Source organism: Sturnus vulgaris, chromosome 1, assembly GCF_052056855.1.
Source record: "Sturnus vulgaris isolate bStuVul1 chromosome 1, bStuVul1.hap1, whole genome shotgun sequence".
Lineage (NCBI taxonomy): Eukaryota > Metazoa > Chordata > Aves > Passeriformes > Sturnidae > Sturnus > Sturnus vulgaris.
In genome coordinates this window covers 71506968-71751112 of record NC_142243.1, presented here as the reverse complement: position 1 = coordinate 71751112, position 244145 = coordinate 71506968, and the positions used below count along the sequence as shown (strand labels likewise).

At 41.0% G+C, this 244145-nt stretch overlaps 4 protein-coding genes across 4 annotated transcripts; 1 reads left to right on the top strand and 3 right to left on the bottom strand.

Moving 5' to 3' along the window:
• Positions 1 to 47722: 47722 nt before the first annotated feature.
• On the top strand, positions 47723 to 135934 carry BMP6 (bone morphogenetic protein 6). The gene is made up of 7 exons (XM_014885833.2): positions 47723 to 48149; positions 109236 to 109428; positions 121592 to 121740; positions 122876 to 123073; positions 130732 to 130808; positions 132775 to 132885; positions 132977 to 135934. The coding sequence occupies exons 1-7, from the start codon at positions 47723 to 47725 to the stop codon at positions 133124 to 133126; spliced, it is 1305 nt and encodes a 434-aa protein (XP_014741319.1). The 3' UTR covers positions 133127 to 135934.
• TXNDC5 (thioredoxin domain containing 5) lies at positions 134238 to 158640 on the bottom strand. Its single transcript, XM_088169647.1, has 10 exons — positions 158397 to 158640; positions 153814 to 153963; positions 151008 to 151113; positions 149650 to 149746; positions 147252 to 147367; positions 145077 to 145163; positions 142224 to 142364; positions 139390 to 139478; positions 136496 to 136625; positions 134238 to 135934 (listed from the first exon to the last, which is right to left on the bottom strand). Exons 1-10 carry the CDS (start codon positions 158612 to 158614, stop codon positions 135812 to 135814), a joined length of 1257 nt encoding a protein of 418 aa, XP_088025773.1. The 5' UTR covers positions 158615 to 158640; the 3' UTR covers positions 134238 to 135811.
• Positions 158641 to 186036: 27396 nt separating this feature from the next.
• BLOC1S5 (biogenesis of lysosomal organelles complex 1 subunit 5) lies at positions 186037 to 195811 on the bottom strand. The gene is made up of 5 exons (XM_014885854.2): positions 195641 to 195811; positions 194368 to 194450; positions 192104 to 192233; positions 190383 to 190441; positions 186037 to 188122 (listed from the first exon to the last, which is right to left on the bottom strand). Exons 1-5 carry the CDS (start codon positions 195753 to 195755, stop codon positions 187943 to 187945), a joined length of 567 nt encoding a protein of 188 aa, XP_014741340.1. The 5' UTR covers positions 195756 to 195811; the 3' UTR covers positions 186037 to 187942.
• An 8488-nt stretch (positions 195812 to 204299) lies between these two features.
• Positions 204300 to 222059, bottom strand: EEF1E1 (eukaryotic translation elongation factor 1 epsilon 1). Its single transcript, XM_014885855.2, has 4 exons — positions 221912 to 222059; positions 219702 to 219902; positions 211917 to 212012; positions 204300 to 204942 (listed from the first exon to the last, which is right to left on the bottom strand). The coding sequence occupies exons 1-4, from the start codon at positions 222008 to 222010 to the stop codon at positions 204802 to 204804; spliced, it is 537 nt and encodes a 178-aa protein (XP_014741341.2). The 5' UTR covers positions 222011 to 222059; the 3' UTR covers positions 204300 to 204801.
• Between the last annotated feature and the right edge of the window lie 22086 nt (positions 222060 to 244145).

Below are 244145 nucleotides of genomic sequence, written 5' to 3'. Positions count from 1 at the left end.
TGTTCTGCCTTGCAGCACAGCCCTGCAACTATGGAGTCAGGTCTTCTACAAGCCCCAGATTCGGGAGAAGATATTAATGGTATTTGTTAGCTTGCTTCAGTTGCTCCAGATGACTGATACTCCCAGCTCTGCTGCAGAAGGCACCTGCATCCCTGACTTGGCTGTGAGTTACCAGAAAAAGCCTTGATTCCCTGCTATGAGCCTGCAGGTTCTGCCAGTATATCTCACTGCTGTGCTTACTCCTGCAGCCATCCTCCAGACAGTTTCCACCCGAGGATTTGGGTGACAAGCCTGACACTGAGAGCAATCAGAGGCATCCGAGACTGGTGACAGCCTCCCTGCTGGTCGGAGGCCTCCTGATGCTGTCAGAAACACATGACATGGTGAGCAGGGTGATGTTGGGGACAGCCATGTTGGCAGCTGGAGTCCGGGGCAGTGGGTAGGTGGTGATTTGGCCTGGTCTGGGAGTCAGACAAGGAGGTGACTGCTCTAAAGGTGACACCCTCCCTGCCATGGTGGGTCTTGGTGGTTGCCTGAGGAGTTTTCCAGGTGTAAATCTTCTCACGAAAAAGAAACTGTCTTTCATATAGGCAAGAAAAATGCAGGTCCTCCTGCCAGATATGATGGGGGTCCTGCAGGCTGGCAGTGCAGACCTCAAGATAAAGGGACTAATGTTCTTTAAAAATGTGATGGGAAAAACCACCACATTTCAAAACCTGGATAAGACCGTGGGTAGCCCTATCACTGAGCAGCTGATGGAAAATCTACGGCTCCTCTTTGACTCGGTAAGGCTGATGGGGGACCCTGAGCCCTGAGACAGGCATTGTCACTGATAGCTGCCCTGCAGCCCAGCTATGTGAGCGGGAAAGCCAAGGAAAACAGAAAATATACACAGAAATACACTCAGAACAGACTCTGCTCCTCTGGGCTCTTGTGGCTTCTGGGCTTTGCAGCCCAGCACTCCTTCTCCCCACTCTGGAATCTTACCCTAGAGCATATCCCCTCACCTCAGCCACGACCACACACTATCTCAGTGGGCAGGAATCTGCTGTTTCCAAAGCTTATCTTTCTTTCTTCCTACCAGGAGTGCAGCCAGCTGCGAGAGCTCTCCATCTGCCTCTTCAGAGACCATCTGGGGCCAGTGGTGGGGAGCAACAAGAAGAGGAACAGCTACATAAGGAGTATTCTGATCCCACTCTTCTTCCGTATGAGTGACCAGAGCCCCATTGTGGCCAAGGTACAGATTTCAAGGCTGAGCAGTGACACAGACAAGGCTGGGCTGCTGGCAGTGAGCAGTGCTCCCCAGCACAGCCCGTGGGAAGGGTCCCTGCAGAACCAGTGTGAGCAGGGGTGGAGAAACTGGCATGGCCATTTCCAGCGCCTGCCCTACCTGCTCCAGCAGGGCTTGGCAGCAACCCACAGCCACCAAAGCCTGAGTAGGTGTGTCCCCACACGTTTCTTGGCTGTCCCTGGCATGTGTTGGAGGCTTTGAGCTTCAATCTCCATACCCCAGAGCTGTCCTCAAGAGACCCCTAGATGCTTTGGCGAGGGCATATCCCAGCTTCATAAAGGCTCACCCCAGGAACAAAGCCAAGAGGTCTCCTTTTCCAACCATGGTGCTATCTCACAGCTTCTGCTGTTGTGCAGGCCTCTGGGGAAGCCCTCCTTGCTGCTGCCAAGCTCCTCAAGTGGAAGGAGCTCAAGCACCTGCTAGAGACGCAGCAGACCTGTAGGATCAGCAAGTGCTTGGTAAGGACAAGCCCCAGGATTCAGGCTGGGTGAGAGCTGCCCTGCACCCAAAGCCCCCACCAGCCCTGCTGCAGCCCTGAGCTCACAGCCTGGTTCCTATCCTCAGGAGCAGAGCCGCAAGGGGTCTTTCCCTTCCCTGCACGCAGTGAGAGGGAGGGCTCTCAGTAATGATGGGTGTGCTGGCAGGAGGGACTGCCCCAGCCAGCTGTGGGGCTATGTGACATGCCCATCCCCTTGTCCTCTCGCCAGCTGCTGAAGGACAAGAGCAGGGCTGAGGAGTACCTGCATCAGAGCCTGCCGTACCTCAGGGACCCTCAGGCCACTGTGCGAGAGGTGGCTGTCAGGTTCATTGGTGAGCCCCAGCCCCTAGAGACACACTTTTGGGCAGCCTGGCCCCTGTTCCTGCTGCTGCACTGCCCTGTCCCTGCTGTGTGCAGGGTCTCAGCCCTCCCTGTGCCACCATTATAGGTCCACGTAGATGGGCTTGGTGGCCACTTGGCTCAGTTCCACTCCCCTGTGGTTCCTGGGGCCACGCCTGTCAAGGGAGAAGGCAGGGCCAGGGGTCAGGCTGCTGGAAGCATGCTAGGGAGCAGGAGCTGATGGAGCTTTGTGCCTAGGGCTGGCTGCACAGCACGTCCAAAGCATGGAGAAGCTGGATGAGATCTGCAGTGGTGAGTGGGAAGCGTGGACGGGAGGGGATGTCTGGGGATCTCTACAGGCACTGGAGTTCATCTTGGTTCTGTTTCTTTTGGTCACAGCCCTTCAGCCCCTGCAGACAGACAGCAATCCCTCTGTCTCTAGCCTGGCAGTTCAGACGACTTGCATCCTGAGGAGCCCAAGGGTTCAGCAAAAGCAAGGGTTCATCCTGCGAGCATTGTGCTGCGGGTGCCCAGAACCAGAAGGAAAGTAGCTGTGATTTCATAAAGTTGGAACAATTGGCCCCAAACCAATGGTGTCCTTCAGATGTGCAGCATCCTGAGCAGACTGTCCTTGGCCTGTCCCGCTGCCTGTAGGATGAATTTTCCTTCAGCACACACTGGTCCCAGGCTTATTTGAGAAACTGATCCCCCACGGAGGCTTCCCCTAGGAGAAGCTGCATTTGTCCCCACCTGGAAAAGTCCCTCCACCACACAATGAAGATAGGGCACAGAAAGGATGGCCCCACGTCCAGCATCCCCACGGGTCTCCAGGCGTTCAACAAGGTGTCTGCTGTGGCTGCATTGCCACCTTCCTTCACCATGATGAATTTGGAAGGGTTTCCAAGCAGAATTCCATGGTGATAAGGGGACCAGAGGGAAATCTCAAGGGTTCTAGAGGGACTGGATGATAGTCTGCCACTGCTACCAGTACACACCAATATTCGCTGGTCACAGAGCAGAATATGATATCTGTGCTTTGCCTGGGCAAAGCAAGGGAAGAAAACAATGACTATCACTAGTCCTTAGAGCCCAGTGGCTGGTCTTGTTACATGGATGCTCAGGAGCTGGGGTTGTGAGACAAGAAAGAGAGGAGAGTTGAGGAGGCCTAATCTACTCCTTTTTATACTTAACTTGGTGCCCACCTCTAATGTAAACAAGAACTTTTGCATGATTCTTTTGTACAGCCCTTCTCCTGGAGGTGAGCCGAGGGGTGGATTGAGCATGAGCCTCAAGGCAGAGTGACAATTTGGCTCAGAGGAGTCCTGCCCTACGTCTGGGGGGCCCCTCTCCTCTGAACACATCTTTCCTGTAGCAATACTCAGAATGTTTGAGGCAAAACATGCTTAGGTCTGCACCTCTATCATACCTGCTCCCTATAGAGACAGGGAACAGCTCCCACTGTGAAGTCATAACCACCAGGAATGGCATGGGGTGCCCTTTGTACCATCTCAATTTTAATATTTGGAACAAGCAGTGCTTGGGTGCATGCCAATGGGAAGTACTAGGCTCAAGCATTTACCTGAATTGTAATTATTTTTAAAATCAGTGGTGAGACCTGAAGATCCTTTACAAAAGGTGCAGTAAAGGTTTACAAAAGGTTCAGTAAAGTACTGTGAGGTTAAAAATAATAAAATAAAAGAACTCTCAGTAGCCAAATGGTTTCTGTAACTGAATAAGCTTAGGGAAAAAACTTGCACTTCATATATTCCTTTATTGTTTTAACAATGTGCCTAATAATAAGGTTTTGGGGGGTTGTTTTTTTTGTTTTCTTTTTTAAAAAATGTAATAAGATAAGCTTGAAAATACGTTTTGTAAAAACATGTTAGCATCATTTTTTCATGAATTATTTTTGTGCTTGCTTATCTAATTTTTGATCATTTACTAAAAATAACATTGTTGAAGACACTCAAATTGTAAGTTAAAAGAAGGAATTGAGTTACAATTTTCCCCAGAGTATAGAAACTGTAAATCTAGTCAGGAATGTGAGTAACCAAGTTCAACTGGCAGCAAGACTAGACATTCCTGTCCACAGGAGAAAGTGACACAGAACCTTTTATGAACACAGAGGAAGAGTGTCTGATTTTGGAAGCTGTTGAGACATATGATTTCTTTGTTTGACTTTGTGAAAAACAACAGGCAAGTTCAAAATCTTAGTTTTGCTTTTGATCCAATACCTTTACTGAACAGTGTTTTTATCTATATACAGGGATACAGATGAAGACTGGATTTGACAAAAATTCCAACATCTAGAAAATGCAAAGCATAATAGAAAATGGTTTCAGGTAAAATGTGATTTCTTAGTCTGTGACTCGGTAATTTTCAATGCCTGCTTTTTCTGTCTAGTGGTTTGTCACTTGGCAAATGCATCCAGAAGTCTCAATGAAAGTCTCTTTGGTTACAGTATATACAAACAAGTTCAGGTTTAAACTCAAGCACTAGCATTCATTTAATGACATAAATAACAGATTAATTGAGGTTGGAAGGGAACTCTGGACATCATCTGGTCCAACCCCCCAGATCAATCAGGTTTGTTTACAGCAAGCTGCCTGGGACCATGATCAGGGTTTTTGAGTATCTCTGAGGGGTAGAGGCTCCACAACCTCTCTGGGTATCCTGTGATGGAGCTTGGTCACCTTCACAGTGAAAACTGTTTCCTGCTGTTCAAAGGGAACCTGCCAAGTTTCACTTTGTGCCCATTGGCCCTGCTTCTGTCATTGGGTACCACTGGAAGGGGCCTGCTTCTCTCTTCTTTGCACCCTCCCTTCAGGTATTTAAATACATCAGTGAGATCCCACCTTGAGTGTTCTCTTCTCTTGTTTGAATAGTCCCAACTCTCCAATTGTCTCCTCATATGTGAGATGCCCCACACCCTCCATCATCCTGGCTTTTCATGGAACTTTCTCTGTACCTCCATGTCTCTCTTCTATTGAGGAGCACAGGACTGGGCACTGGAGGCATGATAACTTTCAGTGACTATGAGATAAAAATATGAAAATACTTGATAATATATTTTTTTAGAAGAAGTTTTAATATGGTTTCAGTGGAAGCTGGACTTATATGGACAACCAGTTCTTCCTCTATATATATGGCTATAGGAACCTAGCAACTCCTTCACGTTATTTCTTTGGATATGCCCTATCTCACACTTTAGCAACACTGATTTATAACAGCTCCGATGTTTCCTGATCTCTTAAAATAAGCCCTGAAATTTTGAAAAATATCTCCAATTCTTGTTGCTTTAAATAATCTTCTGTCATGGACAATTTGCCTCATCACTATTAATCCCTGTCTTCTGCAAAATCAGTCTTCCTTTATGGACTTAGGGATTTCTTTCTGCTCTTTCATTAAGTTGCAAGTGACTTTCTCTTTGCTTGGCATGTTTCTTAACTGAAGCTCTATTTAGCGTCTTATTTGGTTATCACTTACTTTAATATCCTTCTGGAGTGTAAGAGGGGTGGCCTTGTTTTCTTCTTAAAAGGTTGGGAGGAACAAAGGAGTTGTCTCCAGTTGGAAGCACTGATTCATTGAACCACTTCCAGTTTTAATTTTGAATTAAGATACTAGGAATCTTGGAGACATGCTTTAAATCATGTACATGTTTAAGTGCTTTGTTGCCTTTGAGCATGAATAAATACAGATCAACACAATGATGAGAACAGGCAACTTTAATGATACAGTGGTTCTCTGAAATAATTTTCTTTTTAAATGGAACAAAACTTACTGGAACAAATTATTTCAGGCATAGTTGCTTAAAATTCTGAAATGTCAGCGACTTAATCATCTTCCCCGTTACCTTCATATGTCGGAAAGTCATAGGTTTCATTACAACTTCAAGCAGTGACTTTCTGTCTCCTAGTTTTTGTTCCAGGCTGGTAACATTTTGGACCCTGTAACTATTTGTTAACAGGTTACCCTATTGGGCTAAAGGTCCAAAAAGCCAACAGTTTACAGCTGTCCGTAGCAGTTACTTGATTTGTACAATCTCTTCTTATTTTATTTTTTTTTCTTTTGCCATGTATGTCCTAACAAGAGATACATACATGTATATCTACATTCTCTGCATGTACATATGTATATACATGTATGTGTGTGTGTGTGTGTGTATGTGCTTTTGTAATACATGAGGAGCATATGTTTACCCAAATAGGCCACCAAAGTTAGCAGTGCATAGTAATCTGTGCTATGTCTCAGGTGTGTGTGTCACAGAAATAGCTTTTGAGGTACAGTTTTGCCTTGCAGATTATCAATCTGTCTGGGTACTCTCCCTTGGGACATGCAAATATTTCCATTTCATTTCCATTAATTTTTAATGGGGTGTCTGGTAGAAGGCTATTTAAATCAGGCTGTTAAACTCAGCACTTTGCATTGATGTGGGAACTGCTGAAATGAGTGTTGGAGGAGCCAATCTCGGGCGAGCAGAAGGGGGTCCAGTGCAGTGGCTCCGCGGAAAAGTGTGTGAATTAAATTTTAGTTTATTTCTTACTTGCCTAGAGAGTGGAGAGTTCAACAGAAGATCAATACTGAGGTAGCAGTACCGGAATCATTTCTTAGAGTAGACAAGGCTTTGCTGCAGCAGTTTTGTTTCATGGATCATTTGCGATCCCTGACCATGGTTCCAAGTGAAAGCAGTTCTTGAATAGTCCCACCAATTTCTACTGGATTGATCAAAACTGTCCCGAATATTCCCAGGTGCAAATCTCAGCAAGTCTGCTCACATGCTGATAGCTCATCATCCTGTATGTTGTCATACCTGTGCCAGTGTCTAGAAAACCAAGACTTATCGCTGCATCTAGGTTCCAGTGCAGGGGAAGGACAAATGTCTGTCCCATATAGGTGACTGTGCAGGCAGGTCCACCCTTAATTAGGGTGATTACAGAACAGCAGGATGAGTTATTTGCATTTTATTTTTCCTCTAGTTTTCTTTTTCTAGCTGCAAATTAGAAGAATAAACACATTTGCCCATCTCTTCACATGCAAAATATGTGATACCTTTGTTCTTTTCAGTTACATAAGGTGTCTAATTTACTATCACACCATGAACATTAGCTTAATAAATGAACATCACCAGCTTGCCATATGACATGAAAATAGATCCCCATAAGAATGAAAGATCCGTCAAAAATGATATAGCCTAAATACACTTCAGGAAGTCTTTTTTATAAGATTCTGTCACTAAGATAAATTATGTAAAAGCCACACTGTCTTCTATGTTGAATTTTGAGGATAATATTCAAAATGGTGATATAAACAGCTTTATAATTAGTAAACGATATTAAAATGGGAAGACAGAAGTTATATTATTCCTTTGTACTCAAGTCAGAGCTAATTTTGCAGTTACTGGTGCCTAAAGGCACTGGTCAGATATGTATCAGTAACTCCACACAAAATAATGATTCTTCTTCTAACACTTGCCGTTCATAGCTGCACTTCTGTGTATATTTTCTGTTTGCTTTGGTTGTCCTTTCTCTGGTATAATGGTTTTTCACGGGAGTTTTGGCAACTGTTGTGTGTTGATCTTTGTGCTCCAGCCAGGCCTATGGCAAGTCTCAAGGCGGTGAGAAATTCCCGGTTCCAAAATGCAAATGTATCTGACCCTCTTAGCTACTCTGCTCAGACCTTGTCCCTTCAGCCATACTTCACCTCAGCATGGTCAGGGATTTAACTGGTATATATGATTTCTGTGTTTTTTCGCTACTGTTTCTTGAAAGAAGAAATCATAAAACCCCCTCTCAGAGGAATATTGCCCGAATAGCTGAAATGCAAAGGACTTTTAAGGCTCCTAGAGTGCTTTTCATCCAGCCTTATTTCAAATATAAAATATTTCGTTCACTTTTCTGACATGTTATGCTAATACATGTGTATATATGCCCATACACATGTAGACAAGCCAGAAATTCCCCGCCCCCGGGGGGCGGCGGGGCGGGCGCTGTCGCTGTCCCTGGTGCTGAACCCGGGAGCGGGCCGAGCAACCGCGGTCGCCCCAAAGGGTGCACCCGAGGGTACCCGCGACTCCTGCAATCCTTCCTGCGTGGGATGTGACGCTGCTGTCCTCATGGCTGATGGCAGTCTGACGTACTGCACATGCCAGGGCTGCTGTGGTAAGCCCTCACCCTTGCTTCTGTGTTGTTCACCGGGCAATTTGTCTCTTGGAATGGATGTGGCAATTCCTTTTGTAATGTGTGAAATGAATAAAGAGGGGTATCCAGTGAAGGAACAGGAGATATGCTGCAACATGTAAGCCACATCTTTAGAGCTTTGTGTCCTCTGATAACCTGATGATATAAACAAACTTGAACCAAAATAGCCTGTTTCTTAGCAGATAAAACCTAGTTTCCCTGAATTTGCTTTTTGTTTCTCACTCAAACTCTGCTTAGTCAGACTGAGTCACAGTATTCATGCTAAGATAATAATCTTTCATCTACAATTAAGCAATTTTGCACACCAAAGCATTTTCTGTGAGACATGCTAGTCATACCCTTTATGTAGTCGTATTTCTTAACAGTGGTTAGCTCAAACTCTGTGCTTGAATAAGCAGAACATTTCAGTACCTAGTACTGATTTGGAGAGAACAGAATTTCAGAGCCATTCAGCCATTTCCAGCCATTCAGTCTGGAAAGAATTTTTAAACTTGGCCCCGTATAGTAGTTTCTAACCAACATATGAGTTATATATTTTTTTAAAAAAACCCAAACAACAAAACCACAAGCAAATGAACGTATTTTCACTCTTCCAGAGGAAAAGACTCGTAAAACTTGATTCTTTATGTAATTTTATTTGATCTCTTAATTCTACCGATAGGAATCATATGACAGGAGAAAGAAAGATCATATTGGGTATTGTAATTTATGTGTTGTATATGACTCCTTGCTCCTTAGACTTTTGTCTTTCCTTCATTATCCTGTGTCATCTCCTATTCTTGGTAATTATCGTAAGTCTTATTCAATTATCAAATTGCACAATAACTGTCTTGACAGCAAAAACAATGGTGAGAAGGTAATAATGGAGAATATGAGTAGATGATGTAATTTTAAGACATTAATCTGAGTCTGATGACTTCCACAGAGAAAATTCCAAAACAGAAAGGATATACAGTATTATCAATAACTTTGCATGAAAGTGCTGCAGAAGTAAGATGTGCATTGACAGAGATTCCTCTCCCCTCCATATTAATGATATCCCGAACCCTTTGTACTCTCACTTTGCAGTTGGGCATTGTGGTTTGATTGGTATCATATCCTATTCAAGCTGTAAAAAAGTCAAGGGTTAAGCTAGTGATCAATGCAAAGTGGTGAGATGATTCAAGGGCACATCTCATTCTGTGTTCAAAGATTCTTCTCCTCAGGTTTCCTTTACACATAGGGGCAGTCAGGACAGTTGATATAAATTTTTGACAACTGTGATTTTGAAGTGAGTACTGAACACTAAATTTAAGAATCCTTATTCTGATAAAAATAATCTGCACATGTAGAACGTAGTTTAACTAATAAAAAGTAAGACTTTAGAAGCCACAATAGACTAACTGTCCCAAGTTGCAGGATATACCTGGCAAATCCTGAAAAAATATTTCTCTTTTATGCATACATTAGAGGAATATTTTCCCTGAGAAATCCAGGGAAGAATAAACAAATGCATTGCAAAGGCAGAGTCACTGAGATTGAACAAGCGTGTTGTTGGAGACTTAGACTGGGAGTCATTGGTAGGATTGTAGGAGGCAGCTTTAATGGAGAAGTTAGTGGGAACAGGAAAATCAGGCAAAGTTTGGGCAAAGAAACAAGGAATCAATATGAAAACTCAAAAGCAGTCTTAGTAGCTGAGTAATCTAGAACGACAGAAAATATGGCAATGAGAAATAAGGACAAGGGTATGATACAGACTGGTGAACAAAACTGGTTCATTTTGAATAGGTAAAGGAATCTGTATCTTCACCTAAGGGTCATCTCAGAGGGTTGCTATTTTACAAAGTATAATGTTGCAGTTCCCTTTAGGGCTAATTCACACAGAAAATACCAGCTTTCCTACTGTGACATTTTTTCTGTTAAGGCTGTGTAACAGAGATGTGATTTATATCTGCATTTCTCTTTTGTCACATGTATGCATGTTAGGAAATCAAGCAAAAGGTTGGAAAAGGAAAAAGATATTAGATTATGATGTATATTATTCTCCAGTGAAATTGTTTGCCTCTTCTAGTCTTGATGCTAATGAGTCACTCAGAACTCATGAAAAAATAAGGGTTTCTATTTCATCTACTACATGAACACCAGGTGAGTTCTGCCTGACCATGTAAACTGACATATAATGGTAAATATGCAAAAAATCATGTTGTAGGAATTTTGGCTAAGCAGCCAAAAGGAATGTTTTTAACCTCTGCTTCATAACCAATTGCTAAGATCCTTTGTCTCATTAACCCTCTGTTTACACAGATCTTATGAAAAGAAATGATTTGTTAAACCCTTAGCTATTTAAAACACAAATACTTTAGAAAGATTGGTGAGCCAATTCTTAGAAGGATTAAAATAATGTGCAACAAGTAAGGATCATATATCAAATAACAGCAAACAAAATACACATTGGTAACAAAATAACATGGTAATCTGTTATATAGTCTCAATAAAACAGTGTTGACATGGAGAGAAATACCACCAGCCTATTATAATGAAATTAAAGACTACCAGAATTTGCAGACTCAAAGGAGCTAAATTAATGGTCCATAGGTAGCCTGGTATTTCTTGATGCTGCTTGCTCAACTATGCACCTGAAGAGGTTCTTTTAGCTTTTTTTTTCCTCCTGTTTGTGACATATATTTTCATAAAACCTGTCTTTCCTCATGTTTGCACAATGCAAATACTCTGGAAGACACTTAAAATGCTTCCTTGCTAACAAAAATTTCCAGCCATTGCAGATTAAGCAGACAGGCACGGTTAACAAGATTTCTATACACCATCCAAAAAGCTAGCTCAGTGGAACAAAGCTTTGTCTGGTTCACAAACACAGCTGTCCTCTTTCCCTTTTCTTGACCATGAAGTCTGAACTATGGGAACGTTTTCCCCAGAGCTTTACATTTCCAGTATCTCAACCAACCAAATACATACTACAGATACTGCCATGGGTTATCCATTTTACACCATCTGCAGAAAATGCTTCAAGAGTTGAGGTCATACAGCTTTTGTAACAGCAGTCAGACATGAAAACAAAACCACCCAGAACCATTAAGCCCCAGCCGATTCCATTTATTGTGTTTCCAGAGTTCTAAAAATTAACAAGATTCAAAGATTGAAAGTGTCAGCTGACAGACTGTTGGTAGACAGGAGTTGGCAATGAGTGATGAAAGTAAAACTAGAAAATTTCAGTTCATGGAATTGAATTCTGAATAGCAGCACACAACCTAACAGTTTCACAGTTTCTTTTTTCAGTTGTTGCAAGTTATCTTAGTTTGAAACCCTCTTATAAAGAGACTAAAGAGGCGGTGACCCTCTCTTGGTAACATGTTTTCACCTTTTCCACCCTGGGGTAAAATAATTAGTCACTAAACTTCTAATAGCAATTAGCAACATCTTGTGATGTTTATGATGGAACTATTTTTTTATAAAATCATCTCCAGGAAAGTTTTGAGACCTTACTGTATGTGCACTGTCATGGTGCTGAGTGCTAGAGAAACATAAAGAGGCAGACAGTCCTGCCCAGCCCTTATTGCCTAAAACAGGTTTTTACATTTTCTGTTTTTAAAAATTAGTTTCTTCATCAATGGATGCCTGAGAAGGGATAAAAGGGGAAAGAGGCATACAAAATATACTCAAAATACAATGGATTTTCTAGTCTCATGGCTGAAAAACCTGGGCTCTTGATTAGTTTCTAAACAAGGAAGGAGACTCCTGCTTCCAGTATACCATGTATTTCATCTGTTGTGAAGTTGTGCTGTTTCTCTCTCTACATGTGTTATAAGGGCTATTGGATGTCATAATAACACATAAACCATAGTTATATATTGATGTCCTTGTGTTCCAGAGAGGATGATGGCATGGGGAAAAGGAGGAGAAAGTCCATCCTCTGTGAAAAAGTAGTTTTGCTTTTTCTATCTTTTAAATATGCCTGTTGTTAAGGGCAATCACTGTAAGTTTCAGAGAGCAGCATTTATTGTTCAGCAAATAGATAAAATAAATCAGAAGGTTTACAGTGCACTTTGGGACTCAGACCCGGATGGGTAACTAGCTGGACAGAAAGTGCAAAACCATGTTTTGAAAGTGCCATCTAGTGGCTCCATATGAGGGTTTGGTTTTTTTAAATGTCAGAAAGTGAAGTTTATCTCCTTGAAATCTGGGATCAGACCAATGCTGGCTTCAGAGTCAGGGGAGTGAGTGGCGGGACCTTGGTAGCTATTTGCAGTCTCCATGAGAAGTGCAAATGCTGTAACCTGCTTAAGCTGGAGGATGTGATAGGGAAACGTGCAAATGTCCCAGGGAGGGGGATGTGAATCTCACTGCTGCACCTGGATGGGAAAAATGGATGCGTATGTGTGGAGATATACAAATAAAAGGCACATTAAAAAAACAGAGGTTTATTTTACTGTTGGCAGGCCACCAGTTTTTTACCAGGAAGACAACAGGCCCTAAATCTCCAAATTAAGGTGACTAGTCATAGAAACGCTTTTCTGAATGGCTCTTTTTAAATACCTTAAAATTTGACTGCAAACCTATAAGAGTTTCCAGAGGCAGAGTGAAAATCACTGATGTGCATTATTTCGTTAGAAACATAGGGACATGTTGGAGTCAGTAAGTCAGGAGTCTCTCTGAGTTATTCAGAGAGAAATCAGAGTGCAGGGATTGAATTTAAACCTTTGGATGGATTGAAGTATGTTAAGTTACATATGAAGTAGAGGTATAAGTTTAAGTTTTAGTATAAGCAAGCAAGTAAATAAGTAATTAGAATAAGATTTAAGTGCTTTTAGTGAGAAAAGGTCTTAGATACCGGTGTAGAAATTCGAGTTCTAGTGAAGGTTGAAAAACATGGTCTTAGATACCAGGGCTTCTGTGGAGGGTCCAAGAACATAATTTTAGACATAATAAAGCTAAAGTAAGAATATTGCTTGCATTTTTCAGATAGAACAAGATAGACCATATACATAATTAATATGTAGCCTGGCGTGCTAAGAAACTAGAATTCTAATAGGTTAAGAAGTAGTGGTCCAAGTTGGTGTCTTAGCTTGTTGGGAAGTTTCTATATAAACATGCATTAAGGAGAGCTGGTGCTTTTGCTTTTTGCCATTTGCTTTTGCTTTGCTTCTGCTTCGATTTGGGACTTTATATCAAAATTTAGCATGGACTTTAGTGCCTGTGACTTTTGCTTTGAGACTGATGTGTTTCTGCAATAAACAACTTTATAGCAACTATTAGCTGCTCGGCTCATTGAAGAAAACAACCCGACAAGTTGGGTGACTAAGAGCACCTGGAGGTTTAACTTCACAGGGACAAAACAACTGAGTAAAACCGGATGGAATGGATTTTTAGCAAACCATTGGCAGTTTTGTTTGGATGGAGTGCATGGCTTTGTAAGTAGAAAACTGCAGAAAGGAAACCAATCTAAATCAATCTTTGTTTTCAACCAGATTTTGCTGCTGCAAAGCTGAAGGCTTCGTAGCTATGTGTAACAATTTCAAACTGAATTAATTGGTTCCCAAGAGCCACTGAATTCTATATGGGCTCCTGGTAGCTTTATTATTGTATAGTTTGGAGTTCTTAGTTTGGTATTTGTTCCTTGTAGAAATCATCTCTCTGATTACTGATCATTTTCTGCAACTGACAAAGGCATTGTAAGCCAATATAAATCAATACATTATTTCATCTTTAACAGTTTCAGAAGACCAGAAATCATTCTCGGAAGTTATAATTTTAATTCACTTGCTGCTAATTTAAACCTCAAATTTTCTTCTTGTTTTTACTCCTGTGGCTGGAATAAATGGACTATTTATTCCTAGTTCCATTTACACACATCCATCAGAACGAGTGACACTGAAGAAAGATAAAATCTCTGCAAGAAGCAGTTAGATAAGCAGACAATTTATATTCATGTATCATTTAAAGGAAAGTATAACTGTCTTGAAAATGGTCCCAAATTATATTTCATTCAATATCAATAGTGTTGCTCTGCAGTTCTATTTTCATGTGGCACTGGTAGTTGAATATATGGTTCACAGAAACACCTTGTTTAGCTCCAATTATGCCCTTAAACTTGCCACTTTCATGTACTTCATGCAAATATTTAGTTAGACATATGTTGTGTGGGGGTTTTTTCAGACTATACATCCTTTTCTGAGTTGGGGTCAGCATAGTAATCATTGTACTATACATAAAAATAGATGTTCATATTGTTGCTATATCTGTTTTTAATAATTTAGGAGACACTCAGGCACCGTGGTGTTGAGGCCTAGACATACTTCTTAATCTTCTAAGACCCAAATAAATGATATAACATATGATAAAAATCCAAAAAGAAAAGAAAAGAACCCACAAAGAACCATCCAGACAGGAATCTCAAAGTCCCATGGAAATAAGTCTGTTAATTTAATTCAAGATTACACTTTCCTAGTCTTTAGAGTTGAAATTAGTTACATCTGGAACATTAGGAGGGAACATCAATTTCTTTGTTTTGATAGATATCTTGATATTAAACCAAATTATGTCCCCTGAAATGAGGAATATGTGAGTGATAAGGAGCCATAAGGCTAGGGAGAATGGCTGTGTTTTTTCTAATTCTACTGATGCATAAAATTATGCTAAAAAATTGATGTTTTCCTGCCTCTCCCACACAAATATTTTGGATATTCATTCTCTAATCAAAAGCATTATCAAATGAAAGAAACTCTTCCCAGAAAACATTTCAAAAAGAAAAGTTTTTTCGTAAAGCTTGAAAAAAATAATTCTTTACCTCACCACAGAACATTTGCAAAAGCAAACTGCAGATGCTTCTTCAAGTTCTAGTCATACGACCCTTAATTTAAAATGTGTTTCTTTTTAAAATGTGGCCTATAAACATGCTTGGAGGGATCTTGACAGAGTCGTTTAGGAAACAGAAACTTGAGACATGTGGTTGAAATATGGTGAAGAGAAAAATAGAATACATCGCATTAAGGACATTGAGAGTAATTTCAAATGTAATTTTCTAATGATTTTCTCTTCTAATGGGATTCTGGAGAGGCAAGGGACAAAGGCAACAAGGTACATGACCAGCAAGCTAATCAGCCTTGAAGTTTGTCATTTTTTGTTTTTACTTAGATTTTAAGTTTGTAAAACAAACCCTTCTGAGGTAAAGCAGTCAAGCAAACAACTGTCAAACTCTTTGTCTGGTGTTCTGATCTTCAAGATGATGAAGTAAATGGTGCTTTCCCTGTATAGATTCTTCTGCTTGTAGGTGATCTATTAATGAACTGATAGAGTTTGCTATATTAATGTATTTGACAAAGGAAAAAAGTAATCAGTACAAAATCTTATGCTGAGCTATTGCAGTGAGTCCCTGTTAATTTTCATTAATTGTCTGTCTCAGCAGAGGAGTACTAGAGGGGCGATTAGGGGGTACATCAGAGTATTATCTCTTGTTGCCAAAGAACTTCTGTTCAGGCATCTGCCACTGCCTCTGGAGTCTGGACCCTACTCTTTACTGTCAGCATACACTCACTGACAAATAAGAGAAGGAAACTGGGGTACTGCAAAATAGTAAAATTATTTCATCTTTAGGTTTCTGCATGGTTCATAATTTTAGACTGGTAGAGGAAGAGAAGTCTTAGATCAAGCTGATATTAAAAACTCAAATAAGGCCCAGTCACTGCTCCTTCTTTGCTACAGCTGTGCTATGTTTATGCCTTCTGTCTGGTAATAGAGGTACCCAGCCTCTACTGGATTTGGCAAGACTTCTCCTTAGCCATGATCTGGTGTGAGGACAGGTTGCTTCAGGAGGGAGACAATCGCTTGGTGGACTGTTATAATGGAGTGACTCAAAGGTCTTATCAGGAGATGTAAAGTACCCCCAGGCACTGCCTACCTGATCTGCATCCACAGGGAGAGGGACCTCTGGGAAAATTCACACCCATTCCCAACTCACTTATTCCCAAATAGAAGGTACCTGAGGAACAGACTCCAATTTCCTCCGTGCTGAGGCTCTTATTTCTTCTTGTCATAGGAAGGAGAAGCAAGGAAAACATACTCCCTTCAGGTTCCCTCTGTAGCCACATTAGCCAGCCACAGCCTTGCCTTGGGGATTCTTAACTAATGGATTTTTCCCTCATGATGCTGCAGAATGAGGGGCAATCACACAAGACTCTGCAGTACACCATACACTGGACTGTCATTGAAAAACAGCAGCATTAGTAATCCTGAACAAAAGTCTGAGCTTCTGTCTTGTTTAGTTTTTTTAGAAAAAGTTGTTTTCAGCGTTTCTGAAACCTTTCTATTTCAGAAATTGCTCACAATTATTTAAAATACAGCATGACTGCACACATCATTCTTAAACCACTTCCACAAAGCCCAGGTATTAGTTCAAGTTAGGTATGCAGCTGCTTCCTTGCTTTCAGAGCTCTGCTCTGGGTCATGGCCAAACCCCTTGCAAATAAATTGTTGGAGGTTTTCTACAAGCAGTAAAGAGAGGCTACTGTAACCACCTCTGTTACTCATCAGCTAATTTACTGGAAACCTGGAGACTTGTGTGACTGGCCAAATATTCTTTCTGGAGAGAGCACAACGTTCCCTTACAGAAAATAATTTAAAAGGCATTGCAGTTTGCAAATGATGTATCCGGATTGATAGTTGTGTGAAGAACAGTCTTTTTGTTGATTGCCTTTCTAGAAAACTACAAATTCTGCCAAAAAGTTAAAATATATGGAAATGGCACCAAATATTTAGCCATTCTGAAGCTTAGCACTCTGGATGAAATTTTGGCTAGTGAAACCAAGAGTGTCTTTCCTTCTTTCATCCTGTTGTTTTGTTTACAGGAGAATGTAGGATCAATAAAAGTTCAACAACAATTCAATAAAATTTCAGGAGGTGAAAGTAAATCTAGCAAATCGGATATAATGAGTTCTAGAGGATTTCTCTCTAAAACATTCCTCATACATTGACAGGGTAGAAAGGCACAGACCGATTGCAACAAGTATTTGCTACACTAAGAACTAAAAATGTACTTGGGTTAAAAATAAGAAAAGCACGTGTTTTACAGCAGCTATAAAGATGATACCTGGAAGTGGTGTTTCAAATTAAGTCCAGACTAGCTGCAGAGTGCTTGTGGATTTCAGACTTTGTAAGGAAGAACATTCTCCGAAAAAGCAAACAGGAAACCCCATCTTAAAAATGATAACTGAACGTATGGAAATTTTCACATGCATGATGTGAAGTGAGGAGCATGTGTTACCAAGAGGCAGTGCTGTAGCTGATTCTGAGTCACAATGGGCCTGTGTCAGACTCCAAAGCACTACACTACTCTAAAGTGGAGTAAAGAGCTCATGTCTCAAACCAGAGCTGGGTTACAAGTCCTGACGAGACACTTTATAATGGTGTTCAGATATGTGTGTTTTGACCTGAAAGGTTTATTATTTGAAAGCTATGGAGAAAGAGCAAACAGGAATGCTCCCTGATGGCCAGAAGAAGACCATTAACCAGCAAAAGCTTGAGATTTCATAAAGGAAAATTCTCAAAGCACTAACTTTGAAAACTTTTTCACCAGTTAAGAGCAAAGTTGCCTTTACTCATATGAGCTGAGACTAGCAGCATTTGTAAGTAAAAAAGATGTTTTTGGAGTGAAAAGGACTTTCAACAGGATCTCTCTAAGGAAGGAGAAGAATTTGGAAAAATCAAGCTAGGAATATCTGTAGAAGGCATAAAAGTTCCCATTGCAGAGGCATGCTATTATGTGATGTCTGCAGCTGTGGATACAGTCCTGCTGGGCTGTCTGAGTTTTAGGTTATCTGCCTAAGCTCTAAGGCCAGGACGATAAAAGCACTAAACCCCAAGCAGCAGGATCCTGTGCAGACAGTTCAGCCTCCAGGTTATCCAAATGGATAATTCAGCCACAGCACTGCCTCTGTGCTGCAGCACGAGTTCAGCATGAGGTAGCCCAAGACGTTTCCACAGGGCTGTGCCTTTGTGCTTGCTGTGTGCTTTTGTCCCTGGGTTAGTGGGTATAGCAGCTATGGCTCCTCTGAGGGAATGCACAGGCTGCCTGCTGTATACATTTGATAGAAATTTTAGAAAAAAAACAAAGCAACTGTCTAGACTGCAATTGGAGATTGTTGCCAGTATGAGACTGGCCTGCTGTTCTATTCAGTCGCTGAGATGTTATGAAAAGTTGTCCCCTCTCACTTTTTCATATTTCATAAGCTGTGCAAGTGGAGCAGTTCGATGACAAACTGTGTTGCTTTAGCCTAGAGGGTACCACCATTAGACAGAATCACAGAATCAATTAGGTTGAAAAAGACTTCTGAAATCACTAAGTCCAACCTGTGCCCCAAGACCACATTGTCAAACAGACCATTGCACTGGGTACCATATCCAGTCTTTCCTTAAACATCTCCAGGGACGGTGACTCCACCACCTCCCTGGGCAGCTCATTCCGATGTATAACCACTCTTTCTGTGAAGAAATTCTTCCTAATGCCCAACCTAAACCTCCCCTGGTGCAGCTGAAGACTGTGTCCTCTTGTCCAGTCACTGGTTACCGGAAGAAGAGGCTGACCCCCACCTGACTACTCCCTCCTTTCACATAGCTGTAGAGAGGATAAGGTCACCCTTGAGCCATCTTTTCTCCAGATTGAACAACCCCAGCTCCCTCAGCCACCATAAGACTTGTGCTCCACACCCTTCACCAGCTTTGTTTCCCAGTGACATCTTATTATCTTCTCAATTACATAGTCTATTACATCTGCTGCCTCACCTGCACGTGTCGAGATCTGTCCTAAGGACTGGGATTTGCCCCGGTGTGATGGGAGTGATGTGTGTGTGTGTCTATGTCTCTAAGTAAATACGTGTATTTTTTTGTAATCTCAGCTGCTTACTGGAGCCCCTCTGTCAGTCAGAGACGCCAGCAGCAGCCCTGCAGCCAGAGTGCCGCCGGTGCAGAGATGCCAGGGCCAGGCAGAGGCATCGTGGGCGGTGCACGGTGGTGGCGGAGCCCTGTCCCGGTGCCGGTGCCGGTGCCGGCTGCGGCACCGCGGCGTCGGCGGCTCCGGGCGCCCGGCAGAGAGCGCTGATGCCGCTGACGCGGCGGCGGCCGGCACCTGCTCCACACACGCGTGCTTGCACACACTTCACACACCTTCCTCCTGCTAAGCTGCTGGGCTTTGCTCTATCTAACGGGGTACAGCGGTGGCGAGAATTCCTCTCCCTTCTCCCAGGTCTGGGTGGGAGGGCGAGAGCAGACGGAGACCTGGTGCGGGGTCTTTTCGGCTGCCCCCCATCCTCCCGCAGGGAAAGGCTTCACAATTCCTCCCACCTGGCAGCTGTCTCCAAAGAAATAAAACGAATACGTCCGTTCTAAATTTTTAAAAGAAATTTCCTACCAAGAATCTGATTAGTAAGCAATTACGGCGTTTGCTGCCATCCCATCCCTTCTGGACCCCGTTGTTTTTGTTTGGGATTTTTTTGTGATGGAAGCGTTTGGCGGGGTAGAGGTGGCAAAAAGGTTTTGTGGTGGTCCACACCTCACTGGGTTTCGTGTGGCACTCCCTCTACTCCCCCTAAAGTTTTCCAGACCGCTGCTTATAATGCATAAGCATAAAATATGCCCTTCGTGCCGTTTGGGGTTGCTGTAGGCTGTCTCAAGTGTGCTTTATAGAGGCTGATTTTAATTTTGCCACCCAGGAGAGTAATAGTCCCAAGGAAACGAAGAGTCTTTCTGCTATTGTTATATATCTGAAGGAAAAATCCTGGCACATAATTGGCTAAAAAATAGTAGTGTGATGAGTCAATAAATTTCTATTGTGTAGCTTTCTCTTAGTGAACAATGCTATGTTCTGGGGTAGTGTTAAACAATTAGTTCACATATCATGCAAATAAGCACATCCTAGATGGATACATCTGGGGATAGTAGAAATTATTCATCTCTGGCCAATCAGACAGCAGTTTTTATTTATTTCAGTGTTTAACAGAATACCTCTCTGAGCTCTGGGAGACCTTGTGAGCAATTGAAAATACAATAACTTTACAAGGAGAGCCAGCAGTTTTTCCTCGCTCTCCATCCAGAATAATAATATATGACAAAATACCCTATTCCCACAACGATTACCCTTTCTATGCCCAAGTGTTCAAATAGCTGGACAGGATTGACAGACCTTTTCACTGTCCTGCCATTGTGCCTCCCTACCCTTTCTCTAGTGGAAGAATTTTTGGCGTTAACGTTTCTACCAGCACAAGGCAGAAAGAGATGAGTCTGTCCAGGAGTCCATCAGAAATGAGCAATAAGGACAGAACCTTAGTTTGTGTAAATGCAGCTGGCTGTGTTGAGGAAAGTAGGACAAAACAGAGTGCAAATCAGCTATATTGTTTCTTTTGAATTTCAGCCATCATCTCCCTCTGTAGTTCTATTTAAAGGCAGAATATTTTATCTTTGATTATATGCGGTGAAAACATTTACAAGGGACGTACCTTCATCTTTGGTACTCACCATTATGCTTGAGTTGTTTGGAGTAGTTCTGTGTAAATTCCTGCAGTTAGTTTTATTGTTTTGTGTTACAATAGTGCCTAGAAATCTGAACTGTGTTTGCTAGACGCTGTTCAAATATGTACTACGGGACAATCCCTTCCCAGAAGGTTTGCAGGCTAGCTCTTTACTGAGAATAGAATTTAATTTCTGGATTTCATTTCTTGGTACATTTGAGTTCTTGAATCTCAAGAAAACTTAATTTTTCTCTGTTCACATTTAATCCCACTTATTGCCTCATTAGAAGTTAATGTTTTTTGAAGGGGGGACTACCAAGAGAGTTTTCAAGCAATGTGAAGCATGCAGAATTTTGAACTAAGTCTCTACAGATGGTTCATGCCTACAGACCCCACTAGATCTCTCTAAGGCATTAAGGAAAAGTTTAGTATTTTTCATTTTGGGCAGGGAGATTAGTGGTCCCCAGCTGTGCCTGAGACCATCCATTCTTCACAGCTGGCCCCTCTTATTAATCCCCAGGAAATAGCCTATGTTCTAATTTGGTGATTTTTAAATACCAACTGAGCAAAATTCATTTAAACACAATAGTGGAAAAATTGAAATCATACTTTGTGGTGGATCACGTTTGTGAAGAAGTTACTTTTGTGGGGGTAAAGAAGTAATATCCCAGGTTCACTTTTGGTATTTATTTTGAAGTATTATGGCAAATGTAATGAGAGAACATGAGCATCCCAGGCACACTTCTTCATGAGCCCAAATGCATTTTTAATCTTCTATTGTTTTTTGACTTTACGTGGGAAGAGAGATGTCAACACAGAAAAGCACCGAGCATTATGAAAATTGAATTAACAGTCCAGAGGATTGTTAATATTAATAATGCCAAAACCCAGGAAACTAATGCTTTGTTTTTACTCATGTTCAAAACTTTGAAGTGGATTGCTCTATGAGTGTTTCCTGAAAAGGTGAAGTTTCTTAGGACTGTCAACTCTGACAATGAATGATCAGCAGATAATTACAATGGAGAGCTCATTAGGGTCCTTTGTTCTTTCTAGCCAGGTTGGTCTGGCTAAAAACCAGTTCCAGCTTCTCTGTTGCTCCAGTGTGTAGTCTCCAGCTGCAGGGACTGTGCCTGGCTGTCAGTATTGCGATGGGGGTCCTCTTTGCGTGTCTGAGGCCTTGAAGCAGACACTAATTTTCTCCTAGTTCATTCCCAGCTGGTGCTTGACGCTTTCCAAAATTCTAATTACTTGAGCATTCTAATTTATCATCCTGCTGGTCAAGAACAAATCACAGCTAAAGCAGAAAGTGCATGCTTTGCAAAAGAACTTGCTAAAAACACAGGCTTTTCCTATAAGCCATGTAAAAGAGTTAAAGAGTGAGTTGCAGGAGTATATAGTCTCCCAACCTTCACCTTACAACTCCTAAAGTTTCTGAGGGCTTTCATCACTATGCCTGAGGAAAATATGCTGAACTGTTCTTGTTCCTGCATCCCCACATCGTTGATTTCTGTCCAGCCCCAGCCCAACTCTCATCCTTAGGTTGCATCTGCACTTAAAGGTGTTTATTTATGAATAATATATTTTCTTATTTTCTGTTGCGGAGTTTTAAATGAACCAGTTCTTCCTTAGGGATAGCTGGGCAGAGAGTCGGGTTCTAAGAGTCCTGAATCCTTGCCTTCCACCGTGGCAAAGCCATTCATCTGGCATTTGCCAATGATGGTTTGGTTTTACTTTAACAGTGTTAGCTGCCAAGGGGAGGCTTTAACACACAGTGAATGGTATTTCTCTAGGAACAAAAAAAAATTAAAGAAACACTGTGAGACTAATTTATCTTCTTTTTCTCCTTTTTTGTTTGTTTGTTTGTTTTCCTAAGGCAATTGAAATTTGGATTTTCCAGTATAAAAAACCAAAACAACAAAACAACCCTCTGATCTCCCCATCACTGAAGATGCTAAAATGATTGTGCACTAGGAAATAAAAGTGCTCAAATGAGGGGCTTTCTAACACTTCTACTGTCTCTTGCAAAGACAGCAAATCAGGGAGAGTATTATTAATTGCTAATTAGAGCTAAGTGCCGTGACATTGTTTAGGTAGGAGACATTTGTATTTATTGTTTGTCCTTGAAGTATTAAGAATGCTTACCAAAGTCCCTGCAGTGTTAGTTCAAAGGTGGTTATTTACATTTGCAGGTTAAAATCTTAGTAATGACACCTTGCATGGCACTTACAACTAATTGCCCTTATTATTATATTAACTTCTTCTCTTTTTTTTTGCATGTATGCTCTTGTCCTCTGGTTTACCTTAGAAAGTAGCCTCAGAGCTGATTATATAGCTGCTGTAAATAGACAGAGAGTAAATTGAAGGCATACTGTGCCCCCAAATTAACTAAGTTAGCATTTAAATTTCATTTTTGTAATTTAAAATACTATGAAAGTAATGTGTAAGTACATATTCGTAAGATCTACACTTTAGAGGATCAAACAGTGATTATTAGCCTTTGAAATATCATGAATAAAAATGGAGGAATTAATTTTTATACAGTGAATTTTCAACAGACTTTAAATATACAAATTAAGTGAGTGGAACTCTGTGTTTCTGGACAGTAAAAGTCTAAATCCAATCTTCACATCAGTTTTGAGAGAAAACAGATCTGCGTCAGGAAAGTAGCAGATCAAACACCCAACCTAGCATTAGTTCTAAGTTTGGAGATGACCAGGCTTTTGCAAACCAGCAGTCATCAGTAAAGGTCATTTTGCTAAATTTAGAGAATCAAATGAAAAAGCAAATGAAAACTTGAATCTGTCTTTACTTTGGTTTATACTGAAAAATAACATAGTCAACTGTATAATAGCTTATTACCTGGTAACTGCAGATAGAAATACCCTTCTGGTTGTAGCCTGCTGGGATCTTAGCTTTTCTAGGATTTATTTGAATTAAAATCATATATGTGGCAGTATAGCAACTAACAAGGGACACATTTGTGATGTAAGTCATGGAATCATTAATTCATAGCATATATTGAGTGGGAAGGGACCCATCAGGATCACTGAGTCCAACTCCTGGCCCCATGCAGGACATCCCAAGAGTCACACCATGTGCCTGAGAGCATTGTCTAAATGCTTCTTGATCTCTGTCAGGCTTGGTGCTGTGACCACTTCCCTGGGGAGCCTGTTCCAGTGCCCAAACACCCTCTGTGGCCCAACCACCATTTAGTCCAGAAGGATCCTGTGAGATACAGTGTCAAAGGCCTTGCTGAAGTCCAGAAAGATTACATCAACTAGCTTTCCCATATTGGCTGGATGTGTCATTCACCATGTTATCCTTCTTCTCAAAGACTCAAGAATGTAAGTGAATCAGCCTTTGGGTTTGTCGTTACACGAGTGTCAGAGGAAACAGTGTGGAGCTTCAGGAAGAACAACTCCCCTCACAGCCCTGGAATGGTTTTGTTCCTTTGCTCCATGAAAATTATGATGGGCCAAATATCTGTAGGCAGTATCTTAATTTGCCTCCATACAGTAATAGACTCTGAATTTAGCTGTTGTCCTTTTCCCTCGTCTCATGGTTCCTGTAGTGACATTCACAATATCTTTTGTTGTTTCCTGAAAAGCTAGCTAACCCCAAAACCTTGAAAAACACAGATATTCCTGTAATTCAGAATGACTTCGTATTAATTGCAAAAATATATGTATTCCTGATGTCACCTTAAAAAGATAAGTTACAAGATTGTTTGTTTTCATTTTGTTTTGTGGGAGGTTTTTTCTTAAGTTTTGGATACTGATGGCACCCTACAACACTCCAATGTCAACAAATGCAAAATTGCTCTGCTTCTGCTTTTAACTAGTCCGTCATTGTGACCTTTTGGCTCAGGCAGAGCTTCTGTCTGCGAGCCTTTGGGACAGTTTCTGTCATCCTTGGAGCGAGGTAGAGAAAGCCTTTAACTCTTTACGGTATCCGGATGAGCATGGCCTGAGATACCCTGCAGATACACATGTAATGCAAAGGAGTATTGACCACCTAACCAGGAAAAACCAAAAGCCTTTCTAACACACCTCAACTTGAGCCATTCTGAAATAAAAACACTGTGAAGGTCAAGTAGTTTTTGAAAACTTCTTCATGAACTTAACTATTCAGTTTTTTCCTCAGTTTCCAGGCTGTTGCTTATTCTGTCTTATAAAACTTTTGACACAATCCCAACACATCACTTCTTATCCAGAAGGAAAAAAGATAAAAGAATTGGAAAGCATTGGTGTGGAAGTCCTAAAAATTAATGTAATTTAGTGTAACAAACTTAAAAAAGAAAAAAAGGTGGAAAAAGGAGGAACTTGTGTGTCATTTTCAGCTTTATTTTCTTGGGGCACATGTATGAATTATATACAGCATAGAAGTGACCTAAAATGAGAAAATTGTAACATTGAACTTTGCAGCCATTTACAGTGATTCCATCTGTTAAACTGTGCTAGTAAATTCCTGCTTTCCTTATGTGTTTTGGAGAATTTGTGTTGTCATACAATCTGGTACTGAAATATATTGTGTGTTCTGATTTCCATCATTGTAGTTTAATCAGGAGCTGAGTCTTCTTGCAGAACCTAAAAGTAATGATTCCTTGGTCACCCCAAACTGAATTTAGTCTTCTGTCTGGCCTGGTTGCACAGACAGAGGCTACATATCCCCAGCGATGAGGAAATATTGCTTTGGATTAGGAGGGGATATAATTTTGGTTTACCCTGTCAAAAGTCACTGGAAATGTATCTGGTTTTCATTCCGTGTGTCCATCCTTAAAATGCGGGGAACATGGCTGCAGTCTCTCTTTATATTTTGTGGTACATGGACAGCCTTGAGAAGTGCATACCATCCTCCCTTGTGGTCCAGAATGCTCAGATTACACCATTTGCCTCACCTCCCTTTGGGTGCCCCTTCATCTTGGCACGAGTCATTGCAAGGCTTGCTTTGGCTCCGTGCTTGCTCTCTTTTCAACATCTTTGTGGAATGTAGTATCTCTTCAGGGCATAATCAGTCAGGGTACAAGGAAAGAACATGGGACAGGTTAACAGAAAAATCATTGCAATGCTGATAACTTGCTGATAGGCAAGAATCTCCACCATCAGCAGTGCAAGCAATTGATTTCATTTAATTTGCTTTTTGGGAAGCAATGTCTTAATCACAGTGAGTACATGCTATACCTCTCTGGTCTTGTCACTGCTCTGGTCATTGAAGCACTGAGACTTTTGGCAACTTCTGGGCCTTTCAGGGAGCTGTGGTTTTTGTATGGATACTCCACAGTGACAATCATGTCTTCCCACTGCTTCCTTAGCAGGAATTTCTAGCAGAGCAGACTGTAATTCAGGTATTCCATATGGTGGACACAGACCTTTTGGGTCTTAGAGAACCTGTCCTGTGGGTTTATTCAGGGCACAAACTGGGAGTTAAAAGTTTGGCCAGTACATCCCTGCTTCCACAGACATCCTGGAAAGTTAGAGTTTCATAGTTCTTCTAACCCTATCACTGCTGTTGTTCTGAAGCAAAGAGAAAATGCCTTTTTTCATGCCACTCTTGAATGGGAATTTGCTCTTTAAAATCTGTTTCTGGAGTCCTGCACATACAAACATCCATGAGCCTGACTTTGTGTCCTCAGACATTGCCCACAGTTTTTTGGAAAGGTGTAAGAGAAACAGCCCTATAATATGAATAAACTAAACTATGAATTCTTTTGTGTTAAATGTAGATCTAAACTCTCAAAAAACAGAGGTAAGGAGTACACTACAGAGAACTGCCTTTGCCTTTCATTTACAAAATATGTTGTCTTGGATGACCTCTAAGTTTGTTGGCCAAAACACTTTAGACCTCCTTTGGTACATTATATTGTTCTTCCCAATTCAGACAACTGGGTTTAATTTTCAACACATAATTATTCCACACTTCTTTGTGCATTCCCTCTTCATCTCCCCAAAGTAAATGCATTTTGACAGTTACCACCAAGAAATAAAAAATGTTATATTCCATGGTTCATTGGATGCAGTACTGGAAAGTGAATCATTCCCTTCCTGCATGTTACTATATACTGTATTTCATTACATGGATAGAATATATATATATGTGTGTATCTAAAACCGTGTGCTTTGCCTGATCCTATATGTCCCTAGGAATCTTCTAAGTTTAAAGGCCCTGGCTAGCACATACCTTTGAACGTTACTAGATCTGGTCCACAGTGAGTGGTTTTATAGCCCAAGAGCTTCCTTCAGACACAGTCATTTAAAAAACCTGTTTATCCAGGTTTTTATTTAAACACTATTTTGGCATTTTCACTGTAACAGATTTGATACTCCTGAACAGCAATTCTTGGAGACTCAGTCAGAATATGCACTATTTCTTCTTTTTTCCCCCATTTCCTTCCTTTTTCTAGTTTTCTACACCCCTTATGCTCTTTACCTCATTCCTGCTGTAAACATGAAATAAAAACTTAATTATATATCACCATCTCTTTGACATTCAGGGGTGAAAAAAAAATCGTGGTTATCTTTTAATCTGTTCTCAATTTGGAATGCAAGTAGATGTTTAGGTTTATACAGCTGTTGCTGACTCTCAGCATCATGCTAATGAAGTGCTCCTTTTTAATGTCTTCCAAAGTTCCATGGGAGATTTGCATATGCATTTATTAATCTGACACAGCACTGGAATGAATTCATATTCTGAAATATTTTTCTCTTCTCTTGAGGATATTTCTGAACTCTGTTCTGGTCATCTCAAGGATAAATAATCAGCACAACTTGTTTATATGTGGTTTTCCACTTTCAATATAGGGGCCTTTTCCTATCCTCAGGGGAATGCATCCTCATCTTTCACAACATACCCAAGAAGAGTTCAGAAGAGAGCCCAAAGGTGTGAATTTATTCTTAACCTATTGGCAGGAAAACCAGTTCACTAGCAGTCAACACATTGTGTTTCCAGGAGAATTCCTGTCCTGTAGAAGAACATCCCTCCTTGTTCATTAAGGAGCAATGTGGCTTTGCATTTATCATGGTGCAGAAAAGCAAAATCTCTCTTATCTTCTCAATGTTATTCCTAGAATGACAATGCTTCAATTCAATATACACATTAAAATTTTTTTTAAATTATTTTAAAAGACTGAATCTGTTGTTTCTGTGTTTGTAACCTGGTTTTAGATGGCCTGTGAGACTGTAGCCCCTGTGGGCTGCTTTCTTTCCTCTTTCCTTTATGCATCCATATCCGGAAAGGATTTTTTCTTCCCTGGGGGAAGATGATATACTCACTCTCTTCTCCCACAGGAGAAGTAGCTAAGCAGTAGGGATCCCAACAAGGAGGAAGAGCACCATTTATCTGTGAATGAAGTTTGAATGGATTCACCATTCTCTGGAAAGATGTTTTTTCCATCCATCAGCTCTCCTGTCTTGTTGAGGTCATGGATTCTGACTTGTCTGCTTGCAAAGGAATGGGTCAGATTTTGTCTTGGTATGCCTTATCCTATCCCTGTAAAGGGGATATTCTCTTTGCTGCCAGGGCAGAGCCTCCTACAAAGCTTGTGTTAGCTCCATGGACAGAGCTGTTTGCTTGGGGTGAAGGCAGCACTGTTAATTTAAAAGTTTAGGAGTGGTGATTCATGACTTCTGTAACAAATGCTGAGGCATGTGCTTGTCCAGCCAAAAAGGCCCTCAGGTGGTGGAGAACATCTGGCAAACCCACATTAGAGAAGAGGCTTGTCCCCCTCATTGCTGCCTTGGCCTTCTGAAATGAAGATTGGAAAGAAGAACAATTAGGCTATGAGAATGAGGAATTAAGGCTGCCTGAGCAGCTTTCTCCTCTGCCCTCTTGTATATCCATTATTATTATCCAGTGCTTAGAGCTTGCTTCATTACTTCTTACTAGTTCTCCAACTATCTATTTAATAGATGTAAAAAAAAAAAAACCTCTAACACAAATATTTAATACATTACAGTCTTAAGGAAATGGACGTTATTGAGCATGTCGTGCTGCTAGTGAGAAATGGAGTAATGTAGCAAGCTGCTCAAAATATTCTTTGACTTTTCCCTGCAGTCTTGAGATATAACATACCTTTATAAGGACCTTTGTATTTCCATGGTGGTGTAAATGGATGTTAGTGTAAGAGTGGAGCACTTCTCCTTCTCCTGCTTGCACTTTATACAGCTGACAGAGTGAGCCATATTCAAATTGTTGGTTCCCATTTTATACTTCTACTTTATGAGTCAGATTTCCGGAGAGTTTGAATTAGTGTAATCTCAATGATGTGTCAAAGAAACGACTCCAATCTACTGGCCCTATATCTCTAAAATGACTTATTTATACAGCCCAAAGTCCCGTGGAATTTTATAATTCAAAAAATTTCCAAATTAAACTAAAGCACTTGAAAGCAAGATACATGATTAGGATACACCTAAGAACTTGTTTCTAGCTGTTACCATTTCCTACTATGTTTAAAGAGCGCTATCAAACATTGTAATTCATTATGAAATGCTGTAGTCTGACCTAAAATCAGTTTCACAAGTGAGGAAGCTGCTTCTGCAGAGAAGCAAACACTTGGAGAATTAGCCCTGGAGCCTGAGCAGGGCTCAGTTGGAGAAGATGGACAGTGATCACGCTGACTGCCAAGGATCTGAAACCATGGAAGTATCAACTTGGCATCACCCAGAGCTAAGGCTGGTCCTGTTGAGGCACAGCTACATCTCTGGGTAATGTCTTTGCAGATGTTTAAGACTGGGACAATTTGACTTGCTATGAATTAAACTGTAGGCTTTATTATAGACAATAGACATCACTGCACTTTTTTTATTAATTTGTTTTGAAAAGAATGCCTTCCTAGCTCTGTGCTGAAGACAGTGAATGGGTTGCAAAAAAAGTGATGATTGTCTAAGATTTATATGCAATGTTTTCTAATCCAAATCTGTTCCTTTAAATGTTCATACTTTATTTTTTTCCTCCCTCAAATTCTGAATTAGGCAATCAGGGCACATACATTTCCAAATGAAAGTGAACAGCGTCCTTTCAGCCTCCTCCAAAACAATTCTTGGACAAACTCTGAGGGGAAAAAATGTTATCAATGCTTAAAGCTGCATTGACCCCAAAATGAAGTTTTCCCAGATTTACTGCTGCAGTCTCACTTTTCTGAAGCGTTTTGTAGGAGGTAATTTCTGTGCTGGTTATGATTTGAAAGGCCTGGCCTGCAACCCAACCTCAATCAAATTGGAACAACATGTCACCAAAGGTCCTGGTCCCATGGTATGTGCTTGGAAATACAACTCCCCAGTGCGGAGAGGTTTCTGGCAAGTCAGTGAAACTAAACTCAATTTCCATGGCTAGAAATTGCTGCAGGAGCATTTCATTGTGCTGCAGTTGCTGTGCTCTGTATGTTTGTGTGAGGGTGTGGGGGAGGTTGCAGGATTGCTTGTGGGTGTGTGTGTCACCAAGATAAGGCAACTCTGAAAGCTGGATTTGTGGAGAGAAATGACAAATTTCTGTTAAATTATTGACACAGAAGGAAAAATACTTTTGTCCTTTGAAGCTAACTAAAACCAAATGGGATTGTTTCCTCAAGGGAAAAGTAGGAGTTTAGTTATGATGCATCCCCTCCCAGAAATCTTTCAAATTATACATACTGTACCCTCTGTTTATATAAATATGAAGTACACGATTGTGTGTAAAGGGTCATTTGTAGTTCAAATGGAAATGCAATGCTGCTAGGCAGAGGCTATGGAAAGATCGAGGGGATTCTTGGGTCTGCCATTTAACCCTTTTCAAATATTCAGTGGCTTTGAGTAGATCTGCAAGAAAGATTTGGCCTGGCATTACAAGGAGACATCCTAGTGTTGCTGGTAAATCCAGATTTCTATGCAACTTTAAATGGAGAGAGGCTGATTGTCTTTCATTTATGTGGGGTGCTCAGATGGTACATTGTTGTGGATGGTGACAACCAACAGTTCATGCTCTGCATTAAATTTGCTTATGTGTTCTCATCCAGCTGTGAAGTTCAAATTTTGTAAGGGATGTTTTCCCACACGCAGGATAACAAATTTGTCATATTGACCTAAGGGTTGTTCTTTTCCAATTTGCCAGTGATTTCTTTTTCATTTCAGCTAACTTAATAATAGTTGGTTTAATTGTCGTTAAGCCATAAATAATTTGTCTTCTGAAACACTTGGGTTTTTTCTCTCTCATAAAATCGTGTTTCTGTATGTCAGCAGAAAGGATATTTCTGACTGGGTGTCCTTCTATCTCTTAAGCTGAGAGTTTATCAAATTTAATTTTATCATAGGTCATTCAGTTACATTTTTGCTCCATTTATTTACATCCTTGGACTTTACTTTCTACTGCCTTATGTCTTCTTGAAATTCTCTGAGGAAACTTAGACAAAATTGATAGAGTTCCCTAACTTAGTAGCTCTGGGTAGTCCAAATATGATGCTTATAAAGTAGGCATGTCATGACTTTTTTCCTTGTAGAAAAAGGTTTTGTTCCTCATCTGTATCATGCCATCTGTATCATGTCTTGCGTCATGTCTCTGTCCACCCTCCCCTCCCCAATTTCATTCATTTTTCCAAAAGCTTTATCAGCTTTGGGTAGTCTGTGCGCTATTTCAGCTCTAAGAAGGCTTCCTCTGCACAAAACTTCCCACTTAGATGAACTTTTCCACTGCAAATGTGAAGTAATTACCATTGTTTATGTGTGGCGTCACCTAAAGATTTTAAAGATGCGTATGGTCTGTCTTCCTGAGGTTGAGAGTTAGACTGAAGCCCAGAAAACTGTTTGACATTGATCTTGCTAATTGGCATCTTGCTAAGTGATCTTAGCATGGGCAAGGAAGACAAAGCAAGAGCTCCTGAACCAATTCTTCACATGGCATCTTTGGGGTTCTTTGCAGTGTTGGTGGCAAGCAAGAGTGCAGGGTTTGTCTGGTATGTGAAAAAACATTTTTTGCTCTTCTGCTCTTATGGGTGGAGTGCCTTCCACAGTGTCTCCCGCAAAGATGTCAGGAGAGCTGTCTGTACCTCCTCACAGTGGAATAAAGGCTGACTGAAGAGCCAAATGCTCCCAAAAACAGTGGCCTGTGCTTTCAGAGTCAGCATTGGAAAGACTCCTGTTTTACCAAAGCGGTTTGGGACAAACCAGCCTATTACTGACAGGGGATGTTGGGCAAATGACTTTTTACACTGCTTCTGACCTCTTCACTGGTGCATGTCCCATTATCTGTTCTTTAGAAATCATTTTAGACAGTATCAAGGGACATGCCTACATTTCCATCACCTGTGAGTTCGCCAGAGGCCCATTCATAATGGACTGTTAATAAAAAGCAATGCAGGTGGATACAGTTTCAGAAAGCAAACTCTTGAACTAGATACACAGGTATCAGTATTGGATTCACAGGTATCAGTATCTATTGACCCAACACTGTATCTCTTCTGGTCTCACCTCAGGTAATGTTAGAGCCAGCCAGGTCAGTAGGCTTTTCCAGTTGAAATGGAAACAGGGCAGTTGTATCATCTGAAATTTGTAGCAGCTGCTCTCATTTGGAGATCACTCTTGGTTTTTGACAGACAAAGCTATGTAACTAATACAGAGGGTTTGCTTCCTCAAAGTTAGGTTTCCAGATGCTTTATTCATGTTATCCTAAGAGTCCTAGCCTCAACATACTTCCACAGAGCAAAATACCTGGGCTGTTTAAAGGTGTGCATGGATCATTGCAAACAGTGTCACACTTCTGGTTCTTCCCTCTTAAAAAAAGTATAATGATTCATTTCTCAAACATTTAGCTCTATTAGCGAACAGACTGTTTGAAATGTGGATGGCAGAAGCATGGGCTGTTTGTGGGACTTGATCATATAGGTTATTTCTCTATTAAATAATCAGTGATTCTTGATGCTTGGCACTGTCTATGTCTAATTATTGCAGAGATACTACAATGTGCAATTGGAGTACAACAGGAGAAATCAAACCAAGCTGTTAAGTGAGATGATTTTTATCAGTTATTTTTGTCTTTTGTTATGGTAGCAACAGGATTATAGGGTTGGGATATTTAGCCAAAACCTTAATGCAGAATAACACCTGAATTATGTGAATAATCAGGAGTCTGTTCCACCCAGCAGTTTTATATCGTCACCCTATTCTAGCCTTCCTATTTTATATAACGGCATTGAGCTCCTTCTGCAACTCAATAGCCCCCTCTAACACTCCCAGCTGAAGCCCATTGTGTCCACAGATCCTTGCACTCTGTGCTCAGCTGGGCTAGCCATGGTGGTGCTCAGCTTAAGTCTCCTGAAATCCATTGCTCCCTCTCCCTGCAAACCCTTGTAGCCTGCCTGATTCCTTCCAGCTCCAGACAGGCAAAAATGGCAAGATTAATTTCATCAATGAGAAGATATTAGGGAGAACTAAAGTGGGTTGGAAACAGTGAGAAAAATCCTGCCTTTTAGAAGTAAAATCTGAGCATTTTACAAGCATTTTCACATTTGCGCAGTAGCTCCCTGAACCTTAACTCTCTCATCTCCTTCATTATTTAACTCTACTTTAATGGAACAGTTTCTTAATGAGCCACAGTAGAAGCAGTAATTACTTTTGGCTGGGTATTTATCAATGGTAATTTAAATGTTGTTCTGTCCTTTGTCAGATTTGTGCATTAATTCAAAGCTCAGTTTGGTTCTGAAGAGTGCACCAATAGAAAAGGCAGCAAGAAGATCTTTATGTTCATGGACTTTCTCGCTCAGTTTACAAGTGAAAAAAATTTTCTAACTGCTAGTTCATTATACCTTAAACTAGGCTGGGAACAGTCAAAGAGGGTTCTCCCTGCTATGTACATGACAACCAGTTACAGTCCCTATTTTCCCATTGAGTTATCTTTTCTCCCATACAGGTCTGATTAAGTGGGAGTTGCTGTTACTGAGTTTTATTGAACTGTTAGGTGTTTGGAATGTGTCACAGTGCAGCAGTCTCCAATAAGCTAAGCAAACTGTACTAAGAAAAATAGAAAGTGGTCAAACCAAACTCAGGATCAGCATGCATATTAGTTGCAAACAGAATTACTACAAAGGTCAAGTTTAAAATTCTCCAGGTCAGGCATAGGTCTGAGGTCTTTGTGTCCTCCATTTCTTTCTATTTATCCACTGAAATGTATTTCTGTAAAATTAGATTCTTCTTATGAATTATACTAAAATAGTATATGACTTCATATATATGTATAGGCATATATATGTATGGGGTTTCAAAACATTTCAATGGCATTCTTCCTCATGAAAAGTCTCCTAAGCATGGGGCTGTTGAAAGAGGCAAGCATGCAGTGCTGGTGGACTGGAAATATCTTTTCTTGCTGGCTGATATGTTTTGGAGAAAAGAACCCTTTAGAGTCCTCTGCGTCATTCCAGTGCACTTTTAAGAAAGTTTGTATAGAAAAGGCACGTGCTAAGTATTTGGAAATGCTCTTAGGTTCACAGTCACTCCTATGTACAAATGCACATACACAGATTTCACATAGGCAAAACCTCTATCTTGCTGTAAATGCCATTCTCAAACTTACCAGTTTCTGATTTGTGTGTAATCTAGGTTTTCAAAACTTGGGTTGCAAACCCATTTGAGAATAAGATCTAAACCCTCATGATTTGTCACCCATACTTTTTTTTTAAAGTCATCTTTTTAAATTGTCATTTTCTTAAAGTAAGCTTGAAAATTAAGAAACCTCACTATGACTTCTGTTAGCACAGTGAAAAGTGCAAGGAGGCTGAATTTGAGTGCACCTTGAACATGTGCTGGCAATGTTAGCAAGGGATTGTGTGAATATGTAGTAATAAAAAATGACTGTAAGTTCTGATCAGTCAGAGCCACCAATAAGGAAAAAAAGAAATAATTTTCAAGTGCTATTATACTGCGTTTGGGAAGGGATGTGAGAAAGGTCTATCATTAGGTCCACTATGCTGTGGCCAAGATGCTGCTGAAAAGGACAAATACACTAAAAGTGGCACAAATGAAAATTGGTTATTAAGAGAGGTGAATACTCTAATTACTCAATTACTTTGAATATAATGCTGAAAGTATCTTTTAAGTTTGTGGTTTGAACAAATCAATTTTGAGACAAGAAGTGATTTCAGTAGCTCACTTTACTGAACTCTTAATTTTTTTCTTGAATTCCAGTGCATCTCTGGTGATATCCACACTCAGTTTTCCCTCCTGATCCAGTCCCGCCAGCTCTTGGACTCCTTGTATCTCATTATTCTTCCCCAATTCTTCCAATTTTCTCTACTCTGGAAAAGATTCAAAAGGAAATAGTTTTCTTACAGTGTTACCATGACTTAGGATGTCTCACTGATGCAGTTACTGTTAATTTAAATTGATCAACTGTTAATTCAAATTCCTCTAAAGGCATGCCTAGCAATTGTAGCCACAGCTAACAAATGTCCTGCAACTAAAATTCTGTCAATTTTTTTTTTCAGTTGGGCACAGACAATGAAAATAGAAATAAAAATTGTTACATGTGTTTAATTAAAGGTGAGGTACAAAGGATTATAATATCTTATTCACAACTGAAACTAAAGGTCATTTGCCATTTTAATAATTCAGCAAAGCAAACCCCTAGTCTCAGTGTTTTCCTTACCACATCCTTGAAGGACAGAGATACATGGGAAATCCTGTGGAAGCAGAGTGCATGAAAGCATATTATTGATGTATTCTCTTTCATTGCCTTTGTGGGAAATATGGTATGGAAGGGTTAGAGTTTTAAGATTATGGAGTCTCAGGAAGGAATTACAGAAGTAAAGGCAAGTTTGAGGAACAGGGTGCTGGGAACAGGCGGGGCTCAGGGAGGGGGGCAGAAAGTCTCAGTTTCTCAGACTTGTGCAGCAATGCTCAGTTCTGTTATTTTGAGCAGTAAAACCCATGTCATTTTTGGAAGGAATTGGGATGAGAAATAATTAGCTGTACAACAACTGCTGGAAATTATTTGGGATCTGGGAATTGATGGATCTCTGTCTCTTAATTTCCTGTCTCTCTTTGGAGAGTGGCATTTTCATGGCTCATTGTATATGTTTGACTTTCCCACTGGGTCGCACATCCAGAGCTCACATTGTCTCCCATGGAACCACGCTCACCAGCAAATGGACAGCACTACCTACTAGTTGTCAGAGGAGTTCAGAGCTTCTTTCCAAACCTGTATTTATTTGTACCTCAATGATCATTTACCAGGAAATTTCATAGAGTCTACACCATGCTGAGATGCCTTAAGAAAAGTAAAAAAAAAATTGCCTGAGAGCAAGGGGAGAACAGTAGTCTGCCTCCTATGGAAATTGTTCCTTTGACATTTGGAAAGTCCTTTGGTGGGTGGGGAAGTTTTCATTAGTTGTTATTATTATTTGCTTAGTGTATCTTAGCTGAATTTTCCTAAATTCACATATGATTTGAACAAAAAAATCCACATTTTCTGAAAGTGGATTGCTCTAACTGTACTTCATAGCACAGAGGGTTGCACACTCTGCCTTAAACAGCCAAAGATTTAAATGATGACAGTGTAATACAATAACCATAACGGCCTCTGTGTAAAGGAAGTAGTTGATCAAGGAGGTATTTAATAATTCAATTGTTGGCAGTCTAGTTTGTTCTAATACTTTCTTGGATCTGAGTTATGGTCAGATATTGAAGATGATGACGACTGTAGGGTCCCTGGGAATACAAAGCACTTTCACCACACTGGCTTCAATGCGTTGTCATGTTATAATGATTACAGTTTATTCATTGTCACTAACCTGCTCAAATATTTGAGAACAAAGTGGTGTGGTTATACAAAACTTTGTGAAAGAAAACGCAACTCTCAAGATCACTTTTAAGTGCTGCTGTAGTCATCTGCAGTTCCCTTTGATCCCAACCACATATCCGCGTAGTAGCTCTGAGGATCTGTGAACCATTTCTCTTTCTCCCTGTTTTGTGTTGCAGCTGCTCGTTAGAACACTTCAGGACATCTCTTTGAAGAAACATGGTGGTGACAGTGGCTGATCAAACCCCAAATGCTCAAAAACCTTGGGCTGCAGGAGAAAACCCATATGTCAGAATCCTGTAACATCTTGAATCTGTTATTGGAGAAAAAGAGGCTAATGATTAGGGAACTGTTTGGGAACCAGAAAAACAGGATTCAGCTCTCAGTTTCTCATCTAACCATGGAATAGATGTTCCATTCTCCTTGTTCCTTAGTTCTCTGGGTGAAAATAGATCTTTTTTTTTTCCTGCAGAGGCTTGTAAGAATGATTTCATTAAGTCCTGGGACATTTGAGTGCTCTGACAATGGTAGGAGCTCAGATGGGTGCAGCTGAAGGCCTAAGGGTTATCCTCTGGTATGAGAATGATCCAGCCCCAAACGATATTACGTTGGATTGTGTGCCTACTGTTTGCAGATCCTGAGAACTTTGATGTCAGAGCAAAGAGCACAGTCATTTAGCAAATCACAGAGCAGCTGCATGGAGGACCCTGTTGACCCTTTGGAGTAATTCCCAACAATATCATTTCATCTCAGCATGTAATTCTAATACAGCTCCAATCTGGAGAGTTTTATGGAAAGGCAGATCTTACTGCATGGATTAATACAGACTTACAGCAGGTCTCTGTATTTTGCTTCTGACAATTTCACAGAGCCAACAAGCTGGAGAGGATGTGAGCTGGAAACTCCTAGTCTATAGCACTGATCTCTTATTTTACTAATTTACAGCTTCTGTAAAATTTTGTTGATGGCATCAAGTCTACAAAAAATATATTTCAAGGCATAACATGGACCAATGATAAATATTTAGGAAAGTCTGTGGAGGGCTTTGTCTGAGTCTAGAAATCTTAGTTCATAAGACAGACAAATTACATGGAAATGAGTATCAGATATCACTGGTGGGAGGAAAACACAGAGGTCAACACTCCTTTTCAGAGTTATTTCTATAACATGAACCTGAAGTTGATGTTATACATAACTTTTTTGCCTCTTCAAATGTAAAACTAAAGGGCAAATATTAAAAAAGCTTCCTAATGATGGTGCTCAATTGTGCAGAGACAGTAACATAATTCCAAGAAAACGTCTGTTGTGTATGTATGCATTTGTTCTTGGAAAGGGTTCCTCCAATTGCTGGTGGTACCGTCTGACTGCCTAAGTGAAGTGATCCCCCAGGAGCTTTGGATCTCGGTCCAGGCAGCCAGCCTGGAGTCAGCACCTTGCCAAGCACTGCTCCACACACCCAGGCTCAATGCTGGATGACCTGCACAAGGAAATAAATGGGTTTCATATGAATATTTTGACAATGCAACCTTTAAAGATGCTCTAGGCTATGCAAAAATATTTATATACATGATAAAAATAACTTGCTGTTTCTGTTTTTAAGGAGAGTGTGCTGGTTTCATGTGCAATAATTATTTTTTTCACAGTAATTAGCATGAAGCTATGTTTTAAGTATGTGCAGGAAACAGTGTCAGTAATATAGAGATGTTTTCATTATTGCTGAGCTGTGCTTGTACAGAGACAAGACTTTTTCTGCTTCTTAACCCCACCCTGTCAAGAAGAAGGCTGGGAGTGCACAAGAGATTGTGGAGGGACACAGCTGGGACAAATAACCCCAACTGACCAAAGGGATGTCCAGATCATATGGCATTGTGCTCAGCCCAGGGAAGGAGGAGGAAGGGGGAATATTTGGATTTATGGAATTTGTGTTCCCAAGTAACTGCTACACATGAGGAAGCCCTGCTTTTCTGGACATGGCCAAACACCCACCTGAAAATAAGAAGTAGCTAATTCCTTGTTTTTCTTTGCTAGTTAAATAGTATTCATCTCAACCCACAAGTTTTCTCACTTTTACCCTCCTGATTCTCCTCCTCATCCTACCAGGGCAGAGTGAGTGAGGGGCTGTGTGGGGCTGAGTTGCTGGCTGGGGTTAAACCACGAGAAAGGGATTGCATTCTTGTCTGCAGAGCCCAGCCTCAGAGGGCCCTGAATCCAAAAGTGAGGCCTCTTGGCCCTTTTGTCATGCAAACAGTAATTTAAAATATACATCTGGCACACTGCAAAGAGAGAACATCCAACATCTGTCACATTCCATTATCTTGCTTTGATGCTATTAGGCTATTATTAGTATTTAAACTAAATATATTTTCCCACAGGCTACTGACCATAATACCTCATTTGCGTACCCATTCTTTTTATTGCCACAAACTGTTCTGAACATCACACAAATGAAACTGGAACATCACTTGATGGACTGTTATCATATTTTACTGCTTTATTTTATTTTAAATGGGAGGAAACAAAACTCACCAAGTGCTGTCATATGGTTTAAAGAAGATTAAATGGATTTCCCTATCGTTTTGGGTGAGGGAAGTGAACAGAGGCTTCTCTAATGGAGATCAGATGAAGGCATTTGGTTCCACACTAACAAGGGCCCATATGCTGTCACTGGTGTATCAGTTTTGTCTTGGGGCCACAAGACTCTGGAATGACTGGTTATTTTTTTTTTTTTTAACTGTCTTTTATAATTAATTATCTGAGTCCTCTATCTCTTCAAAGCCGAGTGAAATAAAGACGTCGTAAGAGAATAGAATTACTCTGAGCCAGAAGTTAGCTTAGAAATGTTTCCTTCCCAAGCCAAATGCTGTATTTCTACTGGGAGATCTGCTCAGCAGTTTGCAAATAACTGCCCCAAACCTCAGGTAGTATTTTGAAATGAATAGTGTTTTTAATTCACATCAGCACAAAAAGCAGCTGCTTGTCCAGGGCCAAGAGCAGTGCCGTTCCTGAGGCTGCCATGAGGGATGCTCAGGAAGCATCTAGCCTGTATCACAGGCAACTCACAGTACATGTGTTCCCATATATTAAGCAGTGACCACTTACGTTGCTGGACAGGATTGTCCTCATGGTTGAACACAGAGGTATCTGGTGTTATTTCATCCTGGGCCAGGCAGTGCCATTTCAAATGGTTCCCGAGGTGGGTGGATGCTGGTACTGACCAGAGGCAGTCCTAGGGAATAAGGGAGGAGTGCTGTGGTCATGAGCCTTCCCTGTCTGCTGGGAGGGTGGTCCCAGAGAGCAGTCCTAATAACACTTAATTTCAAAATGGAGAGAGTGAGATCCCTGCAGGCATTGGTGTGCCTTCAGAGGCTGTCCCAACATCCCTGCTCAGTGAGATAGAGGGTGGTCACAGTGCTCCATCCATCTAGAAAGTCTGAGCAGAGCATCACATCAACACAACTCTGCAGCTTCTGCTCTCTGACCTCTGGCATCCTACACACTGGAAGTACTCAGTTTTAAACTAATCCTATCTTCTTTTTTGACATTATTTATTAATCGTTTTGCATTATTTATTATAGTACTGTACTTGTCAAATATGAAAACAGTAACAATACATTAGGGGCTACTCTTTCCACGCCGTGTGAGTCATCCTTTTACATAGGAGCAAAGACCCATGTGGACCTGGAGCAAATCAGCTGCCCAAGTCTCTTCTGAATGGCTTGCAGGGGCTGGGTCTGGCAAGGGAAGATTTTACCTGGTTTTCAGTGGTGTGACTGTGAGCCTGCACCCACAGCCATGCTGACCTGAATGTGGATGGGTTGGCTCCAGGGAGCATCCATGCTGCCCAATGACACTCAGTGGCCATGTCCTAAATGACTTTCCCACCCTGAGTTGTGGCAGCCGTGGCTTCTCAGCCTGCATCCCCTGGGGACCCAGCAAGGTCTGAAATGCTGGCATTCTGCAGGAGGGATAGAGGCTTTAGAGCTTGTGTGCAAGCTGGCTGAGGCAGAAAATTTGAGCTCTTCTCTGGGCCAACAGTGCAACAAAGACAAGCCCTGCATTATAGGCGTGCTGTTGCTCTGGAAACTTGAAGCCTCTTATAAGCAATGCAATTACTAGCTGCTTATCACTTTTTCTTCACCAAGGAGGAAATTTATTAATTTAGAGAGCACTAAGGACACAGAAAATTTGGTTTTTTTCTTTTACAAGGCTTCCTTCTAATAGTCTCTAAAGAAACCACATTTCTTTCTCTGTGGTTTCTACCTACCTCCAGAAGGCAAATGTATAAAATCTCTTTTATCAGCCTCTAAACATTTCCTGTAGAAAGAAAAAAGATGACTCTTTTTTCTGAGTTACCTCATCTTGAGCTGGCATGGAAACTTGTTTAGTGCACAATGGCAGCTGCATCTTTTCAGCTAAAATTGATATACAGCTGCCGCTTACCTCAGCTCTTCTCCTGACTTGTTAACAAAATGATTATTGCAATGTGCACCTCTTAAATCTAAATGTTAAATGGTGTTTGGGAACAATTCATGTACTCTTTCTTCTTAGCTGAATCAGTTCCCTTAAGGAACTAATCCATAAAGCTATTAGCTGTCACAGTAAGTACAGGTAATGAAAAATATTCTCTTTGGGGGATGAGAGAATGTTTGCAAGAAAAGTGTATGAAAGAAAAGGCTCAGCTATAAGACAAGAGGGGTTTAAAAGTTTTTTTTTTAAGCTGCTACAGTTCTTGATGTCTAAAAATGCCTTTGTAGACTTGCTGCCCTGTGCAGTGTCTTCTGGGACCCTGCTTTTTCCTAAAATACCATGTTTGATTTGGCACTGTATGAGGTGCCTTTTAAAGCAAAAGTGAATGAAAGCTAGTGATGTACACTGAATGTTTGTAAGTGGCAAAGAACTGTAGGAAATGCGTTTTACTCCCCAGAGCCTGAGGGGACCACAAGGCAGAAAACCCCTTGGTGGCAGCTGTGCTGCAAGAAGGGGTAATGGTGGCAGTGGGGAAGCCTTGGGGATGGCTGAGGATGGGAAAAGGCACCAAGTTACCCTCCAGGCTTCCTGCAGCTGCCCCACCCAGGAGGGAGATGCCCACCGAGTTCGGGGTGGGATGGGTGTGAGACCACTTGGCTTTCTGATACAAAACAGCAACTGAGCCTAAATCAGCAGGGAATGGTCTCTGACATTTATTTTTGGAGGGTGTTTAGGACCCTTTGTCTTTGAAAACTTGCCCTTGTGTGCAAATAGATAAGGGAAAGGCAGTCTGAGTACAGAGGACTTTACAATAGGATACTGCTGGGAATGGTATTTGTATTTTCAAACTTTAATAATCTGGCAGTCCCCACTGTGGCCCCATGCTATTTGGGTCTATCCCAATTTTATTGAAAAGTGTTGTTGAAAAGACATATTTTGCTTACTGGTAAGAGCAGACCTCATCAGAGTTACTTTAAATAAGATTTCAGAACATTTTTTTTCCTCTCCAGGATATTTTCCAGCCCCATTCTGCAGTGTTTGTGAGCAATTTTAACGTCTGTTCTTTCCTTAACCATTGTCATTGATCTTGGTGGGGGTTTTTTTGTTTGTTTGGGGTTTTTTTTTGTTTTTTTCTCTTTTGACCCAAGGCAGAAGGTGATGGCCAGGCCCTTGCATCTCCAATACGCACTTTTTCTGTTGTCTACATAGAAATGTGCACGTCTGCAGGTGAGTGATCTCAGGTGTTCAGCCCTGGGAAGCAGTTGTAGGTGCCTCTCTGCAGCGCACCAGCCACAGAAGGGTGTGTGTGCTCACAGCTGGCAGGACGAGGCAGAAGTGGAAGGGAATTGTTCCAGTGAAGTACACTGCCCAATCCTCCTCTTGTGTTGACTGGGAGCTGGATAGCCAGAGGGGTGAGCAGGGAGTACCCAAGCATCATGACATAGGAGATACCTTGAGGTAGAGATTATGCACTAATTCTAGTAACTGGCTAATGCAGAGTGCTGCAAAGTGCCACTTGCTAAAACCAGGGTCTTACAGTTCATCCTCATTTTATGAGCTACCACCACTGTTGTCCATTTTTTCTAGTCAGCATGCCAGACAATGCTCATGGAGGGACACTGGCTGATGGCTCACCAGCTCACACCAGCAGAAGATGGAGTGAGGGCCTCTCCTCCTCTTGTCATCTCTTTTTGCAGCATTCATGTTCTTGCAGTCAGGTACCTCTCTAGTTTTCATTGTTCAGAAGAAATTCAGTTCTTTCTTTGAGGTACCACTAATGAAAAATGAAATCAAAAGCAAATACCATTAAAATACCCAGAAAAATTTTTTCAATGTCAGTATCAATCAAAATATATCAGTGATGCAATATATTAATATTTACTTAATTGCTGCAATTTCAGGTCAGATTCCCTTGATACTGTTGACTTCAAATAAAATTTAAGGTATAATTGTTCATACATAAGTACATCCTTGATAGGGTGAAGATGGTGACCAGTATTGGAACAGAGTTGAAATTGTTTGTGAACCTCATACTGGGACTTATTTCACTTCTAACTGTTTGCTTTTGCAGGCATAGCAGTCCAATCATGTTATTGAATTGATATTTATAACCATTTTTTTAAAGTGTTCTGATCTGGGAAATTACCATTGCATATTTTTAGATCAGATTTCTGAGTAAAGAGAGTAGTGGTTTGCTATGTGCAAATAAGATGATGTTACTATTTTTCAACTGCCTCTACTTGCAGCGGAGAAAGTTCGTTCAGCAAGCAAAAAGAAAAATTTGAGCTTTCATAGCAAATGCTGTTTTTAGCCTGCTTCAATCTTTGAACTAAGATTATACTCAACCACTCTTTCTCATTGCACAAGCAGACTTTGGAAACTGATACACTAAAATTAGGAGGCATGTTTGCATTTTCAACCTCTCCAAGTGCAGCGCTGCAAATAGTTCATTCCAGCTATGTCATTATTGTACAACATAAGGTTTGGGGTTTTTTTTAGAAAGCAAATGTCATTACTTACATCTCTTCCACATGGCTTTAAAAAATACCTACTTTGTTTGGCAAAATGAGTGTGAGGACTGAAGCTGGCCTTACTGCAGTGTCCTTGCTGACCCCATAAGCATAGGAGCCTGGGTTTGTCACAGGCAGTTTGGCAGCCAGTGGTTCATCTGAGGGAAGGTGTGAATGCAAAGTTGTGTCTTTTCTGTGCTCAGGAGATGGAGAAGGGATCACTAGAATAGTAAGTTCTTCACTCTATTCAACAGTATTTTATTAGTCCTGAAAAAAATTTAGTTGAACGTGTATCATTCTGCTCGGGTTGTGTAATCCCAGTACCTGGGACGATTGACGAAGATTTTGCATAGTTCTCCTCATGAGTACAGATGAGATAGTGTATTTTGAGGCATTGTGATGAAAACTCTATTTTTTTTTTTGTTTGTCTGGGGTTTTTTGTTTGTTTGTTTTGTTGTTTGGCTATTTTCATTCTGAAGGCTTCCAACCAAAGTGAACTACCTCTTTACCCTTTCAGTGCTTCACATGCCTTGAACTGCACCTCACAACTTCTGCATAAAACAATGAGGAAAATTAATTTGCTTAAATAAGAGAAAGGAATTATTTGATAAAAGTAGACAACTGAAAATTCATTAAATTCTCTTTGACTAGAAATAGGTAGCCCAGCTTTTAATTGCATACAACCTAAACACTGTCCCTATCAGAAGAAATTAACTGCTGTAGTTAATCCTTGCTGGCACCATGCCACACCTTGGAATGGGTACTCTGTAGGGTACAGGCTCTGTTCATGGTCATGTATAAAAGACTTTCTTCATGAAGCACTGAGCAGGTGTGGGATTGAATATAGACTAAAATTCGGCTTAAGGAGAAAAAAATTACACAAGGATTGGTCTGGCGGAGGGAGGAGACGTCTTTGCATTATACAGAGGGAAGGTTGCTTATTTTTGGTTTCGGGTAGTTGGTGTCTTTTGTTTGTTTCTTTCGATTTGGTTTGATAGTGTTTTTTGTTTGTTTGTTTGTTTGTTTGTTTGAGAGACAAAGAAAAACACTGTTTTATTGGTAACTTGACAACGAGGGAAACTTCGAGGAACAGACCCGAGTTTCTCCACTTTGCCACCAGATGTCCGTCACGAGCAGGGAAAACTAGTGACTTGCACGATACCCAAAAACCTGGATTCGCAGCACTTTTGAAGATCTGACAGCGAAAACTCTAGTGAAATTGCGTGTTAACATAGAGTCTTGAAACGAGGGTATGCTGCGAAGACTTCTTGGCAGGGAAAAATCCAAAATCCTGCCTGTAGCTCTAAAATACATTTTTAACTCTTAAAACGTGTGTGTCTCAGCCTGAAGCAGTTGAGAATAGAGAGCCTTTGCACTCCTCCAGAGAATTAGGCACGCAGCTCTGATCCAAAGTCCGAAAATCCTTTTGGGAAACTTGCCCTTTCAGATGGCAGGAATATCTGAAAGCAGTCACTGTACGTGACCTCTGGAAGGAGACCTAGTCCTTTTCAGCCTCATCGAGTTGCTGAGTGACGCTGTAACTGTAGCAGGTCTGATAGCATTAACCGTATCCCACAGTAAAACATCCATATCCACGAGCAAGAGGCATTTCCAGGCATAAGTAGCAAAATAAGTACATCTATGGAAAGCACTTCTGGAAAAAACGTGGAACACTTAAACCTAAGAAGGTGCAATGGCTTCTTAAGGAGGGCATTAGCTTCCCACCTGCACGAGGGAAATTACCTCCAGAATACCGCAAGTTAAGAGGGAAGTACTGGAAGGTTTGCTGTGTGTCCCTGTCCTCAGACTTCTTTAAACTCAGATGCCCAAATGCTTCCAGCTTGCTGTTTATTGTAGTAACCTCCATTTCAGATTAAAAACTTAAAGGTGATACGTGTTTGAGAACCAGAGGAGCAGAAACACCCAAGAGCTGCTCCAGAGTTTGACTCTGCTTGTTGCTAAATCACCATCTCTTCCTATCTTCGAAAGAAGCAGGGGACACTTCGGATGGAAGGGCTCATTCTTCAGCAATAACCATGTAATGGGACACTTCCCTCTCTCATTGTCAAAACAGGAAGCCGAGGTTACAAAGCTCTTCTGGACACAGCGGCAGGAGCTACACCCAAACAAGCTCAGAGACCGGAAAGTGAACGTCTGTGGGAAGTGGCTGCTCTCCTCCCCCACCACCTGCGGGATAAGTACCTGCCTAGAAAACGTCCCTCACTCACCTAAGGGCTCCTGCATTCCCTCCCAACCTCCAGAGGGGCTACAAAATGTCCTGCATCCCTCTCAGCTCGCCAAGGGGACAGCTTGTGCGCCGGTCTCTTCTCCTGGGAACCTGGATTTGCTCAGCAGGGTCCCACACTGCCCTACAGAAGGAAAGGTGTGTTGCTCACTTCCTCTCTGGGAGTGAGCCCTAGTCTCCTCATCTAATAAAAGCAGCCCCATTGCTCTATTTTGAGAAAAGTGAATAAATGAACCAGCAGTACAAACATTTCCCTAGACATTGCCTTCTTGAGTCCTTCCAGGGAAACACAGACCTCTTTCATGAAGGTAGTAAGATCCACTACAGCAAAAGGAGCATATTGGGTCTGTGCTGTCACATGCACTCCCATTTTCAAACTTCGAGTGTCTTCACAATCCGGGAAAAGAAAAAAAACCCGACAGTTGCAAAAGTAACTTGCATACTCTTCCCTCCCACCCCCGTGACTGCTATGTTCAAGTCTCCTTATCGATGCCATTTCCTATCAAAACAAGTTTTAAAGTATCCAGCATTAGTGTTCCTTGGTGCAGTTAAAGCACACATCTATAACCTCACTTTAAGAGATGTGAAGGCTCAGTGTAACCCCTCACTTCTGAAAAAAACGTATTCTGTCCTGAATATTCTCAGCTGTGTCTCTGGGAAGCTGAATATGAACTTAATGCCAGATTCTGATTCTAATAAAGTTAATGGAAATTTTGCCAGTGACTTCAAATGGTCCAGATATTATTCTCGGGCCAACTCCTATGAAATTATCCCAGTTCAAACCTAGAGCAATTGCACTGATTTCAGTAAGACTAGATTGGCTTTACTCATCCAATCCGAGGAAGATCCATGAAGTCAGGGATTAGGGTACGGCAGAACTGCCTCTCGCTCAAACAAAATGCTGTTAATGGAGTGTTGGATGGTGTCTGGGTTTGTTTGGTTTTTTTTCACTCTTTGATAAAAGTGGTGAAATCAGAGCTGCAGCATTATTGTAGGAAAGAGTATGTTCTTTCCTGACAGTATAGCCTGCTCCACAGGATGCAAACCCGTACTCCATGGATCAGGGCTGGCGGGGGGCACCTGGGTACACCCAGCCACGTACCACAGTTCCCTGTTCAGCTCTGCAAGATACTCCAGAAAAAAAAAGCTTTGTAGTATGCCGTAGCCTGCATAAAATGAACCGCAAAGCTTATTCAGATTTAGAAAACTCCACCTATTTTCAGGACAAATTGCCAACACCCGCTGGGGGCAGGAGGGGTGGCCGAAACCCTTCCTTTAACAAGGAACAAGCCGGCAGAGCCTGGCGGCAGAGGCGGCCGGAGCCGCAGTTTGGCGGAGCGCCGCTCCAGCGCAGCGAGCCCGTGACATCCGACGGGGCCGGCGCTTCTGAACCTGCTCGGCTGCCCCCTCCCCTCCCCGCCCGTCCGCCCCCGCGGGGCCGCGCTACCTGCGCCGCTCCCCGCCCCGGAGGAGCGGCCGCCCGCCCCGCCGAGAGGCGGGCGCGCTGCTGATTTGCCTTCGCTGTCAGCAGCCGCGCTCCGGCCAGCCCGCGGGGACCGGGGCTGCAGCCGCAGGAGCTGCTCGCTCGCTCCCTGGCAGCGAGAAAAGTTTGCTGCTCTTCACCCTGCTTCTTCTCCCCCCGTACGCAGCCCCCGCGGCCCGGCGCGGATCCCCCGGGCAGGGGCATGGCGAACTGAGCTGCCGGAGCGGGCCGGGGGCGGCCCCGCCGCACCTGAGCGGCGCCGGGCGCGGGGGGCTCCGCAGCGCGGTGCCCTGCGGGCGGCCATGCGCGGCGGCGGCGGGGGCGAGCGCTGAGCCCCCCCGGCCTGGCCGCCCCCCGCCGGCCCGGGCCGAACCCGCCGCGGGGGGGCAGGGCTGGAGGGCGGCGGGCAGCCCCCGGGGACAGCGCGGAGCGGGGACGTCGCCCGCCCGCGCCGGGCCGAGCGCCATGCCGCGCCGGCTGGCCTGGCTGTGCTGCTGCTGGGCGCTGCTGAGCGGCGCCTGCCGCCCCGCCGAGCCCGCGCTGCCCGCCGAGGGCGGGGAGCCGCCGCCGCCCGCCGCCGCCTCGGGCTTCCTCTACCGGCGGCTGAAGTCGCACGAGAAGCGGGAGATGCAGCGGGAGATCCTCTCGGTGCTGGGGCTGCCCCACCGCCCCCGGCCGCTGCCGCGGGAGCCGCCGGCCCCGCCGCCGGGACGGCTGACGGCGGCACCGCGCTTCATGCTGGACCTCTACCACTCCCTGGCCGAGGGCGCGGAGGGCGGCGCGGGCGCGGAGCGCGGGGGGCGCCCGCCGACCCCTGCCCCGCCGCTGCCCAGCCCGCAGGACAGCGCCTTCCTCAACGACGCCGACATGGTCATGAGCTTCGTCAACCTGGGTGAGTGAGGGCGCGAGGGAGCGAGTCCTGGGCTGCCCGGAGCCCGCCCGGCCACTCGCCCGTCCCGCGGACACCCCTGGCCCCGGCAGTGCGGACGGGCGGCCGCTCCCCCGTGGGGCGCGACGGGGTCGGGGCTTTGCCGGCTGGGACCCACCTTGGGCTGCGCGGGTTTCGGCCAGGAGGGCGCTCACTTCGGGGAAGGGCAAAACTTCTCGCAAACAGTAAAAAAAGAGTATACCCTAGCATGCACAACCTTTGGGGGCGGCCGCGTGAGAGGAAGGAAGAAAAAATAATTTTAAGTAGTGCTTGTTCTGATGGTAGTGGTCAGAGCCTATAGTTCAGAATTAAACACACCCTCCTCTGCTTCTTGGGCAGCAGAGCTGGGGTCATGCCAGAGTACAGGTTGCACTCATTCTATGCAATGTCCAGCAGCGCAGAGATGCGTTTTGGGCTTGAACAAAATACAGCCACGCTGTTTCACTGTGTCCTCGTCTTCTCCTTTTAATTTTTTATTTTATTTGTTTTTATTTTAAGGGTTCAGGGTTATTGTGGTGGTGAATATGCGACTCTGCGTAGGTTATTCTGGTGATTGAGGACGGGAACATGATAAAAATCTGTATCATGTGGAAATCTTGAATTAAGTTCTGTTAGACATCAACCTGTTCTTCAAACAAATCATCCCGTCAGCGATGTGAAGGGCTCTGGGGCGGGCATTGCAGTGGGAAAGTAATTGAGCTTTTTTTACTTAAAGGAGCTCTTAGTACTATGCAATTGTAAGGAAACAGTGTAATTAGATTCAGCCTAATATGGCGAATAAAAATATTTCAGTTGGCAAATTACAGTTCCTTTTTTTAGGGAATTCCTATGAAGCTCAAGTGTCTTAGCCGGTCAGCTGAAAACTTTGTCTTTTTACTTGTGCTGCCAGAGCTGTGTGCCAGAACAACAACAGCTTGTCTTGTTTTTTAAAAAAAACCAAAACAAACCAACCAAACCCAATTTGTGTGTTTACTCATTTGGAGCAGGGATATGTCACTGCAGCAGGAAATTTCTCAGATCTCCCAGTGCTGGTGCAGGTGCTCAATAGCTTTGTACCATGCTGTGTGCACCTAGAACAAGAGCTGATTAATTTTTGTACCTGATGAAAATCACGTGGTAGGTCAGAAGAGTTGCAAACAGTTGTTGAAGGATTTGTCTACATTGAAACTCATTGAAACAACTGGTATGGGTACAGCTGAGCTGCCTTAGGTGCTCAGACCTCCCAGGAGCGTGGAGCCCTGTTGCCTCCTCGTACTGCAGGTGTGTACCTGTCAGGGTCTCAGCTGTCTTGAAGTCAGCTCGGGGATGTTTAGATGGTGCTGCTATCTCAGAGCTTGGATGCATTTGAGACATCCTGAAACTGTCCATCAATGAAATCCGTGCGGTTTCAGCTCAGAAACTGAGATCTGGGAAATACTGTACAGGTTTCAAGTCCATAGGGCACCTGCCTCTGTTTTATTTCCCTCCCAGCCTCCCCAAGCCTCTCTGTCCTTTGCATACACAGAGCTGCTGCTGCTGTCTCTGTTCTTTGCCTTGGGGACTTTCAGGACCTATACTTGTAGCTGTGAATTTAAGAAGTGTGCTGGCTGTCTGTAAGCAATCCCCATGGCACATTATACTTGAGGGATGTGAAACAAGGTGCCTGCACGGGGCTAGGCAGCTCCCAAAAGAGTTGATTTCAGGGATAAGTGCGAGTATGTGGTGTTATAGAAGATAATTAGCTCTTTATAAAGCACCAGGAGAGTATTAGATGATAGACCTGAAAGTATAATAACCCCTTCCACTCATATGATTCAAATCAGTTCTGATAATTTGGATCCAGACACTTATGTAACAACAAGGAAAATTATTCATGTAATGTAGTAAAATAGTGCAATTGAAATGCTAGTTACACGTCCCAGGAAGCATGAATCAACTGTAGAAATTTCTCATCAACTTCCAAATCCCGAGTCATAAACCGTAATGTCATTTTATGTGATTGTTTGTTACAGAGTGTTGACAAATCGATGGGCTGGGACTGAACAGCTGTTAGGCTATTTTCTGTGGCTTCTCTGACATACCAGGGATTTTTTGGGGTCTTTCACCTGTGTGTTGACATTTACTTTTCCATTTAACAGCAATTCAGGTCAGAAAACTAGATGAAGCCTAAGATTATATTCCAATATAGAAACCGAAGGTTTGATGGGAGAAAGCCAGCTTGTGAATCTGTCAAAGTAGCTTATTAGATGAAGTCAGAAATGCAGCAAAAGATGGTGGGATCACAGCAGAAAGGGAAGAATTCTTGATTTCAAGCACACTGACTATTCCAATGGAGCACAGGTCAAACAACCCTGAAAACTCACAGCTGGAGTCTGCTTATAAGCAGACATTGCCAGACTTATTTTAATTGGGGCTTTCTGCTTGTGGCCATACATGTAGTTACTTCTGTTCGGTTAAAACTGACTTCTGAAGAACTTTATGTTCAACCTTAAAGACTTCCCCTTCCATTATTGAAGGGGCAACTACCAAAGAGATGTGAGGGATCCTTGCTGGGTGAGGAGTGTATGGTATTACCTGGGAATGCAGGTGCAGGACTGTGTGGGTATCAAGTCAGCATGGGTGACCTGCCTTCAGGTGCTGATGCTGCTTCTGCTGCAGCTCAGAGCCAAAAGTTTGATGTATCTCATTGTGTGGGAAAACCATCATCTAGGTCAGCTGTGCAGAGGAGTCTTGCTTTGTCATTAAAGTTTGCAGGTGTTGATGTTCTTATAAAAGTGCATTTACTTTTTCCAGCCCTGTAGCCCAAAAAGAGTCACTAGCTTGGAGTCACTGCTGATTTAAAATATGTAGGGCTCCAGCCCTTCCTGACCAATTTACATCCTTCAGTCTGGGGACACAGCAGACGTGTTTTCTGTCTGGAGAAGGCTATATTTCCATATGTGCTCAGAATATGAGTCCTCTTTGCAAAGGTCTTGCAAAACTGAAGGACTTGGGTGCGGTCTCGGATTATTCAGGCAGTCCAGGCTTATACCGGTCTTAAAGGTATGGTGTTCTTGGAGATGGTTTCTATTTTGTTTTGGGGTTTTTTTTAAGTGAAAAAGGAAGGTCACAGAGGTGTGGAGGTTCTTCAGACACAGGGAGTTGCTGTCTTACAGGGAGAACAAGAAATATCAGTCTTTGAAATGGGGAGTCTGAGATTTGTCTTGCTTACCTGGTGATGTCTGTATCGTAGTATGGGCTTGCAGGGTGTGGGCAATGATTCCCAGAGGGGCTGATTATAGGGGAGCTTGGTGTGTCCAGGGTTTCCGGGAGGTGCTTAGCTCTTCATTTTATAAAACACCTGGAGAGCAATATCAGGGAGGAGAAATAATTTTTATTCCCATTACAAGCAAAATCACACTAGATAGAAACCAGTTCAGATAAGTTAGACAATAAATTTAATCTATCAGGTTAAATATAAAAAAATAATTTGACAGAAAACATAACCTGTCCTTGGTAAATCTGGTATCTTTTTTGGAAGATGATCCTAGAAGTGTCTGTTTTGGGTGTTTTCATTAGGGTGAGGCATCTGACAAGTATCTGTTTCTTTTCATTTCCCACATAGGAAGTCTGGAGAGCTAGCACAGATGGAAACATCTGCATGGATTCACTGACGAAGCAGGGTACCAAACTTCTGTGCTGTGGAGTTATGGGGCTGGGGTGGGGGAGTACATTGTGGGCCAGCACATTTTTGTGAAACTGTTCAGCTCTCTTTGTAAGAGCAGCATTGATATAAATGTGTGGTGTGTCTTGACACAGTACTGTTGGGAGAGTAGCATCTATTAATGGTTCCTATCTGGAAAATGTACCTTCCTCATGGCACGAGATAAGGTTATCTCCTCTTGGCAGAGCAGCCCAGGGTTAGTATGGAGATCCCTCTTGAGGCAGGGATGCTGGATTGACAGCTTGAATCCAGTGTTCTCAGGCACATCAGTGCTGATGTGAAGGGGATCTGCACTCCATCTTCTGTTTCACCAGCTGGTGTCTTCAGAGTAGTGCATGCTGTGTGAAGCAGCAGAAAACAAGACTGTCAAAGACTGCTACTTTAACTGCATCCAGAATTATTTTTGTGTCATGAAAGGTGCTGTGAAGCAGTCCTGTGTCAGAACATGGTCTTCACCCATGTCTTCCTATCATGGCATCCACACCGAGAGGAAAAACAGCCATGCACTTCCTACAATCAAACCAAGGAATTCAGTGGCAGTCTGAGTTTCTGCCGTGACCCAAATCTGGGGCTGTTGATAGCTGTGCAGGAAAAGTCTGAACCCATCAAACCCGCCAGAGATAAGGATCATAAAAGGTGTGCTTTGGGGTGTGGTACCAGGCTATTCAGCATTGTGGTTTTTTGTAGAGGCTAACAGCACTGATTCACTGTATCTATGCTTTTGGAGAGAAGGTTTTCCCTTTTATCATAGGACCCACCGGTCCCTCGGGAGGGCTTCATGCAAAAAGTTAAGGGAAAGCTACCTTTTGCCAGGCAGTCCTGCAGTCAGCACTGAAGCTTCAGCACTATTTGAATTGGGGTTGTGGTGAAAAGCTTCTTCTATTTTTGAATCCCCAAACTCCACTCAATCCCCCTCTTCCCTGCAAGACTTCAAGTGTCTGCTGAAGTAGGGGTGCTCCCTTCCAGTGCAAGAAAGTTGCTTGGAGGTAAATATAAGATTTGTTGTACAAGTACTCTCTCTCTCTCTCTCTCTGTCTCCTTGCCTATGAAGCAGCACCTTATGAATGTGATGTCTTACAAACAGGCTTTTCATCTTTTTGGCAGCGGTCACCTACCAGATTTCCTTCTAGGAATGATCTTGCACAAATCCACAGCACCTTAGGTGCAAGCAATATGCCTTTGTTCTGCGCAGCTTTTCACAGGAGGGAAGCAGCGCTCCAACATCCTTACACGTGTTTCTAAAGCAGGTGAATTTTTTCATCTGAAGGATTTTGATCAGCCCACCTGTCTTTTTCCCAGTACCATGCTTGCTGTTGGGAGATAGGAAATTAGGCAACCAAGATGTGTCAGAGATGTTGTGTGATTGTATTGATGGGACCGTACCATTCATACTGACATCCCATCTGTTTATGCTCTTGGCCACGTGTTGTAAAGGTCAAGACATCTACTCAGAGGGAATAACTGGAGTGTGTGATGCTGCAGATCTGGCTGTGCTGCCAGCTGGCTGTGTACAGCCTCACTTGCTCGGCATGTGAGCAGCGTCCTCCACGTGTGTCCAAAGCAGGCCAATACTAGAAATCATGAAGCTGATGATGGGAATGAGTTTACTGACTTCTGCCAAGCCTTGTATAGTGGGCTTTGATGCCAAGACAGATTCCCAAGTGCCAAAGAGCAGCCTTATATTTGCTGTTCAACTGATGCAGCTCAAGATCTTCATTTATGTAATCTTGAAGTAGCTGCTGCTTGTGAGCCGAGCCGCCTGCTAGTGTTAAGCTGCCTGACAATATGATTAAAGAAAGGGAAAACGGACTTTTAGAAGTCCTCCACTCCTCTGGGCTTGGAGTTTGAGGGACTGTAGTCATCCTTCTGCCTTGGGCTAGGAGCCCTTGAAGATGTGTGGCTCCTGGAAATGCTGCTCTTCAAAACCTGTATTGTTGAAATGAGCAGAGAGTCATGTTCATGTAAGCAATTTATCCAAGTCTGACTGTCATCTGGACTAAGCTACTGGGACCAGACAGTGTGACATTAGTAGGATTATTCTCTGTCTTGTGAAAGCTTTTCAGAGCTTGAAAATTTACAGTCTTAGACTTCAACATTTCACACAAATTTTTCTTCCAGCAACAACAATAACAACAGCAATTTATTGTAATTGTAAAAAGCTAGTATTGCCAAACCAGTCTTGGTTACTTCAAGCCAAATTTTTAATCTGTAAATAAATGAAAATTTGCATTTTGAATTAGAAACCCAGGTGTGGGGCTAGGTTGGTGGTTTTTTGTTTTTGTTTGGTTTTTAAAATTTTTTTGTATAAATAACAGCAGAACTTCCTAGTTCTTTCCCTCAGAAAAAAAAAATTGAAGCTAAACCATGTCTTATAAAAAGGTTTTCTTTAGGCAGTTTTCTTCCAGCTCAACATGGCTTTAGCAGAAAATCACTTGGGCAGCTGTCATGGATGTCTTGTGCTGAGCTCCTGCTGGGACAGCTTGCTGCAGACTTGTACTTCTGCCAAGGAGCTGTGGATCCTTGCTGGGTCTAGCCCGGTGCATTGCAGTGGTTACACTCTCTCTTGTAGTTTTAAATATAAATTTCTAAGCAGTGTTTGTGATTTAGGAGGAAGGAAGGTGGTGTTTAGACTTTCCATGCCATGGAGTCACGATTCTTTTTAGGTCATCTTGCCTCATTGCTAACTTGTAGGGGGTTAGAGGAAGGTATGATTTACTTGGGACATAAACAGTCCCATTGTGTGTTTCTGCTGTATCCCAGCAGATGCACAGCTATGCTGTAAAGTACAGCCCACCTACTAATCATTTAACATTTCCATTTGACCATTTATATAGCAGTGTGCAGCAAAGAACAAGCCCTATTGCCCAAATGGAAAAATGGCTCATGGGTGAGATTCCCAATTGTTACAGCAAGTATCAGACCTCAGAGCCTGGGAGATGGAGGTTAAGGACTGGAAAGCTGTCCTCTGCCCACCTGATTCTTGGAGCCTGGTGTTGGGTCACACCTAGATTCCCGTTTGATGGGGAAACAGTTTTAAACTCAAAGAGGGCAGGTTTAGATTGGATAGAAGGCAGGATTTTTTCAAACAGAAACAGTGAGACACTGAAACAGGTTTCCCCAGAGGAGCTGTGGATGCCCAATTCTTGGAGCTGTTCAAAGTGAGGTTGGGTGGGGCTTTGAGAAATCTGTCTTCCTGCACAGTGTTCCTGCCCATGGCAGGGGTTGGTCTGGATGACTTTTGAAGATCCATTCTAGCCCAAACTGCCTGGAATTCTAAGTGGGAGTTGAGAGGACACTTGGGACTGGGATTCTGTAGCTGTGATATGCTGAGGGTGAGGAGACATTCAGTGAGTAGTTTCTTTCCATCTTTTTTTCAGTCGTGGCTGGCAGAGGGTGAGCAGTGGTGCCTTGTGCAGAGCTGCAGCACTTGCAGCAGGTGTGGCTGGACTTGCAGCAGCACACTAAGTGGCCTGGTGCTTTGCTCCCACACAGTGGCTTTGGGAAGGGCATGGAGCTGCAGCTGCTGCAGGGCTGTTGCAGGAGAACAAAGCTTAATTAAAGAAGCTGAGTCTCTGTGGGATTGCAGGGGTGTTTAATACCTCGAATGGACTTTGATTCCGAAAACCTGCGGTGGATTGGGGCTGGCATTTCCTGAACTTTCAGGTACTTAAGAAACAGTCTTGTAGTGTTGGGCAGAGTTTTGGAATGGATTTTTTTGTTTATTTGGGTTTTGGGTTGGTTGAGGTTTTTTTGGTGATATAATGAGATGGGTTTTTTTGTTGTTGTTTTGTTGTTAAGGGCACAAAGATTTTGACAGCGCTGCTTTCAGCTCTTTTTATTTTACGTAGCAGTGTTCATCATAGCACAATGACAGAATTGAATCAGTGGTAGCAACAGTGGGAACTTTTGGCAAAAAAGGATAATGTAGACAGAGCCGAAGTGTTCTGCTAACTAAAACAGTAGCTGTATTTTTCGGAGAGCTAGACATGACTGTTTTGATCCAATGTGGTGTTAATCACAAGAATACATAACTGCTTTCCTGTGAACTTTCCCCTTAAAAATATCCAATGATATCACCTGATGTTTTGCACGAATGCTCAGTATAACCAGAATTTAGAACAGCTGGCTCCATATAAAACTTGGAACATTCATAGGTCAAATATTAGTGTGTAAATAAAAACATTTTGAAAGTGAAAACAGAAGCACAGTATTGGAAATATACTGAATGTGCAGATGTACTTCATGGCTTGAATAGCTTTACAAATTAATCAAGACAGTGTTAACATTTGTTCTGAAGAGTCAAATTTCCTGATAGTAAATGAGGGAGTATTTTCAAACAGTATTCCAAAGATGTGTTATTCCATGTCTGTTAATGGTGGTTTGCAGTGGGAGAAATGTATGAATTGGCTATTTGAAGCACTCTGATATATATTTGTTCAACCCAAAATCTTGTCAAATGGACATCTACAGTTTCTTTTATCAAGTGCAGGCTGTAAAATGTGCCATGTTTAAAGCATGCACAGAGATGTTTATGTTGAAGTGTACTGCTGCAGCTTTCTTATCTCGTTGCTCACCGCATCACGTTTGTGTGGTGTGTATGATCAAGGTATTAGACACTCTGTTTGTACAAGGGCTAAAGGGTGACATAATGTCTATTGAAGCACAAGTGTTAAGCTCCACACCAGGCAACAAAGAGCACTTAAAAATGAGAACAGATTAGAGCTTATGAGCAGGGTCTGATAGCTGCACACATAAGCCAAGAGGTGTTGGAGGGAGGAAGGGGTCGACAGCTATGGAGTGAAACAGATGTGCCTTCTTGCATCCTTGTCTCTCTTGGGCTTTCCAGACCATTTGAGAGAGAAATCCAGAAGAGTAAAGCTCTTAGCAGTCAATTCCAGTCTTTTTACAGGGAATAAAATTATCCAAATAAGTTGGAAAATAAGGTTTAACTGTAACTAATATGTACAAGATGCAAAAGACCTGTCTGCCTCTGCCTTTGTAAACTCTGTAATAATACAAAGCTGTTTGAACATGAACACTTGCTGCAGCATAACTTCCCTGTTTTTCAAACTGCTTTAAAATATCTGGATAAAGATTCTTTATCAGAGATTAAAGAAGGGGTCAGAGCTTTAATTCCTCATGGCACAGAGGCGCAAGCTCCCTCTGTTCAAATTTAAATGAACAGAGGTAGAGGCAGCAGTCTTTAATTGCCAGATGCTCTGCAGGAAAAAAGGGAGGAGGCATATCCTATGTTAGTTACCATGGGCTTCCCATTCACATTTCTTCACTTTTTTTTGGCCACACTGGTGGTGTGGTGCAGGAGGAGGCCTTACACACTTTTAATGTACTTGAAACTTCATAATGATGCCAAGCCTGGTTCTTCAAAATATTTTTATGCAAGCAGGTAGAGGCTTCTCTGCAAGCCTTGACATGTGTGCAGAATTTTGATGCAAAATAGTAGGAGGATGGTTTTAAAATTTAAGCCTGGTTTGAAAATCATGTTTTAATATCTGCAGAAAGATTTGATCCACAAGTACAGAATCCAGGTGCTCAACATAAATGATGAAGGTTGGCAAATAAACCCTTCATTTTAGAAAACCAGCAGCCTCTCTTGCCCACAAACCGTCATCCTGAGACAGCATTTCAAGCATGCAGACCTTTTTGCTTAATTATTGTAACATCAAACATCTTTGACATGAAAGGGACCAAGCAGTGGCTATGCAAGATAATGACTTGTTTATAAAAATAATTTAAACAGCATATGAAAAGGATAAACATGCATGTCCTGCCAAAATTCACTGTATGTTCTGCAGGCTTTGGTGATTGTGAATCTCTTGGCTTACTATTTAAATTTTTTAAATTTTTTTTTTAAACCCACAAAGAAAAAAGGCAGAGGGGGAAGGGAGTGAAGAGAAATGAGGGGAGACTTAAAAAAAAAAGAGTTCTCATATTTAAGGAAGTTCCAACTTATTATGCTATGGAAGATAGCTGGAGAGAAAATACATTTGTTTAACGTACTACAATAGATTTTCTCTTTGAGATGTCTGTGTCTTGTCTCTTGCATGTGATAGTTTTTACACTTTAATGATTGTAGCAGCTGTGCTGTCCAAAAATGTTCCATTCTGCAGGATATGTAATGCTCGTTACTTGCTAGACAACATCAAGATACTGCTCTGTCTCTTATTCAGAACCTCAAAACACTTCATAAGCATTGAAGTCGCACAGTGCTCTGACAACTGTAAATCACTCTTATACTGATTTTCCAAATAACTAAGCTGAGGCTCAGAGGTTATGACTGGACCAGGGCTGTGATGAGGTCCCTGAAATTCTTCCTTCCAGTTCTGCAATCTCACTACAAGCCTACATGCTGTTTTACTGACCTGGCCAGTCCTCCCGAGCTCATGGAGCCAGTGAAACAAGATAGTCTTATTTAGTGAAACCTGTCTTTTTTCAGGTGGCAGCATGAATCAGCTGGAGCCCACAGGTTCTCACCTGGCTTAGGCTTTAGTTCTTCCTGCTTGTGAACCTTATTCATCAGTGTTGCACAGTCTCTGCCTTCTGCAGCCGTGTTCCATTAGGGACATGGCTCTTCAGGCATGCTTGCCAACAGCTGAACATAGGAAAGACGAAAGAGATCACAGGCAAGCAGCACATGTTTAACTTGAAACTATGGGAGAGCTTAATAAAGGTTTGGTTGACTTTTGGTAATGCCTGCACTGCAGGGAAGCTTATAGTAGATGTTCTTCTGAGTTAACTGACAGTTTTGTTGAGAAACTCCCCATAAAAATGCAGTGTAACAGCTGAAGTTGGTATAATGACTCCTTTATATTTCAGAAGCTATTGGGATTGGGTCTGCCTGATACTTTTGCTATCTCTAGTCTCAGTAAAAACAGTTTTATGGGGTCCCAAAACAGTCTGTTGCTTCTGGCAGCCAGAGAGCTGGCAGCTCCAATGCACTGAAGCTTGAAGAGATAGTTCATTAATTCATGGCACTTTCCAGAATAAACATGGCAAACCTCCTCTGAAATAACACACGGTAAATCCTCCTTGTCACTCAAGACTGCACATTTGTCTTCAGAAGGGGGCTGTGAAAGAAGCTGTCCATCTCCTAATGAATGAAAAAATAAATAGAAGAAGAATTGTGCATTGTGTTGTACTTGACATGGTGAAGCTTTGGGGTGGAATAACAACAAACCTTTCCTCCCATCTTAGCCCTGTTAATTGTGGACCGAAACCAAGCAATGCCCACTGGGCAGGCTATCAGATGGCAAAAACTATCACAGCTCTTTGCCAGGGATCCCTGGTGGGAATGACAGCACTTTTTGCTCGTTCTTTGACTCTTTTTGGAAAGGTAAGTGTCAACATCTCTCAGCTTCAGGTCCTCAGGGGTAGGATCTCTGGTCTCTGTGTGCTGGGAGAGTTGTGAAGGTTGCTGCAAGCTGGGGTTGCTCGGAGCGCACAGATGTTTTGTGCAGCTTGTTATTTTCTATGTTGGAGGTTATGAGTCAGATTACTGTTACCAAAATGTTTATGTGAAATCATTTCTGAGTCATATATTTGCATCATATACAACCTGTCTGACAATCAAAACATTCAGCACTGGGCTAATGATTATATTAAGTTTTCCAACACTCTGCTCCAGCTTAACATAATTACATGGCAGAGTGCAATATATTACTTTGACAAGGTTCTTCATGCATCTTGTGATGTCAGAACATCATCATTGCTATTATTTTAAATTATCAGACTTTGTTGCATGAAACAAAGTTAAAAATAGTGAGAAGCAGTTCTTCAGAAATAAAATGCCCTGCAGATGTTCCTGGGCTTTTTCAGTCCCCAAAAAAAACATATTTCAAGAGATTGCACAGTACTTTTAACTTTATTCTTTCCAGAGAGGTGCTTGATCAGGGCTTATTGATTTAATTGACAGATTAGCTGTGGGTATTTGCCTGAATAAATTGTTTGGTGCCTGTGGAACTGTTTGGTAGTTTCTCTAAAATCCTTTTTTTTAAAATAGAACCAGAATATTTTTAGCAGCATAAAGTCTCTCAACTACAACTTAATGCACTTTATGATTGTCTTTTGTGTGAGTTCTAACATAAATGGGAAATGCTTACAAAGGTGTTCTAAATAACTAGGGTGAGCATTTAAGATTACGCTTACCTTCAGGTATGCGAGAACTCATCAGGTGTGTTTGCCACCATGTTCCAGTGAATTCAGGAACTCCTCCTTAACAATTTATTCTAAAGCAAGGTGGGGAAAACTGAAGCACCCCTCAGCTCTGTGCTAAGGTAATGGTCAAGGAGATGGAAAGTGCATAGGGGCAAAGGGCTGCTCTTTTGTTCGTTTTGAAATGCATGTCAATGAAAAAGCTCATAAATGTTGAAATGGAAAATGGTGTTGGGGCTGACTTGTCTGATTTTGGTTTATGGTCTTTTGGAATTGGCTTTGGAAGCTCAATTATAAGTGTGAAGGGCACAGGCAGGTCCCTTTAAATATAAAATATCATTGCATTTCATCGCTCTTACTAAACTGGCAGAGTGCAAAGTGCAGGGTGGATTATGATGACATTCTTTATGTTCCTAGAGAAAAAAAAGTATGGACAATACAGTAGTGGACTTTCCTGGCTACAAGGGACTGGGTTGTGCTTAGCAATTAGGGAGCCCACATTTGGAGCAATAAAAGCATCCCTGTGTAGTGTTAGTGAGCCCCATCTTTGCTTATGTGCTCTCCTTGGCCAGCGTCAGTGGCAAATACATAATTGGTCTATGAGGACCAATATATTGTGAAGTGTAGTGGAAAATGCCAAAATAAAATTTCAGTTGGATGAAGTCCATTTGTCCTGTGCTAATTTCTAGCCCTGTAAACAAACACAGCTGCTGAACACAGAATCAGTGCTCACAGTGGTTTAAAACAGTGATGCATTGCTGGTGAGATCACAGCAGAAAAAAATATGTAACACATGAGGCGGCAGTAAGGATCAAGATTATCCTCAGCTCTGAATAATTGTTTCTGTTTATGTATTTTCATCTATTTATGACGCTTAGAATGTAAAGATTACTGTTGATTGTCAGACCATTCAGCTGGAACAGTCAGAGTATTGATGAGCCAGTTGTCATGAATTTTTGCAAAAGAGTGAATTGGCAACCAAAGGCTTGGTGAATGTATATGTATGTATTTTATATTTGTCTCTTTTATACCAATATATCACCCATTTGGTTGTATGGCTTTGTTGTTATTTGTTTATATATATGAAGGATCCATGCAGGTAGGTTTGCCTGTCCCTTCATCTTAATTGAATTATCTTTAGAAGGACTGCAATACTGAACAAGGAACGTGAGACTTCAAACATTAGAAATCTTAGGGTCAAGGCTGCTAGGTCATTGGCAAAGTAGCAGCACTTACACTGTAATTTGTCTCATGGCCCAGTTATATGTTTTGACATCCCTGAGCTGACTAATTGCTCTGGGGAAAAAAAAAAAAGAATCTTGGTTACTGTCGTAGAAAAGACTGTTTTCAACCTCTTCTGTCCATCAAATCCATTACCTCAGGACTGCTGCCTGGTCATCCCCAGAGCTAGCAGAGTAGGGTACTTTTGAACAGCATCAGTTTTAAAGTTTTGGGCATTTTATAACCATTCTGGGGCTTTGACTTGTGGTAGGTGCTTCATTCCATGCTCTTGCACAGCACGGGCTGGTGCCACCCTCTTCAGAAGCCTCCTGGGGCTTGAGGAATAGTTGGGTGTTCACGTGGCTGTGTACTGGACTTGTGCCATGGTGGATTTTGTTGTGTCTGCAGAACACAACTGGGGTCCATCAGTGGCCTGGGTTCTGGAAACTCTCCTAGCCCCTACCCCAGCTCAACTACAGGCTGACATGGAGCATTTAAATCGCAAACTGTCAGTCTGGCACGTTCCATAAACACTAAATTGACTCAGAGTGGCTAGGTCTAGTGCTATAAAACATACCGTTCAGGTATTATTGCCAAGGGAAAAAAAATTACCTGTAAATAGTAGACTTACAGCATAGGGGCTCATGCTTTTTACATTTCCATTTTTGCACCAGCTTGGCAAGAAGTTAACTTAAATGTCAAAACTATTTTTATGTAAATATATGCATTATTGAATCTGTTACTCATAAAGCAAATAGTACTTTAAACCCACACAAAACAGTTGAAGCTATATATATTTTCTCACTACTGAATTTGGCTTTTAATAACTTGGAGTGAACTGTCCAAAATAAAGTTAGGAATCAAGGGCACTTTATTTTCCAGCTAGCAACATATGTATTCTTGGCTTTGCACTGTACCAATTTGAGATGGAAGAAAACCTGGATTTGTACTACAGATCCTCTCAGCAAATGAGAAGAGAGAAATATCATAGTTAAATAAACTCATTATTTTAAAATTAACTAAATTTTCTAAAACTGTATGAAACTACAAAAAATATGAAGGACTATTAAGAGACTGTGGAGGCCTTGATATCAAACAGCAATTTTCTAATGTGCTTCTCCTGCTGGAAATGCAGCCTTGTGCCAGAGTCAGAGGCAGTAGTTACCCAGAGAAAAGATTTCACTGCTGCTATTTGAAGAGTAAGGACAGCAAAACTTGCCCTCAGCATGTACAGACTAAACCTCAGTGGAGGTTAGGGATTGTGTACTTAAGCCCAGGTTGTAGTGGCCTAGAAGGAGATTCTTGCTGTCCTTTGTGGGTTTCATGGTTTGTCTCCTTGCCCCACTGCCCTCCTGCCTTGTGGGAAGTTACTTGAGGTCTGTTCTGGATCCCAAGGATAAAGTGGGGAAAAGTCACATCAGGAAGTCATGCAGACAAGAGCTTGTTGCTGAAGAATACCTGGGCAGTGCTCTGACACAGTGTCCTGGTGGGATCCACCTTGTTGCTGTCTTATTGCTCCCTGCCACATGCTCAGTGTCAGAGCCGCTGTAGCAGAGGTCTCCACTGGTTTTGCCTTGCCCTCTGCTGCAGCAGGAGTTCCCTGGGCATGTGGGTGTGTTCAAACTAACTGGGACACAAAGAAGCAAAGGAGGAGGAAAGGGAATCCTTAGCAGAATTGCCTGTGATTTGCCATCCCAGATTTCAAGCTTTTAGGTCAATTACCCAGCAGTTCAGATCATCTCCGATTGCATTGCAGAGTATTTGGCTGCCACTGTGTGTGGCATGAAGGGCACATATTGCTACTTCTGGGGCAGCTGAGCTGTGAAAACTGCTTTGGTTATCTGAGGCTGAAGTACATGTGAGGCAAAACTGGGGAAGACCCCTGAAAAAAGCCAGCCCTTGGAATGTTGGATACAATCACAAGCAAAATATGGAAGGCTCCACCAGAGTTGTAGTAAATGGAGCAGCTGGTCATGGGTCCGTCATGTCCAGCAAATCACTTGGGCTGGCCACGCATGCCTGATTCCATGGACGTGAAGGAGAGGGGAAACTCTGGAGAAGGAGGAATGAACTGGACCAGGGAGAGGGGTCGTGGCTCTTGCCTGTGTAGGCAAGTGAATTTGAAGGATGGTGACTAAGAGATTCTGGTTTTCTAAAAATAATACTTTCCACTGACCGAAACCACAGCTTTTGCTGATGCAGCTTTTGATTATTTTACCTCTTATTCCATCTTTCCTAGTTTGCATGATTCAGACTTAGGTAAACACTAGTAATGGTGCCTCACCACAGCACTGTGTGAAACAGACAAGGCTTATGGGGGCAGGAGATCAGGTCCTGAAAGCTTTTTTTGTCCATGAGATCCCCTGTGCAGCTGCTGGACTGAGGGATCAGATATCTCTTTGGTGGTGCTCAGAAGAGAAGTCTGAGGAAAACGATGCTGCTTTCTTCCCTTGCAATGTCCTCTCCTACAAAACTTTATCATAATGACTTTTGTTCTTTTTCATTAAATGCAGCATATGTGAAAAGGCTGCTGAGAGTGAGGTGCTTTGGGCTGTGTTTAAACATAAGCCTTAAGGAAAAATTGAAACAACAGATGAATAAAGTGGTTGTGATTTAACTTGAGCTATAAATACTATTTTCCTTTTTAAATGCATTTTTGGAAGATGAGAGGAAGCCACTTATCATTGAGTTTAAAGCAAGCAAACTATTCCTTCTTTTGACTGAGATGTATGATTCATCTTGACTGGCTTTTTCTTAGTTTTTATGTGTTCTGCTTGTGTTGCATTCATTCCCTGAGCTTATTTTGTTAACCTTGCCACCTGAATAAATTAAGCACGTGTCTTCATGTGGTGTTCCCTTAATTATGTACCTGCTGGTCACAGTTGGCACACCTCTATTTGCATCTGCTTCTTTGTGTAGCCAGAGGACAATTAATGATGCAGGTTTTTTCCCCAGCCTTTGAAAACTTTTTTTTTGTGTATTGTGCAGATTATGTTAAATCACTTCAATGTCCTGTTTTTCCATCCCTTTGGCATTTCTTTATGCACTTGGAGTGCTGAGGTAGTAAGCTAGAGTACGACAGTTGGTACTTTCATTAGCAGTGGTGGTGTACACAAAAAGCCCAAGTCTGAACTAAGAAAGTGAATTCATGTTAGGACTAGCAAGGACAGAGCTATTGAAAACAAAGGTGTTGTAGGCATTTTATCCAGCAAGCTCCACAGAAATCTGTTCCAGTTTTCCTCCATGTCTCTCAGGTCACAGGACTCAGCCAGCTGCCCTGGAAAAAAAAAAAAAGTAGGAGTGAAGAAGTGAAAACCAGCACTTGCAGCTGTAAGCTGCTGGGGAAGATGTACTGGGAGCAGGAGAGATCAGCAGTGTCACTGGTGTCCTGGGTCCTCCCAGCAGTGCAGCAGCTGCTAGGTGGTGTTCCCAGGTGGATGTGAACTGTTCTCAGTGGTACAAAGGGAAGAGAAAATATCTAACATGCAAACTCCTCCTGCTGCTTTGATTTGAGGAAAATTCCCTCGCTGGTCCTAACCTTAGCACGTGAGAAATTGTCAGTAATTCAATAATGGGGTCTAAGCAGGCTCCTGCCCCACAAGAGACACTGAGGCTCTCTAGCTTGGGTCAATACCTGATGCTTCTTCATAGGACCACAGGAAAAGGGTCAGATTGTTGAGGTACTTCACGAAATGTGGGACTGATACAGTGTAACTATGGGCCAAATGAGCACCGGAAAAAGAACGATCCACCTCCCACTTCATTGTGCTCTAGCAGTACTGACAAATTTGACACCTGTGTCCTCATTTCCCAAGTTTCAAGTTCCCATTTCAGAAGCTGCAGGAGCAGTGGTTAAGCAGGACAAAGCACAGCTCAGCTCTTCTCCCAGTTTTTCGCGTGGATGTGTGTGCATGCTGTGCTCACATGCGCTTCCCCTCCTGCTGAACACCATCAGCTTTCTCTCAGGAAAATCTAAAGTTTGCAGTGCAAAGGTGTTGGAGGTAGCTTGTGAGAGATGTAAAACACAGGTACTGCGTATTGGCTGCAGGAGGAAGGACCTGCTAGTTGAAATTTGGCTTTTTCTTCTGACTTGTGACATCTATATTGGTATAAGAATACAGGCATTACTATTGGCACGAGTGAAAGTTTAGATAAAGCTTGACTTTATATCCTTCTCACGTATATGGTGGAGAACAGACTCAAAGATCTCTAACTCCAAGCAAAATTATTTTGAGTGGTATGTGGCCAGTAGGTACCCTGTGTGAGAGTAACTGGTGTGTCAAGAAAATGAGGCAGCTTCACGATAGTGGGGGAAGATGCCCTAGAGTTTAACTGGAACAGCATTAACAGATTCTCTTGGAATGCAATCAGCAAGCAGCAAGGGTTGTTAAACAGATATGAAATTCAAGTGGCTTTACTCTTAATAAAGAAACAGCTAAATAAATATTTCAAGAAAACAGTGAAGTCAAATTGCAATAAATTTTATTATTTAGTGCACTTTTAAAGCCCCAGGACGGGAATACATCTGCATTCAGGAAAGCACTTAAGCACATGCTTTCCTGAATAGGGACAGTCTAAAGCTTATACTTAAGTGCTTTCCTGAATGTGGGCCAGAGCCTCCTAAGAGTTTATTTTAAAGACACTCTGCCCTTAATTAAAACACTTGGTCAAATGTAACAATTAGGTGTCAGCTTGCTTACTGTCACACAGCAGCTTTCTGTAACAGCAGGCGGTAGCACTCTCCAATGACTGAGGTCAGGAAGCAAAGACTACTTCATCAGTTGCCACTGTGAGAGGAAACTCAGTTTTTATGGGCCTCCCAATAGTTCCCTCTGGCAAGTGCCGGCAATCTAAAATAAATTGAAGTGCTCTGCCAAGAGGTGGCCCAAAACTGTTTACAGGGTCTGCAGTGGAACCAGCCTGAGCTCGAGGCTTCTCCCCACCGCAGCAGTGCTGAGCAGCACTGGAGCTCTTGCTGGTGCTGCCAGTACATGTGGTTGGACCTCAGTCGTTCTGCCAGGTGTTCTGTTCCATTTATTCAGATGTTAAAGTTTTATTTGATCATTCCTCACAAGCATCCCGTTGTTCATTTTCTCACTCAGGTGGCTGGGAGCCAGTTGTGCTAATGGCACTATCAGATGTGCTGGGGAAAGTGGAGTCATTGCAATGCTGCTTCTCCCTGATCCAGGGTCCTGGCTGGCTCTGAAATGTAGATGGAGCAGTGATAGCTCCTCCAGCCCTTCCCTGCATTTGGTGTTCAGTGCTTCCCACCTGGAGGAGCAAGGGTTGCTGAAGTAGTTAGGAAATTGCCTTGCTGGGAGGGACAGGTGTGACCTGGTCACACCAGTAATCATGAAAATGGAATTGTTCTGGAACATGTTGTCAAGGAGTACTTGCTCCCCAGGGAGCTGGCCTTCAAGGATCTCCTGCAGTGCCAGGAAACACAGGAAAGTAAGGGTTTTATTCTAGCATCTTGGAAGCAGACAAATGACTTTGATGAGAAGAGGTCCCTACAGAGCTCACCCAGGAGCTGTACTTGGGGCATCCCTGTCCTGAAGCCATTTTGGTGAAGTGTTGGAAGTGGTGGTGGATTCCTGCCTTGTAGCCGCCTCAGCTGTCCTATGAATGAGGAAATTCACTCTTTGGTTTTCCTAAGGAGGTGAACTTTATATTTAAATTGTGTATGGTTTGAAAGCCTGTTGCACTTTCTTTCCCTCATCTTAGCCTTACTATGCCTGCCCTCTGCCTCATAACGAAAGTAGTTCAGTGTCTTCCCCACTTCTGCTGTCCTTTTGAGTTGACTTCGTTGTTACGACGGTTGCATTGTCTCACTTATTTTTATATTCTTTGCTCCAAATTTGTTATCTGTGATTGTGGGATAGCTCACAGCAATCCAAGCTGTTGCCTTTTTCTGTATGGTTCTTCTGAGTGACCCCTGCATAGGGCTTTCATCAGGTTGCAGTAACCTTGATTTTTACATCAGCATTTAATTTCTGACATCCAGGGATGTTAGATGTGGCAAGAATTTAAAAGATGAGGTGGAAGCAAGTCCATGCCACATTCAAAACTCCTCCTGAAAGATTTTCCCACACTAAGTCTCACACGCAGTTGTCCCTTTCTTATCCTTTTGGATGTGGTTTTTAACTTGAACTTGAGAGGACCCAAAGCTTGCTCTTGGCTCTTCCTGGCAAAGAACAAAGGAGAAAATATTTTTTTGTGGAAAAAGCTGAAGAAGGATGTAAGATTTGATAAACAAAGTCTGAAAATTGCATCCCCGATAGGTTGAATTTTCCACTTTATGGAGAATGTGCCAGAATACTACAGTAAAATACATAATGTGTTTCCTCTGCCTTCCCATTGTAAAACTTGAGAGTCATGGCATATTAACCAAAACCAGATACATCCATTGAGTTTCCATACTCTGAAGCAGTATAGGGTGGGGTGAAGCTGGTATTAATAGGTCTATTCATCACAATAAATGTTCCTGGTAGATGTGGGTGGTTCAGACTCAGTGAAGAAATGGCTCAGAAGTGATCAGTCTCCACCCAGAGAAGCAGGAATTTTTAGCAGGGAGTGTCCCACATACCGGTAATAAAAAATGATGGCTAACTGAAGAGTCTTTTCTTGAAGGGTTTTATTTTAAATTCGGGTAACCTGAGGTTTCATTACCACCAGGAGTCATTTTGGTTCCCCAGCTGTTTCCTAATGCAACTTACTAATTATCAGCCCATGCTCCATAGGTAAATCTGCATTTGATTAAGGGCTGGCTTTAGGCTGTCGTCCTCTCTCTTCTGTCCCAGTGCGCCATAAAAAACCCTATAAAATATGGAGGTTCTTGAGGGAATTGGCATCTGCAGCACTGACTGACACGAAACCAGCATTTTTGTGAATTTGTGTCATTATGTAAGTTGTACATTCTCTTCAGAAATTTATCTATTTGTTCATGGGTTTAATTGCTATTCCTTTTACAGCAGGGCTCAGAGTTTGTAATGAGAAGTCTGTGCTGGGCGTTGTACCAATACATAACAGAGAAGGCAGCTCTGCCCTTGACTGCTAAGAGGACATGACGGGATGACAGGAATAACAAAAGGGGTGGAGGACAGAGGAGCGAAATGCTCAAAGATTAACAGAAAAATATGTGTCTATCCACATTAAAGAAATTAATGAAATACAGTGTGTTATGTATCAATATGCAGGAATATGCATTTTGCAGTATTTCACACCACATTTATAGATTTACGTGTTTTTTTAATCTTTAAGGAAAAGTAAGGATTGCACAAAGTTTATTTCTGTACAGGCAGAACAGTCTTCTGTACCTAATCTTGCTTCCATGTCCATGGGAGGCATGTGTACACGGAAATCATTTTTAGGCTAGTGCAGCTGAAACAGAAATTGAGACATCAGTGATGTCTGGGTTTAGAAATTTGGTATCTGCTCATAAATTGATGTTTTGAACTATCTGCTTGGTGGAGAACAGAGGGATCATTTCTCGTGTTGAGTGATGGACCTGTCTTGATGGTTGGGCTCAGCAGAATATACAGACTCACTCGGCATTTTGGAGAACAGCTTGTAGGGGATTGAGTCAGTTGACTGAACAGGAGAAAAGCAAATACATTTCTATTTCAGTGCAAAGCCCAAACATGGACAAAAAGGAACCTTTCCCCTTAAAGTTTGTTTTTTGGGTTTTTTTTTTGGGAGGATGGCAAGAGTTCATATAGGGTTTGTGACACAAAGCAGTCACTGAGGTAAAGGTAACTGGTTATTTGCTGCCCACATGCTGTAGGCATTTTCAGAGGCTCGTAGGCATGGCTTTGCATTTCATGGTATATTCTACAGGGGAGCTTATGGACTCCCTGGGAGTGAGAGAAGCACATTCTTCTTGTTTCTGCTAAATGGGCTTTCTGGCCATTTTGAAGTCCGTACTGAGAAATCACAGAGACCAAGTGGGTTGAACAATGGGCAAAAGTTTCCTGAGAAGGCTGGAAATGCAAATGCATTCCCATTTCTTAGAGTAATGCAGATGTTGGTCTCGGCTCTGAGTTTGTTTGCTGTGGGCTTTCTGCAGCAATTGAAGACAGCCCATGCCTCGGTGGAGGAGCATTGTCTGTTCAGCTATGCAAGGGCTTGTAATTTGATCATGTAATTCTGAGGTGGTCGCATTTTTGTGGATGAATGTGGGAGGCTGTGTGCCACGTTGCACCCTTGCTGCCTTGGGTTTTACCATTTAAGCCTCCTGTTTGCTGATTACACAAATGCCGAGGTTTCAGTCTTAGGGCTTCATTTCTGGGTCCTCCTGTTCTTAACTTTGAAGAAAGCAGCAATCTCCACCACAGTCCAGATAGTGTTCACAATGTGACTTCTGGGTTGGCTTCGTACACACTGTGGCTTGCACTGATGAACTGCTAGCCCTCATGGGTGAGAGGTGGCTGGTGCCAGGGTGAGTTTGGATGCTTGTGGACTCCTCTGAAATACGTGGCAGTGAAAAATTCAGATGGTAAATCATGTTCCTGGTTGGTGGTGGTGAGCACAGATGAGTAGTAAGTCAGGCTGAGGTGGAAAAAAGTGGCCAGAGGCTGGGGCCATGACTCTGCATTGGTCAGTGATGGAGGGGAGAGAAATGTGGGACTGGTGAAACGGATGAGTCAGGCAGGAACGTTTCTGCACAGATTCCTGGGTGGAGGAGTGAGTGAGATGGATTACTGATGCACTGTGTGAGCAAGCTGGGGTGTAAGGCTGCTGCTGAGCTTCTGGTCATAGCTGGCACAACACTGCAGAAATGCAGTGCTTTTTGTGGAAGCAGTGGTAAATGGTGGCATTAAAGAAATTGAAAGTGTTCTTATGGGTTTGAGATGCTGAATTACCCTACAAGTGATATTTTGAGAGAGTGGACAAGTTTGCAAAGAAAGTTTGAGTAATTTTGCTGCTGTTGACTTTCAGTGGTGCTCTAACCTAATCTCAACCACATCTGCAAGAAGGAGGAAAAGGCTCTTGAGTTTTGGGTGCCAGAGTTCCTATTCCAAATTGTCTTTTGTCCTGTCTGTGGCCAGTCCTCCTTGGGGATGAACTGGGTGCCAGCATGATCCACTTCCTGGGACCAGCTTGAGCATCCCTGCCACGGATATAAAATTATTCCAAACCTTGTTGCAAGCATACCTGATTGAAGGGGAGGGCTGGGCATGACCTTTGCTTGCCTCTTCTTCTGGAAGTGCTGGGGGCCACCACCTTGCAGTTATTTTGGGGTCTGAGTTAGCTCACAGGTACCAACAGTGAGCAGATGCAATTTGGCTTGAAAGTAACCATCCTCCTGTATTTTTGATTAGTTCTAGTAAATAACAATTTTGGTATTCTGTAAGTATGACTTGTCATGAGTTGCATTTCTGAGTTCCAGCATTATTGTTGGTCATTCTTTTTTTAAAAATTAACATTTTAGCTTTTTTAACAAAAGAGCTAAAGTGTTATGGTTTGGACTTTTTAAGGACATTATTCTTCTTTCTATTGAAATAGAAATGAAAAAGGGAAGAAAAAAACATAGTGTCTTTCCTATTAAGAAAGATTCTTTTTTTCCATCCTTTTACCGGCATATGAAATGGTTACTTGCAAAAGTTTCTTTCATTTTTTAAGAGCCCCCGGCCTTTTTTTCTTGAAGGAAGTGTTTCAAATATGGAAAATATAATTTTTCATTAACTTGATTTTTCATTAACTTAATTTTGGAGGGTTTTTCTTGATGTGAGCTCAGTTTACCAACTGGAGCTACCTAGTTGATCTCTTGAATTGACTTTTTTCAGTGGATCTCTGCGTAACAGTTTCCCTCTTCTTTTTTATTGCCAGAGTAGGATTAGAATGAAAGAATCAGCCAAAAGATAGAGAGTGTGCATAGATTAAACTGTTAGTCCAGATGAATTATGCAAAAAACATGCATTGTGAAAAGCACTGGGGTAAAAAGTATCATCCTTTGAAGGTTAGCTTGTAGAGTGCAAAGAAAACAACCAGATTGCAGCACTTTGGAGCAAATTTTTTGCTTCCCTTTTAAAATAATTGAAAAATCAGTTATTTTCATACAGTCATGTGTAAGTATTTTAGTGTTGACCTTGCCTTTTCATAACTTTTTCTTGCACAGTTCTTCAAAAATTCCTTTACTGTTTTTCTCAGATTTTATCTCAGAACATGTGTTTTTGTCATTAATTTCTTTCTTATACCTTCATTGTTTTACCAACTTTTAGTTGGCTTACAGTCTATCTGTGTGTGTGACTTACTATCAGTTCCAGTTCAGTTTGTCCTACGAGCGTGATTTTTTCTCCTCCTTCTCCTCCTCCCCTCCCTCTTTCCCCTCCAGGACTCCCTTTGTAGTGCTAGGCTGTGATGGGGTGCTGATCCTCCTGTGTTGTCTTGCATTTGTCCCTGAACATTTCTTGCTGGCCACCTTTGGAAACAAGGCTCTGTTCTTCCCGAGTTGTTGGTCTGGTCTATTAGAGCTGTTTCAGTGATCTCATCAATCTGACTCTGCTTAGGACTGTAAATAAGTGTGACTTGCTGAGTGCCACGTCACAGACAGAAGGCTCAGCCTCAGCCCTCCATCCGCCTTTGTTGGCTGGTTTTTTGGTTGAGCAAATGAAAAGGAGGCAGATCCTTCAGTTTTTGAGCTGGTCATAGAGCAGTATCAAGAGGCTTTATTGGAAATTGTCCCTTTGCTTTCCTGTTGCTGGTTTTCTTTTCTGAGAAGCTTTGCTCATGTATTGCCTTACAGCACCTACCTCCAGGGCACGAGCTTGTGAGCAGACTGCCAGGGACTCACAACCACTTCTGTGATTTCTGCCCACATCAGCCTTTTCCCACATGAAATCTGCAGGGAGTGGATTGCCAGCCTTTCTTTCTTGTGTATTTCTAGAGCAGAAATGAACAATTAAGATTAAACTCTTCATGTTGTTGTCTTGACTGAAAAGAAAAAGCTGGTTAATATCTTTGCTCTTTGCTTTTCAGTCTTTAGTTCTGAATTCTTCTGTAGAAGTCTAGAACAATACATTTATATGTGTCATTTAATACCAGAAGGAGTTGTGTTTAGTGTAGTGGCTGACTCAAGGATTTTGAATGTGTGACAACAAATATAAGTGTATCATATAAGACTCATGATTAAACTTCTCGATATGGGAATGGGATGAAGTGCGATATTGATGGTACTGTGGCTGCAGGAAACCCCTTCCTGTTGATCTGCTGGGCAGACTGTGCACCAGGCAAGCAGTGTTACAGATGAGAAAAAGAGGGAACCAGTAACAGCTATTTCAGTTCTAGACCTGTTCATTAGAGGTCCTTGAGCAGATACCCAAGCAGTTAACTACAGACCTAGGAAAAAAATAAACTTGTTGCCAATATGGACTTTGAGTTATGAGAGCACTAACAAGGGGTAACCTTTTGAGGCAAGATTGTTTGGTTTGGACATACCTAAAATTAGAAAAACAAAAATGTGCAAACAGATGTTTCAAGGTTTTGTTTTGTTTTGAATGAAAGTATCCAGTCCTAGCTCAGGGTTTTTTTAGGCCAAGTTCTGGTTCAAGGCAGGTAGGAGATCTTAAAACTGACTTAGAAAGCCCTGAAATTACTCAAAAAAAGTGAGCACCAGCATAAATTGTAGTGATGCCTATGGATTCAGAGTGGACAGGGGAGCTGAACCTCTGCCAGGTGGCAGTCCTGCAGTGGGGCTGTGCTCACTGATGCTGGTCTATGCGCTGTGCATTGTATTTTGGGAAGCAATACTGTGTTTTTGTGTGCTTTTTGGATCCTACAAGAATTTTGTTGTTTTGCTTTGGGGCTTTTTTGCAGTCAAGTGAGTGGACAAATCAGAAATCTGTTGCTGGCATAAGATTTTAGTAGGGTTGTATATGTGAGTGAAAAGGAGCTGCAGATTTAGTGTCCATTGAACAAGCCAACAGGATGGCAGTGAATGGTTTGTTTGCAGCTGACAGGCCCTGGAAATTAGTTGTAAAAAAAGAGCGGAATGAATTATTCCAGCTAACAGATCTGGAGTGTTCACAAGCTACTCACTGACAACTGGAAAATGGAATAATATCTTTTGGCTGGTTAAATCCTTGAAGGATTAATAACCTTGAGAACAGTAGCGCTTGATGGGTTGGAAGAGTGCTTCAAATAAATAAAGAAACTAAAGAGTCTTTGTTGCTTTTTTTCCTTCCATAAGTTGAAATTTGGAAAGATACCCTTCATAGCAGCTGTCAGGAAAGTGTATTATGAATTGCCCTCACCCCCTTGAGAATCCTCAAAGAGCTGGCTGATGTCAATCTCAAAACCTTTCTAGATGATTTTGAGAAGTCGTGTTCTGGTTTTAAAGGGCAAGAAAGAGGATGCCAGAAATTACAGGTCTGTCAGTCTCACTTCTTTGCCTCGTACAGCTGTGGAGAAGATTGTTCTGGGAAGTATGGAAAAATATCTGAAAGACAATGCAGTGATCAGTCACAGTCAGGACAGCTTCATGAGAGGAGAGTCCTGCTTATCAAACCTGATTTCCTTGTATGGCAAGGATGCAGTTGACCAAGGGAAGCCAGCTGATGTAACCTTTCTGGATTTCAGCAAACCTTTTGAAAGTGTCTGTCACAGGATCCTTCTGGACAAACAACACATCATGTGATGGGTGAACAAATGGCTCTCGGGTCAGGCACAAAGGGCTGCAGTGAATGGGGTGACATCAGACTGGTGACCTGTCACTACTGGGGTTCCACAGGGCCCCATCCTTGGCCCTGTGCTCTTCAACATCTTCATAAATGACTTGGATGCAGGACTGGACACTGAGCAAGTTCACAGATGATACAAAACTGAGAGGAGTTGCTGATTTCCTTGAAGGCAGAGAGGCCCTGCAGAGAGACTTTGACAAATTAGAGGTCTGGGCAATCAACACCAGGAAATATCAACAAGAGAAAGTGCTGCATTCTGCACCTGGGATGGGGCAACCCTGGATGTACAGACTGGGGAAGGAGAGGTTGGAAAGGAGCCCCATGGAAAGGGCCCTGGGGGTCCTGGTCCATGGCAAGTTGAACACGAGCCAGCAGTGCCCTGGCAGCCAGGAGGGCCAACCCTGTCCTGGGGGCATCAGGCACAGCATGGCCAGCTGGGCAAGGGAGGGGATTGTCCTGCTCTGCTCTGAGCTGGGGCAGCCTCACCTCCAGTGCTGGGGGCAGTTCTGGGTGCCACAATATGAAAAAGACATTAAGCTACTAAAGGGCATCCAAAGGAGAGCCACAAGGATGGTGAAGAGCCTTGAGGAAAATCCTTATGGGGAGCAGCTGAGGTCACTTGATCTGTTCAGTCTGGAGAAGAGGAGACTGAGGGGAGACCCCATTGCAGTTACAACTTCCTTGTGAGGGGAAGAGGATGGGCACTGATCTCTTCTCTGTGGTGATGTGACAGGACCCAAGGGAATAGCCTGAAGTTTGATTGGAGAGGTTTAAGTTGGATATTTTCACCCAGAGGGTGGTTGGGCACAGAACAGGCTCCCCAGGGAAGTGGTCACAGCACCAAGCCTGGCAGAGATCAAGAAGCATTTGGGCAGTTCTTTTGGGCACATGGTGTGGTTCTTGCAGAGGGTGCTGTGCTGGGCCGGGTGTTGAACTCAATGATCCTGATGAGTCCCATCCAACTCAGCATATTCTGTGATTCCGTGATACTCTGGTTCACCTGTGAGCCATCTGAAATGTATCATTCCTCTTTCCTCACTGGGCTGATGGGTTTCCAAGATGGAGGATTTCCTTCTTCCATACCGAATTCTCTTAGATGTTTCTGACAATTTATCTCAGACCCTGAGTTTTGTTTTGCCTATCCGTTACTCCTGTGAGTTCAGAAAATAGATGACACAAGTTTGGATTGCAGTTCGGGGGATGTGAAAGGCACTTTGGAGAACTCAGCAGAGCCCTCTGGTCTGTTCAGGACAGCAGGGTTTTGAATAGGGATAACTTCTCTGTGGATCAGGTGTATTACCTCGAGGAAATACTTGCAAGGATTAGGGAGGACATGCCAGTAGCTGACCCTACATTGTTTCACTTGAAATATCTTGGGCTGCTGAGCTGCTGATTAATCTAGAGTCCAGGAGAAATGTGTTGCATGTGGCAGCCCTCCCCTGTGGCAGGAGGTGCTGGGAGTGTTGGGGTCCCCAATTTCAGCACAGGTATTACAGGAGGATCTCAACCATGATCCCCAGCAGCAGAAAAAGTACATCCAATTTAGCCCAAAACCATACTCAAAAGAAATAAAAATTTCCTGACAACTGGAAATGCTGTTTTTCTGCCAGCTCTATACCTGGCTCCAATTTCATCTCCTAATGGAAACAACCTGCAAGATCCTAATTACTGGCTGACAGCTTGGGACAGAAGAGGTAATGGCACTGCTAAATACAGGAAGGAGATTTCATCAGGGCTTTGTCAACTGCCCTGCTTACTCATTGATGTGAGGCAATGACTCCACTGTGGATCTGTGGTCTGGCCCCAGGTCCCTGTCTCGGACCGGATCACTCTGCAGTATGGATGTGATCTGGATCAGCTGTGAACAGATGACATGGGATATAATGCTACCTCGGTGCTTTTATGTTGGCTTTATGCTGCCTGTGGGACACGCAAACTGACAGATGACTTGGCCAGGAGCCTGCCAATAGTCGAGTAGGTAGCAAGGAGTGGAGCAGGCTTCAACCAGCAGAGGAAATTTTTCCTTTATCTTGGTTCTTTATCACATTTTTTAAAATTTGGTAGTAGGAGTTTTAAAGCTGGATTCACCACACCAGTAAACCACAGCATCAGCATTCATACTGACTTTCATCCCCTTTCCTTCTGTTTTTTTTTTTAGCCAGATTGTTTTGCATATCTGACCTGGAACTTGGCTTCACACACACTTGACTCAGCACAAGGGGCCAAGAAGAGCCACTGAGGATGTGATGTCTAGAATGGCATCCTGGAAGTAGAAAGGCAGACAGCAACCTCTAAACTGTCTCTGCCACCAAGGGATGTAGCTTATGGGATTCTCCTTTTGGAGCTAGAATCTGCCATCCTAGCTTTCCAGGTGGCTTCAGAGGTGCTTCTTCTGGTGCTGAATGTTATTCCTTTCAAAATACAGTTTGTCTTTCCTATTCTTCTATTCTTTTTGGGGTATTTTGTTTGGGTTTTTTTTTCCTTTTCTGGTGCTTAAAACCAGTTTTGCATTTTTTTTTCTTGCTGGAGTTCTTGACAGTTTATCATTAGAATCACAAGTTATATATTTGTTTAGAAGCCCTGTCTACAGATACACTTTTGTTCTTACGAACCTGAAGAAGTTAACATAAGCGATTTTGTAGTATGATGTAAGAACCTTAAAGTGGTTTTTGTAGGCTCTTAGAGGTGTTCATAAACAGTTACTCCAAATGTTCTCTATTAAATTTAGGCCCCAGAAGATGGTAGGGTAGGTTGGTCACGCTCTTTCCAGAACTCTTCATTCCTGCTTGTAGGCACACATGTGTACAGATATACTTATGTGCCTAGTTTGTGTGACAGCTAAATGTTTACATGATTTCATTGCAGCCCTTGTAAGGTGACTGTCTCTCTTGCTTCTGCATTGTCAGAAAACCTTGTCGATTTTGGTATTTTAAGGTTAAATATTGGTAGACCTAATATAGATATTGCACATATCAATCCATGTAAATGCATGTATATGTAGAAAAAGGAATGAAGGACAGCTATGCAGAAGGCAGAACCTTATTTTTTTCTGTATCAGTATTGATACATTAAAAACAATGGGGAAAAAAAGAAAAAAAACAAAAAAACCAAACAAAACCTCAAACCCCCTCCCAAATCTTCTCAGCATTTGGTAGTGTGAAGACCCTCTGGGCTTTGCTCCAATCTCTTCTCCAGATCTGAGTGAGAACAGGCTCAGAGATTTGTTGTTTCTTAACTTCTTTTAAGAGGGTTTCCTTTAAAAATCTGTTTATGGTTGGGGAGGACATGCCTGAAAAAATATTTGCACATAAAACAGCTGTTAAGTGAATCTCCACACACTGAGATCAAGAGAACGTGAAGAAATATGTACTTCCAAAGACCTCTCTGCCAACTTGGAGCCTCCTTCAAAAAGTAAATACAATCTCCCTACAAGTTTCTGGTAACTTAGTTACTGAAAAATAAATTGAGCTACTTAGACCCTTGAACCTTCTTATTTTTTTTCTCCCCCTCCCGCTAGGCCTGAAGCTAATGCATGAAATTGTGCTGGAACGATATGCACCGAAGCCAAATAGATTGATTTTAATGTTTCTTTGGTATGTTGTCAGCTAGTCAAGTGCAGGCAGCGATGGAGTTCATCTGTGTGTGAACTAACCACTTCCAGTGGTGCAGCCGCCAGCCTTCCAGCAATAAACTAAAACGTCACAAAGCTCTTTTAAATCTCCCCTTGTTGCCACTTTCTAAACAGATCATCACCTGTGAGGGGCTGTTGGAGGTGCACTACAGTCTTATCAAGGACTTTTTCTCGTTTATAGTTTTAACTTTTCTTTCCTTTTGCCTGCCTCCAAAAGCAGAGGTTTCACTGTGGCAGCGTGACTCAGTTTTGCTCTGTTTTTGTTTGTTTGGGGATGCCATTTGGTCCTGGTCTTTCTAGTCAGGGTGCTTAGGTCCCAGTTCTTTGCTGGAACTTCATAGCCCTTTAAAACACTCTGTGGCCACAGCCAGAAGCGTTTGGTGGTGCGCTACAGATGTTTTTACAGTTCGTTTCCGAACAGCTGCTTTTTCCTTCTTTCGTCTGTTTTTCCTTTATTTATCAAGTCCCTGAGGAAGGCTGACTGCTCACAACCCTGGCAGGGGTCCCTCTGTGAGAGCCGTAGCACGGAGCCTGGGGGCAGACCCCCGGCAGCACCTGCTACTGCTGGGGGAGTCACTTCAGCAGGTTGCCGTGAGCCCAGGCACGGGGCTCTGCAGGCTCAGCCGTGGGCAGACAAGCCAATGCACCTACAGCTTCTCCTAAAATGGTCTGGAAAAAAAATGGAAAAGCACTTGAGACAAGGGACAGTCTTGCCAGGACCCCTCTATGGTGGCTGGAGCTGTCTTCTGCCTTGAGGGTGTGCCATCTGAATAGCTTTTGTCCAACTACAGGTCCTTAAATGAGCTTCCTGGATTAAAACATCAAGGCACATACCCTATCTGTCACCCCAGAGAGGAGTGCACGCTTGCTCACCTGCTGCTGCTGTCCACTCACAGTGTTCCCTCGTGTGCCTTCAGTAGAGATTGGTCCTCTCCTGAAATGAAGAATTTTGACTGCAGGTAGTGGGCAGAAGGAAGAATGAAAACAAGCCAGAGGGCCCTATTTGGCTAGCTGACAAAAATCCCCAGGCGTTTGCAACCAATCCTTGGCTCATGAGCTGGATTTTTCCCATTCATATTCCCTTTCAGCAGGCAGATTTCTGTGGATTTTTTCAGGGGAAGAAGTCCAAAGATGAATCCTTTCTCCACTTGCCCTCTTATAAAGTTGTTTGTTTCTTAACTTGTTTGCAAAATCACAAATATATTTCATCTGCTGCTCTTTTCTTTTCCTTTATGGCAGTTCTTTTCTTGTTGGAGTGCAGGACAAGTGAATGCTGTTGGAAGGCTCCAGGGTTGTTACAGCCATGTTTGCTTCTGTTGTGTGGGCCAATAAATCCAGGGCTGCTTTTTCCCAACAAGGTTTCAGATTTTATAACAGCAGATTTTAGATGTCTCCTGGACTGGAGGATGCTGATGGAATTGGCTGGTTGAGGGTCTGGTCCAGCTTTGTTAACTCCAAGGCCTGTCAACTCTTTCATCATTGTTTTGTCAAGTCTGGGCTGGGCAGGTAATTGCTTGTGACAACTTCACAACTCTGAGAGATAAGGTTGATTTTTTTTCAGTTCAGACTCTTAGAGCAGCAGCTGGAAGGCTGGATGCCAAACCAAAGGGTTTGCTGGATGAAGAGACAAGTGGTAAAATGATTTTGCATTTTGTGATTCTTTTGTAAAAGAACTTAGCTGGCCACCCCTAATGATGAGTTAAATTAGCTGTGTGGTCTTGCAAAAGGAAGTGCAAGACACTGCCATTCTCTTTTAATAAATGACCATCGTGCTCTGGCTTCTTGCAGAGCATGGGGAGTGGGGGCAGCTCTGGCGTGGAAGGAAGAAGCACTGAGAAATCAAATTTGAATAGAGTAGATTTTATGCAAGCTGGCAGGGGACTTTGTGTCCTGGAGAGGAATGACGGGGCCTGAAGGAAAGTCTTCTGCTTGAGCTGATTTCTGGGAATCTTCAGCAGAGGGTGAAGTGGAGGTTGCCTGGGGCAGGGGAGCAGCAGGGTCAGCAGGCAGCAGCACTGCTGCGGGTCCTGCCCGTCCAGGGGCAGGGAAGAAATACATGAGGTTGGGTGAACTGGGTTGGGCTCCTGTCCAATGTGTGCTTGTGCAGCAGGGAAGCCAGAAGGTTGCAAGGATACCTGAGAAGAGGGTCGAGGCAGGAATGTGGTGGCACTCATCCTCTGAACTGGGGTCAGAGTGCCCATGACAGAGAATGATGTCTATGTAATCATTGTGGAGACATCCCCATGTCTGTCCTTCGTGCCTCTTTGTCCTGTTTCCTCACTCAGCTGGATCAGAGATGGACCCTTCCCTCTCTTTCACTTGAGCAGACTACTGTTCTGCAAGTGGTTGGAGGCGATTTCTCATTTGAAACACCTTCCAGCTTAGCTTTTGAAAGAGAAAGTTGCTTTTTGTTGGCATTTGAGTTGTGTCACTCCTGTCAATACTGCCCTTTCTACATCACTGTCACTGATCTGCATCTCCCATGCCAGATTAAGTGGGTTGAAGCTGAACATACCAGACTCATGTGGTGTCATGCAAAAATGAATGCCATTTATTTGTCTGATGAGTCAGTAGGGCCAAGAACAGAGATGGCATTTGCCAGTTAACTCATTTCCATACGTTGGGTATTTGGCAGTAGCTTTGAGCTCTTTTCTCTTTCTGTTGCAGCAGCTGATTTGTTTCAGAGCTTATCTCCTGTTGAACTAGACTCAGAAGAGTTAGTGTGGTAAGACACATTTTGGTATCAGCAAAAAAGTTGTGCAGCAAGTTTTTCCTACGATTTTATAATTTTTACAGCATTTGCAGAATTAGCAAATGTGCTATGAAAAATATTATAAGGCTAGAAATGTGTATTTGGCTTTTCCATTTTTAAAGATGGTCTTTAGGACAAAACTACTTTTTAATGTTAATGAAACAGTAGGAGTTGAGATTTTTTTAATACCTGAAGTGAGGCACCTTTATTCCTAATAAATAAGATTTCTTCTGATTTCTTTTTTCAGTTTGTGTAGGTTTACCAGTCCTGCCCAGATGCTAGCTTAGCTAGACAGCTTCCCTTTGTCTTTGAAACCTACTTGCTTCTGATTTAGGTTTGAACACCACAAAAACTTAAGCTGATACTTAAACCTGTGTACTTGGTAAAGACTCATTAAAATTTGAGTGGAATGTAGACAGCTTGAAAAGCTGTACAAGTGTATACACTTTTGGAGGACTGATGGAGCATTTGGGTTCAACTGAGCGAGAGCACTGCTTTGTTCTGTGTAGCTTAAGAAGCATAACCATGAGAGCCTCTTTCTGCAACCCCTCCTCTTACAGAGCTGTTACCAACTCACTTCAGTGAAATATCAACACTGAGAAACTTTGTCACCCATGATCGTTGTGTTTCAATGACTATTTAAAAACACTGTGTTGAAGTTCATCCTTTAGAGAAGATTATGGGAAAGCACTTAATTTCACTTCTGTTTAGGATTATTTTTGGCCAAGTTTTTTTTACCAAAAACAGCTTAGTTTCAGAATACAAAATGTGAAAATCTGTACTGCATGACTTCATTTATTAACAACAGAAAAACCGTCCCATATGCTTTACTGGCAGGGAAAACATATTTTTTACATAATAGAATTAGAGTATAAAATATTGTTCCCTCTTGGAAACATCATAGCATATTAAATATGAACTTGGGAGCTACATTTCCAAACAGTTTGATTGTAAAAGCTTATTACAGTTTGATGTATGCCCTAATATCTTTCACTTATGTTGGTTGCAGGCATATTAATTAACTAAGAAAATGTCGATTAATGGCTGTAAAATTATGAATGTGTATCTTGCCACTCCAGAGCCTTCAAGCAATTCTCAGGGACTACCTTTGCTTTTGTGGGGCTTAAGACTGGAAAGGCAGTTTTCCAGGCTAAATAAGTGAAGGAGGTACATACACAACTGGCCTTCTATGCCTTAAGAGCAACTCCAAGCATTGACATTTATGAACGTTCTGTTTTGTGCGGTTTATGCTGACATCTGGAAGCCTTGATCTGAACTGGCACTCTCCTGTTGTGCAAGCAATCTACATAAGGCTCTGTCCTGGTCTAGGAGTGTTCAGAGTCCAATTAAAACTAGATGCAATAAATAGCTTTGCTAAAAATTCAAAAGGGAATGGGAAGAGGGAAATGGTAAAGCACGGTGGTTTTTGTTGTCTCTGGATTCACATTTTAAAGCCCCCAAATTCATAGGAAATTGTGAAAGCAATATTTTAAGTTATGAAACTCATTGTTTTTGCTGGTACACTTCGCATTTTTTCACAGTTGGATTTCTACAGCTGTGTTCAGATGAAGGCTTGAAGGTTGCAATGGTAGAAAGATCTCCTGGTGGGAGCCTGGACAAGTGCAAAGCTCATGGAGACACATCTGCTGGAATCTTGGACCTAAGTGCTGCAGCTTCAAGTGTCAGCAACACAGTCTGCAAAGAAACACAGGCAGAGAACTAATAAAAATCTCTGCATAATTACACTTCCACTGGGCATCCATGACCAGACATTTAATATATGCCTTGACCTGTTCACGATTCCAGGTTGCTCCTAGTCCTCTCTCTGCCTTTGATTACAAGCAAATTGCAACCCATGTTGCTGGTAGGAGTAAGCCCGTCTGGAAAAATGTAGGTGTTGCCTTGTAAAACAGGAGGGTTAAACCACTGCCTGGTTCTCCTTAGGAGTCCTGTGGACAGATTTGGAATGAGCAGCAGCAATGCACACTCTGCAGTGCTGTTCCACTGGTGTCCTCTCTCCTCCACCTGGGGACATCCCTCTTGTCTATTAAGGAGCCTTTCTACAGGGATTGACAAGAAGGACACATTCTGAAATGGCTTCCAGTTGACATTTCTTCTAGAACCTGAACTGGGAAAAGCCACTGCCCTTCCCATCACTGTACCCCTCTAGAAAGGTTACAAACATTTCATCAGGAATTATTCGTTCAGGGCAGGCTTCAGCACAGCAGGGCCAGTAAGGAGAAATCTTTGTGGAAACACCTGCATCATTACAAACCTACTGTTATTAAGAAAAGGATGAAGTTTCTTGTGACTCTGGATGTATGAATTAAATCTTATATTCAGTTTTTATATTTAAACTCCCACTATTTTTATTGTAGACTATTACTGGAGATGGGGAGGAAAGAGCTCTCTTTGGAGAGATGCCTTCAAGCAGTAAATGGAGATCAGAACAAGTATTTAAAGACTGGCCTAAGTATGTTTTAACAATACTAAAAGAAACCAAAGGCAAAATTCATGGTGTTTTTTGTTAGCATATTAAGTGAGCTTTTGTTATCTTCCTGACTGTCTGGTCAGAGAACGTTTTATTCATTAGGCAGAGCAAATTGGAGTAAAACTGTTTTTTACTCTTTGTGTTGTATTGTGTGTTAAATGTTCACATGTGCTTTCATGAACAATGAAGGCAGTATCTTGGGTCTCAAGTAAGGTAGTATTTGAATTAAGATTTTTGATGTGGAACATGCACAGATGAGAACTAATGAATGCCTCTGTCAGCTGGGATTGTAGGGAACTCATTGAAAAGGCTTCAGGTGTTCTTAAAATCCCATCCATAAACTGTCCTCCAAAATACCTCTTCCCTCTGTCTGTCACAGAAATCTAGGCTGTGGTGTGATTTGTCATGAAGCTGTTTCAGTCCCAGGCTCTGTGACAGCAGCAGCTTGCAGGCAGATGGGTGCTCCTCTGATTTGCTTCACTTGCCCAGACTTCAAATGAGACTTTGTGTAGAGTGAGATTTAAGAGCACCAGAAGCTGAGCCCACATGGCTTGACTTAAGGAGGTACTGGGTCCCTGTGGCCATCCTTGGTGGCAGTGGGGCTTCCAAGTGGCACTGCTGCCCCAGGTGTGTGTAACTGAGCCCTTGCTAAGGCTGGAATGGGCATATTTGTCCAGAAAAGCTTCTGTTCATTTTGTTGGCCTTTGGGTTAGACCCTGTGTTTGGCAGGCTGTACTTAATCATGCTGTCACTGAGGGACAGCCTATTTGTTCTTCACAGTCTTCCCATTACCCATGTTTATGGACTGTCAGCAAGTGCCGTAGGCTGTTAGCTGCCTCTCCGTGCCCACGCTGTCTTCATAACCACATATTTCCACAGCAGAAAAGGAGATTAGTCACAGGAGGAAGCAGGTGTGTCATATGTAGGAAAGAGCATGATTGAACAGTGGTGTTTTCTGCTTAGGCTTCTCAAGTGAGCTGGAGGAGTTCATCCTCAGCACGGCATCCCCTGTGGTTCAGCTGTGAGGCTCAGGGACAGGAATACCCCCAGGCTAACACCTGCATTTTGTACAGAAGAATGCTGCCTTTAACTAACCCGTGGAAGTTTTCTCCTTTCTGCTTGTGAGCCTTTGGAGGAGGAGGGAAAAAAAGAATTCTTGAATTCACAGTAAATATAGTTATGTTATAATTCTTTTGTCCTTTTTTAGCTAAAGGCTTTCCATGTCTTCTTGAAATTGTTGGTTTTTTGTGCTGAGTTTTGCCACTCCAGTGATGGCTGGGGATCTGAGCACCCTTGTCTGAGGAATGTGGTGTGAAGGGAAGTTTCAGCTTGCTGCTGTTGGTACAACCCAGAGCAGATGGGAAGGTCTTCTCCTGGTCTTGCTCTGCTGTACCTGTTCCTACCATGCTGTGTTTGTTCCTGACTCTCCTGGGGGGCCAGCAGCCAAATGTGGGTTTCCAGAGTGATGCTGTAGTTGCTGGAGTCATTTTTACTTTGCCTTAACCATAGCAGGCCCTTGTTTTAGCAGCAGTTTTTCTCACAGGTCAGACTGCCCGGGCTGCACCTTGGCACCCTTCTTACTTTTCCCTATATCAAAATGGCCACATATTTCTGCTTTTCAAAGCTAGGCTGCAGCTGCTGTGGAGGGTTTTGTTTTATTTAAAAGCTTCATTTTTGATTGTTATGTTGCTAGACCGAAGTTGAGCTCTTTGTCATTGGTTTTTGAGATGTTGAAACATGTTAAGAGAAAAACCTGTGAAAATTTGCATGGTGAAGCTGGGTTTTTGCCTGCCTTCTTAAAGAGAAGTAAATCCAGATGAAGGGAAAATTGTTTCCTCTTTACCAACATTTTAGGAGTAAATTTAACCTTCAGCTGCACCTGTGTTACAACTATTCCCATGGCAAAAGGGGACAGAATTTGGGCTTTGATGATCTGCTCTACTATGAGACAAGGTTCAAATGGATTTCTCCCAGTCACATGTTGCTTGCATATTTATTTTTCTAATATACTCTTCAATAGTTTCAAGAAATGGCTAAAAAGGTCCAGAATGTAAGTTTATTGTTATGCTACTGTTGTTCAGGAAATTCAGAGTAAAATACTACATGTATTTTGAAAGAGACAAAATTAGCAGTAGAACTTTGTACCTCACTGCCCTTCCACAGTTGGTCTGTATATCAGCTGCAGTAATGAAGTAATAACACAAAGATAGTCACCTCCCTGGAGTGGTTTCTAATGTGCAAGCAGAATTTATGGGGGTGCATTGTTCAGGAAACTTATTTTCTCCATGGCAGATACTGCAACCAAGTTTATGAAATGATGTGTTGCTGAAAATAATCCCTTTGTATTTTGATAGCAGCTCCTGAAACCCCTTACCTAGTTCGAGGATTATCTTAATCTGCATCAAGAGATACAGATGAAAGTTTGTAGGAGGCAAAGGTATTTAGGGGTGTTTTGTGTACTTGAGGCAGCTAAAGAGAGATCATGGACAAATTTTTCTGTTTTCCTAATTACAGTGAGTATCCAAAACGAATAAGGGTAGATGCTGTGATTGGACTTTATCCTCTGATATGAATGGATACTGCTAACACGGTCTCTCTTCTGTCTCATGGTCATGCTGGGAGCACTCTGCCATGCACATGGGGGAAGAAAATGGTGATAGAAGCAACAGGGAAGCAGCACCTGGAGATGCAGTTATGTTAGGAGGTGTTGTTCTTGCTCAGAGGAGCCATAGGGAGGTAATGGGATGTGTTCAGAGACCTCTGTGTTGCTGCTTTCTCTGACCTCCACGGTTCAGAAATCCTATCATGAGCATGTGGCCAAAATATTAGGTCACTAGTAAATGAAAGATGATTATGAGGAGCATGGCAAGACACAAATGATATGGGGAGGTTTGAATGCCAGTAACCTTTCATATTAGCTAGTATGAAATGGGAATTTTGCTCATAAAGCACACCCAGTCAGCAAGTGGGATGGATTGCATTCAGAGATGGTCTTGAAGTAGTTTTGTATTCTTTCCATCGGGGGCAGGAAGCAGACCTTCTCTGTCAGTAAAGTTTTATTGAAGAAAGAGCCTTGTTCCAACTGGTGACAGGGCAGCATCATCCCTCAAGTAATTGTATCCACCACAAAAGGGATTTTGTGTCAAAGGAGCCTGACCCGATTCATCAGGTGGGTGAGGGGCTCCTTTAATTGGTCTGAAATTATGATTTCGATGATAGACATGGAGAGCAATGAAGTTAGGCTTGGCTAATTGCAGGCTTTCTGAGCAGCAATTAACATGTCAGAAATGTAGTTATGCTTGAGGGAAATGCTGATACTTTCCTTGCCTCCTATTAAAAAAAAACCAACCCAAAATAACAAAACCACAAATGGAAGTCTCCTGTAAACTAATGCAAACAATCTGGTAGTGCTTGGGGACCTGTTTGTCAGTGGTGTGACCCGATGGCTGTAAAGTGGGCTGCCAGCAGCTCTAGCTAGCTTTGCTCTTACTGAAGGCAGAGAGGATCACGCTGTGTGTATGAGCCTTGTTAATGCCCCTGGCAGCTGTAAGAATTGCCAAGTCTAAAAGCAGCTTATCTCCTGAGGAGGAGAGCCCCCTCACCAACCCCCTCCAAAATTAGACAGATTAACTTCCTAAGAAATGGAGAGTTATTCTGCCCCAAACTTACACTGCTCATTCAAGCTAATCTCTGGAGGGCTGAAAGGCCTCTTGTGTGTGATTGGAATCATATGATAAAGCCTTGCTTGCTTTCTCTTTTATTGTGCCAAGAAGTTTTTCTTGCTTTTGATCTAGCTGAGAGCTGAAGTGGCTTTTAGTCTGTTTATGTGTCATGCGGAGCATTTTGAGAGAAGAATTTTGGGTCTTGTCTCTGGGTTTCTGGCATGGTATGTCCTCATACCCCATGTGGTGCTCTCCTCAGGCATCAGCTGTACCTTCCCCTTCCTCGTGATGGCTCAGAGCACCTCCCAGGGAGCTTCTCCACTGTGGGGCAGAATGCAGACTAAACAGGGGTAGAGTTATCTCCATTTGCAGATTATGTTCTGTGGGCTGAGAAAGAGAGAATGCTACAAGAAATTTTGATCACTCCTCCTCTCCTCTGTGTCCTGGCCCCACACCGGGGAATTATGATTGTGTCTTCTGCTGTTCTCAGGCATGACCTGTAAAAATACTGTCAGTAAACACTGAATTGCACTAGCTGCATAGTAATCAAGAGATGTAATGAATAATCTTTGCCTCATTCTTCTCTGTGATCTCCTAATCCTTGCCTGATGAACACCAAGTTCACTTCCGAAGAGGTCTAACTTTGGCATAGATGTGTGAAGGCTATAAATGTGAGGTTTTTTTCCCAAAAAAAGACTAACTTTCCACTTTATTAAATGCTTGAGAGTCTTTTACATCAAAAATCTGTTACAGATTTTTTCCTAAGAACAAGCACTCTTTCCTCCTCCCACACAAAAAAAAGTCCCAAGGAAAAAAGAAATCTTTCCGATGTTCAATACATCAGGGTTGTAAAAAGGCAACAAGGCCTGAGTGCATGGGTGACTTCTGTGCTCCCCAGGACTGCATCCTCATTTCTCTGTAGAGCTATAGGATTTGCCTGGGCATGCTAAGATTACATTTCAGAAGGGCAGGAGAACTTCCTCCACACTGCGTTTTCAGTGCTGCTGCCAGATGCTGATGCTGAGGTGTCCCCCGTGCTGCTGCAGCTGTGGGTGTCTGTTGTTGCAACCTTCCCCTCTTGGCATGAGGAGCTGAGCTGGGAGGTTTATGGCAGATCCAGAGTGTGCTAATGCTTGGCTGGTGCTGGGGGAAGCTGAGGGGCTGCTGATGGTGTGGGGCTACAGACTCCCCCCACAGCTGGTTACTCTGTGCAGTGGATTGGTACCACTCCTGCTTGCTTTATTGCCAGCTGGGATTGAGGGTCCTGGGAAACACTTGTTCCTGAAAGGAGCAAGAAAAGAGGAATTGCAGGACGTGTGGTTAGTTGAGCACTTAATAATTTGGGAACATCAAGGCAGACTCCCAGGCTCTCTTCTGATAAGATGAAACACTCTAAACTGTGTCAGAAATGAAGCTTCCAAAAACATCTGAATTTGGATCATGGCTCAGACCTTGGCTCCCTCCTGACCTCGTGTAAATCATGTAATTTCCCCTAAGAAACATAAGGGACCTTGCCCTTTGAACCTGTGATTCTTGGCTCATCCCTCTTCTGACTTTCCTGTTCAACTCCTGGAAGCCATTCTTGTTTGCTGTCAGGTTAGGGAACTGCCTGCTCTGTCTTCTCCTTGCAGAGCAAATGGGAGAAGAGTCATTCATTCATCTGTAAGCTGGTTTCTGTCACAATGAAGTTTTTGCCTTCCTCACTTTTTTGGCCTGCCTTGCTGCTCTAAAGTCTTAATGGCAATTCAAAGCCTGCCTAGCTAATGTCACATGAGGAACAGAACATTTTGGAATAATGGAGGAAGGATTGATATTGTTTTCCTGAACCCTGGAGACATGTGATGTTTTGGGTGGGAGCCTCTTATCACTCACTGAGCATCCTGAAACTCCTCTCTATATCAGGAGAAGAGCAGAGCATCTGCCTCTCTCACTTCATTGGAAAGAAACAAAAATACTTTTTGCAGTCTGTACTATGCTGCATGCACATATTTTTACCATTCAAAAGCATTGTTTTTTTAAACCCCTTCGTTGTTTCCCATTAATTGATCAGAAATACAGTAACCAGAATCACTTCAACTGTGCTTTGCTCCCTCCATCACCTCTGTGAAGGCCAGCATGGATGCTTTGGTGGTTGTTTTAGTGCAAGCTGTCACTGAGGGCTTGTCTCTTTTTTTCTTTCTGTGATGATTATAAAAACTTGATGTTTCTTAAACCATCTGAGACATTTAGTGCCCTATTGTTTTCCTGCTTTGCAAGCAGGAAAGGAGAAATGTATATTTTCCTTTACAACAAACTGACCTTTGTCAGATGTTGACTCACTTAGCCTTCGTGAGCTGGACTGCCACAAATGGGCTCATTGTAAATGTCTAACAATGTGTAGTTCATGCCTCATGTTTTTTGAGTTATGAAATCATATACTGATATACAGGTATGAGAAGGGCTCTGGATCCATTCAGCACAGGTGAGATTGTTATCTGGACAGTAATTAGCTTGAATAGGAGGCTAGACTTAACTGTTTCCCTATGATAACTTTACAGAGTTTAGACATCGAGATGCTGATGTTGGGGTTTTTTTTTTGCATTACACAGGTTGCTTTTCTTCTCACAGCTTATCTCTGTTTTAAATATTTCAAAATAGATGGCATTTTAATTGTACAGCTGAATCAGATACTCTGGAATGAAACCAGATCTTTCCCAGTGAGGGTCATGCTGAAGTTTTCATGTAATGTGAATGACTATGAATCAATTACTTGGGACTTCATTATGACGAAAGAAAACAAACATGGCATCAACAGTGAGCTTAGCAGCCTTTGTTTCAAAAAGGAACTTGCAGAACCATTTAAGGCAAAATAGAATCCCAGAGAGAAGCATCAAAGGGTTCAAATGAGAGCATAAAATACTGTACAATGAAAAATGTCATAAGAGCTTCAATGCCTTAAATATGTATGTGAAAAATTTCAGGCTGAGCCTTCCCACACTATGGGAGGTCATCAAGTAAAGCAGAGCTAGCTCAGTTTATCTCCAGTCAAAGCGACACATGACTTCATTTGGGTTTTAGTCTCATTACTGCTGAAGTGTGAAGTGTCAGGTTAAAAAGACTACACGCTTTTCACCCCCAGGGATTGCTCTGTTTTAATGGGTCAGGTCATCACTATGGCTCAAAACATTTCAAACGATTAATGTTTAATACATTTTAAACTGACGTCCTTGAGAATACAAAATTAACCCTGTGGACATCTGTGATTGGGACTTCTTGATATTCAGCTATTTCAAGGAATATAGCGTGCTATTACTGCTGGCAGTGGAAGGCTGAAACAAAACCAAAAGAACATATTTTTCTCAAACCCTATTGTTCTTCACAGAGTGGTCCTGGCAGTCTCTGTTCTCTTGCATCCTCAAAGGTTGCCAGGATGAATTATGTTACACAAACATGTCAGTCTAGGGCTGTGAGAGGAGAGCAAGTGTCCAGCCGAAGGCAAGCAAGAGGGTGTTGCTACTCTTCAACCAGGAGTTTCCTGTTTCTCACTTTACCTTCTACATTCCTCCTGTCATATACTGAGAAAAAAAACCCCAATCAAACAAAACCAAAACCAAAGCAGACACAACCAAAAAAACAGAAAAAAATCGAACAAAAAAACCCCAATCAAACAAAACCAAAGCCCCCAAAAGGCCTTACCCAGAAGGGTGAAGGTTGCAGTTTCTATTGCTTTTTAGTGGCAAAAAATAGGAGACAGAGTGCCCTCCTAATGTCTACAGTTTAAAAACCTTCTATGGGCTTTTCCAACATACCACACAGTATCTCTGGTGACTTTTGGCATTGTAACTCTAGTGGTAGATGTCTAAAATGAGTAACTAAAAGAAATTGATGTCTTTGGCTATCTTGTCAGGAGTATCACTTTTGTGGTGTTTTGTCATTCCTTGTTAAGTCTAAATAATTCAGGAAAGACTAGCTAAGAAACTGCTTAATATACTGCCTTTTTTGGAGTGGCATGTGGACAATTTGCCTTAGTCATAATTTTAAAGGAATGCAATAGTCTCTACAGTATAAAATCTTAATAGGAACACATTTCTATGATGGTAACATTCTTCATTCAGACATTTTATTTAACCTAGACTATTGGCACATTTATTTCAGAAAGGCATAGATTATGTCAGTGTTGAGTTTGTGGCTGTGTAAAACAGTGGGAAGATGAGTTAAATTCGCATATTATTGCTTTGTGGCTTACTTTTTATATGATTTAGTAAAAAGAAGAACAATTAATTAAATGTTTCAAAATTTAAGATCAGGGCTGTTCTTCTAGGTGTATCATCTCTTAAGGTCCTCTCACTGCTTTTGTTGTTGAATGTCAAAGGAAATATTCTGATCAGCAAGGCCTAATGGAGGGATGTTTCTAGAACAGGATTATGAATCTTATAAATCTTTCTTTAGGAGCCTTTTTCGCTGTCTTGAACATTAAGCTGGTGTGTCACAATCTGTCACTGGACTCAGTGGAACAAGTAGCTGTGTTGAGATCCTGGTTTTGAATTTTATTTTTTTTTTAATTGACCATTTGTTCTTAGGAAACAGAAAGACTTAGAAAGATGTTGATATTTTCCCCTCACTGCCAACACTGGAGTTGTCTATTTTTATTTACTTTGAGAGGCAGGGGAAATTGGACAATTGACTGGACCACAGTAACCAGCATCACCCTCTTCTCATTATTTCTGATGCTTCCTTAAACTTCTGAAATCTTGACACTGTAAGGAAAGCATAGAGTCTTCAGCTTAATTTTTTTTTTTTTAATTTGAAAACCACATATAATCTGGCAAAAATTCCAGTGCTTTCAAGCAATGACAGGATATACACTCTTGTCTTTGATCCATACATTGGGAAGGGCCTCACCCCCTACCCCATCCCCACCCTCCTCTTTTTTGCAGTTTAACTTGGGCTGTCAGAAGTGGTTTCAGTGTATAATCCTTTGCAGACAGAAATAGATCTACATCCCTACAAGAGCTAATTTGGCTGTCAGTCCCCAAAAAATAAAGCTTATGTTCCTGGTGTTTGCATCCCAGCTTACCTTGCTGCAAGATGAAGCACTTTTTAGCAGATGAGCTGTCCCAAGGAAAAGTGGAAGAGCAGCTCTCAAGCTGGGAAAAGAATGCACAGTGTGGATGTTGTTTTTCCTTTGTGGTTGGGTACAGGCAGAAAAGGATGAAAATGTGGTTCAGAAATCAAACACAGACAACCTCTGTTCTCCTTGGAGGACTGCACAGAAAGTGTGTGTGTGCAGGAGACATTGCTGACCACTGACCACATCCCACTCACCACCCATTAGGGATTTTCAGAGTCCACAAGCAAGCCAATGGCAAGAGACTTGTATCTTTTTTCTCTTTTTTTTTTTTTGTGAGGGGCAGTTTACTGTGAGTATCCCTTCTAAGCTTTTGCAGCTGGCAAGTTGAATTTATATCTGAACTTGAGGCTTTATCTGGGCTGGAAGGGGGTGGGAAAGGTTCCACAGACAAAGAATGGAGATTTTATTCTAGGCATTTGCAAGTTCTTCCTGGGGATTTAAACTATTTGTAGATCCAAACCTCAGATTCAGCTGCCCTAGGGAAGGAGATCTGTCTTCTCTATTTTCACTCCATCCCCAGCATTTTGAGTACAGTAGCATAAAGCTTTGAAAATACTGCACTGAATAGTCCCAGTCTTAAAAAGCTTTATTTCAAAGTATGGTTGGCTAAGTCTAGACAGGTGGCTTAATCCTGTTCAACTCCAACACATCGTATGTTTCTAAACTCACATTTAGAAGTTAAGCTCCACCCTCCTGGGATCTGGGCCTGTGTCCCAGCCCATGTCCTGGCACTCCAGCATGCCAGGGGCTTGCACTGAGCTGGCAGAGCACTGACACCTCCCAGTCAGCCCGAGCTTGCATGAGCACTGGTGTGGCCAAACTTCTGTAAGCAGACTCTAGCATCAGTCCTCTTATTAGCCTTGACCACATGTAAAAGAGGCTAAAATTCACATTTTCACACCCAGAGGCTTTTGTCAGCTTTATCAATTCTGTTTCATGTGCTTTCCAGCTGGGTTTGCATATTGCATAAAAGCCTTTTTCCCCTTGTCCAGTTAATCAAAGCTAAATCTAATATGCAGAAGAAGATCATATTTCCAAAATTCCTATTCCCATGATGAACTTCTGTGCTTGGTAAGAAAAAGCCAGGTCCTTACCACTGCTCTCCTGGTGAATATGCTGGGAGTGACTAGGGAACCAATAACTCGTTTCTCTCTCTGACTTTTCAGGTGCTTGAGAGCAGTGTTTCATGAGTCATGGCAAAGGTACAGCCAGTGGGCAGGAGGAAGAAATGTAAGAGCTGCAGCTCATCTGTGATTGTGCTATTGCAGGATATGCTGATCAAACGAGAGGGAGAGTTCCATTCTTTTCTTAATGCACCTACACTGACAATACCACCTGCCTCAGAGCTCTTTCTCAGCTATAAAACACAGTTACATCTACAGGAGAAATTAGGAAATGACCTGAAAACACATTTTTTACACTATAACATTTGTAACCTGGATAAAAGTCTAGCAAGTGCCTGCATGTATACTAAATGAGCAATGGAGAGTAGATTTTTAGGAGTTAAAATAGCTATGGAGCAAAGTAGATTATGTGGTATTTGATCACGTATTTTCTGAATGTCTGCTCCTGTGCCTTGCAATGTGGCTGCTATTTTCTGCAAATGCAAACTTTTGGTACAGTTTTCTGCTATCTATAGGAATGCAAAATGAACTCTAAATATATGGAAACTTTCTATTACCTACATAGACCAAAAAGCAGATGTTAGTCTTGAGTTGGTGGAGGTGAACAGCCAAATAAAGTTCAGCCAATTTTATTGGGAAATGAGGAAAATCAAGTAGAATATTTTCCACCATTAAATTGCCTTGCTTCTCCATCATGCTACTGGTATTAAAAATATAGATCTGCTATAACTGCCAGCAAAATATTTCAACTTGCAGAAAGAAGGGCATTGTGAGGGAAGCTGCAAAATAATTTACATTCTGGTTTTCCAGGGTCTTTCCAAGGTCTATTGGGGAAAAAAAAAAAAGCAAAAAAGGAAAGTGCGGTTGGTAAAATAACTTGGAGAGAGGTTGTTTTTTTTATTTTTTTGGTAGAAGGGGGTTTTCACAAGCCTCTTAACAACGGCTTAAGAATGGAAAAGGGTTTTCATGGGAGTCTTTACCTATCCATTGCAGTTTTGTGAAAGGTGTGGCTGGCTATCCTATATCACTTAAATAACTTGTCCTAAAGAGCTTTTAACTGGGGCACCGTTTTGATTGCAGTGCTTCAAATAACTCAGGAGTGTCAGGTATGGTTTTGGTTGAGCCTTTTTGCTCAAACCAGAAGGGCCAAGACATAATTGTTAATTGTTAACAATAATTGTTACAGCTCAGCTGAGTTCTTTGTGAATTACCAGGAATGGCTTAAGTGTACTTTTGGATTCTACCTGATAAAGCAGAAACTTTTGATGAAACTGGGTCGTGTTTCCCTGACCTCTTTCCCTTAGCTTGCTCTGCCTTCTAATGAGGTGAACTTAGGCCATTTGTATATCTTCATCTACAAGCTGGAGTATATTTTTTGTATATTTTCTTACAAGCTGCAGTTTTTATGTACTGTTAGCATGAAACCTTTTGCTTCAATGAAATATGATTTCAGTGGTTTTGATTCATTTAGGGATGTTTTGTTTTTGGTCTGACGTTAAAGAGCATCCATTTGGAAGTGTTGAGGTTTTGGGAATGGAAGCTCCATTTCTAGCCCTATTATAACTCCAGGATCCCAAGACTGCTGGGTGTGTGTTCCTGTGACATTCATATTTTAATGCTTCCCTGTAAGGCACCTGAGCTGTGATGGTATCCATAAACTTTGTAAAGTATTTCAAATTGGAATAAAAATAAGAAATATCTGCTTCTCATTCTGTAACATTCCCTGTTTAAGCTCTGTTTTCCAGTGATGTGGAATTCAAGCAAGACCATGACTTTCCTAGCAAAAGTGGCTGCGTTAGAAAGGGGTTCTGAGGAGCAGTTTCTTGCTATTGCTTAATGAATGAACTTGTAATATTTGAACTTGTAAGCTGTATCTGCTTGGACAAGGAATGAAAGGTAGGGATAGAAGGAATATTTGTTGTATTCTGAATATGATATATCAGTCCAAAAGACTTTTGATTCGGCCTGTGCTGGTTATTTAAGAGTGTGCAGCCTTTCAGAAACTTATATTTAAGAAGAAAACTATCCCATGTCAGAAAGTAAAACATTAAAACTGCTTATAGAAGAAATGCAAGTCTTTGAAGAAGAATATAGTGAAAATACACTCCACAGCTTTACCTGAGCCGTACAGAAATGCAGCTTTAGCCTCTACTGTTGTTCTGTGTGCAGGACATCATGAATATGGAGCACAGAATGTTAACTTGGGCATTGGCTATTTGTACCTAACAGCGGGTTGTAAGTGTTAAGGCATTGAACTATTGTATTCATGTTTCTCTTAAAAAATAGCAAAACTTTTTTTTTTTATTCAGAGTGGATTGGCATGTACTTGATTTCACACTAATATATGTACTAGTTGGGGAAGTTTATCCGTGCACATTTTGCTGTTAGCAATGTAACCAAAACTAAAAACCTTAGCAAATCCAGCTAAATTTGCATTTATTTATGGATAGACTAGATCTCCTTTCTCCCTTCCATCCATTCTGAAAGCAGAATTCACATTTGACCATCTCTTAAAAGCTTTTCAGTCACACTTGACTCCTTTTTGAAAAACTAAATAGTCCTGCTGCTTCAGATACCTGACCAAAGACCTTGATGTTAGTGCTTTGTAATCTCACAGTACCCAGACAGGACTGGTCTGTGATGCACTGAGCCAAATCAAACATTTGAGTGTAGCAAATCACAGGTGGGGTTAATAACCTTAGGTCAGCCCAGCTGTCAGTTATCAGACCACTCATGCCCAGAGCCCTTTTGGGTGAGATGCAATTTGGGCAGGTCCTGTGACAAACAATGCATTGGATGCAGGGCAGCCATCCCAGCTGCTGCTCTGCTGAAGAAACAGCAGAAAGGCGGTGGCAGAGGAAAGAAACTTTTCATAAAATTGAGCTAGATGTATGAGACTAGAATTGGTATTCAAAAAGGTTTGTATCATTTTTGCTGTTGTTGAGTGTCAGTTTCTTGTATAATAGAAAAAAACCTTGTATTGGAAAAACATTTCTTCCCACTAAAAGCAAATTATTGTGCATTTTTTTTGTTTTCTCTAGTAGAAAAAGATATTTCAGATTCCAAAATACTAAGAGCATAATTATGAGAAAAGCATTTCTTATGGAAATACTTCTTAGAAAATATTTTGTCTTTGCCAGGATTTTTTTAGGTCCCCAGCCTTATCTCAGTGCCTACAGCAGAAGCTGAGAGCTGTTTCACCGAGCCTTTTTTCTGGCTCAACCTAAAGCAGAGTTGCTCAAGCTATTGATATTTTCCACATGGTTAAGGCAGAAACTTTTCTCTTCATCCCATAGAAAAAGTTTTCTAATACTGGATGGAAAGACCTTCTATCAGTTTGAATGGATGCTAAACTCAGTAAGATAAACCTTCTATCTAAAATATTTTCCATCTCAGATTTTCCTCTGATGGAAAGATATTGAATGATTCTTTCCATGCATTTGAGTACCAGGGTGAAAAATAATGTTGCTACAAGCTCTTCAGGATCTTGAAATACAAAGGCGATATTATTCAGGTTAGGATTGGGTTTTTTTATTTTTTTTTTTATAATGTCTTCAGATGAAAAGTGTGGGTCAGAAAGAATCTGGAAGATTATATACATCAACACCTCACCAAGACATCAAGCATGTGGAATTCAATATTGCAGTGATTATGCTTGAAAGAATGCTTGAAAGAATTCTCCTCGGCTACCCAAACAAGTGCACATATATCAGGTAGTCACAGGTCTTCAGAAAACAAACAAAAAATTCCACCAAATAATCCCTTCTTGAGTTGGTCTATTTCCTGTAATTTTCTAACTAGCATAAAGTAGCCAAATTCTGTGGTCTAGACTGGTTTGTTCTGCAAATTTTTTTTTCTTTGGGATTTACAAACCACAGAGAGTTGGAATGGATCAGAATAAATATTTGCTCATGCACCTACTGATTAGAGCTTTCAAAGTCCCCAATCTTGTTACAACACACATTTGAGCATTAGCATTCATATAGGTTAAGTAAATAAAAGGGGTTTCCTCTCTACCCACTTCTCCCCTCCTCAATTTCAGTTTCATGGAGACAAAACTTTAAATGTGGTGCATTTTTCTTTTGGTATCCCTCAGTGTTTTCTGCCTGGCAATTATCTGAGACTGTTACTGTACTGGGGAGCACATTTTTTAGAATCCTTTTTATCCCCCTCCCTTAATATCAAGCATATTATTACTCATCTTGGAGCACTTCATCACTGCTGTTTCTGAGTTGGAGATTTCTCCAAGTATGATAGCAGCTGCAGCTAATAACATCAATTATACAACACTGATGTCCCTGTTCTCCTATTTTGACTGGAGGAAGTTCTTCACTAGGACATGCAATATAATTAATGGCCTTTTTCTCTGTATGTAAACGTTATAAAAGCTTTAGTCTTGCTGTGTCTATGAGAGAATAGCCATAACAAGATTCACTTGCTGAAGCCACAAGCCCACTTGTTAGTGTGGGCTTAGTGTGCAGGGGTGAATATTTAGTAAATTTGCATTAAAAAGGTCTGTTGTTTTTCAACTCTTCCCCACTGTCTATATGTTTGTAAAAGGAGTGCTTTGATGTGCTAACCTGGTCCAAACTTCCTTATGGTTGATGGTTCTCTTACTAAAATACAAATAAAAACTGTGTAGGTATAGGAGCTGTCTCCATGGAGTCTTGTTAATATTCTCAGATACATAGCATTACCCTCCTGCTGTAACTTTAAAAAAATATTTTAAAGGACTTAAGGAAAAAAAAGGCAATTTTTTTAACCAATGTGCCTAAAGTCATAAACTAAAATAAATAGTCACAAACTAAATCATAAACTGAGTCATAAACTAAAATCTGTGTCTGGGTAATTTTGTTGTTGACAACATTAAAAACACTTCAGGCACAACAAAAGATAAAAGATGAATTTTAAGAAGAAATTTGTTGTAGGTATTTATTTAAATTGATTTCTCTCCATATGTTTATGTATACTCAAATTGGAAAGAGTTTTGATGTATTTCTGCAAGGATGGCATGTGACCAGTCAAGGCAAGAGAGGAGGGCATTACTAAGAGAGAAAAGTGGAAAAATAAAATCAGTGATGACAAGGCTGGATTGGGTGGGGCAGGGAAATGCTGGAATAGCCAAACAACTGGGACATGATTGCAAGGAGAAAAGATATAGCAGCCAAATGTCTAAAAATTAATTTGTGGGCAAGCAGCTCTGCTGAAAATTTTAATGCACATTCTCTTTTTTTTTTTTTTTTTTTCATTTTAAATTCTGTCTCCAGGAACCTGATAACTTACAGAAAAAAGACAAGATAAACTGAAAGCCAGAAATGCCAATAAACCAGGTTGTTTCTAAAACCAGTGAAGTTCATTAATTTTCTATTTGTTAACCTGAGACCTTTTGGAGTCAGCCTGTTATGCTGTTACTTTGAGAAAAATTGGAGATAACTTTCGATTTTTAAATGCCTAGAGCCCAAGAATTGCTTTGGGTATTTGGTGAAAGTGAGTGAGGGGGGTGGGGAGAAAGGGGAGAAAAAAAAAAGTAGTACTTGGCAGAGTCTGTCCCTTTTCCTGCTGGATGTTTTTCAGGTGAACTACCCAGCTATGCTACTGTATGTAAGTCAGGCCAACTATGTGGAACTAAGGATTATTCCACAAATCCTCTTTTAATAGTTCTTTTAATGGTGCTTTTCCTCAAGTCTTACTTTTTCCCTAGGATTTCCTACCCTGACTGGGAGTCTCCCATCATTCCCAAAGCATTGCATCTCCCTGGCTTTCACCCGGGCTGGGTACTGAGCTCTGCAGCTGGGAATAGGAGCTGTGTCCCCCCGCAGGCTCGGCGCGGGGCTGCCGCCGCTGATGGCTTTATCAGATGGACAGAGACATTCCAAGTATGCTTCTGGTCACTGTGGGATATGGGAATATAAAAAATAATGAAAAAGGAAGGCTTAGGCCAAAGCTGTTAGTCAAACCAGGCGTTTTTGTCAAGGCTTTTTTTTTTTTCCTTAATTTTTTTTCTTAAAGAGTGACATTCTTTACTCCTAAGCAGATTGTTAAAGCTGAGTGATGTCATTTTCTTTTCTTTCTAAAGCTGTGTTTTGAGCAGCTGAAAGCTGCAGGTTAGGTAAAACTATTAATGACCATTTTTTGACCTCTGCTCCAACCGCCCACAGTGGCTGCAAATTTTTAAATGTCTGACAGCTGCTTGGCTCTCTGCAGCATCATTATATTGGTTGACAGCAGATGAGGTTTCAGAGGTAAAAAAGTCACTTCCCAAATTGCACCTTGCTGGCATGACCAGTAGACAGATTAAAAAATGGAAGTTCAGTGGCATGGTAGGGCAGGAGAACTCGGTTTTTATGGGCAAGGCATGCCAAGAGTTCCCTCTGGCTGCGTGCATGGTGGGGGCAAATCATAACACAGGGCTAGTGTGGGGAGAGTGCCTTTGCAAGATGCTATTGCCTCAGGAAGAGGAACACTTACCTCACATTGCTGTAAGGGCTGTAAAATATTCTGGGATTTCTGGGGGTTTTTTTCCAATTTTCATGGTTGCTGCTCTTGAGCACTTCCCAGATGTGTTAGGGTTGCACAGTGAGTGGCATCACGGCCCTTCTGCCGTGCCCTTTTGCTGGAGAAGGCTGTGGAAGTGGTGAGATTTTCCTTTGCCTTCTTCCATCCCTCTTTGCTCGTCCTTCTCTCTCTTTGCCAGCTTCCTGGGCCTGAGAGAGTCTTGCCTTCAGGGAACGTCTCAGGATGACCAGGACAGAAGGACATGGAGGAAGGTGTGCTAAATAAGAAGGGTGGTAAGAGAAATAGTGGGTTTAGCAAAGGTGCTCTGGCATTTCTGTATAGATCAATGTCTCCCAAGGCACTGCTTTTTCCAGTAGGCACAGGGGGATTGTCCTGAAGCTGTGGTGGTGTTCAGCCCTGGTGATGGCTGAGAATCTCCCATCCCAGTGATGTGTTGGAAATCCCTTCCTCTGGATCAGTGTGGCAAGCCAGCACATAGTGAATGGATGCACTGAGGAGAGGTTCACTTACAAACCGTGCTGTTCCTTGCATAAATATGCATAGCCAGGAATAACAGTCTTTCAAACACTTCATTGTTTCTTCAGGCACTTCATGCATCTGCCCTCCTCAGTCTTCAGAGCTGTAGCATCTTCTTGCCTTGACTGTCACAAAGAATGTTTATTTTTGGTAAAGGTTGGGAACTTGTGGGGTCTCCAGACCATGATTTTACTCTTTTTGTCCCTGTGGTTGGCCACTCTGCTGTTCTTAGGGACAGTGCTTCCTCCTTTCTTGTATCTTCTGTTCTCTGGCTCATGCCAAGTCTGGTGTCCTTCGTGCTTTATCACAGAATGCCCTGCCTGTTCCCCAAAACCCATTAGGTTCTTTGGTGGTCTTTTGGCTGTATGCTGCTTAATTCAGTCATTTGAAATTGGAGGCCTGTGTAAAGCACTAAATACTGAACAATAAGTGAGGCGACAACATTTTGTGCTATCAGCTGGAGTCACAAGTCATGTCAGCAATGGCAATGCCCATACAGTGGTGGTGTAGTCTCCAGGACAGCCTGACAGGCTGAATACTTCTCTGTATCTGAGTCTTGAGTGCTGGATTAAACTTTTCCAAAAATTTATAAAACCTTAAGCACTCTGGACAATATTTTTATGGGGAGTGATTGCATTGTGCTCAGGAGATATCTTTCTCAGCTGGGCTATTTAATGAAACCTGCCTGTGATGCCAAGAGATGAGTGCTCAACAAAATGAAAGTGTGGAACTTAAATTGCAAACTTTCGTCCGTTGCCTGCTTTCCTACTTGCTGCTGGTTGATTCACAGTCATACCAATAAACATAAAGCCTCACCTACAAGGAAATCAGAGAGAAGAAAAACTTCCCCACTTTGCACAACCTGCATTTTGAAATTTAGCTCGAACTTGCAAGTGAATTGGTTTGACCTGCCTTAAATTCCTGCAGAAGGAGAGATAATTTTGAGACATGGTATGAGATGACTGTGCCACTTAAAAAATTCTGAAAATATTTACGGGCCCAGTCAGGGCAGCTGTGCTTCCAGGGAGCTGCGTGCCAGTGGCCATGCCAGCAGGAAATGCAGCGTGACCTGTGGCAAACCTGGAGGGTGGGAAATGCTGCTCTGAGTGTCCCAGGCAGTTACTGCGTGGGTATGGACACAGGAGCCAACGCTAAGCCAGGGAAGCAAGCAGGAGCAGTAGGAGCGTTCTCTTCCCACCACATGCATAGCTGCAGAGCGTTCCCGATCGTGTCTCTGTGCTGATGGGCTGACAGCGTCGCCTTCCCCCCTCCTGCAAGCTGGCTTTGCACACATGAAGCCTGGCTGTGAAATAGAAATGCTTTTTGGAAAGCATAATATTATTTTAATCATAAATTATTTGGAAACACAATACAGAAATAGCTTCAGATCACTTCTTCCAGAGGGGTGTTTTTGCAGTCAGGGTCTTTATCAGCTTCTCAGTGGGAACTGCATTAATATTGCCACAAAAATGCAAACAGTAGTGCCTTTGATAAAGCAATTTGGCATGTCTTAAGCAAAAAGATGTTTTGTTTTCCTAAGATACAGCACTGTTTGCAGTGCAGGGACCTGCCTTATGTGCCAGCATATGGAAAGAAAATACCAGTTTTGTTAACATTTGTGTTGGGAAGCTGTGGGGAAGGAATGAAGGAGGCGGCTGTGGAAGCAGTTGCAAAGTGATCTGTTATTGCAAGGGGGACAGCCCAGGAAGCCCAAAAGTGAGTGTTGGTGGCAGAGGTGCTGGTGGACTGCAGTCAGCCTCCTGGCTTAGCTACCCCCGAGCACTTTGCCAAGGACTCTTCTTCTCCTCAGTTTTGCTTTAACTTTTCCCACGTGTGCTAGAGTAAGGCTGGTCCCCACTGCTGCCTCTTCCCATTGCAGAGTGAAAAAGCTTTACTGTCCGTACAGTAGGCATCTTTGTGAAAATGTGAAAATGCCTTTTTAGTACTTTCTGGTGTCCCATGGGTATTATGTATTTGATTAGTGCATTATTTTGATTTTTAGACTGCCTTTGGTTCAAGAATCCTGAAAGGAAGCTGTTGTGCAACTATTTTAATCTGATTTTACAAGCTGATTCCAGCTTGATTCCCAGCACAAAGAAACAAAGAAGAGCTCAGTTGCATTTTTCATCCAAAAGAAAAAAAACCCTCTTCTTTGAAGCTCTTCTGTAGAGTGTTATGTTTAGAGAGAGATTTGCTATTGTTTAAATTTAATCTCCATAATTACACTGGGATTGGATTAATGATGGGTTATTTTCTGAGTCATTATTTTCTGGCACACACATCTATGGAGCATAAAGCCAGGTCTTCATTGGCTGTAAATTGGCATCACTCCACTTAAGTCAGTGGAATAATTCCACTTTATTTTTGTCAGCCCAGATGTGATATTAGAGCTGTTTTGAAGAAAGCATCCTTTTGGAGTTTTTTGGCCTTGAATCTTCATATTATTGTAAAGGTGTCTAGGATTAACCTAAAACTGCATTAGATTTATGGTTGTTGTGTCTAACCCACCTCAGCAGGACCCAGAGGATCAGCAAATGGTGCAATGCCAGACTGATCCATAGGTATCTTGACTTTTTTTCTGTTTTGTTTAGAAACTGCCGTTTTTCCCTGTGGATGTGGGACAAGTACATCAGGGAGGTCTGGCAAACTTTTATATGCTCTTATCTATGAGAACCAACCTTGGTCAGCTTGTCTGGGATACTGTACTGAAAATCCAGGGGAGGTGTCTGAGAAGCAGAGGGACTGCTTCTTTTTGGAATTAGTTACTTTTGCTCTTGTTGCTTTTCGGAAATGGGTGTGGGAGGGGGGAATTTTGGAAGATCTGGCACGTAGAAGAGCAGCAGCAGGAGCAGTAGGCAGTGGACTTGATGAATCCCTCATCATGATTGGAGTGATAGAAAGAAGCAGGCATTTCTTGGGAGATTCTGGGAGGCTGTGTAGAGTTGCTGTGATCACAGAAGGTAGCTGAAGTTGCTGGGCTGAGATCAAGGTGGGAAGAAATTATTTCCTCACCTTTTGTGCAAGAAAGAGTTTGCTTTCAGACCTTGTATTTTAATGTCTCATTAGAGTTTCTTCTCTTTTAATGAATTGTCCTTTTCACTTTCTGTGAAATGGCTTGTTAATAAATTGTAGTTTTGAAAAGGGGAAGGTTTTGCTTTCTTTTGAGTCTTTACAGTAAAGAGAAAGTGGTCAGTGCTGTCTATAAGCAGTAGTGGATTTAGGATGTTGCTGCAGTGGGATAGACCACTTATCTCTTTATCTTGGTGCACGAGGGACAGTGGCACACGTTGTATATATGTAAGTGTGAGAAACAGGCAGCAGTGATCCTTTTCTGCATCTTCACTACTTCCAGAAGCCATCCATTTTTGCTGCTTGCCTGCTCTTGAACCTGCACGTCCACCTAGAGTAACGAAACTTCTGTTCCTTTGTTAAATAGCAGAAAGTACCTGTAAAGCCTTTTAGTCTTCTCTCCTTCATATTTGAAGATATTAAACTGGTACATTGTGCTCTTTGGGTTATGCTCTGCAGTTTTAAAAACAGTGTTTAGGAAATGCAGCTTATTTTAGGAAGAAATGTCAGTTTTAATCTCTAGCAGTAACAGTGCTTCTGCAGTTGCGATCATCTGTCAGAGATGTGGGACTGTTTGGGAAACTCGGTGTCTTTTTTTAGACTGACCTGGTGGATTTGAAAATGCAGACAAGCCTTCAGGCACATTGTGGGCATCTCTTCAGGGTAAAAAGGCTGCACTGCAGACCCTATCCATGTAGATCCACTGTGAAACAGAAGGCAAATTGGGAGACCCAAATGAAGACCGAGTCTTGCTCTGAAGCTGGACATCCCTCAGATTGGCCATACAAACCCCCACATTCTTACTCCCTTTTACTTCTAAAGAAGCAACTAGCAACTGTGGACCGAGATCAAGGAGGGGAGATTTAAGCTTACATAAATTTTGTTCTGTGCAAGCTATTTTCAGCCAGTATTGAAGAAATGCTGGTGATGCCACTGTAAGTTCACAGCAGTAGATCAGTCACATGTGTACATGGTCCATCTATTAGAGGGGACTGTTGGAGCTTTAGTAATGCTTAAAGCGATTGAGGCCTAAGACACTGCTTCATTGCTCCAGATGTGATAAATGCTGTTGACTTAGAGCAGAAATTGGTAATGTAATACAGAGGAATTGCCTTTGTGCTGATTATGTAGATGTGGTGGTGAATCTCCTGTTAACAATTCCAATTTTCATTTTATTTGGGAGCAAGTCACGTGTGAAGGCTGAAAAAAAATGAATAGGAACGGCTTACATTTGTTCTCAAACTGAATTCAGGAACACTTATGCAAAACTCACTTTGCATAAGCAGGCTATGAATCCTGGCTGCTTTTCCTGGAGCATGATAACTGTGGCCCTGCAAAACCAAGTCACCATTAAAGATCTTTATGTGCAAAAGATTCTTCAGTAGTTTCAGCTTTGCTGGGGTCAGGACAGATGCAGATTGTCCTGTCCTAAATAGTCCTATCTTATTAATTTGCAACCCCACTTCTCTGAGCCCTCCAAGGAACACATTGTCATGGAAATCATAATTAATTTTATAAGAAATTTATTTTTTAAAAAATTACTGCTGGAGCTCTAGGTTAGTATTTTTTTCTTTATTACCTAGAGTTTGACCTAGAGACTTTCTTAAGCCAGTATTTTAATTCTCATCTGAGCACTTGACCTAACACTTTTCTCAGCACATGAGAACTGGAGAAAATCACCAGATACCATGATACTTGGTGCTGCTGTTCTAAGTGAAAATTGTGTTTCTTCAGGAAAGGCTCTTGACCTGTTATTTCTACATACTGGTTTAATTTAGATCCAAAAAGAAATGCTTAAAATTCCAATGCAGAAGGAGAGTTTATTTCCATGACTGTCATTAAGCTTATGTTTCCTTTGGTCCAAGGTGTGTGCTACACAGTCAAATGGAAGTAGGATGGTATAGTTGCCAAAATAGATGTGTTAATTTCTCAATTAATTTTTTTTTGTGTGCAGTGTTTCTAAAATAACACGTATTGTAAGCAGCATGCTATTTTTAAACCAGGGACATTTTGTGCTGAAATTGGCTATTGCAACACTGGGTTAGAATTAGAATACACAAAATTCAAAACCACAGTAACCCTAATTTTGCCATTCTTGCCTTTTTAACTGCTCAACAATAGTGCTGTGTTTGTATAGTGTTTAAAAATATTTGTTAAGGGGAATGTAAAGAGCTACTGGCAGGCTGCTCTGTTAACTCTGCATGCTCTGCCATTCTGCTCAGAAGTGGGCTGGAGTGAAAACTCAGGGGTGAGTCCAATGTCCAGAGCTCACTCCTTCCTTTGCATTGCAGGCAGAGGAGCAGCCACCAGCCAGGCTGGGGTCAGACCCACATGGTGGAGTGGGCAGTCCCTCTGGCTCACGATGGGCTAAAATCTGTTTGACATCTCCTTTCCCAACTCACCCTGATATGTGCAGGCCTGGATTTGTAACCTCCAAGGACTTACTCCTGCAAAAGAATAGTAATGTTTGGGATAATACGGTCTGACCATGAAGATGAATTTTCTGGGCTGTAGTTCATGCTGTGACTTTACAAACACTGGTTCTGCCTGTCCTGGTCCTAACAGTCCAACCAGCACTCTGGGAAAAAGTTATGAGAGCCTAACACCACTGAGGGTTTTTACCTTGCAACCTGCCCCAGCTGTGAGCTGCCCGATTTTCCCTGCAGGAGCTTTGCACAGTTGGGACATTCTTATGTCCATCGTCAGACGGAAATGAGCTTTGGATTTCACATCACCGGTCAGACTGACCCAAATGTATTCATGTGGAAAAAATAATAATGGGAAAGCAGCTTGAGAAATGATTTCTGCTTTTTGCTGTTGCCTTGCATTTTGGTGTATGCCGTCTGTATTTTGAATACAAGGTCATACAATGCATTGTAATGCGATAGCAATCCAGACTGGGTAATCCTGGGAACCAGCAGCTTGAATCTTGCCTTTCCAAATTTTACTGTTCTAAAACTTGACTTCTTTGTTAAAAATGGAGTTTCCAGGGGGCAAAAAAGCCCCCAGAGAAGGACTGTTGGCATTTTATATTTTTAAGCTGTCTTGCTGAATGAAAACAGTTGATTATTAGCTTGATGGGGTGACAATGAGTATATAGAACTTAAATATCTCACCACTCCCACAAAGAAAAAAAAATCCACCCTCCATTGTATCATGGGAAGCTACATAGCCAGAAAAACTTTCCAACTCGTTAAACTTTTATACTTGCTTCATACAAGCTTAATGTAGGCTTTTTTCCATCCTGTGATGTTGTTGGGCTGCTTCTGAACTGATCCCAGTGGAGGAGGACACCATCAGTATTTCTTTCGTTTAACAGAGACCTGCCTTTCTTGTAACAGAATAAACTGAATTGCTTAATCTGAAGGATTAAAAAAAGATTTCCTTGTTTGTGCGTTTCAGGTTGTTTATTTTGCCAAGCCTGATAACGAAATCAGTCTGAATATTTCCCCTGTAATCAGTTTAGTCAGCTTCTATGATTGTGTGGCGTATTCGGGCAGGGACAGGAATAAAGGAAGAAAGTTTAAAAAAAACAGGAAAATACTATTGTGAATATATCAGGCAAGTTATAAACTGGAAAAGGGTAATTGGAGTCAAGCATCGTACCTGCTGCTGCTTGTCATGCTCTGTGGTAGATATTTTGGTGGGCTTTTCTTCCTCTCGTGACTTGTGTTTGACTTTTTAGGAGAGGAGTGTAGGAAAATACTGATTTAAAGGACTAGAGTTTGGTTATATCACTTTTAAAACTGCACATTTTGTAGTGATAAGTGGAGGTCAGGCCACTGTAGCTGACTTGAGGTCAGAAAGGAACCACAAAAAGAGATATTTGGGCTCATTTGGAGCTCTGTGTTGTGTGGGACAGCTCCAGGCTCTCTCTTGTGCGCTTGGAGAGACCATATCACATCTTGATGTGGGGCAAGAGTTGACAGGAAGCATCAATGACTCCTTTGCTGCCTCTAGCCTAATTTTAGCTTTCTGGCACCCTGATGGAGTTCTGTTGCTTATCCTAGTTGTGTCCTTCCCCTTGCTCTTCCTGCTTCTTCTTTATCATCCTCAGCCACGAGCCTGGGGAAAAGCTGCATTGCTGCACCTTGCCTGTAGGTCAGCTCATCCCTGTGACAGCACGGAAGGGGGTGTGGATTTCAGCTGGTCGCTGCACCCATGGGCGAGGATGTAGCGAGTTCTAAATTGAGAATTGTTGCTTCATATGTGTGCCTCTCCAAACCCGTGGATTTAGACATTCTCTCACCATTAATTACATCCTCTCGTCTTTTAGCAGTGAGTAAATGGGCCAAGCTGGGTACATCCTGCTGCAACCAGCCTGCAGTGCAGCAATGCAGCTTCTCATTGGTTGGCTGCTTGCAAATTTCTCAGTGTACATGACTCCTCTCTTTTGGGAAGTGTATCCTGTGGGACTCTCCTCAGGATGAGGAGTGATTGGGCTGCTCAGGTCCCGTCTCAGAGGACTTACATGCAAGTGACACCAACCAGTCCGGTGTTGCCAGAGTCGATCCCCATTAAACACAGGCAGGTGCTGCAAAGGAAAGCCCAGATCACCCATGGCCAACAGCCAGAGAGGTAATTCCTAGTGGCATGGAAATTGAGTGTGTTACCATCATTCGCCTTGGCGCAATCTCTGACGGAGGTGCTGGGTGTCACAACCTCATTTCTGGAAGCTATAGCGCCCAGTCAGCCTCATTTGTCTGTTGTTTGACATCTGAGCTGCTCAGACAGAGGCAGTGTGAGACTAACAAAATTGGCAGTGGTGTCTCACTCTGACAGTAGTTTGAAGATTTGCCTGTTTGCCTTGTGGTAGCCCTTAACACAGCATCCCCTGGTGTGGTGTCCCGCAGAATGCTTGGCAGTAGTCATGCAGAGGTGAAAAGATTTCCAGGTGAGCTTCAAAGAGAAGGATGTGACTAACTGTCTCACACAGAGCCAGGACGTGGACCCAGCCAGATGAGGCAGCTCACATGGAAGGGCTGCCAAAAGAAAGGGAGAGGACGGATGAAACTGTGACTGGAGAATAAGGAGGGACAGGCAGCTGGGCAAGGTAGAGGGGAAAGTCTCCATGGGCTGTTTCCAGCAGCTGGGAGATGTCTGTTCTTCAGGGAGGTAACCTGTGGGTAAAGTGTCGAACCTCAAGCACGCTGGCTGTCATTCCTGGCTCTGCCGCAAGCCTCCGCCGCCTGTCCTTGGACAAGTCACTCTCCCGGTGACTCAGTATCCCAGCTGGAGCACAGGCATTGCTGCTTACCTCATGGGGATGTTGTAGAGTAGGCTTGTGGACGCCTTTGCAGTCTGATGCATTAAATGGCGGGGAAACAACAAAAAGTGACCACAAAGACAAACATTAAAAGGGATCTGTTCTTCCCTTCCTGCCTGTGCACGTAATCCTGTCCCTAATGATAATGTAATGGTGACTTATTCATCACTGACATGTACTCCTTCCGTTCCACTGGTGGGAACGGCTTTTTGTTTTTACTTTTTTTCCCCTCAGGCTTGTAAAGATGCAATTTTGTATGTTTATATAATATGTTAATGTTTTAAGCAATTTCTAGTAGAAAATTAGAAAAAATAACAAACAATTAATCAAAGTCAGACAAAACCAAGATGTAATCAAGTAATACAAGAGTGGGACTGGAAGCAGAGTTTGTAAAGGGAGCCTCAAACATAGAAAATACAAATCCTGAGACCTAAAGAAGGAGGAATTCTGTTTGGTGTCTGTCTTAAACCCCTATGCCTGAGAGTGTTCCCAAGGAGGTCTAAAACCAGAAACCAAGTGGTCCTCAGCTCTCTAATTCTAAAATAAGCTTCTGCAAAGGAAGGGAAGCTCTGGTTGACTTTAACCCTCAAAATAAATGTCACGTTAATCGTATTAACTCACAAGGTGGTCCAATGGCTAGTGTAGAAACCTAGGAGCCAGAAAACAGGACGTTTTAGGGCACTTAGGAAATTGGTTGACCTGGTGTATCATTTGGTTCTGCCTGTGCCTGTGTGTGTTAAAGCAAAATAGAACTACTTGTCTCCTTGCTTGGAAGAGGGCTATGAGACTTAGGGAAATGCCATAAAGAACATAGAGAGTCACAGGTGAAAAATGCTGGGACTGGTCACAAGCTTCAGAGTTTTGCACAGGAGCAAAATGCGTGGTCATATTTCACCTGTCAAAGCTGGCTTTTCATTAAAAAATAGGAAATCCCAAAGGAATTGGCTCGAGAAGAGGAACATTAATCTTCACTTAGTACTGTATTTGAAAAGCTTGAATTGCATAAGTTTTCCTGGCACTTGCCAGGGCTATCTTTGGAGAAAGAAACCAAGATTCTTGGGTTTTTTGAAGGAACAGGTGGCAGCACGTAGAAACCTTTTGTTGTTAAATTTTAGTTATGGTTCCTTTTTTTTTTTTCCTTTTCTTTCCTTTTCCCATCTGCAGTTGAGTATGACAAGGAGTTCACGCCTCACCAGCGGCACCACAAGGAATTCAAATTTAATTTGTCTCAGATTCCTGAGGGCGAGGCCGTCACAGCTGCTGAGTTTCGGATCTACAAGGACTGCGTTGTGGGGAGCTTTAAAAACCAAACCTTCCTTATCAGCATCTACCAGGTGCTGCAGGAGCATCAGAACAGGTATGCAAGAGGGGGGTTGCTCTGTACCACCAGCTGCTGTCCTGGTGAAGGCGGAGCTTATGCATTAATATTGATAGGACTGAAAATAAATAACAGGTTTGTTCATGTTAACAGGGTTATGTTGTTGCATGGTCCTTTCCTTATGGGAAATGGGCATGGTGGAGTGCGAATGAGGGTGTGACTTAGCTGCAGTCTTTGCCTTTAAATAAAGAAAGAATCTGCTGAGAAGCAGTAGATTTTTAAAGCACTGCTGGCATCGCTGTTGTGTACTGAAATTCACATATTCCCTTTCAGCTTAATACTACCAGCCTGTTTGAAAAATACTGGTAATTAGTTCAGACTTGATCTGCTCTCAGCTGGACTTATATTAAAGTAAATACAGCATAAGAAAATTCAGCATGCTGACCACAGGCACAAAATAATTTCTGGTCTTTCAGTGGCAATGAGAGAGGAAAAGTGAGAGAGGCAGGGTAAAAACTGTGACACAAAAATCCAAACAAGTGTAAATGGAGTGATTAATTTTAAAAGAGTAATGTTTCAGATGGAGGAATCATGTAAGGCTAAAAGATGGAAATACATGGTCAATTAAATGTCAGAGTAATGCTGTGGTACAAAAGTGTTTCATTACTTCTACCAAAACTTGTCAGGACTGTAACTGTTCCTCTACTGCAGGCATTAAAAAAAATACAAAATCAAAACCAGCAGTGTTTAAAAAAAGCTCAATTTGTTTTCTCTGTGAAGGCTTCATGGTTGTTTCCTTTCTGCTCCTTCTTTCTCCAGCCTTTCCACTGGTACCATTTTGAGGGATCAGCCTTTGATGATTGGCAGTTCTTAGGGCAACATCAAATAGCTCGAGGTCCTTCATGTGGGGAGTGTGGCCTCTGGGGAAAAGAGAGAAATACTTGGGTAAATAGGTGATGGGGAAGAGGGTGTGGGTTTTGGAAGATCAGTGTTCCCTTTGTGCTTCAACTTGCAGATTGCTGGAGTGCCTCCTGGGGTGATGTGCATGCTGATTAGGATGTTACATCAATGCCCACTTGAAGAACTGATCAAAGTCCAGACAGTCATGCAGATTTCGTAGATGTTAGATGTATTGTTCATTCAGAGCCACATTGCAGGAGATATGGTGAATGCTGGGCTGCTTCAGATTTCACAAGTAGAGATCCCACCGCTGGAGCAGGAAGAAAAGCTCTGCCAAGTGTCTGTGGAAGAAGTTGATACGCTGCTCTGTGATAGTCACCGAAGCAGGGCTCAGAGTAGGAGAACTGTCAACTTTTATGTGGATATAACTTTTTTTTCGGAGTAAACTGAGCAAGCAAGGCAATGTGGGAAAGAGAATAAAGTACTGGATAAAGTACAGGATATGGCCTTTAGTATACTGTGTTCCTAACAAATTTACAAACTCTCTGTTCTGAAAGTGGCTGTGTGCAACAATGATGCTGAGACCTCGTATCTCTGTTTCACACACTATACCAGAAGCATGCCAAAATGGGTTTGCACTGCAAAGCTGTGCCACGTGTCCTTTGGCATCTGCATGTCCTGGGCATCCCTGGGTGCTAGAGACCTCTCCATGGACAGAGCAGAGACAGCAGCACCTGGGTGGGGATCAGCAGGGTGGTCTCTCTCCAGGAGCTGTCGAGTATTTTGGGTCTTTCTATGCCCTTCTGCCACGTTCCTTCTGTTGCTTCTGGTGGCCACGCTGAGGGGATTCCACCGCTGGGAGTGGGAATTGTAAGGCAGCTTCCTCCAGGCCAGACCGCCAGCAATTCCCTGTCCCTCCTGACAGGGGCTAGGCGTGAACCGCTGACCCAGGGATGAGTGTCTGTAGTTCATTACTAACCTCTGACTCATCCAGTCCCTCAAGGCTCCCTTTTTGTTTCTTTTCCTGCTTTATTTATTTACTTTTACTGGTGGGAAGGAGGGAGACATTTGGCTAAAGCATTTTGTGCTTCAGATGACTTGTCACATCATCCTCACAGAGGTGGGCAAGATGTGGCTCACAGATTCCTGCAGCTGTAGAAAGGACATGTCCTTTTCCATTCTTTTTTCCTTTCAGCTTAAAGGACTCTTTCATGTATGTGTAAAATATAAAATCATATTTGAAAGTGTGTGCTTCTCTATGAATACATGGATAGGCTTGTATTTTCTGTACATATCTGTGTATAAAAGTGCATATATATTTATTAGTTTTCCCCTTTATATTAAAAATATGCAGATGTTAAAGGAGTTAAGATAGTAGAAGCTGCATATTGCATATTCATATGAGGTCTGACTCCACTGGCTACAGCTGCCATAGGTTCAAACATTCACCCTCACTGGGTGACCTGGGTGGACTTTGGCCTGTAAACATTCTTGAAAACAAATACTAAAAAGTTGTATTTAGCTGTTCTCTAATATCTCTGCATGGAGGGGAAAAGTGCCTCAGATTGTTCTAGTATGCCTGAAGAAACTATTATTTGAGAGGTTGTGGGTTTTGATCATCCATTTGCTTACTTGCTTTTTACTGGGGGGAAAAATTTCAAAATGTTATTTTCTCCCCTCTTGTCTCAGTGGATTAATTTGGAATACAATGTTCTCTTTTCCAGTTCAGAACACTGGAAGGTTAAATTATAAGGAAAAGGAAGCACTGGGTTTTGAAGGAACTTGCTAAATAGTTGAGAGGCTTCTATTGAATTTTAGAAAACATCTTATGACCCAGAATATAACAGCTGCCTTTGACTTAAAAACCAAAAACTACTAAAAAAAGTTCTGTCACACTTCCTTTAGATTAACAATTTTGACTAACAGCTTGATATTTCCTGACATTTTATGTCATTTTATTGCATGAGGAGTCTGTACAGATCTTGAAGTCTAGCTGGTGAGCTGGCAGGTGAGAGAGAGGAGTTGATGTCACACCTTTTTCCATCTTTTTGTGCTGACAAATATTCCTTCTGGTCAGGAAAATTCGTCTCTAAGGGCTGCAGAAGGTGCTTGTTCAGTTAAAATTTGCAGTCTTCAGAGAAAGTTCAAAAACACCATGTTAATCTTGGCTTTTATGAGATTAACAGTTGTCTGGGGCAATTATTGGTAGCTACTAAAATACTTTTGGGCACAAATGATTCTTAAGAGGGCAGCTGGCATGTATAGATTTAAACCAGGAGTTTACAAGGGAAAGGCAGCATGCACCTCTGGGGGAAAAACATAAAGAAATAGGATCCTGCCTGCATCTGTCAAAGAAACGAGTTTGGCAGGGCAGGAGATAAGAGAAATCTTCAGTAAATACAAATCTTCACCAAAGCTCAGAGCCTGGAAGTATCCCTTGGCTCCAATTAAGTGTAATGAAGTGGCTTAATTCAGTATAACTTGAGCAAAGGGAAAAAAAAGCTCATCTGGACAGTAACAGCATGAGCGTGTGACTCCAGCCCAGATGTGCGCTGCTGCACGGATTCGCGAGGCATTGCTGGCTGCTCCCTGATGGCTAAAAATGGAACCAAGCCTGAGGCTAACATTTCTGCCAGTTACTGAATTATCAAACTGATTCTTGCCCTGTAGACAAGGCTAATATCAGGGACTATATGGGCCCATTTGAGGCTGTCTCCTAGGCAGACATTTATAGAAAGAGAGCACGAATGATCAGAGATCAATGCTGATTGAAATAGCATAAACCTTCTGGGCAGAAATGTGATTTTGTCCCATCAGAAATATGAAAAATATACTTGTGGGGGCTCCAGACAGTGAAACTCACATTGAGGACAGTGTGGTCTATGTACATTCTCTCTCAAAAAAGAAAACATTTTTAATACTGACTCACTTGTGTCAGTAATATTTTCATCTCCCCATTCCTTCCACCCTTTCATAAGGTAAGAAAAATAGTGCCTAGAAACTAAGCTTTTGTTTTTTAACCAAGCTGTGGTTAATGGCCACGTTTTGTCATAACACAAACTGCTGGAGCTGTCAGTGGGACGCTGCGAGGAGATTAATGAAATCCTCAGGATGGATGGGACAAACTTGTGGTCGGCCATCAGTGGTATGCATTTTGGATTGTGTGGAGAAGAGGCTTCACCAGGCAGGGCTGAGGTGACATCTGGATTGCTTTGAGGAGGATGACTGGGTTTTCAAACAGGCTGTGGGTTGTAGGGGCTGATGCTGGGAGAGGGCATGGGCGATACATCTGGCAGATGTTGCTGCCCTTCAGCTTCTGACCTCCAGAGTTTTAAGAGACTGAGCTGTTTGAACACTAGGGTGGGATCTTTTTCTTCTTCTTCTTTTTTTTTTTTTTCCTTTTTTTGTCTCCTTTGGAATATGCAGAAAACAGGAACCTTTGTCAAAGCACCAGTTTAGGAAGGCAAGCAGTGTCAGCTTCCAGGTGCTTGTCCTACCTTGGCTGTATCTGACAGACTGTTTAATTTCAGCAGGCAGGAGCTACACAGCCTCAACTTTCCTCCCTTGTGTGGTACCAATGCACAGCTAAACCCAGCACCTGGGCTTGAGTCTGAAGTGCAGGACTGATTTTGTGGAAGAACCAGCAAAGCCGTCTATGCTTTCTGGTACCTCTTGGGAGTGGAATGCCATGTAAACAAGACCTTTACAAGGGAAGGGAAGAAATGAGTTTGTCCCTGAAAACAGATCATTATTTAAACAGTTCCTTTCTCGAAAATTCCATGCCCTCACCCAGAGGGGTGTCAGGTCAGGACTAGGGAAGGCAGTTTATGGTTGATCAAAGATGTTAGTCCTTGGTTTGGATCATCAGTATGTTTTCAAGTGTAAATATCCTGCTAATGTAGACCTCAAAACACTCCCACACTGTCCAAACAACTGATCTATGAAAAACACAGTGGCCTGTGTTAGTGATCAAAGGAAGATACGGTATGTTAATGGTCAGTTTATTAAACAGTTTCGTTTGCACCCAGAATGAAATATGGGAACATGATGGTCAGGAAGATTCCTCCTACATGAAAAGACACATGTGGACATAAATGTGCCCGGCAGAGCAACTGCCTGGGGACCATGTTCCTGCTCTACTGATCACAATTCCTTAAGGGTTAAGGCGCTTGTTGGTTTTAGCTGCCAGTTATAGTGGTAATAAAGTCTTCCTCTTTGCAACAGGATATTTATACAAATGCGATCCGAGCTTCTAATCTAAAGGGCAAATTGATTCAACGGCAGTGTTTATAGCTTAGAAAATAAATAACCCTCCTCAACTGGGTTTTGGAATGGGTTGTGTAATACAAATGACAAAGCTAGCATCAATCTGTTTCAAGTTGGGGTCAGATTTGTATATAGTGTGCATATATTTGTATATGGTAGAGCTGTTTCCATGATGCTATAGAGAGGCATCTGCCCGCATCTCAGTTCAGCTCCCACTGTGGGTATGTGATTTGTTGTGTTTTATGCTGGTTGGTTTAGAGTAGTTTGAAAGTCAGAGTTATTCTGAGTGAAACATACTGGTTCCATAACCAGCTGGCATTTTCTAGCTAAACTAAAGAATGCCATATGAATGCCTTATTTCTTTACTTAATGGACAAAGATAAATACCACCCCTTTGTCCTCTCCCCCATCTTCATGCCTTAAACTGCAATTAAACGCTGAAGTGTAGTACTATAGCCATCACTACAGCTGGAATACCCCTTTTTCTTGCAGAATTGTAGTAAAAAGTAAAAAAAAGGTAAATACATTTTTTTTCCTATGACTTGGGATGATTTTTTTCTTTTCTTTAACTGTTCCAGTTGGTAGAATAGTCATTCCTCAGATCTGTAACGCTCAAGACCTTAAGCTGAATGGGTTGGGACACCTTTGCACCCAGAAGATATCTGTGTTGACTTTACTGGGGATTATCATGGACCTGTAGGTTGAACTTCTGATAGTCTTGGTGTCTTCTAGCTCTGGGCTCTGATTTTCCACTCTTTGCCAGAGGCAGCTCTGAAACCTGGGTTTCACCCTGCTGCTCTCTGGTGAGTCTGGAAGATTTAACCCTCTGCCCTGGGAGACTTCAGTGCCAGGGGCAATGGATGCCGTGTTACAGAACAGCCTTTTCAGCACAGAGTTACTCATTCGTTACACGAAGCAGTGGAGGTGCGAGGCTGAGCTTATGCACTCCTTCTTGTGCTTTTCCACATCTGGATGCATCCAGGATGGCTTTCCCCTCCCTATGCTGAATTGCAGACCTCCTCCAGAATGTCCTAATGTCTCCATTCCATGATTTTTTTCCTCTGCTGGCTCTCAGTCCTTGCAAATCAGTGCCAAGCTGCTGGTCTTCTCTTCCACCTTGGAAGCAACTTCATTTGTGGGTTGACATTCCTTCATATTTCCTTCCTTGTTTCTAAGAAACTCTTACAGGCTGTGTACATCTCTCCTGGCCTTCTGACCCACAGGAGCATTGCTTCTTCAGGACAGTTAAACTGAGACTCACTTATCATGAAACAGTAGAGACTGCCTTTGTTTTCCATGGCAGCTCACTCCAGGTGCTGGCATTCCCCTGCCTGAGGCTCTCTGTACAGGGGAGCACAGATAAATTAAATTTTCTATGCTGTTGAATCTTTTTTTCTGCTGTTAAATCTTTTGAGTGCTGGTCATTTAGATACACTAAGTTGTTAAGGTTTTGTATTGCATCTCTTGGCAGTACCTCGTGCCGTGGGAGATCCACATAGGGTCCATTCTATAAGTAATAAACACTTTTAAATCTGAAGTAGTGCTTACAAGATGGGAGATCTACAGGTCTGAAAAGGCTGCAGTTTCAAAGTTTTATCTGTGTGGAGCTTCATCCAACTCTGTAAGACCGAGCCAGTTGTGGCTAAGAGTTATTTGCCCGTTGAAAGTAGATAAGAACAAATAATCTTGCTAGTTTGCTATAGGCAGGATAATTTTTACAGAAAGCTGATGTCACTGCAAACTAAAGACGCTGATCCTGAGGTATGCAGAGGAGTATTTAGAAAGTGTATTAATTAAAATGCACACACTTCTGTGCAAAATTCCCTTTTGAGAAACTGCTGCTAGGCAGTCTAGACCATTATGTCAACTTGTCTTTGAAGGAAAGTAAACAAAAAGGTTGAGCCGAGGAAAGTTTTAGAGACTTATAGTAATTAATGCTTTGGTAAATGGCTGTTGATGCGTAACAATCCTTTAAACACCTGGGTAATTGCAAGCTTTGAAGTTGGGCCAAAAATGTTGTTCCAAGACATGTAATTAAAATACGAGACCTTTAACTTGGTCATTTGGAAGGTGAGATTTCTGTTTGTTCTCACTGTCTCCCTGCTAAAACTTCTGTCTGCTCAGGGGAAGAAGGCCAGGGAGGGTGGGAAAGTAAAAAAAAAAAAAGTAGTTCAACAGATGCTTCTTTAAATTTAGCTTTTTATAGCTTTGGTGTTTTTCCTGTAGCAAAGTTCCATGTTGTAATGTGTATCCAGAACACAGAAATTATTTTAATGTGAACATTTCACTAAGTATAGTATCTAAGAGAAACCACTTGACCTGGTTACTAATTTGACTGAATTCTAATTTAATTAGTGTTTAATTAAAGAGAATTAACACCCAGAGACATTCTGTTGAAAGGTTTACACAGAGGTTTCAGTTAAAAAAATATTTATCTAAGGGGGGAAAAGCACTGAAGTTAAATGCAAGCTGTTTCTCCTATAAATGCCCTGAGCACATGGTTGGGATGCTGGCATTAAGAATAGTAGCTATATTTGATATTTATATCTGACAAATCTGCTCTCTGAGGACACTGGAGCTAAATCCTGCCTTCTGAATTACACGGGCCATATTTCCTCCAGTAAACTGTGTACTCTGTTCTGTTTATTGCAGCCACTTGTGATTGCTGTGTTGACCTTTGCTTCTCTGTCCTTCTCCAAAGTCTCCCAAAGGCCATGGAAACACTCCCATTTACTTCTTGAGACTTGAGCTGTACTTCAGGGCTGTGATGCAGTACAAAGACCTCCTGTTTCAACTTGGGAGTCTCTAATTTGCATCTTCCTATTTAATATCCTCTCTTGTATCAGGAATGTTGTTTCAGCTCATCACCTCAGTTTCTCCCATTCTCTTGCTTCCCTTTTATTATTAAAGGTTAATACATATTATGCCTGCAGCAGCCTTCCTATGGAAATCAGTAACTGGACTCATCCAGATGGTCAAGCACACTGAAAATGAAGATGAGACTGTTGGGCTCATTAGTGACAGTGAGGTGGCAGTAGCTGTGTAAAAACCCAGAGGCAGGTTTAGACAGGAAGTATGGTAAGAAGCTGCCTGTTTTGGTGATGAAATTTATCTTCTGTATGCTGAATTTTAAAGTCCTATGGAGGTGCTAGAGGACCTGTGATGTCCTTGACATCTGGGGTTGCTTGGGCATGAAACCTTTGGACTGACTCTGCTTTCTTCAGCCTATGTTGAGAGCAGATACTTCTTCCTCTCTCTTCAGTGATGCTGGCTTAAAATTTCTTCCAGCCTTTATTTTTCTAGTTTTTCTTGTTTCCCTCAGGTTCCATCTTGCCTCTGTTCTCAAAAGCTGAAGCTTCCAGACACCCTTCCATGAATGTGACCACATTCACAGTTGCTGCTTCCTTTTGGAATGCCACTGCCTGCCTCACTGCACAGGATCAGTGCAGATCACTTAATGACTAGAAATTCAATACTTTGTTGTGTGTAACTTGCTCACTATGTGATCCGTTTCTCACTTTCTTGTCCACTCTTAAATTCTGCTTCGACTGTGGGCTTGCATCAACTTATGTGTAATGGTGTTCTGTATAGTGTTTAACTGCTTCCTAAACTATTTCTCTTTTGGACATGGCAATAAGGCCTCATTCTTGTTGTGCAGATGAAAATCTTTGTGATCCCTTTTTCTCTGCAAGTTTTTTATCCAAGGTCTCTCCATCTAGTCCTTGCATGTCTCTGTGTCCCCCACGACTGCTAAAATCCCTCTACCTTTCCCTGTCTAGTGAGATATTCTTTCCCTTTGACCAGGGACTGAGATGAGATATTCTTTCCCTTTGACTTTCCTTCCTATTTCCCTTTGACCAGAGGCTAGTCTGGGAGATTTCCCAGTTTCCATTTCAAGATCAGACATCATATGGCTTTTTTCTGCAGGAGTATCAGGGGCATCTCTGAGCCACGTGGCTGTAGGAGAGAGCAGATTCTCCTCAGGTGATTCATGGTATTTGGTTTACCAAGGGGGAAATGAGGAGAAAGTATGCTCCCTGCATGCAAAAAGTCCAGAGGATTTTGTTGCTAAGAGCTGAATCTCTGTTGAGCCTTTGTGGGCAGCAATTTTCAAGTATTTACTGCTTGGCCAAATTTGAGGTGATTTTCTTAAGGGAGGAGGGACATATAAGATTTCTGCTCTGAAAAATATAAAGGACTGGTTAAAGACACATAGTTAAGAGATTTTTTTATATTAGTAAATTCTTTATTTTTTTTCCCTCCTCTTTCTCCCTAATTTTGTCTTTGGATATAAATGACTGAATATTTTTTTAAAACCTTCATGCCAAAATGGAAACTAGTAATGATATGCAGTTCTGCACAGCCTGCTAAGGCTTGGGCGACAAATATTGATTGAAAAGAGCCTTAAAGAAAAGGTATTCAGATGTGTTGCCTACACATCCACTGTGCCCTAAAATACATGTGGGGTCAACCTTCAGCATTGGCTTCACCCAGTTGAACAATGCAAAAGCCATCTGAATAGCAGAGCTGATTGAAAACCAGTCCTGTCTGAGACTTTTTGCAGAGACTTAACTAGACTGGAAAGCCCGATGGTTCATTTTTTTTTCATTTTACAAAGGAATTAAAGTCTTTCCAAAGAGAGAGGGAGAGGCTGAGATAAAGTCACTCATTCTTGTTTGGTAGAATTGTTCTTTGGTCAGCTAGTTTTCTTATTATGTTTGTGGAGGACACTAAAATGGAGGATACCCATCGGAAGGCAAGTCTGTATTTTAAGTAATCTAAAAATTGTGGAGGTTCAGTCTGAGGTGGGGTGGGAGGAAATTTGATTTGGTGGAAAGGACAGTTGCATTTGGACATGAAAAATCATTGATGTAGATACACCCTAGGGAATGGATGTGTCCTTTGCAGTTCAGCAGTGTGAAATCTAAGGATTATAGTAGATCACAAGGTGAACATGAGTTAACAGTGTGAGTTTTGTGAAGAAGCCAAAATCATATTCTGAGGCCTATGAGTAGAGGCACAGTCTGTGAGAAGTATAAAGATTATCCTTCCACTATACTCAGTATCAGTGAGGTCTTGATCTGAGCTGGGTCAATAAAAAGCAACGAGACAAGTCAAAGTTAATAAAACAGTGCTTGTTAAGGAGAGACTGAAGATAATGTTGTAATAAGAAGGGGATATTGCTGAGACATTTAAGTCAGATAATAGAGGAGGGGGAAAAAAGGTCACAAAAAGCCCATTCGATTTCCTGGAAAGATGAGAGAGTTCCTGAGGCTGGAGGTATACTAGATCATGTCAGGCAAACATCTCTTAGGAACAACATGGATGTAGGTGATCCTGCCTGGAGTTCAGGGGAATGGGCTACATGATGCCATGTGGACCATTTTGGCTTTACAGCTCTCTGATGTCCAAGTGCCTTCCTAAAGGTCAATGCAGTGGGGAATGTAAACTTTCAACCTCCTCTTCGTGTTTTTTTAGACCTGACTACTCCTATGTGTGTGTGTGTTTCAATATTTAGGAAGGTTTGCTCTTACAGAGCTCCTTGTGTAGAGGATTTACAAAATACAGAGATCAGGAAGCAACTGGTCTGAGAGGAAGGTTGGAACAGGTGTGAGGAAAACCCCTTTTCAGATATAGTTGACTTCAAGCATTGGAGAGGCCCAATGTTCTAGTCATATTCAGAGGTGGGAATGATCTAGAAGTTCATTCCTCTCTTAAAATTGGAGTGGGAAAGAGTGGTCACAGCTGCAGCTGCTGTTTGCAGCTGCCTTTAAGCAACATTTCAGTTTATATACCCTGCCTGGGAAAGCCCAAATCTCTCAAGGTTTCCAAAACTTGTAGCAGCTGACCAGCTGTAGTTGCTTGCTGCTGTTGGAGGTGAAGGTCAGAGTTGATCCTGAGCCCTCTTCCCGCTGGAGGAATGGTGGCAAAGACTCCTGTGGGAAAGGCTGCTGAGTCAACCACAGTGTGCAGCTACCAGTGAGGTGGAGGAAAGCCTCCATGCTGTAAAAATAGCTGCACTAGGAGCTCTAGTACACTTAAGTGCTTATTTTTCCATGTGTGATCTCATGCAAACCAAGCTGCTGGGCAGTATGACATAGCAGTTGGCCAAAAATAAAATGTAACTCAATCAAAATTTTTTTCCTGAACTTAACCTTTGGTAGGTAGGAGAGACAGGTACCCTGTTTCCTCATTCACATTGTTAGAAAAAAATCCAGTGAGGAAAAGAGATGAAGATGAGATTGATACCTGGTATCCATTTTGTGATGATGGCCACAGATAAAGGGGTAGGAATTGTAGCTTTCTTGCAGCAGAAAGTTACATCTCTAATACAGTAAAAAAACTTACATGGGATTTCTCTGGGTGCCTCTGCAGCTGTTTTCATTGAATAGAGTTTAGGTGAGTACTTGGTGCTGCAAAAAAGTTATTGACTTAAAAACATTTGAAGCTGAAGCCTATGAAGGTGATGCAAGACCCGCAGCTTTGGAACAAGGCATCCAATCCTTGTTGATAAACCTCAGAAAAATGTCCTTAGAGGCCTTTAGATGTCCATTTTCCTTCACTGTTTGATGCTTGGCCAGTTGTTTATTTGGTTCTTTATTTTGGTCAGTTGAGGTAAGCCTGTGTTTGTGTATGGTGAGCTTAAACCATGACACCCCTGTCGAAAGCCATTGAGTGCCTGGTGGTTCCACTGGCTATGAATGTAATAAATGTATGAATGAAGTAATGCCAGGCTAGCAGTACACTCTTCAGGAAGAAGAGTACCTTACTAATCCCTTGGTGGTGGAGAAATGGACAGTCCTGAGGAGCAGGATTGCTTTCCTCCTTCTTAGAAAATGGTGAAGACCTTTATAATCCTGAATTTCCTGTGTAGAAGTACGTGCATCTCATGGCAAAACTCTGGATATAAACAGGCAGATTTGAGATGTTTTGTTTTAGACATTGACAGAACTATTTCAGATGTTGTTTCTGTAACTGCAAAAACCAGGAGAGAGAATCCCCAACCTCACAATCTTGTCCTTACCCTTCTCTGCAGGGCCTCTGACCTGTTTCTGCTGGACACACGGGCGGTGTGGGCGTCGGAGGAGGGCTGGCTGGAGTTCGATGTCACTGCCACCAGTAACATGTGGGTGATGAACCCCCAGCACAACATGGGGCTGCAGCTGAGCGTGGTGACCCGGGACGGTAGGTTATGGGCCAGGTGACACGAGTGACCCCTCAGCCTCTGGGATGCTGTCTCCAAGTGGTGCTAACAGAACTCAGCTGGGATGGGGCACAGTGAGCTCTCTGCCTTCAGCTGTAGCCAATACTACCAGCAAAATGTCTCAGGGCACACGTGGTGGACTGTCCTGGCTGTGTTCCTGTGATGGACATGTCTTTCCCCATAAGTGAGGTCAGGGGTGCCTTGACAGTACCAGGATCAGCTGGTGGAGATGTGTTTGGGTAGGGCCCCATTTTCTGGGCTGGAGGTAGAAGGGATGCCACGTGGGGTGAGGTGTAGAGATGAGAGGAAGAGAAAAGGCAGAGGTATGTACCTTCCCATGTGGGTTTATGTCAGCCCTTCTGGCTGCTGTGGATCTCATCAAAGCTCATGTGGGAGCACTGCTGGAGAAACTATGTGGTCACTGTGTGGGGCAGCTGTTATGGCAGCATTTCACAGCTTACAGAAACTTTGAAAGGTGGAAAAGAAGAGACTGCAAAAGAGCATGAAATTGAGTGTTGGAAGATAAGCAATTGAGAGGATTTAGATGAGCAGAAGGTGACAGTGACATCTGTCCTCTATAGGAACCAGTCTCCAATATAGTTTTCTTTCTATTGCTTCATGCTGGAGTTTGGTACACCTGTGATGTCAAGTAAGACTGGAGGGGCTGTCCACTCCTCCCTAAAGAAATATTAGTGCCAACCTCTACCTCCCCAACTGGGCTGAGAGCCCATCTCTTTGCCCTCTGCTGTCCCTAGATGTCTCCTTAATTTCATGTGTGCTTTTTGTATTTCACAGGCAGCAGGACTAATTTCATGACACATCTGAGTTTAGTGTTTTACATATCTATCTATATAACTTTACTGCCAAAATGGGACTAGAGATGCCAAAGGGGAACCAAGGAATCAGATGCTGCAGTGAAGTCTTGTCCAGCATGGGTGGAGTGCTGTCATAAAAATGTCTATAGGCCATGGTGTCTGGAAAGGAATGTTTGGTGTTTAGAGAAGAATATGAGCAAGAGGAGAGGACACGCTGCCTATGAGGATACCAGGTTGCTGAAAGGAGCGATGCAACTGCACCGTTTCTCTGACTTTTCTCCCTTTTCTGTTTGGCTTGAAGGTTTCAGTGTAAACCCTAGAGAAGCAGGGCTGGTAGGGCGAGATGGCCCTTATGACAAGCAGCCTTTCATGGTGGCCTTCTTCAAAGTGAGCGAGGTTCACCTACGCACCACCAGGTCGGCGACCAGCAGGCGCAGGCAGCAGAGCCGAAACCGCTCCACACAGAGCCAGGACGTTTCCAGGGTGTCCAGTGTCACAGGTAATCATGGAACACGGGTCATCAATCATGCAGCACAAGATGAGATGACTTCTTGTAATGGCTCTGGTTGCTTTGGAGGGCAGAAGTAAGAAGGAGGTTGTGAGGTGGGATGCTCTTCCTTGGGGGAATAGATTAATCTGCAAGGCTATGGAAGAGGAGGTCTCACACAATGAAACTTACAGGAGTCCTCTTGAATCCAGCATGGAGTCCAGACCTCCATGGGAAGTTGCATCCATTGAATTCAACGTGGTGAGGAATTTTAACCACAACTCTTGTGCTTGTAGGTTGCTTGCTATGCAGTATTTGTCTAGAATTATGCCCTGTGAAATGAAGTATTTAAAAGACTCTATCTCTGTATACATTGAGATTATGGTGTTGCATGTACGTATTCGCAGCAGAGTCCTGTCAGTTTTCTTTGGAAAAAACATGGAAGAACAGCACGAGATGCTTTATTTTTTTTTTAATCTTGCGAGAACATCAGTGTATACATGGTGAAGTACCTTTCCAGGCAGGCAAAGAAATTTGCCTTTTTCCTGTGGAGAGGTTGCATATTGCAGGTGTTGTACAGCAGCCTTGTGAGTGCTGTTGTGGACTGGTGGGGTAATAGGGTAACAAAGACATTTTGGCAAAAACTGAGTCTTCTGTCTTCTAAGTCTTGTTTGTTTTCCATCAGCACAGTGCTACAAGCCCTTCATCCACCGAGTACCTTTTTTCCTTGCAAATATTTCAGTCTATTCCAAATTGTTTGATTAATTTGCTTATGCTGCCCCCTTCGTTTCCAATAGGATCCCTGCTTTTCCCATGTCTAGAAATGACTATGCCCCAAGGAAGAGAGGTAGCTGTATTTTTTAGTCGATGTCCAAACACAGCAGAGGGAGATGAGCCAGAATTGCTGACACTTAGCTGGTGGGAATCTGTAGGCTGCTCCCTGCTCTTGCATGCTTAGGTTGTGGGTGAGCCACAGTTGCACCCAAGGTGGCTCCATGCTGCAGGGAGCAGAGCCAGGCTGGGAGCCCTTCCAGGGCTGGCAGCCAGGGTTTGTGCATGGCAGTGTGTTGACTCAGCTCAATTCCTGCAGCCCACTGTGGTGATGGACTTGCCCTCTGGGCTAGCGTGTGCCACAGCAGTTGGCCACTAGTGGCCTTTGCATGTCCTTGTGGTGCACATTGCAGCATGGCTGTGAGTTCTGTGCCATGCCATGCAAGTGCCAAACTCGGCTGGGTGTGAGATGTCCCTTCATGGATTTTAAGGGCAGGAGGAGCAACCTAGTTCTGCAGCCTGACCTCCCTGAGGTCAGTGCCAGAGTGGCATTTCTGGAGGAGTTATCATCTAATCTGCCATGGGAACACCTTCCGGGGATCTAAGTTCTTGACCTAAGGACCTGCTTTGGTCCTCCTTCAGGTTTCCACACTGCAGTTTTAAAGCTGGGCATCGTACTGAGTTACTTTCCTGCATGATGAGCTTGCCAAGGGCACAGGTAGTTTATTCAGCTGGGTGTTGTAAGCCCAGCTGTTATGCAGGCAGTTGTCCCACTTAGGTAGGCTCAGCTCCCTTCACGAGAGCCAATTTTTTAATGCATTCACGGTGCTTTGGGAAAGTTACTTGCTGCCTTGTTTTGTGGTGCTAGTGACACTTGGAGTCAGGATAAGCTCCAGCTTTTTCTCCCTGGCTCTGCAAACTTCACGGTGCTAAAACAAAATTTTCACACTATTAAATCAGGTGATGTGACTCAAAGCCCCAGAGAGAGCAGATATGTTGGGCAAAAAGGGCCATTTGTACTTCGCTGCTTTCTTGACTACACCACACATCAGGTCATAAAATTCTAAAATGACAAAAAGGGAAAATAGCTGGCATTCTGTGGTCTCGAGGGCTTTTTTTGGGCCAGCTTTAATTTAAAACCTGGAATTTGGCAACGCAGTAGTCAACAAGGTATAGTTGAGACTGTGGATTTAAGGCAGGGGAAAGGAGGGGAATTTAAAGTTAAGATGTATGTTTGGTTGGTTTCTCTGTTTAGAAAAGAGACTACATCATCTTGTTTTCCTTTCTAAGTGTGACACTCTCAGACTCTGTTCTCTTTAAGAAGTGGTTGATTTAACAGCCCAAGAGGCACCAATGACCAGAAAGTGTTTTTAACATTACAGATCACAGGGCTTTTTTTCTTTTTTTTTAACCTGTGAGGATAAAAAAATCTTGGTGCGTGGTGGGCATGAGGAAACGTTTGCCCCAGGATGAAGCAGAAGGCAAGCCCAGGGATTATCCTGAAGACTGCCTAGGTCTTCTGAGGGTGCCCTGATGCATCTGGACCCAAAGTGGGTGCAGAACTGGGATGCTGCAGTTCCCTTCTGTGTCTCTCCTCGCCTGTGTATCTTCTTCTCTTGTTGTGTGTCATATCTTGTCAGATTTCTGATCTGTGCTCTTCCTCAAGCTAGGATTGGTGCTCCCTACCAGGGCTTGAGAGCATTTTCTCTTCTGCAAAGCAAGGCAGGTTTTGATTTTGATGGGGTTTTTTTGTAGATTGCAACTTCCTTCCTCTACGTTAATCAATACACAAGGTTTTATTTTTTTAATCTGAAGAGGAACCCCTTTCCCAAAAGATGCTGCTGAGTTGTTTGGGGGCAATATGTTTTAAAAAACCCCAATTACTTTCTAGATATGGCAAGTATTTAAATCTGTTTGGAGTGCATGAGGTGCGCTGCTGGGCTGGTATTGGACCTGGGGAGGCAGGGAGTTAGGTGAGGGTGTGCTGCTGTGTGTGGAAAAGGGACCCAAAGGGACCCCACTCTGCTCCCTTTGGTGTGCAGTTGTTGTCCTGCAGTCAGTACCAAGAGCTCAGATGCTAAAGCTGTGGCACAAGGTTCTCGATGGTCTTTATGTTTTTGCCAAGAATGCTTATTTCCTTTTATTTTAAACACGTAATTATCACTGGCTTATATAAAGCAGAACTGAGCAACCCCCACGGGTATAAACTGCTTTGACTTGGAGTCCTGCGTCAATGCATTCCTGGAGCCTCAATTCTTCTGCAGAAGGAGGATGAGCAGGAAGAAAAGGGAGTATTTGCATCTGCTGGGGTGGGAAGTCATATCCCAGGTCTGGCCCTGGACATGGAGGAACATGGTGGGTGGGAGGAGTGTGCAGGTGTTTCTCTGCTCTTGCCTGCAGGACCTGGAGGCCCTGGCTCAGCTGAATCTTGCAGTGGCTTGAACTCATGCTCTCACACTCGTGCTGACCCTCAGCTGACCAAAGAGATGGGACTGTCCAGCATAACAGGCAGTGAACCTCTGCCCTTCAGCCAACTCCATGGTTTATGGGTTTTGCATGGGGCTGTCTCCTTGTCCAGTAGTGATAATCCTTCTCTTCTGCAAGTCAGCCTCCAGGCACATCCCTTCCTGTCAGCCCCTCCTCACTGAGAAAATTTAAATGTCTGACTTTGGGCTGCACTTGCTGCTCTGAATGAAACTCAAGCCAAGTGTCTTCTGAGGTCTTTCTCTTTAATGCCCCCTGGACTGATGTGAGGTGCTCCAAGAAAATTGGAGAGGCTCTTCAAGTGGCCTTTCCTTCCAGCAGACATGCATGGCACGAGACAGTGTGTACAGGAACCAGATATTGCAAAGGGCAGCATTCACGAACACTGAAGGCAAATAAGGCCAAATGCTTTTGTGATGGCAAGGGCCTTGTTAATAAACTTTGTTATCTACAGCTGATCTTCCCTTCAGTAGAGTTTTGCCTTCAGTGCAGTGTTTGGATGCAGACTGGAGCAGCATGGCCAGCATTTCTGTATGTGCCTTCATATGTATGTTACATCAGCACGGTATCTCCCCTTCTTCCCACCCAGGCAGATCACTTTCATGTGAAGTGGGCTGTTATTAACTGTGTGATCAGTTTACACCAGCTTTATCCGGACAAATCACCGAAGTCAAACACCAAGAAGAAGGGGCTGGCCTTGGAGACCTCTGTCAAAGCTATTTTGAATCACAGAAGCAATTAATTACTGTGTGGAATTTGGTAAACTGGCACCTTGGGAGCAGCGAGGGTGTTCTCAGATGGATCAACCTCAGTAAATATTTATATGTTCTTTGCCAGCACTTAACGTGGGAGAGGTTATAGGAAATCTAAGGTGGATGTGTAAGTATCTGTAGGAGGAAGACCATTAGGGTCAGGCTGTTCTCTCGTCCTTTTCAGCAACTCACATGCCAGTGTCCAGCCTTAAGAGAAACATCTGTGCTTGCAGAAAATAAGACTTAGGTCCTGGTGAAGGCAGACAACATTCAGTGCAAGCACACCACGGAGACAAGCCGTCTTAGCTGTGCTGTTTTAACTGTGCTGCTCCGGGAGTTATTTTTAAGTGCAGAACTAGGGGTTTAAGCTTTTTTTGAATCTCTGTTTTAGACAAAATTGTTTGCAGTATGGTTAAATGCAGTGCCTTGTAAGTGCCAAGTTAGCGTTTCTGAATTGGTATGTTCAGGGGAAAAAATAGAGACAATTTTGCTAAACCCACAATGAGCCTACAAGCCTACAGGAGCTCCCAGAGCAGCTCCCTAAACTCTCAGAGATGTTGAAGGCCTCTGGTGAGCAGTCCCTGCCAATTGTGCCACGGCAGTGTGGGCCAGCCCTGTGGCAATCGTTTGCAGCACCTCCCCACTGCAGGCTGCCTGCTCTTGGCCCTCCTGGCTCCCTGCTGCAAGGCTGGTGGGAAGGGACACAAATCCCGTTGCCTCTTGGCAATTGGATCTTGCACTGCAAACCACCTCGAGTGGCAATTTGGGCTGAAACAGCTGAGCGTGCTGGCCTGGGGTGGCTGATGCTGCTTTCCAGGCTTTGCAGAAAATATATTGTGGAAGCCAACTTCAGTAGCCCAGTGAGCTTTAGCTCACTGCCAAAACCCTGTGACTCTGTATTCCTCTTCTTTTCAGGACCATAGCTGGATGTATGTCCAGTGTAGGGCATATGCTGAGCCCCGAACTGTAGGGAATGGGTCATGATTATGTGCATCTGTATTGCTGCATCGTTTTCCCCAATTCAGAAAGCTAAGGGTTGCTTAAAGGTTTGTGACTTACCTAAAGTCAGGCTAAAATAGCTTCCATAAAGCAGACATAGTTGGCAAACACCTAACAAGAAAAGAGGGCAGGGGATCTTGTGGTGAGGGTTAAACAGGGAAAAGTGTAGAGCCAGGGAGAGGGGATGTTTAGTGTGTTGACATTTAGGAAAGCAAAGGCTGTGGCTGGGCAAGTGAGGAGGTAGAGCTATCTGCATCTGCCCTGGATGGAGAGCAGCCAGGGCTCCATGCAGAGTGTGAATCAGGTGACTCTGACCAGTGAGCTGAGGCGAGTTTTTGGGGGTAGTGTGAGAGAGGACACGTTCATAACATGTTCTGCTTGGTGTAGCTTGTTAAGCAGCTCTTTTTTTCCACCTCTGTGTTTTCTTAAACTTGTGATTGCTTGCAGCCTTCCTTCCCACTCCTGTTTTCTCTGCCTCCCTTGCCTTCTCCCCTTTCCTGTAGCAGATTTGGGTAAATTGTAGCTGGATTTGGAACGTAGCAACATTTTACCCACGCAGTTGTGAGTAGAGCAACTCCACTGTCAAATACAGATGGTTTTCCTCTAAATATATTTCCCATTGAACAATGAAGTTGTGTTTTCAGGTGCTTTAATGAAAGCCATTGATCACTAGAAGTATCTTCTTGGTTTTTTTCCCTCATTATGACCAAATAATTTCGAAACATCTCATGCTAGAAATTTGCTCCTGGGCTGAGCCAGGGACTGGAAAGCTTCATCTGAAATAAACCACCACACCCTGGTTTCTACTGGGTATGTCTGGTTTGAAAATGGAAAGCTTGAATAGAGAGACTCGCCTCCGTTCTTGCTACCGCGTGCTCCTGGAAGAGCGAATGTTTATGCTGCAGCAGGCTGTTAACCAGCTCTGCTCACCTGATTAAATCCGTGATTGAAGCGAAGCTATTCAAAGTCTGAAATGCAATCCTTAGAGTTTAAAACCCAACTGCTTCTAAAAACAACTCTCTAATCTTTGGTGGTTGGGAAGCTGGGTTTGAGGTGTAAGGTTTTTTCAGCCCTCAGTGTTAACTGTACCCAGCTGTACTGCTGTGCTGCCCTTAATGTCAGTTGGATGTGCTTTTAGTATTATAGTTTTTCTTTTGAATAAATATTTGCATTTGTAGTTCCCAAACTTTGGGGGGGGGGGGGGGGGGGGGGGAGGCGGGATTGGGCTGGAGGGAAGAAAAAGAAAGGCTTATTCAGAGCCAAGGAAAAAATCACTAAAAATATTTTTCTATCCCAGCTGCTGCATCTGGGGAAAGCTGCTCTGGGAGGGTGCCCTTTCAAGCCATGTTAGGGGCACCAGAGGGCTGGTAAGCTGAAAGGTCCAGGGCAGCAGGAGGCAGGGACATCAGCCTGTGGCATCCGCCTGCTGACAGGAGTGCCTTTACTTGCAAATGAGGGCTGTGAGAGAGGAGAAGGCCCCTGTGGAAAGGCATGGGAGGAAACCATGGATGGTGACCTGGGCTCCTAAGCTGCTTGGCTGAATTTGTTGCCATCTCTTTCTCTCATGCTACCATCGGGTGCAAAGCACAGGATCAGCAGCTGTAGCTGGTGGCCAAGTCACCCCACTGCAGGGGTGGTTTCTGTGGCTGCTCTGCTGAGGTCCAGCAGCCACCTGAGGTGTGATAAAATCAGCAACCACCCATCAGGGTGGATCTGTGCAGCCACCTGGAGGTGAAAGGCCTCTCTGTCACAGCTCAGCTCCTCTGCTCACTGTGGTTTCAGGTGTTCACATGCTGAGCCGCCTCTCTTTCCAAATATAAATGGGAAATTCCACTCGCTGTCAAAAGCTGTACTTCGTGGGATCATCAGGAGCAGCTTCTGCATGGTTGAAACATCCCCTTACATTGTGCCATGGGGTCTTGGTCAGGGCTTTGCATCCTGTGTCCCCACTTTTATTGACAGTAAGAAGTAAGTGAATGGTGAGAGCATGTCAAGTGCAGTGTCATCTGCAGATAAGCAGTTTATGGAAAGGAGAAATGTGTTTTTCAGAGCATGGTTTGTAAAGGTCCAAGGGCAGAGGTGGTGCCATGGGTCACATGAGATGTGTGGCAAGCTGGGGTAAGGCATAGAAAGGCACAAGGACAGAGCTTCCCTGTGTATGGGACACCTTAGCTGTTTGAGGACTTCTGCAGACTGCTGCAGGGGCACAAGGTGATGATTAACCTTCCTGGGACTGTAATTCTCTCTCAGTGAGTGTGTGCAGCTTGAGCTCCCCACCTGGGGCAGCACACGGCAGAAATGGGAGCCAAGGAGGTGGGGTGAGTGTGAGCACCCAGTGGGGATGCAACCTATGCTGGCTGAAGGACTAGATTTATTTTTTAAAAGTCGCTTTACTGGAGGTATTTTCCAAGCACTTTAAAGACAGCTGAGGTAACTATAACTGAGTCACTGTTACTTGGGTTCCTCCATTCCCACAGGCATTTTAAAAGCTTCAGCCCTGCTTTGGATGTCCCTCAACACCCTTATCCTTTTGGCTGCTGAGGGAGCTCGTCACTTCTCGCTGTTCAGCCCACAGCATGCACACATCTGGCCAGATGTGCCCTCCAGCAGTGTTCTGCCTCTTTTACTTTCTAAATTCTTGTTTTGCTCTTTTTCTTTTAACAGATTACAACAGCAGTGACTTAAAAACAGCGTGCAGAAAGCATGAGCTTTACGTTAGCTTCCAAGACTTGGGATGGCAGGTGTGTGATGTTTCTCTCTGGGTAAACCAGACATTTTGTTATGAAATGTTATCTAAACAGTGTCACAGTAATTCCACTCGACTTTGCCATTATGCTTTAAAATGTCCCTTGTGCCTCCTCACTAAAACCAGTCACAGAGAAGGGCAAATAAATATTGATAGTTGTGACATTTGATAAGACCCAGAGAAAGCTTGATACTTTATGGGACTCAAGTATACAGTCATTCTCTGTCACTCATGGGAGTCACGGTACGGGCAAAGGGCTTATATCTGTGTACCTCTAATGATAAGGAAAACAATCTGATGTTAAGCAGTGATTTTAACTAAATTTTTTTCTAGTGATCACCCTGATTTTAACCTTGGCTATTGTTTGAAATCCTCCACAATCTCTGCCCTACAATTAGCACTGCCTGCGGTAGGTAGACTGAAGACTGACTTTAGTTGCAACACCATGAGGCCAGAAAGTTGTTTAGAGTAAGTTATTTAGGTCCAGACTATAGTGCAATCCACACTTCAAAGAATGCCCTCACCTCCGCTTTTTAATTTTTTTTCGTTTAACATTTTCATTCAACACTTGTGAGGGAGGTCCCATTTCTATCAGCTAATGTTTGTATGAGGTTGTAATTCAGGGTGCTTCTGTAATACCCAACACATGAAATGGGACAGCGGCATTTTTTGTAGCTTATGTGTCAACTCCAGCCCACTAGCTGCAATTGTGGTTGTGTGCTGTCTCCATTGCCCATTACTTATGGGTGGCTTTTCACTTGAGCAGCCTTTCCACCTCTTCCTTATATTATTTGCCCTGCTTTTGGGCAGGCAGTGGATCCCAGGTGGGAAGTTCATGATCTTGAAGGCACTACCTTCACTTTTTTAGTTGTAGAAAGGTAAGAGGCTGCCAAATGAAGGCCACAGACCAGCAGGACCCATTGTAAGAGTTGGAATTCTACTTCTTGTAGGAAGATGATCAAGGCAAGGTAGAGCCCCCTGCAGTTGTTGAGCACTGCTATTTCCTTCAGAACAAACTTGGTTAGCAAAGCTGCAGCAACACTACGTGGCTGCTCAGGCCTGCTGTAGCAAAATTCAGGCAGACTCAAATAACTGTCAGGTAGAGTGGAAATTGCCTAAGCGATAGATGTACCTGAAACATACTAGTACATCCTTCTGCAGGGTGACCTGCAGAGCCCCACACCAAGGGAGGCCAAGTGTCTCTTGTTAAGTGATGCTGCTTTTAATTTTCCTTTGGCTTTTTGGTGTCAGCAGCAGACAAGCTGCAATTTTTTTTATTAGCCTTTGGTGAGGAGTCTCCTCTTTGCCTAGCAGGGCATTCAGTTTACCATTGAGGCCACCTGCTTGCTCATGCAGCTCAGGCTGCCTGTCCTGCCCCTCCTTTAGGAGTCTGGCAGATGTGGAGAAGCTGTTAACATAGCTAAGATTTCCCACAGTGTCTTTAGCAGAGTAATATCCCTGTGTAAGAGTGTATAAGCTAGGTTGTCTCTGAGGCAGCACACTAGGGTTTTAAATTCCTGTTGCAGAGCTCCCTGGTGGAATTGTGCCTGTGTGCCTGCTTATATGTGATTTTCTCCATGAGAGGACACCAGCTGTGGCTGTGACTCAACCTAGGAAAGGTATTTCAGCCAGAGGGCCCGCAGGAAATGTTGGAACATAAAGGCCTCCAAACCACAATCCCTACACAGCAGCCCAGTGAGAGTTTCAGGGATAAAGCCCTCTTAGTTAAGTGTAGTTGAGCTGTACATAGATGTGTACCATTCTCTGGCCATTAAAATCAGTGTGTCCATGGAAAAGTGATGGTGCACAAAAATAATAATAAAAAAAACCAACTAAAACCTGAGCAGTTTCAGTGAAAACATATTTTCACCCTCAAGGAAGAAGTTAGTGGAAAATTTTCAGCTGCTCTTAATTGCATGCAGTTGTCTGTTGAACCACATTCTGTTTGTTTCCCTAAAAAGGACTGGATAATCGCTCCAAAGGGCTACGCAGCCAACTACTGTGATGGGGAGTGCTCGTTCCCACTCAACGCCCATATGAACGCAACCAATCATGCCATTGTACAAACTCTGGTAAGTCTCCAGGCAGCTCGGTGCCAAATTACCAGGTGACTTTGTAAACAATATACTAGTGTCTCAGTTGTGTTTTCTTTCTTGGCAACAGGTTCATCTTATGAATCCTGATTACGTTCCCAAACCATGCTGTGCACCTACCAAACTAAATGCCATATCTGTCCTTTACTTTGATGATAATTCTAATGTAATCTTGAAGAAATACAGGAATATGGTAGTAAGAGCTTGTGGATGTCACTGACAAACAGTCTTCACATGGACTCTGTAATGCTGCCATGAACTTGGATAAAACCCTCCTCATTTTCATGACCTTGGGATGAAAACCATGTGATGAACCACCCTTCAGAACACCATGTATGTGCCTTGTGGGAGGAAGGGGTGTGGGGACCACCTCCCGGGGTGGGAGCAAACTGCTAGACTTCTTACAGACTGACCCTACACCATGGTGGCTGCTCAGCTCAGCAGCAGCAAAATGCCCACACACTTTATTTGGCTGGGATGGTCCTAATCTCACAGAGAAGCTTGGCCTGTAGCAGGTGCTTGGATATGTGCTGCAGTTTTACCAGATGAGCGTTCAACACTCAAAACAAGTGAGGTGTCTTTTTGGGGATGGGGAGGGAAGATGAGGGGGAGAGGCAAAGAAGCTAAAGAAAGTGGCGTTAGCTTTTCAGACATAGAGTGTACATCTTCTGCAAGACCCTTTTGGCCAGAAGGACCAGTTACTGCACCTAGACTGTTAGTCTTCTCCTGACATCTGTCATGACAGTAAGCATCTAAAATTGTGCCAAAGCAGATGTTTCAGTTCTCTTATGCTCCCAGCACTGTTTAACTCTGATCTTGCAAGTGTAGGATGGCTTGGCTGCATCCTGTGTTAGAAACACTACCTGAACTCAGACCCCGACTCGTCTTCCCAGTTCACCATCTGACTGAGCAATACAAATTTATACACTTGTTCTTATGCAACTTCCTTCCACTCCCCACGTGGAGCTGCCTCATCTACTACCACTTGCCCAGGAAGGAAGTCAGGACACTTCTTCAGCTGTAATTGAAATGTAAAAGCATAGGGGCCATTCATTCTCTAGCTGGACAGTTTGTTTACAGGAAGACCGAATGTCAACAACATTTGCAATCTTTCCCTTTCAACTCTTGCAACTAACAAACTGGTATAAAGGATATGCAGTGTAGAGCCATGGTTTGTCTAGCAGAAGCTAATAGCAAATTTTGATCAATATTAAACTTGTATTAAATGCACTTACCTCTACTTGCATTTAAAAGGCTTCTTGTAAATACAAGCTATAATTTATTGCACTTGTCACTGTATATTCATTGTGCTGTATCATTTATAGAAAGACTGCTTTTTTAAAAAGTTTTTATTTAGAAAAAATCTCAGTGTAAACAATTGTACCACTTTGATTTTATACAAGAAACTCATGAGATTGTGCTTCACTAGAAAGTTGTTAAAAACATAATAAAGGCTTCCTGAAAGGCAGAAGTACACACGTTGATCCAATACATCTGCCAGTACAACACTTAACTTTCACTGTGGCTTTTTCACCTTCACACATTTTCAGATTGAACAGAATCAAAAGTTCTGGACAGACAGTGAAGTGAAGAACCAAGAGAAATTCACTGGTTTAAAAGTTCACTGATGTTTTGCCTTTTTTTTTTTTTTAATAAAAAAGTAAAGCAAACCAACTTACTCCATATGATGGACAAAACCCAGCATCTTGACAGATTAGTCAAATTAGCCTGTAGCAATCCTCATTCCATGAGTTTCTGTGCACGTAAGACAGCAGAATTCAGTCCTTGGTTTGCTGTTGCCTTTGTATTGTGACAGTCTCTGCAATGTAAATTCTTTGGCTTTCAGTTAAGTCTAACATGGAACATCTTATGCACCAAAGAATAGATTCATGTTATAATCCAAGACACCACAAAGTGTGTGGTCCTAGCATTCAAACTTATCAATGCTTACAGCTTGGAAAAACATTAAGGCTCAAGAAGAGGGGGGGAACTATTTTACACTACTGCAGAAGAGCTGAATGGAAAAAAAATATTTAACATTGTACTACTTGTTGTTCTCTAGGTACTCTGACTAAGGAGCAGGTCAGCACAATGTCTGGATTCAGGCAGGGGTAGGAAACGTCATCAGCTCTGGAGTCTAACTGATCATTTACCATTATTGGAGCAGTTATAACAGCACCTATTTTTTCTCTCTGGCTCTAGAGAAGTAGAGCATAGTTGTGCCTCTGGAGCTGGATGGCAGCAGCCTATGGAAATCCACCTGACACATGTACACTATGGCATCAGTAACGTTCAGGCACATGTTACAGTACCATCACTTTCATTATGGCTAGACCTCCCGTGCTGAGAGGATTAACAGGAAACAACCAGCTCATGGTGGCCTGGTATCTTCCAAAGGTGTGTGTGTTTTCAACCTTTCAGCAGCTACATTAAGACAAATAGGGATTAAGTACAATTCTAGAGGAAAAAGTGACTCAACACAGCTGTAGCTTTTGCCTTTTGAGTAATGGTAAGGAGTTTCTAAGGATTACTTCTTAACCAGATCTAACCTGAAGACAAAAATATTCTACTGCTGCCCTTCAGTTGGTTTTCTTAACACATTCTGGTCTCAAAGGAAACCATTTACACTTCATTGCATGAATGCAGAAATGCAGTGCAACTACCAATGCTGAAAATACTCTTGATTTGAACAGTAACTACTTGTTAGCTTTCCTTCACACACACAGAGGCATGTCTCTTAACACACACACAAGGGGAAGATACCAAAGTCTAGTACATTCAATTTCCTAGAAACAGAGAAACAAAAAAGCCCCACCCCACAAATACACTATTTGAAAATTAGCAAAGATAGAAATCCTTCAGCTACTGTACAGAGACAGCCAGGGACAGAGCATCCAGACTTTTATTACAATTCATCCCTTGCCTGACGCAAGACAAAGCTATGCAGTGATTCAAGGTCTCTTGTTCCATTGTGTTCACTGACTTTCTTTCCACCTCGGAAAAGCAGCAGTGTAGGATAACCACGTACCTTCAAAAGACACACACACAAAAAAACTTTCTCTTAATGTTCAAACTTGTATCCATCACTCATATTTACCTGATTCTGAAAAGCTATCAAACCCCTCTAAAACAGTAATTTAAAAAACCAAACCCACAGCAGAACTTTCAATGCCAACCTGCAATTTCTGAACATTTTTAAGAGAATGGGGTAGTACATGTTCTTCTAGGCTCCTGGAATGACAGCTCCAGCTCTGTCTTCAATTGTCTGCCTAACAGCTCTGAAAGACATTTTTTTTTCCTAGGAACAGAATTCAGCATCGGATATCACAAGACAGCCTTGATGCTTTCAGAGAGAGGTTTCCTAAAGTAGGGACTTCTTCAGCTTTGTCCAGTAATGAAAATGACCAAGCCCTAACAAACACTTCAGGAAAGAAACGGTGTCACCAGGTGCCTCTTTTTGGCTAACAGAGACCACATCTGTACTGTCACCAGGCACCTGGAGTGCAGCAGCCAGTGGGGCTGCACACTGGAGCCTCCAACATCTGGTACACAGTACTGTCCCCCTTCATTTCAGAACTTTCACACTTACAGAAAATCTGTTGCAGACGTTACGTTCCACAGTGCAGTCCACTTCTGCTATTTTGACATCAGTCAAACCTGGAAATTGCTCTTTGGCAAGGTTCTCCCAGGTTGGAGCCAAGTTCTTACAGTGACCACACCTAGAAACAAAGGAGGGAGATTTATTTAGCAGATACACTTTCCACTTTATCTCTACTGTCTTGCTGCAATTTCTGTAAGTTTAACTAGCAGCCTTTCCTATCCCCTAATGATTTGGCCCTCCAACTCCCTTACATTATTATGTCAGTAAATGAGCTAAGAAAATAAGTGATTTTATTTAAGCACTGAAGTAGTTTCTGGCCTTTGTTAGTCTTGCCTAGAGTGGTATTCTAGATGTTGGTATACATTAACATTTTACCCCACAGAGGAATATGAAGCCAAATAAAGACAAGTACAGAGAATATTTAACTGGAATAAAAGATCTCTTGGAAGCAAAAATGCTTTTAGGAAGACACAGAATGTCTGTAGTACAAATTAATTTTTCAGGTAGCATATGCCAGCTATGCTAAAGCTACCTAGCCCGAGTTTAATTAGTTAAATGAGATTTTAATTTCCCTATTAAATTTCTTCCAGTTCCTAATGGCCTCCTTGACCAATGCATAGTAAAGCATTCGTTTTGTTTATATTTTGAACTTGGCTTAGCCAAGTTCCTAATGTGAACTTCTTACTTCAAGAAGAATTCCCAAAGCACTTTAGGCTTTAAAGCTGCATTGCTCATTCTGCTCTAACCCAGCTGTACCTTAATTGGGTTATTAAAACAGACCCATAATTGCCTCAAGGCTGGATCAAGGCATTTACAAAAATAATGAAAGATGTCTCAGCAGAAGTTTTCTTAATGCAAGCCAGTGTATATTTAAATCACCTTGTTAATACACAGGGATAATATAAAAGCATTTCTGATCATGCACAAAAACTACTAGAACAGGATGATTTCGTGCTTATGATGCAAGTTAACATTAATATTTATCCAAAACTAACTGAAGTGCAGAACTAGAAAGCAAGATAATAGTGTTTGCTGAGCCCTACATAAGTTAATCCACTTGGAAGAGAATATGGTCATTTATATGCAGAGAACTACAGGCAGTCACAAGCCTGACTTTCAGAGCCAAAACTAGGATATGAGCTACATAAATACATGAAGCATTTTCCTAAATGGTGGTTTCTGAGCATTGCAGCCATGCAGCACACACTGGTGACTCTACATCCTGAAACTGCTGCTTCTCAGCCTGCCATCCAACCCTGATCCTATCTGTGAGACCCAGCAGCATCCCATGAGAATCTCATGAGATGAGGACATGGTATTGTTAATAATAAAAGATAATAAAAAAGGGAGCATTTCTTGATCTCAAACTCTCCCAGAAAAAGTTGCTCCAGGTAATGAACTAGTAGATATGCCAAGAAGCCCCGGGTTCAGAAATCAGGCTGGAAGTTGCTCTTGAGCACAGGTGTGAACTGAATTTCCCAGCCTGCAGGTGAGGCAGAAGCAGCACAGGCACAGACTCAATCTAAGTCCCTCCCACAGTACAGAGGGGATAAAGGCAGTGAGAAAAGAGCAGTAAACGATGAGCAGTGTGTGTGCTATGGGCAGGGTATTTCTTAACCCAGTGGTGGCAGATAGTTGCTCACATCCAAAAGCAGATCTTATAGATGGAAGAGAGCATAGAAGTGGTTCTCAAGCAGCAAAGGGTGACAATACTGGAAGATCCTGCAGCATTGAGCTTAAGTGAAATGAAATGTTCCCAGGTAATTCTTGCCTACACTAAGAAACATTCATGCCTACTGTCGAAGCTGAACTGCAATATTTTAATATGTCTGAGCACATCTAAATATGGGTTGCATTTGCTTGTGTTGCTTTGTAACGGGGCCTTTTGTAAACCAAACAAAAGATCTTTTTATATTTTACAGACTGTGCTAATAGAATGCTAGTGATTAAATCAGAGATCTTTCACACAGTGAAATACAGCTTAATTTTAGACTACACTAGCTTTCCTGCTTTTAGCTAAAAGACCATCAATGGATGAACAAGATGGCATGCAAGTTTCATTAAACTCAGTAGAGGCACAAATAAGATGAATTCTATAGACCAGAGAGAGAACCGTGAAACTTTTTTTTTTCTCTTGGAAAGGGAATAGTAAGAAAAAGGGGGTTCTTTAAGTTTGTAATACCAAAGTCTTAACCCAGCTGGGGTCCCAGGTTCTGCTGGATATAGCAAGAATGTCATATGTCAGACATGACTTTAATTTCCCCCTCCAATGCCTTCCATTGGGTATCTACACCTACACCATCTGCACTGGGCACTACTACCTTGGGTCCCTCTAAGTATATACTACATGAACACAGACTCTTAAGAACATTTTAAAATTGTCACTTGTGCAAATTATTTTTTGACAGTTATTTGAAGAGTAACAGGCAATTAATTATCCATAGCTCAACAGTCTGTACCAAAACTCAGGTGCTTGAATGAGGCTTCCAAGCAAGGCTGCAGAGTGCCCTGAGGCCAGCATCCTCTCCTTTCTCAGCACTGAGATATGGAGACATGCTCACCTCATCTTACCCTAATCCAGGAATAGGAGCATGCTGCACCTGCAAAGGAAGCTTCACTCTCCCTGTTACCCCAGCAGTACCTAAAGGCTGGCACAGTAAAGCTTCTGTGTCAGCCTTTCCACAGAGAGGCAGCTCAAGGGAGCTAAACAAGATTGAGCTTTTTTTGCTGCAACTCTTACCAAGACATACATTCTTCAGCTAATTCACAGTTTAGATCAAGACAACAAATACAGTACTACAGCTCAAAGACCTACAGCAACTAATGCAGTCACAGCTTAGACCAGTAATAATCCTGAACAGCAGCAGCTGCAAATTTCTTACCATGGAGCGTAGAATTTAATAAAGGTGATCCCCCTAGCAATGGTTGCATCAAAGTCTTTTTCAGAGAGAGAGAGCACTGCAGCCTGCCCCTAGAAATAAGAAAAGAACATAGAAATAAAAGTCAAAACTTTTTGTATATACAACATCAGCCTATTGAGCTTTTACCTCCCTGAAAGGGAAACTGAAATTGGAAAAGATAATATTGTTGGTGATATAAAGAAGAGTGACAGCAGCAGACCTGCCTTTTACTTCTCAGCTACTTTCCTTCCCTAGAGAGATGTCGAGAAAAGCATATTTATACTGAATCTATCCATAACTGGAGAAACAAAGCTATTTTCATAGGTTTTGCCTGTATCCAAATTTTCAGAAATTGTGAAAAATCACCTTAATTTTAATACACTATGTTTCAAGGAACAGCCCTTAGAGGAAGGAGTTGGCTTCAAGCAGGTAATGGCCATCTGAGATTTTAATGAGGTATTCAAGGCACACAAGTGATGTCTCAAGAGCTGTTCTCTCTGTTCTTTCTTCCTCTGCACTGCATGCACAGAAAAAAACCTGTTACCAGAAACACAGATTTGCCTGTCAAGAGGACATCACAACACCACACTTGCATGGGTGCCAGGAAATGTTTCTACTCCTGATAATATCAGGAACAAGGCAATGATGGGAGGAAAGCACATTGCTTAGAGTCTCATGTGACAGCATGGAGCTGAAACTTCATTTTTCGTGTGAGACCGTTAAGGGTGGGAGGGATTAAAACCAAATAAATGTACCTCATGCCTCTAAAAGCTTCAAAATCAAATGAAAGTAAAACAGGATCACAGCTGACAGTATTATCAATTCTATTTTAACGCTAGTAAGTTTTGTGAAGCCAAAAAATAATTTTGAAAATCCAAATTATCCAGTCCCTTTAAACAGTTCTGTATATAACTGTTGGTTCATGGAATTATTTCATTAAGCTGAAGTGTTATTACTTTTAAATAATTATTTAGAAATTAGAAATTATACTTTTATACTTTCAAATTATGAAATAATCAGAAATAATTAAATTAAGCAAAAAGTAAGCATTATGCCTCTACTCTGATTTTCCTAAATTGATATCTAAAACTGATGTTGCAAACATAATATACAGTCTAAGATACAAAAGTTGAAAACCTGATTAGTAACAACTTCCCCATGATTCACACAGTAAAACTAGTTTTCAAGATCTGTAGAATACAATGAGAATAGCAACGTGAACTATATAACCACAAAAATAAATTTCAGATATCTCAATTTTGGCTTTATGTCTCAAAAAATGACATCTAATGCAGTCACATAATCTGAGCATCTGCTGCTTGTGCTGCCTTAATCCACCTAGATCATTTTTTGAATCATTTTAGCCACGTCTGGCAGTAGAGAAGTCTCATGGATGTAAAAGTACACCTTCTGTAAAAGAGCTGGCAAGTACTTGGGCTCTATAAGACATGGAGGAATCCAAATAGGGGCTCAACACTGGGACACAAATTTGGAGTGGGAACTCATTGCTTTTGCTGCCTGTGGTACCAGCTGTGGTCAACTGATGGCAAATGCAGTCAGTGTTTGCTGGCTACAGGGGCTGGCCCTTTGTTTCAAAAACAGAGTCAAGCAGTCTGAAGAGAAAAGTTGTAAGGACAAGTTGAATCCTACACTATTACTAATATTTGGCAAAAAAATCCCTCCAGAATCCTTTTCTCCTTGTGTGTGTGCTGGTGAATGCAAGGCAGAAGTGGGAATTTGTGTCACATGTGGTTTGTGTTACTTCTATAAAAATAGAAAGACAACTAATTACTTTCGGCATTGTACTAACACCAGCTCACTGGGATCTTCCAAATATGAGGTCAATTTAAAAAATAAAAATTCAAGAGTATGAAAATTGCAAATCTATGTGGTCTGTAATGTTTGGTAAGCCACTTTATGCAAGATGGGTAATGCTGCTGGAAAAGTCAACTGGGAAAGGTAATGTTCTCCTATAAGAAGCTGCATACAAACTGTATTTATATTAATAATATTGTTGCCTAATTACTTAAGTTCATTCTATATAACAAGGGAGTGTAAATCCCTGTCCCTTCTTTTATAGGCAGAAAGTATGTTCCACACATTTCATGAAAAATTATGTTTGAAATTCATTCCTAACTTATCAGCCTCACCAATTTTTCATTCATCTCCAAGAAAAATGGCAAATGAAATGCCAAACAGATTACAAAAGACATGAAACGATATTACATAACTACAATTTTGCAAAGGTTATTTCTGCCAATTTCTTCACAACATAAGCCTGTAGCTCCTACAACCAAGATTACAGTAAGTCTCCAAACCCCAAGGAATTTTCTTGTCACAGGGCACGTTACCTTACTATATTTGTATTGGTCTTCATAATCCTTGTTCATTGTGTCTGCACAAAGATTTCTAAGTGTAGAACCCTGGCTTTTTTTAGGGACTTAGTATGCACCATCCTCCTGGATTCAAGTGATAATCTTGCAAGAAATGTTCATCTCTACAGTGGTGAAATATGCTGTCATACTGACCCAGGTGCCACCAGTTCCATGGGCCAAAAAGACCACATTTATGCCTGCAAAATAACTTATTGCAACCATAAAATAGGAATCAGATTTTTTTCCTTCTTCAATTCATCAGGTTAGTAAAAGGATTTATGATCTGATCCCACTCATTAATTACTCAAAAAAATAACCAGGGAAGTATTTGGTACACTTTACATCCAGAAATTATCAAGCTATTAGAGAAACACATGGAAGACTCAGGCTGCTGAAACATTCTGAACACCTTACATTGCTGCAGAGTGCAGGAGCACTTACCTCAACATGGGTGGGCTCTGCAGGTGGCTGTGGGGCTTCAACAGGTTTATCTGCTTGTGGCTCTTTCCCAGAGCTCTGTAGTTGGGAGTCCACATATTCTTTTAAGGAATCAAAATCCCTCTTCCCTTTGTACTGGTCAGCCTGCAATTAGCAAAGAGTTTGTGCAACCTTCTATATGCAGCTCATGTAGCAAATAAATAATTACCAGCAAAACACAAGATTGCCAAGTGTAAGCGTTTAAATAATAAATATGATTATCTAGTTTTTAAACTTCTCTATGACATTCCATTCACTCCATGACTTCAGCTTTTGCAATAGATTCTTCAGTACCCCAAAGGGAACAATCTAAAATTTCCTTGAAATGAAAGGTATTTTAGAAATGTAGAAGAGCACATTTTTGAAACTTTTCCACTTTGACCTTCTGATCTCACCCTAGTCAGCTTCTTCACAGTTTTATTTTTCTGAATCTAACTCTACTACAAGGAACAATAAAATACCCCTGTGGTTTGTGTGTGGTCTCTGTTACCCTGTGAGCTCTACACACTGCTTTGACAGGGCTGAAGACCCTAACTTGCATGTCTCTGGACTACATAATCATTCCTCTAGCCTATACACTTGCCACAAATCCTTGGAAAACCCAAACAGTAAAGCAATGCACCCTGGGCACCTAAGTTCACCTGAGAGCAAGAGATGACAGCAGCCTGTTGCAGGGCAGACATTTCCAATGGCACCACTCTCACCAAAGTCTAATCCTATTTTTTAACCTGCACATAGAGCAGTCACATAACCAGATCTTTGAGAGGCCACAGTTTACCTTGGATGCTTCCCCATATTTCAGGTACTTTGCAAATCTAGAGAACAAGACAATCAAGAGATTGTCCTAACAAGAAATCAGAGCACTTGTGAGCAGTTTCTAGTCTCAAGTCCACTGTCGGCCCTCTCCAATCTGGCTCTTGCATGATTGCCCTCAGGGCTGTCTGTGAAAATTAGTACTAATTTTCTTGTTCAGAAGAGAGATCATATCTTTGAGGCATTACATATCCATTTTGGATAGAATCCTTGAGACATGGTCCTATGTAATGTGGGCTGCAAGATGTATCTCCTCTTGCAGACGAAGACTCTTTAAGACACAGCATACAATCTTCCATACATTGGAAGGAAGAACAGATATCTCTTCAACTTTCCTTTATCACTGGAACTCTTTCTACATTCTACATTTTCCTTCTTTTGTAATTGATGATGTTTCCTGTAACTACTGCCCCTTTCCTGACACTGGGTATCAATCCCTAAGGAGCAAGAAGCCTGTACGTGTTTGTTTGTACCCGTGTCAGCAGGGCAGGTTCACAATTCCTCCCAGGGTATCTGCTGCATCTCATCAACAGCAGTGGTGATTATGCCAGACTTCAGTTATGGCAAAGGGGATGAAGGTATTACAGACAAGGCTGCATGACTCAATCAGTTCTCCTCCTTCCCCTTACTGATCCCTATTATAGCTGCCAGAGAGAGTTTCAGGAATTTCTGGGCCAGATTATTGGAAAATTGTTGTGGTTGTTCTGTGCTTTTTCAAATATGTTGTATCAGCCCATGGAGGAACATGTGATTTTGGTGGCAGTATTCCATCAAGGAATGCCACACTGCCAGTGGGTAAAGGTGGTTTGATGTCAACTGAAATACATTGTTCAGATTAATGTCCGAGGTTCAGCTTTACCAAATACAACAGAAGTGATTTTTTTTCTTTCACTGCACTTTTGATTGAAATAACTCCAAGGAACTCCACTTATTACAGCGTTTAAACTAAAGTTTAATTAACTGAAAACCTCTAGCCTTGGACATACCACGATGCCAGTTGTGCTGCTGATGTGTGCCTTGAGAGGTCACAAGGCTGCACACTTACATGAATCTGGTTGGGATTCAAAAATGCAGGGGCTGCTTCATTTAAATTCCCTAGTGTCTGATCTTATAGGGATGCTTATACCAAACCTCATATGCACGGTATGTACTTATGGCCAGTTTCTCTTTAGAGTGCCAGAAAATTGTCACAAGCAGTGGCCACTAACTTAACATCGCTGATACTGTAAATGTTCAAAAGGGAATGCAAGATGAATGGGAGAAAACCCCCTCTTCCTTCCATCCTGCCCAGAACTTAGCAGGTAAGAGCTAGAAGTGTAGTCCTGGGTTCTCTTGCAGGCCTGTTTTTAATATCCATTGAATATATTTAACTAAACTTGAAATTGCGAAATACAGTATAAGTAACACTACAATTTATGTTTATTTACTGCTGTTCATGTATGTGGCATTTATAAATATTTTATCTCCCCATAATTTCAGAACAGTTCTCTGAATTGCTGCAAGGAAAAACGTCAACTGGGCCTACAAGAGTCTCACTCGCAGTGTCATGTGAAATGTTCAAGTTTATATAAGAATGAAAAGTTGCATCTCTAGACATCACTCAGCAGATGGGCACCACTTAGAGATGAGAAACTTCTAATACACGTTGTGAAAATTTCATACTTTATTATTATTTCTATTTCAGTTATGTTTTTGTGTTCCATACAAAGTAAAATACTATGATAAAGTAAACCCAGATTTCTCTCACACAGCAGCATAACTGGAGATACTGCTTACAGATTTATGAACATTATATCAGTTGTTTGCAAAACACAGAGAACAGAAACTTTTAACTTTTTTCTGTGGACAAAGTCTACCTTTTCTAATACCCAAATGAACCTCCAACGTCTTTTCTCTCACAAGTAGACTTTTGTATAATTTTTTTTCCAGAATGTAAGCATAGTCCAAATATTATTCAGAGAAAAATGAAATTCAGAGAAAAATTTGCTGAAGTTGGAGACTCACCTTTTCACCATTCCTAAACCAGAGGAGTGTAGGATAACCACGAACTTGGGTTTCAGAGCAGACTTCATAATGCTGGGTACAGTCGACCTACATTTTGGAAATAAAACCCAAAACTAGTCAGTGCCTAAAATAAAAATACAACAAGCACCACAGCCTCCCTTGTTTAAAATCTCAGAAAAATACAGGAACAAGCAATATAAAGCTTGGCAAAACTCAATACCAAGTACTGTCTTAAGAATGATTATGTCTGCATTCCAAACAGTGGTTTGGTTGTATAATTGGGAGGCTCTATGTGTATTTGAATTATTTATTATTTTAAAGGCGGGATCAGGGCCCTCCCTAGGCATGACTAGAAGAAGTAGTAGCAGTTACAAAGAACAATGAAGACATAACTAAATATTTCAATTAAAAAGTACTTGGTATTCTCAGCTAATAAAATCAGTGCATGGACAATGAGACACGAAGCACTAATGTGAGAGAGCTTTAAAGTGAAGACATTCTGGCTCACCCATTTTTTAAAAGACTACTCTTTAAAGACCTCAAAAGGCATGTCAACAGCTAGCAAGTCAACTAGATTCCAGGGGAAACTCCAATTCTAACATGTCGCAAACTAGTCTGTAAAGTTAATAGTTTATAAGCTTTTCACTGAAGATCAGTTTTAAAGATTTAACAGTGTTAAGACACTATTCCCCCAGATTAGATGAAGGCCATGGTTCAACCTTCTTAGAAACAGTTGTGTTTCCTGTTTACTTACAGACTTGAAATCTTAGCCAAGACATGCTTCAAGAAATATTTCACAAGCTATACAGTTACATAAAATTCTCTAGGCATCAAGACAAATCTTAGTGGAGGTATTAAACACCAACTCACAGTAATACAAACTGCAAACACCACAGACAACCGACTAAAACAGAAATTTTGGAAATTTACTGTTTATCTTCCTCTGAGTACCAGAGAATGGTAACTTCATAAAGATGCTTAAGCAACGATTTCTTAAGACAGCAAACAAGGGTATCGAAAAGTACAGAAAGATTCAAAGGAGAAAAAGCTTCTGACATTTCATTCTCAGAGGGAATCTAACTTTATATCCACCAGGTCTGAAAATATATATACACATTTGTGTGTCTTTTCTGAAGTTCAACTGTGCTTATATGTATATATGTATGTCTCCTCTGAAGTTCAACTCCACTGGCCTCTGCTGTACATGTACATGTACAGCATACCTGAATAAACAGATTTTCAAAAGCAATTAAAAAAAAAAAAAAGTCAAGCTCATCCCTCCTACTACAACTGAAAGCGCTGTGAGGGCAGAGGCAGGGGACTTAGCAGAGGGATAGTCCCTCTGCAGGACTGACAACACTGCTGTCATGCAGTATTTGACATCAGTGGAGCCACTGTGAAAGTTTAGGGATGTGGAAGTTGAGCCTGGTCCCATTTCCACTGTTGGCAGATAGAGGGATTTCCATCATGAGCCACCTGGACTTAGGTATGGGTCAGCAAATAAAGCCAGTAACTGCAATTGCCAGACCACCTCCATACCTCTGCACAGAAGTCACTCCACGTACAAGTAACAAGCTCCCATGGTAAATACACCACAGAACCTGGTTATCAACCCTAAGGGAAATAGTAAAGCAGGACAATATATCAATTTTTAAGGTTTAAGACCCCCTGAAACCTTTTAAAAGTTTTATGGGGAAAAAGAGGAAAAAAACCAAAACCGACAAAGAAATAACTTATCGTAAATATCCAGTAGGGCTAAAGCTTGTTAAGGAATCCAATGCTGCAAAGAACAAATTAGAAGTCACTTTCCCACTCAAAATAAATACTGAAGCCTATCAAGTTCTGACAAAGCAAAGGAATAATAAAAACCAAGTCTCAAAATATTACTCCCTGCATCTGAAGTATCAGACTTATTCCCAGCTCTCTGAAATGCAGAGGCAGCTTTGTTTGCAACAAGGCTTTGCTTAAAATGGGGGAGGTCCTGTTAACTGTGGATGTGTGAGGAAAAAAAAATTACCATCTCAAAATCAAAATACAAACTATGACTATAAAAGGATTTAAGAGGTGACAAACAAAACAACTGTTATTTGCAAATCATAGCACAAAAGGCATGATTCTTGGCTGAAACATATGTTGATACAAATCATATTTTCAGACTAAGAGTGCTTCACCTACCTTACCAATCTTGACAGTTTCTGAATGCTCAAAAACTTGAGCCAGCTGTTCCCAGGTTGGGGCCAAAGCTTTGCAGTGACCACACCAAGGGGCAAAGAACTTGATGAAGTGATTACCTTTTAAGTAAAAAAAAAAAAGAAAAAAAATATTTAGCTCATTTGGAATGAACTTGGCTGCAATTAAAGCCTAGGTACTAATCTCAGGCTGCAAATTTATCATGGTATTTCCTGAGTTAAAGATAGGAAACACTGTGAATCAAAGGCCAGGACAAAATACTTCAGCAATTAGGTTTTCAATACTGTATGCAGTCCCACTGCCTTGCCAAATTTCCTGAAAATCCAAATAGCTTCACAATCTCAAGCCAACAAGTGGGGTATTAAAACTGATACTTTTAACCTAGCCATTTACATTAGAGTTTAATTCTACTGTGTTTATCAGCTGCTCTGTTACAGAGTAGAAAGAACTACCAAGGAATCTATGTTGATAACAGCATAAATTGAAGTATTAAACTTCAACTTCATGCAATGGTGTTTCCTAAGAAATGCTAAAGTCCCTGAATTACCTGAAAAACGTCGTTCAGTTTTCATTCTTCTTTTTCTGCCCTGCTCTTTGAATTTTCATGTCAACTACTCAGAAATTTCTGCCTTTAGTAGATGTTCATGGCATTTTATGCAGAGGAGAGTCTCTGTGCTATCTCCTATTAGTGTTTAGTTTAAAAGTATATATTATTGATTGCAAAGTACCAGAACATGCAATTTCTTTCAATTAAGATTAATTAATTCAAATTGCTGCAGATTTTTGCATGCATCAAGGCAAGGCTCTGTTAAATGAAATAAAAATGAACTTAATTAAGGGAAAAAAAGTAATTTGCAGGAAACAGCAGCAACTAGAGAAAAGATCTTTCTAGTAGAATCATGCATAATCCTTTGAAGACTGCTTTGGAGCTGGTATTACTTGAATTAATTTCTAGTTTGAAGGCTTGTCCACAAAAAAAGGTACAAAATAACCAGGAAACAAACTGCAGTAATAGTGTACCCTAACTTGACTGGTCTGCATGTGGAAAACTTTCAAACCGATTGACATGCTCTGTGTTGGTCAAGTAAACTGCAAAATTAAATCTCCCATGAATTAATAAGAACACTAGTCAAAATCAGCTATTCTTTGCCAGGTACTCTGACATACTATCCTCAATAGAAAACATTATAATTAATTTTTGTCCCAGAGCAGCAAAAAGGTAAAAGGAGGCTATTTAAGAACAGAAGTCAAACTTGGTGTAACTGCTAAGCCTCATGGTAAATTTAAGCACTGAACTTTTCATAACTGAAGAGAGAACAACAGATTTACAGATGATCATAAACCTGCTTAACCATCAGATGAGATGGTTAACATGAGAACATCTCTATGAAGGCGAGTGGATACATAATAAAAACACTAAAACATTTACAATGCACTGAGCTTTACAGTCTGAGAAGGTAGTTAAGTTTAAAAACGCTTAATGTTTAAGTTAAGCTTAACGTTTAAATTTAAAAACGCTTCTCCATTAAATTAATGGAGAATTTTGATTGAATTCCACTTTAAGCCAGACATGCTGGGAAATTTTACATTAGCTGCACAAAATGCTGTTTTACACATGAAAATACTACTAATCAGCTAATGGTTACTTTAAGAAGTCCTAGTTCGACCTCCTTAGTGATATCAAATGGGCAAACATTTAATTTAATCCAGCCTTTCTTTTTTGGATAACAGATGGAGAAAGTAGGAACCTCTGTTGTCATGCCAGCACAAGTTTGTATTCTAAGACTTTGCTCATTGTCTAAAAAAACATCATGTGAGGAGTGAAACTTCCCATATTAGGTATCCCTCCTGGCATTAATTTTAAAGCTTCCAGACAAAATATTTTTTTAAAGTAGCCAAACAGACAAAGTGTTTTGCCCACATTAAATTCTGGAGGAAGGAAGCTAAACAATATCAAATAAAGGGCCAGACTGGAGTGGGATGGGGGCTGGAAGGAGGAAGAGGGTGGATTATACTCATCCAGAATAACAGCCTGGGAGGAAGAACAAGCCAGCACCTAGGGAAGGAGGAAATGGGACTTGAAAAAACACAAAGTGGCAAGGCTGTGACTTGAGCAAGAAATTCAGGAAAGAAGTTTAGTTGAGCAAGCCCCACTGGGTTCTTCCCTGGGATTAGGAGCCATAGTTTTACTCCTTCCGAGTGCTGTGCTTCAACTTTCTCACAGTCTGCAATACATAATTTAACCAGTGCATTTTTACATAGTTTGCAGTTTCATCCTCTTTCACTAGGTATTACTGGAAAATAAAAGTGGGAAGGAGGTACCCTGAAAACTAACATTTCTGGTGCAGACTTCCCATTACTAACGTCTCCGTAACCAAGTTACCTTCAGCTATGTGCATCTTGAAATTGTCTGCTGAGAGTTCATACATTCCTTGCTTAGGTTCAGGGGCTTTTGGTGGTTCCACATCAGATTCTGGGTCCTATTCATGAGAAAAAGTAACTTTTATTTCTCTTCTACAGCAAATACACAACATTTGTTTCCTGTATCACACCATTCTGTGGTAGTGCCATAGACTTAGAAATTTTAAATTCCTAAAGCAATGTCCTTATTTAGCTTGATTTAGGTATCTTATGTTTCCTAAAAAACAACTTATTGAAAGCAAAAGGTGAAAAGGAGTACCACATAAAAGAGAGTTACCAGACTCTGTGGAATACCAGTCTTTCACTGTGCTGCAGTACAGTCACAAGGCAGAGTAACTGCTGTAGCATTCATTGCATCACCATATATTAATACGCTTAAATTATATAACCGTGCCTCCAGAGCATCACACATCAGCCACAATTGCCATCACACCCATTTCAGTGGTCTCTGGGCTAAAATAGTGCAAAAGCTATTTTCTGTTCCCCTAGTGCCAGAAGGAATGCTGTCTACCTAATGGCTCCATGAAGACAGCAAGAATGGAAATAGAGCAAGCACTTAATACATAAAACTTGCAAGAAACTCAGAAGCGTTTCAGCAAAAGCAGGTAAATACTTTCTAGACTCTAACTCTAGAACTGAAAATAATTTTTTAGGAACCTCAAAGTGCATTTCTTAAATTTAGCATTTAATGTTCACTTATTCAAAATACCACATCTGTTGAAATGTAATCACATTCTAACTGTGGTTTAGCAATCACTAAAGCTTTCTCTTGATTAGAAACAGCAATCACAAATTTAATTTTAGGCAAGGCTTGGCTTCCATATGTGAATGATACCACTAAACGTAAGGATTTTCCTAGTGATGGTATTAGCTTATCTTACTTAACTGATCATTTCAAACCTTTTCTTTAGGCCACAATATTACCAGAAAGTAACTCAGCTAAAGATGGCATCCACGTTTTAAGAGGTAATTAAGCCAAACACAAATGCAATTTATAATGTATTAGAGCTAAATTACTTTTCTTACTCTAGAAACATCATGGCCTACAGGCGTCACGGACTGTATCTTAAAATGTCGAATGTATAGGCATTAAAACTGCATTATGTACTGTAATTTTAAAAGCAGGAAACAGAGAGCAGGTCACAGGATGACAGATGACAGTTTTAATTACTACTTTGACTTACACATAAGCTGTTTCAGATTGATATTGCAACCTGACTTTTATTCTCAGGAGCAGATTTCCTCCTGGAAATTGAAACCTAACTTAAAGAAATGATAGATAAGTAAGCCTGCAGAAAGGAGTATTTCCTTCTCACTTACAGATGGTTCCTCATTTAGTTTCTCCAACATCCAGTTTTCCAGTGCCTGGAAATCCCTAGGGCCTTGGTATTTCAGAGGTTCTTGTCCCGGTTTAAGCAACTTTAACCTAAAGGGTCAAAAATGTAGAGAAGAGTGAGACAAAAATTTTCACACAGGAAACATTATCAGAAAGATAATGTGCTTTGCTAATCCATGGCAATGCAGCTCAGACTGCAGTAACAGATCTCTTGACTATTAACATCAGCATCAGGCACCCTTCTTAAATTAAAGTGTCATGGCTAGAATTTAGGCCCCTTTTTCATTGCCACATAAACTTTAAGGAGATTTTAAAATGAGAAAATAAGACATACAAGTTAAAAATCTGCATAGTCTAATATTACTTTAATAATAAGAAATAGAAATTTTAAAATTGCAGCATTCAGTTCTATGAATCCTATTTCAGTTTGTCAAAGAGCATAAATTTTGTTTTGTTCACATCTCTCCATCACCAAAAGAAAAATTTCTAGTGCTTATTTTCCCAGGAATTTCTTTCTTACCTTTTGTTCTCTAACTGGTGTTGTAGTGTAGGGCTTGTCATGTGGTATTAAACTAATTAAAAACACTCTGAAGCAAGTCAATAGGACAAGAAGATAAGTGACTGCTTGTAGGCATCCAGACTTCATGATTGTAACGTTCAATAATCGCTATCAAACTTTTCCATAGGCTACGCAAAGCTTCTGCTACTAAATTTAAGTTAAATTTTGAAGTATATTTAATAGAGGTGTGATACTGGATTCTGACCTAGTCTTCTTTCTTAAAGCAAATCAGAGTTGCAATTACTACTGTCACCTAGCCCTCAGTTCTCCTTGCCAAGCTGTCATTTTGTCCTGCTTCTTTAGTTTCTTGAAATGCTTTTCTCTCTCTTCTTGTTCCACAGTTGGAAGAAATGAACATATGAAAGTGTGGAAAAACCACATAATGTAAATACATTCAAAAGAGATAGGAGCTCCCACTGTCATTTCTGTTCAAGGTACTCTTGAATGTTCCTTGTAATGATAGAAAGTCAGAATAATAAGGAAGCAACAAAAATGAAAAAGAAGAACATCTAAAACACACCTCCTGGCAATACTTTTGAAAAGTAGCAAAACAAATTCAGGTAACATATTAAAAGAAAGCTAGCTGCACCTCTCTAGGGTAAGTTTTTTCTAGTTCAGTTGAGAGAGTATTTATTTTGCAGTAACAAATAATCCTGAGACAACTGTGATAGGAAGTATAGGGACCTGCTCAGCCACTTTTTCTCTGAGAGGATGAAAAGGGGATGCAGCCTTTACTTTGACAGGTGTTTGGAAAAGCAGTGTAGGGATCAGCACATCCTGGACTTGCGAATATACCTCTGTTTGAGGCAGCTGTGAAATTTCCCTTGCTGGGGATTTTTAGAAACAAGCTAGTTCAAAATTGACTCAGATAGGAAGAGAGCTGATACCATGAATTCCCCTTCATTGCTGTATTTCTATACCTAGCAGATGACTGCCTTATTATTTTTAACTTTTCAAATAGACAAAAGCAAGCACTAACTATTCCTATACATTCAATGACCTTAAAGAGGAAGGAGAGGGAAAAACCCTCCGGCAATTACACATGCATTGATTTTTTCCTATTCAAAATTCTCTGTCACTCTATTTTAGGAGGAACAGCACCACAATATAGTCTATGCAAATATGCAATGACAACCAATGCTCATTTCTGGTGATATGAAAGCAGAATTGTAATATTAATTCTTTCTTGGTATTTGTAGTAGAAGCAAGACACACACTGCCCTTAAGGACAATTCCTATCTCAACAAGGACTATGCTATTTATAACTCTCAACTTCTACTCAGTCACACTCATCTGTGTCCAAGTGGGTGCAGCCAGGAGCGAATGAAAAGTTCAGGCTGTTGCTGGGGCTGGCAAAAACTCCAGACAAAGTGAGGATAAGGAAGGAAACTGAAAAATACAGGCTGTGGAAGGGCTACAGATGATTACAATCTCCACTTATCCCCAAGATGAGTAATTAATAAAGCAGTTGAAAGGATCCCATCTGTATTTGCAAGAAGCTTTGAAGAAGACATGAGTGAAAAATAAATCCTTTTGCGCCATTTCTAGCAGTTTAAAAGGAAACATGCATCTAACCCAAAGGCACTGACCTCTCAGAGATAGACCACGTTCTGCCTACCAAAGCTGAGGTAGTAAGACATACATCCTTGATAACAGCATAAGCAGAGCAACCTTGAAATACTAGATCAATATAAGCAAATTTAGCTAGAAAAAAGTTCACACAATATCGCCACCACTATGCTAAGTGATATGATTAATTTACTGCTTTATGAGCACTAAGTTCACTAGAAATCTAAGAGACCACCTATAATGCAATTATGAAGGGTGCGTTGTACTGACAAACTTGTGGCAAGTTACTTTTGAAAGTACTGTTAGTTGAAACCAGCTCTGTCCTGCATATCACAGCTGCACAATGTACTGTTGCTTCAGAAAGAGATACTCCCAGACAAAAACCCCGAAAAATTCTGGACTTCTGTTAAACACAGCTGCCTTCCAAGACATAAAACAGCTTCTTGAAAGGAAAAAAATGCAAAAAAAAAAAAGCACAAGAGTACTATGTATCACATGACACTTGGCAACGTGGTAAAAAGGCTTAAAATGAATACAGCCGATCCAAAGGGCTACAAAGAAACCCAGCAAAAATATAGCTCAGAAGTCAGCTTCAAGAAATTGGCAGAGGATCCTGGAAAACTAAAAAAGAAAAATAGGAGCAGACTTCTTTCAATACTTACGTAGGGTATCCTCGCACGCCAAATTCAGAGCACAGTGGAAGATCTACAGTACAATCTACTTTAACAACATAGACCTGTGGGTTTTCCATGTTGTTGTATTTATCTCCCAAATCATTCCAAGTTGGCTGGAGGCGCTGACAATGTCCACACCTGTGACAGAAGGAACAAGATACTGTTTAATAGCTGCTCACTTAGAGGGGAATGAGCCCATGGAAAAGTCATATGCAGAATGGTGATTTTGATAAATTTAAATAAATTTTTAAATCAAAAGTTAAATCAGTTACATCAGAAATCTTCCATACTCAAGCACTGTTACACTAAGCAACAGCAAATGCTATTAAGAACTGTAGTATGCTGCAAACAAATCTCATGTAAAAATCAAGATTTGAGAACCTCTTGTTACTCTCCCCCTATAGTACAAATCCTACGAATACCCCCTGACCTTAGTAAGGCTATTAATCAAAGCACTGTCAGTCTTCCAGCTTTCTAGAAAAATCCTGCAAGGTTGCCCAGCTTTCTTTACATTCTAATATTTCTAAATTGCTTTTTTTTAGCAGTAGGTAAGAAGATAATATCTTCTAGCCTCTTTGTAATGCCACTTGCACTTCCATGCTTTAGAGGAATTGTAACACACAAGTCAAGAAACATCACAACTGATTTTGCAATATGGTTTCCCAAAATTTTGATGACCCTTGTGGGTCTCTTCCAACTCAGAATATTCTGTGAAAATCCTCCCATCCTATGGTCTGCCCCAGGAGGACACCATCAACTCTTTATATCTGCATACACACAGAAAACTGTCCTCATACAGTTCCCACAACACCACCTCTCAAGCAGCAAAAAATAGCTATTATTCTTCTCACTGTTTTCCTAGTATTTCAAGTCATTATAGCAATACTCTATTCCTCAAAGTATGATGGAAAGTTTTAGGGAATTGATTTTAATTTCTCTTTAATGGCTACTTTGGCCAACCCTCCATACACATAAAAAATACAAAGTTGGAGTAACAGAAAACATTCTCAGACTGACAGTATGAAAGCAGTTATTGCTTCCATGACCTACAACATCTACTTTGTAAGTAGCAACCAAATCACCATTAGGACTTTACAGAATTTTGCTCTGACTTAAAATAGTTTCACTCATATGAATTATTTTGAGTACACTTGTAGAAAAGTTGCATTCACACCTTTCCAGGTATCTTGAGATCATTAAGAGAAAAAAAACCCACCAAAATAAGAAACTCTTGAGATTTACTTTAAGATAAAGATGTTTTTCTGATTTTAATAAAGTCCTGTAACAGTCAGGCATGGTGAGTCACACATGCTCCCATGATGTGGCTGAATACAACCTCCTATATGATCTTATTCCAAATTGTCCTGGTGAAGAGATACGATGTGTTATTATTAAAATCAAATTTCCTTAAATATTTAATATTTATTCTGACTGAAGTCCCTCCATAGTCAACTCCTTCACACAGCTTGAATTAAGGGGAGGGTTTTAGATACCCTGATCCCTTCCCCTAGCAGATACAGTGATTCAAAGCACCGAATGAATACTGGCTGGTGTTAGAGAACAGAGCATGGAAAACTAGGTAAGGGAATCCAAATTAATTAACCTTCGATTTTTTATGCATAACAGAGCTGCCTTGTCCCTACTTTACACTGTGATGTCTATACACACCTCTTCCCTTTCTTCTTATGGTAGATAAAACTGAGAATAAAGCAGGAAAAATGTTCCTATCTGGATCAGTAATCTACTAGTTAGCCATTCCCAGTTTGAAAACAAAAACAACCCAGTATTATATAGAAAGAAATACATTACAGTCCCAAAAAAGCTTTTTCTGAAGTTTCCAAGGAAATAGATATAAAACCAAGGAGGGCAAAATCAAAGAGCAAGACCATGCAATAACACATGATTCCCTCAGCCCCATGCATCTACACAGTCCTTCACTGCTGGTACTCTGGAACACATTAGTGGGGCTGGAGGAGCTGCTGGGGACAGTGGAGATCAGGGTGTAAATGATGAGTTCTGCTCTTTTATCCCTACATCGGCTAGAAAGCTGTAAGCATCCACAACCTCCACTGCCAAGCGCAAATGAAGATCCAAAAGAGACTAACACAGATGTTTCTGGAGGCCACTAGTAGAGCTTGAGCTCTGCAGGCCAGCAAGGGCAGCTCCACAGCAAGATACAGCTCAAATCCTTATCCAGTTAAAAAGAGACGTATATAATGGTGTAAGTATCCCAGGACCAGTCTTGCTCTGCACAGAATAATTCAACTGAAGTAAAATCCAGTCAACAGACTTCGATCCAACAACAAACGCTGGTGATCAATTGTGCTGCAGCTGTGGATTCACCAGGTTTACCAATAAAGAACATACGTTGAAGAAAAATCCGTAAGAGTCAAAATAATGAAGTGAAACTACTCGGTTGAGATTCCTTCCTGCTAAGGAACCAGGAGAAAACCTCACTCCTCTGTAGAAATGCAACTGGCATGGCAAACAACTTAAGAACACTTTGTGCCACCAAGAGAGTAACCCGCTCTGTCCCCAGGTGTACCTAGCAAGTAGGACATCCTTCTGAACAAAAACCTTATGATATCTGATGGCAAATGAGTTGGAATGCTCTCTTCACAGAGTATCCTGCCATCTTTGAAACCAATGTAGGACTTCCTGTGTACCACCACTGTTTCTGAGCCAGGCCCTCAGCAACATTTGTTTCAAGAATCTGGAAGAGAAGGGTGGTGTTGGCTCTAATCCAGCTCTAACTGGTAGCATTGATGATGCAACATTAGCTGATAAATCTGAAAGACAATCCCAGCTGAAGGTTGGGCTGTTTGCTGTTTGCCTTGGAACTACAGACAGCAGCCTATGGGAAGCACTGGAGATTAGCACAACACCTTGGAAAACGCCAAGAGGCTCTAATATAGACTCCAGGATTGTCAGGTTGCCTCTCTGATTCCACTGACAATAAAACTACTGGTGTATCTCAGCACCTCGCTCAGGAACTTGGATGTTTCCCTTTGTTCTACTCTTCCCTTCGACCTGAAACCTGGCCCTGTTGCTGCCTGTCATGAGCCAGACATCCAGACCAAGGGCTCTGAAGCCAAGACCCAGAGATCTGGAGATTTGCTAGGGATAAGGAGAATGTCCAGAGAAGCTGCAACAAATCTGGTAAACAACCAGTTCCCTCACACTTAAGTTGGGCAGAGATCCTCAGCCCTCCCAAGGGCACCGTGTTATCCAAGTCTTCAAGGCCAGTGCTGCCTTTGATCTCTACTGAGGATGTGCAGCATATACTGGATTCTGCAACAGCCCTTCTGGCAGAGGGTCTCCTACAGAAAGTGTCTCGGGACAAGAGAAAGCTCATCTGGTTTTAGGGATGCCTGTGAAAGAGTCAAAGTTCGGACAGACACAGGTATCATCACCTGAGTACAGAAGAGAACAGAAGCACTCCTGCTCTGCACGGGCATTTCTTAGGCCTTACTGCACTCTCAGGAAAAAGTCCTTCACCAGCAAGTCAGGCGTCCTCCACTTTTGTGATCTTCACAGAACAAAGGCATCTGCTCTTTCAAGCTTTTACTTAACATTTTCACATGGCATAAATAAGTCAATGTTAATAACAAAAAGAATTTTCAAAGGAAATGCTTTCCTGCTACGGATTTCAAAGACTCTCATATGCCTAAATGGCACCATGTAGCAATGAATAACTTTAGATCAAAACATAACTTTTGTACGCTGTAGACGAAACTTTATTTTATCTAGATTAAAGAAAACTTGGGAGAAAAAAAAAAAGGCAAAAAAGTAACCTAACAACTCTAATAATAGAATTCCCAACAACATCTACTGGATATCAGTAAGATAAAAAAAGAGTAGAGGAAGAGGCAAAGAAAAGAACGTGAACAACCACGAGAAAGACTCAGAGATGAGAAGCACTCTCCTCTTGACTAGGAATATCCAGTAAAGAAAGCACTGTTCCCTCATTCGTCTCAACCATTCTCGTTCCTAAAGTACCAGTCCAGGACAAAAGCCCAGTGGGTCTTTTGCAAACTCAAGAACTCTCCAGCACTCCTACGGCTACCTGTGGCCTCGGGGACACGGCACGGTGGTTAACACCGCAAATTTCCCCTTAAATTTTCGTGACTGCAAAGAGAACAGAGATTCTGCAACGAAAGCATCTGCGAGCTTGGGGCTGGGGGGCACAGGGTAAATAAGTGACCCAAGCTGCAAGTGCTCTGGGTCTCTTTGAGGCACGCCGGAGCGACTCCCCCCGCAGCCCCAGCCGGGGGCGGCTTCGGGCGCCGATAGGTGGGACCTGATGATCTCAGAGATCTTTTCCAACCCAGCTGAGCCCATGCCTCTGTGGCGGGGGCGGCCGCCGAGGCCCGGGCCAGGCACACGCGGGGCTCCCGTTCCCTATCCCGGCCCTTCCCGGCCCCTTTCCCTGCCGGTCCCCCCTCCCCGGACCCCGCGGCCTCCCCGCCGGCCCGGCCCGGCCCCGCCGCCTCCCGGCGCCACGTCAACGGGGAGAGGCGGGCGGAGGGCGCGGGCCGGGCCGGGCCGCGGCGCGCTCGGGCAGTACCCACCACGGGGCGAAGAACATGACGAAGTGGGGGGCGGCGGCGGCGCCGTGCCGCAGCATCTCCGCGCTGTAGACGTGCCGCCCGTGCGGGTCCTCCGCCGCCGCCGCCGCGCCCGGCCCGGGCTCCGGCTCGGCCAGCGCCGGGCGGCCGCAGAGCGCGGGGCCGAGCACGGCCAGGGACAGGACGCGCCACCACGCCGAGCCGGAGCGGAGCGGAGCCATGGCAGCGCCGGAGAGAGAGCGGGCAAAGCCCCGGGCGGCCGCTGCCGCCTCCGCCCCGCCCCGCCCGCGGCCCCCGCCCCCGCCCTGCCCCCTCCGTGCCGGGCACCCCCGCACGCACAGCCCGAGCCTCCTCTGGAAACGCCGCTCTGTCGAAGCCTATTTGTTTATGTCGCTTATTATTGAATTGCTCCATACATCCATATTAAAATGTAAAATAATTGCAGGTTTAATTTTTTTTAGTATACAAACATGCTTATTTCTGGAAATCCTTAATTTTATAAAAGCATTAAGATATTATTTAAATACCAAATAACATATATTTTTATGTTATATTTTGATTATATTGATCCATAAATCTATATTATAATTTAAAACAATAGCAATTTTTACATCTTTTATACACACATTCGTTCCTGGAAATAAATAATTTTATAAAGGCCTTTAAATATTATTTCTGTAATACATAATATCTGTTTTCTATTATATATTAATTATATTCATCCGTGGATTTATATTAAATTTTCAAATAATATTTTTTTTGTATCTATTTACACATGCACATATACTGCAATGACGCTTTTTGTATAATAGGTGAGTGATGGGAAGGCAGGTTGGTGGTACCAGCCAGGTCAGTAATGGTGCTGTGCCTCCGGGAGAAAGCCTGGCCACCGAGGCCATCAGTCCCAGCCTCATGCCCAAGTGGAAAGAGGTCTCTGTTCCCTTGGCTTGGTTCCCTTACCTCTGAGGAAAGGGAACAAATGGGTGCTCACACTGCTTGAGGATTTTTGAGCTGCAACACAGTAACGATCAGTATAATAGTAGTAGCAAATAATAGGACAAGGAGAACAGTATGAGATAACTTCAAGCTGATGCAAGTCGGGAGAAGGGGGTTGTATTTCATGGAATCACAGAATGGTTTGGAGTCGAAGAGACCTTAAAGATCATTTGGTTCCAACTTCCCTGCAACGGGCAGAGACACCTCCCACTAGAAAAGCCCCATCCAACCTAGTCTCGAGCACTTCCAGGGATGGAGCATCGACAGTTTCTCTGGGCAACTTGCTCCAGGGTCTCTCCACTCTCACAGTAAAGAATTTTCTTCCCAATATCTAATCTAATCTAAACCTACCCTCCTTCATCTTAAAGCCATTACCCTTGTCTTGTCATTCCATACCCCTGTAAAAAGTCCCTCTCCAGTTCTCTTGCAGGCCCCCTTTAGGTACTGGAATGCTGCTCCAAGGTGTCTCCACAGCCATTTCTTCTCCAGGCTGAAGAACCCCAACTCTCTCAGCCTGCCTTCATAGGAGAGGTGCTCCAGCCCTCTCAGCATCTTTGTGGCCCTGCTGTGGGCTCATTTCAACAAGTCCACAACTTTCTTGTGTTGGAAGTCCCACAGCATTTCTATAATTGCTTCACTTTTAATTATTTTCAGTTTTGATTTGAACTTCAAGTCCTTGAGCTTGCGATGGCAAAGTGGGTCTCACCTTGTTTAGCAGTGAAGTACATTTTTATTAAAAAGTCAGGAAACGAAATAATTCATCATGCACACATGCACGCAGACACATATCTGACCTTTGTACCTGCAGTGGTCTGTGTTGGTGTAATATCAGGGCTCAAAACCAGCAAGACAGGCTCATCCTGGCACTGCTCTGCTCGCTGACAAGCTGCTACTTGCAGCGAAGTGCCCAGACAGGTGAAGTTCACTTCAAATTTTGTCCTCCAGACTCCTTCTTCCGCACATCATCTCATGACTGAGCACTTCACTCTAACCTCACCTTTTCCACAGGACTAATACAAGGAAGGATCTGGCTGTGCTGCCCATGTGCTTGTGTGGCATCCATCCCATTTCCTGGGCTAGTTTTTGCTTAGAGTCTGTGCTGACCCTGGTTGCTTAGCTCACTTTTATACTCCAAAGGCCATCCTAATTAAAATTAGAGATGTGTTTTCTTTGAAAATTTTAAATTGCTTTCTAAAGCTATTATCTGCCTCAAAATTAGTCTTCCAAAATTCCTCATTATGTGCACATGAAACAACTATAAAAGACTCAAACTACACTTATTACCAAGCTAGAAGAAAGGATAAACCTAGAGTGTCCAGAAAAGTAGCTAATCACCCAATCAAAATTTAATTTCAAATCTCTAAGCTTAAATACAAAGCAGTAGCTCTTTCTTTAAACAAAGTGGTGTTCAAATTAAGTGATTGACTATTTATGTATTCTAAAAAAAGAAAAAAAAAGATAAGAAAAGACAAGTGCAGATTATTTCCCTCTTTGGCATATGAAAAAACCAAAAAAACCCCTAAACGAAAAGGCAGTATCAGAAAGGGTGAAAATTACTAATTCTCAGACCTTGAAGAACAGTATTGATACAACCAGGTGAGCTGTATAACCACAGAAAGTACCTCCTGTTGTTTAAGAGAGCTATTTCTTTTCCCCATGAGTGTATTTTTGATCTGCTTTTTCTCTGTACATTTACCATACTTAAAAATAGACTTTTAAATTACAGATCCTCTTACCTTAATTAAAAATGGACTAATTAAAAACTATTTTAAAATATTTTTTAATGAACATGTGGAATTAAGTCTTCCATCTAAGGTACATACCACAGAGAAAGGGACAGCAATATAACATCACTTTCAGTAGAAATATGAGTATAATATATAATAACATTCCCTGGAGGAACAGGTACAGATTATATTTAAGCTCTTGTGAATTAGCCAGAACTACTACTAGATTAGAACTGCCAATAAGAATAATTCTTTCTCTGAGAATACCTCTTTCTTCTCCATAGAATTCTAGTAAGTTTAATATCGCTTATATAAGTTAGTGTTTCCTGCTTGCTGATTTGCATTTTGATTAAAACTCAATTACTTTGTCCACCACCTCCCTCCAGTTCCCTGCTCCCTCTGCCTGTCCCAGAGTAAATGTTATGGAGCAGCTGTGAAGGCAAAACCTGGGGCAAATAGTCCCAAGGAGGAAGAGCCACCAACATCAACCACTTACGCTTGCTGCAATTGCTTCTCACTGATCAGCTGCTCACAGCAACTCATTCTTGGTGAGAACATGCCTCTGGAGGTAAAAAACCACTAGGAAAAACAAAGCTACAGATGGCAGCTGGTGGCTGTGAAGACTGATCTAAACTTGCCTCTAACACAGAGGAAATTGCCAATACACACCAATTAGCCAACCATGTTTATAAACATTAGGGCTCATCCTTGCATGTTGTCAGTCATTGCTGATTATGACTCCCAATGAATCCTACAGCCCCTGTGCACATATGCCACCTCCCAATGTCCTCCATTCTCTCGATCTCAGCTGTGGAGGCACAAAGAATCTCAAAATCTTTGCAGAGACATGATCCTGATACCTCAAACCTAGCCCACTGCCTCTTAGCTCCCCATGCAGCCAGGTCCCTCTGCCTAAGAGGCACCACCTTATTTCTGGTAGAAGCTTTGACCTGCAGAGGTCAAACAGGACAAATTATTTATCTGCATGTGCTTGGCCACAGAAGGTCCTTGGTGCATAGTATGTGCTCAGGGAGGCTGTGCAATGCATAGGTCTGATGTAAATGCTTTGTAGGACCAAGGAGCCTAGGACTGGAAAAGACCTCAGAGTGGATGAATTTTAGTCCTTATTCTGCCAGATAATAGCATCATACAATCCTGATTGTAAACTGTCACTGCTCTACTTTAAAACAAGCAAAAGGTTGGAGGTTTTTTTGCCTAGCCTTCTATGAAAGTTAGTTCCTTGCCTAGGATTATGAGCTTTTTTCATAGTCAGCCCATATCTGCTTATAGTTCATTCATACCAGGGCGTTCCTCTGCCAGCATTGTCTTCTCAATGAAATATTCTTTTCCCCTCTGACAGTATTTAGAGGTAGCAGTGACATCCTTTCTCTCTTTTGTTCTACTAGACTAAACAAGCCAACAGCTCCCATTCTTGCCTGAGTACCATCCCACAAATCAGACTGGCAAATAAAAACAATCATTCATCCTCTCATTCATTCCCACACAGCTGAGCAGCAAATGTGTGTTCTAACACTTGCACATCTCAGTCGTCTTACCCCCAGTGTTAAATGCATTTCAAAAGTGGGACTAACATCTAATCTAAGAGTTTGAATATTTTGCAGATGTTTCCGTTTCCATTCATGTCACAGACAACTACTTCCTCTCAGTGACTCAGACCTGAAAAGGTGATATTTTGTATGCATTCAGTTTGTTTGGGGGTTTTTCAAATGTCATTTTCTTGCTGTCAATTAAGCAATATTTAGCAAAAGACTGCCCTGCTTTATAGAGTCCAGAAAGAGGTGTTCTGACTCCCCCCACCCCGACCTGGGCTGCAAAGGCCATGAAATAGTGGAATTCCTTTGAGCACCAAGGAGGGTGCACAGCAGCCTCACTACTCTGGACTTCAGGAGAGCAGACTTTGGCCTCTTCAAGGATCTGCTTGGTAGTGTATATCATGAGATGAAACCCTGCAAGGGGCCCAAGAAAGCTGGTTAACATTCAAGGATCCCCTCCTCCAAGTTCAGGGATGATGCATCACAACAAAGAGGAAGTCAGGCAAAAACTCCAGGAGGCCTGCATGATGACCAAGGAGCTCCTGGACAAACTAAAACACAAAAACAAAGTCTACAAAGGTTGCAAACAGGAACAGGTAGCCTGGGAGAAGTACAGAGCAGTTCTCCAAGCAAGCAGGGATAAAGTTAGGAGAACTAAAGTCCTGAGAGAATGAAATTTGTCCAGGGACATCAAGAGCAACAAAACCAAAAAAGCTTCTATAGGTATGTTGGTGCTAAAAAGAAGACTAGGGGATATGTGGGATTTCTTCAGAAGGAAACAAGAGAAAAAGATGGCGAAGGCTGAGGTAAGCAGATGACATTTTTCCCTTGGTCCTCACCTGCAGGTGGTCCACACTGTCCAAGTCACAGAAGGCAAAGGTGGGGACCAGGAGAATGTAGAACTGCCTGCTGTAGGAGACCAGGTTCAATCAGCTGACCCCAACTGACCAGAGGGATATGACACACTACAAGATGTTGTGCTCATCAATAAGAGCTGGGAGAAAGAAGGAGAAAAAGGGAAGTTCAGAGTTATGTCATTTGTATTCCTGAGTCACTGTTATGGGAGATAGAGCCCAACTCTTTTAGAGACAGCTGAATATTTTCCTGCCAACTGCAAAGTGTGAATGAATCCCATATTTTGCATTGCTTGTGAACACATCTTTTGCTTCACATATTAAATATTAAACTGCCTTTATCTCAATCCATGAGCCTTCTGATTTTCTCTCCCATCCCACTCAGAGGGAGTGGGCATGAAGCTGTTTAGGGCCAGGCCCACACTGCAGCTAAACCAGAACATTTACCCTAACCAAGACACATTTTCCAATCTTTTTCCTTCCCCCCCTCCCCCTTTTTTTTTTCCTCTTCTTGTCTGGGGGAATTTTGGAGATGTTTTCTAGAGCTACCCAAGTTGTCCCTTCCAGTCACGGTCAAAGGCTGTACTGAGACTCTCTGATTTAGTGCTTGTTCACAGTAATTTCCAGACACTCAGTGTACAGCAGTAAATGCTATTAGAGCATACTTCATAACTTCATATAGCTGACTTCAAGACACTGGACAAAACCTGGAAAATCAGAGCAGATTTTACTACATATTGTATGATGTGATAGTATAAAAAGCAAAGGGAAAAGCCAGCTTTACCACAGGATACCAGAACTCACTGCGTGGTTACAGTGCTGCCATTTGCATAAGCCTATGATTTACAGCAAACACTGGTTATTTTAATGTGTCGTTTGTACCTTGTGTATATCATTGTGTATAAGTGTAGTTTTTTCATTAACATTCCGTTCTTAACTCTGCCTCTAATTCACACACACACAAAAGACAAACTCTTAGGTACAGACCACTAAGAGACTTTTAAAGCTCAAAATAGAGCAACTTGTATTTTGACAGCTGTCCTTTGAATCCCAAACTATAGCCCCTCAGGGGACACAGCATTATGTAATTTTAGTGACAGCCCAATTGTCATTCAGCTAGAAAGAAGGATGTTGTGATCTCAATGGAAAAGAAAAGCGATACTGCCATCTGTAAGCTTATAGACCTTTTTCTTTGGTAATTTGTACCTCTCATGAAGGGTTAGGAGTGGAAATTACTACAAGCTGTTGAGTAAAATGACATCACTTTGCCACCCACAAAATGTTACAAGTTTGTCAGCCTCGCAAATGGCACAGCAGTAAGGAAAGAACAGTCTCATGGCAAAGTGAGGGCTCTTCTTTCTGGGGGAAATGTATTCTCATTGTGCTGGCCAACCACTGTCTCTGTGGGACTCTGACCACTGTGGCCACAAACCCCAGTTTCAATGGTTGCTCTCTTCATTGTCTGCAGGAAAAGAATATATAATTGCTGAGAATGCTACTCACTCCATGGTCCTCTGATTTTTATGGTTCAGTCAAATGAAACTGAATTGTGTTTTCAGGCAATTTACTCTCAATTGTAAGTCACTATGTGGCAAAATTAATAAACGGAGAAATTCACTTTTGCAATTAGAAGTTGTTAGGAAGAATAGGATAATATAGATTGAAAATTTCATGGATCATAAAGAAGGAATTTCCTGCTATTAATTCTGCAGCTGCTTTAATGTATTCCTCTTAATGATGGAATACTGGAGGCTATTTTTTTCCATGGTTGAATTCTCTTCCATTACACTGCACACACCCTCTTAAGTAACCTGCAGCTGCTTTTATCTGCCAGTACAAATGCTGATCCATTGTGATATTTGACACATTACAGAGCCCCTGTGATTTCTCCACATACCCTAAATAAAACCAACCTGAAGCTGAAGAAATGGTGGCTGCAGGCATGAGAAGAATTTTAAAATGCCCTGACATATTGAGAAGGTGAGTGAAGACTAGGAAAAAAGAAACCAAAAAGCACATCTGTAGGCAGAGTTACTCACTCCTAGTTTTTGGCCAGCTCCACATGTTGTAAAGCAAGAAAACTGGTTTTAATTATTTTTTAATCAGCAGTTTCTCCCTGATCTGCCCTACACTCTTCTGGTGGCTCATAACCAGCACACTCCAATATCCACCCAGAGGAAATTTGGACTCTGATGTTACCTCTTGAAAGCCAGCTGCAATTAAGGGGACCAATAAGAGCAAGTTTTTTCCCCTTCGTTTTTCTCATTTGAACAGCGACACCACCTCTCTTTAGTAAAGAAGACCCAAAACTGGGAAGGACTGTAATTCTAACTGACAGGGCTGCCATTACTTAATGTTTATTTTACACTTGCAGTATGTCACATAATCTAATTTGGAAGTTTTGGAGCACTAATGAACTTCTTCTCCCTGCAACAGCTGACGTCAAATGCAGTCTTTGCAGCTTCAGAGAAGCAAAGAAGGATGTACAGAGATTAAAAAAAAATAAGCAAACACCCACCCTTTTAAATGGGAGCTAGCTGATTTGGATGTAAACACAAATGCCTTCATTAAGCACTCTTCACTCCCTTCAAAGCTGGCTGTTCTTGAGAGCATGAGAGCAGCTGTAACCTGCTCTGGCTGGCAGATCCCACCTGAGCCTGCTGAGTGAACCTGGGACACAGAGCACACACCACACTCAGCACTGCAAAATGTTACCTACCACTGCAGGGAGAGGGGCTCTCAGAAGGGGCTGGCAATACTTAGACCTTTTTGTTGATAGATTTACTCAAGGTAGGTAAGGCAAAGGTCATCAAAAGGGTAAATATTGTAGAGGGTGCTAATTTCTTGGTAAGCTGGACACTTCAGAAAGGCCAAATAAAATGTGCTTTAAAATTAGGGGCCATGCCCCTAATCTAGAGAGTAAAGGATGATGTTCAGGAGGCAAGAGCTCCACAAAGTGCTTGGGAAGCGTTTGGCTACATGGTGAGATGGCCAAAGACAGAACATGGTGGGACTTTTCCTTAGAAACCAAAGAAGGGAAGCGAGTGCACTCAGCGGAAAAAGAAGACAGGAAAACAGAAAGGAAACAGGAAATAATAATGTCACAAAACTCAACAAAAGACAAATCTTCAAACAAGATGAAGTTCTCAAGCAGGCCAAACGTAGCAGAAAAACACATCATCGTTGCCCTGAACACAGAGAGATATTCACAGATTCTTTGGAAATGGGTATAACTATTTCTGAAGGAAGAGAAAACGTGAGAGGATGGCAGAAAACAATGATTAGATATAAATAATTTGGCTAGACAACGATTTAGCCAAATTAGGTGTTTCTAGCTCACCCTGAGGGATCTGTTCAACTCCTGCTTGGTGAGAAAGACATCAAAACATGATGCAGGTTAAGCACTGTCTTGAACAGATTTTTTTACTACTACTCCTTTACAGGATGGGAAGAAGGGTAGTGGTAGGATCTTTGGAAGTTTTTTCGGATGCCTTGTGACCTGTGCAGTTTCATCAGCTTTTCTGTAATTCTCCTTTGTGTCCAAGTTGTCTCTAAGCTAGACTTCTGTTTTAGGAACTTTGACTGTGTCCATGCCATTTCAGCTTGCTCTAAACTGCTTTAGCTATCAGAGAATTTGGAATCATTATTCTTAATGAGAAAAATTGCTCTTTTTGTAGACAGAATTTAATCTTATCTCATTTCATGTAACATGATCATGTTTCCAGTGCATTTGGTTTGCTAGAAAATATTAGGTACCTATATTTCTGACCTAATCCTTGGGTAAATACGACAAAATCAGTGACTGTAGCTTTAGGCATTCAGCCAGGGAGAAATTAATTTTCTGTGCTGATGTTCTCAATGAAAAGTTGAGGTACCTCAAGCAGTTTAACAAAACTAAACCTGCTGCATATTCTGTGAAGGCTCAGTCTATGTGATATAAAGCAAACCCTTCCTTGATTGCCATCTTGCCAAGACACATAGACTGTGTGTGTGCCTACTGCTAGAAAACATTAAATAAATATTTTCCCTTGGTGCGACCTTGAAAACAGTTAAAGCTCTGCATGTAGAAAAATTAAAATACTGTAATTACTCAATTGCACCGTTTTATAATTACACAGATACAGCTCTATACATTTTGAACAATTTAGATTTTATAGAAACTCTTATGCAACCAACCACACAAGGGCAGCTATTTTGAAATTGCATAGTTAACTATTCTTTCTCTTCCCACTTAGATTCTGAGAATGAACGAAAGACAATCAGCTATTCATACATAATGCTGAAGTTGTCACTGAGACACATGAACTCCAACGTGGTATCCTACAGGAAAACAGCAGTAACTTGTGAAGAGGCTGGAGCATCTGAAGTTACTGATGACTTAGAACATCCTATAACCAACCTTTGAACAATTTAATCTATTTTTTTCCTCCATCTCAAGCAGAACAACATTCCATTTGATCAGAAAACAAGGAGCATACCAAGTGTAGCCCGGGTACATTCAACAAGTGGCATAAACCCACCAAAATTCCTGTTTCTGTGAAGCCATGGTAACTGAAAACCCTTCACCAGGGAGTACTGCCAGTTCCTCGTGCTCTGTTGCAGGTCATAATGTTCCTCTCAAAGACAGCAAGTCACCAGCAAAAGCCTCTCTGAAGTTTCATTCTCTACAAACCTTCCAGTAAATGAAATGCATTTTCCTCCACCTATTCTGCTAGTCAACTTTCTGTTTGGAAAGGGGGGGAGGGGAAAATCTCGCTCAGTTTTTACAGCATGAAATATTAATTTATCCTCACATATCACTTACTGAACTTGTATTCTATATGCTGATCGATTAATTCATATACTCAAAACCAGCAATTGCCTCAGGGTCTGATTTTCTGTCACACTAAAGGCCTCTCAACCTCTGCAAAGAGCAGAAACAGAGCCATAACTACTTGTTCTTCATGTGTACAAAGCACTACGTGGAGTCCCTGATGGCAAACAGATCGTATCCCTAAGTCAACAACACAATGTAGGCATTTAACAGCCATTCCTGCTGGCACGGGACACACCAGGCAACAGCAAACCAAGTGTCCTTCTCACACTGGAAAAAAAGGAAAGCAGCTTTTCTCTCATACCAGCAAGACACCCTACACAGTGGATATATTTTGTATTCAAATTACAAAGTTAACTTCAATTAATATTAAATTCTTTAGGAATATTGACTCAACTTTGAATCACTATCTTAGAGTTTTGCACTGTGCTCCACAACCATTAGGACAACACCAGGCAAGGCCTAAGCATGTTTTGGATAATAGGGCCAGGAGAGAGAGGAAACCCAGGGTTAACATGCAACACTTGTCCACTTAACAGTTAGATTTTTCATTCAGATATAATGAATCCATTCTACATGACTTTAAATGAATTCTAGTGTAAATCTGAAATAGCTTAAATAAAGAACAGGGCTGTTGGGGATGCCCTGTTGTGTTTCTCTACCCCTGCTTCAAGGTATAGCAGTGAAAACAACCGTAAAGAAATTTTTAATATTCACCATTAAGGTTTATGTGCCAAGGAGTGTTTCTATGTAGAGATTATGTGATGGACTTCCTTTGATTGGAAATATCTACCTGGTTCTAGGAACTGAAGAAGCTTTCAGCAAAAAAGGAATCTCAGACTTCAAGTTAACCACCTTAAAATGACAGGGCACATAAAAATCCATGAAACGACCTTTTTCCTCCGTGTGTGAATGAGATGGATCTGTATGAATGCTGCCTGGAAAAACATTTTGACCATAGTAAGAGAAGAGAAAAACATTTTGGCTGTACCTCAAGGCATGCAGGAGCCATCCATGCCATGTGTTTACAGGCTCTGGATCCTGTTTGATGCAGAGCAGATCCTCCTTGAGTGGGCAGCACCTGTGACACAGACACTTGTTTCATTCAGTGAGATGTGGTCCTGGCTAAGGTTTCTTTCTCTGTTATCTCTGAGTGGAGGCAATCTAGGGTTCTCTAGATAAGGCTGTGTACATAAGTCTTGTTTGGACATGGAAGTTCTTTATTAATGGCAGATCCTGCTTCTAAAGTTGATTTTTTTATTTGTAGTATATGACTGACAGGCAGCTGGCTCGAGCCTCCAGCACTCCTGGCAGACTGTGCAAACGTATCTCAGTGGTCATCAGCCAAAATATCCAAACCAAAGACTCCCGTGCACCAGGTCTGGAGAGACACAATAAGCTCAACAACTTCCCAATGAGCCACTGTACAGTGAGAAGTCTGTACTTTTGCTTAGTTGAAAATAAATTTATACTCAATCCACAAGAGTGTTGTAAGGACTGATTTATGAATACTTGCAAATTACTTTGGAAAAAAGATATAAATAGCAAATAAGTTTAATTGAACACTCCAGCTAGCAAATGCGGGAACAACTTTAGCGTATGGTATGGCAAGTTTTGCTTCATTCTTCCTTTAAGTTTGTTGTTTCCTGTTCTTTACAGTCACTCAAATTAGGGTGAGGTTACAGCTCTTAAACAACTCTACTTGGACATTCCTACTGTGTAGCAAAATATGAAACATGGGTTTTACAATGTGATTATGAGAAATCATGCTAAAAAATAAGGTTTGTAATATCTGCTGTTACTCTTAACATCTGTTGCCCCAGTGACACCTGGCTTGGGGCCTCAGTTTGCAGATGAAGTTCGGGCAGTAGAAGAAGGAAGTGTAGTTCCTTGACAGAGGTCTGTAAGTCAACACATATCACAGGCTTTATTGTAGTGAGTCACCCCTCCAAGCCTCAGCACCTGACAGTGAAAGACTTCGCCATTTCAGGTCCTCCATCACAGCAACTACTGCTCTTAAACAACAATTACAACCTTTACTGCTCGTTGGAACTCGAGTCACAGATTTGAGATACATACCCAAGCTTTCACAAGGTCGGAGGGCACATCAACACCAAGGGCTTTGTGTCACTCCCATCTTCAGAAGCACCACACTGCCTGTAGCTGCTTAAATCTTCAGCAGCTGTGGAAAATGAGACACTGAGGAGAATGATGTGGAGGTTTAAATGCCACATTTCTCATACAGACATGCCTGAAGTCCCAGTGAAGCAAATGGACCTGTTTTAGTGTGTAAACTAAATTCATTTTACGTGGCAGTATTGTGCAATGTTACATGTTTATAACCATTCTTAAAAGGCTCCTCTCTTGAAATGCCCGGTACCTCAAGACATTGCATTTTCTGACTTTGTCAAAGAAATAGAGAGGGAAATGGGAAAGGAATTAGTTGAAAAAATACATTAAAATTCTGCAAAAGTCTTTGACAGAATGTCCAGCAGCTTCCAGATGCTTTACCTTCTGAACTGAAACCTCCAAACCAAGCTGCAACCCCACATGTGCCTTTCTTTTGGTGGGGCCTGTCCTGGTGCTGTGCATGCACCATGTCTCAAACTCTGGGAAAGCCCCTTGGTCTCCTCTTAATAAGGAAAGAAAATTGCTTTTCCATGAGTGTATTTAATTTTTAAAAAGAAGGAATTGTCCACAGGCAGCTCAGAATAGAAGTATCTGTTGAAAAGTTAAACAATCTTCTAGATCTTTAAGTTTCTGATCTGTTTAAATCCTTTTGGAGACAGATTCTGCAAAACCTAAAGATCTGGGTTAAATTAGAATAGTTTTCACCTTGACCTGTAGCTAGAGGAAGGGTTATTTGCCTTTGCCACTTTCAAATGCTATTTTGAAATAACATCACATGCTCTTTGTCAGCCAGCACAGTGCGTGTGTTCAGCGCTGTTTGTTCCTCAGTCCCAGAAACCCCAACCAGGTGCATCTGCCAGGTGCTAGCAAAATAACCCTCCAGGGAGGGGGAAAAGCCACAAACAGCTGTGTCTGCCCATGTAGAATGTGTGATGGCAGCTGTATGTGTTACCCAAGTTCTAGAGCCCTTTACTCTGTCAACAAATAGAAGGCTACTACCTGGTGCAGATTTGGGGTGTTTTCTTTAAGTTTGTTAACATTTGTGGTAAGAAAGGGCGTGAAGAAGGATGAGATGCCTGCTTAGAGTCCTCTGAGCCAATGTTACTGCTGTGTGTGAATAAGAAGCTCTAAAAGAAAAAGCTGAGGGCCCCAACACAATGCTCCCTTCTGATCTCATGAGAAGGTGTTCAGCTTCCTCTCTTCCTGCATTTCTGTTGGGAATCTTGGGAATTGGAATAAACTGTAGGTCATTTTCCTCATCTCTAGTTTGCTACTGGTAAGATATCTACAACACTTTAAAGAATTACATAACATCCATTCAAGATGGAGAACTGCATTCCAGCTTTCTCAAATCCTTGTGAAAACCCTTAGAATCCAAATGAAAAGCAGAACTGAATCTTTGGCAAAGTTAAGGTGATGCCACAAAAAGGAAACTTATGGAGATACTGGACAGGAAGGAAAGGGGAACAGTGAAAACACAGCAGGCAAATGAAATCAATAACACATAATTTAAAAAAATGTAGGTCAAAAAAAGAACATCAAATGACAAACAGATTGCAGCACTACTAATGCTTGTATGGCTGACTGCTTAGAAACACAATGAGGTAAGGTAATGGGGTGAACACCTCAATACCTTAAGGGGAATGAATACCAACGAGGTCTTAAAGCCATAGTTGTGACATGTTGACTCTGGGCTAACGCTGGGAACAGAGAGACACTCAGCCCCCACTCACCTGGCTGACATAAGCAGAAAGTCATGATGGCATAAGCAGCTCCTGGCCCCACCACTCCTCCTCCCTGCTCATCCCTTCCCTCTTGTGCTGGCATATCTGTGCACATCTTCACCTGGAGCCCATTGGGGCACCAGTCCTGCTCCAAACACCTGGCACGAGGGAAGGGCATCACAGCAACGAGGTGGGGAGCACTGCTGAGCCCCACTAGAGGTTCTGGCAGCTCACAGAGCATCTCTAGCCTTGGCTCTGCAGCCACTGCCTGACTGTGGCTTGCAAGGTGGCTCTCAGTGACCAGCCCATACTGCTGGTCTGACTTGTCATTTAGGTGTCCCAAATGTCCTTGCATGGCATAGCAGTGTCTTTAGTCAGGAACAGGGGTGCTACAATGAAGAGGTGGACTTCATTCATAACACTGGCTGTGTTGATTTTTCCCAAGAGTGATTGGATTTGGAAAGGAAAATATTCATGTTTGTTGATTTCTTATTTTGCCTTGTGATCTAATGTATCTGTTTTTTCTTTCCTTCCTTGGCACCACACTAGTTATGAGGTATTTACAGAGCAAGCAAAAATGGGATAAACTCTTAAAAAAAATAGATATGGGAAAGGCGCGGTTTCTGGTGTTAAAAGTCTGACTTTAGATGTGAGTGAGAAGGAGTAAGAAGGCTGGAGGTTGAGATGGGCTCATGGACAAAGATTACAGCAAAAGTACATTTTGTATGTTCAGTTTTTATAAAAATATTGTTGATTCACAGGAAATCATTATTTTGCCATCCTGAGCTCATACCTCAGAAATCAGTAACTTTCTCATCTCTTGATCTAGTGGTTATGAAAAATTTCATTGCAAACCATCTTCATGCTGTTTTTCTACCTCTGCTGCTTCTGCTGTGAAACAAAAATAATGTTAATAGTTCAGTAAAGGCTAACTTTAGAGTTCAAAATACCAGGAAATTTAAAGTTTAAAAATCGACAGCAATTTTCCTGTGCTGTGTTGAAGGAACTAGACTCCTAAATTAGATACAATGCTTTGCGGAAGCCAAATCTGAGATCTGAAGTGAGAAGTAGCATGATCAAACAAATATAAGTGGAGCTGGAATTGAACATTTGTTTCGGGGGGGAAGCATGTGTCTCTGTGACCCTTGCAAAGAGCATGCTGCAAGCTGGAGAGAAACACATGGTACAATAAAAGCTCAAATGAGAAAGCTGGATGAAGTTGTGGAAAATACAGCTCTGCAGAAAAAAAAGTGGTAGGATCTCAATACCATCTAACTATATTGACAAGGAAGAGGAAAAAATAACAAAAAATAATCTCTACCAAGCCAGATTGGAAAGACAGTTTCTGACATTGAGTCATATCAAGAAGTAAATTTGATTTAAGGCATATAAGAGATGCAGAAAAATTACGTGCTCGAATTTCTCCTGAATCTGAAATGAGTTTAGCAGTATGAAGGCCAGCTGTGATGGACAATCCACAATATACCATTTCCCACTTCTGCCCATCTAAACACTCAGATTTGCTACATTCTTTTGTTAAATTAAACATACTGAGTTGTATTTCATTAATCACAATGAGATTTGTTTAACAGAACTTTTATCTCCATCAGTGTTCCAGTTGCATTCAACATGTTAGATGGTAAGACGTGTCTTTTGTCTAAAAAGCCATGCAAATATCAGCTGCAGAGCTGTAACTTAGAGTTATCACCTGGGTGAACCCCGAGTTTCTCTGACTAGCTGGCAGAGGGATCTCCTCTCAGAGAGAACTGTAATGCAGTCACAAGGTCAAATTTTGATACAGTTTTTGTAAGAGAATTTGCCTCAGGTGTTGCTATATTTTTACCCTTGAGCAAAAGAGTCGTCCAGATCATACACAGAAGCATTGATATCAACAGGTGATCACTATTTTGTAGAATAACACTGGAGAGAAACAGGCTGAAATGTCATATGTGAATTGTTGTGAGCTCATTTCACATCACCCTTACTACAGGAGTTGACTACTGCTCACATTTAAAAAACTCAGCACTTCACCTGAGAAGACCTCAACTAACTCAAGGATGTGTGTGCATAAATACTTACCTCAGGACCTAATTATCTTCAGGGTTTTGTCAGTGTGGCTTTGGCACCTGAAAAAAAGCCTGCTGCATTATGCTGGTACTATTAGTAGACCATCTAAAATAACTGGCTGGCTCTCCCAGAGTGTTCCATTAACTGCTGGGTGCCTCTGCCTCCTCCTCCACCAGGTAAAGCCTGCAATGCATGGTGGCTCTGGGCTGCATCCTGCTGTTTATCTGTGGCAGGCAAGCAGCAGCCCCTCTGCTTCCAGAGCCTCAGCCTCTCCCCAGGCTGGTGATAAGTTACTCCTCGAGTCCTTTCTGCCAATTGTTCTTGGCAAAGGGACCAGGGAAGACTTTTGTTGTTGCTGGCTGTTATCTCTGCCTCTGACTCCACTTGGCAGAGGTGCAAATCCATCTCTCTGGTGTGGAAACAAGCTGCTGGACTTTGGATGAGTCAACTCATTAATAAACAAAGAGTTACAAAGGAAGCAGGGATCAGTCTTAACAAAATAAATGCTTTGAAAGTTTATTGGATGCTAGGGTATTTGTCCTCCCCAGCATGACACTGCTTTATCTTGGGCCCCAGCCTTCCTATCAGAAAATGGGGAAGTTAGTAGTTTATCAAATTTTAATCAGCTTAAATGTTGATGTATTACTTACATAGCATGGAAAGTATTTTCTCTGTTGTTACTGGTGAAAGTGGGCTATTTTTAGTTATTAATTTGTATCTGTTTCTACACCTTCCCTGCCTTGTGGAGTATGCTATGCTAACTGGAAAACCTTCCATCACCTACTGCTTGCCCTATCTCTGTGAAGGAACCCAAGCCAGATGCTCTGTGGGAAGCTCAGGACTGAAGTATCAAATTCTCATGGAATTATCTTCTTTGCTGAAGCAGAAATATGTGATCAGATTCAGGAACACGGGACTTGGAGTACTGTGGTTGGGGGTTTTTGGTGGATGGGGTTGGTGGGGTTTGCTTTGTGTTAGTAGGTTTGGTTTTTGGGGGATTTTTGGCTTTTGTTTTGTTTTGGTTTTTTTTTTTTTTTTAGGGAGAGGGTATTTGGATTTTCTCCTTGTCCATAGCTCACTATTGACCAGGAAAAATTTCAATTGGATGGGCCTTAGCTTTTGTCCAGCAGCACCATTTTAGTGGTAAAAGGCTCAGCTGTCTTGATGCCCTTTACGCCACCTCTAAGGAGAGCAACCCCACTTTCCTTGTGCCAGCACTGGGAAAACCTCACAGTTTCCTCATCTGCAAGATGTCCACAGCCAGATGCCCTTCTCCCACCTTCAGAAGCCAGTCTTGCTCTCCAGCAGACACATCATCAGTCAATCCCCACTCAAGTGCACAGCTATTCCAGTGTTATTAAACCCAAGCAAGATAGGTAGATTTCACTTCAAAAAAGCTGGAAGTAAAAGGAACTGTAGGCAAACATGCTGCTGGACTACTAATTCCACATAAAGGAAATATGGGCAGGTAGATAGAAAGCTTATTTACAGCAAATAATAAGCAAGAGAAACAAAGTATTACAAATTTGACACAGACTGCAGCCACCTTGCCTTTCAATACCTTTGCATGGTAAATTTACTTGAAAGCCCAAGAAGTCATTCTAATGACATGGAAAGTCATTCAATGACATGGATGTATTTGCTTTATAGGGAAAAAAATGGGATTCTTTGTATTTTCCTAGCAGAAACATGTCCTCTCTCTCTCCCCTCCAAGTCAATGTGCCATTTAGTTTTCCCCCAAGGCACCTTTCAAAGCCATGCAGGATCCAATGTCACCCCATCTCCTACAAGGTACTTCCAACAAACTGCATTCCTTATTCGTCCTGCTCAAAATTTACTGACAAGTTTAACACTAGAAATAAAGCAGATATGACCAGCCACATGCATTCTCCTCCTCAAGAATTTTGTGAAATGCACATGAATGTTTATCTACCCAGGAAAAAAGCGAGGTGCAATAGGATGTGGGAATATTAAAGGAAAAAGGATACATCATACTTTCAGTAAACTGTGAGATTTTTTGTTAATTCCTTCCGAGAGTTCCCTAAGAGTTAGACAGGGGACTGTTACACAATATACAGCTTGAAAGACATTGTTTGAAGAACTAAAATCCATGGAAAACACATACCTTAAGACACGTGTCTGATGAGATTCCTTCATCGGTCTTAAAAAGTGTTGTGCAAAGGATAGTGTTCAAGAGCTAGGAAAGGTCACAGTGAAATAAGGCCAAGAAAGCCAATGGAAAGTTTCCTAAGCAGAGTCCTTCGACAAAGCATGGACAATTTTCCCAGAAAGTTCACTGACAAAGAAGTTGGTCAATGACAACCTATAGTGTGGACAACAAATCAATTGTCTGTTACATAAAAAACTCAATTTCTCTAATCAGTTCTAATAGTCAAATAGATTTAATCCATTTTCTCTCTACTCTCGGACAATAAAAGAATATTAATGATTTATTTTGTGCTGTTTACTCTATTAAAAACCTCAGACTACACACCATACCTCTAAAACTTTCTCCCTAACTAAACACCTCTCAAAACTTCATTAGATTTTTGCTGTCCTTTTCCCTTCTCAGTCATAGTCCTTCTGAGGTGTAGACGACTGCATTTAGTAGTCCAGGTGTATATATAGCCAGGTACATATGTATATCAAGGTTTTACATTATTTTATTTTTAGTACTGTTCTTTATTCTTCCCTGATACTACTACCTCATTTCCCATATATCCCTTTGCTTTTCAGCCAACATGGCATGATGGAAAGATCCTTTCTCTCAGTTCTTCACAGCCACATCTGTGTCCTTTTCCCAAGCTGGTTTCAGTGAATTAAAATCTAGTATATACAAATAGTCAACATTGTTCTCTAAATCACATTACACTGTAATAGGAGCTTCATCATCATGTCAGATTGCCTGACCTTTGTTAGGTCCTTCCACATCTCCTTCTCCTCCTTTCTAAATGTGACTGAGTAATTTCTTTGGGGCATGTGTTGATTTTACGATCCCACTGCTTATGCCTTCCTCCAAATCAAACATTAGAGAGAACCAGCACAAACTTTGGGGGAACTCCACTAAACCTTAATTAAACTCTATGAAAACAACTTGCATCCATCTTTTCTGCTGTAGAGTCTCATACTTCCTACCATAAAGTAAACCAAACTGACCTTCTCATGTTAAAGAAAGAATAAAATGAGAAAAAAAATTAGAGCTCTGCAATCCCTGTAGGCTTGTTGAGGAAATAAGTGAGTAAAAGATGGAAGTTAGAGCTCAGAGGGCATCATTGCTCACTAGGAAGCCAAGCACAAAATAGAAAGGAGGGAAATCACAGAAGTGAATGTGAGCCTTGAGGGTGAGTCTCACATCACTCAAGGAGGCTGTACAAATGATGGCCACTCTCTTGGCCAGACCACCAACACCTGGCATGGTCAAAGAAGGGCCTGGTCATTCCTGAAACATCCATGTCCTCGAGGACCTCATCTTCTGCAAGTCCAAAGGCAGCTGTTGTATCCATTGCCAAGGGTTTATGGGATGCAAAAACCAAGCCATAAAAAAGAGAAAAAAAAAAAAAGGGGGAGGGAAGAAATGTGTTAAAACTCTCCAGTCCTCCCAGGTATAATTACAGAAAATAACAAAAAAAGTAAGATGGCTTTTGGCACTTTTGGTGTTCCGAGGTGTTTACTGTTTTGAGTCTCGACTGCGGTAACGTGTAGGACGCATAAACAGCGGAGTTGGCCGACCAGAACGGGCACACAGCCTGCTAATTGGGGAAAGTCTGCCCCAGCGTCCGGCCACGGGCTGGCAACACAGCAGCCCCCAGAAAGACAATTTTTATTTTCTAATAATTGGCCTAAATGCTGGCTCAACCACCCATCTAAAAATTGAATGAATATCCGTTTAATACGCAAAACAAATGGTTTTGTTCTGAATGTTATTAGCTTTCATCTCTTCTCTGTAGCTGTTAATAGCAAAAAATACATGAAAATAACATAACTGCCAATGCCTTATCTATGTAGTATTCCTGTCTCTACAGTTCGGGTTTTCTCCCTTTCCTTAGTTACACAGAAGTTACACAGACCTCAGGAGCAAGAAATTATACTTAGCACAAAGCACAGCTATTCCATCAGCATATTCAGGAGCTGCCCCCAACAAAAAAACCCCAGAAAGTCCTACACTCCCCCCCACTACTACATTTAGATGCACAGTACAGTTACCTGTTAGATAGAAACACAATTTGAGACCTTTTCTTTCCCTTTCAATTTTAGAGAAAATAAATTTGGAGCCTTCATGACTCAATTACTTGCACAGTAAGAAAAGGTGACAATCCTGTTTTCTACAGACATTAAAATAACAATAATAAATTCCTCTCCTCTCTAATAAATTCCATGTTTTCTAAAAAATAAAATAGATTGCCTAAGGTTTCCAGACCACATATCCTAAAATATACTTTGCTTCCAAGCAAGATGACACTCCGGTCTTCTTATCTCATCTTTAGCTGTTTATTGCCCAGTTCAATTTCTTCTGATCAAAGGGCTCAGCAAAATATCAGTATAGATATTGTAGAATACCAAGACATAATGACTCTTCGTTTGCTTCACTCAGCTCTCTGGAACTGTTTTTTCTCCCCTCCTTTTTCTTCCTTATGATCCCATAATGCAGTGAGAGTCTGTTTCTCAGCCCAGATTTTGGCTAATTCCACGGGGCCACAAACACTTTGAGTATTAGGCAGGTAAACTACATACTTCTAATTGTGAAAGGTGGCAACCAAAATAATGTTTCACATTGTAAATTATCTGACCTCTCAGCTAAACATCTGTTAATGGCCACTAATGGAGTTCCAGGAACAGAAATTATTTACTGCCTTTTACTCCTTTTGTATTACACTGCCAGCTCAGCAATGAGCTGAAGTGAAGCCAAAGGGACAACACTGGTGGAAAGCTGAGCATCAAGTCCTAACAGCAGCCACAAGTATGAGGCCATGTGAAAAAGGATGAGAGGTGAAGCCTTTAGGGCTCCACCAAAACAATTGTGGACACTATTAGTTTATCACCTCCTTAACATGAGAAGGAGTAGAGAAGGCAAAATGGAAATAAGAAGTTCACCTTCAAACGTGCCTGTTTATGCATCCAGGGCTATCAGGTAGGAAAAGGAAGATATACTTAATAATTAACTCAATTTAACCTCTATTATTTTTAGGTTCATGTAAAAGCTACTGTGACATTTTGGGTAAAAGACAAAGTACTCTCATTACCTACCCTTCACAGGTACTAACAACCAGCCTACTATTCACAAAACATGTAATGAGCCATGAAACATGCTAAAGTTCCTTGACCTCATTACTCATGAGATGCCTTGCAATTTTAAACGCTTGGAAAAAGCTAGTTTTGAGTTGTGTGATGAACTAATTAAATCTTGATACAGCAAACAGGATAACATCTTCACTATTTCATAGAAGAGAAATAAACAGATAAGTTGCAAACCTACAGCAATAGATTCAATTTGAGAAAGATCTAAATAGCACGGGCATGAAAGTTCAGTGGCATGAGAACAGTGATTACATTAATCAGACTTCCTCACAGTTCAGGGTCATTATTTTAAAAAGGGACTACTTGCTTCTGTCCTCCAGTAGTCATGCCTGATTACAAAAGCCCTAGCTAAATTCTAGCTGCAGTGAAGTTAATGTGAATTTTGCTAAAGGCAAATCCAGCAGGAGCTGGATTTTGTCCTATTTTCCCTGGCACAAAAACAACACATGTGGAGACATGCAAAGACCTCTGCTGAGTCCAGGTCCTTCTGGCCAAGCGACCCCTTGTAAATGCTGAATGTGCTCCCAGATGCTGAGACCAGACAGACTCTGCAGCCTCTGCTGCCATGCTACAAGTGATCTCACACAGCCCTGGAGCTGGTAGAGCTCTGTCAAGTTTTCACAAAGAAGTAAGAGAAGAAAAACAACTCTAAGGAAAGTTATATGAAATCCACATATTCTCATTAAATCAGAACTATCTCCCTTCTTAATTAAATGGAATTGATATCTTTCCCTTTTAAGAATATTTTCTTCATACTCCACCCAGATGCGAGAATGAGGGTAAATTCAGTTAAGGGCTTCTGATTTAATACTACTTGATTTTTGATGTACGTTGACTTGCAGTTTCCTTGTTATGACTTCACAAATTTAATAGTGCAATGCTCCCTGTGCTGCCTTGCTAAGATTCTTCATTTTGGATCCAAACACACACTTTTCAGAAGTATTTTCCATTTCCTTGATTGCTAAACATGTAAAGAGAGCTCTTCAAAGATCAAGAGCATCAACTCTTTTCCCAGGAGCAGGGTTTCATTTTTTTATATGCCAATATAAAGTCTGACATACAATCCAAATTGCGATCCCCTCTAAGACCTACTCAAACACAAATTAATGAGTAAGATGAAGATTAACCTGCATAAGCAATTATTATAATTAAAAGCATTGATAAAAAGAAGAGGCATAAAATGAACACAGAAAGCAGATGCAGCCATTTCAGAGTCACAGAACTGGACCAAAATAATGCTGGTAAAAATGACACTCATTGAGATGCATAAGAAAGATAGAAAAATGCTTTGTCACCACTCATTTTTTTCCCATATGTTTTCCTGGTACAGCACATTTCTGACACCATGTCACTGGCTTTACTTCACAGAGATAAAATGGGAAAAAAATTCTTTATTGTACTTTCCTATCTCTAAATAAATTTGTTTCAAGGTACTTTGCCATCAGGTTCCTGTTGCTTCGATGTGTAATTCATGTGATTGCTAATGAAAGCTCATTAAGAAAGAAGCCTTTGCCTGTCACTGGACAAAGGAGGATGTAAAAGCACTTCATTGTTCCTGCTCTGAAGAAAAACAATTTGCCACAGCCAGACCCCCCTCCCAGCAGTGCCAAGCACATGGTAATTTATTACCTCTGGATGTCTGATTCCAAGCGAAGGAAACTGAAATGTCATACCTTCATTCATAACACCGTCTCATGGAATTATTTTTTCCGGATTCCTGGGAAGTTGAAATATTTGAGAAGAATATCAGGAACTGTTGTTTTAGCCTGTTTGGTGAGTAGATAATTGCCTTCCAACTCTATTCTTTCAGGAAATGATGTGAGTGTTGCATTGTTCCTAGACGGGGGCAGCAATGTTTTTTAACAAGACACACACATACATATTTTTAAAAGAAACAAAACACAATAAAAACATGCAGTCTAAACCACTGTACTGAACCAGACTTTTTGAATCTGGCAGAGATAAGGGGTTGGCCCAGACAACATGTCCACATTTCACATAACTCAGAGCATTCTTTAGAAGGGATGTAAGCAACACTTTTTGTTGAAGTACAAAAAAAGAGAAATTTCAAACAAAACCTTTTATGATGTGAGAGTAAAAAGCTCATTATGTTAAGTGATATCAAGCATGACCAGAAAAGACCCTAGGGAGAAATTACACTTTCTTTATTGGATTCTGTGGGACAAACCAGCCTGGGAACTTGAAAGCAGAAGGAAGGTGCACGTGGAAATCACATCATATATGAAGAATAATTCCTTACCGTGTGAAAATTATTTGGAACTAGTTTTCAGCTAAAGTTTCTCTTTATGGCAGCCTTTTCAGAGGGAGCAGGCTGAGGCAATGACCTACAGTAGCACTGATACAATGGCTGCTGGATAACCTCCTCACAGAGCTATGTGGTCTTAGTCCAGCTACATGTCAACAGGCAAAATATAATGAGGACTGAAACTTGTAAGAACAAGGGCTCAGTTTGCGCCTCTTTATTTTGACTAAAGATAATGTCGAAAATTTAACACAGTTTTTGAATTTCAATTTAATTTCTGATTAAAAACTGGGCACCGAAAGGGGATACTATTTCTTCTAAGGGAGAAGGGTTTAAGGACTAAGGGACAACATGCAGAAACTGCTATGGCTTTCCATGCTCCAGATTGACCACCTCACTCGAGGACCTGCATCCTCTAAAAACAAACTGAAGGAAGATTTTTGCATTTAGTGACCATATGCTGATGGTGACCACCTCAGTGGCAAACTGAGTAAAACATCCTGATGTACTGGGCTGCATTGTCCATTTCCTTCCTACTTCAACATCTGGCTAAGAAACAAAAGTCAATAATTAGACAGCTTTATTACACAATATTCTATCAGTTTTGGATGTTTTAAAGGAAATTGCATTTGCTGTACTATCTGCAAGTAACAGCTGCAAGAAAGTTTCAAAACACAATGAGTCCTGGTCACTCCTAATTAATTTTTTTTTAGTACATATGTATATTTTTTGAGATAGGTGTTTTGGTTTTTTGAGTCTTTTTACAACCAGAGATGTATGTAATTGTTAAAAGAAATGGGAGAAAGGTGCTGTCCTACACTAGGTGTCTGTGCAGTATTTGTATTCTGTACCAAGTGCCCCAGACAACAAATTCGTCACATTGGCTGATAAAATGAGCATCTCTAAACTTGCTCAAGACACAAATATCACAGTCCTGTTAGCTTCAAGTGCTTCTTGATTCCAGAAAATTTTCCTCTCTGGCGATGTATTGCAGGATGCTTATTCTAAAAAAAGTTTTGAATCCTTAGGACTTTGAGAGCTTGACAGATAACTCCTCCTTAGGATTCCAAAAGCTAATTTGTTGCTTGAAACCAAGCTGCTACCTAGGCATACTACTGTAATTCTACTTTACAATTTTGAACATTGATTGTTTAGTAAATAAATGATGCTCAATTTTCTTTCAAATCAGTACATTGGAAGGATGCACAGTATTTAGTATTTATGTAATTCAGCTTAGAAGGTTTCTAGTTGACATAGTAAATATTGGAACGTATTTAGAACTATCTGGAGAGGGGATTTTTCAGGAATCGGAATTTATTTAATGAGGGCTAAAAACATCTGGAAAGGACAAACTTGTGTCCACTCATAAAGGATTTCCTATGACCTCAAGCAATCCTGAATTAAATTTCCCAGGGCTAAAGCTACTGAAAAGTGCTGTGCATATTCTAGAACATGTTGTAGCAAGAGGCATTTTTGCATATCCTAGTTTGGGAAAGCACTGACTAGGGATCACCCCACAAGCCTTCCAAATCAAGATGTCAGATTTATTTTACAATTACTTCAAAGACAAGTAAAAATGCTTATCCAGTTCCTGCAACATTTACTGCAGCAAGAACAAAGGTTTTTTGGTTGTTTTTCCAGATTAAAGAATATTGGGACCATATGTCATGAAATGCTGGATAAATTTCTAGAATACATCCATCTCAAAACCTTAGTAATGAGTAAAAGCCATAAATAGTGCTTTGGTTCCCACTAAATTCCATTACATCACATGAAATATAATGTCTGATAAAAAAGAAAAATAAAAAATATACTCAGTTGCAGGTCTCCTTGTGTCCACCCAGTGAGTCATTAGTGGGAAAGACTGAGGAAATGCAAGATTTTATTTTAAATTACAGTTTTACCACACAGTATTGTCCACCCTTCAGTACAGTTGTCTCAAAAGCTCTTCTTGAAAGGGTTGTCTTTTTCTTCACTATCTACGAAATGCTGTTAAATAAAAATCTGAACCATCTATGTTCTGATTTGGCTCAGACAAAGCATATAAGGTGGCAAACTGAAAGTTCTGGTGGATAGTTCTACATGATTTCTAGTAAGGAAGTGCAAGTCTGAGCCTGGAATTTCAAAGCTACAGATTTACACTCTAGCAGGACTTCTGCAAGATTTTCTTCTTTCTAATGCTCACCATTGTCTTGAGTAAATTTGTTCCTACTTTGCTCATTGCTCATATATGAAACCATCAAGGTACTCTGCAGAACTGGAAGGTACATGGATGTGGAGTAATGTATTTCTACAAGATTTCTTTCAACCCTTAGAAAACTCCCTTTGTTAATTGCTTCAAAATACTCTGATGCTTTTGACTTTTGCCCTCTCTTTCAGGCATCTACATTATTTGGATTTTTTGAAAAATCTTTGACAAAACTATTTGTCAATAAAAAGGCACAATCTCCTTTAGTAAGTTTAATTTTTTGCATCAAATCTTCAGAAAACCTGATCCACTGAAACCAACAGTAGTGTAAGAATGCAGCTCTTGAAAGTTGTAATCTCCAACACTTGAGTCTAATCTCAGATTATAATTTTAATTAGAATGCAAAAGAACTGCAGACAACATTGTTCACACCAGCACAGGTAACATAAACAACTTTAAGAGTGTCCTGTTCTAATGGAGCAAATGCCACTGGAAAGTAGTGTCACTTTATATTTAAAAGTATGCGGCTTCACACACAAAACGTCTTTTACTTACACAAAACACTGTGTTACAACTGAACAGCAGCATTTAAGTTTCATACCGCGTGTAAAATCAGGCTTCCTCATGCTCCTTCTTCAGACTACACTGACACCTGCTGGGAAACTTGTGTCAACCTCAGAATCCACACCCTTGAGACATACTAAGCATTTTTCAACTCAGCAGTGAACTGATTCAATTCACTGGCTGATTATGCCACGTATTTGCTGTACAGTTTGACTTCTGAAAAAAACTCCATATTTTTTGAGGAAAGATCTAACAAGTCATAAATCATCAGAGAGGATGTGATGTTCCAGTTTTAATGATCTACCTTTTCTTTAAAATGTATTACCTAGAGTCACCATAGAAAGCAGCAGAGGAAAACCATACAAATCAGCATTCTCCCTCATTCCTAAGAATAAAACAAGGTGGTAGGCCTTACATATAAAACATTCCACGAAGAACAGCACTTAGGTTCATTGTTAACATAAGGCAGTGTAAAAAACCCCAAACCCTTAAATACCTCTTCAGTTCCTCAATTTGTTATTGCTCCTAAATACAGCAGGGGTGGATTTCATACAGCAGTTCCAAGGAAGACACCAGCTTCTTGCTATGTGCTCGTTAGAACTGAAGGACTAAGAAAATATTCCAGTGGTTACGTGACACTTGATCCCACTTTCAGTTCCAAAGAATACTTCAGCAAAATAAACAGCACTAATAGTTAAGTGAAAAGTTATACACATAGTCTGGTATGAAGATGGATTGCAAAACCCACCTTTCATACTAGAAATGAACTTAATATTGAGGACTTTTTTCAACTCCTATTGGAATCCAATACAAACTTCTATCAGGTTTAACGGGGATTAAATAAATCATCAAGATTTTTAACGCTATGGAATTCAGTCATGTAAAATTTTAAGTATAAGGTGAAACACTTCCTTCATGCACCAACGGCATAAAACCAGCTATTAAACTGTTGATTTTTCTGTTTTTCCCAAATAGTAGAGACTGTGAAGAACAAAAACTTGAATCTTGCAAAGAAAGTTGTACTGTGGAGAACTATTGTGTCCAGACAGACCATAGTCCCACTTTGATAAAAAAATGCTGAAGACAGGAATCTTTCTTTATCAGTCAGACATATTGAGATTGTATTGGACACATCAGTTATTGGTTGAGATTTTTTAAAAGCATTTAGACAGAAAAATAGGTTTTCCCACAAATGTTGGCAAGTTGCTTCAAATATGATTAAGCATTTCCAAGTACCTACAGCACATCATGCAAAAAAGGTGAAAGTTACTAAATGAAATTATTTCAGGAACAGATGTTTTCATTTAGTCCCCACAATGAATAACATGGACACCAAGAGGTAGACAGATTTTGAAGAAGTGTGCTTTCAAATTATCTCTAGCATAAAAGATTCTTCAGCCTAAAACATTCAGAAAGAGGAACACATTTTCAGTGTTAGCACTTAAGAAAAAAGATCAGGAGCAAACATCCCAGGTTTTGGACATACCACTTTATTTTCCAGTGAATATCCAACTTATAACACTTGCATCATTGCTTATGAGCCTTCAAACTGATGAAATACTAAAACCTACAGCTCCAGTGCACAGTTAATTAGATATCTAAATCTTAATAAAAATAATCAGTGCAAAAATAAAAATTAATTCAGTATACAGTTAAATGTGTTCTGTTACAAAGATATTTAGGCTTTGAGCACGTATACATCAAATAATCTGGTAAGAGAATCCATTTCCAGTCTGTGCTCCAAACAAAACTATTCCACACCCAATTCTAAAGACAGGCAAGGACTATTTTTTTCTTTTTTAAATGAAAAGTCAGAGCTTAGTTACAACATTCATCACGGGTACACGAACTAACAGAAATCACCCTCTATTCAGATAGGAGTTGTTCACAAATAGGCTTTCCTATTTTTCATGTGTGGGATCCTTTTGAGACATCTATGTTTTTCCATTCAGAACAGAGAATTAACAACATTCCAGTGTGCCCCAGTGTTGGCAAATCCTCTTTTCAGTCCAGATACACGATGATGATTGATGAAGCTGTTGGGTCTACGGTAGCAGGCAGAGCAGCTTGGCAGAAATTCAGTGTTATTGAAAGAAATCTCAAATACTTATTCCATCTTCTCTACTAACTTTAATCACACTATCAAAATGTTGCCAGGAATGAAGCCTTGAAACCAAGCCATAAACCTACACAAGCAACCCTTGTTGGTATATTACTGCTGCAATACAGGTAATGCGTAAATTCTGTTTATTTTTACCTGTTTCCATTCTACATTGGACACCAACTAAATTATGGAAAGATATTTCCTGCACTAACGGTTAGCTTGCAGCAAATTTCATTAAGGTACTACGTCTCATTTTCCTTGGTTAATGAACTGATTAAGTTAACTTCTTCAGTTACACTGCTGGTAACTGCAAGTTTGGGATAAAGGAAAGCAGTGCAGGAGTGGATTTCATGTATGCTGTACAAGCTGGTAAGAAAGCAGATCAGTACTACAGGCATTTAATCACTAATCTGCTCACTTGTTATTCTGATAAAGAAACAAAAATCTTACCTCAATTGCTTCATAAATTTCTGACAAGCTTATCCTAAGTAAACCAACAGCATGCTAAATATTTAAGTAAACCTGTACTAGCTACAAAGCTAATACAAAGACTGATATGCTTTCTCATGATCACTTTTTTAGCTTGTTTTAGCTTTGCTTAGAAGAGTAAAGCTTAAAAAGAGAGGCCTGAGAGATTTACAGAGAAAAAAAAAAAGGAATTGTTGACCAAGCTTACTTTTACAATTTTTATGTTAACAAAAACCATTCAAATTGCAACTCTATGTCATAATACTGAACATACAACCCAAAAGTTTGAATTACAATTGTATTTAAAATTGTGTTGAGATCTTCCACTGGTTAATCTTCAAAGTAAAATACTCCATAAGACAAGTTTATTTTCTTGAAATCTTTGAGCAGAATACAGAGTTTTCCCAGTGAATTCTCAGCTAACTATGGCTGGAATCTATTAACCTACTTTTTGGGAAAGGGCTGTGGCTCCACACCAGGATAGTTGATATTACATTAGTCTCTGTTTTCCCAAATGATATGATACTCTGCTGATGGGAGAGAACTCCAGTTTGCAACTCCCTGAGCTGATGTAGTCACACAGTTTTCAGTTACACTTCCAACAAATACTGGCATTCCACCTGCCCTGAACCAAAAAAGCATAGATAGGCACTTAAGTTGAAAGTATGCAAATCTTTTCTTCCCGTACCAAGCCAGTAGAGGAAATTCTCCTTTTTTCTATCAGCTTCAGCTTTCCAAAAGAACCTCAATTTAAGTCAGAAGCAACTGAGCATGGCACAAATCCAGCATTATTAAAAAAGGTCTTAAAAAGAAACGTATTTGGCCAGTTCCTTCTCCATCTCAGAATACTGCTCTTTGAGGCGCTCCATAGCTTTTCTGTGCTCTTCGTCCACCTCCACACGTTTGTTCTGCTGCTCTTTCATGAACTCCTCCCAGTGGGCAATGCACTTCTCCTCTCGAGCCATCACCTTGTCTGCCTGAAGCTGACAGGAGGAAAATACAGAGTTTTTAACAATCATTTCCATATTAAAAGTATCTGCAAACTAGCAAGAAAACATATGGAAAGGAGAAATTAAAAAGAAAATATTTATTTTTGTATAGCCAATCCAAAACAAGTGGTAAAATGTCTGCAATAGTATTAATGTTATTGTATTAGCAATGATGCTATTTCTATAAAATACAACGACAGAGATATTACATATTTTGAAACTGGCAGCTAGTGTTTCTGCTTTAGCCAGCTACCTCTCACTGTGATTAATGTCTTCCTTTATAAATAAGTTATTTTTCCCCTCATACTTTCCTACTGCTTGGCTTCTGCTAAGTCTAATTCCATTCATTATCTTATCTTGAAAAGAAAAATTAAAAATGTTTACGTATCTAGAAAAAGAGATCATACACACATCCAATGCACATGACAAAATGCAGTGTAATTCTGTGGATTGCTTGAGAGCTGTATTAACAGTCTGGCCCCCTTATATTACAGGTACAGTGCCCAAAATAAATCTAGGCAGTTGTTCTTCCATTTGCTCCATCTCCCAGCAAAAGAGAGGATTAATCCTTCCTCTTTTTTTGCCTCTCTCCTTTTTGGTGTATCAGCAATGACTGTTTCTTATGTGTGGAATTTTTGTCAGCTAAAGGTACTGGGAACCCATTTATATATTAAACACTCTCTCTGCTGTTCTTCAAGATCACACGGCAAGGGCTAAATACAAAACTTTTTTTCAGTGCAGCCTTTGAGACACTTTAACAACATTATGCCAATATCCATTTTTGCTTCCAACAGATACAGTAACATCTACTGACAAAAATACACCAGTGCACTCTAAGAGTTTGACTGGTACGCTATTTTGTAATCAACAGGTTTTGAAACATTGGTGTTTCAAACACTTTTTGACACAATTACACGTTACATACCCAAACCTGACACGACTTTCCACCAAATTCTCATTATTTTTTTGGAACACATCATTTCAGAAAAGTAAGGAAAAGGTATTTCTTCTCAAGTGGCTGCACTACAATGACAAAAATTTATCTATATTTTTTAAAAAGTTATCTACATGTTACTACTCCCTTTTGGAAAGTTTCAAGCCAAAAAGTCTTACTCTACAAACTCCAAGAAATGCTATGGATCCTGGATACCTGTAACTACTATTTCACTACATATTAAAAGAAAAAAAACCCAAATAAAGTGGAAACATACAGCTAATATTTTTAAAAAAGGACAGTCACCATTCTTACTAAGTGACTGTTCATTTTCTAAGTTTTAAATTTCTTATTGAAGTCTTACTTCAAACAAACAGTGGCAGAACTGTAACCTCTCTATGAATATCTACTCTAGTGTCAGACACAAGCAAACTCTGTCAGTGCTCAGACATGTGCTGTTTGCCCAGTACCAGTATTCAATTCCAAGTGGACTGCCCATCTTCATCAGTTGCAAAAAAGGAAAGAAAAACATGACTATCAGCTTACATCCATCAATGCACAGCTTGTTTTGCTTGATGGCCATGGAAACGTCTTTGGTTTTTCCTGAACTAAATTATTATCAATGGCATTTTGCAAGTTAAGAGATAACACAGGAACACAATAAAGAAGTAGTAATGGGAATACATGAAACTAATTTCTTGTATAATTTTCCAGGTTTTAGATTCAGAACACATGTATTTCAAATAAGCAAAGGGTAGCCAACTGAAAAGGTTCCAATGATTCGCATGTTCCTATAATATAGCCCTTCATTAAATAACCCATCCACAAGTGAAAAAAAACACTTCCTTTTCAACAAGCAATATATATAATATGGTCAATGTTCTCAGCTAACTAGGAAAGATTTACATTTCCATTCTGGTAAGTTAGTAGATGTTTCTTGTTCCACAGAAAATAAGCTTTTTTTATATTTAAGCTTTCCCTGTATGTGACAAATGTTATAGTCTGAGCTAGGAGGGAAAATAAAGCAAAGGAAATAAAAAAATAGTTTCCATATACCAGGAGATTGTAGCAAGAGTTAGCTAGATCCATTAAATTTGCAGTGTGCATTTTATAAGTGCAGAAATCACCGCAAAAGGAAGTTTTACTGCAAGTACACAAGGTACGGAAAAATATGTTTTTAAGTTTTGCTATACTGGAAGCAGACAAACTTGCTGTGAAGCACAGGACTCTTAGATCACAAAGTAAAAATCCATCCATCCGTCCATCCGTCCATCCATCCATCCATCCATCCATCCATCCATCCATCCATCCATCCTTTACCTTTCTCACTTCCAACTCCCTCTCTTGGAGTCTATGGATCATAGCGTTGGCAGCTTGCACTGAAACAAAAAATTGCAGTAGATCAGGCTGCTGCTGTAAATCAAAGAGACTTGCCTGAAAGGGATTTAGAAGATGTGAAGCTGTTGCAAAGTGAAGATTATATTCCACTGTGTCACTTAACTGTGCCCAAGGGTCACCTGTACTTACAGAAAATGCTTAACACAACATTTACACTTAGAAAAGCAAGCAGGCTTATTGCAGAGTTCAACCTTTGTATGTTCTAGAAGGCAAAAGCAGGAAGGCAGTGAGGCCTTCTTGTGCTCACACTCTTAGTGTTGCTGATGAGCTGGAGTGCCCTATTCAGCACCTCAGAAGACATCAAAAACCACTCTCAAATCAGTAAGTAGAAACAGGTGACCAAACTCTAGTTGGGGTTTTTCCCCTTATTTTTTTCTCCATCAGCTGTGTATAGACTCCACATGTACAACATTTCATGCTGAAGTCCATCTCTTCTCTCCCAGACTAAGCCTAGGAAAACTTGTCAATGGAAATAGGAACTGTATTCCAACGCATTCCCCCCCCCCCCCCCCAACTTAATTAACACTTTATTTTAACACAGAATTAAATATACTAGTTTCTCAATCAGCAACTGGATGCAGTCCTGGACAACTGGTCAAGCTGCTGCTGCTTGAGCAAGGGGGTTGGGAGAAGGGCCCAGAGGTCCCCTTCCACTCCAACCATTCTGGGATTCTATAACTGGAGATGTACTGCACACATGGCCATTATAAAGTCAGGGAGCAGCATCAAAAGTTCATCCCAGTTAGATGGTATTAGGATACCTTATGACTAAATTTTAAATTTCAATGTTTTCCTGCAATACTTTTGGTGTGTAAAGCACCATCTACCATTTGCTATTCTGCATATGCTAGATGTCATATAAATAAGTTATAGGAAATTAAATGTTTATACAATTTGTCACACATAAATTGTAACAAAACCCACAGTGGCATGTTTCAACTGCATAAATTTGGCAGCTAAAGCTGTGTACCAACACTCTCTTAGAATCTCTTTTGAAGAAGCCATCTTGCTAAATGAGTAAGAAATAAAAGAATGCATAAAAATTAGCAAAAATTTCAAACATTCTTTTAAAGTCTGAGCAGTAAAGAAATATATTAATAAGGATGAAACTAAGATTATCATGCAACTTGTGGCTTCTCAATTTGTGACTCAATAATAATAATAATAACAACAACAACAACAATAATAATAATAAATTTCATAGCTATACAGCAGGAAGTTTTGTTTTAAGTAATATGAGACAGTATTATGCACTCCCGTGGGAAAATTAAAAAACTTGAAGGTTTCCACAGCATGCTTGCAACAAACCAGGAAATTGAAATTTTGTCTATGGTTTTAGTCAACGTGGAACACTATTTCCAAGTGACTAGGAAAGGAATGAGCTGAAACAGCTTCTACTTAAATCAACAAAAAACTTTAACACAACCTTAGCAAGAGCTGATCAGCTGACTATTATAAAAAAATGTCCCTGTTGTTTCCCTTTTAGAGTCGCACAGAAGTGATAACAAAGCACATAAATAGAATAGAATATTCTAGAATAGAAAATCAAGTGTGGTAATTTTTTAACAACTCATATTTTGAATCCAAGCTATTTAAATTACTCAAAATGATGCATCAAGAGCAATAAGAAGCAAGATGCTTACATCTCTTGAAGGTTTCACTCAAATTGTCTTGCATTGCCTGCTCACACTTTGGCAGAACACGTTCATTTGTTTCAAAGACAGTATTTTTTAGATTTTCAAGTACTCGCAGTTCTCGGAGGCCACGTTTTTCCTGCCACAAAAATGAAAGAAAGTGAGTGGCTAGCAAGGAATTCCACTTGACAAATTAAAGATGGTTTCCCAGTTGATAAACTAATAGCTTCATCTCAAAGACTAGACCTTGTCTACTAAAGTGTTACTCTACTTATTCAACAACACAGAAAAAACTGCCAAATAAAAAGAGAGCAATGTTCCATTCTTTACATTAAAATACAAAAATCCTTTGAATGACTCCTCTGGTCCTTGTGAGAAAAAACAACATTAACTGTTTGCACACCGTACAGAAAAAAATGTCCTGTTTTGTATATTTAATTTATGGCTACTCTAAAACAACAGAGAGCAACAGAGCTCGAAAGTATTTCATTTTATAACTCAGTTTGTTACTGAGAAATAACACAGCTTGCTTGATGTCTGACCCTCCACATTTAGTATGGCAGGAGGTGAAAACAAGTAAAATTGTTTTAACTGAAGTAAAGAAATCAAGTTGACTAAAAAAATAATGTAACTAATTAACTAAATAATATAACTAATAATATGACTAAAGAGGCAGCGCATCTAGATCACTGCTGATCATTATTAATTACAAGTACAGCAAGATCTTGTTTTATTGTCTAAATTTCAAAAAATAATCTATTTTTCTGAAGCACAGCACTCTTCCCACTCTGAATTTCACCAGCATTTTACTTTGGATAAAAACTCTACATAAACAAAAGATACTCTATCACATGGAGGGGGACAGGGATTACCATACTCATTTTAAAGGTTCAGAAACAGAGACACAGATAAATGAAACTCCTTAATAAAACAGGCTCCAGATTTCCTGAATGCAAATCTGCATTCCTTGCACACTAGGTGCTAATCATTGAAAAAACAAGCACGTTTGAATCAAAAAGTATCTCATATCTCAAAAGTTAGAAACAAGTGGAATTTTTGGGTGCTGCTGGTCCTAAGCCCGCTTAAAAGAAATTCTAAATTGCAAAAATTTAAACAATCCTCTACCTATTACTATTTTCCCCCCATAAAAGTATAAGCCAGTAACTAAATTTCAATAAAAGATCTAAGAATATATTAAATTTGTCTAAGAAGCATAAAAAGACTTCAGGTGAAACGAGACAAATATATGAGTTATCAGCCTAAAGATATAAGTTCTAATTTTGTCCATGAGTTTAATATTTTCCTTCCTGTGGAATGACATTTAAAACAACTTGCTGTATCCTATAGCTTAATTAGGGAAAGCAGAGAAAAGAAATTATTTCTTGTGACTCAAGCCCATATGATACAGATCTGATGAAAGTTTATTTAATATCTGTATTTTGCTAAACCAGCAGAGACAAAATAGACCTGCTTGAAATATAAGCTACAATCTAGGTTGGGGGGGAATGAGGGGATAGACATTTTAATGTCATTCAATTCAGGTCTGCACACTGGAATTTTGAGGTGTAACTGCATGTTCAGTTAAATTTTTAAATTCCACATTCTGTAAGAAAGAAAATCTATCTATAAACAGCCTTTTGCTGGCATAGGATTCAAATTTTCTAAACTTTTGCTGCCATCTTGTGGAAACCAAATTATACTTCCCGGGAAAAGCTGTATATAAACACTTCTACGCATTCGGTACTTTAGCGTTATTTGCAGCCAATAAAATAACAATTATTCAATTTTCAATGATTTTATTACTTTGCACAAAGTGCTCCTCTTCTCTTCCAGTAGTATCATTTTCTCTTGTGTAACGAAAATCAAAGAAAATAAAAATATAACTGTGGTAGCTGAATCCAGCTGAGGCTTAAAGTAGTTTCTCAAGAACATGTAAACCTACACTGGCCAACAGTACTTTCCTTGAATCAACAGGACTTCTCTAAAATGTCAGGACTACATTATTCTCCTACATCAATATTCTTGCCAGTCCTCTGCAGGAAAAAAAAATTAAAAATACATGTTCTTTTCTAAAGTTAAAAAAAAAATTCTAAATTACTGCCTTGTTTGCTAAAGATGCAGACGTACACTACAGGTGTTTTATTTTAGGGAAAAAAAAATCCATGTCAAACCCTTTGAAGGAAGTTATGTACCTACTGTAATATCTTAAAAGATGCTTAAATCTGTTCAAAGTTTCAGACCCTGCCAGCATCCAATAAGATACAAATACTTACTTCAAATTCTTTAACAAAGTAACGTATTTCTCCCTGAATTACTGGTCGGTGATCCAGCAGTCTTGAATAGACTTCCCCAAGATCTGGAAGAGTAATGAAAGTCAGAATTTTAGTTTTTCTCTCACTCTCACACCAGGCTACACAACACAGGCACTGCACTATACCTCAGTGTGAGGAAGGACTATTGCTCACCAAGTACATACAAAACCAAAAGAGCACCAGAACAGAATTTGTAGGGTAAACGTATCGACCCAGCAAACCACCAGCTTAGATAAAACACAACGAACCAGTATTCCAGATGCCAAAGACACCTTTCTGTAAAGGTGAACGCTCTCCTCTGTGGCTCAGCACCTTTTGTGCCAATCCTCTTTCTCCTCTGTACAGCTTCCATATCTGATCGTTAGTGCTGGTAAAAGACCAGAACTAAACGCTGCAGCTTAACAAAGATCCACAGAGTAAGCGTGGGAGTCTTCTCCAGCAAGAGACAGGAGGAATCCTCACTACAAAGGAAAACCCTCAGCATTTTCCTGTATTCTAAGGCCAGACTTGAAATTTCAAGTCTATTTCAGTCTTGGAAAGGAGTATTTGCTATTTAAGTATATGAGGAGAAACAGACTGGCCTGTCACAAAGAAAAAGCCTGCTAAACTGAAAAGCACCGTGAGAGCATAGCAAATACTGTTGCAAGAAATACACAAAGTAGCCCCAAAAAAAGACTTTAAGGTGGCACTGCCATCTAAAGGATGCGTTCTCCTGCCCAGCTGATGGACTTGCCCGGTGGCTCTACTGTATCTACCCGTGTTTGTTCAACACCCTGAATGTCACCACGTTCAAAACGGTGCAGAACGACTATTTAGAAATTCGGGAAAGCTATGGTTGTAGTAAATGAAGCATCGGCTAAACCACTTCCCAGTCCAAATGCTTCTGTGTAGAGATTAACGAGGACAAAACTTGGGCGAAGAAGACCAAAAGTAAGAGCTTCCCAGGAAACTCCATGCCCGTGGCAAGGCCTCGGTGGCCGACTCGGCTCCCCGAAAAAAACAGAGACACCTTGGTTTCCAGTTCTGAAAGGTGGAAGCCAGCTAAGCCTCCCAGGTGTCCAGCTTTAAACCTCAGCACACGCCGCCGAACCTGGGAGGGCTGGAGGGCGCTGGAATCCCGGGGAGCCGGACCAGTCCTGGGGGCTCCAGGGGCTCCTGGACCGTCTCTCTGCCGCTGCCGCGGGGTTGCACGGCGGGCTCGGCACCTCTGGGCTCCGCACCCCTCCCTCCTTACCCTTTATGATGGGCTGGATCGGGGAGCCGGCGGCCGGAGAGTCCCGTCTCCTGTCAGCGGGCGGCGGGGCCGCGGGGCCGCCGCGGCCGGGGGACGCGGGGCCGGCCCCGCTCATGGCGCTCGGCGGGGCCCGAGCAGCGCAGCCGGGCCGCCCCGGCCCTTCCCCGGCCTCCCTCCGTCCCTGCCTCCCTTCGAGCTTCCGCCGGGCCCGGTGCCGCGCCGTGAGGTCATCGCGGCGCGCCGGCCGCGGCTGCGGAACCGCCCCCAAGGAGCCCCGAGCCCCCAAACCTGCGCACGGGTGCGGAGAAGGGCGGCGGGGCTGGAGGGCATGTCCTGTGAGGAGCGGCGTGAGGGAGCTGCAGGTGTTCAGCCTGAGGTGTTTCGGCAGAGGAGGCTCAGGAGAGACCTGGCTGCTCCCTACAAGCGCCTGGGAGGGTGTAGCCAGGTGGGGATCGGCCTCTCCTCCCGTGTAAGCAGCGACAGGGCAGGAGGACATGGCCTCAAGGTGTGCCAGGAGATGTTCAGGTTGGACATGAGGAGGAATTTCTTCACAGAAAGGGTGATTAGACACTGCAAGGGGCTGACCAGGGACATGGTGGAGTCACCATTCCTGGAGGTGTTTAAGGAAAGACTGGACGTGGCACTTGGTCTAGTTGACATGGTAGTGTTTAGACAGAGGTAGGATTTGATGATCTCAGAGGGTTTTTTCCAATCTTATTGATTCTCAGATTCAGAAATTACTGTAAGAGACATACAGTAGGCAACCCAGTTTGCTTCTAGGTGCAGCAAACATGAATAGCAAGTGCTGGACATGCAGGCTGCAAAAAATCCCCAAACCAAAACAAACGAAAAAAGCAGCAGTCTCTATTTACAACTATTTAAAAAAGCAAAAATTATGTTAAATCCCTGTACATTTCTTTTAAAACCAATTCAGAGTACAAGAGAGGCTCTCAGTACGAGAAAGACATGGAGCTCCTGGAGGAGGTCCAGTGGAGAGCTACAAAATTGATTAGGGGACTGGAGCATTTCTTACAATGAAAGGCTGAGGGAACTGGGCTTATTCAGCCCTGAGAAGAAACAACTGAGAGGGAACTTTATCACTGTCTTATCAGTATCTGAAGGGAGGGTAACAAGAGGATGGAGCCAGCCTCTTCTTGGTGGTGCCAAGCAGTAGGACAAGAGGCAAGGGGCAGAAGTTGATGGACAGGAAATTCCACCTAAATATGAAGAAGTTCTTTACTGTGCAGGTGACTGAGCACTGGAACAGATTGCCCAGAGAGGTTGTGGAGTTCCCCTCCCTGGACATACTTAAGTACCTTCTGGATGCAATCCTGTGCAAATGCTCTGGAATGACCCTGCTTGAGCAGGGAGGTTGGACCAGATGACCCACTGTGGTCCCTTCCAACCTGACCCATCCTGTGATTCTGTGAGAGTTTTAGGGTATTTTCAATATACTTCCCCTTCCTCCTGGGCACTTAAAACTTACAGTATATTAACTTCTGTTTGTTACTTTTTTTCCCCTGCTACTCAGTAATTTCTAGAACGGGTTGATTCTATTTAGGCCATTGCCTAAATTCAAATTTGTTTCTTCTTTCGTAGTTTTTTTTTTTTTAATCTGCAATACATACCACACTTCTCAATGTCATTGTATGGTCAACAAGGAATAAACTGGACCACAAATTCTGCTATAGCTGAATAGTGTCCTGAAGGCTTCCTTCCTACCTGGAATACCAGAAAGGTGCTAGTTTAGCTGGAACAATTACTAGTTTGTTAGTAGAAAACAGGAGTAGTATGTATGCTTTGTCAGAAATTAGTTCTGCCTATGTTCTACCCTGTGTAGTTTTTATAAGTAGGGGCAATTGTGTGAAAAAAAGGGACTTTTAAAAGCTATTAGAACTGACACAAAAAATGATTTTATTATTTAATCCTGTGCCATATCACAAAAGGTTGGAAACTGCTCATGGAAATTACTGTATGGGTTTTGTTTTGTTTTTTTGACAGTATCTATAATCTTCTAAATTCAGGCTTAAAAATGAGTTAATTGGTATTGTTGAAAAATCTCTCCCAAAATCCGGCAAAATATAGCTGGAACCTGCCTAAATAATAAAATGAATCTTACATTGGGAACTGTTCAATACTTCAACTAACATTATTATTTAATTTAGCATAAATATATAATGTTGTTTTACACTCCTTCACTGTTACACAGTCTGTAAGTATTACATTAATTAGGCAATTATTAGATAGAAAAATTATTTTTAAAATAGTTCCTTCCTACATTATCTTTTTTCCTGAAAGTGACCACCTATTGCAACCTGTAAATCGGTATTTATATTTTTCCACTTGAATACAAAACATGCAATCATTTGACAATAGCCAGTAAATTAGAGTCATGCTTATATATTGATAATATCTGCAGGATATTCCAGCTGCTCAATCATCATACTAATACAATTATACAATACTAATTTGGGCTAGAATTCTTCAAATGTTAATTTTACCCTTTCCAGCTTAGCTGCCATCTTTTCATAGCCTCTGTGACAATTTATTTGCTCCTCTAAGCCCTATGCTCTAGCTTTTTATTTGTTAAGAAGAAAACTCTGTAGTTGAGGGGCTTTGTAAAGACTGATTTTCTAGGAAAGTTTTTATATCATGATTAATGTCAGGTTCAGAATTACGGGATTGCAACAAGGGAAAATCCTGTGACAGTTGCATTGGTTTCTAGGACTACTGTTCTGAAACCATTCCTCCTTTGTTTGAATAATGTTAGTTTTTTGCTTTTTTTTTTTTTTTTAAAGAATATGCTATTTGTTGTATTTATGCCTGGTTTTGCTTTTTGTTCCCCTGCTTACTCTCATTGCCCAGTCAAGCTTATTTTCAAAGCATATTTTAAAGAAATTAAGGAGGACTTAAAGAGGTGATGGCTATAAAAAGACAATACTTGTGGAGCCCCTAACCTGTCAGTTTGTAGAAAGTAGTCATCAAGTCACAAAAATATGGAAATAGCTATGGCTTGGAGCATGAAAATCAACATATGTAGTCATCATGTATTTTTTTGGAAGATAGGCTAAACAACCTCTGTCATTTTTGCCATGCAATGGAACCCGCTTTCTCTTTTAGGGATCACCCTGCCACTTCCCATTAGCATTAGCAGCACTCTGAATTGCAAAATCTTCAGATGAACGTGCCGAGTCCTGTCATTTCCCCCACAGGCTGTCTGGCGATGATAATCCACTAAAGGATTATTTCATCCAAGTGGTGATGTCCGAGTCAAATGCCGGCAACAGGCAGGGAAACCCAAACCTGTTGAGGCAGACATCTGCCCGGATGGGAGGAATCGGAGCGACGGCCCTTAAGAGGGCGAGGCGGGGGACATACTTTGTGCCAGCAGAATAAGTCCATGGGCTGCACCCGTGATGGGAGAGCAAGACCATGATCGTGATGGCTGGAAGTTTGCGGGCTGCGATGCTGATGCTGGCCCGAGCAGGCCCGAGGCTGCGCTCTTTGGAGAGGTGCCTTGTCACATTAGCCGTGCGGCCACTGTGTTTGATGCTCAACCTGGACAGACAGGCCTGCCAGGCAGAAACTGCTCAGGCAGATGATGCTGGGGAGGACAAAAATTATCCACCGCAAGACTGAGAAGACAGATGACACCCAGCAGGAACAGCAAGCCAAATCTGCAGAATCCACAATGCAGCTGGCTAGCCCGGGGCTACCTGCCTCTTTGAAGAGGAATAGACATCACCTACGAGCTGTCAAATTAGATCACCAGCCTGAAAATGCTGAAAGAGATTTAGTTCTTCCAACAGAGAAGGGAAAGTTTAATGGATGAAAATCTTCCTAAAGGGGCCAAGGTAGCGTGGGAGGGGAAAGGGGAATCCTTCAGATGCAGCAACAATGAAAAATTAATCGCCTCCCGCCTGCCTGCAGAGTGAGAGATGGTATGTGCGGTGTTCTGTGGCAGCCGCGCTGGCTGTAGTCACGACCAGCATGGAAAATAAAGGCCACGCCTGCAGGAACGTGCACAGAGCAGCAACAAGTAATGCTTGCTACAAAATCGATGCCCCTTTCCAAATCTGTGGTATCTTTGTGTCGCCCTGGAGCTGGGCTCTGAGGTAGGATACATCTCACATTCAAGACATGCAGCGGTGGGATACAAAGACCCAGTCAGAATCTGAAGACTCGGCAAAGCAAGGGGTGCATGATGGCATTTCCCCTTTAATTTCTTTTGCAATAAGATTACAACACAAAGAAAATATGTGCAATCCAAGTCGATTTTGATAAATAAATAGAAAAAAAATACAAGGATTACCAAGTGAGTAAGCATGTGCTCAGGTGTATAGTGAATATGAAACCTGGCATTTCCATGAGGGACAGCAGCAGCATGATCCAATTATAGATGCAAAGAAGAAATACTGCTCTCGGGGGGAAAATATTAAATGTAGCAATCCCTTAAGCAGCTGCATCATTGCAATTACACTTTGAAGTTAAACACTGTGAAACACACCAAAGATTAAAAGAGGTGATAAGATTAAAAACAAAAAGGGAAGAATATAAAATAGGCCTACAGATCCCTCTTTTGAGAAGAAAAAAAAAGGTAGAAAAAATTTCATACAATATTCTGTATATACATACAATTGTAAAATCAATTTATGGCCATACTAAGCAAATCTGCTTGAAAAATCTATTCCCAGCTTCTGCATTCAACATAGCAGACAAACCATAAATCAGCTGCAGAGATGCAAACAGAAGACGGTAGCAGATCAGAAAAAATATGAACCATTCTAAGCAGAAGAGCTTACATGGGATTTCTTAATAATGATTTTATAGTTCTATCTATTCCTTTATTTTCATCTCTCTCAGCTAACTGCTTTTCAAGTACTTTGTCCTCTTTCAAATCAACAGCTGACTTTTGATCATCTATTGTTTTTTTAACCAAGTGAAAAATAAAGATACCCAAGTCCCACTGCTCTTCTATCTGGACCTGGGTCTATTTTACAGACAAAACCACTTTAAGTCACATTTTCATATAAAAGTTAATATAAATGAATGTCTTATGTGAATTGCAAAGTACATCTACATTAAACCTTACTTAAGAGTCTCAGCTCCCTGCAAGTAACCCAGGATCCACACCCACACTGAAGGGTCCAGAATAACCTTCCATTAGCTACAATTGAAATTAACACGTGTATATGTGTATGAGAAACAAAGTAAAAGTGTAGAATTATTTTGGTTTTGATTTTTTATCAAGACACTACAAAGCTCTAACACCTATTGGAAAGTTCTAAGATGCATCTCACAAAAAATAAGCTCCCCATTTCTAGGCCTATGTGCTTCCAAAGATTTGGCCAGTATAATGAAATTCATGAGAAGGTCTACTCCAGTTTACAAATATTTTGAAGAGTATTGAGTAGGCTATAGAGACGGAATACAAGATAAAAAAGATAAAAATACATGAAAATATCACCTCTTACAGGCAAATAACCAAAGTGTTTGCTAGGAGGCTTCACTGGCAAAACTTACACTTTCTACACGAAGAATCTCAGGAAATTCAATAGGTGCAAACCTATTAACAGCAAGTACTTACTGTGGGTGGGGTGAAGCAGGGTAACAAAACTTGCTGGATTGGAGTGTTTCAAGTGTGAACCAGAAGTGGATACCTTCTAACTCATTTTCTGTGTGAAACACTGGTATGCCAACCTGGAAGGTAAATCACTGATAACCAGGAACATGACAGAAAGCATGTTATACATTTAAGCTATCATAAATAATTTCTTTAGTTTTGCTGCTGAAAAGCCTTCATTTTGGTTCCATCTGAATGGTCAGATTTTCTTAGTCCTCAGGTCTAAACTGGAATTATTTTTTTTGTGTAATCTTTCCAAATTTCCCATCTCTGCTCACTCTTTCCTAATCTCGTATTAAACCTGGATTTTTCTATAAATCACTGTTGCCCAGTTACAAGTCTCAGAGAAAGAAACACCACTAGAGACTTCAGAAGTCAAACTGAATTCTCACTTAAAAATGAAGTTACACACATAAAGACAACTAAAAATCTTCAGCACATTTCTAACATATCTTATGCAATACTTGAACACCTGATTCAACCTGTTTGGTCTACAAGCTGTCATCTTGGCATCAAGGAGAAAAAGTGCTAAGTGTAGGATTTCACTGAACACTTACAATTATCATATTTATTTCACTGTTGAATTCTTCTGTTGCTGAAAGGTTGTCATGCAGCACTATCTCACCATATGGCAACACACTCAAGTCCCAGGGGCACATACTTATAAGACCATAACATGTCAGGCCCCTTGAATAAATTAGAACAATTATGCAAAATAATAATACTGCAATGATGAGATACATTAACAAATGAAAGTGTTGCTGTTCATGAAATGCTGTGAAAATAAATTCCACACATCACTGTGGTCATCATCATCATCAAAATGCAAAGCAATGAAAGTAAAACATCACAGCGCCCTTCAGCAACTAGAGTTTTAAGAATGGAGAAAGGGGCTGCAAGGGAGCAAAGTCTCTTTTACTAATGTTCAGTGAAAGTGTAATAAAATATTACAGAAAGAGGAACTAGCTTTAAAAACAGCTGAACATTTATCCAATGCAAACCCTTTACATAAACCATCAATGTTGATTTGAGAGCACCCACTACACACCTCATCTTTCAAAATTATGAAGCATAGTTGTAAAACATGTACCTCATACAGTCTCAGACCAACTCGGAATTGTGTGACTTTTCAGAAGTTTTCTTACAGATTTATTTGTCCTTGATCAAAAGCCATTAGATAAAAAGGGGGAGAGGCAAGAAAAATCAATACCATCTGGTTTTCCTAGTCATCTCTCTAAAGGCAAAGTCTCAATTCATCCTTCTTTGCTTTTAACCCTCTATCCCCCCAAGTTTTCCCAAATAGAGGAAAGAAAATTGAAATATGCTCGTTACTATATGATAATGACCAAAAGCCTTTTAGATAGTAGAGAGTTAAATATTACTAATTCACTTCCAAACATTTCATCTTTCTACTAGGTGAACTCTTTTTTTTTAACATTTCAGCAGCAAGTAACACTTTTGTTCTACACAAGAGAAAATAAAACTGGCACAAGAGGCTAGGGGATACTGCAGCAGTAGCATGTAGCCAACCTAAGAAATCCCAATACTTGCAAACAGCAGCTGTTTGGGATTAAAAAAATATGACATTTTGTAGCATCATCTCTACAACAACCTGTCTAAAAAGATGACAGTATTGTTCCCAGCAACATTTAGCTCTGGCTCAATTTCAGCATTCTCAGCTGTAACGGAAACTATTTTCATGGATGAAGGCTTGCACATTCACTTTAAAGAATTTAAATCATTCTTACTTGCAAAAGGATAGATAAAAACAATAAATCCATAAGATAAATGTGAAACTTCCCTAAACCCTTCCAAATGTACTGATGATTCATACCCATGCTCCCCTTCTGAAACAGAAAAGGGTTCATTGTAGCAGAATTTAGTAGAAGTGCAGGTATTTTTCTAAGTCTTTTCATCACTTGCTCCCACACAAGGGGAAAAAGCACACTCATTGAATACACACTATTTAGGCAACAAATGTTTGAATAAACTGGATATTAAGAGTACAAGTACTGACTGTAAATAGCTGAAGCTTTCAGGCAGTGAAATATGAAAAGCTTTGAGAATGAAGTTTCTAATGTACGTTTGTACTAAAGCCCACTCCATAACTCTTGAACAGATCTCAAGATTTCAGAGAGATCTTTGTAAGTACATAAGGTAAGTTTCTAAATAGCATGGAAAAAGAGTAGCTAGAAGTAGAGAATTAAGCCCCCAGGAAATGGTGAGAATTTCTGAAATTTCTGCCCTAAAAGTAACTTGGTGTGCCTGTAAACCTTCAGTGAAAGAATTAAAAATAAAATTATGTATATCTACAGAAAATACCTATTAGAGTCTGGAATTGTTCAGGTAATGCTTACCCTTGCAATTTTCTTCTGTCCATTTATATGTCAGGATGTATTTTAATTTTATTTTTTAAAGGACTTTTAACATTCAAAATGCTCAAACTTCTATCCAAAATAGCTTTTTTGTATTTACTGGGTGCGAGGCTTCTAAGTAGCACATTAAACAAAAGAATGTACAAGTGAAGTTGTCCACTAAACACTGCTGAAGAAACCAACATAGCTGATTTATCAATTAAAATATCAAACTATTTTTGTATTTCTTTCATGCCTTAAAAGAAGTCTTATCTGAATTGTGCAGATCATTAACCAGTTCAAGTTAGCATTTTTATACTTGTACAAATAAAAATCAGAGGACCACATTCTACAGCAGAATGACCCATCCAAATGTGTGACAACAATAGTGTAGGTGGCTTTAAAACCCATTTTAAACACTGCCAATGAACCTGATAAAGCAGCAAATTATCTCAAGTTGAGGGTTTTGGTTGGTTTTGTTGGGGGGGTGGAAAAGTGCATTTGCACTTATGTAGCAAATTATGAAGCGAGGCACATGCAAAATCTTTAAGAACACTAATTTTGCTACTCGGTTTGAAAGGAAATGCTTCTAGATACAAAACAGTACACCACAAAATGAAACAGGAAGTGAACTAACCTTTAAAAATCTACTGAAGAAAAACTAGAAAGTTTCATAGCCAAATTAAGACTACAGTTTTAAAATAATTTATTCGGTCACATAAATACTTTGTAACATTTGCATGTTCCCTTTTTCACATCCTTGGCACACAATATAGATCTTAACTTGTACAAAACTAGTGTAAACATCCATGGAAAACAAAAGGAAAGCTGGCTGACATACATAAAAATTCAATAAATAGCAAAAGGGGTGAATAATTGATGGTAAAGATGATGTAATTTCACTTGAATGTTTAATTAAAAGAACTTTAAATTTTTTAAAAAATAGTGAATTAAAACTTCATTTCCATCTTTCCACCATTTTTGCATTTAATCAGATACAGAATATTTCTTTAGGTCTAATTCTTGATTAACAACAGCAATTCAATGCAGTTGCATTATCTGAGGCATTGACATTTTCGGTTCACATACAGAAGGTTACAAAACAGTACTTGCAGGTTAGTGGCTTTGGACAGTACAATTCCTAAACTCCCCCATCTCATTCTAACACGACATTAAGATTTGCCTTAATGAGCATTAGTGTATAATCTGTTCTTGATAAAGACGACATTGGACAGATGCTGTCGGACACCTGGGTAATGCTGAATGTGGTTGAACCAACGAGACACATTAAGGTATTTCTCCTTTTCTTGCACTGTAAGGTCCACCTGGATGGGGAATAAACACAAAGCAGCAGTAACACCAGGCACTGCATCATTAGAGTCATAACATGTGGTAAGGCAAAATAAAAGTCGATTGTTTTACAGATGATTTAAATTCAAGTAACTTGTTACAGCCTAGCAGTATTCTATCCTAATTTCACATAGTAAAACTCAAACCCATAATATGTATGGAAATTTAATCTACTCAAAGGAACAGACCTGGAGGTGGAATATATAGTTGCATGATAGAGAGGAGTGAAAAGCTTGCATGAATTTAATGCATCTCTCTATTCATGGGGTCAGCATACAGTACTGGGTGGTGCAGGGAAGAGTTCCACAACACGCACAACCCCTTCATGGTCGTTCAGTGAGACAGTCTTGTCTCACAGGCAAAGTGACTACTTCGTATTTCAAGGTGTATTGTAAGTACAGGAGTAAATTTTTTCCAGGCAATTTCAGACTGGATAGGGTAATTGGAAGTTGTTTTGTATGACTATTGCTCAAAATGGAATAGTTACTAAGAACCAGCATAACTTAACTGTTCACATCTGCTAGCTTACATTATTAAGACAGCAATGGCATGATTCAAATTACAACAGTAAAACAAACTGGAAACCTGTCCATACTTCATAAAAATATTTAAAGTACTATCACACAGAACAGCTTCAAGATCAATCAGGAACAAGCCTGTATCACACTGTTGCAACAGCTCCTTTTCACAGCATATGTGGCTAAGACTAATGCAGAACTTAAAGCCTATCTTTAATCAGAAGACTGGCTTAGGTTATCTACAGTTACAGATCCAGATTCTACCTTTAAAAGCCTTTCAAACTTAGGTCATCAGCATCCTCAAAGCTTTACAACAAAGTCTGTTATTACTTCGGAGTGTTTCAAGCCAGCTGTAGAAGTATTCCCATTTTGTATCACCTGTATTACTATTCTTGATTAGCAATTTTATGTCTTCTTATTTCTCTGTAATCAAGTTGGCTTATCAGTTTAGACCATAATCTCTTTTCTCACATTAACATTCTACAACTGAATTACAAATGGGGTAGTCCTCAGAACAGACTATAAAACCTGTACCAGGAACAAAACGTGATCGTCACATCAACTACCCAATCCTATCTCACCAATACTGAAACCAATCAGGATTCACCTCATTTCATTTTCAGTTAGCCAATTAACCATCAGGCTTAACTTAAATCTTCACAATGCTGGCAGTCAATGAAAAAGGGCACATCTGTAGAGGAGAGTTTTAACAGATAAATAATGATCTAGACATGCCTAGTATTTTTCATGTTTAGATTTCTAAAGCTAATCAAGGGTAATCTCCTCAAAAGCTAAACAGATGGCATATTCCTTATGCTTCGTTCTACAAACACTAGATTTTATGGATGCTGCAGGTTCACTGAAAATTCGGTCTTGGGCACAAGACAGCTGGAAACAAATCTCAAAAACAAGTTTCAACAAACTTTGGACTACAGAAAGAGTTAAACATACATTTACAGATATTCAAGTGTATGAGTAAAAACCAGGTCTTTAAACCCAGTCTTATTCTAAATAAATTTCACCTTGTGACATGCCACCCTTTTAATTTCAGGAGTTTCCTATCAGATTTGCTGCTTCTCCTTGCTGTTCTCTCACACAGCCCAGCACCTGGCTTAGAACTGGGAAACTTTAAAAACATAGTGGCAAAAAGAAAGTAAGGATACATACTAGAAGATGAACCAATGGAAAAATACTGGGAAAGAACAATTCCAAGGAGTTGCAGAAGGTAATTCTAACCCAATGGAACACAGCATTAAAGCTAAATTAACGGGAAATTAAGAGAACAGTAACTGGCAACAATCAAAAAGCAGGGATCTTGCAGGTGCTCCTAAGCCCATGTAGCTGCTCTTCCTATGGAATGTACTGCCGGAATACAAGCACAGCACTACAGACATATTCCAGTGACAACTGCAATTCTGCACTGTTATGAACCCCAGTTCAGGCAGCATGAGAAAATCTGCTTTTCTTGCTGCTGGCATGGAAACGTAAACACTGTTCCTACAGTTGTATAGTCTGATAGAAATGCAGAGATAAACCATAAAAACCAGCCACATATTTTTGCTGATCTAGAAATATTAAGAGAGTTATTGGCAATTAACCAAGTGAATAGCACTAACCAGAACAGCACTAACAAAGGGGGAGGAGGGAATCTAGGATTTTTAAAGGCACTACGAATGAAAAATGGAATCTATGGTAATATAACACTGTTTCACAAGCTGCCTGAGCTTCTCTGCAAGTGCAGTATATCCAGGACCAAAAAAAAAAAAAAAAAAAAAGCAGTACCATTGAGGGAAAGATGCTTTTGATCATCTGCAGCGTGTTATGATTAATGGTAGCTGAATGCCGATGCTTGATACAAAACTGGGGGCCATTTACAAAGTAACACAGTATGTGAAAAGAACAACGTGTGTGCTCTAAGGCAATCTAAAACTACTAGAAGTGAAGAAAGATAGTCAAGTATGAGCAAGTACTAAAATACTGAAGCTTTACTTGCCTCGAGTTTACAATAAAGACTTTTCCAAAGTCTTTAATGGATAAGCACCTGGTTATGGAAAGGCTGAGATAAATTTTAGATTTTGCAGCAGATACAGTATTTCCTTCCCATAATCTTTTACTGATAATTCTCGATCTTCATGTTTCTCCAATGTAAATAAAAAATAAAAGTCTGCAAAACTAGTTCTCTTTCATTCTGTTAGCATTGTGAAAAAACATCTGAAGGGCAAAACAGACAGCTATGCTAATAATAAGATCCCTTTTTGTACTCTAGGCACAACAAGGAAGGTTTTTTTACTTATTTACATAATGTACTCTATCAGTGAAATATATTAAAAAGCACTTTGTGGCATGCTCTACTTTTTACTCAGAACATAACTCTTAGGTTAATTGTTTAGAGATCACTTCCATGGCATTTTTTACAACATTTTGTTAGATGGGTATTTTCTGTTCTTCCTCATTAAATTAGATAATTCCCCCAAGTTAAGAAAGGCTGCTGTTCTGCTGTTAAAATAATTATTTGCTATTAAAGCAATTATTTTAATAGCAAGGAAGCAGACACTTAATTTGACAGACTTTTTTTTCCATGTCATGAAAAAAAAAAAGTCCTTTTCTTCCACCACAAAGCTCACCGAGGGGAACCAAGGTGGTTATCATACAAAGCAACTCTAAGAGTTTCTGAAAGGGCTGAAAATACACAAGCTTTAATTATATTCTCTTTCTGTAGCATGGGGATGCAGGCATAAAGCCCTATTCCCACAACCTGCAGGTCATGGAAAATCTAAAAATACCTGCCTATATATGAACCTCTTCAGCATCAAGAAAAGAATAGATACTATCTGACTTTTTAAACTTAGCCTTTAGATATGGGAGAAAGAGAAAAAAACCCAACACCTGTATTTGTATTTCATGACCTATGTGTACTCTCACATAGCTTTATCTAATTTTCTGCTGTTAAAGGAATAAGCTTAAAATTAATTTTTTCTTAAAGCTAAAACTGCTTATTTTGCAATTCAGTTTAACTACCATTTTAGCATTATTGCTTCGAAGAAAAACCTGTTACCTCAGTATTAAAATAAGCAACATATAGCAAATATTAACAAAAAGTCATGACAATCTGTTTATTACAGGAAATGTTCCTTATGGAAAAAATAACTCCAAAATAAACTATTATTGTAGTCTCACTACAGTTCAATATTAGTGGTTCTGACTCAAGGACCACTGCTTAGTTTGTTTTGTACTTGATCATATTTGGTTTGACACCAAAATTTTGACTGAGGCGTCTTCCATTTGCAGATATAAACTTCACCCATAATTTTCCAGACGTTATTAAAGAAATTTTCAAGTCAGACATATAGATTTGAGACTGCTTCCTTGGTTCTGACAACATTTTTGAAGTATAAAAGCAGATCAATCATCATATTGATTATTTCTCTTGAAATAAAACTGGACTTGTGCTGGTCAAAAATATTTAAGAATGAAGACATCTGGAAACTTAAAAAAAAAAAAAAAATTAAAAAATCCCCCAGATTAGAAAACAAATTCATTACCACAGGGGGAACTTAATGCTTAATGATTGCCTAAGATAACCTCAAGCAATGCTTCTAAATTCATATTTTCTCTGCAATCTATGCTTTAACCTAGTAGAACTTTATTGTTCATATTTATCCACATATGTATTTCTGGAATTGAAGTGTCTATAAGACAATATTAATGTTACATACACAGAGACATCAATTATATATGACAATGTAGATCACATTGATTGAAAAGGCAGTATCAAGCATTACACTTTTTAGGTGTTTATGACCTATATTATGATGCAGAACAGCGTGTACTATTTAGTCCCTGCCTTATTACTATGAATGTGTATTTCTAATTTAAACCCCAAAACATATTCTGCAAAAAACCCGAAACACTACCTGTGAATCTGATCCTCACTGACTGAAATAATTATTTCTCACAAATATGGATTTTTAAATACATTGCACTATTGTGTTTATTATGAAAACTAGAAGGGACAGGGAGAATGAAAGGCAGGCACGCAACTGCAGAATTAGAGTTGCTGCTGTCCAGTAAACAAACCATCAGTTCAAATGGATGAGCCAGGACAGGGAAGAACCAGACCCCAGAACCCCTCCTGGATAATGGGAAGGGCAAAATGAAGATGGGAAGGGGGAACAAATACAAATATGCATGATCTATAATCAGAGAAATCAAGATACCACAGGTGAAGAACTGAGCTATAGGAATAACTGGTCTTAAAAACTTTTACAATGAAACATCAGAAGGGTTTTACAGTTTTACTTGGTTTATTCAGTAATATTTACAGTATATCAGTAATATTTACAGCATCCCATCACTAATATCTGTGTTAGCATGTAGTTTTTAGTCCATCAAAAGCAGAGATTAACCTTTAAGGTACTACCAGTAATGTTTTCAGATCAATTCTCTAGTCAACTTGATGGACAGCAAGATCTGCCCCATGTCTCCCATTTCTACCTCCTTTCTTAAAGTATCATAGAAAATACATATTGGTATTTAGCACAAGGCTTAGCTGAAGCAGTGATGGATATGACAAACTGCTTCTCTGAACCACATCACATGAGGAGATACAGCAGCTTTCCCTGCCTCCCCCATAAAGCTTAGGGCAGAGCAGCAGCTCCGGACATACTCTCTTCCGATCACAAGGAAAATAAAAATAATTAAAAGATATTAAAAAAAATAAAATCATAAGATTCTACAATTCAAGGTACTGCCTCTATATGTTTATCAATTCTGAAACCTTGAAAATACATGTAATTCCTAGTTACTTGCTCCTAGATTTTTATATTTATTTAGAATAGTCACCCTGTTGCTTGCCCTTCGTACCCTTCCAATTCAGAAAATTACATTTGATGAAATAAAACATTTCAGAAACAGATGCTGTACTATAAACTTGTCCCAAGTAGTGTCTGGATGGTTGCAGGCACCCAGGAGCACCAAGTCATTTGTTTTTACCATCTGTTCTATTTCCCAAAGCAATAACATGTATCTTTTCATCTTGATTAGGTGGTCTACTCTAGAGCAAACTCTAAATTTAAAATATGCTTGGATTTTCCCCTGCCAAGTTGTTTTTTTTTTTTTTTTTAAGTCTAATTTGAACTTATACTCTCTAACAGAATATACAATCATATTTTTAGAAAATACTTATATACTTCTTTTTGGCTGCATATCATATGTGAAAGGTAACCCATTCTGATACTGTAATCAACACATATATCCTATCGCTTAAGACATTTTACAAGGTAAATGTGATTTAACAGAATTAATTCTATGTGACTTATTCTAGCATGTTTTCAAAAACCTTCCCTCTCCTCTGCTTGACACTCATTTGAACTTCTGGACAGGCAAGATACAGATACATAAGTTCTCTTTAATTTCTGGTAGAATTTCACTGCTTGATTGCCCCTCCCTTCTGCTTCCATTTTGAAATGTAGTATTCTTCTACACTTCTCCCAGAGATCTGCTTTTAATTGTATAAAAGTAACCATTCACCCAGTTGACTGAATTCAATTCTCAGACACACGTGCATTTGTCAAAAGCATCTTCTAACTATCCTCGCTCCCCCCCTCAATTTTCTTGACTGATTTAATCTTCTCCCAAGAATTTAGACCTTTTTATTTGAGTCCTTTGGTTTTTTCCCACTCCAGAGGATGACAATGGCTCATTTACAAACACATTCCAGCCACCAAAATGCAAATAGTTTCTACTGCTTTATCTTTAAATTAATTGGGATTCAGAACTGAAGGTGCACCAATTTTTAAGCACTTCATAATAGCCTGAGCAGACTACAAATAATCTCAACATCTTTCCACTCAGAATAAATTTATTTTTGGAGTGGATTTTTTTTCCCTTTTCCTCCTAAGCACCAGCTCCCCGTATTCTTTTCATATTATGTACCTTATCAAGTCTTATCACTTAAGTCTGGAAACACAAATGATAATTTGTTATGGCTCAAACTTTTTTATATGCATTAAGGAGCTTAATTTACGTGCGTTTGTAATATAATACTAACTCTAATACTAACGAAGTTAGTTCTTTCAGTTCTGATACATCCTTTCAGCTTCATTTATCTGTTTCCCCATGTACTTCTGTGACTGCAGTTCTGTAGTATGGTCATGTTTCAGACTCGAACAGGCAAAAGTTCTCAATCCTAGAAACACAAGGATAGGTATAATCCTTGCTACACTTTGCAGAGGAAACTAAAGCATTTTGACACTACAGGTCTTTTGACGGATCCATAGCTAAATATTAAAGAATAAAATGAAAAACTTAAGAACAAGTTTTATATTCCTCTGTTCCGTTCAGTAGGTCAACTTCTACAACAATAAAGTGCCCTTTACACAGATAACAATTCTAAAAGTTGAACATATAAAAATGATGCAAGTAATGCTTACCATGATATGATGCAATCCATAATACATCAAAATGTCTGCTAAGGTAAAAATGTTTCCTGCAAGGTAGACTTTGTCTTCAAGGTGCATGTTAAGATCCTAAAAAAGAAAAAGTCATTATACTGCTGTAGTATTGACTCCGTGAAACAATCTATTAAGGCAGTTGTTAAAAATAATAGACATTTCCTCTGGAGACCATGCATATAAAATAAACACCGGTTTTAAATTATCCCAACTCAGCAAACTGTTAAAACAAACAATATAAGAAGTGACAAGATAATAAAATAAAATATCATTCTTTGACAGTGAGAATTAGGTAAAATTTAAATGCTGGTCTCTAAACAAAGTGCTTCATACTTACCAAAATTTTTGTAAATGCAAATGCAATTTATTTTAAGATGACACCACAGAAATACTTTCAAGTCTGTCTTGGCTTCAAATTACTGAAATTGAAAAATTAGAGAGTTGTGTATTTACTATGAGTGCAAATTCAAATGTTTAACATTTGATTAACAGAAAATGCAGTCCTATGATAAAAGGACAGCATACTGTTCTCCCAGCAGCAGTGATGCCTGTCCTCCAGGACTCTGTGCAGCTGGTCAGCAAGGTTCGGGAACAGTAATGTCATAAGAATCAGGGAAGCACAAAGGGAGAGTGGAGTGGGAGACAAGTTTCAGTCTTGATGCTGGTAACTTGATACCCATCAGCTGCTATCACTTGACACTGCTTTTATTAATGCTGAAATTACTGCTAATGATTCTTTGTGATTGGTATTGTCAATTCAGCTGCTGTCCAAGTCTCTAAGAAAGAGAATTTCAGCATTTTAAGAGCATCTCAACTGTTCCAGAGCAGAGGCTATGAGGGTGGGTAGTAGAAGGCTTCCATCCAGGTTCAGTAAATAATTATTTCAAAAGCATATTAACAGAAAGAGTCCTTTTCATGGCTTTTTGTATGCAACCATTCTCTGCCAGAAAATAACAGGCTGACAGGCTCAGTGTTGCTCAAGTTTATCAGTTCTGAGGACACAGGCATCACACATCAGCTCTCTTCACCCATCCTTCCTTTTCTCTAAATCCTACCTACTTGACATCCAGTTTTGCACCTTTCTGCCCCCTACTTTCCTCTAAAGAAATGTAACAATAAAATTACCTTCTCTAACCTGGACCCTAGCATAAGCCAGCTTTAGTTTTACAACATTATTTACAGACACCTACAAAAACAGTTTCTCAGCTTTTCCTTGGATTTGGAAACTCCCCTTATCTGAAGGAAAAAAAAGAAGCGCATATCATCTGCTTAAGCCACTCCCTCCCCCTGTCCTAGAAACAGAGGTAAGCAGCTTAAACTTAACTAACATTTTAAAAAAATTGAATTTTTCAGTCTCAATTACAGCACATTCCATCTTCAGACAACATCTTATCGTAAAAACAAATATTGGGCAAGGGGAAACGAGTTAATACTTAGTGAACATTTACAAAATAATATCTGGCCTTAATGCATGTACTTTTAGTGATCACATAATTTTACTGATATAGGGATTTCCTATAATGCATATATTGAAAATAAACCAAGACCAAAACACAAAACTAGAATGCTGAGACTTCAAGACATCTAAACTTGCACTTGCTTTTGACAAGTTCGACTCTATTAAGCCACTTTTCTATTCTTTGATAACCTCTTTATGACAGGACTCCTGTACTTCTGTAATATTTGAACATCCCCATGTCTGCTTTGATTTCTTTTATTAGAGCCAATCAGGGAAACATATTAACCCCTGCATAGTTAAAATTCTGTAAGGTCAATTGCCCCTGGCTATATAGCTTCAATTCTTTAGTCTGGTTTACTGCTTTGTTCATGTTAGTTAGTGCTCAAATTACCCCAAACATGTAACCACAGTTCTGTGGAATTTCCTACTCACAAGACAAAGGCAAATCCAATGTTAAGAAGAAAAAACTTGCAGGAAGAAAAAACCTCAAATCTAAAGATCTGCGTACTAGGGAAAAAAACCCACAAACTTGTCATTTTGAAACAAATTCTCTGACCAGCATTTTTCATTTACATTAACATTTACATAACATTTTCATTAACCAGAAATTCCACATGGATTATAATAAAAAACTAACACCACTGAAATTTTACCTTCTCCCAGTCCTCCCCCATTCTTCTTAGCTTAGGCTATGGAATCAGGATTTTGTAAAGTAAAAAGCTCATTATCTCTGAAGTTACCATCACCACAGTTATTTCCCTGCTGAAAATTTTGTATTTCTGCATCAAAGAAATTACAGCATGCTAATTCTGAGTTTTATATTGCACATGTACACTCAAAATAGTCATCAATCAAAAAAATCCTAAAACTTTAAAGGCAAGGTGAGCCATTACAGCGTGAACAATTATTTATTCTGGTTCATCAAATTTTACGAAGTCAGTTAACTGAACAAATCAAATTTGACAAAAATGGTTTAGTCTTGTAAAAATTAGCATTAGTTTAAAATTCTGGTTTAAAACATTTACCTTCCTCCCCTAAAATAAAGGCAGATATTCTAATTTCATCCTGCAAGTCATGCTAATTCAGAAACACCATATTTTTTCAAGTGCATTAGGCACATTTAGTTAATCCTGCCTCGTGGGTTATGCTTCCCATGGATGATTGTATTACTGGCTAATAACCGAAAGTGCTAAAATTCCTGAAAGTTTGCTTAAGTGACAACAGTATTAAAGTGAAACAGTGCTCCTGTTCTGGAGAGACTAATGAAAATATGAACACAAAACTATATAGAATTTCTATCACATCCAGGAAATTCAGGTCTGCCTGCTGTCATCTGAATCATTTGTCTTTCTGCTTAAATGAATTTTGTTATAAATAAATATTATAGTATTGGCTTTTCACAAATATTAGGATGGATGTGGTGTTGAAATGCTTTTTAAGATATAGTTTTCTTTAGGAGTAACATAGACTAATAAAGTGTCTTTGTAATAAGTGAACTATCAAGTGAACTGTTTGGTTGGGTAATACCCAGTGAAGACCCCTGCTACTGATATACCAGTTACCAGCACCGACTGTCTGTAGAAATTGAAGACCACAGCCCAAATTAAGACTCATAAGAAAAATAAACAAGAAACACACATGCTCTAAAAAGGCAGACTCAAGGAGTGGCCATGTAAAACAGCTCCTGGAATATGGAAAATAGTTTATAGAAAAGTTTGAAAATGCATGATAGGTTTATGAATATGAGACAGGCTGATGAATTTAAGGGGTGTCTCAAAAACAGCAGGTGTGCTCTTGGCTGAATTATAACCTTTTGCTTTATTGTTTGTCTCTCATTGTCTTTTATTTAACCTTTTAAGATCTACCAGGAAAATGAACCTAGTTTTTCACAAATTCCATAACCCAGGATTAAAAGACTAAGATAGTCCTGGAAGTTGCTTGTAACTACATAAACTTACTGTTGCATCCCCTCAGGAAACTCTCTTCAAATTTCAGACAGGTACTTAAGGCATAGGTGCATTAGAATGCATTAACATATACTGAACAACTACAGCAATTCAAACACCATTTTTGGGTATGAGGGGGAGAAAAGCAACAGAAAAAAGAATTGTATTATTTACAGACTAATAGATTTATTTCCATTTACTGTTCTATGGGGGGAAAAAAAATTAATTTACAGCCTCTATCTAGCAACAATTCAACACATCTCATTCAGAGCACACTTCTGAGCACCCCCAGCATTGCTTGCTGCTTGTTAAATATGCAATCCAATGGCCCCTAATCCATTTGATCTGTTCAGGCCACTGAATCCCTGCCAGTCACTGCCAATTGTGACAGTGGCTCAGATAAGGAGCAGTTGCTTCTTACAACAACTCAGGAGCTTCCAATGGACCTAATCACACCGATTTTTTTCTGGATATTTTGCCCACAACACCCTACTGGCGTATGTGCTTCCCTTACACACAGAAGCACGTCCTGTCCTTTCAGTCAGCAAGATTCTTGAGGTCATTTATGCCCTAAATGCTTTTGTATCCCCATGCAATCACAAAAAGCTGAGCATTCCCAAATGCTCCAGGAAAGCCCCTGACAATGCAGATCCCAAGAAAGGGTTTCTGAAGCCACATCCTAGAAAAGCAAAACTATACTTTTGGTACATAGACTTATTTTTAATTCTCATGCAAGACTCTTCTCTTTAACTGGCAAACTATGAGCTAAACGTGGTCTGGAAGAATATTATATTACTGAGTTTCCTGCAAAAGACAGAAGAAAAATAACCAATAAATGTTTCAATAATAAATAATAAAATAATAAATAATTCAATAATAAAAATTCAACCTTCAAACCTGTAAGTGTGCAAAAATATCCTGGTGCTGACAGAAGAGGTAAAGAAGCGAACACAAAACTGAAGTTTGAGAAGTGTTTGTTGGACAGGTTTGCCAAAGCAGGAAAGCATCCCATTCAGTCTCAAAAAACAGTGTACAGAGCTGTGGATTAATGGTATGAACAGAGCATGGATTAACCTGCTTTTTTACCTCTGGAAATAGTAATTTCTCAAGCAAGTACATTAAATAGAAATTACAGCTCTCTTATTCAGATTTCTAATTGGATTTCATGATTACAGCCAGGCAGCACAGGAGACTGGGATAAAGCTAATTGATATCATGGAACATTGTTCTGTATGAGACACTGAAAGTAGTACATAGAGATTCTTAGTTCTCATTATCCTTCAGAGACCAGAGTTTCTGCATTTCTGTGGATGCTGAATTTAACAAGCCACCAGTTATTTGCCAGAGCTTCTTTACATGGGGTGTGAAGGGGGAAGAATCCTCAGGTTTAAAATACCTAAAACCGATAATGCAGAGACATTAAAATCTCCTGAACAGAATTCAATAATACCTAAGTAGAGATTGGATGGCACAGAGGTTTTCAGTTCCTTCCCTGAGGAGCAGAAAAAACACTAGTTATCCTGCATGACAACTCAGAAATTTTCAGTTTCTTTTCCTATGCAGCTTAATTTACCACTAACGAAACATCAAAGAAACAAAAGATTACACTCTTTTATCCTGTGGAAAAGAAAGTTAATACAATATATTGGATATTACGCTCTCACTGCTACTGACATTCATCATTCCTATGGATCTGCTGAGAAACAGATTTGGAGCAAAAGTACTGATCCCATTTATTTTGTCAATTAGAGAAGCACGAATTAAAATTAGACAAAATTCAACAAGCCCTTTATTGGCCCGTTCTGAACATTGTGACATTTGCTCTGGATGAATATAAAACCCTGCCTGATATGGTCTGTTTCACCATTTTTTTCCTGTCAAGTAACAGCTTTAGGCAACATGTTAGTAAGAACAATTTAACAACCTATTTTCGTAAAGCAAACAGAAAATCCCTCCTGTACAAATTAACAAACAGGAAACCAGTTATTTACTGACATTTGGTAGAACCACATCAGTTAAGGGTTAAATAGAGGCAGCCTAAAGCTTATAGCAGAAGTGACTGAACTGTTTTTGGCGCAACTTATTATGAATTGTGGCTCTAGGCTGCAACTGTCCCAAGACTGCCATTGTGTATTCCAGACATGTTGTAAAACTACAGCCTCAGACTTCCCTCCCTACTTTAGTTTCTTTTTTTTTTTCACCCATACTTCCTTTTGGCACAGTATTCTTTAATGGTAGGCTGCCCCTTTTCTGATTAATCATGGTGGCAAGAGAATTACAAAAAAAAGGCCTTAATTGCTATAACTATAAAATTATTAGTGCTGAAACAATTCTATAGTAGCCTTGTGCTAAAATAAATTCTGGTTATTCAACATTTGCTAAAAAAATTCACAGAAAAAATTTTAAATGCACTTAAAGGCAGAGATTCTCTCTCAAGTAACAATGTTTCTCAGTAAGGAAATTTTGCTTTTCTTAGAAACACTTGATTTATCTACATATTTGTATTTCAGCATACTGTCCTTTCTACATAACCAGTGTCATTATGGCCAAAGCTAAAAAGAGATCCCACCCAGCTTCATTTGGTTTTAATGCTGCAATGCAGTTCTGCAAACACTCACATGTACCTGCTGACACTGCAGGTATCAACATTAAAACCATCCTGAGGAGATGAATTTTGTTATAACAAGACAGAAAACTTGCTTTTGGTTTTTATATGATAGAAAGGCAAGAAAGGTAAATGGAAGTTAGTTATTTTTTCTCATACGGTCTTCTCACAGCTTGGGAGAACAAAAAGTTTCAAGTTTGTTCAAATAATGACTGAAACTGTGTGACACTTGTCATAAAAGTTTAGACAACAGAGACCTCCAAGGGCCAGCTCATTATACAACAGCTAAACCTGAAATTAACCCCTGATCAGTCAGTGCCTCCTTCAATCAAATTCTAAAAACTCTACAGAGTAGACAATTTTTCATGCTGTATCTGTAGAGTAACCATGACTGTCAAAGTTTTGATAGCATTTGCACATAGAAAGTAAGAGCAGATATGTTACAAAAAGAGAAGCAATGTAAACAAACTCACGATTAACCAATGGAAGATACTCCCCAGATACAATGAAACCAAGATAACTGAGATTATTTGGGGCTCAAGTGAGAGAAATGGTTTATCAGGATTTTCACTAAGTTGGTAGGTAAGGCAGGCAGGACGCCTCAAGATCAAGCAGGCTGCCAGCTTAAGGAGTAACAAAGTTTTATTTTGTATGATTTTAAGACACATCTTCCTTGATTTTAAGTAACTGAGTGTTGATACAACTTCAGTTTGTCTTTGATTTCTGCACATCTTGCCAGACCCAGAAGTATTACGACTCTGCTAGCTTCAAGTAGTCAACCTTGCTGCTCACAAGTTTCTAAACTCAGACTCACTTGCAGCACTGTGCAATGTAACTCTCCATCTAAAACATACTTTTAAAACTAGAAAAAATAAGCACTTTAAAAATTGATCGAATTTCACTGCTCTTTTATACACACTGTGTAAACAGTGCTTAACAGTATAAAGCAAATTTTCCCTTCAAGTTGTTCCCACAAGACTGCAAAAATACTTATTACCAGTTGCAAAGAGTAAGGAAAATAGAGTAAGTTTTGCTATCTGCTCCTTGTCATCTGGCTGCTCAAACAACAAGGGGGACCCTCAAGATTCTCTCTTCTGCTTCCACTTGTTTAAGAGGAAGTAAGCTTCTACCTACAAGAAAAGTTTAATGACAGCAGACCAAGGACTCCACACAAAGTAGCTCAATGTGAAGGACAGTTTTGTAGAGGTTCCTTTATGATTTCACTTTTCACACACAATTCTGTCCAGTACCTCCTTTTAGCATCAATATCAATTACCACAGCATCAAGTATGGCTTATATCCCATAATTTCTACATTATTAAGAATAGCTCTTAAAACAATCAGAGAAGTGTTATCCTGGAATACAACACCAATTTGCTTATAACCAAGGGTTTCTGAAGATAATAAGAGACTGGCGCCTCACACAGGTAGCTGAACAGTCTCCAAACTGTGTGGAACACCCTTCATAATTTACAGCCATTGAGCACTGCAAGAGCTCTGCTTCAGGTATTTTACAGTTTTAGCCGTTTTCCCATTTCAGGATGTTGGGGGAATTTTTGTCAATAAAAGTGAAAAGCAGCAAGAGGAATAAAAACCAGTACTTAGTGACACTGTCAAGCCCATAGCATTTGTTAAATTTTATTAACTGTGTGCTCATACATACATTAGCACTGTAATCTTCTTCAAGGTCCAGTCACTCCAAAATTCAGTGGCAAGGTAATCAAGTACTCCTTAGGTAATTAAGTACTCCTTACCTTCAGAATTGTTCTAGTATCTTCCTTACTGGAGCCTCCATTCACTCGGGTCACTCTGTATTCCAGCCACTGCTGCACCACAGCCTTCTCTTCAGCAGTGCTTCCCAGCAGTTGGTCTTTCCTAGCTTGCCTGACCAGATGGGCAGCAATGGTCATCAGCCCCGTCAGCCCAGGGCCATTGTTGGTTTGGAGAACAGGAACCTGGAAGTGGTAACACAAGTATAAGACTAAACAAATAATCGTAGAAAGCAGTTTCTATATGAATGGCTATTGTTTCTTTTTATGTTTCCTCAAAAGGATCTTTGAAGCAATAGATAAGAACTTAGAAGTATTCACAGTAAAGGTGGTGCCATCAAAACCAAGTCTGTGTTCACTTTTTGCTCTTTGGGGTATTTTATTTTTAATTGTTACAGAAGAACATGAACAAACCAAGACACCTTTAGCTCCAGTTAAGCAAATTCTGCCAATATTAGGCAGAAATAGCATTGCTTGTTCTAACACTGGCAGAAATCTTATTAACTGGCTTCTAACTCATTTCCAAATTCAGGACTCTGATTTAAGACAGAAGTCATTAGCATCCAACGTCTCTCTGAGCAAGCACGCTGCAGTAACCACACCTCCTTAAAAGCTTATTCCTAAGTACTGCACCATTCCAAAATGCCCTGAACAGCAGTCAGGAGCTCACCGGTACCAGCAGGACAACACAACACACGTCCAGCTTTAGCCATGATGTCTTTGTGAGTGACAGCAGCATGTGTTAAGCTGTGGGAAAGGAAACTGAACCACCACCTCAAGAAATGAAGTGACTGAACTGAAAAGGCTGAAAGCCTGTTCAGGCACTTATGACTTAATGACATAAAATGAAAGAAACTGATTAAAACACAACACTCTTTTAAAGTATTTGACCACACAGAGCAGTCTGTGTGCAGATTTATTTAATCTAAGGTGCAAGCTGAAAGCACAATATTATTTTTGGAGTTATATCAAGAGTCTTGCACTACTATTAAGTTTTTTTCCACTGAGCATCCAGCCAGAAAAACTACACACAGACCTAGTTACTTGAATTTTTCAGCCTTATGCTTTATGGTAATAGCAGTAAATACCAGCTGGGCTGTAAAATAATTAAGGCAGTTTTTGCAACTGAAGAACACATATAGATATTCAGGATTCTAATCATAAACAGTCAATTAAAAAAACCCCAAAACGTAAGGCAACTGCAGAGTTTCATTTGTCAAACAACCTTCTCCAGGAGGGAGGATCAAACAAAGGGCTCACAAATTTGTGACACTCCCAGCTCCACATTGCACTTTTCATGCCTCAAGTGCCTCTTAAACCCTGGAACCTATGGTTTCCATACAAACTTTGAAACATTAAAACATCTAGAACCATAGAATCAACAAAGTTGGAACGTACCTTTAAAATCATCCAGTCCAGCATCCACCCAGCACTGCCACTGCAACCCCTAAACCGCTAAATCATCACCCAGTGCCACATCCAGATACCTCTTAAACATCTCCAGAAATGGATACTCCAATAAATCCCTGGGCAATCTATTCCAATGCCTCAGCACCACAAGAGGGAAAAATACTTTGTAATATCTAATCTGAATCTCCCTAGTCTCAGCTTAGGCTATTTCCTCTGGTCCTCCCACTGCAGGCACAGTAGATGGACCGGTTCCCACCCTACTACAACCTGATGTCAGGTAGGAGTACTTTAAAAATTATAAAATATTTAAGAGCAACGCGTCCTCAATACAGACATCTTCCTATTTTTAAAACAGCTCCTTTTTCTTCCCATGTCATTTAATCAAGATAGCACAGAAATAATTCACACGCAGAGAAAGGAGAGTGCTGAAACAAGTAAAAGTCAAGTCGAAATCTCTTCCATGAAACATGATGACCCTTCCCACAAGCAGACGGAAGGAGTTTCCAGAACCTACAAGTTCACAGGCAGCAAGGCCCTACAACACCCACAACATACGTGAGTTGATGAGGGAAGGGCTGAAGAGAACACAAGTGAGACCCCACTCAAGGAGACGTCGGCTGGGGGCCGCAGTCACCGTCACATCGGTGTCTGAGGGCAATTGCCAGGGAGGCGGGAAGGGAAGCTCGGAGGGAAGCAGCCACTGGGGAAAGGAGACCAGAGCACGCCCGCCCTCCCACGCGCGTCGCCACCGCCACCCGCTCCAGGCCCCTCCTCGCTCCCTTCACCTTCCGCTCCCCCTGGACGCCGTACTTGTTCCCGCCCGGCAGCCCCAGCAGCCGCTCCAACAGCTCCAGCTCCTCCGCACCCTTCACCGCTGCCGCCATCTTGCGCGTCAGGACACGCGGGACAGGGAAGGAGTACGGCAACAACCGCTCTCCCCATTGGCGGGCAGCGCTACGGCTCCGCCGAAGCAAGCGCCACTGCCATTGGCCCGAAAGAACCGACTAGCCAATCAGAACCCAAGGGAGCCTCCGCGTTGAGCCGGTGGAGGGGGAGGGAAGAGCAGCGGGGTCACGGCAGCGCATGCGCAGTTTCCCCCGCACGTCCCCGGCCGCATGGTGGGCCGGGCGGGCGCGCGCCAAGCCGCGCCTCCGGGGCGTGGCCTTGCGGAGGGGGCGGGGCAGCCGTGAGGGGCGGAGGAGGCGGGGCCGCCCCTTTGCCCACCCGTGGGGCGGGTGGGGCGCGGAGTTGTCCGGGCCGTGCGGTTTCGCGGAATCTGTTTGGTTGGAAAAGACCTTCGAGATCACGGAATCCGACCTATGACCCAACACCACCATGTCAGTTAGACCATGGCACGGACTGCCACGTCCAGTCTGTCTTTAAACACCTCCAGAGATGGTGACTCCGCCACCTCCCCGGGCAGCCCATTCCAACGCCTTTTCTGTGGAAAAATTCCTTCTGATGCCCAGCCTGAACATCCCCTGGTGCAGCTTTAGGCCATTTCTTCTTGCTCTATTGCTGGTTGCCTGGGAGAGGCGGCCGACTCCCACTGGCTACACCCTCCTTTCAGGGAGCTGTAGAGAGCGATAAGGTCCCCCCTGAGCCTCCTCTTCCCCAGGCTCAACACCCCCAGCTCCCTCAGCTGCTCCTCACAGGAATTGTGCTCCAGACCCTTCCCCAGCTTCTCTGGACAGCTCCAGCTCTGCCCCCGGCTCCCCGCACTCCCGGTGTCCTGGCCTGCCGGCCCCTCGCTGTTCTGTTCCATGGATGGCTCAGTGCCACATAAAAAAGCTGCTGCCCTGGGGGATGCCCTCAGGTTGTCCACACAGACTGTCCCTCCCTTCTGGGCTTCTCAGGAACCATTACACCACTTCTATCCATCTGTTCGCCTGTCCTGCCTTCTTCCACCTAGCAAATCTTGAACTCGTTGTCCAAGTGCAGCCAAATTTAGTAGGGGAGCTGAAGTTTTGTGGAGAGCTGCATCACTAGGGATCTTGAGAAATGAAAGGTCAGCCAGAACCAAGCTGCTATCCAAGGGCATCAAAGGAGGAGGAGGGATAAAAGTAGGGTTAAGAAAATCATCCTAATCACCAATGTTAATAGTAGTAGTAGAGTTAAGAGATAAAACCCACAAAATCTCAGCTGGCCATGAAGTAGCCTGATTTAACTGCACTTCAGTGTATTTGAGATTTGATGAAGACGTGATTTAATCACCTTTCCAATGGAAGATACTCTGCTGCAGATGTCATACTCTTATGTCTGATCATAAATGTCAGGAATTAAAACAATTTTAGATTTCCAGGTTTATTTGTGCAGAGTATCAAAGTGCAATTCTTGATAGAAGACACCAAACTAAATACCAAACTAACATTTTTTTACTAAAAAGAATGAGCTAATCTTGTCCTACTACTGACATTTTCACAATGAAGACTCAGGGCTATCACTGCGTTAGTCATCTCAGATAAGATGATCCTGACAAATGTCCTGTTTCTCCAGTGAAACCCTTTATCTTGATACAAGGTGACATATAGATTTGTGCCTTCTGTTATAGAAAAAGTCTGAAAGTGGACACTGAGCCTTCCTCTGGCTGGGGAGCAAATCTGAAATTTTGATGGATTTTTAAGCTTTATTATAGCTTTTATATTAACGTCTGCAAAGCACTTAATTAGAAAAAAAACCCCAAACCAAAAAAACCTGCCTTGAAAATGGCCTTGCTCTTTGCAGAGCTTTTTAACATTAATCAGCTCCTTTCTTTAAGCAGTATTTTGTAATGATATTGTTCCAGCAGTGTTCCAGTAGTGTTCCAGCTCTGTGATATCAATGCATGATCTAAAATTACACAGAAAGGCTTCCTTTTCAGTGGGAAAATTGAAAGAAATGCTTTGCCCCTTTTTTGATAGCTAGTTTATAGTTTTATTATTGAGCAATTTTACTTTTGATAATGAACCATCTATCAGTAAATACATGCCTACACTTACAGGTTATTTTATAAATTATAATTTTTAGATGCTTTGGAACCTAGAAGATGTGATCTACCAGTGTAAAATATTAGTAGTGATGTGTTGAAATATCTATCAGTTAAAATAAAAAGGTCACAGTTTCAGTCAGATGAAACCTGGGGGTTGTTGAGTGGTTTTTTTTGTTGTTGTTGTTTTTTGTTTTTTTGTTATGACTTTCCTCCCTTAAACCTCAAAGTTTTACAGACCTTGGAAAAGGAGATTTTATAAATTAGATGGAGGAGATTAACTGCTTACGGTTGTGTAGTAGTTTCCCCTTGATAGCAGTGTTTAGCAAAGTCTCTCTCCCTTTCTTTTTCTGGGCACAGTTCTCCCTTCATTCCATTAGGTGGAGCTTTGTGATTAAGGCTGCAGAAGAAACTTACTTCCGAGTGCAAAATAATTCCCCACGAAATGGCTGGGGGAGGAGGTGAACGAAGCCTTCTTTGCTTAGAGGTATCGTTGTCCTGTACTCAAGCTCGAGACAAAAAATCTGAATCAAGACCCTCACATACAAGGAAAATAAATTGAAAAATCGATTCTGTCAAACAGGGCCCTGCTCTAATCTGCTGTTGTCATAGTCAAGTTCCGAATCTAAAATACCTTAGGTTATAAATTAAATGTCAAATATAATTAATTTGGCACTTGAAACATGAAGTAGATGACTGTCCTTTGGAGAAAGCCTGACAGCTTTATGTATGTCACATTGGTATCTGTTAAAACAAGCTTCACATGCCAGATGATCCTTGTGTGAATCATATTGCTGTTAGCTGTACCAGAATTTTGTCGATGGAATGTCTCAGAACAGTTTTCTCCTTAATTGTCTTAAGCTTTTGCAAGACAATATAAATCAAGTGTCATCTGCATCATCTGTGCAGAATAGTGGTTTTATCATACATCAAATAAGCAATTTATTTCTTATTCATTACTACAGAAGCTATTGTTGAATATTTACATACAAATCTATATTTTATACAAATGGAGAATGTTTTCTACCCTGTGCCTTGAACCCACTGCACAATTTGAATCCAGTTTTCATTCTGTCTTCTTAACTTCAGCAACAGTGGCTGTAGCCCTGCCATCCTCTTCCACAGGGAGGCCAAGGTTATAGAGGAGTACCACTCCTTCCTCAGCCCACTTCCCTAGGACATGGAGATCCTGCTTGCATGGCCTTCTCCCCTTGCTCCAAACTAGAAGCAAAGAGGTCTTTTTCACCTTTTGTGTTTTGTGCCCTTGCTTTGCACCTTAAGGCTTATTTATTCACAAGTACACCCAGGGAGCTGTAGGAGGCAGGTTTGCCCAATGGACACTTTGACACAGTTGTTGAAATAAAAATGTCAGTATACCATGTTATTTCCCACTAACAGGACCAGTAGGACCTTCCTAATCCAAACCTCATAAAAATTCCCCGAGCAGGGTGCTGCAGCAAGGTTTCAGCATTAATTTTAAAATGTGGGTAACAAATTAGCTAAGTATTTGTGGTTGATGCCCTTTACACTTACCTGTGTGATCAGGACATTCATTTGGCTTAAGAGAAGAAAAAAGAGACTGAGACCATGCTGCTCGTTGAAGTGAGGGGAACTTGTGCAGACCAGCTGAAAGATCCAGAATTGTTCCTGGTTCCTGCAGTGGCTGAATGAAGCAAAGATGAAATTGACTTCTTTTTTTTTGTTTTGTTTTTTTTCCAAGTGCTCTTGGAAAATTGAACACACAAAAAGAATAGTTCTTGTAACAGCCAACTCTCCTCTGCTTCAGCTTCTCTGGTTTTTCTGCTCAACCCCATGCTCTATAAGAGGAACATGAGCCCTAGGTCTGTGTTAAAATTTAGCCATTCCTGTATGTGTCAGGCAGAAAACAACTCCAAAGCAGTATTTTAAACCTGAGAGGCACATTTTTTTCTTTTTGTCTCATTTTCACAAGGTTACACTGACAGAAGGGCTGCTAGTTAGAAGCCTTTCTTCAGACCAGGACTCAGAGGGGTTACTGTCCCAGCAGCTGATTTTAGCCTAAGAGTACATTGAAGGAAACAGGGACAGGAACATTGCTGTGTGATCACTGCTGTGATAGTGCACCACCAAAAGCAAGGAAAGGGAGACTCGTCGTACTTCTGAGAATACTGTCCTCATGTACGTGTATGCCTTAATTTAGCAAGAGATGAATATGCTTATATTCATTTCAGTCAGAGCAGCTACAGCATTTGTCACTGACCATTATAAAATTGACTGATTTCTTTTTCATTTCTGTTCCATATTGACAATTGCAAGTCACGGTGCTGCCCAGGCACTGCAGTGAGTTAAGGTCATCATCTTAGCTGCAAGCGAGGGCCAAATCCACAGGTAGGATAGCTGCATTACTGCACTGCTGCATAAAAGCTAATTAGCCCAGGTAAGAGGAAATCAGCTCCACAATGCCATGACTAAAACGTTCCCAGACCTGACTCGCTTGCGCATAGCATAGAGCTCCCTGAACTTTGTGTCTTATAGGCATATCTGCATTTGGATCTCAAAATTTGGAAAATTAAACAACTGTTGAACGTAGGTTTGATAATTCAACAGTTTGGGTTTGATAATTCTGGAATAACTTTGACTGTTTTCCATCCAATTCCATTTCCATTGTATTTGGAGACCAATCAACAGTGTATACGTGTTCATAAACAGATAAATTCATCTATAAAAATTGTCACATTGATGTTCCGTTGGAGTATTTTTTTTGACAGACCAGGTAACTTTATTCTTCAGTAAGGAAAAGGGTCAACTCTTAAGCACTCATTGATACGAGGTTTATTTCCCTGAGACAAGCAAATATGGACCTACACAGAAAATTTACTGTAGAGTTCTGTAGAGACATATTCTGCTCACAGCTTCATCCTCTTAAGTCAAATTTACTACCCTTTATTTCTCACTTGCCTTCTAAATTTGAAGATATCATTAAAGAAAAACAACCAATATTGCTGGGTGTATGGAAATTCAGACTTAAAAAAATGGCACAGAAGAGAACAAACTGGTGTCTGACATACCAACCTGAATGCTAAGGTTTAGTTCAGCAGGGGACCACTGTTCTTTCCAGCAGTTGTGTGTATCTGGCACAAGCAGTTCTGTCCCTGACAGCTAAATAGATGAAGCAGATGACAGATTTTTAAAGTGCTAGACCTAGAAAACTACTCCTGGTTTAACATGTATGAATGTGGTGCATTTGGTTGTTGAAATATAATCTGCTGCTTCTTTTACAGATAAGTAAGTACTGGGTTTAGTCTGTTGTGTTTTTGACAACATGATCATTGTAAGTGAATTGCTGATGTCAATAAGCTGTTTTTAGGAGGTTTGTCCTACTTACATAATGCAGAGTCCTGGGATGAAAAGGTTAAGCTATTTCAGTGTACTCCATCAGTAACGTGCCACGTTTGTCCAGACTAATTCTGTTCTTTGTTCTCCAGCTCTGGCTGTGCTGAGCTGGAAATATGTCCTGAATATACACTAGATGGCAGGCGGGTCAGGGGGCTGGAAGTGAGCCTTGCCCATTCATCATGCAGCCCTCTCTCCTGCCTCCAAAAGATCAGTTGGCCTTCCCCAGGCCTCCACAAAGCACATTTGGCTCTCTGTACTGCATATGAGTATGCAGTCAACGGACTAGAAGCTGATCTATCCCTCTGCCCACAGGATTCAAGGCCATGTTGTTTCTGACAGATTTGCTTTTGCCTTTTAGCCGACAAGGAGAAGATGCCCGATCAGTAACAGCTCGATCAGTAGCAGCTGTTGTTGAGAATAAGGCTTGTGTTAGAGAAGTGGATGTGTTAAAGAAGTGCTGTCAGCACCTGAGGCAGGCTCTGATGGCTTGTCTTCAACAGTAGACTCCTGTATTTGCCCTGCAGGAGACGATGGCAGCTTGTCGCAAATTTTTTTAGCAGAACATCTTTCCAATGCTCTGTGATGCCCCAGGATGAAAGATGCCCTCAACGTTGCCCTTAAAATGGTGATCTCATTGCAATGCCAGTATGTACAGCCTTGAATACATTAGTGCTTACTGCAGGATCCTTTGGGAGCTGTCGTGACACAAGGTCAAATTCAGCCCTCATGTAAACTTGTGGTGCTCGCTTGACCCACAGCTCTGTCACTGTAACAGAAATGCTGTCAGCTTTCACCTCTCCTGATGTCCTTGAGGAAAGGTGGATTTGAAAGGGGATGTCACATCACTATCAGATTATGCTAATGTCATAGGTGAATCTCACAGGGCTCTAAGAATGAACCACATTTTGAAATAGTCTTTCCTATAGTTCTCTGTTTTTCCATTAGTGGTAGTTGTAGGTAAGTGATAAGTGGCCACAAATTGCTTTTCCTGTATCAGACAAAAAGTTTCCTCAGTGTTGAGTTGCAGTCAGATGCATTTAGGATTCCTGCTCTGGTATGATAATTCCTGAACTGGTGCACCTCTTCTGATTTTAATGATCAAGTGTTCTTCAGATTTTATGGACAGCTACTCTACAGATAGACTATTGCTAATGCAGTTATAGGTAAATAACTGATAAATTGATAAAACAAGTCTCTACTGAGGATCTTGGGTAGTTTCTTATATCTGCTGCTATAGGAGAAGGGCTCAAGTACTTCCATAGAAGCAAACTAGTATTTTATTGCCAGCTCATCTAAACCTAATCGACACATCTCTGGATAATAAATGGTGGAAAACATGCTCCTTTCCCTACGCTTTTCTCTAAACTACTGCTGCTTGTGGCTTTGTATCTGTTGAGAATTATGGAGAAACAAATGCTCATGTAGTTTCAATTGCCTTACCAAGTAGTGAAATAGTTGGGACTCTTGAGAGCAGCAATGGGAAAATCTCACTTTGAATAAACCTTTCAATAAACCTGTATATTTTAGTGTTTAGACAATGCAGTAGTTAAAACAGTAATTAAAAATAAAACCCAAAAAAAAGGATCAGGCTTAGATAGTTCCTAATAGAACCATCTGACACTCCCTAGAGTACCTGCACATTTTCTCTAATAGGACAGGAATGAGCAAAAACTGCACACAAGTACATTTATCTTTTCTTCTTTTTGAGTCACTTTTGGAGGAGCCACTCACTAAAACTAGAAAACATTTCAGAACAGGAAAATGAGAAAAGAGCAACAGAAGCTTGACAGTGTGAATAGGCAGGTGTATTTATACAGACATGAAGGCCAAGAGGATACTTCCTTAAGCAGCAGCCAGCCCCAAAGAAAAGATAAGAAACCCTTCCTCGTGCAAGTGCATGAAGACAGTGGGAGAAAACATCAGGTCACAACCAGAAAAATGAAAATACGGAGCTAATGACTGACCAAAGTTTGAGTTCTCTTTCATTTACATGAGCCACAGGGTTTATTTGCAGCAAAGCCCTCTGAAGCTGATATTGCTTGTGAAAGTAAATGTGAAGTAAAAAATGAAGGGTCCTTCATTTGTTCTTTGCTTCTCTTTACTCAGTCTCTTTCAACTTTTAATTGCTGGAGACATAAACCTACAAAGTAAACAAACAAATAAAAAATATAAAACTGGTATTAAGCAGTACATTTTATAAATTTTTAATGCATAATTTACCAGTAAAGCAACTTTCTGAAAGTTTTGAATATAAGTTATAGACCCAGGCCAACACCACCTCTGTCTGGAGGCTGCCTTTGCGAGAGGAGATTTACATTTGGCTTTTGGCAAGTGTGTTAGTTTGAAATTAGCACATACATCACCTAAAGGGAAATCTGTATTAGTATGGAGATGTCGGAGGAAGCTCTGCTACTGAGATTCATGGCACTTTACCCAGCATTACAGGAAGGAGTTACACAAAAACCTTATGAGTTTAAGAATCTCAGGTTATATTGACTATAACCTATGAGTTTGATCTACCAGAAGAAAACAGGGTCACAAATAGAAGATTATCTTGTTGTCCAGTGCCTCTGCAAAATCACACAATTCCTCCTTTTCCTAGGTGCTAGGGTGGTTTTTGGTTTTGGTTTGGTCTTCTTTTTTAAGTTTTGATTTTTGTGCTGATCTCTCCTTCTCCCTGTTGCTCCCTGCAGTGATCTTCAGTCTTGCTTCTACTCTCCATCCAAAACTTGTCAAAATTATATATGGTGAGACAGATTTTTTTTTATATTGAGTGTTTATTTACTGCTGTTTTGGACTGCATTTTTTGGATGTGAGGACTGAGGATTATGTGATGATGAGTATTTGAACCGATAACAGCAAGGAACTATAATGCAAAGGAAGAAGGTTATGGTTATAAGCTGTTGGGTGTTGTTCAACACATCAGTGACATTTTGAAATACCTGGTTTAGAATTATTTGAGCCTATAATCTGGGGGACTGTAATTGAGTTTTGCTTCTTGGGAGCTCACAGAAGTTCAGATGGTGGTTTATAAAATATACATAGAGATCAAGTGGTTTGAAATTCAGATTGATTCCCTATCTTCTCTCTTTTTTTTTTTTTTTTTTTTTTTTTTTTTTTTTGGTGTGGGAAAAAGGAATAAACCCTCAAAACACTTTCATTTAAAGCCAGTTCCTGCCAGCAAGAGAATTTAATCCACTCAAGCCACCAAATCATTGAGTACATTTATTCATTAAAGTAATCAATCAGTGGAAATAGGTTTTTCTTTTTATATATTAAATGGCAAAAATGATGAGTTCATAAAAATGTCAAGAAATTTTCATCTCTGCTATCTCTTTTCTAAGGTCAGCTGTCTTCAAACGTATTATCCCATTTGTGGGAATCTTACTTATTCTGTCTTTCTTGTAGAAAGCTGTGCATTGAGTATTACACAGAGATTAAAATTGAGTAGAAACTATAGAAAATGTCAAACATAGCAGAAATCATGACACTTGCTCTTTTGACTAGGCACAAAAGCATCAACAGTTGTTAATTTTTGAAGCTAGTACTCTGGCAGTGTTACATTAATACATCAGTCACAGCAACTTCTTGTTTACATTTTTGCTAGCATCTACAAGTTTGTCAAGATCTATCATCTCTTTCCTTTATGCAGTTGGCTTCTTTTATTTTGACAAATGGATCCTTGCCAAGAAGTTATGTATGTGCCTTGCACATCATCATTTGGAAGCAGGAGACAGCATAGGGATTATCATTTTTCTCTACCATTTATAATGCAGCCTGCTTCTTTGAGATCTTTTAGTGGAAACGACCAGGTGAATAAAAACATCAACTGTCCATTTGCCATTGGAAATAAAATTACATGCATTGTTTGCCTGACTCACTCTAAACCTATAAATTAAGCTCCTTTTATTTTGAGAGAGATGAAGTACCTCCCAGGTTTGTCTTTGAGGTCTTGTTGATTTAAGAAAGGAGGAATGTAAAGCAACCAACTGGATCATGAAATCAGTGTCTTACATCTGTAGACAGTCCTCTAAAACAGACTAACCCAGATTTATGAAACACTCTTTAAGACCTCAGAGTAAGAAACCTTGCAATTGTTATAATGATTCTAAACCTCAAAAATGTTGCTACAGGTAAAGAAGAGATGAAATAAAAGGCATTGCCAATATTTTGTGTGAAGTAGCAATTTCTTAGGTGCTGTTTCCAGATCTTCTCAGAAAGATATGGGACCGTGGACCATGCCTCAGTCTCCAGAGGAGGAAGGATATTCCCAGGTAATTTCCTGCAGTAAAAGTCTGTCCTGTAATGTGTTGTTACCTAACCATTAGCTTGCTACTACTGAATTTGGTGACAGGTTTAAGCGTGCGTGTGTGAAAAAGACATGCTGATATTCCTCAATAGTGTCAGGAATATCCACTACCTCCCCCAGCAACATAGCTCCATCTGTGGCCAATTGACAAAGGAAATTGATTGACAGCAGCCCTGAAGTATGGACTAATTAAATATATCATAAGTAGGTTGCAGTGAACACAAATCAGCTTGACCCAAAAAATTGTGGTTCCCAGATGTCAGCAAGATTTTCTGTTTAGCTTTGTAATATGGTCAGGGTCCAAAAGCAGTCTCTAAATAACAGAGGCATCTTTGATGCCAATTCTTCCTCCTCACAGTTTTAAAGTTGAGTAACAAATATTTGTGGAGCAAGCAGACTCTAAAGGGCAGCCAAAGGCTGTTTGTGTGGGGAAATCAGCATGGGGTAAGGTAAGATGAAAACTGAGGGTACAGAAGCTGTCTGCACTCATTCTTCACAGGGAGAGTGGTGAGCCCTTAGGGTGTGCTCAGATGGCCCCAGCCAGAGCTTGCTGAGGTAGTTTAAGGGGTCACTGTCCCTGGGTGTCTGCTTTGTCCTTTTGCTGAAGATTACAGCCCTTATTCCAGTGGAGATGGAAAGGAGCTCATGGCCATCCTTCCACCATCCTCTTTCAAAGCCTGCTGTGTTCATTGAAATTAGCCATGAAGACCGATTTGTGTTTATGAGCTGAGCTGCTGTTGATGGAGGCTGAAGAGCTGAGCCATGCTTTGGTTTGCTAAGGGAAGAGAACTTCTCTCAGAAGCATGGTGCAGGTGCCATAATGACATGAAAGTTTTAAAAGCAACTCTTTGTGAATGTAGCAGAATAAAATATCATGTATTTAATTATTAAAAAGCTCTACACAGTGGGTCAGGGCATAATAGCTGGTGGCTTGTATGTTTTCAGATTATGGTATTGCACTAATTTGGGCACATCAAAACATAACTTCAAATTTCAGTTATTCAAAGACACAGTAAGCCTGTTTCTTTTGGGGCAGAGCAACACCATGTTATTTAGTTATTTCACTAGAATTTGGCTGTCCTTGTATACTGGATGACATTAAAACAGAGCAGAACTTTGCCTGAGTAAGGAAATGCAGCTACAATGCACCAGCTATCATTATCCCTAACTGGGATGACAAAACCTATCAGATCCTGCTGAGCATTTCCTTAACATGTTTACTGCATGCACTGCAAATCAATTTTTCTTGAGATTTTAGTGTGTTCTTTGACTCTTAATACATATCCCAGGCCTTGGGACTGGGTTGCATCAGCTTTCTACAGATGCAGCATTTAAGTAAAGAGAGCAAAAAGGCTGAGATGCAATCTTAGAGACAGTCTATGCAATTTAGAGATCAGTTGTCAGTGTGTAATAGTTGCTTGAACACTCAGCAGAGAGCTAACAGAATATCTTTAATTACTTTGCGTTTTTTAAGGAATTCAGGTATCTTAAAGATATGCAGAAATCACAGTTAAGTGTCAAGCTATTGCAGTTTTGGCTTATAGCCTTAGCATCTTAGCCTATGGGCAATAAATGACCAATCTTTACTACCCAACAGAAATATCTACGGGTGAATGTTCATTAAAAATATTGTGAATACCACTTCATGCTAGCAAAATAAGCTTATCTTCTGGTCATTGGCAAAATGACCAATTTTGGGATAAATGGGGTATACACAGAAAAAATTGGTATATATGCCACTTGATTTAGCTCAATTGGTTGGAGCATGGTGCTGATAATGCCAAGGTTGTCGGTTCTATCTCTGTATAGCCCAATCATTTAAGAGCTGGACTCGATGATCCTTCTGTTTTTTCCAGCTCAGGATATTCTGTGGTATTCTGGCTTTAACACATCTTTCTCTTCTGTATCCAATCTTTGACTATGTGTAAATGAACATAGTAGCAGGAGCAGTTCACAAAGTTGAATCTAACAATATACCATGCAACAAATACTAAGGTGGTCTGCTGTAGCAACCCCACCAGCCCTGAAATTTTGCTGACAAAGTTTCATCTGCACTTGGCAGGGTCTAGTCAATGGGGAAGAGTTTAGGAATTTCAGGCAGATCTTTTGCGACAGGTTTCCTTATGACAAAAATAGACCATGTCCTTATACAAGTGGTTTTATGGACACCATGAAAGGCAGCTGGATTAATACTGATAATAAAGAGCAGAAACTTGGAGACCTGCAGCTCTTCCATGCAGCATTGCTCACACTGAAGAGCAGGTGTTTGTTATTTGCCATGTACAATTACTTTTCTGTAATGGAGGCACCCAGCCCTGCTCAGCAGAGTTATTTTTCATCCTCCTCTAACACTTATGCCAAAAGCTTGGTTCCAACATATCAGGTCGCTGCTTGTTTGAGAAGCAAGTAGACGAAGAAGTCCTTGGATTTGCAGAATGTTTTGTCTATTTCTATTTCACAGCTTGTCTTGCTTCTGCTGCACTTTATAACATCTGAATTCTGTATGGGCAATGGAGCATGTGTTGATTGTGTCCTATGCTCTCTGCCCTGGAGCAGCAAGTGCTGCTGGTCAAATGGCTCTTATTTGGTGGTTCTATCAAAGTGGGAATGCAAGTGGAAAACAGGTAGAAGAAAATCATCAGTGCCACTCAAACCATACCTTTCCTAATTTCAATACTTGGACTTGAGTTTCCCTCTTGAAACTACCATATCAACTGAAAATGCTTAGTGATTCATACAAAATCACATGAAAACACACCATTCTGGGCCCAAATAGACTTCCACTCTTTACAAGGGGAGTTTTGCCACCAGTTGAAATGAGAGCGCTTGGGGTAAGCCTTCTGCAGCCACTGAGCCTTCCTTTTTTCATTCATCTGATAACAAAACCACGCTAAACCAGAAGGGAATAAGTACTTAGAGCTCTTTGAGGAAACACAGGGCGGGTTCTCAGGTAATTAAATGAGCTCAGTTCCACTGTAGCCAGTGATATATACTGTATCCACTGAAGACACAATTTTTCCTGTCCAAGGCTCAGGCTGACAGTGTTTGAGCACATCATTGTTCCATAGACTGCTGCTCTCTGTGAACCTCTGGGTGGAGTAGAAATCTGAGAGCAAATGCAATCCTTGGGAAACGCTTCAGACGTGTTACAGGAGACAGTTGCATTTTGTATTAAAAAATGTAAACTATTTTCAGACTGGCTTTAGCTCATTTTCCACAGCTTAATTTTACAGAGATGTGTAACTGCAGCTGGACACTGCTTGCAGTAGTTAAACTTTATGGTTGTTGTGAGGGTCACAACCGTGACCTTCACCCAGTCGCTTGGAGGGCTGGCAAGGGCAGTTCCTTGGTCTCTGCAGCCACACCTATGCCGTGCAGGCTTTCACCCATCCGCTCAACCCCACAGAGGAGAGGCAGAAACTTTTCACCTGGCCCGATCCCTCATATAGGTGCAAATGCGCTTATGTGTTTATAATAATAAACAAATAATTAGCTGCAAATAATTAGCATATTCTAAAGACAAACACCATGAAAGCAAACATAAAATGGAGACGTAGGATGTGAAGCACATAGGCATGCTGGGGGTAAGGCACAACTTCCAGAGGCTGCTGGCAATTGCCTCGTGCCATAGGGAGAGGTGCTGCTTTCCATAACGCATGGAGCCAATTATACCACTGTCTTGACAGAGGGGAAGGGGGAGAAATCTTTTCGCTGACCCTGACAGACAACAAACTTCTACCCTGAAGCCTGATGTCTGATTAGTTTTTCAGGTTTTTTACTGAAAGGGTGTTAGTAATAAAATAGTTTCTTCCTAAGACCAATACTATTTCATTTACCGATATACTATTTGATGTATTCCTCTTAGTTTTTTTCTGACATCAACTTAAATACCTTAAATTAACTTAAATACTTAAATTCCCCTCCTGAAGATGTGGAATTGCAAACTGACAAGTCCAGTTCGGGGGAGCTGAGTCAATAATACTTCCAGAGATTAAGGGAGCAGAATATTTATAAGCAATTTAATGTTTTAGAGTACTTTTCATACAGAAAAAAAAATAAATCTAACAATTAGGTACAAATATAAAAAGAACAAAATAGTATACTACTAAAAGGTCAAGTTTATGTAATATGTTTTGCACTCTAACCACACAAAGAAAAAAGTTAACTATTTGATTTCACTCTGAACTTTATGACTTTGATAAATTTAAGATTATTATTGTATTGATGCAATTTTATGTCCTCAGTGGGAGCTAAGGCACTCAGCACTTGCAGAATTGAAGTAAGGATGTGAACAGTAATTTGACCACTCTTGAATTGTATTGCCTAACATCTGAGAAGGATCAGGAAGACAATCCTTAGCCCTGAGCATTATATACAAATGAAATAGGGGTTATCTGGGGGCAGCATAATTCATTAAATGTTCCTTCTAAATGTAAAACACCAAATTCCCTCGACACAGTCAGCTTTTCTATCTGCAGTCTAGTTGTGACATAAAAAAAGATATTACACTAAGAGTAAACTGAAATTTAGAAAAGCCTAGAAGTTCACTGTTAAAGCTCCTTCTATTTTCTCATTACATCTTTTAACAAACAGACAGAAAACACATTATAGGTATCACAGTCCTATGAAAAAAAGTCTGATTTTAGAAGACGGGATTCTTAGGTGGTATCAATCGGGAGATTTACATTAATTGTAACCCAATTACCCTGTAGCTCTATCAGCTGAGAATCTGATCCAGGAGCTGTAACAGAAAAGCATCAGTGTATAGCTTCATCTTCCCCTCATACATCTCTCTTTTACTTCAGGTCAGTCTGCGAAAAATTTCAAACAAATGCTCTGATCAGATTTTTGTGAAGACTACATAGAATTACACTGGGGCAAAACCCCCAGTTTATTTCAAGGGAAGATGTAAGGTGACCAGAGCAAAGTTCAAAAAAATCTTATAACTGTAATTGTACTATAAGACATGTACATCACCCATTACATAGACTGTGTGTTCTTATCTTTGGTATGTTTAGTCTCACATCAAACCCTCTCATGAAACAAGGAAGGGTTAGCTGTCCAGTTTGGCCAAACAGGACACAACAGGGGTCAGTAAGTGGTCTGCTCAAGGCAACCCAGGAAAACATATTGTAAGAGTATGAGTCTTTCTCATGCTGGGCTAACGCCACAGTTGCCAGACCACTTCTGCCTGCCTAGGTCTCCTTCTGTTATTTAATTAATACAGAAGCTATCGATAATCTTTGGAAAGTCAGTTATTTATGCTCCAACTTAACCAACACAGAAAAGTGGAAATGTCTGTCTTGTGAGCTGACAAATGGAGAGTGTTATGTAAAGGCAATTGATTTTTAAATCTGCTGTTGCCACGCCATTAACAGGCAGGCAGCCCACTGACTGGGATGATTCAAAGGTGCCCCCTTGGCTCCACCAGCACTGTCCAGTGCCCTGCTCGTACTCGGTGTCATGTGAGAGAGAGGCAGACAGGTGACCAGGCTGGTCTCCCTCCATTGTACAGACCCATCTGTACTCACAAAGTCTCAGCCTCTGAATGAAGGTACTGCTGACCCCAGTGGATATTCAGTTATTCCAAGTGACGCTTTCATTTTAAATTGCCAACAAAAGTGAAGCAAAGTTTAAGAAGTCTTGGACAACAGCTTTGTAGGAGTTACCCTAAATGAGACTATATAAAAATATATAAAAATCTGTGGAGAAAGGAGAATTGAAAAACCTTAAGAAGCATTTATATTTTCTTTTTCTTTTTAAGAATTATGTTTTAAAATTTCCCCATGGAAATGCTACTGATTCATGTATTTTAAAAATACTCTCTTCCTGTTCAGCCTCTCTTACAGTAGGTCAGTCCTGATTTGCTGTTCACCGAAGCAGATATTTGTATTTCCTCATTTTTGCATTAATTTTAACACACCTAGGGTCCCTCTAAAACTTTAGAATACTTTTGAACTTCAGATATTTTTAAGTCCTTTAAGATAATGTACTAAAAATTATGTTACAAGTGGGTCATAGAAAGATTTTGTTCCTTATTAGTCTTTAACCATGAAGAATTGCAAAGGAGACAGTGAAAGAAATAGGTAAATCTAGCAGCTTACTGGTTTTTTATTGCCTTAATATGGTGAGATAAGGAATAGGAAAAGCATGCCTTTTTCTAAGTGATTCCCATTTTATTCAAAATCCATGAGGGCTTACCTTAAAAATATATGATGCTATCGAGTTCAGCAAGCTGCATGATTTATTCAACCAGGCTCACCATTTCTTCCTGTCAGTTATATCTGATCAGTTATTGAAAGTGTCTATCACTCATTATATATTTATTTTTTTGAGTTTAGAGACAATCTTTTAAAAGACTTTCACTCAGGGGTATTAAGGCCCAATACTCAAGAAGTGACTTTCAGCTAGTCAGTGAAATAAATGTTTTGGGACATATTGTCAGTTGATACAAGTCATTGTAAGCCTCATGCTTCCAATTTATCTCAGTCCCGAGAATCTGTCCTGTTATCACTGACCTTGTACCTGGCCATTTTTGGTGCTGTTTTGCTCTGGCACAATGCAGTGTGGCTGAGACATTTTCCCAGAAAAAATGCAAAATGTTATACACCCTCTCACGTCAGGTATTCTGTACCTCAAATTGGTGGAACAAAGCATGTTATTTCCACTTAATGGGGAGAAACCAACATTGTTATTTCTACTGCTCTAATGTCAGGGCTTTTTATTTCCACTGCAGTGATTGTACAGGCTCTCATAACCAATAAGCCAACATCCACCCTGCCAAAAAAAACAACAAAAAAAACCTTGGCTGGTCAGAAGCACATTAGAGCACACAAAGGAAAACTGACTCAGGCTGCAGCTAGAAAGGAAATGTCTATTCTCCTGATAGTAGTGCAGAATTTGACTAAAAAGTTACATTTTTCTGACAGATGGACAACCTCTGGATCATTTCCAGTTCTCCAGATGATGCAAGTAGAAAAAACCAAAACAACAAGCCAAGGGCATGTAACTTCCTAACTTCAAAAGGGGGAAAGGAAGCATGCACTACTTGTGGTTGTGTAAAATAAATGCAGTTCAGGTTTAAAGCTTCTGGACAAAAATGGTCATATCTAAAGGGCCCAGATACACCATATGAGACAAAAAAAAGTCATATCTCTCTAGAGCAGGGTAAGTTATAGGAGAATTTCTTCTGAATATGGGACACTTCTCAGAATTTTCTGCGATGAAAAGCAGCTTCAGGGTGAAACTGTGGCTCCCTGGAAGCTTTGTCACAGAGTTGTTGTGAACTATTTCACTGTGAACACTGGCTGTGCCTCATTCCCAGATTGCTATTCCCACTTTTTAACCTGAACTGCCCTCAGTCTTCAGCCCTCTGAGTGACCTTTTCTTACAGCATAGCATGGTGCTCTGACCTACTTCAGCTCCTAACAACAGGCTTTCTGTTGCACAGCATGTGAACCTGGGCCAGGAAAAGATGGCTTTATGAGGTTTTATGAGGATTGTGGACTACAGAGACGTTGCTCCCTGAGCACACAGGAGGCTTGATTCTTGGGTTAGTGGAAATCTATATTACCTCACAAAAGTAAATAGAACAAAATGCATTTGTTTTAGCTGAGTGTACAATCTGTAGATTCTGGGTCTACACACAATTTATTTGCTGTACTGAGAAATCAAATATGTTTGTTTTATTCCTTATCAGTATCAAAAGTAGGTCCCTGTTATACACAAAACTAAGACTCATTCACATTTATATGGCTTAAATAACATGATATATTTTGAAATTATGGAAACTTCACGAGAGAATCTAAAAGATGCTTTTAGGTGAAAACAATGATTCTGTTATTTGCAAACATAATGATTTCTGTTCAAAAATTAGCACAAAATGTGCACAGAAATATGAAAATGAGCCCTTGGACAGAAATAATCACCTTTCACCTTGGGATGTGTATGTTAGTGCTCTTAATAGCATTTTTTTAATGAAGATGTACTGAAAAATTATGGACTGTGACTTGAGAATTCACAATATAAGAATATGAGATATATAATTTTGTAAAGAATAGAAATTTTTATGAAATTGATTTATTTCATAGAAAATTTTACTGACAATTATTTATTTCATGTCGCCACAGCCCTTAAATTTGAGGCTGACATTACATAAGATATATGCTGTTTATTACTGTATGCTGGGGGTTTCAAAAAATCTGCCACAAGTGCCTGCAAAAAATAGTGACATTAATTTGTACCCATAATAAACTGCTCTCAGCGGTACCAGCCAACATCTGCCTAGCTGCTGCTGTCCATCCTCACTCAGCGACATGGGAGGTGCGGCCGTGCCGAGCCCCGTTTCTCAGAGGGTCTGAGGATGGTGAGCTGGGAAAGTTGTCAGCCCAGTCTGAGATCTCAGATGCGGCACCTGGATCTTTATCAGGGGCAAGAGCAGCAGCAGAGGGCGGGAAAAAGCTGGGCATCCTCCCGCGGGAAGCACGGCACGGCAGAGCTGTGGATGCGGTCCTCGCACGGTCCCTGCAGCGCCGGCTGAGGTCACTGTGGCTCCGCACCTCCCGCTGCTTTTGGAGCAGCTCTTTGCTGCTGGAAGAAAAGGATACGGCAACAGCTTTTTCTATTTTTTTCTTTTTTTTCCTCTCAGCGCATATAGTTTCTAAAAATGGGGACTAACTGATGGTTGTAATTTTGATGGAGATTTACCTGTAGGCAAGACGGCAATCAAACCCACACTATTAACGGAAGGCTGATTGAGTTAATGAATATAATTGTCAACTCTGCAAACTGATTCAGTCTGTCTAACAATCTATCAGTTTGTCTTTCCTCTAGGAGTTGTCCCCATTTATATCTTGCTCTATGGTGGCTGTAGGTGAATACCTAAAATCTCCATAAATATAATATTATTTGAGGGAGGATTGATGTATGCTTGGGAAAGAAAAGGGGATCTGCTATAATTTATCACTGTTCAATTAAACACGATAAATTTGGACTAGGCACCTGAAATAGTAGGTAATATTAATGTCAGATTCTGTCATACAGCTGGCCTGCCTGAAATTCAGGTCCTTTACTCATTGGACTAAGTCTGCAAAGGACTCATCCTTAACTTAGACGACTTACGGTCTGAGAAATGAAATAGTGTACAGGAAGCATTGCATATAGACATTAGAGGCTGATGCTCTAAAGTAACAACAAAATGTTCTGTGGAGCAGGGAAGAGATAAGGAGATGTGAGAAAACATAAAAAATGCTTTCTGTAAGTCTGAATTTTGGGCTTGGCAAGCCTGCAGCCCACCAACCTAAACTGAACCACAAAGCTCATTGCTGGATCTGCAGATTTCCTTCCATACAGGAAAACCCACGGGCCTGTGGAAAGCCTTTCCATCCTCCCCATCAGTTCTGAGAGAAAAGAATGATATATTAGAATATGAAGACAAAACTACTGAATAGTCAGAAAAGCATAATTCACAGCTCAAAACAGGGACAAAACCAATTCAGAAGAGCCTTGTACAGATCATACAGCCTTTAGAGAATCAGTTACTATAAATTACCTTTTTCAGATTGAAAGAAGTGTACATTCAACTTCTGATAGAGGAATAATATTCTGCTTCCTCAGAGCGTGAACCAATCCTCAGAACTGCCATCACTGAAGAGGTGAGGGCCAAACTACAACAAGAGAATTGCCTGCCTTTCCCCTTGGGTCACTCACAAGAGGACAACAAAACTGAGACTACACTACATGTCTGTGATGAACATTGTAAAGCAGTGTGACATTGGAATAATAAGTAATACATACCTTTTACAGTGGAAAAAACCCTTGTATTTGCAGAGAAACCACTTTTGAAGTCTACTAGTGAAAGTAAGGAGCAAATAAGGAGGGATCAGAATTATTCCCCAAGGCCGGAGCCTCTCTCTTTGGAGCAAAATAAGAGATGTCCTTCATGTGCTCCAAGGGAAAGGTCAGGTGGAACCAGATTGCCCCAGCATTATTTGTCTGTCTGTAAGTGAGGCTTTTGTGCTTCTAATGACAGGGACACAGTCAGGCCTAGGTAGGCCATAGCTGTGTTTTAACACAAGACACGAGGCTTGGCATGGGTCTGATCTAGCTTAGCTCATGGAAAGAAACACAAATTGCCTAACTAAGGGGCAAAGGGCCACATATTTATAGAATTTTAAAAAAAGGGAATTGTCAGACTTAGGTAAGTCTCCTAAAAAAGAGGTGATCAGTTTTTCTGAAATCCATCTCATATACCTGTGTGTAGGTAATGCTGTGTTTTGCAGTATTCCTTTCATCTGCAAGACTTTTTCTACACAAACATGATAATACAATACCCATCTGTGTTCTGACATGAATCCGTGTTCTTAAACCCTTGCATGTAGCAGATGGAGAAAGATTTATAGCCCATTTGTCAGCTATTCCTTCACTAGCTCTCACATATTACTAATTTTATTTAATAGAAGAGTATTTTGCATGTCCTGTCATGCAACATTGCAAGCCTCTTTCAACATAAAGAATCCTACTGCTCCCAAATTTTCCTATGATGTATCACTGTGTGTGACACAGCTGACAGCTTCTGAATACACATTATCTGTATAACTGTGAGTTTATCCTCAAGTTAGTTGGATTAGGCAGTAGGTTCCAGAGACTACACTGCCATTGAGTACACTTACTTCAAATTTAACATGAAGTTTAATCAATAAAAATAACAACAATAAATTTATCTCATTCTGCTTTTCTTATGCTGTAGAAATTCCTGAGTATAGATGGCTTTCAGCTGCTCCTCAAGAGATATCTTTGTCATTTATTGAGCATTTTGTGCTTCACAAGAATTCCTATTGAAATGTCAGTACTTAAATTTGCCTTGGCTTAATGCTCTTGAAATGCCTTGCCAGCTGATGGAAAGGGGAGCATCATTTGGTGCTTGCATATAGGTGTCATCTAGATCAACAGTGTCTATAATCTATTTGCATAGGCAAACACTAAAATCCTCTGAAAATAGAAAGAAATATGATTTAAGAACAGTGAAAGACCTCTATTTCAAAGAATAGAGTGGAACTGCTTGTTAGGAACTTCAGTGAATGAGTCAATAGCTCTTGCTCAAAAATGAAACGTTAGCTAAAAGTTGAATTAACTGAGTAAGCCAACTAATTGAAGTCTTAATCATGACCCGTAAAAATAATAGATTTGTTTGCTTTTTAAAATATATTTTTATGAATATAAAGACTGTCTGATAGACATTTTTCAAAAGGAGGCAGGAAGAAAGCGGGGATTTTATGTTCACTGTTCAGGTCCTGTCTTGCCTGCCTGCTTGCCTGTAAGAGCCAAAGAAATGTTTAAATTATAATCGGAAGAGTCAGGAGCAAATCAGTGTTTAGGGGAGGAAGGGTTTTTAGCCTCGACTGTTTTGATTTTTTTCATTTTGTTTAATTTTAGTGTCTAAAAAGCATTTGGAAAGAGGATGTTTTTATTTAAAATTCAACATCCACAATGCTTACATCATGGTGTGAAAGCTGCACTAGATGACTGATATCTTGGCAGATCTCCCAGAGGCTTAAGCTGTGCCGGATTTCACCCATTATTTTTAAAGCAAACAAGTATAGGGGGAAAAAACAAACTGAAGAATAAAGATTCAAAATTTCATTTTAAATAAAAACCCCCAAACTTTGGCACATGCAGCTTTCACAGAAGGGGTTTTGACTGACCACTGGTTTGTTGTCTAAAAATATCTGCCCTAAATATAATTCAGAAATAAAAGGGGGTTTTGTGTGGTGGTGATATTTTTTTTCAAATTTAGTACTTTGACAGAGACTTTCCCTCCATTTTACCTGAAAGACTTACTAAAATTCACAATCTGAAATACCAGCTCAAATTCAGACACCTGGATGAACACGTGGCAGACTGATTCTTATTGGAAATGGCAAGAACCTTTTAACTTTCTTTTAATACTTATTTAGTGGTTTTTATGCAGCACAAATAACACCATTATCTCAGCACTGACAGAATGATATAAACTGTAAAATATCTTCTTTGAGACATTTAAACCTTTGCTGGATAAAATGCTAGTGAATGTGATATTAATTAAGAAATAATCCTGCACAATAGTAAAAGATGTTAGATCTTTATGAGTAAAAGGAGTTTCTCCATTTTTAATATTTTTAAATCTGTGGTAGGCATAAGATAATGTTCTTAATTTGTTACTTTTTAGTAGAAGATCAAAGCGCATTATAAATTTAACCTTGATTTGAACAATTCATTTCCTTCATATTCTCTAGTCCTGGGGTTTTTTGAAATCATCAGCTTTTGGGTGGGTGTGTAAGGCAATATGTGCTCCCTCTGTGCCCAAAAAGTAATGTAAATAAATTTCCACAGT

Bases quoted from the DNA above. Each gene is read 5' to 3' on its own strand.
- BMP6 (XM_014885833.2), top strand. From the start codon at position 47,723: ATGCCGCGCCGGCTGGCCTGGCTGTGCTGCTGCTGGGCGCTGCTGAGC. The intron at 109,429-121,591 runs GTATGCAAGAGG...CCTTCTCTGCAG, and splicing joins CTGCAGGAGCATCAGAACAG to GGCCTCTGACCTGTTTCTGC. The intron at 130,809-132,774 runs GTGTGTGATGTT...TTCCCTAAAAAG, and splicing joins TCCAAGACTTGGGATGGCAG to GACTGGATAATCGCTCCAAA.
- TXNDC5 (XM_088169647.1), bottom strand. From the start codon at position 158,614: ATGGCTCCGCTCCGCTCCGGCTCGGCGTGGTGGCGCGTCCTGTCCCTG. The intron at 153,964-158,396 runs GTGGGTACTGCC...CTTCTGTCACAG, and splicing joins GTCATGTTCTTCGCCCCGTG to GTGTGGACATTGTCAGCGCC. The intron at 136,626-139,389 runs GTAAGAAATTTG...CTTTGTTTCTAG, and splicing joins ATTAAATTCTACGCTCCATG to GTGTGGTCACTGTAAGAACT.
- BLOC1S5 (XM_014885854.2), bottom strand. From the start codon at position 195,755: ATGAGCGGGGCCGGCCCCGCGTCCCCCGGCCGCGGCGGCCCCGCGGCC. The intron at 194,451-195,640 runs GTAAGGAGGGAG...TTACTCTTCCAG, and splicing joins GATCCAGCCCATCATAAAGG to ATCTTGGGGAAGTCTATTCA. The intron at 192,234-194,367 runs GTAAGTATTTGT...TTTTTGTGGCAG, and splicing joins ACTTTGTTAAAGAATTTGAA to GAAAAACGTGGCCTCCGAGA.
- EEF1E1 (XM_014885855.2), bottom strand. From the start codon at position 222,010: ATGGCGGCAGCGGTGAAGGGTGCGGAGGAGCTGGAGCTGTTGGAGCGG. The intron at 219,903-221,911 runs GTGAAGGGAGCG...TACCACTTCCAG, and splicing joins GCGTCCAGGGGGAGCGGAAG to GTTCCTGTTCTCCAAACCAA. The intron at 212,013-219,701 runs GTAAGGAGTACT...TTTCTTTTTTAG, and splicing joins ATACTAGAACAATTCTGAAG to GATCTTAACATGCACCTTGA.